The sequence below is a fragment of the Ciconia boyciana genome, chromosome 2, assembly GCF_034638445.1.
Source record: "Ciconia boyciana chromosome 2, ASM3463844v1, whole genome shotgun sequence".
NCBI classification, from domain to species: domain Eukaryota; kingdom Metazoa; phylum Chordata; class Aves; order Ciconiiformes; family Ciconiidae; genus Ciconia; species Ciconia boyciana.
Window position 1 is genome coordinate 126,076,156 of NC_132935.1, and position 239,181 is coordinate 126,315,336.

At 42.5% G+C, this 239,181-nt stretch overlaps 2 protein-coding genes across 12 annotated transcripts; one reads left to right on the plus strand and one right to left on the minus strand.

The window, feature by feature from the left end:
- The first annotated feature begins 974 nt into the window (after positions 1 to 974).
- THRB (thyroid hormone receptor beta) lies at positions 975 to 170,055 on the plus strand. Of its 10 annotated transcripts, XM_072853975.1 has the most exons (11): positions 1,306 to 1,431; positions 32,505 to 32,534; positions 50,657 to 50,765; positions 80,912 to 80,982; positions 117,673 to 117,737; positions 148,539 to 148,639; positions 152,584 to 152,731; positions 154,534 to 154,739; positions 157,951 to 158,097; positions 162,677 to 162,935; positions 164,418 to 170,054. In XM_072853975.1, the coding sequence occupies exons 5-11, from the start codon at positions 117,731 to 117,733 to the stop codon at positions 164,657 to 164,659; spliced, it is 1,110 nt and encodes a 369-aa protein (XP_072710076.1). In that variant the 5' UTR covers positions 1,306 to 1,431; positions 32,505 to 32,534; positions 50,657 to 50,765; positions 80,912 to 80,982; positions 117,673 to 117,730; the 3' UTR covers positions 164,660 to 170,054. The 10 variants fall into 10 exon arrangements, with proteins under 10 accessions (XP_072710075.1, XP_072710077.1, XP_072710072.1 ...); XM_072853974.1 differs by lacking the exons at positions 1,306 to 1,431; positions 80,912 to 80,982 and adding an exon at positions 975 to 1,206; XM_072853976.1 differs by lacking the exons at positions 1,306 to 1,431; positions 50,657 to 50,765 and adding an exon at positions 975 to 1,206.
- Positions 170,056 to 211,329: 41,274 nt separating this feature from the next.
- Positions 211,330 to 235,897, minus strand: NR1D2 (nuclear receptor subfamily 1 group D member 2). 2 transcript variants are annotated; one of them, XM_072853983.1, is made up of 8 exons: positions 235,581 to 235,897; positions 231,944 to 232,204; positions 229,896 to 229,984; positions 228,791 to 228,935; positions 226,584 to 227,200; positions 222,965 to 223,150; positions 218,860 to 219,070; positions 211,330 to 214,393 (listed from the first exon to the last, which is right to left on the minus strand). In XM_072853983.1, the coding sequence occupies exons 1-8, from the start codon at positions 235,594 to 235,596 to the stop codon at positions 214,197 to 214,199; spliced, it is 1,722 nt and encodes a 573-aa protein (XP_072710084.1). In that variant the 5' UTR covers positions 235,597 to 235,897; the 3' UTR covers positions 211,330 to 214,196. The 2 variants fall into 2 exon arrangements, with proteins under 2 accessions (XP_072710084.1, XP_072710083.1); XM_072853982.1 differs by lacking the exon at positions 235,581 to 235,897 and having other exon boundaries at positions 231,944 to 232,265.
- Positions 235,898 to 239,181: the final 3,284 nt, after the last annotated feature.

Genomic DNA, 239,181 nt, shown 5'->3' on the forward strand with positions numbered 1-239,181 from the left:
TCCTTTTCCTAGCACATCCTTCTGAGCGTGACTGAGGGCCAGGGAACGTACAGCCTCCCAGAACTGCTGGCCTTGCTATCAGCAAGAAGCAGCATTTGTGCTGGGCTGAGGCACAGCAATGGCGTTTCTGAGACTCAATTTCCCCCAGTTTTGTAGGCCGGAGGCCCGTCAGCCTTCCCTTTCCTGTCAGAGCAGGCGTGCTGCTTACAGCCCACCTCATCCCTGCTGACTCCCCTGCATGGGTCGGCTGTCTGTAGGGCCGGGGGCTGCCCACCCGCCCTCACGCCCAGCCCCAGGGCTGGGCTGGTTCCCCAAACCCAGAGATGTGGGGGCAAGGGGGGAGCCCCCGCTGGGCATCCCTGCAGAAATGGGACCTCCAGACGCCTGCGCCCACCGGGGCTGCCTGCACCCCTGTGATGGAGGCCTCGCGGCGTGGCATGGCATGGCATGGCATGCCTGTCAAAGCCTACCTGGGAAAGGCACGGGTCGGTAAACAGCCGGGACAGCCCGGCGGGATGCAGAAGGTGCAATCAAAAAGCCCTTTGACTGTGTGTTTGTGCAAAGCCGCGGCTGGCCTGGGTGCCGGCTTCCAGAGGCTGAGGCACAGCCTCTGTGCCTGCGGCGAAGTTGCTAACGGAGGCCGCTGCCTTCAGCCTCTGACCACGGGGGAGTCGTCCTCCTCCTCCTCCTCCTCCTCCTCCTCCTCTCCTGCCCATGCCCGTGCCCCTCTGTCAGGGCGATCCACGGCCGCGCGTTGCGGCGTTACCGCCGCGGGATTTTCCTTTCCGTGGCAGAAAAGCGCCGCGGGTCCCCCCGCAGCCCCGGCGGCGGCTCCCACCGCAGCCCGCAGCCCCGGCCCCGCTCCCCGCCGCCCGGGCCCTTGAAGGGGTGACTCGGCGGGGCCCCGGGGCCCGCCCTGGCCGGGCACCGCCCGCCCTGCCGCGGCGCAGCCGGGGGGATCCCGGCCGCCTGCGGGCGCCAGCCCCAGCGGCGCTACAAGTGGCCGCCGGGGGCGGTTTCGGCTCCGGCTCCGGCTCCGCCGCGGTTTCCCTCCGCCCCGCGCCCGCCTCCCGGCGACCCTCTCCGCGGCGCGGAGGGGCCGCGGGGCGCGTTGCGTAACGCTGCGCTCCGCTCCGCCGCGCGTCGCTCGGGGCGGCCAGGAGGCGCGGAGGCGAGGCGAGGCGAGGCGGGTCGCCGCGGCCGGAGGTGAGCGGCGGCGGCGGCGGCGGCGGGGCGGGCGGGGCCGGGGGGCGCAGCGCGGCGTGTGCGCGGCCCCGCGGGAGGCGGCGGCGGCGGCGGCGCAGGCGGGGGGAATCCAGGTCACGTCCGCAGCCAGACGGCGGCTGGCGGGAGGGACGCGGCGAGAGGCACCGCGCCCGGGCGGGCGGCGAGGGGCGCGGGGCAGGCGGGCCGCTCCGCTCCGCTCCGCCGGTAAGTCACTCGGGCTCCCGCTCGGCGGGGCGGGGGGGGCAGCGCGCCCCGGCCGCAGGCGTGGGCGGGCGCTCCGGCGGCGGGCAGGGGGTGCCGGCTCCGCAGGTTGGCGTCCCTGGGCGCCGCTGGGGCACGCCGCGCTGCCCCCCGTCGTGGCCGTTCCCCCGTCCCGGGGTGCCGCGGGGGAGGCACGCCGCGCTCCCCGGCCGCTCACTATATTTAGCCGTCACCGGCGGGGAGAGCGGCGGCAGCGGCGCGCAAACGCTGTCGGGGCGAGAGATCCGTCGGGGCGCCGGCCGCCCGCCCGCCCGCAGCATCCGGGGGCGGCGGGGGGCGAGCGGCGGCCCGGCCCGGCGGGGAGAGGAGGGGAGGGGAGGGAAAGGGAAGGGAAGGGAAGGGAGCCGCGGCACCCGCCGGTATTCACCACCGCGGGGGTCGGCGGTGCCGGGGAGGCGGCGGGGGAGCCGGCGGTGTGCGTGTCTGCCGGCGTTTCCTTATTTATTTATGTTCGCAGCATAGGTGGTATTTCCCCGTTAAGAGTTTATCCATTGAAGTTTTATTTGACTTTCTAAAGCAACAACAACAACAACAGAAATCCGTGAAGTTAAAAAAAGCCAAACGTGTTAATTGTTAACTAAATATAGAAGAGGAAGGCTTGAAAGCTGCTGTGGGTGGATTGATCAGGCAGCGTGTGAGTAGAAAGGAAAAGGGAAAATTGTCAGCTTTTAGAAGCCATTTGCCGGTAGAAACGATCGCACCTGTTCTGGTGAGTGACAGGAGCCCGGTAGATCCCTGGTCCCCAGGACCCTTGTGTGCACGCCTGTGATCCAGGCGGTGGAAGGAGAAACACAGGTTAAAAAAGCTGTAATAGATACCAGCTCTGACTCAGGAGGGCGAATTAGACTTTTTTTTGACAGTACACGCATGTTCCTTTTATTATTTTAACTTAACACAAAATTCTTACATTCAAACTGAGCCATCTGCTAGTTACAGTAATACATTTAGCTTTTATTTACAAAACTTAGTCTGTCGTAAATATATGTTTGCATAATTGATAGACGGTGGATCTCTTTATAAAATGATTTGTTTTCCTTTTATAGTTCAGTACTACTTGTGTGTTGAGACAATTTACTAGATTTTCTGGTTCCTGTTTTCCCAGCTCCAACTTCTGCATAAACATTTGAGGAAAAAAAAAAAAAAAACAGAGCAAAGAGTTTGTTCTTTATAAGAAATTTTTGTAGTAAAAAGGTACTTTTCAAGAGACTTTATCATAATCAATGCAATTGCATTAGTTAGCAGTATTTGCCTAAGGGAGTTCTCCCCCTTACTTTGGACTGTAAATAATACAACTATTTAAATGTATAGCCTTTTCTAAAGTGAAGAAGCTGGACTAAGTCACTGGAAAGTATAGCTCTTAATTTTCTCATAGAACAGCTGTTTAAGGCACAATAACAACAAAAGTTTTGTGAAACTGGATATGCCTACTTCCTTCCTCGTGAGACTTTTTTTTTTTTTCCTTTTCTACTAACTGGCTCAAAATCACCCTTCATATTAGTCCTGGGACCCTTAAATTAATCTCAGCCTTCCTTCAGTTTATTTGAATTGGTGACCTTTGGATGAGCTGGTGTGTTCCATTGTTACTTGCTAATGATGGAATAATCTAGTCCTGACCTACCAGTTGTGAAACCGAGGGCGCTGCTGCTGCTGGATGGTCCCGAGGAAATTTAAACATCCTATGGCTCCGTGTTGGAAGAGGGAGGATTTAGCTGTGGTTTGCATCGGCTTTTAACTGTGCGGACTCTGATGTTCAGAGCTGAAAGGGCTCAAACCAAAGTCTGTTAGAGTCGATGGAAAATCTCCCATTGATTTTTAGTGGTTTTGGATCGAGTCTTGTATGAGCTAGTGTTGAGCACATCATGGCTACTCCAAATTGTTCAGTGCTTTTGAAATTCTTTGCATATCCAAGTCATTATGTAAAGTCAGATTTATTGTGCTGTCTCCTTCTCCTGTGTGGGAATGTTCTTTTGCTGAGCAGAAAGTGATGGTGGTGTTTTTGTCCACTCTTTTATATGCTGCAGCATTAATTTCATTATTTGATAATTTCCTGTTATGTGAGGACAACATGTATGCTTTTTCCAAATTCCCCCCAAAATGGGGGATTTTGGAAAAAGTGAATCTGCTTTTGCTGAAGGCTGCTTACCCTGCAGACAGGTTTCTTCAGGTATTTTTCAAAGAGTTTACAGTAGTGGGATATCTGAAGTCGTAAGGCATGCTTTCTCTGATGTGCATATTGTACTTCCCTTGTTCAGTATGTGGTTGTTTGCTGCCTTTTTTTTTTTTTTTTTTTTAAAAGGTGAAGGGGGGAAGTTGTTAGTGATAACAGATACTGGTGTTCCATAAAGAAGCTTGCAGAATAACACATACCTGTGGTAGGCATATATCCTCTCCTGGCTTCCCTGTTGTTGATGATAAGCAGGATTTTTCCTCTTGGCTATATGTAAAAACCCAGCCAAGAGAAAAGTAGGGAGGAGAAGGATTACTAAACTTAAATCATGGAAGTTTGTCAGAGTTTATTGTCTAGTGTAGCCTGTCTTGAAATTTGATTCTATTTGGAAGGGAATCAAGAGATGAAACCTCAAAAAACCCACCTGATTTGAGGCAGGACATCCTCCAGCAAGAATCTCATTTGCTACCGGAAGGGTGAGACCAGGAATTTTGGCTCCTTGGAAAAGGAAATTCTGGAGCTCATTATCTCTCCTCCATCATATTCTGGTTTACTGATTTGGGTTTTGCTTATTACTAAAAGTTGAAGAAGGCAAAAGAGGCATGCATATGAAAGAAGCTCAGGTAAATAGCCTGAGATGAGGGAAGGCATGAGAAGGAAAGTAGCACGATTTCTGTGAGCCCTTGTGTCTTGGACTTCCTTCTACGACTTGGGAAGTGCTAATTCTTCCAGCCAAACTAATTTGCTCTTTAATAGGAGATGGCTGTCATGGCAGAAGGCAGAGCTGTACTGCGGGATGCAGGGTAGCGATGCAGAGCTGCGTATTTCCTCTGTCTTGTCCTTTCGCCTGCTGGATTTCCAAAGCACGTGCAAATCTGGCGTCTGGAGGAAGGGAGGAGATACTGCTGGGGCACTGTCCACCTGCCTGCAGGGAACGAGGCAGCACATCCATGCCATGGGTTTCTAGAGAGTATGGTCAGGATCTAAATTTGTGAATTTTCTGTCAGACAGGGTCAGAGGATGGATCAGGAAGGATTTTCTTAATATTTCCACAGTTCGTCTTTGTTCCCTCCCTTCCACATTTCAGAAATGGCTACGTCTGCAGTCCTAGATTCTCTCCTGTATGTCTGCATTCAAATAAATAAATAAATTCCGGTCAGTAGCTCTTCAGGTTTAGGACAGCAGAATTCTGCTAAGTCACGAAGGTACTCTCCTTCTTTTATCTCCTTCGCTGAAGTAAGGCCTCTGAGAGGTTGAGGAGGTCTGTACTGGAAAATGCAGTATAGGTATGTTAGTCCCCAGGGGTTTGCTTGGGTTAATTTAACCTGTCAAAGAAGTCAGTAGGATAATTCACGTGGCCATTAGTGTGGCAGTACTGCTTTTGATGCTTTTTAAACTTGTCATTGTACGGTGGAGAAATACTCTGTCTTCTCAGGGATGAGCTAGGTTTTTACATATTTTACAGGGATAACTAAACAAGAAATGCATGTATTATGAGAACCTTTGTTATGAAAATCAAGGGCAGACTATAAATAAACTTAATTTCTATGTAAAGATTAAAGAATTGTATTTCTTCAATTCTCTGTTATTTCATCGGTCGTATGTGGTCCAAGAGGACATTTTGAATAAAGTAATTGAATCTTGCATAAGTTGTTTCTCTCATTTAATTCACAACACGTGAACGAGATAATTTCCATTACTCATCACAACTACTTTACTTTAAACATGGTTATGGTAGGGGGACAATGCAAGTAAAAAGGTTGGTTGGAAAAGTTGGTTCTGTTGTTAACCTTTTCAGTTTATGGTCACACTGCCTAAGTGCATGTAACAGCCTGCAACTAGACAGGATGAAATTGTAAGCAAATAAAATGCCTTTTTGAAATACAAAAATTAAATTGTGTATTCAATTCTGAATGCTTTTGGTCATAAAAAGTATCATTTTACTCTGACCTATTGTAGCTTATTAGAAATTAGTGGTCCTGTGAAACTTAAGCCAATAAATTAGCCTTTGAATAAAGGAATAAACTGCAGTTTAAAAAAAACTACTCTATGTCCTCAGGTGTCTTAAATATACAGAATTGTAATAATTTTTACTGATGAACTAAAATGGCAAATACTCTTATGTTATAATTAGATTATACTCATGAAAGCAGTGTGATCATTCTAGATTACAGAGCTGTTTTGTGTCCTCTGGTGAACCTAACCCAATAAGTTAGGGTTCTGTTTTCCATTGGAAGAAATAAAAGGACTGATTATCAAGCTGCCAAATAGTAAGGTAGAAAACAGGGCAAGAAGATCAATGTCTCTTCAAGTGAATTTAAAGTCAAAATGTCTTTCCTTTGCTGGATGAGGAAGGAGTGAAGTTGGTGCATGTAGTACCAAATTGCTTATGTATGCATACACAATGCATACATTTCTATCTTGGCTAGAAGATTATTAATTCTGCTCTATATTTTTGCTGTTCTAACACTGATGTTTGAATGCCTTCTGGATTACTTCATGGGAGTTGGTAAGAATGAACTGTAATCCACAGGTACAGCAACAACGTTGCTTGACTGTAGGATGTGCTTTGGAACAGCTGTAGCGTGGGAAAATAAAGGAGCTCTCGGAAGAAAAGTAAAAGTACTTTTCAGCTACATAAGTAGTTGGATCATTGGACAATTGCTTAGTAACTGATAGCTTAGTGACACGCATATGGATGAACCATTTTTAAAACATTCACAAGAAAAATATACTGTGGGTAAGAACAGCTGCTTTCATCACCATTGCAAGTTGGCTTCTGTGAGTCATGTGTCATGTTTGCTCTCATTATCTACATCTGTACAATGTTCTTGAACTCTGGGCTTTTTCCTTTCTCATGTTTCATGGATTTGCAGACCTTCACGTCTTTCTTCCACCGCCTTAGTCTTGGACCTTGGCCTCCTTTAGTATGCTGTTAACTCCGCACCTCCCACCCATGACTTTGAGTTCTTTCCCTCGACTCAGCTATGCCGTCTACTTGCCATGTGCTCCAGCCCAGCTGCACTTCAGCAGCTATGGAGTGCTGCTGCTTCTTGGTTTCCTACCTATAGAAAGAATGAGCAGTAAAAAATTGAAGATGTTTCTTCTTTAGCATTGTTGTTTTCCTCTGGCCTTTAGCACAATCTTATCATTCCTGGTTCATGTGCCTACTTCCTTGCAACTCTTGACAGGTAGGATTGCCTTCATGTGACATCATACCGTCTGTTTTCTAGCTTTACATTAAAATAATTTTATTTCCATGGTTTATTAACTTATCCCTGGCTTGCCTTTTTTTTTTAATATTTCAAACATCTTTTTAAAAAACGGGGTGTGTTTGTGTGCTAGGTGCTTCAAAGTGTAATTAGGAGCTGTAGCATTTCTGTATAAGGCTTAGAATAACTTCGTTCATGGCTTCAGGAAATGGAAGGGTTTATCTTGAGCCTTCTTTTTTAAGTTAGGTATCTTACTTTCCATATTGCTTTTATTATCCTAAAAAAGATAAGGTGAAACACATTATCCAGGTAGATAAACAGGGGAAGATTCTGTACAGAGTTGTATCCGTGTAAATCCAGAATATACATGCCCATATGCATTAAAAGAGTATTATCCTATAAAATACTTGTGACAAATTTCATTTTTAAAGCAAAATAATTACTTCCATTAAATATTAAAGTATAATTTTATTTCTACAGAGAAAATTATATCTGGAATACAGGGTAGTTCCTATGCAGCATTGAACTGCATATATTTTATGTTGTACCTGTTTCACTGATGTGACCTACTGAAGTGATTTGGTTTACTGAAGTGCTCTATGTGACTAGAATAAACCAGTTTAGTTGGGCTAGAGGACTTTAATCAACTGTTTAACTGCATAAGTTGTTTGATTATTAAGGTTATAATGTTAAGCGCTAAGGAAAAGAAATACCAGAATTAAGGTTGATTATGCAGCCTTAATTTGGATATGTTTGAGTATATGCAGATAAACTAAGGCTTAGAGTCCTTGGGTGGTACTGCTTCACTTTTCAGGGTGCATAGCATTATGTAGTAATAGTCGTGTTTGAAAACTATGGCTCCTATTAACTTTATTTGAAACTATGAGACTTCTGAACATCTGATCCCACGGAATGCTGTTGGTTACATAGAATATGAGGAGCATGTGGTCCCTGCCTGGAAACTGTACACATGTAACAGTAATTTGTTCCTGGTTATTGTGGATTTTGAGTTGAACATCACTTTGATCCCATGAAGGGATCAAACCTGATTATCCAACTTAGCATTCAACTGTTGTAAACTGTTCAGCTCTTTTTTTTTTTTTTTTGCACCCCAAAGTCCCCTGCCTCAGATACTTCACACTTTTCTCCTTTGCTAGAAATAGGACAGGGGTGCTACATACATTTTCTTTCCTTGAAGAGTCCTATGCATGGAGATGGCATCCTCAACCTCATTGCCCCATCGGATGTCCTGTCAGTTGCCCTGGTTGCTGAATCTGGCAGATGTTGAAGGCAGCTGCCACACTCCTGCTGTGGGTTGCACTGTCCTTGGAGTTGTCTGCTGCCTGGTTCCCTCTGACAGGGTCTTCTTGCCACCAAAAGGGATAAGTCAATGACAAGAGTCCTGCTTGCCGTTGTGTTGACCAGACCCTATGCTTTTGTCTTCTCATCTTTCTGCATTACTGAATGTTGGGTTCTTTGGGGGGGGTGTCCCCAGTCCCACTGCCTTTTGGCATCTCCCTCCCTTGCCCCCCCACTTGGCAGTTCTGCTGTGTATGTATGTGACCACTGGCACGTGCTGTGAGACTTTGGCGAAAATGGTGATAGCCTCTGAAATGCGTGAAGCCTTCTTTCTTGCCAAGTAGGCTGCTGCACAGGATGTTGTCTTGATGGCAGCTGTCTTCATTTCCATTGAACTCTGGGAGAACCTAGAGACTGGTCTGATAGTCAGGCCTCCTGGGAAGCCCTTTTGCTTTCATCCTCTGCCCAGGGAAGATGAACCTCACCCACTGTCACTCTCCCAGTAGGATGCAGGGAATGTGCTTGTGGCCGTTCTGGCCATGCTTTTCCAGTCGGTGGATGGTGGGAGTGTGTTTTGTGAGGCAGAAGGATCTTCTACTGTGATCTCTTCAAGAGGCCTCGGATCAAAACACTCTTCAGTTTTGCGAAGGTAGAAGTGCTTTCTCTGCTAGCAGGTTAGGCATGGGTGGGAATGGTGTGGCCTGGGGCAGGGAAGTGCTGGATTCCCTGATTCCCGAGGGAGGGTGGGCTCTGGCCGTACCCTCTCTATAGAGCTGTTCCCTGAGCTAGCCCTCCTGGTCTCCCCGTCCTACCTGCAGTGACGTGGGTAAGACGGCTTGCTTTGGTGTAGGACAGCCAGGCTAAGGTGCTTCCTTTCCTCTGCCGCTTCCATCTCCTTCCCTCCTCTGCCTTACTTTCTCTTCAGGGCACATTACCTGTTTCTCACATGGGCCTACAGGTGTTTGCCTTCAGCCCTTCTTTTGCGGCACAGCTCTTGAGTGTTGTCAGTGTTCACTGTTGATGGTCAAACCTGGTTATGATCGAACCTGTCAGCTGTGGTTGTGGAGTGTTTCAGCATTTTCCCCCCTAATAATAAATAATAATAATAAATCCTTCATTATCAAGCCCTTCTTTTGCCTTCTTCGTGAGAGACAGAAGGGGTTAGTGCCCAGCAGCCAGGCTTTGGGGGTTCTTTTCTTGGCATCTGTTGGTGAGGGGCTTTCATAGCTCCAAACCAGAGGACGTGGAGTGGACAGAGCCTTGCCAGCCCATCCAGCTCATGGTTCTGGTCTGATGACTGGAAGGGAGGGATAAGCGGGCTTTCCCCAAACGGCCCCGGACCAAGGGTTGATGTGCCAGGCAGCTGCTCTCCCTTGGCCTCTCCTCCTTTGCCCCAGTCCATCTGGGTTTGCCGGACTGCAGTCCGAGGGGCAAGGGGCAGGCACCGTGGACAGCTGGCTGCCAAGGGGCTGAACTTCTGTAGGCTCACTGGGCTCTCCTGGGGGAGAGGGCAGACCTGGCCGCACTTGTTTCCGCAGCCAGGACCATACCTCTGGCCTTCAGGCTCTGGACTGGCTTCTTTACAGTGCCTGTTTCCTGGCGTGGAGCTATGTATATGGAGAAATGTATGTATATATAGTGTGCTTCCTTCTGTTTTCACATGTCTTCAGATCTTCTGAAATACCTGATAGCTGGTAGATTCAAGAATCTGAATGAAACAAGTTTTTTTTCCAAATACTATAAAAATTTTTGTGGAGCACAGATAAACTTAGGCAAGCCCCTCTCCCCCATTTTCCCTTTCCGACTAGATTTTCACAGGGACAGCAGGATTAATTCTTGTCATAAGCACCTTGCTTGCCAAATTACAGGTTCTGCTTCAAGGAATAGGAGAACTCAATAGTTGAAAGAAAAAAAAGTCTAAAATTTTGCATATAGGAAAAAAAACCCCACTTCCTTTGGCTACTTCTGCAGAAATAGCAAGATCGTTTTGACTCGTTGAACGCCAGCACAGGTTGCCCAGAGAGGTTGTGGCATCTCCACCCTTGGAGATATTAAAAACTAAGATGAACGTGGTCCTGGGCAACCTGCTCCAATGACCCTGCTTGAGCAGGGGGGTAGACTAGACAGTCTCCAGAGGTGCCTTCCAGCCCCAGCCATTCTGTGATGGAAACTTTCTGAAAAAGTTCATCTTGAGGTGGGCAGTCTGATAGGGGAACTGTAGTTCACTTGGTTAGAGATGAGTGAAGTAAAAAATAATTTAAGATAGATTCATTTAATGGGAAGTGTAGAGCACACTTCAAAATTAAGTTGGCCTGTCAGGCTTGCCCATAATAAATTCAGGGGAGTCAATAAAAATATTATGAATTCATACCAAAATAACAGAGACCAAATCTCACTACTTCTGTCTACGCAAACAACTTAAGCTGCTCTGTAACTTTAAAAAGTGCCCTAAATGCATTTTCCATGCACACATCGAAGTTGTGAATTTACTTAAAACTTAGAACCCGAATTCGTGCTCTCACCTTTGCACATAAGGGGCCACTGCTCAGGATCATTGCCTTTGATGCCATAGAAAGAATCATATGGGCATAAAAAGTAGCCAGGACTTGGCTGCTGTTCAGGCGTCATTTTCTGATCATACTTTGCTCATAGGAATGTAAGCGTAAAAAGCCAAATTTACATAAGCAAACTACTCTATGAACCCTTGCCCTCTCCTCTCCTGTGACCTTTGCTGCCCCGTTTGGCTCCCAGAGTTTTTCCAGAGATCTCTTTCTTGGGTTCCGTGTCTCTCCAGCAAGAAACCCAAGTTCTGAAAGCAAGAAAGTGGTGGAATTGCAGCCTCAAAATGTGAACTCAAGCAGACAATCTTCCCTCTCCCGTTACTGCTACACCTACTCATGGGGCAGCCCTGTGGGGACCAGCCTGGGCGCTGGCTGGCAGCCAAGGCAAGTACCAGACATCTCCTTACCTCTGCTCGTAGCTCGAGCTCACCCACAAAGGGCAGCTGAAAATTCATGCCCATAACATAAGTTCACATCAGTTTAACCCGTGTTTTGCAACAACACTGCAGGCTGCCTTTTTTCTAAAAGCTTTCTATTTCTCAATATTTTTTACATATTTTATTTCCTCAACTTAGGAGGACTAGCGGGAAGGCTTGTCAGCAATTTACCTTGGAGATAGAAGGCAAAGGGGAAGTGGATTGCTGACAGGATATTGCTCGCTGTCCAGGCAAGCATAATGTGCAACAAGACAGAAAGTTGAGACTCCCCTTTGTGGTGTTCAGCTCCAAGCCAAGTTATAACTTGAGCTCAGTCTCTTCAAAACGTGTCTGTGTAGATATAGCTGTAGTCCATTTTGATGATCATAAGTCTGCAGCTGAATTAATGAATTGATGGTGCAAGAAAGATATTTAAAGGCAGACCTTTACCACTCACGAGTCCAGATCTACAAGATCAAATGTACAGTCTGAATTTTTTTTTTATGTTTTGTTGCTAAGGGTTTCCTGATACATCATGCCTGATCTTGTCAATATTTCTTTAGGTCTTGCTCCTTTAAATAGCTTTGGATGAGTGGAACATCTTGTACTTTTGCAAAGATCTCCTGAAGTCAGTGAAAGCCATTTGTGAACATGGTCAGCTGAGAAGCAAATGCATTGTGTGCCCTGCACAGTTGTAAGCCAGTCCGTGTTTGGGAAATGAGAGTAGTATAGTATTACTGTGTTTGCTTTGGAAAGTAATCTAATCTAAAAGAGCTTGAAACAACTTGCAAATTAGGATTGTGAAAACCTAAATACCATTTTTTGCTTCTTTAAGAGAAAAAGTATTTAAACCCAGAAAGAGCAGTACACAGGAAGAATTTGAGAGATTCACCTTGGCAGATGTTGCAAGGCATGGAATAGAATAGGACTAAGCTTTACCTGTTGCTGTGTGAAGGTTAAGAGCTGCAATCTCTGCTAGGAGATCCGAATTTCACAACACTCGGGTGATGGCGTAACAGGAAGAAGGGTGTGGGCAAAACTACAGAGCGACATATGAGTAATTCAAGACCTCACCTGTTTTCCCATCTGGAGAGCAGGGCTAAGTGGGGAAAGCAGATGGGCAGATCAGAAGTTAGAGTTTAAACGCTTACTTTTGCTGAGCTGATCTGTATTGAGGATAATCTTTGGGGATTCATGGCTGTTGCATGCTTTTTGTATTTTTGGATGGATGTTTTTTAATTGAGTCAGAAAAAAGGATGTCTGGTGTTACTCCTTTTATATACAATATCAGAATGGCACATCTGAGCTACTAGGATATAGCCAGCAGATGCCAGCAGTCTTTGTGATACGTTACTGTTAATTTACTTAGGATGTGTTTTCTTCACTAATGCTCCTAGTAGGGAACGAGCTATGTTTTTAATAATATCAAAGGGGTGGAATTACTGTCTCATTTCCATGTGAAAAAGTCTTGTTGAGTATCAAAGGCAGATTATGACCTTGAATAGTGCCCAGAAGTGATATGTATGTTAGGAAAAAAAAGTTACGATCCCAACAATGATTTTTTAAATTCATTCAACATTGTGTATTCTTAATAAATACACATCTTCCTGCAATGTTTGAAATCGGGGGTCAGGACTCCAAAATGAGACTTAGTGTAAGTAGAGCTGAGATTGGCTTCAGTGGTTACTACTGCCTGAGAAATGAGAAAGGCAGGCATAAAGGTAGGTGGTACAAGCTTAATATTTTCCAAAGTTCAACAGTTTTATGAGGAAAATGATATGCTTACAGTGTGTTTTTAAGAAAGAAATAATTTTATCTCCAGTACTAAATTTGGAATCAGTATACCCGGCCATCTGCATCTGTATATGTCAAGCCTAATATCTAGATTTAGGGATTAAACTTATACCGTGCTCTTGTTTGTTTTTCTTCAGACTTTTGCTATATGACATTTTTTTTCTGATGTAATGCGGAATCTCATTGGTGAATTTTGTTGCTTTTCTTGTTTACTGATATCTGTATGAAAAACTTGGCAAAAGTTTGTGAAAATTCAGTATAGGAGTCCTTATACCTTTATATGTCAGTTAGCCAGTGTTATTAATATTTAAAGCGATTAATGCTCTTCCCTTTTTAATCCAAGCTAATGTCTTCTAATCAATGTTGTGTTATTCAACAAATATAACAAAACCTCCAGAATTAAAATACTATACTCTTTTGTTATCTCTGGATGTGCAGCATAGCACATATTTTTGTATCTTTTGAACATTTTTTAGATCAGTAGCTGAATTTCTGGTAGTAAATGCATTATATTTTTGAGTCAATAAATTTCATTTTCTGTCAACACTAGTCTTCAAGTTATGTTTCTGCTGAATTACCCATTGTTAATTAAGAATAATTTTATTGCTTTGGTTAACATAAGAAATTGGGACATTATTAGGGTGTTGGCCTTGATGTTTCCATAACAGGTTAGCTGCTTTGATCTGGCTGTGTTGACAGTAAAATTGAGTCTTCTGCTTGGACGTGTAGGAGAAATACGTGTTTGGTTAGACCGTTATCAAATTGGAGGAAGTAACTAGAATTGGTAAAGCAAAGACAGGCGCAGTAATAATAAAAAAAGAGAGAAAAAATTAAGCAATACAGGGTCATGCAGAACACTGTCACTTTGCTGATATAATTTATGGCTGTAAACAGGGGTCATGACGTCACTCTGCAGCAATCCCAGCTCTTCTCAGCTTTGTACCCTTTTCCTATGGCTCACACAGGACCAGTCCTAGAACACTGTGTTCCCTTTTGTGTACCCCTCGTTATTTATTATTTCTTCTAACCAGAAGAGATTAGGCAGAAGAGAGTTCAGGGAGGAGTTGGAAAAATAATAGAGGGAGTGAAAGGAAAATGACATTAGCAAAGACTGCGAGGTGTCTGCGTACGTATATTGAGGACGTGTGTCTGAATTGTCTGAAAGGAGTTGTAAAGGGTAACTGTAAAAAGTGAAAGTGTTTTTTTTTAACTTTAACAAAGGGATCACTTGTTGGAAGGGATGGATCTAAGACTTTGGTCTGTGTGTGATGGTGTTATCCCCTTGGAAGCAATCAGTAGGAATCTAAGTTGTGTGAAGCACCAGCAGCAGTATGATATGGAATGATACAAATTTGGTAGGATGAGGGACAGGCAGCTACTGAAGTCCCCTCTTGTATGATCATTTTTGATAGCTGTGACATGTTCTGGTTTTGAACACTAAATAATGCCTTTGACCTAATTTAACTCTAGTATAACAACATTGAGAATATGGAGCATTTACATCATGAAAAGAAAAAAGGAAAATACTCACATTTAAGTATTTCCTATTTTTAGAGTAATATTTTTTCTTAAACATTCGCAATAATATAAAGCAAAATACAGTAAAACCAGGATTCTGTTGTATTTGCCTAACGTAAGCGTATATAATCTTGTAAGCGCTGTGTGACATTTTAGATTTTATTTCATTTTCCCTTTAAGCTTCAGACTGGCAGTTAAAGTGCCCTAAAGGGGTCTTTATTCTAGTTGAAGTGTTCCGATTGCACTCACCTTCTCTTCCTTTTCCTTTTCTTTACGGTAGCGTGTTAAGTTTTGAGGATTCTTGGGGAAGAAGTGCCATCTTTTCTATTACAGTCATTGGCAGCTGAAGCTACTCAGTGCCTTTTCAGTGATCTTGACAATCATCAGCCAGCCAAAAAATGAGGAGTACCTTGTAGAATTGCAGGTTACCTGCACATGTGACCCTGATTCAGAAGTGTAAGTGTCTGTAATTTAAGAAACTTGTAGGACAGGTTGTGTGGTTGGCCATCTCACTAGCTGTCTGGTTCTTCTCTAAAAAATGCTATTTAAAATGTTAAGACAATTTTTTAGAAACTTGTGATTTAAAGTCACATAATCTGAAAAAGCCTGAACTGTGAATAACTATGTGGAGGTTGTAGACTGGTCAAAGCACGAGAGATTACATTTCAAGACCAATATGCTAGGAGAAAGACACAGGGAAGAAAGGGGAAAAAGCACCCCTGTCTCCATGTCAGAACTACCAGGTTTGGTATATGTTCCCCTAGTTGCTCCCCAAAACGTGGTGGCCGTACCCAGCCTTGAACAGAGGTGTCATGGTAAAACTTCAGTGCTCTTCCCAACTTCCCAAAGAAATGTGATGTAACTATTTCATCCTCATGAAATTTTAAAATATATCCTGGCTTCCTTAATTTTAGAATGTAGCATGTCAAGTAAAGAGCCTTAGTCCTAACATTTGGACAACATCCACTTCAACTTCCAATCTAGATCTTTTTCTAACACAGCAGTGTTCACAAAGAAAGCAGGTTAAGTGCATGGTTTTTCCTATCTTCACATAATTCCTTATTGTCCTCAAATTTGATTGTCCTTAAATATTTTTTTTTAATTTTTTTTTTTTTTTAGAGTCCAGGTTGTTCTGCTTTAGTCCTTACAAGCGAACATTTCAGAAGGTTATATGAAAAGGTGCAGTTACAGTAGAGTATGTTCATGGTCTTTAACTCTTGCTGTCACTCCAGAGCCACCACTCTCAGCTGCTGAGATGTTACAAGGATCGCTAGTTTCCATTTAATTTCTCTTTTGAAACTGCTGATGAGCTTCACAGGTGTCTGGGAGGCTGTGCAGAACGGCTGGGAGCAGACTGTTGTAGGCAAAGTCCTTACAGACAAATGGTGCTTTGAATGGACATGATATAAGCATATTTTTCATAATCTTCATTCTCCCTTCATACTCCCCAGAGGAACTTCTGGAGCCTAACAGTGAACTTAGAAGCGTATAAGGTAGCATTAGAAGTAAGATGCATATGGAAGTAGCAATAATGAAGGGGAGAGTATTTCAGCACAGTCAGTGATTGTCTGGAGTTGAATTCCCCAGCAGTAAATTCTTAAAGTGCTAGGAAGTTGTCTGCTAACACAGAGTAAAAATGAGCAGTTTACCTGCATGTTATAATTACAGTGTTAGATTTGCAGTACTGCTTTCCTGCCTGATTGCCAATACGTAGCGTTTCAATGATCTGCATTGTTTGGAAGTGTAGTACAGTAACCCATCAGGAATGACAAAATTACCATGGCGTGTTTGTGTTGTGTCATCCAAATAAAAACCCCTCTTCCATTTGTTCCTGCATATATTTAAGATTGCATTTACCTGTTTGTATGTCCGTAAATGGTGCTTTACAGACATATGAAAAGAGGGACAGTCTTTCCAAGATCTTCCAACACATTTTTATCTAATTATGGCTATTTTCTATAGCTTTTCTAATTTTTAACACTTTATTAGGGAAGAATGCACGTAAGTGATTCAATTTTCAGTGCTGTCTATTTACCCATGTTAGAAATTATTCTTTAACTCTGTGTGTTTGCTTTTTTAAGGATATCATGACTCATTATTTACTCATGGGTAATCATCTTTAGTAAACAGTGCATCTTGTGAGAGCTAATACAGAGCTTCATGTGTATCAGAGAGACCCTTCGATTCAAAAGCTCCTGCCAGCTGTCACCCCCACGGCTAATATCACCTCATAATATAGAGCTGGTTACAAATTACAAAAAATAATGTTTGTATTTAGAGAAGCAGGAAAGCTTGCAAATAAACCAGAACTCAATAACATGCATGACTTCAGGGCTGCAGGAAAATATACTTGGGCATATAATACTACAGATTTCTATTTTGTATCTGATATCTTACTACTATGTTTGGTTGGTATTTTATACTTTTTCAATTAATGAAAGCAAAAAAAAGGCATAAAATAATTTAATCCTGTCCTATTTCTCTTATGAGGAAGAAATATATTTTGTGTCTATTACCAGTTACTTTCCTTAAAACGATATTCTAGGTTTAGACTTTGAATCATTCCCTGGCTGACTAAGTGATGATTCTCTCGTTTGTCTCCTATTTATAAAAGAAATGAAAAGATTTAGCTCAGGAATTTTTCATATAGACTACAGATGTACTGTTTGGGGCCAAGTGCTGTCCTCAGTTACAAGCCAGTGTCGCCGGTTAGCTGTCTGAGTCAATGGCAGCGTTGTGAATGTGTTTCAGCATAGTCCTGAGACTTAAATGTTTTGTTTCTATCGTGCATATGGGGGTAAGAATTAAGCAGATGATAGATAAACTGATTATAAAAATAGATAGGAAATAGAGGTTCATTTTCCAGTCCAACATGCTGCTGCCAGTACTGAAGCAAGAGTAAAACCATTACTCACTGCCCTGCGGGTGCTGCACCCTGCAATGAATGAGTACCATATTTTTAAGTACCTAGTACCATCATGAAAGCCTGAATTTGAAGCAGAAGTTCAGATCTTAATTAGTGAAACTGCCTTTCCTTCTGTGGTGCTGCCAGCCAGAAAATCTGATTATATTTTAAACTTTCCAAAACGGACTTTGCCTTTTTACTTCTTAGGATCTGTCTGTGAAAACCAAGAGTGAGGAAAGGTGTAGTACGGGAGGCAGCTTTATGTGCCTTCATCGACTGTTTCAGGTTGGTAACATCCCTCCGAAGTTTTACTTTCAGGGCAGCCCTTACCCCTGTATTCTTTCAGCCTCCAAGATTTTCTGTACTTTGAAGTTAAAAACCAAGTTAACCTTTGACCAAGAATTTCAAAATCACCTGATAGAAAGCCCTTCCCTTTCTGCTGCCTGATAAATGAAAAACTCCCCCCTGCTTCTGGGACTCAGAACACCGCTGTAGAAAAGACCTGAGGCTTTATTAATTCTGAATTACAGTTTTTCTGAATAATTCTTTTTAGGAGGAGGCATCCCTCTTAAGTGTTTGAAAATCTTCCTTGCTTTTTGAACTGGAGAATAGAAAACTGGGCAAAAATAATTAGAGGGAAAAATATTAGTAGCCCTACCAGGATGTGAAGACCTTACCCACAGCTGGGGTCTGCCAGGTAAATATGAGATTGCTCTCAGCCTTACTAGCTTGAGACCTGCCTGAAATAAAAGAAGAAAGCAAACTCAAAGAAAACTAAATGGAAATACAGCCTGCCTGTGTTTTTTGTGCTGTAACGAGGAAAAAATTCCCTTTGCGCTGAAACAGCTTAAGGTTGTTTTTTCCCATTGCCTGTCTCATTCAGCATCTATTTTCTGCAAAAGGGCAGAGCATGGGCCGTTGCCGATTTCGCAGTCCTCTCCAGCCGGTGGGCATAGGCAGTCTTCTCAGCCCCTGTACGAAATCTCAATGGAAGACAGAGCAAGACAGTGGTATAGGGTAGATGGTATATTTTATATTTGAAATTCCGGTCACTGCTTCCCGCGTGAGCATCATGAGGTTTCTGAGTGAGTTTATTAGCTGTTTCATGGATTTCTGGCCTCCTCATGTCATACTTTTCCAAACTGTCTTCCGATCCTGTCGTTGGGGAGCTCCCAGGTGCGCTCACGTGCTCTGCTCTGTCTGCGGGAGGGTTTTGTGTCGGGGAGAGCAGGGCATCAGTACCGCCTGGGTGAGCCACCCCGGGCTGCTCGGTGAGCTAGCACTGCGGCTGCCGCTGCCTTGCATCCACCTCAGTGCTCCTGCCAGAAGGCTTCGCGCAGAGGAGGCTTTCCATCAGACGCACGCGGTAGCATCAGTGGCACGGTTCAGCAAACGTGCAGTTCTTCCAGAGAGAGGGAGATTTCCGGGCTGCATCCCGGTCTGCAGAGCTGGTCGAGTGGTCGGCAGCTCTCTTGCAGCTGTAGGTAGTCCGGCAAGCTCTGCAGCACCGTCTGTGCTTCTATGGTATATGCCTCAGACTGGGAAAGTCAGAGATTTCTGCTTGTGATCTGGCTCTGAAAGCATCAGACATTGTTGGTACCCTTTAAGGTGGTGATACATACCTGGAAGGGACATTCTGTCTAATGCAGGCAGTGTTGTTTATTGTGGGATCTGCAGTGTGGGAAGGCAGGCGTGACACAAACTATCTGTTACTATCAGGATATAATGCAAGATAGGTCTTTTAAGAGAAATCATAAACATGTTTGGCATATATACACAATAAAGTGTCTCCTGTAAGACTCATTCTTCTAGTGTTGCCTAATCAATTTGGTACGTTGTTTTTGAAGGTTTGATTTCTTTTATGCCTTGCATCTCCTTCTGGTACTCAGATGTCTGGCTGATGAGGTCTTTTGATGCTATGTGCTGTATTTGTAGCCCGTATGAACTTGTCTTGCAAAATCACTAGATTTTAATCACTTGCTTCTTTGAGTACTGAATCCTAAATATGCAGACTTGTTGGCACTTAGAGAGCTTTATTTGTCTATCAAAATACATGAAAAACAAGTCAGTCTGTCGGAGCTGGCTATCTTGAAAGGGTTAGGATTAAGATCCCAGCTTCACCCAGTGGCAGCACTGAGCTGAATAACAGTAGATGGACAGAAAGACTGGGAAAGGATTAACTATTAATTTAAGTATCTTGGAGTTATAAACTGGTGTTTTACCAGAGCAGGTCTGTCATTATCTGTTTTGCTCTTTCTGTGGGCAGTTCCTGATCTCTCTAAGTCTGCTGCTGAATGCCATTTTGAAAATCTTTTCAAGGATAATTGCTGCCGCGAAGGTAGATATTCTCACGTTCTGTATGATGCCTGGGTTATAAAAATGGTGATGTCTCTACCCATTTCCTTGCTTTCTCACTTTTCCCCTGAAGTTTAGAAAAAGAGGTGTTAGGGAATGACACTGGTAAAATGGATTGACCATCCTTGATTTTTGAAATCCCAGCTTTTCTTTGTGGCATTGCCTGGATTTTTCTTTACCTTTTACATTATTTTCTGTGAAGAACAGAGAGGTTGTTTGACATAGAATATGAGCCATGCGAACTAAACAAATAACAGTTCCTATTGAAGCCTGTCTGAATTGATGTCTATGTGGCAACGTAAACACAGAACGGAAGAAAACAGGAGTTCTAGAAGGAATCTCAAGAATCTGATAAGTCCCCCTCTTTTGCTACTAAAATATCTTAAAAATGGAGAGAAAGCTGATAAGGCACTCTGTTGGAGATAGGCAATATACCCTATAAAAGCAAAAGTTTAGCTTTCGGCTTACATAATAGACTGGGGAAAATGTCACTGCAGATTATACTAGTTGCACTAAATGCTTGTCTATTAAAAGCAATTGAGTGTTTTTCCTGCTGTGCTGGCATATAGCGCTGCTGTCTTCTGTGCTGTAGCGTTAAACCAGCACAATTTCAGCTACGTTGAATTTTTTTTTTTTCCTGGCAGTCTGTGTCTGTCAGTCACTTTACAGAACTTGCTAGGAATTACGAATATAAAAGTTGTGCAACGGGGAAGCGGGCTGCTGTCCCACCGGTCTCTGCTTTTCAGTGTCTTTTCACATGAACACAGGATTTTGTGGTGTGCAACAGAAGCAATCGTACGTAAACTCAGGGCAAAGCAGAATTTGAGAGTTTGGAAATGTCAATTCTTCAAGCCTTGTGCGGGCAAACTGCTACTTATGATAGTTTTGCTGGGTAAATTTTGGGGGATTTTGACCCTTAGCATTTATATTCAGTGGCAGAAATATGATACGTTTGGTTTAAACTCCTAGAGGCACAGTGCTTAAAATGGGCTGATGTGGCATACATACCACCATGTCAAAAAAGCAGACAAGCTTTTGTTACCGCTATCTTGATTTTTCTACTAAAATACAGACAAAAGTTGTTTAGTTTGTGAGAAATCTAAAATATGATTTTTTTCCCCCATTTAAGAAAGAGGCTTATTTTTGTGTTGTGGGGTTTTTTTTGTTGTTTTTTTTTTTTTAGCTTGTCAGTTGGAAATCTTTGCTGTGGTGTTTTGTTTTGTTTTGTTGTAGGAAAGAAACCAACCAAAGTGGGCTTTTCATTTTCTCCAAATTATGGTGCTACTCTGATAATAATTAAGGAATTTATTTTTTGCTGTTTTTTGGTACTAGATACAGGATCTTAAATTTTCAAATGTGACTCATGATTTGGCATAAGGCCATTGTAGAGTGCATAACCTAAAACATCTGAAAGATGGTATTTGGTTCTTACTGGAAACAAGGTTCCCTTAAAGATGTTTCGGTTTGTCAGCAAAATGCCCAGGCATCCAAAATCACCACTCATATGTGCAAATACTGCTTATTAGATTTCCTTTCAGGCTGTGATTGAAAGCTTTTCATAATTTGAAAAAGTTAGAAGATTAAAAGCAAACAAATTTTTACATCTATCTGTAATTACATAATACAGTGTGATGTGATAATATGATAATTTATGATGTAATGTGATTTATTATAAAACAATTGCATTATTGCCTGTATTCTTGCAAAGGGAAGGCAAGCAGGAATAACTGATGGCTAGACAGCATATTAGATTTTGCTAATTTGTATACTACAGTCAGGCAGATGGTGTAGTTGCATAGCTATAAGCTATTATGATCTTGGTTTCCTAAACTCAAGACAATTCTAGCTGGATAATAGGATCCTCTGCAATATTCTCTTTACAGTCCTTACAACACTGACTGATTTATTGGCTATTTCTCCTTTTTTTGATTTTAGTTGGTGATGGAGCTGCTACAAACAGGTGATCAGGCAACAGCAAACATCAGTTTGTCAGTCGGTGATTCCTCGGGGCTGTAGCGGGGGGAGGCAGCAGGAAAGAAGTTGCTGAGCGGCCTGACGTAAAAGAAATGGGTAAATCTTATGGAGCAAAATGTAAAACCTAGCAAGGGTTCTCAAAACAGCAGCACGAAAATCAAAAGTGCCATTGAATGACAATTTATATATCGATAGGAAAAAGTGGAGTGCTGTGTTTATTCCTGCCAAGGAGACATTTTTCAGATTTTTGTCATCAGTAAATACCTGTGAGGATAATCTGGATCAGTACCTTGTCACCGAAATACATCTATGAAGACAGTCCGTAAGCATGAGTTTGTTGGCGTGTTTCATTCCCAAACACTGGCTGTTTCTCTTCACTGCTAAAACAATGGGGAAAATCATTTGAACACCATAAACAAAAAGGTCTGATTTCAAATAGATCAGACTATCACAGTCGTCTTTTGTGTTTACAGCATCACTTTCAGCATAGCATAAAATGAGAAATTAAAAAATTATTTAGGAGTTTACCATGGATGCATTCTATGGGACAGGTTTACAGTTCATTATTGTTTTGAGTAAAGAAACCAGGCAAAAACCACAAGGAAATCTAAAATGGTTTCATGAAACAGGCAGATGTTCATCAAAATAACCTGATAATAGCTGTCAGCATTCGATGGAAGACGTGCTCGTAGTTAATCATTTTGATTCTTCATCAGTGAGGAAATCACAGAATATTCTGTCCAAGTTGTTGAAGATGCCATCCAAAATGCCGTCCAAGATTTTGATTAAAACAGAGTATGCCTTTTGCACAATGAGATGTTATGGCTGGATCTAATTAACGATGAACAATTGGAACCACAGGAGAACAAAATAAAATAATGATTCAGATAAGTTGTAGAGCTTTTCCATTACATAGTACATATGACCGATCCCAAATACAGAAGTCATAGATTATGCCTGAAATAAAAAAAATTTTAAAAAATGTTGAAATATTATATAGAACAAAAGTTCTTCTGGTTTGTAAAGTGAAAAATGCAGATTTCTACCCCATTGCAACCTAGCTGCAATATTCAGTTGCTTTGTCATATTGTACTTCTAAGGCATTTGAAGAAAAGAATTCCTTCCCTATAACCAGGAAGCAAAACAAGTATGAAAGCCTTTTCTGAACAAATTAGAGGAAAGAGAAAGTGGGGTATTTTGTGTCTAATATTGCCTATGGACATGGAATCACACATCAGAGTGATCAGGCTGGGAGACTACGAACCTCTGCCTCTCTCCTCTGTTCTCTCTGAGTTGCTTCTCTGCTCCTCTTCTCTACCAGCAGCTTTGAGCATCTCCTTTCACCACCAGCTCTACACTGACGTGGAAGGATAGTGGCGATGATGCTACCCATTCCTCCCTCCTGTCAAATCAGGACCACTCAGCCCCCTTGCACCATGTGTTTGCTGCATGTGCCTCGTATCACTTCGTTTCTCCCTGTGCATTCCTGTTGCACTGCCTGCCTGCAGCCCTGTCTGGTTCAGGAATCCGTGCCAGAAGTCAAAACATTGTAATTAATATATTAAAAAAAAAAGTTCTACATGGGAGACCAATTACTTGGGGTATTGATGTCTGTTGCATTTCTCTTGACCATCTAATTAATCATAGTGCTTGTCTCCATCAAAGCAATTAATAATAAACTAGTGTCTTTTTTGGCATATATAGCACTAGTAACTATTTCAGTGTGTTGAAGGGTAACCTTAAAATTCCAGTACATAACTCTGCATGCTACTGCCCGCTAATAATTAATTATTTATAATGAATCACTTGGAGAAGAGGTTTGGGAAAGTAATTCCAGTTTTATTTACTACAGTTTCTTGACCAACAGTCAGATTCTCCCATTTTAGTTTAACAGTAAGCCAGTAGGATCAAAAGGATCTCAGGATAACTTTATACAAAATGTTTTGACTTTGTGATTCCCAGCTCAATGTTTTATTGTGAGGAGATGTAGAAATCTTCCTGACTTAAGAAGAACAGAAATTGTGGTAGCCACCAATAACTAAGTAAAGAATGTGCACTCTGTTGTAAGATAACTTCTTGGCTAGATTCTGCTCATGGAGTAGATCAAAGTGAAACCTAACATCCTCTTTAGTTCAGGCAGAGGTATGCTGAAGTCACCTTTGATTTTGCGTTTGGGACAAGCTGGCTGGCAGTTCACTTGAGAGCATCTCAGACACCGCTGTAACTGGTGTGGGTCCCCCGGGGAATGCCGTGCAGCCAGCCAGAGGTCTCTGCTGCACAGGGAGTGCCTGTCCTCAGGAGGCTGCTGGTGAAACAGGAGATCCGAAATACTGGCTGCATCCACCATGGGTTGGGACATCCCACTCTTGTGTGTCCAGGTGCCTTTCTTGATCAGATGGACCAGGGCAAAGGCAAGAACGTGGTCTTTGACCTCGGCGGTGTGTTACTCAACTGTTGCGCTGGCGTCCACGTGCCGGTGGCACTTAGTGTCGGCAGTGAGCCTGATCTGTAGCTGGAGCGGGCTCGTCGGTCAGTTGTTCTCCTGCTCGCGCTCGTTGTGCAACCATGCGGGTGCTCGGCGGCGGCTGGTGGGGACTGCAGGCACCACCTTTTGGTCTCTGCTCCCGTCTCGCTGCCAAGACTTGCAGCAGCTGACATGCTTTGGCTGGTTGCTGGAGTACATCATCTACCTCTAGTGCGGTTTATTGCTTTGGGCTCAAAGTTTGCTCTGCTCATTTATCATAATTTCATAACCGTAAAATAGGTATATGCTACCAACTTCAGCCTACATAGGAGAGCTTGGCAGAGACTGCAGACGTCCTTTAGGGATGGCATGCATTTAAAATCCCTTTTATGGTAACGTTATAAAAGGGTCCTTAGTGTAAATGGTGATAATGCTCAGAGGATTTCTTAAAAAAAATTATTTTGCGTATAGTATTTCTTTTAATGTACCCTTATGCATAAACCCTCTCAATATAATTACAGCTTTGTAAATCCCCATTATTTGTTCTCTATTTGTAACAAAGGATTTGTCTGTCGAGTTACAACTGCAAATACCTCATAAACCCAGCAGCTGAGTATTATCTGTGATATACTGGGGGGAAAAAACAAGCAGATACCACTGTCTTTCTGAAAATACAGAAATGTAAATGAAGCCTTTTTTATGGAGCATCCAAAATGGGGAAAATACCACTTTCCCCTCTCCTGCTCGTTGTGCATTCAGAAGTTTTCAATGTGCATGACTGCAGTTTTGAATCTGAGTACTTTGACAGGTTTTTTTTTCCTGATCTCCTTTGGTAGAAATAAACATAAAAGGCAATTGCAACAGATTGGCTTTGATACATTACTACATAGTTACTAAACAAATGTCTAAATCTGTCAGTTTGCCTCTTTATCAGAGTTTAGCTCAATTCTACCCTTCAGAAAACCCTGGAGCTTCAGCATGCTTGACCTTAGCTCCAGAAAATAAAGCAAATATAATTTCTTAAGGCTTTTATCCTGTTAGCTTAGCCAGAAAATCTTGGTTCAACAATATTTTGAATGTAGTCATAGTTGGTTATCACTAGCAAATGATGTCATTGTCACTAGCGCTGTTTACCACCACCTCTCCACAAACGATGAAGAGAAGTTAGGCAGCTGCAGAGACTAATGAAACGTAACTGTGTTTCAGTGAAGATTTATATGTGCGGTATATACTGGGCATAAGGAGAGGTTTTCTGAAGCCCTTCTTAGAAATACCTGTTTCTATTTCATTGTCTGTTTCTCATATAGACAACCAAACCTGCCATTTGAAAAACACTTCCCAGCAGAATTGCTGGCCTGACAATTATACAGTGTTGGTCTACAATACTCATTAAAATCTTCACTGTACCATAAATAAGAATAAATTACTCTCCTCTCTAAGCTTGCTTTGCACTGGCTTTCAAATGGCAGATTCCCATTTTATTTATTCATAGGGTATTTTTTGTAGTTTTCAAAATGTATGCAGAGCTTAAGGACATATTTCTTGCTCAAATCATGTAGTCTGTGCCATAGTTCTGAACTGCATTGGGACGATTTACTGGGACATGTGCTATACATGGGACTTAAATGAGGGCATGTGCCATACAGGTAGAAAAAAAACAGAAGAAAGAAATGTAACAAAAAAAAATCAAAGATAAAGGAGTTAATGTACTGTGGACTAGTTCACTGTTTGGTTTTTTTTTTAATTAGATGCATGTGTTAAACCTCTGCTTTCGTAGAACTTTCTTGCTTTAATTTTGGATGGGAATTACCATGAGAGCTGCATTCCAGTGTGCAGGTGTGATGGGTGTCATCTGCCATCCCAAGTAGAATGTGGCACCACCGACTTAGTTATTAGAAAAAGTATTGGGGAAAAAATAATGCGTTCTGGATGTATCACGAGTTGGAGGCAGCCAGGCTTTAAGCTCTGGGACGTGTTGCATTGGGACTGGCACCCTGGAAAACATAACATAACGAAGTCTGTCGTGTTTTATTCCAGGACTCAATAATGACATTTACTGGCTGGGGATATCGTGCAGCAATAATTACTGTACATTTGTCCTTGAAGATACAGCCTTTTTAATTCTGCCATCCCATAGAAGACAAACTACAGGCGATTAAGACAACCATAATCGTTCTCATGTCAGCAGGGTGATTATAAGCAGAAAAATACGTGCTTTCTGATACAAGGTTTGAAGGTCCAAGTCTTATCATCTCTGCTGTAGTTCATCCTTACTCAGACATACGGACAATGATTAAAATCAGGTGTCTGGTGTAAAACAGTCTGAATCTAAGGATGAAGTGTCTCACCTTGTTTTGGCTGCCTCAGCTTGTCTGCTCTCTGGGTTCCTCTTCGGTAAGCTGAAGGAGGAGAGGAGAAAATTCCAGGGTGCTGTTGCACCACCTTTTCTCAGAAGTGGTAATTTCCACCAATAATTGCAGTATATGGTGAAACACGTGGGATGAATATCTCTAAGTCCCCAAAACTTTCCCTTTCACCACCTTCATATATTGCATTTAAGCTTGAAAGTTCCCCTCAGATTTGACGATTGTTAGTTTTTTGTGAAGTTTTGAGCAATACTCAGAGAAGTGATGAACATTGATAGATCGAAAATATATATGAAGACTTCTTTTCAACATCTGGATGCCTTTTGTAATTGGGTTCTTGATCTTGGGCAAAGTTTTCCATCCTAAGGTGAACAGAAGGTTTCTCATTGACTTAAATGTGAATTGTTGCACTTTTGGTGGCACTGGGCTGGACCCTACAGAGATGACATCCTTAAATACCTTTCAGAGACAGAAAAGAATTGGTTTTAGGGCATGTGATTATGCTACACACAGAGAGAATAGCTGCCTTTTTCTGAGATTTGCTTAGCTCTCTTGAATTTTATGAATCCCTATGTTAGAATAATACATTAGCTTTTCATTTTAATGGCACAAATAATACAATTTTTAAAAAGAGTAAAGAAATAAGTTTGTGGATTTGAAACAATTATTTTTGGTACAGTTTCTATTTTAGAAGTAAATCAATTTATCTTTGTCCTTTTTTTAAGTGAAGGAAAATTGTGACATTAACTTTATAATATAAATAAAATGTACTGTAGTAGTACTTGAAGGTCTACTAGCCAAAGTGTATTTTAATCTTGTTAATTCTTCATTAAAACAGAGATTTGTAATGGAAATGCTGGCAAAACAAGGCTATAGACATTGCTGTCTCTGGACTCACCATTTACTGGAGAGGATAATAGCTTCTGGACAGCTTATTGGTGGCATTTTCAGTAAAGCAGCTGTGAGTTTTTAGCTCTTTAGGATGGACCCAATGAACACAGAACAGTAGCAGTGGTGATTTTTGTTTCCTCATTATTCCACCTCTGAACAGTTAGGTCAAGCTACCTGGCTGAAATTTAAGACTTAGACTCAGGAGGAGTACTAGCTTGCAAAAAATCATTGAATTTTATGATTTATATGACAGCCAGTCATCAAGAGCAATAATAAATGGTGGGTGAAGAAAGAGGATCGTGCCTGCACATGCAGTGCTTCCTTGGGGAGAAAGACAGCGTTGAAGCAGTAGCCCTGCGACTGGTCACGCTGGTGGGGCAGCAGAACACGGACCACGTATTCCTCCTGCAGTTGGCAGTTATGTGTAGGCAGGTATAGCTGTGGGTGGGGTTATGTGCAGTTTTTTGGCAATGATGGTTAATTTTTAATCTGTACGTACGCCTTATAAGGAGCTATTTTATGTGTCTTCTGCCTTCCAGCTATGATCTTGTCTTTGCTGTCCAATCTAAACATGGGCTTTCTTCTAGCCTTTTATCCTGCAGAGAGCATATATCCGCAGGATAATTATGATTAGCATTGTACTGGTAGTAAACATTCTCAGGATGCATCTGTAGGTCCTGGAGCTTAAACTGTGCACACAGGCATATCTGCAGCCTCCCTGCACCTGCAGAGACCGAGTCTCCCTAAGGAAGCACCAAACAATCCAAGGCATGCTGTGTAGAGTTTCAGAAATGAAAATGCCTGTCACAGTTTAGACTTTGGTATGCTGCAGTAATGGCTTTTCACTCTACAAAGTACATGGCACAACTTGCTAACTACTGCAAGTGCTGGAACTGTGAAATCAAATGGCCTTGAGTCAAGACTGGTGGGGCAGGAAGAATTAAATTACGTTTCTGTGCCAGCAGAGTTCCTTGCTTCTTGAGGAAGAGCTTTGCTGAGGGAGGTCAGTGAGATTTTCCCTGTTGTTTTTTTTTTTTTTCCTGAGGTTTTTTTTTTTCTGATGTGCATTTTAATTCTTACTGGGAGCTGCTAAACAGCAGGACTGAAAGCCAAACATATTGGAGTGGCTTTAGGAATGAATTTATCTCCTGGTCGGGATTCTTGGTCCCCCACCCCTTTCTTTTTCCTTCCTTGGCTCTGATGGAGTGAGAACTTGGTGGCCTTTCCAGGCCTGGTTGGCTTTCTGTGATCTTTTGTGAAAAAGGAAGTTGTAGTTGCTTTGCTCAGTCAGTCTCCTTGTGGACCTCTGAACATCAGAGCATCCTGCAGGGACTGCAGAAGTAAACTGAAGCAAATTCTGGGATGATGGTGAATCTGTCTAGAAGACTGAAAAGATTTGCATCTTTCCGTAACTTTAAAGAATTTCCCTCTAGTTGTTTCTTTCTAATTGAAGAGGTCTGTGAAAGATTTCAGGAGCCTTAAAGTAAATTTTAATAGGATTAATAGGATTTTGTTGGATAATAATGTATGTAGAAGAAGAAGAGTAGTGCCCTCATCCCTTACGTGGTATCTGTTCAAAGTCTTAGGCAGAGTATGTCATTTATATCTAAATTTTGTGAAGTGCATCTGGATGCCTTTTCTCCTACTGTGTACTGGATAAGTGCTGAATCGTTTGGAAAGAACTTGTTTTAGCTAATTGGGTGTTTTCATTATAGGGATCAAACCCATGTTTTGGTTAATGGCAAGATATGTTGCTTTATCTTCAGCGTTGCAATTTCTGCTAAAAAGCATGCAACAGAAAACATGAAATAATAATGACTGAAACTAAAAGGAGAGCTTTTATATGTACAACTCCATGCAGTCAAGAATTTTCTAAGTCTGGTAAAGGAGGAAGTTTTCGTTTACATCTGTTCTGCTGTCTAATCAATTTGGCAGTACTAGTTTTCTGTGGTTCGACTGGAGTCAGTGGTGAATCTTCTTTAAGAAGACTAATGAACAGCATCAGTAGCAAGGTACATTGTTAAAACAATCTGTCAGTAGGTTTTTTTTAGTGTTAGTTTCAGTATTTACGAAACAGATTCATAAGGATTTGTTCTGAAAAAGATGGAGCTTGCAAAAAGATTTATGATTTTTTTGTATCTGAATTGAAAGGATAATGTCAAATACCTTGTTGAAGTTACAAGCCTTTTGTCACTGAGTGTGGACAGTTGCCTGCTTAGTTTAACTTAATTGTATTGATGTGCTTTTGAGGCAGTCTGCTAGAATCCCTCCAGAGTGCATCCCAAGTTAACACATTTGGTGACTGGCAACAAGTACCATTTTCAATGTAAAGAGGCATCTGCTTAGAAATATGACACATCTGAATATTGCTATGAAAATGTCTTCTTTATTTTTTTGTAGAGATCCTCCCTTCCATCTAAGCAAGGAGGTCATTAAGCATGAAAGCAGTGCAAGCAGTTAACAGGAAATGTAATATTTTTATGTGAAAGCAAAGAGCCCATGTGAAACTCCTTGCCAAGGTGTCGGAGGCAGATAAGGCAGGAAGCCTGACAGGTCTTCTGCAGGGACTGTTGAACACTTGGAGCCTCACTTACCCAGTGTGGTTTCGGGCACGCTGGGGTGGAGGTTATCTCCACTTGGATAGAAGCCAGATCATCTGAAGATAGAGAGAAGCTTCCTTCTACCTGATGGAGAACAATAATGGGCCGTTCTTTCTCTAGGACATGGTCCTCTTGGATGAATGTCTACTGAGACCATCAAGCTAGGCAGGCGGCAGGGCCCGTGAGAACGTATGATGGGAGGTGCTCATGGCCCTCATTACAGCTTGTCCTGTTATCAACAGCTAGATCAGATAAGGGAAACTTATGCAAACTGTTTCTTTAAGCATGCTAGGATTTTTTTTTTTTCTGGGAGTCATAAACCCTGCCAAAGTCAGCTTTCATTCTTCTTTTAAAAGTACGTAGGATGAGTTAAATATGCTTCAAAGCAGCCTGTGCTGTGAGTGTTTCTTGCACAGAAATACTTTGCTTCAAAAGCTGTGGATCTTGTCACAAGTCCAGGATGACTTTTAGTCTTCTTCAGACTTGCCTCTGTACCTGCTGTGTGGAGAAAACAGGCTATTCTGTAAGATACTCCTTTCCCTTCCCACAAAGAACCATTCTGGTCCCATAAACTTTGTGCTGTGGACCGCTGTAGTATTGGGACAGGTGAGTAATAAAGAATCAGAGACATAGTATGTCCTCAGTTGCACTCTGGCTAGCTTCAATGGGTGTTTTGCATGAGAAAAGTAAGAAGGATTTGGCTCGTGCTGTAATAAATCCCACTCAATCCTATTGGAACCCTGCGTAGCATTCAGTGATTCAATGCCTCCTGGTTCTGTCCCTTGATTCCTGCATGCAAAACCTTTCTTAAGTTACCTCTCGTGGGTGACCCACACCTAAAGCCAGACAGGTGAATGTGAAGTAATCTGGTGCCGATGCATGTTTTAATAGCTGATTATCAGAAAGAGCTGTAGAAAATTAAACCTATGAGGTTTTTATTTATTTTACTAAGTAATGAAATGACCTTATAGTTATTCCTCTTCCTTTAAAGGTATACATGTGCAGGTACTCCGCTGTGGGAAAGCGGACATCGCAAATGTCAGCTCTGATGAGCTGATTCATAAAAATGAGATCTCATGCCTTTTCTCAAAATGGATGGTTAATCTAATGACCTTCTGCACTTCAGGAATGTCTCTTTTTAAGTTTACCTGTTCCATTTCTGAAATAGGCTCATTTTATAGGTCTCTCATAAAATAACAGGTGAACATACTCTAAATTAAGGGGAGAGGCACTTCTACAATGCACTTAAGCTTTGCTTCCCTCAGATTGACAGATTCACAGCCATTCCTGGAAGACTCTGTTATTAACCCCTCTGCCCCCCACAACACAGTATTTTCATTGTAGAGCAGCAAATTAATCTCTTCAACCATTGCAATGATCACATGGTTTGAGGCCAAGCTTCGAATTAGTTCTTGACAAAGATGACCAAGGTCTCCTTGTTTTCCCTTCATCTGTAAATTTCTAACCATACTGACTGATGGCTAATGAAGTGTACAGAAAGTGCTAGAGGTTGAGATGCTTTGCCTGTGACTCAGCATGATTTTCTCTGCTTTTCAACAAATACCAATAGTAATTGTCAGATTTTATTAGACTTGGCTTTTTGTTTTCTATTTCATGCTGTGTATTATGCTAATTTAGAAAATGAAATAAGGTGAAGTGTGATTCTGTTCTTGCATATATTAGTGGCAAAAAATACCCATTTACTTCAGAGTTACCAGAATCCAATTCCCAATTATAATGCTGATGCCTGCCAATAGTTCTCCTTGGTTGTAAAGGACTGAACAAAAGTCACAAAGAAATTAAAGGTTAATTAATAGTTTTGCAGGCCTCAAAATTCATTGATTGTTCTGAGTCATGCCGGAACTTTTTCAGAATAGCCTGAAAGCTTATTTGTTTTTTCAGATTTTGTGATGTACATTGGTAAGCTATTGGCAAATGTGCCATTTAGAACGGCTTAGTTGAAGCAGATGTTTAATGAAATGGCTTGATGCTTTCATTCTTCTACAGCCACCGCTGACCCTACCTTGTTTGGGATTGAGCAGAAATAGCTGCTTTTAAAAAAACCTCCCAGGCTGGGAAACTCTTTGAATGCAAGTCCATCTTCTTATAATAGAAAATATCAAGTGTCCAATCAAAATGATAGCAATACAAATACTGGTCATAAAATACTCCTTGCAGTGAAAATAAACCTATAAAGTGTGCCTAATCAGCCTGCAGTTTAGATGATGAATTGACTAGATCAGTTGTTTGTATTGCTATTTCCAAAGCATTAGAAATGTTTGTTCAGAACAGCTAGTTAAGATAGTAAATAAATAAAGGCCTCCACCCCGGAGTGTTGAGAATGATTAACTCTCCAAAATAATGGAAACTGATTTCAGTTATGTAAAAAGAACCCCATAGTTTTGGTGTTAATTGAAGTGAAACTAAAATAATAACTTCAGAAAGTACTTTTTACCAAATGGATCTTTAATACAGATTTCTTTACTCTTTTCAGTGAAAGAACAGAAGATGAAGCTCTAATAAGGTAAGATTTTTTTTTATTCCACTTTAGTAAGATATTCAGGTTAATTGGAGGTAATTTTTAACAAATATGCTCAGCACTTCAGAGTAGATCCTAGACATGGTGTGGGTCAGTATGTCAAAACACAAAAAGGGAAGGAGACTATTGCAGAATGAGTGTAACAACATTTGACAATTTTTTATTCTTACTAAGCCACTATTTGGTCTTTTAATCAAAATAAGATACCTGCATAGATTTGTAAACTTATTTTTGCCTATAAGGAATTTCCAGGTAATTCTTTTTCAGCAGACTCTGTAGTTTTCACTACTCAGTCAATGAAAATCTTCACTTATAAGGAGAACTTTTTTGCAGTTTGAAAATGAAATATTAGAGTATATGCTGATAAAATAAGTAGCTTTGTAGTAAATTCTTGTTTTTTGGCATGTGGTGGTGGTAGTTTATGAATTACATAGTTAAATAAATGTATCTGTAGAGAAGGAGTGAACTTTCCTAGAAGTGAATGTTTCCTCTTCTTCGATGTAACATGATTCAGGCTGCTGCATTGTGGAAGTGCATCTGCTATGCATCTGCTAGATAAGCAAAAGGCAGAAGAAGGTCTTTCAATATGTTACCAACAGCAAGGGGTGGTAAAAAAGAGGGGTTTATCTTTTTATTTCTTTCATTGCTAGTCAGGATGCTGACATTCATGTTCTGTGTTATCTAGAAAATGAAGCAGCTATGTCAAATAACATAACCAGGTGTATGATAGCAAGTTGTTCTGACAGGCAGCTGCAGTGTGAACCTGTTCAGAGCATTACAGAAATATATCATTACTTTTCAGTCACAGGTAATAGTTTCAATTTTAATAGCCATTCACAGGAATCCGAGGAAGGCAAGTGTTGTTGGTTACTGTTTTCCTTTCCTCCCATACTTGCCTGTATTGGTTTTTATCAGTGGTTAAAGTAAAAGCTTGCAGAGTTGCTAGCTGGATTTTGTGCACCTATTTCAAGTCAAATGCCTTTCAAATGGAAGTGTGATTAAAAGGAATGATTTTTAAACCTGCTGACATCTTAAACCTGTAAAAGTTGATACATCCACATAAACTGTGTTCATGATTTGCAGAGGGGCATCCTTGAAATAGGGAAGAGGGAGGCTAAAAAAAAAAATCAGTTAAGCTATGCAAAATGTAAACTGTTTGAAACCACAAGTGAGTAGAAATGTGAAATATTAATGGAAAAAACAGAAGTGTTGTGAAAAAGTAATGAGGTGTCATATTGCATTTTTTTGTTGTGGAAAATTTTGAAGCAATGTTGTAAATAGCAGACAATCTAGCTTTGCATATTCTTGCTCTGTATTAGTACATGGAGAACATGTGTGTGTATTTGCAGTTACAAAGGTGTGTGCATATGTCATATATCTCCGAGACAGCAAGATGCTGCTGTTCTGCACCAAATCAGTGTGAAGGACTGAAAGCCCTTCTGGGCTAAGGAAGCTAGGGAACTTCATAATGTGTTGAGATCACATGGGTAGAACAGGGATTTAGTAAATGCCAGAAGAAATTCTAGTTCTGAGCAGTCTTTGTACGCTGATCTCATCAGCGTCTGTGATCCAGGGAGGACACAAGTCCTCCTTCTGTCTCCTTACCAGGATTCAGCCATACAAGAACTGGGCAAATGTTGCAAAAACGAGTTAAGCTCGCTCTGTTTGTAGTTGATCACCTAACACAAGAGAGCCTTATGTGGAGCCTCTGAATGCTACAGTAATATAAATGTCTAAGTAATATGCCTAAGTAATATAGCATGACAGCAGTAGTGGAAATTTACTCATTTTGTTTCCCAGAGTCACAACTGGAAGTATTTTAGGGTACATATTGCTCACTCCTGGATTTCTGCCTTGGCAGTGCCTGCAGAAGTACTGGGTCATTCTGTTAGGAGGATTTTTATGTGATTTTGACATATGAGTAGTAGAAAACCACCTGCCATCAGCCGTCTATTTCTTTGTGCATTAACTGTAGTATTTAGTAACTACCGATCTGGTGTAAGCTAGCATTTATCAGTTAAGTTAAAAATGCAACTGCAGATTGCAGTGCTATTTATCCCAAATTTCCAGGTCTTACAAATGGGTGACTGCTATGAAAGCTGGAAAGGCTTGTTAAAGATTATTCTTGGTGCCTTCCCCTACACTTGAGTTGACTTATCTCTTTTAGTCTCTATAGTCAAAAGCTGTCTATAATACCACTGCAGCTGCTGTGCGTTGAATTCAGGAATCCCTGTTTTGATTTGCCAAGCAGGCAAACTGTTTATCTCAGGTAAGAGAATTTTGAGGTGTGATGTGGTTAGTATCTAAAAATATCTGTGTAGGGAGATAGGATAGGGCTCCAACAGACAAAAACACAGCAAGATAAGCAAGAGGAGTTCATGTTGGAAATACGATACCATAGCTGTAATTAACCATTGGAAAGGCTTAGAAAGGAATGTGGTAGATCGCTTGGAGTAATTAAATCAAGATTAGATCTCCTTCTGAAATATCTTCTAGTAGAGTTACAAGTTCTTGTGCTTTGTAAAGAAATTACTGCGTGAGGTATTGCACCCTGTGCCAGGCAGGAAGTCAGACCAGATTATCATAAGAGTTCCTTCAGGCCTTTTAAATCCACGTCTCCACCAACAAAGGCTCTTACGTGGTACAGGCAGCCGCAGGATTTCCAAAATCAGAGCTGGAGCAGGTCACTCTCGTTTCAGTGGCGAAAGGTTGAAAAGTCTTTGAGCAGATCCTTGAAGAACCGCAGTGGTGGGTACAGCACCGCTGAGTTTGCAGGTTTTGCGTGCTGCAGTCACACATACTGCAGAGCTGAGCCAGTTTCTGCTCTCGTCTGATCAGTCCATAGACACATCTTTCTGCATAATCTTCTAATATTTCACCTGACTTACTTAGTAGCTTGCATTTTGTATTGAGAGCACTGAAAAGTACTAACTTACCTATGAAGTTTATTGAATCCCTTCTGTGATGTAACTAAAATTCTGAATGAATTCAGCATTTCCTACAGTTATTCTGTGAGCATAATGCCATCATCTGGAACACAGGATTTTGTATAGCCAAATGCTGTATCTGAAACATTATTATCCATAAGAGTAGAAAAGGCAGGTTACATTTTTAGCAGATTATGTAGAATTCCTAATATAAAATAATTTGCTTTCTCCAAAACTGAAAAAGAAATAACTTGCATGTTTGCTCTGGGACCTGCATGGGATACTGAGAGAGTTGGGGGGATACTTGTCTTTCAGTTCTCATCAGCTGCAGGGAAGTGCATCCTTGTTTTACCGAGTAAGAGGCAGCAGATCCTTTTCATAGAAAATACATAAAAATGGTTGATCAAAAAAGTAATTTTTTTTACTAGAAGAAGCATGAAACACTGTGTTGAACAAGGATAGCCCTGACTCCTTTTTGTTCCTTTGATAAGCTCGTTAATGTCAACGGCCAAAATTAATCAGGAGTTACTGTGTAAAATCTTGCAAATGGAAAAACCCATCAACTTGAGCTCAGAGTGATGTCATTCTACTGCACTTAGTAGCACAGCTTCTGTTACAGGAATGTGCAATGTAACTCCACATACTACTGTCCACAGTAGTATGACAGGAGCAATAGCTAAGAGTTGTGCTGGCCATATGTGTGCATAAAAAATGATTCGGGAGAGTTTTCACATAATTCTGGCTCTGTTGAAAGACCTGTGAAAAAGCTCTTCTGTAAAACTTTAAGAAACTAGAGCTATCCAGGGTAATTCCAGGGTGAGCCCAGGCATATCAGTGGATTTTGTGTTCCAGAATACCTGATACCCGACCTGCTGGAAGGTGGTGGGTACTTGGTACCTGGCATGTCATTCCTGTACTGTGACCATCCCTACTGCTCTCCCTCCCTGGATGAACGTGTACGTATGGTTTACACATGGCAGTCTAAACCTGAATTGGGAAAATTATTAGACTAAAACAATAGGAAAACTAAAGTAGAGAAGAGAAATACCCTTGTGTTTGATAACCCAAAGTAAGGTGGCTAAGATAAGTACGTCTGTGTCCCTGCACACGGAGGCTACACCTGCTTTCATGGCCATCCAAGAAAAAGAGAAAGGTGAGGGAGGGCAAGAGATGGGAAAAGGATAAAAAAAGTTAATTACCCTTACTAGTAGGTAAGGGATTCGCGGCTGTGGTGAAGTAGAAAGAAGACTGTGGTTAGTCAGGAGTCAAACATGTTTGGCTGGTCACTGTGCAATAACAGTTGTGGTTTTTTAGTATAAAGTTTCTTAGGCACCATCTCTCTTGAAAATATATTACATACCTATGGTTTTCACAAATTCCTGATAGCCATAATACTGACTGTGGAGAGTATTTAAAAACAAACTTCAGGATGTCTTTTCTTCACATGTTTTTGCTACCACTGAGTCACTCTTAATGGATACTTCAGTTCTTAAAAGGAGTGGAGGAGGCTGTGCCATGGAAGAAAATTGCTGTCTCCATTAGTAAATGTATTTGAGGCATCAAATTGCTGCTGTTTTCTTCCGTGTGAAAGCTCAAATTATTTAATGTAAAGGAAAACTGTCTTTTGTACCACAGAAGAAACGCCTATACTGGACAGTGGTACACAAGGCTGCAAAATTGATTTTGGTTATTGCTGAGAGCTTCCGTGGCATTTCTTTCTGTTCAGCCAACGCTGTAAAAGCACTCCAGATGACAAAAAGGAGGAGTTGTGTTCAGGTCTGGGGAGTTCCTTTGGCTCGTTTCCAATGCACTGGTAGTCCTGAATTTGTTATTTATATTGAAGAACTGCACTTGCTTTAAAAGCTCAGTTTTACTGCATTTCAAGGCTATTGAATCTTGTTTCCTGCACTTTGTTTACTTAATAACCCCTATACAAGAATCCCTGATTTTGCCTGGGTAACTTGCTGTTCTCTTCCGAGAAACAAATATACCTTTTTAAAATTTTTTTTTTAAATTCACATGCTGGGTTGGAGCACAGTACGGTGTAAAGAAGTCCTCTGATGCTTATACTGTGCTCGCAGTGTCTGCTCAGATGAGAGTTAAGTGTGCTGTGCTCACTGTTACAGACCTTTGCAAAAAGTGTCGATTCGGGGAAATTCTGCTGCCATGAGAGAATGGGAGCATCGGGAACATTCGCTCCCCCTTAATGGAAATGTGGCTTTTAGTGACTAGTACATTTAAAAAATAGCAGATTTTGTGTATGTGCTCATTGGCAGAGTCTAACTTGAACATCACGATGATGTTCAGGGCAGCAGGTCGTGCTGTTTGGTGCAGCCCTGGGAGGACAGATGTGGCTCCGGTAGCAGCAGGCTGGTACAGCACATGTGTGGCTGTTACCAGAAGCAATTTGCAGCCAGACAGTATTTTGTTTTGAGTAACCTTTAGAAGACTGCTTCTGAAAAATTGCCAAGTTGGCCAAACAGATCAGTTCCCATCAGCGGGAGAGACAGCTGTTCATTTGGCTACATCTGCTTCATTTGGCTGTGTGGGTCGTTCCACTGAACGGAGTGGGCTCCTAGGACCTACGCGTGGAGAAGAGGGGCAGGTAGGACAATGTGCACCGCATCAGAAATTCTGTTTGTTTTTTGGCATTACGCAAATGGTGTTGCCTTCTGAACGTGGTGGAAGTCTAATGGAAGAACTAGAACGTGGTTGCTAGTCTAATTCTTCTACCTTTGTCATTTCACACAGTAGCCCCTCTATTTCAGCCCAGAGGGATCCTGTTTACTACAGAATATTTCAGATTACTGTACCCTGCTACTTATACTAGCCAAAGCCTTTCCTCCCCCAAAATATGTATTACTGTGAAAGTGTATGAGAATGTGACATGCGCTCTGAAATATCCATGCAAATGTACAGCTAGTTACAGACATATGGATAACAAGGTAAATTAAAGGTTGAGAAAGTCTTCACTGAAAATCATTAGCCCTAGTCTCTCTAAGCAACACATACCCATTCTCTGCCTCTTTGCCCACTTTAAGGGTCTGAGACCCCATAGAAAGCCTGTCTAGAAGCTGCTACAGGTCTAAACGGTGTTAGCTAGATTTGCTTTTAGGTCATTCTCATTCAGCAGCATCCTCAGAGCAAGCTTTGGTTCTGTTGTTTCAATTTCCTCATCTGTGGCTTTAATCCAGTGCTGTTTCTCTAATCACATCCTATATACACTTGTCCTTTGAGTCCCACAGCTCTCCCTCTGTCCATGTTTAGGGTCTCAGTTGTTTGCACTGTTGTGCAGGAGACTCTGTGAATCATTTGATTTTGTCAATTGAGGTAAACAGACAGTAAAAACATACGCCGCAGCACAGAATGTTCTCTAATCACTTATTTGACAAGTGCAGTTTAATTATTTATCATAGCTTGTAAAACTAATGAAGTCCTAGTAACATGAGACTTAACGCTCTCCTATTAATTTTTCCCTGAGAGGTGGGAAAAGACTGCTATATTTTTGTGTGCAAACTGAGAGCATGCAAACTAATGAGATCTGACTGAGAATATGTAAAAGGGGCTGGAACCTTTCAGTGCTTCTTAATAGTTTCGCTAATAGCTAGTAAATCCAAGAGCATCCCACAGTTAGACAAGATTCTGCCTGTGTTGGCAAACCAGAAGATGCCGTCTGATGCTTTGCCAAAACAAAACAGAGTTTTCTTGGCCCAGCTGTATTTTTATTGAATGTGTAACTTAGTAAGACGAAAAGCCGTAACTCACAGCCTTGCTGAAGAGATATCATTCAAAATAATTTTCTGTAGCATGATAGATTTCATGTTGCTACAAAATAAGTATTTAATCAGCGCTAATATTTTTGGTTCCCTCAGGCAGCGAGAGATGTAGAAGTTCTAACTTTTTGCTCAAGTAAGTGCAAATGCAATCTAGCAGGAAGTTCAAAGTAAAATGCGTGTATATCCTAGAGGGTTTTTTTTAAATGGATTTTAGGTGCAGCCAGCCAGGATTGATGCCTAACTTTATTCCTGACAGAGAACAGTTTATCTCTAAGTTAAAAAGCCCCCCTCCGAAAAGAAAGGAAAAGAACCCCAAAAGATAAATGTAAACCGAACTGCAAGCCGGCATGCTTGTTTGATTGATTTGAGTTGTATGGTGAACTAGGTCAGTTAAAATTACATTGAAAAAAAAAAAGAAGAAATACAGCCTCAGATGCTTTGCTTTTCAGTCGCAAAGCTGCCTCAACCATGCCAGCCCAACTCAGTGACTGAAGGGGATGGTCTAGGGACTCTCCAGAGTCGCACTTACTGGTTAGTTTCTAATTCCTTGATCTTCTGTGATATACTGGGCTCTTTATTCAGGGGCTTCACTTGTGTAGTACAAAAGGATATTGTGTGCAGGGAATATTTCTTATCTGAGCTGCTCTGTGAAGAGCAGTGGCAGAGTTTGGCCCTTGGAAGGCATGAGCTCTCTGTGGGCTCTGGGTACCGCTGAAGTCAGAGTGCGGTTGGGGGTCAGAGACGGCTTCCTACGAAAGCCGCAGCTCCCGTGATCCTCATCAGACAGGAGGGTGGGAGACAAGGACTTAAATTTCCTGCTCCTCCTGTGTTTTCACTTGGGATGATTTTGTTTGCAGAGGGAGCAAGTGCTAAATGGAGTCTACTGTATTTTTCCTTCAAATGTGAACTGCTGACTGAGGCTCCTTCTGCTGAGAGCTCTTCCCCGGTACCATGATGGGCAGACCTGTATTTGTAATGAATCAGTCTTGAGGCAGTCGTCATGCTTGCATTTAAGAAAACTTTCAGGACACATCTGCTCATTAATGCTCTCTCTCTTTTGAGCTGTTAGAAACTTGTTCTCGTCCTTCCAGCCACCAGCATCTTTCATTGTCCTTTCACTAATTAATTTAAAAACCAGTCACCCCTTCTTTGATTTAATAATCACAGAAAAAAAAGCAGAGGTAAAGGTAAAATAATAGAATTTTAGGGAGGGAAATTGTACATTCTGAACTTAGGCTTGAAGTGCACGTGCACCTCACAGAAAGGCAGCAGGTTTCCCTAAAGGTCACCAAGAAACCAAGGAAAATGTTCTCTGCCATGTCCGACTGTCACCATGGAAAAGAAGTACTGAATTTTTGCTGACTGTGAGTATGTCAGGTTAAAATGTGTCCTTTAGTTATAGTAGACGTGTAGTACTGAGAGAGAATCCTGTTGAGCAGTTATGACAAGTTTTGACATTTCTGGCTTCTTTTATATTAAGATGCTAACCATACACACCATTAAGTTACCATTAAGGCACCATTAAGATGTCTCACCGCCTGATTGGGGCTGATTCAGAGAACCTTACTTTTCACAGTTACAGAGCGGGTTTGTAAAATGTAAAGACATACAGGAGAGTAAAAAATTCAGTGCAGAGACACTTTAAAATACAATGACAGTACTAACCCGTCAAGATTTCAGGGTAAGTAGCCACAGTGCAGATGTTCACTAGCTCTGAATTTCCTGAGATATAGGAAGTTAGGTTTTTTCTGGCCAGAATTCCATTTCTGAAAATGAACTGATTGGAAAATACTGGGATTTATGGGAAGAGCTCCACCTTGGCTGGCAGCGAAAGATAAGTGAAAATGGCAGGGAGTGCTCACTTCTTTCAGCAACCTGTCCTCAGTGGGAAAACGGCAGGCTGACCCTGGTGGGTTCCCGTTCTGCATGGGTGGATTCAATGTTCTGTGTTTCCAAAACCTGTCTAAATGTAAAGCTTTCACATATAGGAAAAGACAGAGGTTAAACATGAGACTGCTGTAAAATGTATTAGCATTCAGAATTCTGTTTAAATTGTATTATTCCTTGCTTCCTTGAAATAAAATTAAAACAGAACCCGCAGTGATTTCTTGTTCTTATGGGATCCCAAGTACTGGTTCTGGTTGGCATAGTGTCACACTCATTGTATCAAAACCTTTTAGATCCTCTTAACTTTTTCTGCCGTCCTTAGAATGCCAGTACAGTTTGCTCCAGATAATTCTTAAATTAAGTGGAAATTACACAAATAGGAGTTATTTGAAGCTGCAGAATGATTTTACACTCATGCTTATGCAATGAGCTAGAGCTGCACAGCTCTAGCTTACAGAAGACAGTCCTTAATTCACAATTCCAGCCTATTTTTCACTTCAGCGGCTTTTTAAACTTCCCTCTAGTCTTTATGCATCATTTTATGTGGTTTAACTGAAATTCTGAGAAGAGAAAGGAAAATGAACCGTGAGCGTGAAGAAGTGTGCAAGGACAGATGAAGAGAGAGGTTTCGTGTAGGAGAGGGCCACGGAGAAAGCAGTGCTGTAAGAACGGTTTGATCAAAATGCTTGGGATGGTAAAGTGGCATATAGGAAAAATTAGACTAACTGAGAAAGAATGCATGTCAGGAGAGATACGATTTATTGGACTTCCTATAAGTCTTCCTCAAGGACAGCAAGTGGCATAATTTTGCAAAGAAAGCATCTCTATTTTTTGGGAATTGAAACCTTGATTGAGTAAACACTAGAAAATACCACTATAATACCTGCACTGCTAGAGGTGAACACTCTGAGCAGAAAGCCTTTTCTGCCTCCTTATTCTGACTTGCTTGAGACAGCTCCGTGAGTCTGTTTCAGACTTGGGATAAAACCATAAGGTATGTTTTCTCTCCTCTCTCTCTTTTCCCCCTAAATGTTATTATACTGCAGCTTGGCTCTGTCCACATAGGCTGGAGTAGACTGTGTTGTAACTTGCTTTAGCCGCTGCTGAATTTAACAGCTTTTGGCTTTGTAAGCAGTGCCTTAGGAGAACTCTTGCTCATCTGTTCCCTGAGCCAAAGGAAAACTCCTCCAGTAGCTTTCCCAGTGTTTTCTCTGGCTGGAACACATAGTTACCAATTGCTAGGTGAAGATACACTATCTTCAATCATCTTTTATTTTTGTATTTTCGGTTTGTTCATCTGACATATTCCAAGATATCCACTTTGACTAGAATGGTGAAAGAGCCCTTTCACAATGGAATTTTTTTTTTCTTTTCCCTGTACCCCGTGTAATTACATTCTCCCACTGGTGGGAAAAATGCTTTTCCTTGATGTAAATGTGTGGCAAGTAGCTGAATACTGAACCAGTCAGTCACATTTCTCTGTTAAGCATACTTCTTCAAATATTTTTCATAACAAAAGGATTTATCTTTGGAATCTTGTTCAGAAATTTCTTTACATGGGTTTCCTAGCCCTTCGTGGTTGGCTCTCAGGAAATCTGATCCTATTGGCATTTAATCCATTGCTAGAAATGTGTCTACTGGGAACTTCTTATATAGGATCGCAATAAACATTTGGGTTATATTTTGCAAGTACAGATCACTAGCAGATACTTGCATATTTGTTTGTTGAATTCCAACTTCCACTTCAAGTTAGATGAGACATGAACAATTATACAGCACCTCTGGCAAAGAATTAGTCTAAAAAGCAAGTCAAAGCAGCACTGGGAATTCAGAGGAAGATTTCTAAAGTTTTAGAAGGAACTGTGAAAGGCTAGCGCTTTGTTTTACCTCCATAAATTTTTGTATCAAGTATGGAATTAACATTGTAGGGTTTTACTCTGATACATCTTCTTTTTTATTTTACTCTAGCATATCTTTCTAAAAAATATTCACGGCAGCACTGGTCAGAGGCAGGGACTGCACCTTCATCTGCATCATTAAGGGAGAAAATGACCCTAATTTAAAGCCAGCTAAAAGATTCCTGTTTTTTTGCCAGGGTCTGTAGATCAGTCTCTGCATTGTACTTTGTAAGAGAGGCCACAGATAAATCTGATCTGCCAGAAAGGTGTTAATATATTTTCTGCCTGCAACTAGTTCAGGTGAGGCTGGTGCAGTCAGGTGAAGTGTGAGACTCCCCGTGCCACCAACCTGACTGATGGTGATACGCTGTTAGAGACTCAGGGACGTTTTCTGGCAAGAAATGTCTAGCAGTTCCAGACTTCATGGTGGTTTTATGGTGATTTGAAGGAAAAAAAAACCCTTCAAATTCTTTTTCACTTATGTCCTAAATCAGTTTTAGGCAGAGGTCTGCCAAGGTCAGTAGGCCAGGTACAACAGCATGCTTCAGTGACCTAGCAGAGGGAAATACCTGTTTGGATGTATTCTTGGCCTGCTTCGTTTTAGGAAAATCACTGCGGAAATTATGAGAGAAAATTAATGTAATTAATTATAATTAGTATAGTGTTTATAGTGGATACACGTTCCAAAATCTTTCATAACAGTGAAGGAAACTTCGTAGCTTTCAGGAACTGTAGATTTACAAGAGCAATTAGATCACTTAGGCCAACCTTGAATATCTTTTGAACTTGGCATTTGCTGTCCATTTGCGTCTTTGAAAATCCTCCCAGTTATTGACAATTAAATTTGATGCCTGGATCCTTGTTCACATGAAAGCAATTGGCATACTCTTTCTGTTTGTGTCTCAGTGTGCCTTATTTATTTAGCAGCATTGCTGGATTTTAAGTTCTGGAGATAAACCAAAGCATTAAGGGCACAAGGCTTTCCTGCAGGTCATTTCTTGTCCTTTCTTGCACACGTGGATATGCAGGAAAGCCTTGCACTGGAAGTGAAACTGATAAACTCCCAATTCTCAAAACAAAGTGCTATTTTTATTATATAAAAAAAAGTTCAGATGACACTCTGCTTTGTACTGTGTTCCTACACATCCACATGTCCTTTGAAGATCTGTCCTTATTATTTGTCCTATAAAATCTGTGTTGTTTCAAGGGAAAAAGACAATGAAGTGCAGTTGAGATTGTATGATCCAACTCCTTAATATGGTTTTACACTTTGATGGGAATAATCAAGGCTTGGAGTCTACTTTGATTTGCAAAAAGATATCATTGTTAAATCCTTGAACTGTATTTTCTTTTTAGCCACATGCTTCTGCAATCATTTCCAATTTTGCATAAAACTCCAATAATTATGTTCTGTATCTGAGGTTCAGTAAACTTTTTTTTTCCGCTATTGCACAAGCATGAGGAGTTATCTCTTAGTACCTAGCTCTTATCAGAAAATGAAGATTACTCAGACTGGGCTTATTGATCTTTGACATGAAATTCCTCCCACTACTTCTTTCCTTTTCTTCTATTTAGGTAGGCATCCATTTTTCTTTAAGTAAAGCTTCATGTACAAGAATTCCTGCCCTAAATTGTAATTACTCTTTCTTCTTTTCCTTTCTCTGATGTTTGCAGGACCTATTTGCAGTTGTCAGTGGATTAAACTTCTTGTAGCTGAAGGATATGAAGGAGGTTTTCTGCCTTTGGTCACAAAGGAAACTTTTCACCTAAGAGAGCTGAGTTTAGACTGGGCAGATAACTGCCTTTCAGATGTGGCCAAAAATTTTAAAAGTCAGTGGCCAGAGGAAGCCAGCATTTAATGACAATTTAGAGTCTGGATGGGTTTTGTCTGGGCTGTTTATTTTTCCTGGGAGGCAGAGACAAGGAAGGATGTGCAGTGATGCAGCACTGAATGAAGGGTAGCAGAGAAGACACTGAGACTGGATGCAGGGACAGAAGGAGATTTACTTTCTTCAGTGTTACCCAGTGGGATCTATTTTTACATAGAAATGTCACCTGACAAAAGTCAGGAGAGAGAATATCCAAGTAGTTCAGATGCAGCTAGAGGCAGGGAGCTAAAGACATGAGGGAAGAGAAGAAGCAGTTGAGGTGATCTGAATGCACAGCTGTATATAAAAATAGTAGTTGGAAGGGAGAGGTCTTTGAGGAAGCTGACCACAGATGCATGTGGCTATAATCACAGCGTAGAGGCTGGAACTACCTGGTAGTGGAGAAATCAAGTGAAAGACTGATTTGTTATGATGGAGAACTCAGGAGAAAAAGGGAGAAACAGATGACACCAAAGAAGAAGAGTGGCACCAGAAAAAAGGAGGGTAAGATGGAGATAACTAGAGACTTGAGGCTGAGGAGGAACAAGGATGAGATTAAAGAACTGGGGAGAAAAATTAAAAGATAGTTGGGCAGCAGCAGGGGAAAAGGGAAAAAAAAAACCCAAAACATGAAGATCTTGTATTCTTAGCGATATGAGGAAGACGCAGATGTGTGTGTCTAAAGGCTCCTTTTCTTTAGGTGGAAAGACATCCATCAGCAGAGCTTAGCTAGGGGAAGGAGCGGTGTTTTGTTTTCCGGGAGCAAAGTAACACCATACGAGCATAAAGCTGAAAACGATCCTGAAGAAGAAACTTGAGACAGAGATCTTGGCATCCCTGTTGGAACAAAACAAAGACTAACATGTCAAGCCAGAGAAAGGTCTCCTAAAAGCTGTGGCTGGTGTGGTATCAGTAGAATTATTTTGATCTCTGAGAAGGAAGGTGAGAGAATGACAAGCTAATGAAGATCTACAAAGGGTCATGAAGAACTCAGGGTGATGCAGGCATTAAGAGGTCTTCATGCAATGGGCATGTCTGTACTAGTAGATTAAATGGTGCTAGGAAGCATTCCAAGGCCCTGGAAATCAGTCGTCTCTACTGTTAACTGTCCCTGGCCTAGTTTTGGTTTATATTTACGGGAACTCACCTGAACTATTCCCAGGTAAAGTTTGAAAGTTATCTTGGGATTATTCCCAGGAGGCAGTTTGGAAGCAGCCACCCTGTTTTGGAGGGTGAGAGAGTTTAATAGCATGGCACCTTTCTGTGCCAGTTGGCCTCAACAGTCTTGGGCATGTTTATTTTGCTTGTAGAAATACAGCTGTAAATGGCTCAGTAGATGCAGTCCCTTGGAAACTTAGGACACCAACTGTCTTGGGTGCAAGCTGTGACAGCCAGTGAATATGATTTCTTCTTAAAGAAGGTTACTAAACTGAGATGTTGATGTGCTCTCTCAGATTTCATTTTGATGTAGCATGAGGACATTATAGAATAGTTTGTTATATAACAGAAGCTTGGATGAAGCATGCATTTGTTTCCATTTAAATTTAATACAAGCATAAGGAAACGTAGGTCCATAAATAAGGCTCTTTCTCACAGAAGAACAGGCTGTGAAATTAAGGAAACAAGGTAGTGAGGTTGGTAGGTAGTTAAGTTGGCTGGACTAAAAAGCCTAGACATTAAAAAGTAGAGAAAATATTTTAAAAAGTACTTGAAACTTGTATCAAAACAAGGCAAATCTCCAGACCTAAATGGATAAGTAATGTGGCCCCTGGAAAGATAAATATGGATCTAGAATAGAATAGAGGTAATGTGAAGGCGATGGAGGCATGGAAATTTTACGGTCATTGAAGAGAAATGTACAAAATTAAATTTAATGTGTTGCACTGTATATAATTCTGGATTTTGAATTCAAGAACGATTCGAACTAGAACAGGTACAGAAAGAAAAGCATTTCTGAGAGGGTATATCTTAGCAGAATAGGCTAGCAAAGTAAAACCTGAGGCATGATAAGATAGTTCTTAATAAGTATATCAGGGAAAGGACTGCTAGAGAGGAAAGCTAGCTAATTAAGCTAAACAGTGTTGACACATGAACAAAGCTAATAACAGATTTCAATTTTAGCAGAAAGCAGTCAATTGACTCTGAAACTAAGTTAGATCATCCAGGTTACTAGAGAAGCAGCATACATCTTAACTCGCATTTTCTAAATGGGTTCATGAATGTGATCTGTTCTTAACCAGATGCGCAGTCAGTGTTTTCTGAGGAACTTCAGAGATGAGCAAGAGGAGTTGCACTTTCCTTTCAAATGCCTGAGCTTCTGAAGAGCCAAATGCAACATTTTTGGAAAGGACCGTGCAGGGTATTCCTGCAGTTCTCCTCCAGCATATCACCAGTCTTTCACCAGTCATCCCACTCACAGATCCTTTCCTCTTCAGTCCTGCCCTTTAGATTTGCTCTGTCGTGAGTTGATGTTGTATAGGTTCTTCATGGCCCTGCCATCATAGGTGCTGTGCTGGTGTCCTGAATGACATCAAGTGCTCAGCTCTTTGGGAGATGAAGCCCACACAGCAAGTTTATCTGAAAGAGCTTATCTCTGGGCAACGTAAGTCGTGTCAGACCATATCAAACTATTGAATTAATTTTTTCACGGTGTGCTGTGTTGCTCAAGCAGAATTTCATGAAAAGCATTCAGAACATGTATCAGTGTGATGTTGGGAAATGTTTTGTTTATGTGTGGCTGAACTTGAATGCAAGGTGATAATAATAACCCCAGATTGTGACAGAAATTAATTTTAATGTCTTTTTTATTTCTGTTGGCCTTTACGTGTTTCTATAAATACTATGTAGTTGAATGAATACCACACTGATGAATGTGGAAGCCCGCCTGTCAGTGTCTCCAAGGGAAAGCTTTCAAATATAAATAGCCTTAAAAGTATAAATAGTGAAATCTCTATACTGTATTTATCACTGACCACTTTCTTTTTTCCTTTCATTGCGTCTCCCATTTTATTTTTAGTGATGCTTACTTAAAATAGTTTCCCTGCTTTCCTGTTGGCGATTAGAAGGCCACTCTGGAATCCAAGTGATTTCTAAGCCAGATGGTGAGGAAAGTGTTCCTTACGTGAGCAGTGTGAGCTTGAAGTCTTGTCTGTCCATGCCTTCTTTACTGAGGCATCAGCGCTAAATGAAACACATTTCATCCCAGCTTTGTCTGTTCAGTTGATTTCACGTACATATTCTTGAGTCGGTTTCAAAATGTGATTCCAGCATTGTTCAGGACCTCCAGTTCTTCGTATGTTGATGGTATTCCATGTCCCCTAGAGTTTGTAGCTCTGGTTTTAGCTAACTTACTAGAGTCAATACTCTTTCCTAATGTCACTGTGGTGGCAGCCACAACATTTTTTTAAATTTTTCTTTTTTTAATTCCACAAATTCTAGAACGTGCATATGCTAATGATCACCTCAGCTGCACACAAAGTAATGTGAACAGGTTAAAGTTTTGATGGCCCTTGGGCCTTAGCTTTACTTCACTGTTGCAACCGCAGCCTACTGTCCACTTGCCATTTGTGCTGTTACATCTTAGTCCTCTTTTGTGTGTGTTAAAAATACAGAATTTTAAAGTAGGGTTGAATCTAGCATGAGCCACACTGCTGTTTGGTAGGATTTGCAGGCCAAAGCTGATCTTCCAACACCACTTCCTTCAAGAGGCCACAAATGCATCACTTGGTTCTTTTCTCCTAAACTGTTTCTTTTCTCCTAAACTGTTTCAAGAAAGGGAGGTAAGTCTCAGCAAGGACCAGCTGGTTATCTACACACTGCTTTAACCATTTCTGCCTCAAAATGGCAGGGCAAGATGAAGTAGTTATGTGGGAGCTTCACACAGGAGTGACGTTTACCAGACAGCAGCATGGTCAGCCCAGTAGCTGGGAGTGAGGGTCCACACTGGAGCATTCCTAGAAGAGGGTCGTATGAAGGGCATGGGGTCTTGGAGCACAGCAGGACCGTGCCTGCTGCTTGTAGCTCTGCTGCATGGTCTCACGATATAGGTACTGACAGCCAGCAGCAGCTCCTGATGAGCATGAGACCAAGTGCAAGGTCACCCACATTCCTTACTGGGGTGCTTTGAAGGTGTCATCAGGGTGTAAGGTTCCCGCAGGAGCATCTGCTGTGCCCCATGGCTGCTTGGGCACTGCGACTGGACAGCGTAGAAATGCAGTTATTTAAGGCAAATAAGGTCACAGCTGATTCCTGGTATCTCTGACTGCATGCTTTGGTCTCAGCCTGAAACGCTGCCACGGGAAGGAAGAGGAAGGAAGCAAGACGGGAGGTCTTACGACAGAGAAGTAGGAAGCACGTGGACTGTTCTGTGTCCACATCAACAGCAGCAACAGGCTCCCCGGCACTTCAGCGGCAGCAGCAGTTCCCTCTCGTACCGAGAGAAATGTCTTCTCCCATGTCACCTTACCTCAGCAGCCAGGAGGTATACCTGTACAGGTGGATGAGCTGGGCCCAGCGTGCACGTCAGCCATGCCAAGGCCTTTGCTTCTGTTTCTTGCGTTGCTGGTGGAGTCCCGAGAGCAGTGGATCTGGGATGTAAAAGCCGTTAGGATGAGAGATGATGTTCCTGTCTCTGCCTGAGCCTTTGCTACTGTAGTCGCCCCTATGAGACCACTTGTACCTGGGACTTCTTGCAGCTGTGGAGAGGCAAAGAAAGGAGCAGAAATGTGTTCTGCAGCTGCTCTTGAGCGGTGCAGGAGGCATTGCCTTTAGTCAGTTAGGAAATCCGTGAAATGGCCAGCTGCTGCTCGTCGACTAAAGCTGTTTTCCTGCCCTCATCAGGGGGGAATATTTTTCCTGCCAGTAGGCCGTCATGGAGGTGCCTCAGCTTTACACCCGAGCAGATTGCTAATGCATCCAGGCAATGACAGGTAAAATGGTCTGTGTTCATGTGGCTCCGAGACTTTGGGGAATCGTGGAATCATTTAATCATCAATCTTTATGCTTCGAGGCGTGCCAGCATCTGCGAGCTTTTTGTTAGTTTTAAATGCGATTTGTGTAGTTTTATTTTTATACAGTGCCTTGGGATGCTTACTGTAGAAGGCTCTTAAAATAGGTATAACTTAATGTGCTGTTCAGACTTCTCATTAATCTGCTTGTCTTCACTCTTACCCAGAGGTAAAATACAAAGCCTACAGAGTGAGGAGTTTGGAATAAAATGATAGAAAATGGGGCTCTGAAATAAAGACATTTAGCACTGAGGACTCAGACTAACGGTGGAGGAAACAGAACAGGATGTTCAGAAAGTCCAAGCCCTTTGGCATGAGTTAAGGAGCTTGGAAAATAAGCAGGGCTACAGTGAATTTGTGAAACAATGTTTGTCTTCCTAAACTGAATGCTGGAAAGCATCCATTTCACACTTTGCCTTTGCCAGCACCCTGATATCTATTGTAGCACTCATCTTCTGGCCTCTTTATTTTCAGAGAAATATTTGACTTTGTGTTTAGAAGTTATTTGTGCTTCCCGCTTTCTGGTGGTGCGAATGTGATCATGTTGTGGCTATGGGACTAAAATTTGGAGTCTTAGTCTTTGGTCCTGCTGTACTGTGCTGTTTCTGATGTTTGTATTTTAACCGCAGTGATGGGCTTGAAAGACTCCACTTTCACTTTGCTTCACCAAGGCTGTGTCTACATTGGTAAATTAATCAGGGCCAGGACTTGTATCTTATGATTGTCCATATTGTTTAATTTCTAGCACGCTCCATGACATGGTTTTGGCCTGTGCCAGCTAGCACACTCCCAGATGACACCTGTGGCATGATGGCGTGGGAGAGGGACTGTTCTCAGCAGGCATTATTGAAAAGGTAACCGTGTTTTGCAGGGGAAAAGAGTGTAGAGATGCGGATTTGAGCTGGCTGTGCCATTTCCTCCTGAGCCTCTGGATCCTGGTGCATTTTATACACTAGATGAGTCTCTCTCGGGCTTAGCGTTTGAGGAGGATGCTGAAATGCAAGCTTTTGCTTCCTAACTGCATCGCTAGCGCTGTTATCCGCAACAATATCAAGCCACCTCCTCCTCCTCCCCATGTGCCATCTGCTCAGGCTTACAGCACCACTTCATAGCGCTAAGATCTTTTCTCTTTGAATAAGAGTCAGGTTAGGGGCACAACTCAAGTTTTACGTCAAGCTAGCAACACAACAAAACCAAACCCTGTGAGCTTGAGTGAGCTTTCTAGAGAGTGGTCTTCCATCGTGCAGCTCATTTGCAAGCACAGGTACAACAGTAGCTCACAAAGCCAGCATTGTCACAGGCCCACAACAGCAAGTTACAGAAATAATTACTGTTCTGGTATATCTACTTATCACACAGGGCCATGGTAATTGCACATACAGATCATACATTTGCTTGCACGCACGGATTATTATTTTTTTTTTAACTTCACACCTATAGTTCACTCTTCAGGCTTTGTTTGTAACACTTTACTTGAAAATAGGTAGTGTTTACTTGCCTCTGGAGGATTTCTAGTTTGTAAAGCCCTCTGCAGTTCTCAGTTGGAAGGGATCATTGAATTCCTGAGCACTGCCGATGCTTTGGCTATATGTGTTCTTCCAAAAATTGTTTGTATAAGGTATACCTATATATGCAATATTCTTTATAATCCTTGGTTTCTCTCTTTCTGACTTTGTTTTCTGTTGTCTGAGTTTTTAGTTGCAAATGGAGTTGTTATTAAAACCATAGTCTTCATCACTCACCGTTGAAAGTATTTTTTCATGTAGGCAGTACATGGTGTACTAGTAGGATGTACATCACTAGTAGCTGTAGGCTGCACAGACTTTGGGTTTTTTGTCTTGAAAATGATAGGATTGGCTGCACAGTGAACATGTATTTAGCACCAAGATTTAAACTCCTGAGCCAGTTCCATTGCTCTGGAGCAGCAATGGAAGAAACCACTGTTGAGTCATTGGACTAACCAGTATAGCTTTTCTTCATCATAATGCTCTGTGTACAGCGGGGTTATCGTGAGGATTGGAAACACTGAGCAAAAAGGATTTTGTTGTGTCAGTGCTAGGTGAAATGATGTTTTTACAAGCTGGTTTGGTGGGCAGTTTTCTTTTGAGGCTCATGAGGGCCATGATGGTAACAGTCACACAGAAATTGTTATGAAAAAGGAAAGGTTTAGGGAGGTGCAGAGCCTCAAATATAAACTATGTTTACAGTTGTTGCCAATCTATGCACTGATCTCAGTATTTATTAGCTGAAGAGACTGAAAATTCAATCTGGAAGGGATTGTGCTGACTACAAGTTTTTGTAGCCTTTAGTGGTGCCAGCTGCAAAAATAGGCAAATCTGGCTGCAGTGGAAGGGCGTGATGGGGCAGCTCCAGCCCAACTGCTACCCCAGGGGCGTTTTGGAGGCTTTGGCTGGGAGCCGTGAAATGCATCTCCCTGGGGAGGACTGCGTTGCAAACAGACCTTGCCCTTCCCTATCAGTGAATTCCTTTGGCAGTAGACTGGCACCAGAACACCTAAAAATATTTATAATAAAGCTGCAATGATTTTTCCCCTCTTTGAGATGGGGATGGGCTTGCATTGTGTTCATTGATTCGTATCTCACATATGACTCTTTCAAAAGGTCTCGTTATAGCAGCCACTCATTAGTGATGGCACTGTGCCTGGCTGAAGGCCAGGCAAAAACATATTTCTCAATTTCTCACTCTTAAATGGCCTAAACCAAACACTAACAGCTCCCTATTGACTTAAATGGCTGATGGTTGGATCAAGCCACTCTGTTGTAGGAAACAGAGGACTGGCGGAGTAGCTCCTATTTTTCCTTGGAGTTTAGCTTTCTTAAAGAGCAGAAAGAGAAGAACTGAAAGGTCCCCTGCACCCCAACCCAAAAGAATACCTTTGAAATAGGATACGTGTTTTACACGTGTGAAGAGATTAGCATTAGAAGTAACTTTGAGGTAATAAAATAAGCCTTTATGAATGCTTCAGACCACTTTCTCTTTTTCCATGGAATTATGGTCCTTGGCAGCTTGGTCAACTCATTGTCTAGGAAATGTCTTTGTGGGAAGGGGTTGATGCACAGGGAGAGGAGTCTGCTGAACAAAGCAAGCTTTTTGCTGCAAATTAAGAGTTTAAAAAATTAAAATTACTTTATCTGTCATCGTTTTGCACTTTCTTAAATTGAGTTCATGTTTTGAAGTGAATAATTAATCTTTCCTGTTCATTTTATTTACTTACTTTACGTAGGAAGGGGAAAATTTGGGATCATAAATAAGAAGTCTCAATAAGAGCCAGTCTCTGCTTCAGGCAGAAATTGGACCACACCAAATGTAGGTAGGCCAGTGTTAGTTCACATGAACTATAATCACACTTAAATTGTTGCTGAACTAAGTATGCACGTCAATGGGTAGATCTCTCCATACCATACTGGAGCTCATACTGCTGTATGATTTACTGCTTTTAGGACCTGCATTAGCAAGATTAAAGTCAGTGCTGCTTTGCCTACCTAGCTCCTTCCTGAATGCAGGGGAAAAATACTTGTGAAATCCTGAGCGCACAGGAAACAATGAGAGATCCACATTCATCTTGTTGCAGCGATTTTGGGGCTTTTCTACGCTTCCCTGTAGGACAAATTGCTGTGTTGCCTCAGTTTCATTAGTGGTGTTCAGACATCAGTTATTCAGTCCCTACCCTTGCACAAGTGCCAAAAATCACAGATGTGGAAATCTTGGACACTGTGATTTTTCACAGTATTCATGACAAAAAGGCAGTTGGCTTTGGAGATATCTTTGAATATGAAAAAACTCCTTAAGTGTATGCTTTTTTTGTAAAGGCAGTTGCATTCAGAAGACCACAGTCAAGTGCAAGTACCCTCAGCTGGAACCCTAGTCCCTCTGCTGCAGTGTGGTCATGCTGCTGTGTAGAGTCCACGAGGTTGTTTGAGCCACTGCAATGCATTATCCAGAGTTTTCATCAGCTGTTGAGTTTTGTTTTCTGGAGTTTGCTCCCTCAAAAATATGGTAGCCATCAGTAGAAAAACAACTGAAATAAGAAGTGTCAGACTTGTTTTCTTTTTTAGGTACTATATGGTTCTATAACAAACAGAGGGTATAGGTTATTTATTTTTATTCAAACAAATAATTTGCAACAGCTGGAAAGGTAGGGGAAGAGCCATGAGCTGAAAATAAAATTTACAGCACAATTCTGTGTATGTTGTCGGGGAATCATTCCCATGCAACCCAGCAATGGCACAGAGATTTCAGGGATTATGTTCAGATTAAATGTCAACAAGAGCTGAGCCGTGGCAGTATGCCAGGAAGGTCATATGAGGAAAGTCCCAAAGTTTTACACTCAAATAAAAATGTGTTCTGCTTAATACTCATAATATGCTGCAAATGTTAACACAGCTAATGACCTGGGTTAAGAAATCTCATTATAACTTGATTTTTTAAATTATTTTTTAAATTTAGATTTGGAACTTTTTGCTGCTTTTTGGTATTTAAGACTTTGTCAGCAATTTTATTCGGGGGTTATGCCTGTACTGTAGAATTTTTTTCTTAGTAGCATGACATAAAGAAACGTTAATCTAAAACTTCTACAGCTGCTTAAAATTTTCATTTTCAAGTTACACATAAATGGAATGATAACCTGCTAATACTTCCACACGCATTGTTACTACACAGAAGCATCCCTGTTATTTGTAAGATGAAATCCAAGGCATTTATGGGAGAATACTTTATTATTGGGAGGGAATGAAAAAATAGATACAAATACATAGTTGGGAAATGTTCGTTCTTTTTTTAATCTGTGGTTGGTCTGTGCCATTCCAAAATACCTGTGGAATTATGAAGGAATATGCTGACAGTCTCCTACTGCATTGAGAATGTCTTCTTTTGGTTTAATTTGACCTCTGTTTACAGTAGATTGATTTTAACTAGAACAGGACATTCTTACTCTGAGGGATATCGACACATGGAGTTGTATGGCCTTAGCTATGCTACTTGAAATAAGCACCCTATTAATCTACTTGCCGTCTCTGAAAAAGCTGGAACTATTTTAAAATCGATTTATTAAATCTCTTCAGTACTCTAAATGTGATCCTACTACTGGATGCAGTCAAGGGGATATGATGCTTTTTTATGTATCATTTCATTTGCTCCCTAGCACGAAACCCTGCAGCGGTGTGAGCATACCTTCCTGATGCCCTTCATGGGCATCGGGTTTTACTGAGGGAATTTTCATGAGACTTTTTTTGGATGCGACCAACATACTGAATCAAACCACAGCTGTTGGATTTGGTTTGCCAGTGAGCTTCAATACATGCTGCTTTGCTCCAAAATTGCCTCATGTGAACAGGAGCAAAACTTGGAGTCATTAACCAAAGCAGCTGGTGATTCTGTGGACTCAGGACTCCACCTTTCATTTCTAATTATATATACATACCATATTTGTAAACCTGATTTTAGGTATCCTGTATACACATAAATACATATTTATATACACATGTATGCATGTGTGTGTAAACATACATGTGTATGTGCACGCTGAAGTTTATTTTCCCCTTCCTCCTCCTGTCTTTCCCCTCCTTGCCTGCTGCAGTGAGGCACAAGGGAGGGGAGAAAACTGTTTTAGCTGGCCGAGGCCAACATTGCCATGGGAGGATCTACAAACTGATCTGCAGTTTATTAAAGATGGAAGTTGGGAGATAACAATTAGAACTGTCAGATTCTGGAGAGTGTCCCAGTGGTAATGGTGGGGTCAAAAATTGAACTGAAAAGGACCACGAGAGGCGGCTGGCTGGGAGCAGGGCAGGAGGCTGGGTGAGCGGGGTCCTGAGGCAGAGGTGCTGCTGAGTTTTGCAGTTAAAACAGATTCAGTCGGTTTGTTATTTACGAAGGACACGGTATGCAACCCTCAACATGTCAACGCTTCTTTAAAGTACAGATTTAAGAAATTGCAGTTTAGAAGTCAGTCCTTTAAATAGTATAAATGAGTAAGGTAAATTCATAAATTATTTTAATGAAGTTAAACGCCGTATGTCATACCACTTATTGTTCTGAATCATGAAATTAGTAGGATTTTTTCCATTGCTTTTACTAGACCTTTATTTAAACTACAGTCAGTGGAATTTTACCGTCCTACAGCCCAAGACACACAGTAATAAATCAACCCTTATTTCCTTATTTGTTTGAAGCTAATGTGACAACAAATAGTCTGTTAGCATACATTATTTCTTTATACAGCAAAATATACAAATGTTTCAATGATTATACTTTTATCTCTATAGTGTTTTAAAAACATGACACAATGTGTTTCTCTGATAAATTGAGTTACATAAAAGCAGCTTCACATCTACTCAATGCTATTACAAAATGCTCCCTCTATTTCAAGTTAAAAGGTGTGTTCAGCTTGGGAATATGTTCATAGAGAAACTTAATTTACCTTATTAAGAAAAACTTGTGTATTCTCTTAAGTTTCAGATTTATTTTTTTTTTTAATAATCATTTTATCACTTTCTGGACTCCTGCCTGCCCAGGCTGCCTGGGGCTGGCGAAGGTTTGGTAGTCAGGGTGCTGCTGAGTTCTGCAGTTAAATTGAGTTGGATTCTTGTTTATGAAGGATGCAGTTTGACTCCCTTGTGCTTTTTTTTCCCCTTCTGTGAATTTTTTCTGTAACTGGATGTTAGTTTTCTAGTATTAACCCTTAGTGGCTTGACAATTACGCTTTTTCCCTGTAAAGCCTGTAGAACCATCAGAACTGGCGTTACCCCAGCAGGGTTCATCCAGCTTTGTACCTGTGCAGCGCTGTGTCGCCAGCATTTATTTAAGCGGGAATGTTTTAAGGGACTGCGAGGTCTTTTGGCTCGGCAGCCACGCAGCCACGGTGCAGCCCCGCTCTGCGTGTGTCGCTGCATGCCAGTGCCTGGCTCAGAAAGGCAGGTGTTGCGGTGCCCGTGGTGCTCACAAGGACCGTGAAGGCAGATGGGCCGCTCGGTACCTGTGTGCCGGGGCGGATGCGGGTGACCCGTGTGTGCCGGCCACCCAGCCTGGGTTCCTGGGGTCACAGGTCAGTGCTAGTTGAGTATTGAGTACTTAGGGCTGTGTAAGGTTGCTTCGGTTGTATCCTGAATTAATTGAAGTGTTTTATCCTAATGAGAAAAGCAAAGTATGCTAGGGAGGAGTGGGTATGTCTCCACCTTTCCTAAAGAAGGGAGAGACAAACACATAGTGATAGGATTAATTTCCTCTTAACTCTGCAGCTCTGGCTGTACTGTCTCAAGGGTTTCTCTCTACAAAACCATGTAGCATTACTAAGCACCTATTTGCTGGGTGAAATAGCCAGGTGTGCTTTGTGTATAAGCAAGTGACTGTAGTGTCTGAAAGTGACTGTAGTGTCTGAAAGTGACTGTAGTGTCTGAAAGTGACTGCAACTGACTGTAGTGACTGAAACATTGCTTCAGATGCTTCCTGAGTCAGATCATTCATGATTGCAATAACGAGATTATTTGTGGTAGGCTCCTCCTTGTGACAATGGTCCTTTGTTTGAAGTCTGCGTGGCATATGTGTTATACTTCCGATTTGCAGATTGCTTCTCTGCTAGAAAACAGCATTGCAGCAGGGAACTGAAAGTGAAGGTCAGTGCTGTTAAATTCAGGATGTTACTCAGCGCTGGAAATAATTGGGAAAGCTCATAGTTGAGTTAAAAGCTTTAATCATGACTTTCATTGAGATGATACTGCTTCCTGTTGTTCCTGAGGTTGGTTTTTTATTTGGTTTTTAGTGTGTTGTCTTTTGGTTTGTTTTTTGGTTGTTTTTTTTTTTTTAACTCTATCTGCTGATTAGAACTGGGTAAATACTGCCAAGAGAATTTTGTTACTCATGACTGTGTAAGAGGTGTTCTTTCTTCATAGTGGTGGTCCTTTATGTGCACATAATTTTGTTTAACGAAAGGAAGAAAAACCCAGCATTTCTTTAGTGTTTGGATTCAACTTAATTTTAACATTTACCTGTAATCTTAATTTTTTTATAAAATTCTGCTTCTTTCCATAAAATAACTGCTATCAAGTCCCTACGTTACAAGGTGATTATCCCCCACAGCAAGGTGATTATGCTTTGTGGTGGAACCGTGACCAGAGTGTGTTGGGTTTAGGTGGTGTTTTCTACTAGCTTATGGCTAGGATTTGTCTCCTGTAGAGATGGGTGGTCAGGCTGAAACCAAGGTGTGTTGTGCTCCAGACCCCCAAGGGGATTGTCCCCGTGTGATCTTCCTCTGCCTCATTTGCACAGCGGCTGATGCGCTCATCCCTGGCAAGGCAGGCTGGGGAGCAGTTGGTACCGGAGTCTTCCTCCTCTCGTGGCATCCCACAAAGTTCGCAGGCAGGTCTGGTGGCTGCGTGGAGAGGAGGCAACCTCTGCCACCACTGGAAAGAAGAAGAAGATGATGATGACGATGATGGTGATGATGAATCAGTGACAATGGCTGTACACAGTATTCCTGCTTCCCTTTGGGAAAAGGGAGAGGTCATCCCAGCGTTGGGCCAGCACTTCAGAGGGAATCACCAGAGCTGTTTGCTGCAGTAGAAGTCTAAAATAACTGTGTTTCCCATGGACGGTGTCAGCAGCTTGTAACGAAAACACAGAGCAAGCTCAGTTCCTGAAAAGCACATCTGAAACTAAAATAGTCCTTTTGTTTTTAATTATTTGATGCCAGATTTTATCCTTGGAGCTCAGAGATTTCCTGATGTTTTCATTTGAAACTGTACTGCTTCATGCAAGGTGAACGCAGCTTAAAATAAATCCAGTGCAAGCATTGCAGGGACTCTGTCCTGTGCTTGGGCATGTGATTTTTAATTTTTTCCCCCAGTTAATTACTTAATATATTCTACAGGATAAGATTGTTTAGGTTATCTATGAATTTTCAGCCCCACTGTGAATTTTAATTCCAGGTCATTTTGTTGCAAGTTAGCATAATATTTATACACGCACTTCCAGTGATAAAAAAGCACAGTTAATTCTTTGACAGGAAGAATAAAGCATTTTACTGTTCTGCATTGTGTGGGGCGTTATGACAGATTTCTTTTGATTGTGCAGCATTCAAATTACACATCAGTAAGGTAACGTTACATTATGTTATCTGTCTGCACTTCTACAAGCAACTCATTATTTTAATAAAAATTTACAGTGATCTGAAAGCCACTTTTATATATATAGTAATAATTATACACATATGATTTTGTATATTGTTATACAGGTCTACATTTTCTGCATCCTATAGCAAGAAATAGACTAATATTACTCTTGAGATACTTGCCAGGTAATTGAATATAAACATTGAAATTTTTGCTGAAGGTTTTGGTGGTCTCTGAAGGTATTCAGACTTTAGCCATTTCAGTTGCAGCTGACAAAAATGCTTTCGCTGAAATGGAGATCAATTTTTTGAGTCTTATTTATTTACAAATGAGATTAAATGCGAACACGACTTAATAATTTTGCTTGCCCTAAACAGTTAAAGGGTCAGTGTTTACTGATTACCTTTTCCATACCTCTAGATCAGGGCTGTTTAAATTGCAGGCTTTCATCTAGATTTGGACCATGATTATACTTGACCTTGCTATGACTACATGAAGTTTCTCAGATGTTGTGGAAATGTGGCATTTCTTGATGGTTTTTCCAGTATCTTGGAGAGTGGATTCACCATTCCTAGTTGTCAAGCTTGTGCATGACTCTTGAATGACCAAGAAGATGCAGATCGAGTGCACTAGAAATAGCAGAACAGGCCTTAGTAAATTAATCGAGTAATGCAGATTAGTATAGTGTTATCTTTAGTACAAAAGATTATTTTTTGAATGAAAGGCAAAAAAATTTAAACAGTAGGGTCCTGTTCTTAGTGAACTTGATATAGCAGTTTTAGTTACAAAAAAAAATAATCCTGGTGTATTTCAGGAGAAATAATTTCTATCAAAGTGTATAAAACCTTTGTTTTTGTGATCAGAACTTAGTTACCTAGTTTAATAGGTATTAATTTATTTTTTACTGTACTATGCTGGAGGAAGCCCTAAGGATCTTATTTCGGTTGCAAGCATTATGAATGTCAGAAAATATATTGGGAGTCAGGGGTACTGACTTCTGACATTGCCCCCCATTTGTAAAAGTGCAAAATGAGCAATAATTATTTGGTGACTATAATGCTATGTATAAGCTGTAATTGTAGAGATAGGAAAAGATCTCCTTCGAGTTACCAAGTATCAAATTTCAGCTGTCTTATTTATTCTCACGTTTTGAGAAATTCACAGATTTGCATTTGCATTTTTAGAGCAAATACCAGATTTGAAACTCTTTTCAGCAGGACCACTAACACCATTACTGTGTGTTCACAACAGAGCAAACATCTTGAAAAGAGATCCCTCCCATTTCCAGTTTTCATGAGACTCTTAAAAGGAACAGTCACATGAAAATATTTTCTTAAAATTCTTTGACAATGCCATTCAAAAATGGCATTGTTAGCCTGCTTATTATGTTACTTGTTAGCTGAAGCACTACCAGATAATGATACTTCTTAGACCTGTGATTATTCATTGCTCAATTTATTAATAATGCTACTATTTTATTCTCTTACTGTAGCTCTCCAAAGCAATCTATGTATTGCAAGGCAGTCTGCTCAGGTCTTCTCTTTTACCATCATAGTGTGCTTTTCTTTTTTTTTCTTTTTTTTAATTATCATATAGAAAAGGATATGAAATTTTAATACACAGCCTTACTAGGGAAGAGTAAGGAGGAGAATAAGATAAATTAGCCCTAAAAGCAAAAGGCAAAATGAAGTCTAAAATCTAAGTAAAGCTCTTAACTGAACTGAACTTTGAAATATTTATCTAGATCAGTAACGATTTCCTCTGTGAGCACTGCAGAAAAAGAAAATCTGGAATTATTTGCCTAAGGTTGAAACATATCATTACTAGAGATACATCACTGCTATCTGTGGACCATTCAGTGGTCAATATGTAACAATCATCTTATTCTTTATAGTAGTTAGTTTATTTGTATCAAAATTTGCTCCTTAAGATCTTCACAAATGCTGAGGAAAGAGGGATTTTTTTTTTTTAATGTGGTGGCATTAAAAAAAAAAAAGCACTACCACTAAAACTTTTTTAGTATACTTTTAGAAGAGCTTTCTTACACACATGCTTTTAGCAATGCTTTACCCAAAAGCATCTTTTCCACTTCTCTCATTTTTTGTCAATGTCCTGCAATAACTATACCTCAAAGGTGTCTTCACTTCCTTCCTACCTTCTCCTGGGTTTGGGGTTATTCCTCCCATACACAGAAACATCAAAATACTTGTCTACTGAAGCGTTTGTTCTCAAGACCTCTGGAAATCAGTCTAGCCCCGAGACTGAATTGGTCCATTGTTCCGCTTAGCACTAAATAAACGAAACATCTTCATGCTTAGTGGGAATGGAAGTGTATTTCCATGCTCATGAACTTCTACAGAGAAATCCATTTGCTCAATCTTCAGTACAACAACATTGTTGACAGAATTTCTGGATGCCTAGCATAATTGTTTGCCATTACCTGAAAAATTTGGAATGCGTGTGGTAAAGGCCATTACCACACCATAATAAGGCTATATTTCCCTATATTCCTATATGTGAATAACTCTGACTTTGAACGAGTGATGGTACCATACTTCTGTACCATAGTGGTGAAATACTTAAACAAAGTTACAAATGTGAAGAGGGTCTGTTCTGACTAGTTTGGCCAGGAGACAGCATTATTAAGTCTTCTGCATGTACACACCCTTCTTAATCACTGAAAATATCATAAGGAATTTTTGGCTTGCTGTGAGAGCTTGGCTGTAGAGCTGGAGTAACTGACCTTCGAAGCTGAAGAAGACCTTGAAATCTATCTGGCAGATTATCTTCTGTACACAATAGAGATGGCCTGAATCAAAACTTTGCTTGTCAGAAGGTTTCAGAACAAAGAGTAAAGCAAACTGAATGCAGTTTTTGAACTTGTCGTCTTGATTTATTTTATTAAACTATTGCACTTGGAAAGATACTGGCCAGTCCATTTACAACAGCACCAAAGTGTGCATTGATCAAGGCAGATATCTTGGCAGGCAGTCACAGAAACCTTTTGGAAGCATCCTTTCATCTAGTGGTGCAGTGTGCGTGGAATCCCCCAGAGACTACTGTCATTAACTACTCCCACGAGACTCCTAATGGAGAAGACTTTTCAACACCAAACCTGAATCATGAAGCGTGCCTTTGATTGATTGCAGCCTCATGTTGGGGAATGTAACTAACGTCTCAGTTCAGCTGCCAACATGCTGATGTCCAGTGATATTTGAGATGTCACAGAGGGTGTCCCACTTGGCCTCCAGCAGTGGCTCTAGAATGAATGGTGTCTCCTGTGGGAGATACCCCCTAATGAATGTTGGGATGATGCCTGGAAACAGAAAGTAGACTGTGGTCAGTCTTGTGTTATTTAAATTCATCTGAGAGTTTGGGTTTTTTTCCATTTTCATCCTCGTGCCTTTGACTTTTTCCTCCGTTATAAATAAGACTTTAATGTTTATTTTAAAGGGAACCAGACTGACAGCAAAGATATCAACCACTTCTAACAAGAAATGTAGTGTTAGTCTTAGTCTTCATCTCGTGTAATAATGGCCAAATGACCAAAACTTAGTATTTTTGATGCGGATATTAGCAAATGATAAAATGTCTTTTACTTTGGCTGGTGATCTCCTCATTGTAAAACTGAAGACTTCTTAGGGCAGTTCAGCAAAGCTTGCAATGCATTTCCTCTTGGGTGAGAGCCAGAGGATTCCAGCATGGTCGTTCTGGCACAGTTGATACGTTTTATAAAACAGGTGTCTACATGTGTGTAATAAACGTAGTTATGCTGAAAAATCTGAACAGATGTCCTGGTTTCAGCTGGGATAGAGTTAATTTTCTTCCTAGTAGCTGGTATAGTGCTGTGTTTTGGATTTAGGATGAAAATAATGTTGATAACACATTGATGTTTTCGTTGTCGCTGAGCAGTGCTTACACGAAGTCAAGGACTTTTCAGGTTCTCATACTGCCCTGCCAGCGAGGAGGCTGGGGCTGCAGAAGAAGCTGGGAGGGGACACAGCCAGGACAGCTGACCCACACTGACCAAAGGGATATTCCACACCATATGACGTCACGCTGAACAAAACACTGGGGGGATTTGGCCAGGGGGCAGCGCGGCCACTGCTCGGGAACTGCCTGGGCATTGGTTAGCGGGTGATGAGCAATTGCTCATCAGGTAAAAAAAGGTAAACTTTTCTCTGTGGAGAGCCAATCTATGGGGGAGACAAAGGGAGACACTTTCCCCTGCTCTTTCACCTTCCCCTTCTCCTCCAGGCTAGTGACAATAGCTCTTGAGAATTTTGAATATCCTTGGGATGTTCAAACCGGCATGTTCCTATTGCTGTGTCTCCTGAATGTGTTTCAGGTCTTGTTTAAGGATAAATAACTATTTAAGAATACCACCCAGAGATCTGCCCTAAGGCTGGATAGTTACGAGTGGCAGGGTGTGTGGGATAGTATGGGCAAGTACCTAGGACAGTGGGCACCTGCAGTGTTTTGGAACTTCACCTCTGAACAAGTGCAGAATCCTGAAAAACTAGTAAAGTATTTGGAAAAAGTGTGCTGTCACCCTGGCAATTCCAGAGAGACACAAATCACTGCAATGTGCTGGGGCCTGGCCCATGCCTACTGAGCCCCTATTCAACACTATTGAGTACCCTCAAGGGGAAGAGAAGGTCTCTGGATCTGATGACAGAACAACAGACACCGTGGCTACTCCAACCCTCGTGACAGGCACTGCAGCTGAACCAGAGAACCAACCCGTGCCGGTATCAGTTGCCCCTGTACACAAGAAGAAATACTGGATGCAAAAGTCAGCTTGTTTAGTCAGGGAAGAAACTCCTACTAAGAAGGGGAAGGAGGAAGAAGTGGACAAGGCAGGCTACTCCAAAGCAGGGCCATCACAAGAAGAGGAGGAGGAAGAGGCAGAACTCATAAACAAGGCGGTAACCACCCTATCCCTGTCCCTGAGTGAGCTGCGAGATATGCAAAAAGATTTCAGCCGTCGTCCAGGCCTGGGATCCCTTTCTAGGGAAGGGGGCATTGGCAAAGTGATTGGAAAAGGGGCACAGGTCCTCAGCCTCTGGAGGCGACTCCTGTCAGGCATGAAGGAAAGGAACCCCTTCAAGGAAGATATTATATGTCACCCAGGCAAAGTGGACCACCATGGAGAGAGGTATCCAGTACCTGAGGGAATTAGCTGTGCTGGAGGTGATTAATGGCGACCTGGACAACGAGCAGTTATCCAAAGATCCAGATGAAGTCCAGTGCACATGACCCACGTGGTGGAAGTTTGTACGGAATGCACCATCGTCGTATGCCAACTCATTGGTAGTAAGGACCTGGAAAGATGGAGACAGACAAACAGTGGATGAATTGGCTGGCCAACTCTGGCAGTACGAAGAAAGTCTCTCTTCCTTCCTATGGGCCTGCATCCCAGCTGTGGAGAAACTGTCCCAGAAGGTCCAGCAACTCAAGGAGGATAGGTCCTACTCCCCACCCATACGGACCAGTATCTCAGCTAGTAAGCGTTCCTCTGCTCAAGAGAGAGGATATAATGGGTACACACCATGGGGCACCCTGTGGTTTTACCTGCGTGACCACAGAGAGGACATGAGGAAGTGGGATGGAAAACCTCCTTCCACCCTAGAGGCACGGGTATGTGAGTTGCAAAGAAATACAATCACCAATGGGGGTTCTTCCAGGAAAATTGCTGCTCCAGTTTCCAGTGGGCAGTTCCCCAGAGAGAGTAGGAGGGCTGATCCTACTTCTGATCTTAATGAAGGGACTTCTGACTCGTATTTACAGGAAGTGGGTAACAAATACTGTGACCAGGACTAGAGGGGCCCTGCCTCCAGCCAGGTGGAGGAAAGGGACAACGGGGTTTACTGGACCGTGTGGATTTGATGGCCTGGCACATCAGACCCACAGGAGTATAAGGCTCTAGTGGACACTGGTGCACAGTGTACCCTAATGCCATCAGGCTATACAGGGGCAGAACCCATCTGTATTTCTGGAGTGACAGGGGGATCCCAACAGCTAACTGCATTGGAGGCCAAGTGAGTCTAACTGGGAATGAGTGGCAAAAGCACCCCATTGTGACTGGCCTAGAGGCTCTGTGCATCCTTGGCATAGACTGCCTCAGGAGAGGGTATTTCAAGGACCCAAAAGGGTACCGGTGGGCTTTTGGTATAGCTGCCTTGGGGATGGAGGAAATTAAACAGCTGTCCACCCTGCCTGGTCTCTTGGAGGACCCTTCTGTTGTGGGGTTGCTGAGGGTCGAAGAACAGCAGGTGCCAATCGCCACTGCAACGGTGCACCAGCGGCAATATCACACCAACCAAGACTCCCTGATTCTCATCCATGAGCTGATTCATCAACTGGAGAGCCAAGGAGTGATCAGCAAGACTCGCTCACCCTTTGACAGTCCCATATGGCCAGTGCGGAAGTCTAATGGAGAGTGGAGACTAACAGTAGACTATCACGGCCTGAATGAAGTCACGCCGCTGCTGAGTGCTGCTGTCCTGGACATGCTAGAACTTCAGTATGAACTGGAGTCAAAAGCAGCCAAGTGTTGTGCTACAATTGATATCGCTAATGTGTTTTTCTCAATCCCTTTGGCAGCAGAGTGCAGGCAACAGTTTGCTTTCACTTGGAGGGGTGTCCAGTACGCCCGGAATCGACTGCCCCAGAGGTGGAAACACAGCCCTACCGTTTGCCATGGACTGATCCAGATGGCACTGGAACAGGGTGAAACTCCAGAACATCTGCAATACATTGATGACATCATCATGTGGGGCAATACAGCAGAAGAGGTTTTTGAGAAAGGGAAGAAAATAATCCAAATCCTTCTGAAGCCAGTTTTGCCATAAAACAAAGTAAGGTCAAGGGACCTGCACAGGAGATCCAGTTTTTAGGAATAAAATGGCAAGATGGACGTCATCAGATCCCAATGGATGTGATCAACAAAATAGCAGCCATGTCTCCACCAACTAGCAGAAAGGAAACACAAGCTTTCTTAGGCGTTGTGGGCTTTTGGAGAATGCATATTCCAAATTGCAGTCTGATTGTAAGCCCTCTCTATCAAGTGACCTGGAAGAAGAATGATTTCAAATGGGACCCTGAGCGACGACAAGCCTCTGAACAACTTAAACAGGAGATAGTCCATGCAGTAGCCCTTGGGCCAGTATGGGCAGGACAAGATGTAAAGAATGTGCTCTACACCGCAGCCGGGGAGAATGGCCCTTCCTGGAGCCTCTGGCAGAAAGCAGCAGGGGAGACTCGAGATCGACCCTTAGGGTTATGGAGTCAGGGATACAGAGAATCCGAGGCCCGCTATGCTCCAACTGAAAAAGAGATATTGGCAGCATATGAAGGGTTTCAAGCTGCTTCGGAAGTGGTTGGTACTGAAACACAGCTCCTGGCACCCTGACTGCCGGTGCTGGGCTGGATGTTCAAAGGGAGGGTCCCCTCTACACATCATGTGACTGATGCTACGTGGAGTAAGTGGGTTGCACTGATCACACAACGGGCTCGGATAGGAAACCCCAGTCGCTCAAGAATCTTGGAAGTGATCATGGACTGGCAAGAAGGCAAAGATTCCTGAATATCATTAGAGGAGGAGCTGATGCATGCTGTAGAGGCCCCACTATATAACAAACTACCAGAAGCAATATGCCCTGTTCACTGACGGGTCCTTGTCGTATTGTAGGAAAGCATCAGAGATGGAAAGCTGCTGTATGGGGTCCTATACAACAAGTTGTAGAAACTGCTGAATGAGAAGGTGAATCGAGTCCGTTTGCAGAGGTGAAAGCCATACAGCTGGCTTTAGATATTGCTGAACGAGAAAAGTGCCCAGTGCTCTGTCTCTATACTGACTCATGGATGATGGCAAATGCCCTGCAGGGGTCGTTACAGCAATGGAAGCAGAGCAGCTGGCAGCACAGAGGCAAACCCATCTGGGCTGCCGCATTGTGGCAAGATATTGCTGTCCGGATAGAGAACCTGGTTGTAAAAGTATGTCATGTAGATGCTCACATACCCAAGAGTTGGGCCACTGAGGAACATGAAAACAACCAGCAGGTGGATCAGGCTGCTAAGATTGAAGTGGCTCAGGTGGATCTGGACTGGCAACATGAGGGTGAATTATTTATAGCTCAGTGGGCCCATGACACCTCAGGCCATCAAGGAAGACATGCAACATACAGATGGGCTCATGATCGAGGGGTGGACTTGACCATGGACACCATTGCACAGGTTATCCATGAACGTGAAACATGCGCTGCAATCAAGCAAGCCAAGCGGTTAAAGCCTCTGTGGTATGGAGGACGATGGCTGAAATATAAATATGGGGAAGCCTGGCAGATTGATTATACCACACTCCCACAAACCCACCAAGGCAAGCGCTATGTGCTTACAGTGGTGGAAGCAAGCACCGGATGGATGGAAACATATCCCGTGCCCCATGTCACCGCCCGGAACACTATCCTGGGCCTTGAAAAAGAGGTCTTATGGGGTCATGGCACCCCAGAGAGAACGGAGTCAGACAATGGGACTCCCTTCCAAAACAACCTCATAGACACCTGGGCCAAAGAGCATGGTATTGAGTGTGTATATCACATTCCCTATCATGCACCAGCCTTCGGGAAAATGAAACAATACAATGGACTGTTAAAGACTACGCTGAGAGCAGTGGGTGCTGGGACGTTCCAACACTGGGATACACATTTAGCAAAAACCACCTGGTTAGTCAACACTAGGGGATCTGCCAGTCGAGCTAGCCCTGCCCAATCAAAACTTTTACATACTGTAGAAGGGGGTAAAGTCCCTGTAGTGCACATAAAAAATATGCTGGGGAAGACAGTCTGGGTTATTCCTGCCTTGGGCAAAGGCAAACCCATCTGTGGGATTGCTTTTGCTCAAGGACCTGAGTGCAGTTGGTGGGTAATGCAGAAGGATGCGGAAGTCCCATGTTTACCTCAAGGGGATTGATTTTGGGTGAGAATAGCCAATGATTTTAATTGGATGATGTTAATTGCTATATAACATCGTATGTCATCACTTCTATGGTAGCTATATGCCATATCAATGGTATTACAGTAAGAATCACCCAGATTAATGAAGAATGAATTTTGATGAAGCTGAGCAAAGTGCAGCGATAATAGAACCAGACAAGTGCAGCAGTGATGGAACCAGAACTGGCTTCAACGTGCAACAATCCAACACCACACACCACCTCTCCTGCCTTGAAGGACTGTTATGGCAGATGGAGCCCAAAGTCATGGACTAAATTAACTCAATGGACATTTTATAGGGATAGCCCATAGACTAAGGGCATGATATCTGTGTGTATATATCAAAAGACATGAAAGATGATGGTGATTAATTGGGATGTAGTGGAAAGTGTGGGACCTGGGCATGAAGTAGATCGTATAGAATAAGGGGTGGATACTGTCCTGGTTTCGGCTGGGATAGAGTTAATTTTCTTCCTAGTAGCTGGTATAGTGCTGTGTTTTGGATTTAGGATGAAAATAATGTTGATAACACATTGATGTTTTCGTTGTCGCTGAGCAGTGCTTACACAAAGTCAGGGTCTTTTCAGGTTCTCATACTGCCCTGCCAGCGAGGAGGCTGGGGGTGCACAAGAAGCTGGGAGGGGACACAGCCAGGACAGCTGACCCACACTGACCAAAGGGATATTCCACACCATATGACGTCACGCTGAACAAAACGCTGGGGGGATTTGGCCAGGGGGCAGCGCGGCCACTGCTCAGGAACTGGCTGGGCATTGGTTAGCAGGTGATGAGCAATTGCATTGTGCATCACTTGTTTTGTATATTCTTTTATCATTATTATTTTTTTCTTTCCTTTTCTGTGCTATTAATTTGTCTTTATCTCAACCCACGAGTTTTACCTTTTTTTCTGATTCTCTCCCCCATCCCACTGAGTGAGCACACGGCTGTGTGTTGTTTAGCTGCCTGCCGGGTTAAACCACGACAACAGATAATTTAAAAGTATGTGTTAGAGTGAACAAGACTGGTAATTTACCATGTCAATAAAACAAAATATAAGCAGCATTTCTGTAATGTGTGTAATGTAGAGTAATTCTGTAATGTAATGGCTCCATTGTGTGAGCCATTTTTCAATTCCTGTTCCAAGATGTTATTGATCCAGATGTTCGTATATTTTCTTTTATCACTAGCTGTCTTTCAGTTAAAATCTGCAAAACTGATTCTCATTCACAGTGCTATCGATCAGTCAGGTTAACCAACAACAGCCCATGACAAAGGGTATAAAATTAATGAAGAAATGGAGAGCTGAATCATACACATTAAAAGTGTGTATATGTATATGTAGTAAACTAAAATCATCAGTAGGGATACATTACCAAAGAGTCACTTTTCCAGGTGATGTTCCAGTCTAATCTTTGAAATCAAGAAAGCTTTCTGATTCTACCCATATCACATCAGACTTGCTAGTTAAGTTCCTAAGATTCAGCAGTGTCTCAGGTATTCTGGAAACCTTAGAGAAACAGATTGTCCATTTTACTGCAATGAGTTTTATCATTAGCATTGTGAGTTTTGGGGGGTTTTTTACACATTTTCTTATGAAGTTTTAAAGTCTCAGTCCTTAATTAATTTCAGATCTATTAATTTCAGATTAATGCTCCATAGCATTGACCTAATTATCACCATATTCATTTGGAGTCCCATGACCTCCAGAGAAAGGTCTTCAATGTTTTGTAAAGCTCATGAACAGCTAAAAAAATTTAAGTTCAAATGCTGTAACCTCCATGATTACTGAGTTAAAAAACGAGGCTTTACAAGAGACAGTTATATTGCATTTACTAGTTAGCAAAAGTTCTTTTAACACCTAAAGGGTATACTGTAGTTTGGACTCTGTTCCTCAAAGCCTGAGGCACTCCAAGGATTGCCTCCAGCTCTGGGAAGAACTAGCAGCTGTGACCAAAAATTTCAAAGATGCAGAGAGAACCACCACAGAAAGCCCTGGATTCTCCATCGCTTTGGGGTTTTCCTTAAAGGCTGAATGCCTTTAAGGAGAAAGTGTGCTGAAGCTGAAGATCAGTTAGGATCTGTAGATGAGTATCTATAAAGTATAACTATATCTATGTAGTATATCTATATTGTATCTGTATATTCAGGATCTATATATGAGTTGATTATTTAAGAGGTGTGGCCTGCGTAACACATTAAAGGATAATCCAATCCCTCCTTCCTTTGAATGCTAAATTTGGAAAAGTCCAACGTCCCAAAGAGGCCGCCTGGATGTGAGCTGAAAAATGTGATCGTAGCAGGCTGCTTTCCCCTCCGTAGGATGGTTTGTCTTTGCACATGAGCCCTGAGAATACGTCTGACCCTGAGCAGACTTTTCCTAAGTGTCTTTGCACAGAGAGTGTGTACATTGCTCCTGTTGCCTCCTTTCCTCCTGTTCGGGATACCCAGCTAGAGCTAAGGGTAGCTTAGGTGAAATAACAGCTTTTTCACTTTATTTTCAGACTATTTTGATCGTCCTGAGTTTAGGAGCATAAATTCTCCTTGGAGTCTGAGCTGCCGGATGAGAGTGAGGGGGTTGTTCAGTGCATTGTCTGAAAAAGTAGATATATGAATCCTCTTCAAACTGGAAATACCATTTCAAGTAAAGCACTTCTTTTATGTGTCCTGATGCAGTGGTAGTCAGTTAATCATAGAATCTAGTTCTTTTAGCTGTGCATTGTGGGGAGTCTGCAGATCTAAATTCAAACTTCTAAAGAGCATTAGGATCTGTAGATAAAAAGCTCAATGCACATGCAAAATACTGTGAGAACAATTGGTGCGTTGTGCTTAGATTCAGCTGTAATTACATTTTGTGACCAAGAGGAGGAAGGAAGCATGATTTACAGTGTTGGGATTTGTGATGCTTTTCATGTGTTTTGGCATTGCAACAGTATTGGGGCTCTTTTACTGTGTACTGCAAATCTTTCCTAGGTGAGAGTAATAAGGATGAAAGCAAGAAAACCATGATATTGATGACTATGCTTGTAAGAGAGCTGTGTGATAATCCATTCTAAATCAAATGATGATGTACAATAAACAAACACCTACCACAAAGAAAAAAGCATTGGGATGTCTACACTTGGATTAAAAATAAAAGTGAAACACCCATTCAGTGATACTGCATTTCCCTTGATTGTCATACGTATAAATTGAAAATAATTGTACAAAAATCAGTGGAATTATATTACAGCTCAACAAAAGATGGTAATTAACTCCTGCTAATTGTTTACTGGAGATGTGAAAAGCTCCAGTACATGTTTTGAAGGCAGTGTATGTTGTGGTCTCACCATACCTGGCATTAATGTGAATAGTTAAGAAATTGAAATGAATAGGAAGTGTCTATATAGCAATGAGTTATGGATCTGATCAGAAGGAAGAGCGTTCATGTGAATTGGGTTCTTGCACTGGGACGTGTAGGGTTACCAGTCTTTGGACATATGTGGGTGATAGTTCTGAGAACAGGTTCCAGTTTAAAGCAAACACTGGCATAACGGTAATCTTTGTCTGATGGCTCCATCCTTTCCACCTGGTAACAGAAAGTAGTATATTTAGTCACGCAGTTATTTGTCATAGTTTTTATGTGTGTTTACATGCACAGGATGATTTAGACTTTTATATATAAAATATGTGTAAATCAAATAATGTAAAAGTTCATGTATATTTTCTTGGGTTTTTTGTGAAATCTAAAGAAGTACCAAGATATAAAAACTATTGTAACAATTTTTTCTTGCAGAATTAATGTTAAAATTTATGTAGAATGAAGGAAACATTCATAAAAAACTTCTGCTTACCATTTCTATGCTCAGGAAACTTGGAGATTTTATTGTCTCTCTCAGCCAATGTATAATGACCCAGCATTTCCACTGCTGAAGAAGCTTGTGCTAAAGTTGATGATACTAATTAATCTACCTGAGCTGTTTTCCTGAGTCTCTGCCCAGTCAGTAGGGTGTTGATGTCAGGGTAGGTGACCAAGCCTTAGGTGCCTGAACTTCTTGCAGTAAATCTCAAGAGCATGCACAGGGTGCATCAGAACATGGGTGCCATATGCAGTGGGTGTTACGCTTGTAGTAGCTTGGTCCTTATTTGAATAAGAATGTGGAGACTTTACGCCTTACAGATTGAACATGAGTGGAATGAATGAAGAACTGGACCAGAGTTGAATTAATTGTTATAACACCAGCTTTCAAGTGAGGCTGGATTGAAATTACCCTGCTTCTGATTTAGAATTGGAAGAGTTTTTAGAAACCAAAATTAAACAGAAACAGGATCGAAAGTTACTATCTGGTTCATGGAGAACAGTCCTATGCTTTTGGCAACATCCACTGCGTATATTCTCCATAGTAATCTGGTGAATGTAAAAATAGTTTGTCACCATATATTAATAACGTCTTGTGCTTGCATAGATACAACCTCTAGGCTGCAGGTACATGGCATCTGTAAAACAGTGACACAGACAGCAAATATGACACAGACCAGATTAAGGAAGGAACAAAACAGGTTTTATTGATGATACCTCCAGTATTCAGAAAGAATTGCAGCATTTTTTTGTCACTGTGAAATACATGCAATACCCTTCACAGTAGCCTTGCCTTGTGATTTTTTTCAGTGATGATGCACATTCTTTTGTACCAGAAGGGAAAGAAACTAATTAAGTCCTTTACAAATACACGTGAAATATGCAATAAATAAAATCTTGTGATAGTGCTGCTTAAGGTTATAGTGTTCATCAATTAGCCTCAGAAGAAAATTCCAATTATAATTGCGAAATGAGTGGTTTATGTTATGTGCGCAGCACAGGTATCATAATAGTTCTCCTTCTCTTGATATATTGGTAATTTACTGAATAGTGGCATGAGGTACTGATTTGTTTTATGGCTATCTAAGAACATAGTATAGTGTTAATGCTCCATATTCTTCAGACTGAAATGGTTTGGATGCCTTCAGTGTTTTATTGAGGTCTAGTGCTATATTTAAATGTGTTTTACTTTACTGATTTATCAGCTTTTCATAACCATATCTGAATTATCTCAAATACTCTCCTATCCCAAATAATTCAGTCTGCGTTATAGTCCCTCAGACACCAAGTCCTGACAGCTGCCTGTCCTGTATGATCAACTGTGCTTTTATTCTCTGATGGAAAGTGTAATTAGAGAACAATGATTTAGCTTTTGGGTTGACATACATGTCAAACTTACTACAATACTCTTCATCTGCTGCTGTCGTCTTATCCAAGTATTATAAATATCTCTTATTTCTCTCCAGTTAACCTCCCAGCTCTCTCAGAGGTGGAATGCTGTGTCCATTAGCCATATAAAAACTTGTGGTCTAGGAGGGGAAAAGAAGAGTTATTTCTCTTAGTCAGCCTAGTGTGAGAATTTGGAGAGGCAAAATGTAATTAATTATTGAGCTTGAATTTTGGCCAAGGCTCTATTAGACTGAGAGTTACAGTTTATGAATTTGTGATGATAGGAGGAGCAGGAGGGAGACAAGAGAGTGGGATTTTATGCAACACAGAGAGTTTTGGACTCTTGCTGTGGCAAAGTGTTTCATTTGTCACCGTTTTAAGCTGGACTGCTTTATGTGGCTGTGGGAGGAGGTTGGGGGGTAAAAATGATAGCACAGCTTTGAATGAAATTATTTGCAGGAAAAAAAATGGTTAATTATACATAAATCAAGCCCACAAGAAACAACCAGAGCATGAAAGAGCTACAGTGCATGCCCTCTACCTTTCACAGACCGTTTCCAATTCACTTGGTGCTTTGTGTTGCTTTTCTGAGGCAATTCTTTTCACTTTACGTGCATGAACACACATTTTGTCATAATTTGTTGATGGTAACTTTTGGTCCAGATCTAGCAAGTCTCTAGTAGAGACTGTTTAGCAATTAGATCAAATATAAATCAAGAAGTTGCAGTATAAGTTATATTATAAGTATGTTTTATTTGATTCCCCTGGTAGCTCTGGAGTTAATTTTTGTAGGGAAGAAATAATGACAGTGACAAGTATTAAGACTGAATGCATCCAGAACTGGGGGGGGGAGAAGCTATGTATCCACTGAGGCCACTCTTTTGCCACATTATTGTGAGCATATACCACATCAGCCAGCGCTAATGGGAGTAGTTTTATGCAATGGAGAAACAGGACTGGAAAGTAGAAGATCTGTCTTTGACAGATACATATCTTGTGAAGTTTCAGTTGTGTTCCTTTTCATCACCAAAATTCTTCAAATGTTATCTAATAGTTTACGTTAAAATGAGGGAAGAAAATCATTCAAGGTCCTAACTTTTCTGAATCTCTTGTTTTTATGTATTTGTCTTCTTAAATGCATGGTATGCAAAGTCCCAATATGTTTCTGTTCTTAAATAATAAGAAAAATAATAATTCAGAGAGAATTAGATCTGTTTTTTTTCTATCTGTAAGGAAATGCTTGCATTCTGAAAAGGTTGTAGCACTGTGCTGTGTAATGGTTCTACCGTCCTTGTAAAACAAGATGTACTTCGTCCTGTTAAAATTAGAACTACTTAAGAGACACTGCAATTATTACGAAATTGCAAATCATCTCTCTCCTGGGAGAAGGTGATTTTCTTCGCTGAAGGAAAGTTGGCATTAATAAGCACATAATCAATGAAAATAGTGTTGTCATAATGGGTATTGAAGTTTATATCTGTGGGAATAAATGATATTGTATGGGGTAGGAAGAGAAGAAGGATCCAACTGCACAGCATTCCTTTTCATCTTCTGCCTTTTAGACTAATTCATCGTATAACCAGCTAGTTGTGGAAAGTGGAATTCACTGCTGAAAGGAGAACAGGTGAACGACATAGAAAGTGAGCTGAAGATTGAAAAAAAAAAATTACAATCAGTAGTTTAAATGAATGCATTTCTATGTATATTTCTAAGTATAATCTCAGGGTACAGCCTTGATCCTCCTGTTACAGAAAGTTTCCTGTCTTACTTCGTTCCATTTTGATTCCGGACTGTGGTGTAGTGGCATGCGCAATGCCTGCGCTGTGTTGAGCAACCAACACAAGAAGGGTAAATGATTAACCAACGCTTGCGGTTCCTTTCTGGCTGTCGCTCAAAAATCACTGCAGAAATCAGTGGAAACCTTCAGAAATTCTCCTGTGCTGACACGGAGTACCCATCCCGCTCGCCTGCCTGCAGAGGACAACGGATCGGGACTTCCCTGTCTTTGCCACTGCCTTCTGGCAGGGTGACCTTGGGTGCGCAGGCACGGCAGCAGCCGTGGTGGAGCAGACATGCTGGAGCTGGGTCTGAGCTGTGGCTGCTCCGAAGGCAGGAGCACAGGGATTTTGCCCACGCCGACTGTGCTGCTACTACGGCTGGATAGTAGGTGGCTAAGGAGGTGTGCGCTGGGCTACACAGTAGCTATAGAGTAAACACACTGTTTGTCTTTCCAAAGGTTTTTGTTTAACATTTTGTTCTCAGTCGAGATTGGTAGCTCCAGCGTCCTCTGCCCAGGACTGCTGAAATGAAGTTGCCTATAGCCGGATTTGTAAGGAAACAGGGAAGATTTTCAAAGGCATAAACTTCCTAAAAACCTCAGTAAGAGCTATCCGCCTGATTGCTGTTTGAGGTACTTCAAATCTTCTTTCTCATTTTTTAAAGATAGGTTTCTAATCATGGAAACAGGGGGGTAAGTTTATAAACCCTTTAAAAAGAGGGATCTTCTCCTGGTAAACAGAGGTTTATTTCTGACTGCAGTTAATGGGATGCTTAGAGTCTAAATAACCAGATACCTGCACAGAGATGCCTAAATATGCCTAGATATTTAGGAGCAGCATGTTATAGTTGGTATCTGAGAACATCAGCTTTGCATTGGCCATTCCTGAGTTATCATGTTAGGATATCCTTTTAAGTGCATTTTACTTTCAGTTCAGTACTGTACACGCACAACACACAGAGTTTGCAAAGCAAGCGCTGTACCCCACCCGTGACCTGGTCTAGCTGTTTCTTTCCATCGTAAACTCATTATCCAAGTCACTTCAGTCAGCTAATTAAATCCTCTTCTTTTTAACCTCTGCTTCAGGGGATCCTACTTTCTGTTCTCTGCATAAGTGGTCTATACGGGCCAGGTATACCTTCTTTCTCCTCCTCTTTTCAGCAGGTTTTTCCCCCGGGAGCGTGGGTCAGCCTGGTCCTGCTCTCGGCCCCGCCTGACCTCCCAGGCTGCGGCACAGGCAGCAGCAATGGCAGGGAAGGCATCTCACCTTCCTTGCCTCGCGCGAGGATGGTGCTTGTCACTGGTACCTGGCATTAAACTCCATATCCAGCACCTCTCACAAGTTTGCAGAGGTTTGGAGTGTCATCAGATTTGAACTGGTTTTAACTGGCCTGGCAAAAGCCACTTCCCTGAATAAAAAGCACCTTCTGCCTGTATAAAACAAGGATATTTGAATTCTTGAAGGAGGAGCTACCAGATATTATTTTCTCACTGTAAAACAATGTCTTTTTTTCCTGGATTTTATCTTGGAAATCATTGAACAGTTTTGGCTGATGTAAGAAAAAAATAGCCTGAGGCACACATCCAACATGGAAAGTTTCAGCCCAGACAATTAGTCTGGCAAAACTATAAGCAAATCGGATCTTATGGGAAGTATTGGATAATCCTTAGTAACAGGCTGTGTGACAGTTCCCATCTATGTGTGTTGAATTTACAAGAACACTGTCTTTTCAACATGCATGCAGCTTGCACACATTCTGATCCAGTGCATTCTGCTGAAATGCATATCACTTAATTAAATAATCTTAACGTGCATAAGAATCTTAATATGACTGCAGCTAATCACATGTTGTTAAACCTGTTTGCTTATCATCTATTTGCCTAGTTTGAGTTTTATAACAGCAAACCAAGGACCAAATGCCCAGTGTCCTTTATAACTATTACTACTACACATATTAGAATAATTATAAAATTTTTGTCCATCCTCAAAAATATACAGTAAATTTATCGTACAATAAAAGGTCAATAATTGAAATGCTCTTGTGACATAGAAAGCTGTCTTGCAATTAATGATTCAGGAAAAGAATAACTTAGCAGAAAGCCTTCAGTCTTCATTCTTCTAATACATAATTTTGGTTATTTCCATATTGCGTTGTTCTCAGTGGGAGTTAGAGGAAGGCTTTGGCTGAGTATTCTCTACCCCTAGCTAAGAGACACTGTTGTGTTTTCATTACATTTGCCTTACATAATCAATCACTGTTAATTTCAAAAAGCCTTTGATATTTGTGCGTTTGTGTCCCCTAAACAATAAGGTGATCCAAAATGAAATGTGATTTATTGCCTTCTGACCTTACACACAGCTTTTGCTTGTGGAAATCTGAATCTGGATGTTAACTGCAGCTTGAGAGCAGATAACTTTCCTCCTGTGTACGGTGCCTGCATTCCTAGGCAAGGTCAGTGATCTGGTCAAGTGAGGCTTTTTTGTTTGGATGGCCTCTCTTGCCCACATTCCTTATAATAATTTTTTTCCGATATTCAGGTATGCTTCCCAAACCAACTCAATCTTTGTGGAGAGGTCTTGGTATTTGCTGTGGCCATGGGTTGGCAATGCGTTGCATCTAGCCTCGGTACTCCTAGGACCAGATTGAAAATGCCAGGGTGCTATGGCAGAAGCAGCAGTAAGCATGAACGCCTTTCCTTCAGCTTGTTCTGATGGGTTCACGTTGTGCCACTGGGATGAGTGTGGTGTCAGGGATGCTCAGGCAGGAAGGCTGAAACCTCCCACGAAAACGTGGAGAAGAAAGGTGGTGTGCAGAGAACACTGCCTTAAAGCTTATAATTTTCAGAGGAGCTGTCTGCAGGAACGCCGTAGGCGTGAAGGAATGATGATCTCAGGAGATGGCTCTGGCTGCACCCTGGGGTGTATACCCATTTATGGGAAGAGTCTTCTCACAACATTATAGGTAGAGCTGTATAAATCTCGGTGGCCTGACTGAACCCAGAAAATCATTGCCCAGCATTAAACAGTTTGATTTGGGACTTTGAGCCCAGGGACTTGTGCTACTTAGGTCTCTGGTAGACGTAGTAGATACTTGCTGCTTAGGGCATGCAGAAGGGAAAGGATTAAAATAAAAAAGTAAGCAAAGAATTTGGAAATTCAGCATCTGCATGACACATATGATCAAAGCCTGCTAGAAACCCTTCGTAAGAGAAAGGATGTGCAGTTAAAATGGTAATTTGTTGTTTGGACAAGTTGTTTTGGGAGAAGGAAGGTGGTTCACTGAATCTTCAGATGGTCACGGCAAGAGTGGTGGTTACATTTCTGGTTTTGCTCACTGTCCTGGCACACGATCCTGTTTTGGCCAAGTTTTTCCTCCTCTGCTAGTCTTTTCAAGGTGGGCAGAGCCCAGGATCATTTTTCCCCAGGCACGATGCCTTGCAGTCAATCCTAGTGTAAGGGGAAATGCTGGAAGAAAGAGCAAGAAGGAGGTGGTGGCTGGGTGGGGAGAGAAGAAGAGAAAGTACAGTGGGACTGTACTGTTTGGTGGGAACGAAGGATCATACGTTAGGGGAGAAGCTGGCTCTTGTGCGCATTGAGACCTGCACCACACATGCTGATGTGCTGATCGTGGCCAGTGACCTCATCCATGTGCAGGTCTGGATATCGCAGTGGTTGAGGTTTGCCAGCCAAGGACTGACTTTCTGGAGGAACGTGAAGACTGACTGTTTTTGGCAGAGAATCCCTGCTCCTTGCGGAGTCACTTGGAGACTCGTGAAGACCACGAGACTCTGTTGCAGGGCTTTAAAGGTGGATGGCAGATGGAATAAATTTCATTCCTCAACTAAACGTGCTTTCTATTTGTGCCTGTGTGAACTCATTCATTTGCATTCCCATATTGCTCCCTCTTTTTTCTGTTATTTTTCCTGGACTGTCTTATTATAGAGAAGCCAAAATCCAATATCAGACTTCTAAGTCCGTTCAGACACAGAGGAGTGGTGATAACCTGTTCCACGTGTAGGCTGCTGGGAACATTGGCGCTCCCATGGAAAGCATCATGACAGTCTGGATCAGCAATTTAAGTCTAAGCTGAAGCCTCCATCCCTGCAGGTGCTCTCAGCTGGATGCAGGGTCGTCGAGACGTCTTATCTTAACTCTTACATCATCCCTAGATCAGCCTTTCCATGCAGGGAAGGCGTGCTAACGCGAACCAAATGGATCACTCTTTCCGGCAGTGCTACCCAGCCCTGCCCAGGTTGTGCCAAGACCTCATAAACATCTTATACCTTCTCTTAACATAGTTCTGGGATGGCAGCGGTTAGTATTTTCATTTAGAGTGACTGATTTTTAGGTTCCTTTAATAGTTCTGCATCTAGCAGTCCTTGCTATAGTTTATTGTAATATATATGAAATTTCCCTGTGGTCCCCACAGCTCTTCAGTAAAGGTAGAACTGTCATCTGCAAGAGATAGAGCATTTTCCCATAAAGTCTTTGCCCCATCTATTTTCGAATCAACTGATGATGGAGGAGGGGGAGGATCAAGGGAAAGAATAGCATAATGAAACTCTTCTGTTGCATCGCTTACAGTTCTCAAAGAATGTTTGTAAAAATCGATGTTGCTTTTCTTCAAGCTGCTGGGGGGCACAAGTCTTTAGTCAATTAAATCCTCATTTTTGGATTTTTTTTTTCCTAGCAAGGCTTCTTAAATGTCTTTGTGCTGTTATGTGTGTCTGGTGTCATTTTACTAGCTAAAATAATCAGACAGGTTTTGTGTATTTTTAGGTATATACTAGATAAGCAAATAGTAATGGAAAACATGAAAGTATTGTTCAAATTAGGAATTAAAAGTTGATGTAATCTGAATGTGAGCCACATGAGTCTGAATTGTCTGACTAATTTAGATCATGCAATTGGGAAAATAATGGAAAGGGAACCTAAGTACATGTTAAATACCTTCCAATACTACATTTGGTTATTCTGGATAAAGCAGAATATTATCTAAAATTCTGTATTTCTTTCTGTGATCATCCTTTCCATTCTTACGAGGGCAATCAAGATAAAATAAGATCTGTGAGCTGCCATTTTCCCCGCTAGCTGTAAAAAAGTTATTCTGGTAATTTGTTCTTGAGCAGGTGAATGTGGCTGTTCTTATTGTAGTCCTAATTTTCATTTTGAATAGAGATATTAATCTGGCAAGCTGTACTTGATTTGTGTTTCAAAAAAACCCCAACTGGTGGGATATCTATAGGCCAGATAGGAATAATTTCATCTAAAGATACTAGCTCCTTTAATAACAAGTCATCCCTCTTCTCAGTGTAGTTTATCCCACTGCTTTTTTCTTCCTTTTCAACTCCACTGAGGGTTGGTATCCCGAGAAGACCTCCATTCCTTGCGCTTTGTGTCTGACCTCCCAACAGTAGTACTTGTTTACCTAGAGAGATAATTGTTTTCTGGAGAGCATCCAGCTGATAACTTACTTTTTCATTAGACCCCTTTTTCTTATTAGTTATCTCCTGTTAGCTGATCTGTGTCATTTGATAAAACTAATTAGGTAATAAAAGGCTGCTTCTGAACTCCTCCCTTTAATTTTGGCACAGCAAAATGTACTTCTTGGCACCTTGCTCTTTCCTCATAAAGACAGCCTTCAGTTGACAAACAACATTAATCCAAAAGAAAACAAGTCAGTTCACGCATCCTCTCTTGATATATCCCTGTGCCAGAACAAAATAGTTCCTAACAAATTATTTGTACCAAAGATAGTGACATAACCCTGGCTCTGTTTTAGAGTTTTGCAAATGTTTGCAGAGCATCTCAAGAGGCCAGGCTAAAAATACTCAATGAAACCATTCAGCATTCTACTAAAAGCATTTTGTTTCCTAGGACTTTCCTCCCTTCTGAAAATGCCCTCCCACAGCTGCATTACATTTATTAGAAGGTGATGCAGGCATAAGGTAGGAACATCACGTTTTATATTTTATTTTAAAATTTAGCCTAATTTTCAGGTTTCCTTTTCAGATTACATACTTGTTTTGTTAAAAATAAATCTCAGTGGAAGGAAATTTATTATTAGCTTCAAGTTGAAGTATACCTATTCAATGAGAAAGAGGCTGATCAGATTTTCCTTCAGAAAAGTCTTCAGTTTGAAGGTTTGAGGTGTCATGATATGCAGCATTTCAAAGACAGATAGCAAAGAATTGCCATTTCTATATGGCCAATGGCCTCTGCTACATCCTAATGAGGTAGAAATTGCCTGAGGTGGATTTTTTTCTTGATTGCTGCATGAGTGCACCCCAGGAGAAGGAAGGTCTCAAAGCTTCCTTTGAGAAGAATATGGAATATGCTCTGCTGAAATGTGAGATCTGTAGAAATCACTATAGTCATCTTCTATTTGTGGTGCTCCAGAACCTGGAGGAGAAATATGTCCAGGATCCTCAAGGGTCCAAACACCCAGCCCACCAGAAATTAGAGGGAAACAATTGTCCAGGTTTCAGATGTTTTAGAAACAGCAGTCAGTTCATGGAAGGATGACGAAAGGTAGGCATCTAGCTTGGCTGATGCTACACATGACCTACGCAGACTCATATGGGGTCCAGAGCAGCAGTTGGAGGCCAGGCAGGATACCTGAGGTCATGTGTGGACAACTGAACTGAACTCTTACCTGGTCTTGGTCTCTGCAGTAGAGCACAATTTCAGCCTAGAGAAAATCTCTCAAAGTCAGTGAAATTAGACCAACAGAAGGATCTCATCAGAATCTGGTCTGTGTTTTACACTCAGAAATATTATCTCTGTTAGAAGAGTGGCTTCTACCTGTTCATTATTCAGTGTTAAATGCAACCAGCACTTTGGTCAGGTCTGAAGAAGTGTTTTGGTATTAGTTGCATATTTACTGTGCGCTGGATTTATTTCCATGTCAGAAAGATGTACCGTGGGGATGTTCAGAATCCATTGTGCTCGCAGAGATTTGGAGTACTACATCTTCAGGGATGGAAGAGCCCCAGAATAGCAGCATATGAAATTTTAAAATCAGTGGTATGATAAACTTGGGTAGTACCAGGGTGTGTTTATAAGTGAATCATGTGATAAATAAATTATGGGAGTGATAGTGAGATGTGGTTATAGCAATAAGAAGTGACTATTTTAAAATGAAAGAAAAACTGAAGTTTGTACTTTCGTTTGTCCTAATTGGATTCAGAAAAAGTTCTGACTTTCTTTCTGTACCTGAACATTTTTTTGTATCTTCTCTAGATGCACTTACAGCCAACTCTGACTCAGGGGCATTTAGCGAAGATGCTTGAAATGGTTGTTATCCTCTGGAGCTGCTGCTTTTCCTATCAGGAACACTCCTGAGCTATTGCAGTTTATAACCTACCATAATGTCAGCTAAAACTTTTGGCTATTTTGACTAACACACCTTGTATATCAGGCAGATTAGATTCTGCATTTCTAGCATTAAGCATAAAAGCTTTCCAAGCAAATGCCAGTTACCACTGCTAGTGAATTGAAAGCATGGACTAGCCTGCCATTGTGTCAAATCTGATAATTGCTTTTTACTCATAAGCAGCTCTGGAAATCCAAACAACCAAGCCTGTTTGTCCTGTGTGCTTTCATTTAATGTACTGTTCATTTTCACTTCAGGTAGTTTTGCAGCCGTCCTGGCTGAAATTCAGTGCCACAAGAAGAACCTATCAAAGCCTTGCATGAATCGTTCCAGTGCTGTGCTTAGTGGTGCATCAGTGAATTGTATCCTGTGTGGCATGACTTACAGCTTACTGTGAACAAATTCTCCAGGATTATAGCTTTGCTAACAGGTAGTGTTGAGAGTCTCTGTATTTATAGGCAGCTCTGTGGTGCGCAGCAGCATGACACCCATTCCCCCCAGGATCCCTTCCCTGTCTGGGCTGTGTGCTGCCCGCTTCCGCTGTAAGTGAGTATGTGGAGCAGTGCCAGAGGTGCGCTTGCCAGCAGGGTTATGGGCTCTTTCTGTCCTGACCCCAAAACAAGGGCACAGATAAGGAGCAGAGGAGGCTAGAGCCTGATTTTGAATGGAGTTGCTGTTCGTTTCTCTGCCTCAGCTCAAAGTTTAGCCGTGGCCCCTGCAGCGCTGTCAAGATCTGGTCCATGGGAAGGGAGAGAGACTGCTCGGCTTTTACAGCTGCAGTCCTGTCCGAGGCACCGCAAAAAGAAGCAAAGAGGTGCTGTTGAGCAGGAGTGCTGCTCTGGCTGTCCTGGCGGGAGACAGCATAGCACCTCTGCTGCTTTTTTGGCTGGACGGGACAAGAGAGCTCCCCTACCCGCTGCCTGTTTGTGCTGCCGACAGATGCTGCCTGTACAGCTGATGAGATAAGCAAACCTCTCCAGCCCCACCAAGCTCACCTGTGAAGGCAATGCATTTCAATATAACATGTCCTTTTCATTGCATATTAAAATTAAGCTGTTAACATATCGTGGATTAAACCAGTAACATCCACATTTTCACTCATATAGGGTCCACAAACACTATCTATATACAGGCTTAAGAGTACATAGCTGTAGGTGTTACCAGTGAACAAGGAGAGCTGTGTCCTTACTAGCTAGCGGCCATGCAGCTTCTTCTCCTGAATTCACAAGAAATCCTTCCACAGTGTGTAAGCAGTTGCAGTGACTTTTGCAGGATTCCTTCTATAGTAGGGATTGCTGTTGTGACATTAGATTCTTTTCAGGTTTGACCAAGTTGTGCTTAGGTGAGGCAATTATTGTAATTTTTTTTCTGCATGAACAAATGGGAGAAATGCCTAAACCTATTAGAAGATTTTAAGCGGAAAACCCACCCTACTTCACTGTCGTGCTAGTGTGAGCTTTGCTGACAATTCAGCAGTGGATGACATTTTGTAGTGCTTTTGTCTGATGCTAAAAAAAAGCTTTCTGATGTATGCCAAAGTTACATGGAATACATATAAGAGCTAAAATTGAGCATACCTCTTGCGAAGGGAAATTAAAATTGGAAGGAAAAGATACTAAATCGAGGTGCAAGTGAGATGTGACAGTGACCTTCTTCTATACAAAATTTAAGCTAGAAGGCAAAAAATGCTAAAAGCTAAATAATAGCTAGCAGTAGTAAACAGTATTTGTTTTCAAAGGGCCATAGGGGTTTTCATGAATTTCCAAAGATCCATAAGGGGAAGGGATGATTTGGCTTGGATTACAGATACTGCAGCCAAAGCAAAGAAGTTAAGTAACTGTCCATAGCAGAGCCAAAATGAAATCTGCCTCAGGTATTCCTGGTCTCTCACCTTGTTCTCCGGTTGCTTGACTGTCAAGGCAGACTGACACAAAATGTCAGGAAGGTCTACAAGTTATTTGTGACTTTTTCTTAACTCATTTAGCAACTTTGGTTCTCTGTAACAGACATCATTTGTACCACAGATGCATAAAAGTGGTTTGAGCATGTCTGCTTCCAAATATATTTTATTTTTAGAAACTGCAGAATTTTCCTCTGTTCTTACCATTTCCTGTGGTTTTACTCTGGAGCGTGATGGATGAAGAAGGCTATTTGTGTGATTAAGGTATGAGAATAGAAATTGTATGTCCTGGGTTTACCAATGCAAGTCAGTATGGGATGGTCAGTCCCTTAAGCATACTAACAAGTGAACTTCCTCATCTGTAAAAGAATGTTTGTCTTTTTAGAAGCATGTAGGAGAAGTGAGACTGTATTGAGATTTGCAAAGCCGTGTGGGATCTGTGTAGGAAAGTGTCTGTAAAAGTGATGTTAAATCAGTGAGAATGTAGAAACGGTACGTTCACCTGTAGTAAGCAGTGAGAGAATTTAGCTGAACAGGAACAAGACACACTGGAATGAGTGTTGACACATGGAGTTAATTGAGAATAATTAAGTCTGTGTGTAGACAAGATCTACATAGTCCATTTGAACTGCATGGTATTATATGAGTAAAGGGTGCAGGATTAGACCCATTGTTTACACATTTACCTAATGCTTTAAACTATTTGGATGAATAGTGTTACACAAATGGTAGTTATAATTATTATTTAATTATGACCACATGTTTACTTTGAATGTAGTCCTATGCTTAATATGTAGGAAAGCCGGGATAATACTGCAGCTTCAGTGTGTGAGCTGCTGTTTGCCAAGCAGCGTTTCGCTAATGGCTTCTCCTTTCGTGTGATGAAAATGCCTCCCTGGACTTTGAAGTTGCACTGGTTGTGGTATGTAATGGGCAAATAGCTTTCATAAAAATACCTTCAGCTAGAACATTTTGAAGCAGATGCATCTGAGATAGAATGCTAACTTACTAACTACAATTAATGCTATTAAATGTGCTGCTTGTGTGTAATTTCAAAATATTTGAGATGCCAGTATTTCATTCTAGTTACATTGAGAGTGCAGAAAGCAAATTTCTTAGTCTGATTCATAAGATCAGGAGTGCTACAGAATTTCTATAATTCATGTGTTGCTACTTGCATTTGCATTTAAATGTTTAAGATGTTATAAAATTTCAGATTCTTTAAACTTTAATCTAGTTTTTTTCACTTCTAAGCAGAATGAAGTTATTCCTTCTTTCACTCTGTTTTGAGGTTTTCCTTTGCTCAGATTTTCCATTTCAGATACTGCGGAACGCTTAAGATAAGTTTGTGAGTGACTACAGATATAAACAAGGAAAAGAGCTTAGTGGGTTTTTTTTTTATCTTTTCATTTTGTTCTTTTTTAAGGAACCTGATAAGAAATAGAATTCTGAGGGTTGTATAGTATATCCTAGGTTACAAGAGATGGGATGCTGTTCTAGCCTTTTTACTGAAATAATGCTTTTTAAAGCGACTAAAGATAACAGAGAATGTTAGCCTTTTCTTTAGAATGTTTTTAGTGCTTTGAATGGTGATATCTCAGTCCCTCTGCATGTGGCATTTTACAGTGATCGTCGGTGCTACTGAGAGGGGGAAGAAGACCTCTCTTGAGCAGAGGCTGTGCACTTGGACTTCCATGAGGGACAACCTGGTTGATTCAAGAGATATTAGTCTTTCCTTTGACCCAGTACAGGAATCTTCTGATTCCTGACTCTCTCAGTTCCTGAGTTTCACATAGTGACTGCAGACCGTATTTTTCTCATTGTTTAAGGGACTTTTTTTTTCCCTGTGGGCCTCCCCTGACACTCTTGCCCCTTGGTAGACCAGCTTGTGGACCCTACTCACCAGCATGTAGAAGACGCGTAAGTCTCCTGGCCATGGCAGGCTTGAGGTGACCTGATGCTTACCATGTTCACCAAAAAAGCATGTGTTTCTTCTGTGTTTCTGCACTTCAGTGGCCAGCATGGATTCAGGATTGTCCTGAATGCCTGTTTGCTTTGGGGGGATTTTTCCAATGCATTTAAAAAAAATAAAATATTCAATCATTTAGAATAAGCATGTGTTTTCTAAGGGGAAGAGGGGAGACATGCTGATTCCTGTAGGAGAGAAGAAACTTTTTGAAAAGTCCTAGGTGTTCAAAGTTTACTTAAACTTTCTTTCACACGAAAAGACATTCTGTTCTAGATGAGTGTTTCTACTTGAAAACAAAGTATTTTGGTAGAGGTAATTTATGTTTTATTTGAAAAGGTTTCTGAAAGGAAGCTTGGTTTAAAGAAACCATTTTGCCTCTTCAATTTATTATTTTGGTGTAGAAATGAAGGTAAAAATAATTTGTGAATGCAGTTTCCTTGCGAGGGCTTGAGTTTCTGCCCAAGGCTCAAGCATTCCTTTGCCCTCTGTGTTTTTCCAGCCCTGCCATACGATTGAATGTTTGAATATTGTAGTGTCAACAGCTCCTTGTATTTTCACTTGATACAGTTGAGCAAAAGTTTTGACATTTAGCTGAAATGTTTGAGGAGCCATTACCAGCATAATTCTGCTTCTTAAGTAAATCTCATCTTGGTGCTTGAAATCTAAATGGATTAATATTTTTAATGTCTTGTTTACAATGCTGCCTATGAAAGCCTGTATTTGTCTACTTGCCAACCTTATTTCGTGGCCAGGAACCGTTCTGGCGTGAATCTCCACGCTGGGCTCCCATCCATTTTCCTTGAGTCTCTCTGGTTCCCTCCCTTTTCCTCAGGGGCTCTCTGGAAGATTGTCAGAAGGGCTTTAATTTCTTGAGCAACTCAGCTTTTTTTGACTCCTAAATATTTCTGCCCCAGCCCTGAATTTCAGAGTTTGCCAGCCAACCACAGATAGCTTGCCCTGGTGGTGTTACAAAAAGCTACATCTTTTCTCAGGTTTTGATGAAAACAAACCTAAAAACAAGCCAGTGTTAGCTTTGTGAGTGGGCAGAAAAAGATGGTTAAGAAAAAAAGAAGCTTGCGCTCTGTATGTGTGTGTCTTGACAAGGTGCCCAGCAGTCATAATGGAGAAAAGGTAAGCTAGTAGATAACTCCTAATGTAGATTATATACATTATAGCATACTACAGTATTTTGCCAGCAGAGGTATACTAGCTGGGAATACCAAAAAAAAAAAAAAGAAAATTCCACAAAAAAACCAAACCAAAATTGTGCAGTCTGGTGGCACTGGCTTAGGTATGATTGCTGAGGATCTTCGGGGGTAGGCAGGCTCTTAGAGGAGAGTCAGGAGACTTGCTGAGTGTGACATAAGCCCAAGCACTAAAGCAGCAAGTTATTAGAAAGTAGAAACCAGGGGTGTATGATATCAGACTACATTACGGTAAAATTATGCAGCTGTAGGTATGGTGAACCCTCACTTCTGAGCAGGCCAGCAAATCCTCACTAGTGGTTATTTTGATATGTGATACCCTGATGCTAATCTAAGAAGTTGAATGCAAAACGAAAGAAACCCCATCAACAATAACAACCCTTAGCCAAGTGAGGAGCGCTTGGCAGTGCTCATGCCTTCTTAGAAACGGAGAGTGAGCATGAGCTAACTCAGCAACAGGGCGCAGGCTTTGCCTAGAGGGATGGACGCATCTTTGCACAGTCCCCTGAATTGGGTACATGTGGAAGGAAGAGGTGGTGTCTCCTCATCGCAAGACTGAGACCGGTAGTCAAACAGCCCTGCCAAAGCAACAAAAATTTCTGCTTGGTCTGTCTTCAAATAAGGTGGGGGTTTGCTGCCTGGTCTGGTGTTAGAGGGAGCGCAGCAGGGTGGCAGCCCTGGAGCAAAGCCCGGCCGGATCCCCGTTTCGCCCACCTGCCCCTGCCCTCGGACGGGCAGGAGCTGCCGCGACCCCGCGGTGGAGGAGCAGGCGCGTTGCCCCTGCCACCAGCACGGCTCTGGCCTGCCTCCTGCCCGTCCCTCCCTCAGGAGCTGGGCTCGAGCCTCCCGGGAGGGTCCCCTGCGCTGGAGGTGAAGACGAAGGCGTGGATGAGAGGAAACAGCGGAAACCCCCATGTGCCTGACCATGGGGGACTTCAGGCAGGGGACGGCCGTACCCCAAGAGTGAGCGAGGGAGGGAGTGAGCGAACACGTGCTGGTGCGTGTAAGATGCTGATTTCCAAAGAGATTTTAATTTCTGGTTCTTAACATGCCATTTAGTTTTGAAAACATGGTATTACTCAAAATGAGATGGATCGACGAGACGAAATGATCTTGACAATCTTTCATTACAGATATACAAGATATATGAGTATCCTTAATGTTTTATAGACTAGCGTGTCTGGCACTAAAAAGCTATAGTAGTACTGAAGAAGTATAGATGGCAGGGATAAGGAAAAAGGAAATTTGGATTTAATATGTGAAGCAGCCAAGTGTTTGCCTACCCTTTATCAATTATTGATCATTCTCTCTGCTGTTCAGAAATTATTTGGAGCTGGGGATTCTCAGTATTTTATTTAAAAAAAAAAGTCTCCTTGCCTTTTTCAGGCATCAGGATTATGAGATGAATGTGCAAACATGAGTGTGTGAGTCAGGAAACATGCCAGCGGAGGTGGCTGCGTGAGCGAGTCTGTAGGTAAACAGAAATAAAGTTAATTGGCAGTTTTCTTGTATAGCACGGACAGCTGAAGTCCTTCTCACTGGAAGAAATTTTCTTTTCCCATTATCCTTCAGCATTCTCTTGGAGGGATTGTCTCAAGGGAAGTGAGTGAGTCAGAAAATATGCCAAGTTCATGTCACGGCTGTTTCGGCATTTCTTTCTCTTGCTGGCCTCCAGGAGCTTTATTGGCAAGTGTTTTTAAAGGAAATGTTGGCACAGGAAGGCCTTATTGTTTATGTCATGAAAGTCTCTTGGCGTCTTCTGCCTTGTTATTTTCTCCCTTAAATGGGGAAATTAGGAGTGGGGGGGACTGAGAAAGGAAAAGAGGAGAGAAGCAGAGTATTAACTTCCAGACTGTTGAGGGTTGCTACCAAAACTGTTCTCCCTATGTCAGGATGTACCTTGGTGAGTCCTCTCTTTTCTTTTTCTCCGTTGCTGCTTTGCAGGCTCTGCTGCAGCCAGTGGATCAATTTCTAAATGTATGTTTCCTCTTCATGCTTTTCAAGATGTGGCATTTAGAGAGCTTTTTGAAAGAGAGAAGCCAGCAGTCTTCTGGTGGGCTCTCCTCTGCCAGAACAAGGCAGGGAGAGGCACTCGCAGAGCCCAGCTGGGGTCAGATCACTGCCACCTTCTCACACGCAGGGCAGGGCTCTGTGATGGCCTGTCAAGGACATTTCATGAAATTCTTTTCGGTTCTGTATAAGGTTTGCATACCAAATACAACGTGATTTACAGGAAAAAAAATGGGGAAGTTCTGTGGAGCAGATGCAGTGGGTACGGACAGGAACAATAGCGAGACACTGCATGGTCAGAAATGCTGCTCGTTGAAAACCAAAGCAGAAAGCAAAAGCATTCATTTAAATGTATACACATTCTTAAAAAAAACCACCACACCTCCCCCCAAATTTATTCGTATGCTCTTAGGCAATTTTGGCATAACATAAAAGCACACAAAAAAACTTATGTCCAGTGCAGCAGTAAAAGTTGCTGTAACCTATTACCCTCAAATTAGGTGAGAGTTGTGAAGCCTCTGAGGATGCTATTAAAGAATTAAATGTTAACATTTCAAAGAATGTTTCAATATTTAATATTTTGTGATTTGGAAAGTGAAAAGTTCACTCTCTGCTTGTGATATGTCATGGCAGAAAGTGTGTTTCTAAACCAGGTTCGTTTTTATCTCTGATATTTGCTTCTCTGATATTTATGTGTGGAGCTCAAAGATACAGGATGAAAAATTCTTTCAGGTTAACATAGCAAAGATATGCCTTGATGTACAAAAAGAGCAAAACCCTATTTCTTCTGGATTTGTTACCAGCAGCAAAAAAATCGAAGGCAAATGCCTGTTTTTGTGAGCTCAATATAGAGAAACTGACATCTAAGCCACTTTTCTTTGTACCCAGTTAAACTAAGGATTGTCTGTGGGCTTAAATATCTATTTCAAGGTTGTGATGCAGTTTTTGTGATGTCTGTTCAAACACTTAAGTATTTGTTGGTACATAATATGTCTTTTTATTGTGGCGTCTTACTTGCATTTTGGTGATGCTTTTTTGGAATGCTCTTTTTCAAAGGAAAGAGAGATGATTAATCTTGGCTTTTAAAACCTACATTGTTTCACCCTTCAACTCTTTCATGTGTTTTTGTTTTCTGACCTATATATTTGTGGGTCTGTGCAAAATTCTGTAGTGTATAATAGTTTAATTTGTGGAAGCTTTTCCCTTCCCCCCACTTCTAATTTTGCACTTTGATTTGCTCATACCTTGCCTTCACTTTCTTTAAAAATGTATATACAATTGAAGAAGATTACTTTAGAGTAAAAGTTCTCGTAGAACATGCATTTCTAGACTTGAATATTCTTAGAGCTTGTTATTTGTTCAGATTTGGGATCTTGTTCAGACTGTTACAGGAAAAGTGCTGGCTGCCAGCATTAGAATCCAGGGAACTGGAACCTGGATCTTGCTTGGAAAACATCTTTAGGAAAGGTGGCTGTGGCTCATATCCCTGTTTTCAAGTATTTCTACCAAGACTGATCCATAAGAATTCTTTTGTAAAATTATAACCATAAAATCAGGAAAAAATACCCCTTCTTGTAAGCACTGGCTGATTTGTATATATTTTCTTTGGATGAACGTGAATCTGTAACAATATAGTCACTTTTAAAAGGACATCCTAGTTGCATATAGTATGTTACAAGTGAACCATTTTCAGTATGTTGTAATTGTTATCTAGAATAAGACATGAACTTTTTTCTGTTCTTCTCTGTGTGCCTATACATATATATGTATCTATGAATATATTCGAATAGTTGTAAGTATCTCAAAAGATAAGCGCTGCAATACTTACGGGAATGTCACCATGGATTTTTCGTCTGTGTCAGGAATCCTGCATTTCTCTGTTCTAGCAGACAGAAACCTTTGTGCGGTGTTCCTTGCATCTCATGTCATAACATGAGAAAAGCCAAACCATAAAACAGGGTGTGAATAACTGTACTTTGGCCTTTGTCTGCTATCCGCTTTACCAGCCAGCCAAAATTCTTTAGACGTGACACTAAAAGCGCAATGCTAAATCATCAGCCTATACCTACCACTCCAGTATGAGACACTGTGACAATATTGCTTTATTGCTATGTGGGAGCATGAAGTAAAATACATTAGAGCTCTGGTAACAGAGTGTCACAATGACATTTTAAATGGAAAATTACAATTTTCTGAATGAAAAGTTCAATTCAAAACCTCTTGGGTTTGGTAAGCCTGTGCTAGACCCAGGGGACAGTTCCCTGATGACCCTGTTTTCATCCAGGCAGACTGCTCTGTAGCGAGGTGCCTGGTGTTGCCAAAGGCAGTGGGTAGGACATGCTCCCCGACTGCTGGGCGCCAGTGGCCCTGCACCCCTTGGCTGTGCCTGGATGTCCCGGGGTCCCTGGCTGCACCTACGTTTCAACTTCTCCAAGAGGCTGCAGGTCCACGGGGTGCATGACCCCGGTTCCCCAAACCGGGTTTCCTTGAAACTGTGGCTAATGAGACATCAGCAACAAATACAACATCAGCAGGAAGGAATTTTGTCAGATGTGGAGAGAACTATGCATAAAACCACCAAACGGTGCACTACACCCCGTTTCCTCCCAGCTGTGCTGTGGGGCACCCCAGGCTGGGTGCCGCCGTGGTGTCCTCCTGCTCCTCCTCTGGGCGCCTGGCTGCAGCTGATGAGTGCTCCACTCCTCCTGGCGTCCTGCTCGAGGGAGGCACCGACGGCTTCTCTTCCCCTGCATCTGGCTCCCACCTTGCTGTGGCGCTTGCCAGAACTTGCAGGTCTTTCAGACTTTGGTGTCCCTGTCGAGCTGGGTGGAAGCCATGCAACAGAAAGTACGGGGCAGAGGGAGGGAAGGTGATGGTGGAGTGCTGCACGGCCACTCCAATAAGCCTTATTTCCTTAGGGAATTGCATTGGAAATGTCCTTCTCCTCTGTCCCCTGAAGCTTTAAAGTCACCTGTGAGCTTGGAAGCCCTCAATTTGGGCTACTCCATTGGTATTAGGCTTGTTGGCTTCCTTTGCAATGAACTCTAAGAAAGCTACCTTCTCCCTTTCAAGAGTTTTCTCCACTCTCCCACACCTCCATTCATTTTTATTGCATTGGAGAAAGAAGGAAAGAAAAAACAGATACGGGAAATAACGATACTGTAAAAAAAAAATTTTCCATAATTCATAACTGTTCATTTTCTGACAGCCAAACTGTCACATGTGCGTAAAGAGCTGATGGGGATGATGAGTGCTATCAAACCACAGCTACAGCTCAGCGCTGCAGCATGGAATGAATGGGAACAATTGATAATTTAGGACTGTGTTGTTCATTGTGCACACTAAACAGCATGGCTTAACAGGGAGAGGTCAAGGTCAAAATTCACAAGTCTAACCAGTTCTCCAAGGCAGGCAGTGATTTGGGGGAAAAATGTGATCTGGTTATAATCTACTTGGATTTCCAAAAATTTTCAATAGGGTTCTTTCCTGAAGGCTTATAAAGAATTAAAGCTGCCGTGCGATGAAGTGGAAACTGCTGTCATGAATTAATAGCAGGTTAAAAGTTAGGAAGCAATGGGGAGTAAATGGTCAAGTTTTACAATGGAGGGAAGGCACCAATGGAGTCCCATAGGCATCAGTCCCAGCGTCCGGGTGGTTCAACATATGGAAAAGGGGGTTAATATTGAAGTAATAAAGCCTGCTGACAGTGCTAGCATCAACTGGGAAGAGTTGCAGAAGGATCTCACAGTACTAAGTGTGACTGAGTAATAAGATGGCAGAGGAAATTCAGTGACGTAAATGTTCAGATTTTTTCCATGGAGAAGAATTGCAGTGATAGTGGACTAGCAAGCGCTCAGGAAAAAAGTGCTAGTGTTTAGTAGATGCTTTTATAAAGATAACAGCTGAATGCCCATCAGAGGTCAAAAACAAACATTGGGAATTTTTAGGAAGGGGACAGAGAAAAATGCCATATTCTCTGTGTTTCACTGTGCATAGGACTGCATCCAAGTGATGCAATCTTTGTTCTGACCTGTGAGATTTTCAAGTCTGCAATGTTAGAGCACATGTAACAGCACAATATTTTCCATCCTTAGATGCATCTTTTTCTGGCATGATCTAGAACCCCTGTAATACTGAAGATAGACTCTGAATGTTATTCCTTCCTATGTTTCCAGTATTAATGACTATCAATATTGTAACACTTTGATGGAAGGATCTAGCAGTTAATCTTACTGCTAAGTAAGAAAGAAAAATATGAAGAACGTATCTGAAAAATAAAAAGAGTAAAGCCCTATCTGTATGAAATCTCATGCTGGGAAGAATTACAAATGTGAGTAGCTTTATGCCGAACAGAAGCCCTCCTTAGTAAATAAGGATAGTTCAGCTGGGGAAGGTTATGTGTACTTTGCTGTACTGTGCCTGTCTTCCATTATGTTTTATTCCAGGATGTGTTAGTCTCAAAGGACATTTTGAATGGGTGGATTCAGATGTATGTGCATACAGCTGTTACACTTATCAAATCCTGTATTTATTGCTGAGCAATTTTACCCAACAAAACTTGTGCCTGTAGGTACTAAGCACCAGTATCATGTCCATAAATACATAAAATTAACCACTTTGCCGTAGTTGCTTTGCAGGTACAATAACTATTAGATATTTTGTATGTATTTCAGTTGTTCTCTTAGTTACAAACTTGAACATTAAGTGTGGTACGCATACTGCACTTACGATTTCCACTTTTCCCTCCCCATTCATCTGAAGATTTCAGATCTTTAATAGGAGAAAAAATATACTAATCGTGCTTTTATGAAGTCATTGGTCTTTGGCACATTTCGCTTATGGTTTTATGTTTTATATGATGTTAAAAGTTCCCAGTTTCTAACAAAAAAAATCTGCAAAATTCTTTGTCACCTACAAAAGGCTCAAGAGTATACTGACCAGACCACTCTTCGGAATTACGTAGTTGCATTCAAATAGGTTAAACGATTATTATTGCTTCCCTGGTACAAAAAAAGATAGGGTATGATAATGTGGTTTTAATGTTCATTTTATATATATATAGAAATAATAAGTAATTTTACAATTTACGTATATACTCCAATTTAAATAGAAAAAGATTGAAGTTGAAGAAAAGCAGAATAAACTTTGATTGATAATCAGTGTGTTTTTTCATGGAAAAAGTAATGCAAAGATTGCCACTGTATAAATAGATCGTGCATAATGAAAGAAAATGTTATTTCTGCATTACTTAATTTCTCATTTTTCTCCCTGACATTTTGAATCAAGTGTTAGTCTGTAGAACAGATTCAAAATATCAGAGGTAAAACAAAAAGCTAAACTTTGTCTTCAGGATCTAGTTTCATTAACTTGATTGGGCATTAGTCAGAGCGGATCCATTTTTAGCGTATTGCATTTGCATACTGACCTTTTCAGCGCTCTGAATGAAAATTGGTGCTGTGATGTGTTGATTTATCCTGTAAAGTAACATTTAAGACTTAATTTAAACATATTCTTAGGTGAACGGTAATGACATCTAATCCATTACAATAACAAAAATGTCCACTACAATAATAAAAATAAATCCAGATAGCTTCTAGATAGCTGAAAAAGATGGTGTTGCAAAGCTAAGTCTTCTTTTCAGAAATGGTGACTGGCATTCTCCTTCTGTCTTTGATAGCTGTCACTAAAGTGCAGAACTGTTGAAAGTTTGACCATCTTATGCAGGATAGATCTAGACATCAGGTCTGAAATGGGAGAATGCATACATTTGCGTGTGTGCACATACTGACAACATTAATTTGGAAAAATGTCAGCTAAAAACTTGAGACGGAGTAGCTACTCCAGGTGAGCTACATAAATAGATGCTTTTATTCCTCTTTCAATGTGATCTCTACAGAGTTTAATTTAAACTGAAAGCAGACTTACTCCAGAGGAAATAATCTGGAATAGTTAACGTGTAGATTGCCCTAAGTAATGACTGAAAAATATGTATGTAACTATGTTGTCCTGCTGAGGTCCCACGTGGAGTACCTACTCCAGTTTTGTATTGTAGGAGAGATAATGAGCAACAGGAGAGAGTCTAGACAAGAGTATCGAGAAATATCAAAGGCTTAGGAAGCTTGAGTTCTAAGTAAAGGTTTAGCAAAGCACAGCTGCTTAGTTTTGCAAAAAGATGATTGGGAAGACCATGATAATAGTCTCATGAAAGGCATAAAAGTTAGCTGCGAAGAAGAGGGAAAGCCAGCATTGCTTGTGGATATAGCAGGACATAGGGAGTTGAAGTTACAGTAAGAGAACTCTGTATTGGGGAAAAAAGCTCTTAATTAAAGGAAGAGACAAGCAATAGAAGAGGTTGCTTAGGGTAGGTGTGGCGTTTGAAGCTAGCATAAATGGGCCTGCATTTACAAGAGAGAGACACCAACTTGCAAATCTCCCTTAGTCCCACATGGTGAGGTGTTCACTTTGTCTCATGCAAGACATGCTATAGTAGTCCTGATAGGTAACCTCTAGTATACCAGAATATATATAAAACCCTACAAGTTGAAAACCCTTTCAAACTTTTCTGCCCTTCACTACTTCACCCTGCACTTACTGCAAATCCTGCCCATGAATTACAGCAGTGCCCACCCTGCTAGTGTGTCCATATGGCCAGACAAAGTAAATCCACTGCTAGACTGGAGCTGATGCCTGCATTGAAAGAATGAACTTCAGGCTTGTCGAAATGCTAAAAGCCCGTTGAAAGCTGCAATTAAGTTCTTAACGCAAGGCTTAGGGATGTTTCATTGCTATACACAAATTGGGAAAATACACGCAGATTGTTCTATTTCAGAGAGGTTATTCGGTGTTTAACTTTGTGCTGTGTTTCTTGGAAAGAGGAAGCAAGCTTTCCATCCTTCACACTCCAGCGTTCATTCTGAATGCCATTTGCTGTACAGCCTACCGTGGCACCTTACTTAATTAGCACTTGCTGCTTTTCTTCTTCTGAAGAGAATTGTGATAGCGGCAGACTTCATGTCTTTATTACCAGTGAGATGGGAAAGGCTCCTGTAACTTTTATAGCTGATCTGCTGAGACAGTCTGGTTGCCCGTGGTTCCTAATGAGCAGCGCATGACACAATGCAGAGTATTGGCAAGATTAACGAACCCAGATTTCCTTACCAGCAGACTGACTTGTAATAGCAATATAGGGAAGGAGTGAGAGCGTTAGCACATACTCATTATACTGAGCATTATACTGAAATGAAAATCCTTTGCAACCAGCTACAGAAATATGCAAAACCCTAAGGTTTGTATTTGCAAATTAGAATTCATGCAAGTCGTTGTGGACGGACCATTGCTAAAAGACTGAAGCCCTAAAGGGGGACTCCGCTATTGACCTTATTTTGGGGAAGTATTCCCATGTGGGAAAACAGATCAGAATATGCTCCCCTCCAAAAATGTTCCCAGTTCTCTTGGCAACATCCAAGGATATTTTTTCTTAGTTAAAGTCCCTGACAGTACTTTTGTGGCATCTTTAATAGCCTCCCTTGTTTTTTAACAAGAAATTATTATCACATAAAACCCCTGAATTAAATAATAGTAATTCCGATGTCTTCTGATCAATGGATTCCTGCTAAGTTTTCCTCCTTATTGGTGAAATTGTTTTCTACATGCTAATGACACTTGGTTTCTGACTAAGAATTTGCAAATACCAGATTTTCATTTGAAGTTTCTGATTTGGCGATACAAACAGCTCTGAGGAAGTGTAATCTTTTGGGTAATCTCTAAATGGTGAGGACACAGAGAGACTCATTTGAGTTGAATCACATATTATAACCATTCAAGTCATACTTTGGCAACTAAAGTGCTTAAAAACACCCACTGATTTCTTTATATTTCCTGACTCTTAAGGAAGACCAGAAAGATGAAACGTTAGGAGTCTATATGAAGGGGGGATGAAAGAAGACTAACAAACTGAATATGGGCTTTATCCTACATTTCTTCAAGGAGCTGAGCACCTGCACACTGGAGGCACCAGTGACTTTATTTGGAGATCAAAATGCTAAGCGCAGTACAGGAGTCCTTTGTAGGAAACTGCATGAAGGTTTTGCTTTGTGACACCGATTTCTCAGAGTCTGAAGGTCATTTCAGGTTTAGTTCTCGGGGTTCCTTATGGCACTTTATACATTAACCCACTCCAGCTGCCCATAGTGAGAGATGCCTTGGAGAGGAGTGGAAGCTAAGTCCCACCCCTAAGCTAGTGAATTTGGGCTGACAGCGCACAATTCTGGAGCCAGGCAAGCCAGATCCGTCCCTGTCTCCCAAAAGCAGGAGGAAATGCCCTATGCACAACAGCTCAGGTTTGCAGCACTGAGGCTTCCTATTCCCGTCTCTCATCTTCTCTGATTTGATCTCCGGCTCTGCGCCTCCTTGCTAGGTAGGTAGCATTGGCCACCATGGGGGTCTCTCAGTATCCCTGCTGAAGCTGTTCTTCTTTTTATATAAAATATTTAAATATTCCCTGAAACCACAGAAAGAAAAATGTCAGTCTCTTCTGGGAGAAATCTGTGCAGTGTGGAACTGAAATCAGCCTGGAGTTGTTTTACATGGATTTAAAAAACAGAACAAAACAAAACAAAATATCTATCAGCTGTGAAAGAATACTGAGAGAAACAAATATTCCCCAGCATCAAGTGAGAGTTTATTTGGTGAATATGTAAAAATGTAAATTTCTTGGGGAGGTGAATTACATGGTAATACAAATTTTGTAAGACGGAAGAATATTTCAGAAATCAGCTATCCAGTTCCAGAGCAGCTGAGACTTATAAACAATGCATGCTCATAGCCTGGTAAAATTTCAGCTGAAGCCCTTGGTCTCAGTAAGTGCATTTGAGTTGTGAGATGGTGCACAAGTGAGGGCTGTGGAATTGCAAATGAGCACTGTGCTCCATCTTCTCCTGGGTGGTGTAGGCAGCTTTCTGCTCTAGGCTGCTGCCTACCTTGCCTGCTGCCTTGAGCTGTCTCTGCTTTTCTGTGGAAGAATATAAGCAGTGGGTAGAAGTTCTCTTGAGTTAAATGGGAACAGGATCAGGCTATGATTCAGGATCAGATTGCTTGTCGTATTTTTGCTTTTGTAAAGTCCAAGTATTTCAGCTGGGAATCTCATCTTTATCCAACCCATCTGAAACAGGGAACCGATGATCACTGTAAAGAGGAGCTTTACTTGTGACCATTCTTGTGTACAGCTATCAAATGTTATTTCTGGGTCCCAAATAAATTCTGAGTTTTAGATCAAAAACCTGGAGAAGTGTGATTACTGCTGCTAAGAATTATGGAAGCGTATTCGCCCATATATTCATCTTGGTTTTTTTTAAATGAAATCAGTGCAAGTTCTTTCCATGTGATTTCATTAATTTAAAAAGCTGTTGGGAATTCTATATTTTCTAATAAGAAACAAAAATCATTTTACCTGCATGTCACAAGTTTTCCCCACAGTGCAGTAACAAACGAAAAGAAAAAAGCATGCAGGTTATTTTATGTTACTTAGCTTGTAAATGTGATTTTTGACACTGCATGCACGTTGATCTACTTCCAAATTATTGGCTATTTCAGTGATGCACAAACCCCAACAAATAGAGCTTTTTCTTTAGCAGCTTAAAATCTTATTCCTATTAAAAAAGCACTATGTATAAAATATCCCTCTTCATGAAAGAGCATTAAAAAAGAACGTATGGTACTGTTAAATATTCTAGTGGGCTGCTAAACCAAACAAGAAAAATACTGGCAATGGCTAACATCCCAAATCCCAGATTCTTCCTAGGAGTGCCTGGATTCTCCAGTGGTATGCTGCTTTGTGCAGCTATTTGCATTTGTAGCATTTAACGGTGCTTTGTTCAGCTGTAAATGTGCTATGAACGCAGGAGGTGCTATTCAATGGAGATTCAGTCACTGTCTCTGAGAAAATGGAACAGTTTTTCATTAAAAGAATCTTTTAGGGAGTAAGAGATGATATATTTAGTGAAGTTTCTGGGTTTATATCCACTGTAGATGTCTTGGGGTGGAGCCAGTCAGATTTCTTTCTGCAAGCTGGTCTCTGGATTTTATTAAGTCTTCTCCTTAATGACCAAGTCCTTTTTTCTTCTTTTTGTCTGTCTCCAGTTGAGACATGTAGGACTCCCCCTTTTTATTTTTGAGGATATTGACTCTTGTAGGTGAATTCTTTTTCCTCTCCGGTATCTCACTTCATATTTGAAGCAAACTTCAGAAGCCTAGCTGGCACCCGAAGGCAGCACATCTGTCTGCTGTAAAACTAAGCCTTAGTTATTTCACCCATGAGCATCAGTAGTCTATACTCTAAGTGGGGGTATTTGGATTTGTATATCACTGAGGATAATATGCTATGTACTCTTTTTAAGGATCATTTGTGCAGTATCTAAAGATGGTAATACTTACAAGGAAAACTCTGTCTGTATGAAACTAACTGAAAAAAGATCTAAGGGTTATTTTAGAAAAGTGCCAGTGGAAAAAACAATTTGAAAGGAGGAGACTTCTGTTTTCACGTAGTCCCTATTGTCACAAAAATAACGCTTTCAATGTAAGAATGCAATAATTTTATGTAGCATTTTTCTGAAGAAATATGGGCAACTCAGTTTCATTGCCCACTCTGCCGCTCATTGAATTTGAAGGCGTTAACTCTTTCTTTGGGACTAAGCAAGCAGTGAAGTGACTTCGGATGATTTTGAAGCGTACATATGTTGTGTAGAGGTATATAAAAATAATCATCCCCTCCTAGCCAGTGAAATTATCCTGGCAAAGTCTCTAATACATATGAAGCTATGCCAGTGAAAAAGTGCCATTGCTTCTGTCGGTTTAGCTGAAACCCATTTGGGGAGATGACGCTGCGTTGGTGGGAGAGGGTTTCCTTCTGCTGGTGTGCGCGTGAGGAGGAGGAGGTTGGGAAGAGGCTGACGCTGTCAGTCCTGGCACGGGCACCACCATGGCAATGCCGGATGCTTGATTCATCCACCTTGGATGTTGCCCTGCACCTATCCCACCCAGTCCTCCTGACCGCACCAGCAGGTCAGCACACATGGTGGGCTCAGAACAACAGGCTCGGTTGGTTGTTCTGATTTGGGACAACAGCCTGCAGCGGTCAAGGGTGTGGCCACCTGACAGATACCCCCAGGCAGCCCCGGTTAATGTTATTTGCATCTCCTATCATCCCATTTCTTGACTTTTTGCTGCCCTTGTACCTTTTTTCTACACCCCATCCTCCTCCCAAATAAACAACCCGCCCTTAATTGCTTTTTCCCCACTTGATCACATTTTTTCCACATCCATCCCAATTTGTTATTTCATACACTGTTGCCTAGGTAATCCTGGCCTTAGGTGACATGATAGGTCCTGCTGCCCCTGCAGGGTTGTACTCCCCAGCAGGTCCTCTGCCCTCCCTTCCCTCCTATGGGACACTTGGCCGTTTCTCACCAAGCTCTCCTTCACCCATCTGTGAAGGCTTTCGTTAGCAGCGTTGGCAGCGTCGCTCTGCCCGCCTGGCGTCTCCCCCAGGGGTAGGGATTCCCACCCAGACTCCACAGGTGGGTCGGGATCGACATCTCAGATCCTACGGGAAGTTTTCAGCGTTGGACAGAAAGCAGACCTTGGGCACTGCTGTGGGAGCGGGAGAGCGGTGGCCGGAGCATCGCTGGCATTGCAAGATGTCAAAGGGGAGCTGGGCTCCAGCGCTCAGCAGGCAGACCATTTTGTCTCTAAAGGTAACATCCCTAAATGATGTATTCCCGTTGGGCAAATATTTTGGGCCCGATTTTGAAAAAGCCGTCTCGTTGCCAGTGTTATTGCTTCCAAAGGGTAAATGTCCAACACAGGACCAAGCTCTTTGAACCTGGTGAAGGAAGTACTGTAAATAAGAGGGTGAAGCGAAGGAATGAACTCAGATAGTCAGAGGAAAAAGCTTTCCTTTGTAAAATATGAAGGCCTGGCCCCTCACCCAGACAGACTGCATAAAGTAAGGTAAAAGTCACATAAAGGTTGCAGGAATGACGGTCTCAATAGACTTCATTGAACCTGCTCAATAAGAACGAGTGCACATGAAGAAGTAAGTACAGAATTTGGCATGAGAAGCTCTTCTTTGTGTCCTAATCCATGCTAGAAGAACGTGGGACAAAATAGCTGACGTCAATAGAAAGACTCCCTCTGCCTCACTGGGCCTTACAGCAGACCCTTATCTTTTCTCTTACTATCTTAATGCTGGCAGAATGACTAATACAGACAGATATCCTAATGCTGACAATGACATCTTAAATCTGTCCTGGAGGATCAAACAGAACATCTATTTCTACAGCTGTGCAGGATTTTCATGAATTGTAGCCCATAACTGTACAAAAAAGTATAAGGATGAATAAAACCAAAATGAAGAAATACATGTAAAATGTAGTAAAAGGATATATGATTTTAAAAAGAGACCTGGAAGAGAGACACGTATTTTGGCTATAGCTGTTGACCACAATAGCTCAGCAATACAGCTCAGCGTGGCTGTGAATTCCAGCAAATTGATGGATTGTAGTGATGTCAGTTTGTTCAGGAGAGAAGAGATGTCTGTGTTACTAAAGCATTTCCAATGATCCAGTACTGTCAACTTCAAGCACTCAGGAACTGTAAGTCAGGTCATTACTGGCAACTCTGAATTTTTAAGACTTTTTTTGTTTCATTTTATTGCCTGTATGTGAGCAAGGACAGCACTTTACAGTCCACTGTACCCTGGACTATAAAGCTGTGGTTTTTGTGCCTGTTGAGAAAATCCTAATAGTATACCAGTCTCACTTTTGAGAGATCTACAAAGATGTTTTTTAAAAAACAAGCAGCTGGTTTTAAAACATACCTCATGCTGTTTCACAAATCTTTTTTTCTATAGTTTGGTTAGGATACCTCAAAGAAAATTCAAATTTTGGGTCATTATAAATAGCTGCTTGTGTAAGATTTTCCAACAACTTCACAGATACTAAAAAATAAGCCCTCTTTAGAAGCTAGTACATTTTGTGCTTCCCTCGTAATCAAACTGCTTTATCGTTCAGACCAAAGTCTCTTAGTGGATAGCAGAACATGAAAATAAATCTGGGAATCCTGTTCTGATAAAGTTTTCCCATAAAAAGTACAGTTGGTTGCAAATACCTTCCATGGACAATATGAGGTGTTCTCTCATTCTGTCAATATCTTCGGGGTTTTTTCTAATTAATTTATTTATCTGCTTTTCATCGTAAAGATACTCAGTTTTGATTCCCACAAAAGAACAACTCAGAAACCTCCGTGCTGTATTTTTTTTCCACAGAAATTTCACTATGAGCTTTTGCAATTTCCACATATTGTATCTTGGCACAAAACAGTACCTCTGCTTATGGTTTGCATCATTAAATATCAGATTGGCTGCTCACTGTGTTTATAGGATACAACAAGAAATAGCCTGTTAGATCTGGCTGGTTGGTAAAACTGGTGTTTGTTGAATCATTGTGCTACTGTGTTCCCACATCATACAGAGAACAAAATCCCATAAAACTAAGCTATAAAAGAGAATTAACATCAATGGCAAAGAATATGCCCCAATGTAGTAAATAAATTGAGAATAACTTTTCTGAAGTTTAAAAAAGTGATTCTCAAAACACTGAGAGTAGACCAGAAATGCAATCTATAAAACTGTTTTGAAATAAAAAATGCATGCCAAGCATACATAATATTAATAATAGCAATTCTGATGGTTTATCTGTAGATCTTACTGGCATACTGTTGGAATTGAGATGAGTATTATCATCTCCACCTTATGGATGAGGAAGCTGGGTTACCGTAAGAATAAATTTTCAACACGGAACATGAGGTAGTGCTGATTCCAATTCCCACTGCAACTCCCAGCTTTAATTATTTTTCTGTGAGCTTCGTTTGTTTCTCTTCATTATACAGAACTTGTTCTTTCAGCACAAGGTAATTTGGGTAACATTGAATGTAGATTAGATCCATATATTAATACTTACGAAATTTATTAATTCTAAAATTGCTCTGATAGATTAGCTCCTTCCCATCATTGGATGGGAAGATGGCTACATCCTTAATTTAGATTGGTGTGTCGCTTTTGACACTTCTAATTTTTACTGCTCAAGACATTATGGAAAGCAACAGGTAAAGGATGTCTCGGATGCTTTTTTAGCATGTTTCCAGATAAGCCTGGTGGGAAGTACATGCAATGTCACTTGTGGGATCGTGTATTTCCACTGTCCTTTTCAATATCCATGTGATGCTGCTGAGATAAATCGTGGGAAGCCTCAGTGTCAGCAGTGCAGAGATGACATCCCATTCTGCTTCTCCTGATGTGAGTGGCATAAAAGCTGCTTGTGAGTGTCTGGCTAAAATCAAACTGCATATTAGTTAAACAGAGATGATGCTAAATGGAGGAGTGAAATCCACTGAAAAAGTAGCAATTTCCATCTTGTCTTGTGTTCGGGAGTCGTTTTGCCTGTGGCTTCTCCCTTGGCTCTCTTTGGTTTCTTTATTGTCTGCATTTTCAGGGCAATTTTTCCTGAGATAAGCAGAGAGAACTCATCTGGTAGCTTGACTTGGGTAATCCTCACGTTTGTGCCTTCCATCCCTTACTAGTGCAGTGCATTTACATAGAGCTTTAGAACAGAAAGCTCTAAAATTCTTTGAATCTGTCCAATATGCTGCGCTGCTGGGGGCACACCCCATTTTATCGCTGTCTTGCCCCTGGGGCTCCATACCAGGTGAGATTCAGTATCTTCCTGCTAACCTTTGAAGTCGTCTGTGCTGGGTGTCTTAAAACAAAGTTTTCTTTGGATGGTGATTGCCCATCCTCACAGCTACGTTCCTCAAGGTTCTGTTCTTCAGACGGCAGACACACAGGAGCAGTAGACAAAGAGTAATTAGGGCTGTGGCTTTGGTGTTTGGTAGTGGAGCCCCCGGATCTGATATCCTCGGGAATGAAAGACAGCATCCAGTTTTCCTGTTACGCATTCACGCAAACAAAATCAGAAACTAGAACAGAAAGAGAGATTAATTGAAAAATTGGCAAATTGGAAAGGAGGAGAAGGCAGAGAGGAGAGAATTATGTTTTAAAAGAAAAGCCTGGCCCATCCCACTAATCAGGAGAGCAAAGAAACTTGGATTGATACCCTGGTGTTACCTTGGTCACATAGCCATCACGAAGCACTGGGGCAGTATAGTATGGAGGGTTTAATAAACTTCATAAAGGGGGTGGATAAGATTCCCCCATGTAATTTTTGGTGTGCTCTCGGGCACATGTGTCTGCTTGTACTGGGGTTTTGCTTAGGACACTGGGAGGGTGCTGCTTCCATGCTGACCTTCCCTCTGTGCTCTCAGGAACCCTAATGTTACTGCTTTGATAAATACAAGCCTTAAGTCCCAAATACTTTACCTCTGTTAGGGGTTGAATGCAGGCAGTGGTGAAACTGGAAAGATCTGAGGATACCAAGCCAACAACTGGCAAACCAGGGAAAGCGAAAGAGCTGCAGATGTCCAACTCACACCTCAGGCAAAGCAGGCAGTGCAGAACAGGGCTTTACAATTGAATTTCCCCTGCTGTTCTTTCCCTGACGTTCTCCCGGAGGCTTGGGCTGCTTGTGTGTTGCCTCCAGCACGGATCTCTGTCTCTGTGCACTGATGTGCAGGCCACCCTCAAAGCTGTCTGCTTCTTTCAGTAGTTTGGTTTTCTCTGTCGGTCTAAGCTTCTAGAACACCTGCTCAGAGCCTCATCATCTCAAGATAGGTCACATATGGGTCATATTAAGATGGGCCATATAATATTAAAGCATATTCAGAATACAGCCATTAGGAATATCTTTCTGAGTCCTAATTCAGTTCCATTGCTGCATCTTTGCCCCTCTTCCCCTTTTCTAAGCAAACATAATTTTTCTGATTGCATCCTTCCTCTCTATACAACAGATTTATCTATTTATTGAGCTTTTGATAGCTTCTCTCTGACAGACCATGCTGTCCCTGAAGGCCATCCAAAGGCTCCTCATTAAAAATTTAAAAGTCACCACTGTCTCCCGTTTTCCTTTGCGTCATTCTGCAGTCCCTCATCATCTTCCTCTGCACCTGTAAGCCTTGTCTCAGAGTGGAAGTGCTAGCAAAGTGAATGCAGAGATGGGGTCCTCCGCTGAAGTATGGTGCAAAGATGAATGAAGACGGGGGGGTGGCAAGGTGAGCTCCCCAGGCATGCTGCCCATGGAGGTGTGGAGTTACTGAGATTGGTGAGAAAGGCGTCAGGATGAATGCAGCAGTAGAAATCTGGCAGCAAGAAAATGCTGCACCAGAATCTTCCAGCCATGTGCCGTGTCTTGGTAGCCCATAGCCGAAGGTAAAAATGCATAGATGACATAGCAAGCTTCAAAGGTTAATTACAGCTTCCTCACTGGACACAGAGACTGTCTTTTGGAAGGACTATATAGGTCTTATTAAGGTATGCTCTGTAACACCGTGTAATTTCATACACTTACTTTTGTTCTGGTAGGAGCAGGGAAGAAAATATTTAACATCTAGGCTAATCTTGGATTTTAGTATTGTTCATGAATTCCTAGAACAAAGTCTATGTGGGAAGTTCAGCTTGCTAAATCTGTCAGCTTTCATATGTGTGGACTTTATTTATTGTTTATTTGACCCATAGTTATGTTTAGGTAACTGAGCAAAGGTGTGGACTTGGATTCTTGCTGGAAATTTATTCTCATGTCTTATCAGTACTAGATTCTTGACTTTATTTAGAGTACTAAAGGGAAGCCTGACCTTACCAATTCATATTGCCATTCTCTAGAACATAACAGCAAGCACTTTTTAGTGCCTTTCTTCACTGTATAAGGATCTAAATACAAAAGAAGTTGTAACGGATTGTGTTGTCTTTAGGGTTTGAGTGCAAGACTTATAACCTTCAAAGGTGTTTGAGAAACCTTCGGAAATTATTTTAACAATTAAAAAGTAATTTCAATGCACAGAGTCGTAAATACCCTAGTTTGTTATAAAAGGTGTAAACCCGAACTGTGTTCCTCCAGCATGCCATTTTGTGAGACGGGGTGAACCTCATCTCCCTTCCCGCCCTCCTTGCAGCTGTGGGCTCCTGCCGCTTACTTTGTGCCAGCTGCGGTGCTCGCCAGCCACCTTGCAGGGCTGATTCAACTCGCTAACCCAGTGCAAAACTAACCCAGCGAAAAAGTGGGTATTTTCTGCAGGGTCAGTGAAGCGAGTCAGGTCACACAAGGGGAAGAAGGGGGCTGTGCTACGGGAACAAAATCTTTTATGTCTATCCTCAGTTTTTATGGTCTTTTATATGAAGATACTGAAGTATGTTGACTGTTGGACCCATACTTAAAACTCCCTGTCTCCCATGTGTTAGATCTTCTCTATTCTCTTTATGTGAAATTCAGCTGTTAATATAAAGTTGTGTTGCATTTCACAGAGTTTTACTACACAGCAAAGTAAGCGTGGTGGTGATAGGCATTTTCTAGAACTATTAGCATAATTATTCCTTCATTAAAAATCATTTCAAGAAACAAAACAATGCCCAATGTGATCCATATACAAGGAATAAAAAATGCCCTCCCATATTTGCAGTAAACTTTCGTCCATTAGAAATATGCCATTAGTCATTAAAATCAAATCACCTAAGGAAAGCGGCTTAACTCTTTATCTCCAGCAACTTCAGCAGTTTTGCAGAGAGCCACCTGTAACTCAGAGTGGTTCAACGACTCCCCACTCATGACCCTGTACAAACATACCAGGAACTAAATAAACCCTACTTACTAGCAATTAAAGTGATTTAATTTAAAACACAATGACAGATGCATAATGGGTTAATTACAAAATAAGTAATTAGCAAATAGGATGGAAAAGGTTAAAAGGTTGTGGACTTTTGTTTGCTTGGGAGAGAGAGTGAAATCATCAGCGACTAAACTTTTTCTATTAATTTCTGGGGCTGATTCTGTTATTGTTAGCTGTAAATGAGGAAGCAAACAAGAAGATAGGCTTAAAAAAAAAAAAAAAGGAAATCACTGCTTTATTGGACATACGGAAAGGCCATTGTTAACACTGAGGCTGTGTGATTTGTTTCCAGTCTGCACCCAAAAGTAGGCTTGCATCTATAATGTTTCTACTTAACATTAAGATATATGCCTCTTCTGAGAAGAAGTAGTCATCCTCTCCGCTCTCCACACTGGGGCCCCAATGAGGTCAGGAAAAAGTGTATGAGGAGTGGTAGAGGTTAGAGCACACCTCTTAGGGAGCTGCTTTCCTTAAAGAGTAAATGAGTGAATTATTTAGTCGGAAATATGCCATAATGTGTTTGTTCTCCAAGAAATGAGGATAAAAAGGAACAGGACATTGAACAGGGTGAAAATTTCTGAGCTGTGAAAATGCTCAGCTGAAATCCAGTTAACTTCATGCAGTGCTGGTCATATAGACAGAGCCATTACAGAGGGTGCAAGCAATTTTCTGTTAAAATAAGCAAAATAAGAGCTTCTACTTCATTTTCACAACTATTATTCCTTCTCTCCATGACTCCTGTCTGCCCAAAACCATAAGCAAGTGGGCGTTTAGATCGTTCTAATACAGTCATATTTTATGACCACCAGCTTATTGCCAGGTAACTTGAAACTCTTTATTTATTTATAATAATTATAAATATATTTATGTATCTATAAAACATGTGTTTTGTATTTTGAAATTTCAGAGGGGATGTTTGCAGAAAGCTGTCTCCAACTTGAGCCTAATTGTTACTGAAGTCATTGAATTTTTTCTTTTGAAAAATAAGCTTTTGGGTAAACCTCAAAAATAGCAATATGGGCTTCTCCATTTCAAAATATCAATTAAAACCAGGCAGGAATTCTCCTTTTTAAATATAGCTGCCCTCTAACCTAATTACATGTCCACCAGTAACCATTAGCATAATTTAACCAAATTTCCCATAACAGTCACATTCTTCCATCATCCTTTGCTGTCCTTTGAGCATGGTTATCGTGTGCTCACTTTCCTGTCACTTCGCCAAGCCATAGTTAACTCTCAACTGATATATGTCAGTACAGCCCCTTAATCATTTAACTTTACTTCTCTGTCCCTCCTTTTCTATTATTCATACTTTTTTGTGGCTCTGGTATGCCTTCATCGTGCTTCCAGGGATGGTATCTGCCTTACTGCTTGACATAAGGCCTGAACCTACACATCCAGAAATGCGCTGTCCCCTTTTGGTGCCTATCACACTGTCAATGCCTGTCTGATGCCCGTTTCCCTTAAGCTGCTTCTGCAGTGGCAGGCGAACACTCCGGGACCACCAGTTCAACTTGTAGAAAGGATCTGCACAGATTTTTAGCTAATCTTTATCCCCCTACCGTAGGTTTTGCTGGCTGGAGATGTAGATTTCAGAAAACAACTAACTTCTTGTTCGGGTCCGTTACCTTAATGTTGTTGAAAATAAGCTTCTTCAAAGTTTTCCCCCAATTATAATTGAATTTAAGCCATACATTTCAGGTCTGGAATCTGTGTTGAACATTTTAGAATTCAGTGGTTTTGCAATTCAGCTATCAGTTTTTAGGACAAATAGATTCAGGTTTGGAAACTCATCAAATCACACAATATGCAAAACCCATGAGGCTAAATCCATAGCTGTAACAGCCTCTCTTGTTTTCTTTTCCAAGAGTTTCTGCAAAGTTCTATATATTTGCACACTGTAACTCAAGGCCTGCAATATAGACAACGATTTTTCAGTATTTAGGATTTATTTTTTAAACTAAGTGGTGACTCTCTGAAGCTCTGGTTAAGAAAAGCAGAAAGCCTAAAGCTGCATTAATTCTGCTGTTCATATCTGAACCCCTGAAAATAGCTCAAACAAATGCCAGTACCAATCTTTATGGTAATACTTATCCCTATTCAGAGTGACATTTGTAGTTTAGAACATACTCATTTCTGCTTCACTGATTTTTTAGGCACAGCGCATATAAGATGCATTGACAAAATCCATTTTTGTTAACAAGATTCATCCAGGTACTCCCCTCCTGACATTTAGAAAACATTATTTTTCTTAATCCATTTCATCATGAGCGTGGAAAATCACCAGATTCAATAAAAGTCTTTGAAATTCGGTATCTTTGGGATTATCTCATGTTAGTCAGTTGTAGAGATTTACTGGGTAATTCAAGACAGCCTTCGTCTAACACATGCTTCGCAGTGAATAATAAGATAAATTAGCATCGAAGATAAACTGTCCCTTGTTGAAATTTCAGGGAGAGCTAATGTTTCCTGAGTTGACAGAACAAAACAGACAAACAAGAAAAGGTTTACGTCAAAGCTGTTGTCTGAATGAAACTCCCATAGGATGGAGAAGGAACATGTAAGCCATGAGTGTCTCAAAGGCTCTTCAAAAAACCCAGGAATAATCACTCAAATATGAGGTCTTTTATATTATCTCTTTTGCTTTTCTATCATCCTTGTCCCTCCAGGATCCTTGCTCAACTGGATATTTATGCAAGTAAGTAGGGGTCTTTCAGAATTAAGGCCTAAATCTCTAATGATATAAACATCTCTTAATGCACAGTTACAGATCAGCTACTCTTTGGCAAATCTGGCTAGCTTGCACTGTAACGCTTCATGTTGAGTCCCCTACAGGGAATAGAACGCTGGTTATCAAAATTGTGGCTAAACAGGGCTGCTTCCAGTTCTGTGCTCCTCTCATGCCCTCCTGTGTACACATGTAGTAGGCCCAAGCAAAGTGCTGGAGCGCTGACATTTCTGCAAGGGGGTGAAGTAAAGCAGAGAGGCGGCTATGGTCCACTATGCTGACAGTTTTAAGCCAAATATAAGCAGATTTCTTAGAGCCTCTACATCTTAGGGCCAGTCAACAGCTCCACACTGTAATAATAAGTGATTTGAGATACTCTATAAGTGAGATAATGTTATTCATTTCTGTACAGAGCGAGAGAAGCATTATGTATTCAGTTTTCTGCTTGATGCCTAAGTGGTTTAAAGGTAATGTTACAGTCTTCCCCTGCGTACTTTTGATAATACTTATGAGACTGCCTTTCTAGCATGTTCAGGCTATTGGGAAACAGACAGAAATACTAAAACACTTTTCTTTGTGGTTACGATGAAATCAATTATTATATTTTCCATTAGCTTGTAAAAGGATACATATACCCAAATACAGTAAGACATTAAGTTCTGATGAAATCATAAAAACAACTTTCATCTTGCTTTTATCTTGCAATACTAGATTTTGTGGTGCTGTGTCTATTTTCTGTAGATAGTCCATTCAACACAACAGCTTTATCTTTCAGCCTGTCTTGCAAACTGTATGCCAGAACCAAAGTCTCACCAGTGTGGAACTACAGGAGGAATTACTTTGTCCATCTAAATTAACATTGTTCATCCTGCAGTTCTGCTTATTGAAACAGAAGTGCTTTCAAGAACCTGTAAAGCAGTGAGGTTACTGTTAGAATTTATCAGGCTTATTGTCTGCATATAATAATTTGCTAGTTTTTGTGCTGTAAAATAGCTGCTGATGCCTGCACAGAGCTGAGCACATATCGTATTATAGTCTGATCCTGACTGATGCAGAGCATCCATAATCTTGACTTGTTAGTGCTTAGCAATTTTTAGAGTATTTAAGAAGCAAGTTAAAACAGGAAATTCTGAGCCTAAAAGGTAAACCCAGTACCCCATTCTAAAGAGCATATGTTGAGAGTCTTGTCTCTCTGTGAGGAGGAAAGAACAGGATTACACAGAACTACTGGACGTTCGTATTAGAAAGCTCAGTAGCTCCTTGCCTTTCGATCAAGTGTTTCAGGATAGAGTGCAAATGCTTGTACAGATAGTGCACTGTGGTTTTGGTTTTATGCTTTGTTGCACATTTTTATGTCCTCGTGAGTTGAACTAGACTAGCAATAAAAAGCATGAGTCAAAGTCTACTTCTGAGCTTGTGCCTACAGGCCTGTTCTGATGGGGGCTTTTCATTAAACCTATCTAGAAAACTGGATAGCTTTTTATTTCTTGTATGATGCACAGTTGCTTAGTATGTTTTATAAGGGAGAGAATACTACTTGCTCATTACATAGGTATCATGCACCATAAGCCATAGCCTAGTACATTTTTCACTGAATATGTATTAGTACAAAATCCTCTGTATAACTCTGCTCTAAAATACTTATTTTACTTTGCTGTTAAGTATTGATATATTAAATATTGAAACAAATTTAAAAGTTCAGTTAGGCATTGATACAGCCTATAGGCTATCTTGTAGTTTTCCCTGGTGTGAAGTTGCTTCTTTGGAATTTTCACTTCAGATGAAGTTAAAAGTGAGAGCAACTTTCACAGAGGGAGTTTCCAGAACAAAATGTTCAGATGACATATCCCGTAATTCATCACCCTCAAGCCAAGATAGCCCCCAAGAAAAACAGAAGTGCCGTAACTTGTGCCAGGGCAGAGCGTGAGGGGCGGGCAGCCTGGGGCGCTCGGTCGGACTGTGCTGGAGCTTTCCCCTGCGCCCTGCTACAAAACCTACGTGCTCTGCTGTCCTGCTCTGCACCCTCGCTTGCTCCCCACTGCATCCCAGGGCTGGGGCAGGCTCCCACCTGCCCCCGGGTCTGCCAGCAGCCCTCCCCTCCTCTCAGCACAAGGCTCCTCTCCCTGGAGGCAGCCCAGCTCCCAGCGAGCCAGAAACGGCGAGCGTTGTGTAAGTGTTGTATGAGGGTGCCAGGGATGAGCCAGAGATAGTGGGTGTTGCAGGTAGGGTTACAGGAGGGACTCGTGCGGATGAGCAGCTCGCCCCGTGGCCCTCCGTCCAGCTTTTAAAAGGGGATGTCAAGGGACGGTCGGTGAAGGGCAAGGAGCCAGGTGGCTTGTCAGTGCTTCTATGCAAAATCCCTTTTCCCACCCGTTCCTGCCTTGAGAAGAGACAGGAGGCAGCAGTGCTGGGGCCCCATGCTGCCTGGGGCAGCCACTTGCCGAGTGGGAAGGGAAGCCTAAGGCTCGCCGGGAAGCATCTGGTTCATGATACGGGCAGGGCCCGGGATCCAAACCACAAAATTACTGTGCCCCTGGCCTAGGGGAGACTGGCAGCCACCATCTAAACCTGAAGCAACAGAGTAAGGTCAAAAGCACCCTCATCCCCAGAGCAGCGCAACCCTTTCATATACCCATTGGTTCATGTGATGCCTTTGTGTGAAGGAGGGGGTACTTGGTGAGAGTGGGAGAATGCTTAACCACATTGATTAATGTTAATTGGTTAATTGCCTTTCAGTACGGGGAAAAGAAAGTAAGTGCAGTAATTGGCAATATGGCTTGACAGTGTTTCTAGATTGGAGACCAAAGCCTGAAAATTAATTCCATATATCACCTTTTCAGGCAAGAGGAGATGAAGATCCCAAAGATGTCTTTTTTTTATTTCGGGCAAAATAGGAGTATTCTTTTCCTGGTGCAGGGCTGTAGATCTGAAACACAACTCAGTGTCAGAATGGAGTGAGCATTTTGCTACTTCTATTTGAGGTATCCAGTATGAATGTGAGGACTACTTTGCTATTAAAAAAAAAAAAAAATAGAAAAAGTAGGGTTGAACTCAAGTGATGGAGAAAGAGCACACTGCCCGGTCTGCTGCCTTGGCTATCTGGCGGGGAGATCATGTGGGATGTGAGATAGCAACCTCTGAAGTTTGTGCTGCATGCTCAGGGCTTGTGACTCAGAGCCATGAGACCTTGGCTAGTTCTGTGTGGGCAAACGAGCACTTGAGACACAAAAGATAATCTAATGAAGCCTGCTCCCTGTGATATTAGCAAAGCTTAAACATAAAAATTGTGTCACTTTTGGCAAGAAAGAAACTTACTCTGCAATGTCCGTGAAGACTCCCAGACATTACTGGCCTGATGTGGTGGAGCCTTGCCTGTGATTCATCTGCATCCTTCCCATTAGTGCCTGTTCACGTACTTTTTAGTTGTAGACTCTGAAAAAGAATCTGATTTCTTCCAGCATCTTCCATATCTATGCCTTGAAGATGAACTTGTTATAATTAATGTAGTGTGGTGGTTTAACCCCAGCTGGCAACTAAGCACCACACAGCTGCTCGCTCACTCCCCAAGGTAGGAGGGGGGAGAGAATCGGAAGGGTAGAAGTGAGAAAACTTGTGGGCTGAGATAAGAACAGTTTAATAATTGAAATAAAATAATAATAATAGTAAAAAATCGTAATGAAAACAACAAAAGAGAGAGAGGAACAAAACTCGGGAAAAACAAGTGATGCAATTGCTCACCACCCACTGACTGACGCCCAGCCAGTCCCCGAGCAGTTGTCGCTGCTCCCCAGCCAACTCCCCCCAGTTTATATACTGAGCATGTTGTCATATGGTATGGAATAGCCCTTTGGCCACTTTGGGTCAACTATGTTCCCTGTCCCCCCTCACAGCTTTTTGTGCACCTTGCAGAGCATGGGAAGCTGAAAAGTCCTTGACTTAGTGTAAACACTGCTTAGGAACAACTAAAACATCAGTATGTTATCAACATTATTCTCATCCTAAAGCCAAAACACAGCACTATACCAGCTACGAGGAAGAAAATTAACTCTATCCCAGCTGAAACCAGGATATGCAGACACCACTTACTCTTCTTGCTCACGTAAAGTAGCAACCATGCTGGGCCTTCAGAAGACAGTCAAGGTTTGGGGTGCTAGAATGGTTAAATAGCTCTGTGCTTTCACAACGTTTCCATCCATGGACCACATTCCTTAGAAGGAAAAATAGGAAATTACTTCTGGCGTATAAAGTGCAGGATAAAAGCATTCTTTTGAAAACACTTCCAATACATTTGGAAAGATTATTAAAATCACCATCAGGTACAAAGCCGGTATTACAAACGGGCTCAATTAGTATGTTTCTTTTGGCAGTTGCTGAATCGACCTAGTGGAGATGCTAGATGGGCGAGACGCTGTACATTCACACAGCAACACCAAGACCTGCTCCAGTAATTTTCTAGACAGATAGGAAGGGAAAAAGAGGATGCATACTCTCCATTTTAAACTGTGGGACACAGGAAGACTGTGCCAAAGCCAGATACGTTAGTATAATGCTTTAAACAAAAGACTATCTTTTCCTACAGTCAATTCATAATTAGTTTTTTTACACAAGTGACAGCTGCCTTCATGCCAAGGCCTGGTCTCATCAGGGAAAATGGCAAGACTCCCAGGATAGCTAGAATTTTTCTCTGTATACATAATTCATTGAAGAACTTTGTATTTCTCCATTTTTTTCCCTCCTTTTTAATAGATTGGCACAAAAACAATAATTTTAGGATTAGTAACTAATTATTTACAGGAGGGGCAGAATTTTTATTTAAAACACTCAATTGTTTACTTCAAGAGCACTTGTGTGTCACTGAGTGTGTCACCAAACCACAACTAAATTCTGGGAAATGGCTTATTGTTGAGGTTCACGGGGTCCCATGACATGGTGGGATGGGTCAGAGTCTGATTTTAATTGGAGGCCTGCTCAAAATTTGTGTCCTCTTTAATCTTTTGATTGACGGACTGTGAAGGATTTTGAAGTTCCACAAGATGTCAATAGCAAAAGAGAGATCTTGTATCATCGCCTCTGGTTGTGTTGTTTGTACATGGCAAATATCAAGCAGAGTATTTGCTTTTCCCTTAAGAATTTAAGGAGATACTGTCTTTTCTGACAAGAGCCCAGACGGAGTCTCGGGTGGTTTGCTTGGAAGAAAAGACAAGGAGATAAAAATACACTGTAACATGTATGCTGCAGGATATTTTACCAGTTCCTGCTGTAAAACTTTCAGTAGGTTTTACTTTGCACTTGCTTTACAAATACAGTAAACATTATGGCTTCTTTTTTTTTTCCTTTTTTGCGTGGTTTTTTTTTTGGGGGGGAGGGGGGGTTGTATTGTTTTGTTGAATCATGAAGCAATTCTGAATCTTGGAGTAGCAATGAATTTAGTTTAAAGATTTACCAGATATGCCCGGTTAACGTAATGAGGCATGAAGTGATGAAAAAGATAGGGAGTACATTACGGAGAAGATAAGAGAGCTGTTAATTCAGAAGCCCGAGGTTTGCATGGAAAGACCACCCCCCCAGCCCTCCCCAGTGCTGCAGTGCAGACGTGGGTCCGGCGTGCAGCGGTGTGCAGCGCGGGGACCCGCTCTGCGGCGCCGCGTGGGGCCGAGCCGCCCCCGCTCCCCTCCGGGCTGCTCCCGCGCGGCCGCCAGGGGGCGCCGCCGCACTGCACTGCGCCGCGCCGCACCGCACCGCACCGCACGGCGCGGCTGGCCCGGGGGCGGGGCGTGTTTGTGAGAAAAACGGCGCATCGGGGGAGCACCGCGCCCGCCGGCCGTTTTGGGAGTGTGGGCAGGCTGCGGCTCTTCCCTGCGCCTCATGGGCGGGCAGCCGGCCTTTCCTGGGCGCGGGGAAGGCGCTGGTTTCCACCCCATCGCGAGTGGCGGGACGCGAAGTGGCGCCTGGGGCGAGGGACTGGGGCGGTGCGGGTCCCGCAAAGCGCGGCGGGGGCGTCCGGCCGCCATCTTGTGGAGCCTTTGAAGGGTTCCTGCAAAGCTTCGGGTGTCTGAGCTCCCGGGAGGGTTTTCAGCCCTCGCCGGTGTAGCGCTGGGGGGGGGGGTTGATGAGCTTAGGTGAAACTGCGAGGCAGCGTCCCAGATACATTAATTACACGGTACATGCGATTGCTGCAGTTCACCTGCTTTCGCATTCTAGTGTTGTAGTCTGTGCCTAAACAGAGCAGATGCGCTCGATGTCCTTTCGGCCCGCTGTTGGTGGAGGATATTTATTTCAAGGACAAGGAAGGGAAACGCTCCCCATGTGAGGAGACAGTGGCTGAGAGGAAAGCCAGGGCTGTGGTACTGAGGGGATAGAGAGGAATAAAAATGAAAAGTTTGTAAACAAAGACCAAAGGACAGTTTCTTAACATAAAATAACAATCAGGATAATCTTAAGAGAGATTCTACTTCCCCTATAAAATGTCACTTGCATGCTAACATTAAAAGGTACATGTTTCCTGATGATCAAGAGAGTGTGACTGTCATCCCGGGCTAGTTTTCCACTGGTATTAGTGGGGTCAGTTGTAGACCTGGGATTTCTTATTTAAAAATTCTAATGAGATCTTGTCTCTATTCTGGAGTAATGCCTTTAGGATTGTCTCTGCTCGGATTGGATTGTTGGTGCTTAAACTAGGGAGCAAGCCGGGATCATCCAACTGGGCACTGTGTTTTGGGCTGGGATGGCTGAACAAGGGCATGTTGCCTGTGATACCTCTGTTCAAAAAGCATTATGGCTCGTATAAATACAGATACTGCTGAAGGAAGATGCTGTGGCTGGTATCAGTGATCTTCTCTCCTGACACAAAATTAGCTTGCAGGGCTTCGGTCTTTGCTACCAAACAGAAAAGGAATATAGTTAATATGTCAGTGTATATGTATGTATGGACATACGAATGGAGGAGGCAATCTAAATATTAAAACCATGACTTTAGGATGCCAGATCCAGTTCCTCATAGCTGCAATTATCTCCTTAATAAAATAGAAGATACCATAGTTCAAAACTTCAGTAATAAGTACATATAAATTAGTTTTCTACCAAAGGAGTAAAATTACTATTTATGTCTCCAAACTTTGTAAAAGTTGGTGGACTTCCAAGTTTCAAATGATTGAAGAAAAATCAGTGTAACTGTAGACAGATAATTTCTAATTTGTTTGAATCCTCTGTTCTCACTGAACCTGAGAGTAATGGGCATATATCATTAGAAACTGTAAAGTAAAAAGCAAATAGCTCCTAAAGTTGTATAGTAGACCTAAAGGAACTTCTGCAAAAAATGAAGGGAAGGTGTTCCATGAAGTGGGCAGAAGCATTTTTTTTTCTGCATCAGTAGCCATCAGCTTTTTGCCGTTGCTTCCAAATCCCTGTTACCCACAGCTCCTCCAGTCCAGCAGGTCTTGGACCTGACTTGCATTCATTGCCTTGTGCAGTTCAGCAAGGTGCATTGAATTTAATGTGTTAAGCCATCAAACACGGACTGTGGTATTCAAGATCCAAAATGTTCCATCCTGTTTAAATGTTAATGGTATTCTGCAGGTTCGCATTTATGAACGTATTACATGGGGTTTTTTTCTTTTTTTTGGCAGGTGACTTTGGTGGCAGAAGAAGAACAAGAATGATTACATATCCATAACTCCCAGCAGTATGTCAGGTAATCATATTTTGTAAGAGCATCTATGCAATATTTCTTGCTTTGCTGGAGTGATTATTATTAAATATTTAGTGCAAAATACTGCTTTAACAAGTTCTGAATGCACTGGTGCTGGGAATTGAAATCTTTCCTCTACCCAGAGCATAGAGATGTGGGGCACATAGTAATCTTCCCCAACATTTTTCTCCTGAAACTCTCATCCTGCTTGATTTTCCTTCAGAAACAAAGTTGTATTTTGTTCTAAACGCACATTCCAACTTCTACATGTCTGCTGAAACTGCCTGTATAGTGACAGTTTCTGCTGAGTACGTCGGCCTAAGTTATTTTCTAACTGGACATATCCCATGAGGTTCAAAGTGAGACAGTCAAATTCATTTTACATAGATTACCAAGTACTCTTCAGATAATAATTGACTAGGTCTGCAGGTGGTCTGAAGATCCAGAGTTGAAATGTCCATTAACCGTTTTAAGTCTCCTTAACCATCTTATCCCTGCCAGTTGCAAAGCATTTGAAGGCTATACATAAATTAGAAGACATCCCAGAACAGGATGTCTAAAAAGATGTAGTTATTACGTGGAGATCATCCAGAAAGCCAGAGAATTTCAGACTTCCAGAATTTGTTTTAGTAGTCATCAAATTGCATACAAAAAGAAAATGTTCTGCTGATACTGTTCGTCAATGCATATTTCAAGAGCCAAATGCCATAAGTGGGACCTTTTAAAAGCCTGTCTGTAAAATGCAGCATGTGCTACATAGGGAAAGTTGTATAACAAACAAGACTGAATTGCTGGTGTTATGCTCAAGGGACAGTTTATTTTTATTGACTGGGCAGATCAAAGATCCTTTCCTTTCCCCTAGAAGGCTCCCATCCTTTTGTATTGGCTAGCAAGGGGTAACAGCTGCATGCACCACAAAGCTGGTCTTTAAGTTTAGTAATATGAGGTAGAGAGTAAAATTCATGGGCAGAAACAGAGTATTATTTAAATGCATGCTTTCATAGTAAAATGTCTTATTTGATAATATGCAAAGATGTGTCATTTGACTTCTGTTTTTATGGTTTCTTTGCTGTTCATTGAAGTGGAGGTTAGGCATAGATGAATATAAGATGGAGGCAGAGGGCATCAAGGCTTTTCATGGAATGAAGTGGAATACCTGACCCTTGGTTGGTGTGTCAGGCTCTGGATTAGCATCACCGCCACATGAGGATTGGGAAGGAGTTAGTATCCTTAGGCTACATTGGCAGGGCCCACTAGAGTGTTTTTGCATTCTTCTGCCGGCATTCTAGGCATGATAATTTCATTTAGCAAATACCTGTGTTGGAAGAATTTAAAGCGTTGACATGTAACTCAGTCTCTCCAGCTCTCTGTTGTGCTCTCTTGTGTCTCATGTTAAACTGTGATTTTTGACCTTTTACTACGGGGTTTGGTCTTGCTGTGGTTTTGGAGGGGGCAATTAGTAGCCTGTGCTATGTGATGGCAAGAGATGGGGAAGGAAATGCAGTGTACCCACTTTATCCTCCCTTTATCTCTTTGGGGTGTAGCTTCCTATGGAGGGGGGGTTTATGGATGATTCCCACCAGCACTCTAACCAGACTTGTCGCCCTGGACTTCCCCCTGGCAGGGCAGCTCTGCTAAGCTCAGTGAAACACAAAGCCTAATTGGAAGGACCTACATTTTCTGCATTTCTTTTTAAAGAAGTGGGCAGAACAAATATGTGCAAAGAAAATAATCACCAGGTGAAAATAAAGGTTCATTGCAGAAGATGACTGTTGGTACAGCTGTAGATGTCCAGCACGTTTCATTATAAGCAGTTTATATTTTCTGTTTCTCATTATAGGAATGAAATTCCCTACATGAGTGTGAATGTGAAAAGAAGCATGGATGAAATAAAAGTCTTTCAAACTCTATAAAAACTGCATAAATACCACCATCCAGAGCCAAACAGCTCTCCTTTCCTAATGAATGAAAATGAAAGCTTAGATTCTGTTACTGAGTCACTGGAATACGAGAGCAGAATCTAATCCAAAACCAAACCAGTTGCCTAAAATAATAGGCTGTATTATTCTGATTTTTTGATAGATAATTTCTCTGCCCATATGTTACATTTTTACTACAGTAGGAATTTTCCTCTTGTATGCACTGCCCAAAAGCTTCCAGTTTCTAGTGCAATCTAGAGAAGTTTTTCTGACAGAAGATTGTAGAATTTGGCCTTTGGTAGTAAAGCTAGGCTTTCCTACATTTTGCAGTTGCCATAGGAAAAATATTTTGCATATTTTGACATCTCAGCTTTAAAAACACATCCTGGTGTGATTATTTTATGGCACATATCTGTAATTGTATGTGCTTCTAGCTTTTAATAAAGAGAGAGTTCAAGTTTTCCAAATTATTTTGAGAACTTCACAGTTATGGGTAACATGGAAGGATTTCAGAAGTGTAGAAGCCCTTACTTAAAAGTGAATAGAATGAAAAATAAAAAGCAAAATGAATGCACCAGGTACAATTTTTGCATGCAGAAAGATAAACTGAAAGGCAAATGTTGAGTCAATGAAGTCCAAACTACACTTCCTTTTTCTTAGAATGCAGTCAAAATAGAGTTCACACAGCAACGCAGATGGAGTTAATGAACACCTAATATTGGGTACTTGATGACATTAGAAGCTGACAAGTGAAAATCTGGACCTACAGGTTTTGTAAACACTGTGTTTGTCAGTATACTTTTGCAACTCTGCCAGTTCTGAGTGTCAAAACTTGCCTAACCAGTTTTATGTACACATAACTCGGATGACGACCAAACATTGAGATAAAGGGATGCTTCTGGAGAGGGAAAGCTGGACATAATACGTCTTGCAGTTGAGTACTAAGTTTGAGACAGGCGCATTCTGTGCTTATAAACTGAAGCTTGGTACATCCCTAAAATAGATGTTCGTTGTCTAACGTTCGTTGTCTTTTATGATAAATGCTGCAGCAGATCTGATGCTTTTGAAGAACAACATCAAAAATGCATTTAGGGAATGTAAGCAAAATATGTTTGGGGTTTTTTTAAATAGGAAGAAGTGGAAAATGACTGATTGGATGCTCCCCCATAGTTCATCAGCAGCTTTACAGTTGGGACCAGCAATTACTGTCCACAGAGTAATACCTGGGAAAAAAAATCATAAGCATTTTAAAAATTAATACTGTCTTAGCAATAACTACAAGTCTTTCTGCCATGCATATAGAATAGAATAGAAAAATTAAAAAGTTGGAAAGTATTATTTTCTCATTGAGAAGATAGTACTTTCAAATAAATAAGTATGTAACATAGTTAATTAAAAAATTCTTTCTCTTTAAATACTGTGATGTAGCTTCTGGCTTTAGCATCACTATTCACTGGCAATAATCATTATTCACTGGCAATAATCTATCACTGAAGGATTCCTTCTATACATTTTCTCCCAAAATGCAGGACAAGCCTTGAGACAGATCTTAATCTTACTTCATTTACTGGAGTGAGAACTGAAGAATGGGAATTCAAGAATGGGTTCTAAAAACCAGAAAACAGTATTTGTAGAGTACAGTAAATCTCATTAATTTCACCTTTGTGGCAGATGAAGATCAAATGTAAAGAATGTGATAGCGGTCTCAGTGAAGTCTGCAGCAGCTCTTTCACTGACTTCAGTAAGGCCAGGATTTTACTCTGCTTTTACTTGGAGTTTCATAATCGACTCAGACATTGTGCTTCTACTCTCAAATATTCACACTGTTCTATTTGGTAATGACTGTAAAGTTAGATCAAGATAGGAATTATAATAAAATTAAGTGCTTACATTAGGGAATATAATTTAAATGTCATAAATGCATATTTTCAGTAAGTAGAATTTAATATGCAGCATTCTTGTAACAGGTCACTCATTTGGAGAAGAAAATTAATCAGCTTTTGTGCAACAGATCCATTTGAAAACCAGTGTCTCCAAGGGTGTTGCATGTAGTTTCCAAGAACTGGGAAAAGTAATAGGATAGGAAAGGTACCACCTTTTCTTCATGTGTCTTTTCACTGTAATGCTCATTACCTTGTAAACTTGCCATTAATTCAGATGGAGAATAGTTTATTGTGTAACATCAGTTGAGAAATTATTTCTCCTGGGTTTCTATAATGATTTTCCTAGGATAATTTAATTTGACATACATTACAGTCTGACACTTCTTGTCTGCCAGACCATGATAAAATCCGACTAACTCAAGTGTATTATTTCTTTTAAGTAACGGACTTTTTAGAAGGACAGTAAATACTTTAATATAAGGTTTTGTTATGCCAGGATTCAGCAGCTTTGTAATGAGCTTTTGGGGATTTTCAAAAGGTTAACAGGATTTATATTGTGGGATGTTTTTGCATGAAGCTATGAATCACTCCATGATGGCTCTTATTACTTAGAAGCGTATTTTTGAATATGCAGTTAAAAATATCACACTTGGTAAGTTCTAGGTTACAGACATTCTGGTTTAATTTTAACTTTTTTGTTTTATACTTTAATGTTTTAAAAAGTGCTTTCAAAAAGTGCTCTATAAATACAAAAGTTTCAAAAGGCAAGTAGTCTGTATAACATTTTGTAATGTTTCAATTTTTTATGCATTTCTTTAGTAATGTGTGGGGTTTTGTTTCCCATCATGGCGGGGGGGGAAGGCTCTCTAAAGAGTGTTTTTTTCTTTAGGAGAAACATGAAGATCTTACATCTAGGTGTTTCTAAAGGTGTTTAAGTTTGGTATTTACAACTCATGGATACCTGCTACATTTTCCAGATAAGATACACACATTTTTGAAAAAATTTGGACCTGGTTAGATTTCACAAAGAACAGAGAAAACAAACATGTATTTTTTTTAGCTTTGCAACATCTGCTAGCCATTTTCTGAAGTATGTTTCATTATGTTAGTGTTGATATTTTTTTCCTTTTCTATTTTTTTTTTCAATAATCCATCAGTATACTTAGTGCCTTTCTATAGTAATTTTATTTAAACCAGAGGTACTTCTTTTTGTTAAGTCATCTTTCAGAAATTTATTTCTGATGGGAGCAGAGTGTTGTGTTGAAATTTTAAGTATCATTCTTAGACTATGTAACGCTGTGTTTCACTGCTGCCATCAGTTAGAAGGAGTGCATAGTGCTGTCAATATAAAACACACTTGTTAATTTCGCAGGCAAAAACCTTTTAAAATAGTTAATTAAGAAAAACAAAATGTCCTTGTGTTTTTTCTAAGTCTGCTCCACTAGCCTGTAAAATAAAACACTTTCCTTTGCTGTGCTTGCCACAGGAGTTGTAGCCTGCCTTTTTATGGTCTTCATAAGTCTGACTACAGACTGCTGTTCAGTTCTTCTGATGACTGTATGTCAGAGCAATGAACTTACACTGCTTGTCCTTGATATGCAGTCCTGTATGTAGAGAGGACTGTAATTTTTTTGTGCCAAATGTAAAGCTGTTGATGAACTATAGTATCCAATCAGGCATTTTCCAGTTATTTCCATGTAAACAGAACACCTTTTACATTCCCTTAATGCATTTCTGATGATGTTCTTCAAAAGCATCAGATTTGCTACAACTTTTATAATAAAAGAAGACAAATGCTTAAGGAAATGTTTGAAGGTTGTAAAGTGTGAAGGCCAGACTTTCAGATCTGCTTTATTATGTATGTGATCACGTGTCTGAAAGCTATTTAGACCTGTACCAAGCTTTGATTTATTTCAAGTTTTAAAGAATTCTCTCCCCACATCCCAGTTTGTCTTTCTTTCTGAAGAAGCCTTTGACTGCATTATGTGGGCAAACTTGATTTGTTTCTTTATTGTTTTTTGTCTTTCACAAACTATGTATTTGTCAAAACTGCTAGTTTTAGTACCTCTTTTTTTACCTGGCCATTGCTCAAAGCTCGGTCCTTGAACAGGAGGTGTTATTTCAAGATACAGGGTCTCTCTTTAAGCAATTCTAGAACTAAAATAGCTTGAACTGTTTCATCATCTTGAAAAAACGAAGAGCTTCAATGATGTGCACATATCCCCAGGATTTGCAGTTAGTAAACAGTGGCCAAATACACTGTCCATTCCTCAGTGGGGAGGGGTGGAGGGTCTAATGTGGGATTGAGGAAAGACCATGTGAATTGATTTGAAAGTTCATGGCGAAAGCAGTACTCAGGATTTTACAAAACAGTGGTAGTGATTTGAAGTGATTTGTAGCAGTGATTTGAGTTATTTCCCAAATGGTTTCACTGTAATGTACACTTTTTTAAAGATCTATTTTATGGTATTTTGATCTGTAATCTGAAAATGGTGTTTTGGCTTCTCACTTTTATTTTAGTAGGTTCCCAGGCATTAAAAGAATTACCTAACACAATATGAAGAGCGTAAAAATCCATTAACATTCCCATATTCACACAAGCAGTAGTCTGCAAAATGAGTCCTGGAGAGGTGGATCACTGTCTGTTGGGCATCAAATTAATCTCAGTTTAAAACAAACAGGGGGAGGTGATTCTGCACATTAAAGAGGAACAGGTACTAGAACTCCTTGGCAAAGGGTGTTGTGGATGCAAGAAGTGTACGCACAAGGAGACTGGGCTGCACTTCAAAGAGAGATCCCTTGGGTATTACTGCAGTTTAGATAGGCTACAGGGGCTCAGGCAATCCCTTGGGCTGACAAGTAGCTGGGTATTGGGAGACTGTTGGTGGGAACTCTCATATACTCTTGCTTTGTTCTTACTCTTCCCTGGGTATCTGCTTATGGCTCCTGTTGGAGAACAGTAACCAGGCAAGCCCTGTGGTTTGAACAGAGCTGCTGTGCTCAGGTATACCTTGTTCTCAGAAAAACTCCCTCCCATGTGTTGTACAGAACGATGAGAGGGTCAAATGCATTTAGCATCGGTGTGACTGTATTGATTAACATCACCTTTCTAGTTCCATTGTGTATCCCAGTATCTTACTGCTTTTTCCCATATAGCTTTCGTCATTAGTTTCTTTCAGTATTTTTATTGTATCTGTAGCTGTCACAAGATTCCATATTTGGGTACACAACTCCTGTTCATTTCTCTAAGGAGAGGGTTTCAGATAGCTCTTTACATACAAAAACCCTGAACCATTTGATTCTCTGTGCTCAGAACCTGCCTCTGGTTAACTTACAGATGAGCTATCACGTTCTTCTGGATATTCTTTTCCTCGGATTAATTTTTTCTTATGTTTAGAAATTTGAGCATAATGTCAAGCCCAGGTTCTTGATGAGATAAGTATATGTCTAGTATTACTTTAAAGTTAATAGAAATTCAATGTGTTTTTAAAAAGCAATTACACTGGTTCAGACTGAGGAGCTCATTAAGATATCTGTCAGCAAGAACAAGGATAAAGCTATTACACTGTATGTTGCAAGTTTCTTAATGTTACCTTTTCTTACACATTAAAAAGTCTTTACAAAGTTTATTGTAATATCCGCACGCTCTTCTTTCATGATGATGTAATCTTTGTCCAAAAGATTGTTTGAAAATATTGAAATTGAATTTATATTGAAAGCCATATTCTAAAATGTAATATTTAAATATTTTATAATATTGCCACTGTTAAGGTGAGTAACAGTACAACAGTCATGGATTAAATAATCCTGGCTCTGTTTACTTCCACAAGCATACGCATACACACATGTCTCTGAAATACTGGAAACCACCAAGTGGTTTCAGTAGACATCACTAGTTCCATTTGCTAATTACAGTCTCTTTCTCTCATTGTACACTTTTTTCTTATAGTCACTGTCATTTTTACATTTTAAAATTTAGGAAAGAAATCACATGTTCTCAAAGGCTTTATTTAGAGCATTGTATGAAGGCAGGGTTTGCATATTTATAAAGAAGAATCTGGCTAGTCTGTATTAGTGGTGCACCATCCTTCTGCTTATTCAAGGATCGCCCAAACCTGGTTTAAAAGTTGGGAAACTCCGTTGTGAAGTGTTTCCGTGTTTGATAAGGAAGAATAAGAAGAAAATGCTATGGTGTTATTTGGGAGAAAAGGGAAGGAAGGGAAAGGAGAAAGGAGAGGGGAAGAAGAGAGGAGAAGCAAAATACAGGAAAGAAAATAAGGTGCTGTGAACTGACTGCAACATTAATGAGAAGAAATGAAACCTTAGCCTTGTCTGGCACGATAGCTTGATCATTCCCAGCACAAACACACATGAAAACTTTACATGCTTTTACTTATAGTTACTTTGTGTGCTTTAAAATGCTCGTTAAAAACATGAATCGGGTTTTAATTTTGCTGGGGAGATGCCCTTTAATTGTAGCTTGCTTGCTTTTTTTTCTTAAGTCATTAAGTAAAAATCATCTAGTGTCATTGGACTGGGTCCATACAAAGCTAGGCTGCTTGATCAACCTACTGTGCACTCCTCAGTCCTAATCCTGATTACATTTGCCTTAGTTGATCTCTTTCTGAAGCCAACCCACTTCAATGTCCTTAGGTGTTTGCATACTTCAGTGTTTAAAAAAAAACCAGTGAAGTGCTGTTGCCCTTGCTGCTCTGTTTTCAGTAAACTTCAAATATGAGAAGAGGCAAAACTTTATATAAGAATTGCTTTTGTCAATCTTTTGTTTTGCAGTCAAGTAAGTTAATGACAATTCAGAGACTGCTAATATATTCACCTACTGCTACTATTTTGATCAGCTACAAGTTGAAATTCTTACAGGCTGTGAGCAGTTTTGGAATGTACAATAACTTTTTGTTGTGAGAGGAAGTGTCTTTGTAAGTATAAAAATAGCAATCCTCTGACATCCCAGAACCATTGATTTACCTTTTGCGTTGAAACTAAGTGATAGCCTGTTGCTGAGGGTGAAAAAGAAATGTTTGCACTACCCAAAAAAGTGTGAGCAATGTAGTCTCTGAGGAGCAGGGACTGGTTGCCTGTATAGTCACACAGCAGCTTTCATCACCAATGGATCTAGCTGTCAACTGGAGCTACTGCGGTATAAAGCAGTAATAGTAATAACGGTAATACAAATGCCAGCCTTGGGTGTAACAGGGCAGATCCCGAGCTAGGAAAAAGGGGTGTAGCTCTCAGGGCACAGCAGGGAGGATTTAGTGCGGTGCCTCAAGGGGGGTTGTGGTTTGCACAGGGAACATGCAGTCTTTTCAGTGTGCTTATTGGTCCCATGCTGTGCACCCTGAGTTTTTTTCAAAGTCAAAGTTCAGGACAGGTACACAGCTCATTCCAGCAAGAAACACTGTCCTCCCGGCTGGCTGGCTACCACCTCCCATCTTTCTGGAAGAAACAAGCTATGACTCCCTTCTCTTGAGATGTACTAAACAAGACAGAGGCTTTTTGTATCTCTTCCTTTACCACTGTTGGCAGATACTAGTAGAGAAGTAGGAAAAAAAGCATATAACTGTTTGAGATGAAAACAAATTAATTGTTCCATTGTTTTTATAGTCCTTTATATACTGACATTCAGACAATGCTTGCATACCTGAGAACAGGCCAGCCTTTACATTCACCCATTAAGAGTCTTTGTCTTGGCCTGTAATAAACAATTTCCGAGGGATTCTCCTCCCCTGTCCTTTTAGTTTAGCTCGATGGGCCCTTCATCTGCTAAAAGTTTCCTGCTTCTATAAAAGAAATTCACCTTTAAAGACACTCTGATGGGAACTTGAGAAAGTCTTTTGAACTGTTGACTGCTTGGATGCCAGTTATTGCTACGATATGCTGCTTTTATATCTTTGAAATTACTTGATGATTCCTTTACTTATGTTGACAAGAAGAGCTCTAGGCCCTTCTTATTAGTCCCTCTTTACTCTGAAATAGGGCCTGTGGTTTTAGTCATGGTTCATCCCATTAGGCTGTACTGCTTTCTGCCTTGATTATAGCCATTTTAACAGTAGCTAGAGGGAGAGAGAGAGATGCTTCTCTTACAGTTAGGGAGCTCAGACAAAATTACATTATCATCCTTTATCAGGGGTTTTGGTTTGACAAAACCAAGAGCAGATGCAGGAGATCTAAACTGCATTCTCTGTTTCAAAAAAAAAAAAGCTTTTGACAAATTCAAGCAAGATACAAAAGTAGTAGAATAGATAATGTAGTCCTGTAGTGAAATTGTAATTTAACATTTTAATAACCTGAATGGTAATTTAGGACATATATATCTGCTGCACCACAGTATAGGAAGTATAGGAAAAGGAGACAAAATATGAGACCTCTCAGTGGTAGTTCCTTACTACTTAATCCTCGTCTAGCAAAATTTGAATTCAGAATGTCCCTGGTGACTGAAGATAATTTGTGAAATAAAATGGAAGCTTGTAAAATTAAGTAAACTGTAGCTAACATAGAAGTCAAAATAGTGAGACAAATTGCAGAGGGAACTAAAAAGAAAAGAAAGGATAAAGCTGCTTGATGTTGGGTTAGCCTTTGCAAACTCTGCCCGGGCAAATTCCAAATGGTGGAACCTGTAATGGAATCAGTTTATTCTCATAGTTTAAATGTGTCTAGAATCGTATTTAAAAATCCCACAGATGCTTTGCAAACACAGAAATTGGAAAATATGGTTTAATTTTATTCTTTAAGTTAAGGAGGGCTTTAGAGTTCCTCGCTAAACTTAAAAATCTGTAAGCCTTGTGTGACATCCTCTCTGAATCCTTGCAGAACAAAAGCTTTACCATTGCAGTGAATGTGTGGTTTTTAATTAAAATCAAAGGCAAAGCAAATCTTCATAGGCTAAAAGACAGCAAAGATGGCCTTTAATATCAAAGATAAAATTGGGAAAAAGATGTGACAATTTTTGCCTAACAAGATTGAACAGCCTGGTTTATGAATCACTGATCTCATTTCCAGGACTATTAGCAAGAACTGAATAACTGAGATTATAAGTGACTTTTTAAAATAAGGTGGAGAGTTACGTAGGGTCAGTGGTCTTCTCAAGAAATTGACAAAGCATTGTAATATCTACTTGTGAGTGAGTTATAGAAATGCCTACATTTTATTTATTTACATATATATAGCCTATATGCTATCTATATTTTTATTTATGTGCTTTATATATATGCTATGTATATATAGCACATGCCTGACTCTCGCATTTATATAAAGATGCAATATTATCCATGCAGGGAGATAACTAGAACATGAAGGAAGACAAGGAAGAGGAGAGTAGCCTTGTACTGCAGGGTACGTTATCTGAGGTTACACAAAGCCTGCTGGAAGGGAGGGTTATAGTGCACGGTTCCTCTCCGTGCCAAGAAGAGTGAAATAGCCAAGTTCGGTTCAGATCTTACAGGGAAGTTATGTGCAGGTCCCAGAGGGTCTTACCAGAACAATCCAGTCTCTCCCTCTGAGCTTAAATTTATTATGAAGTCTGGAAGGTATAGAAGTGTTCACATTATGAAAAGAAGTTTTATATTCTGTTCTTTTAATTTTTTTAAATTGCCTGGTATTTTCTGGGTTACTTTCACTATTCTATTTTAAATCTGATTATCCTCCTACAAGTGGTATTCTTTTGCCATATTACCTGCATTTAAAGTTAGTTTTTAATTTTACTAAGAAAACCAAGTCTGAACTAAGAGCAGATCTATAAAGCCAGAAGTAGGTAGGTAAGTGCAAATTCTGCAGTTGACTCACCTGCCTTACGCATTGAAGTCTGTGATGCCAGATAGTGTTTTATACAAATTCATGTTCTTGATGTCCAGCTGAGATACAGTGAGTAGAAGGAATGGACTTTCAACTTCAAATACAAGGTGAGCTTACACTCCCAGCAGAAAAAAAAGGTATGCATTTACATTTAAAATTAAATAAGGTATTGAGGAAAGCTGTATATACTATCAGGATAACAGTATTTAATACTAACCATAATTAAGTCTTCTGAATATATCCTATATTAGCAATGTTCCACTTAACAGAAGTCTTAAGACAAAATTTTCAGAAACAGCAGTAGTATGATAGATCTGGTAACTGAAATCCAAAGTTATTTTTAAACGTTTTTACCAGGAGATTACTGACTTAGCACTTATTTACTAATATGTATATGAATGATTTTACTGAGTGAAATGTACGTAAAATTAACTCTTAGGTCGATTAAGATAGCAGAATCTTACTATGATTAAAACCACAGTGGATATCTGTCATTGAATATCTGGAATTTACTGTTTTCTATATGCAAGTTAGAAAGCTATTTTGTGTTTGAGTTTTGATACATATAATATAAAATAAAATAATTTCTTTAAATGTGGAGTATCATCTCTGATGTGTCATTTCTATAGCATTTAGTTTCACTTCCCAAAAAATAGAAAATGGGCTATATTTAGTTTTACAGATTTATCAACTAGTGGTATCTCAGTTTCTTCTGTATCAAAGAATAAATAAATTTGCCTAATTATTATGACTAATTAGATCAAATCATGCAGCTTTACTGTTGTTCATTATCTGCACTGGACCCAAACCTCCAAACTCCTGTGATAAAATTAGTGTCTCTGATACTCCTCTGTGACCACAACTAGAGAAAGGCAGTAGGTAGCAAAAGCGGAACTGCTAAGCATGCCCACATAAGAATGTCACACTTAGGTAACAGAGTGTCCCTCAGGTCAGCCTACGATAAGAGCAAAGTCAAACAAGGCTGAATCCTTGATGTTTTGTGTTTTAAGTATCTGAAAATTGTTCACGACCAGCCTCGACCTACAAGACCTCAAATGATCATATGAGCAAGGGAATAAATTGGTGGTAACTTGCCCTGAGGCCCATGTTGCAGTTGTGATGTTGTGAAAGTTACATCTAGCGTTAGTCTGTCCACGTAGGTCTGTCTACTTGTTCAGGCTTCACAGACAGGAGAATTTTATATTTACTTGTACCGAAGGGGAACTATGGTGGCTGAATGGGCATGGCTGAAAGGCTCTGCATCCTATCAGTGCGGTCAAGTGGAGATGCACGGGAATACCACGCCATCAGGAGAGCCGGGGAACCACTTGCTTTCCAAAACTCCACACCTGAGCAAGATTTTGGCAATGCCAACAGTTTGTAGCCCTGCAGTATTTGCCAAACATCCAGGACGTGGCCTCCTGTCATGGGACAGACTGATTCACCTTCCTGACAGAAATCAGAAGTGGAATGTAGTGGGCATAGCGGAAAACGGTTTGTGTAGGAAAAGACACTCCAAAAATTATGATATCCAGAGGAATGGACAGCAGCTTTTGCAATGTCGACGTGCTTCAACTTGGACTAGCACAATTCTACAGCCAGGCCATACAAAAGCAAACTTTCAAGTCATGTCAAGTGCCCAGGAATACCAAAAAGAAGAAAAAAAATGTAAAGGTAACTGTCATTATTATGCAGAGCACAGCAAATGCTGTATTAAAAAAAACCTGAACAACAGGTTGTTATATCTTTGTTTATGGTCAGGGGTTTGGCCATTGCTAAAAGCATTATTATGTGGGGGGTGTTTTCGTGTTACCAATTTTTAAATTTTTTTTTTTTTTTTTTTCAGCAGGGATAATTGTGATTTTTAGTATTCCTTTTTATTCAGTCTAATAGTTTTCTGAAGAGCGCTGATGACACTATGATGAGTACTTACTGGGGTTTTATGTGTGATGCCTAATATTAAATAATTTCTATTCCTGTAGCCCTTTAAAAATTTGCCTCTCTTTTTATGGTCTTGATAAGCTTATCGAAAATCTTTTCTGAACCTGGCCTTTTTAAATAAAGCATATCCTTGGTACATTAAAAATGCAAAGACATACAAAAGCATTCTTTTACTACTTTCAGGGTGTTCACCTCTCACCTGTGACTGTGTTATTTGCCTTTTCTTCTTTCTTATTATTAACCATCCCCAAAGCCTCAGTAAGTGCAGATACAGAACTCAAATAAATGGAACTTCTTGTTATGAATATTCTTTGCCTCAGTAGTCAGGCGAATTAACCATTTTCTTTCAGATAGCTTTTTTGTTTGCATCAGTGCAACATTGAAGGAATTTCTTTTAAGAATCACAGTTTCTTAGGTGTTAGCACAAATTTAGTGTTTAAGTTATTTTTCTTCCTTTTTAAACTGGGTTAAATAGTTCTTCATTGCTCTTCGCCTAAAAAATAATTACCACATATTGGGAGGGAGGAAGTACAAGTTGTTTTCTTTTACTTAAGTCTTGCGTCACTCTAGGAAGAAAGATTACAGTGTCAGGAAGGATATCACCTCATGAAAAAGTTAAACTGGTCTAAGTACCTGATTTCTTTAGATTTAGTTGCTCTTTACCTCAGAATGCCTCTTTGCTAACAGCTGTCAGGTGTTGATCGCTTTAGTGTCTTACTAAGGGCTGTGAGGAGGCTGCCAAACCCAGACAGTCCCACCAAAGACTCTGTTAATTATGTTGTGTCAAGCTACATTAGCTAGCTTTCTGCTCAGTTTTATTTTTGAACAAATGGAACTTTTTACCTTAAAGTTTTCATGTGGACTTGGGGTAGGGAATGACTCAGAAAAGGTATATGTTTTAAGTATTGGCAGTTACTTTCTCAAGAGATAAGCTGTGTAATTAACTGATGTCTGCTAGCAGGGTCTTCCAATTATGAGATATGGGGAGACTTAACAAATTGGGTTGTCTGGGTCACAGGTCTATAATTACTCTTAGCAATGTTTGCTCAGAGACCATCTTAAAAGTTGTCAAACACTATTCAAGAGTTTTGTTAGTCAATTTGTTGGCAAACCTCTCAAGGAGCAAATGCTTTCTGACAAGACCGTGTGCTACCTACATGTGTCTTGAACAGTGCAAGGAAATGGTGCAAGAAAAAGCAAGAACAAACCCTGGAAGATTCTTGATCATGAAAGAGCAAGCTCCATTCTCTTTAACCAAATTTATTCAAGGTGTCAAATATTTTCAGGGAGAACTGGATTTGTAGTGAATCTGAACATTTAAATGTAAACTATGACATTCTTTGTTATCCAAACAGACTAATGAGTCTGAAGTGTTTCAATAAAAGGCACATCACACTGGCATTTTATGAGTCACATACAAATTTAGTGGCATGTCATAACCGAGGTACAGCAGGTTTTGTGAGAGAAGCAGTTTTAGAGAAAGAACTAACTTAATACATGTTGAGAAAAGAGGTGTGCTATTGTGTAAATAAGCTCTTCCTCAGGTTTAAACCAGGGACAGCCAGTTTGAAGCTTGCTCCATCTGTTGCAAACCCAAAGAAATTATTTTATGCCAGAAAGCTTTAGCTCTTTTTCCCTCAACTGTATCACTTGCTATAATAAATATAGTGTAGACAAAATGACAATTTTAATGTCTTTGATTCCACTGAGACATACTCCAGGAACTGTCAAATGCTATTGTAACTTTACAGCACTAGAATTACATAATTCTACATACTTTATGATTTAGGCACAAGCAGAGTTTTCAAAATAAGATAAATACTATATAGAGGTCATTTTCTGTTCTTGTAAGTGCTCGGTATTATTTTGGATTCTGATGCTCGAGGTTTTCTTTCTTAGTTTAATCTGTAATACTACTATCCATGAGGGTTAGAACTGATGTGATAACCTGATACGTAGATTCCTCAAACAATAAGTTTGCATAGTCATATTTTTGAGGCACCATTTTGAGTCTCTGATCATAGGGCGTAAGGTGAATGAATAAGGCAGTGCAAATAGATACATTAAAGAGAGGTGGTAACTCATCATGTGGACACGGAGATAGCTGTATTTGACAAATGATGTGTGCTGCAAAAGACACATTAGTACTTCAGCTCAAAAGCTGTTACAGTTTTCAGCCTATTGTCTTTATAATACAAAAAGATAGGGACTGTCTGGGATATGTTCCATGTTATGCGGTGTGAGTCCTGACGGTGCAGATTTGCCTTCTCCTTGAAGAGCAGTGATCTAATTTTTTTTTCCCCATAACCTTCGTCAGAAGTGGCCGAGAGAATGCAGGCCACGAGAAAATCTATGAATAGGAAATGTAACAGTTATTTTGTAACATGTAAAAATATGTATTATAAAACTAGGAGCTGATAATATAAGTGTATGTAACTGTTAAGAGTTTAGAAAGGTGTGTTTCATTCTTGGAACTACATGTCCACATGTGCAAAACTTTTTGACCAAACACTGCATTTTTGTTTATCTGTATGTATAAAGTGTGAACACAACCAGTGTAAGATCTGTCCATGTGGTCCTTTAGAAGCGGCACTCTCCCCTGACTAATTTCAATGCTCTGCAATACTTCCCACATACCGACACTGCCGAATCTTTTAGAAGTGGTGTGTAGGGGCCCTAACTGCAGCATTGAGATAGCCAGGACTCTAGACCAGGGGTGCACAGTTTGGAAAGAGTCAGGAGAATATGACTCTTGCAGGTAATACGCCACCGGCACATTCACCCAGGTAGTAGAGGTAGACAACAGGAGTGGATTGCACTGAATGACACTTCTTTTTTGTGTGTCGGGGATCTCGGTTGGTTGGGGTGTTCCGTCAGGAGGGTCATCCACAGGAATAATGTCTTGCCTTAACATTTCTGTAGGTTCATTTTGGTGGTTTTTGTAACTGAGTTAAGTCACAAGAGAAGTGCAGCTTAGTGGGGCATTTGATTGTTCATAATTAAAAGTTTTAGTCAGAGTTTTTAAAATGCGAGTCTACATGGTCTAGTTTAAGGCAGTCTCTCCTGCAGACACCTCCTTTCAGGCATTCTCGGCCTGACTGCTGCCCACCCAGTGTAACATCACTGGCTGCACTACACTTACTTCTGATTTACACCAGGGTGAGTATTTCAAAACATTTGGGGCATTCAAGACTCGTATTCAGCAAGTACTTTCTGCCTTTTTTAATACAATGAACTGAGACCTCAGACTGTGAAGGGTTCAAACTTTGGATCCTCTTCTGCCGCAGTATCAAAGTTTCTGTTTTATCACTGGCCTGTTTGCTCGCACTGGAGGTTTTATTCTGCTAGTGATTAATTTCCATGTGTTCACATAATCAGACACTTGTGAACTAGTAAAATTCCAAGTGCGATACTACATTGCTGAAGGCAGTGAAAGCGCAACATGACATGATTTAAAGACTCTAATATTCAAATCAGAATACAAGACAAAGAAAAGTTGTTAATATTAGTTTCTACTCCACTTTCAGACTTCTGATAAAGACCCCATCCGACTGTCTTTTATCACATGATTTAATTCAAAGTGGTACATGAGAGCAACCTACAGGATTGGACCCTAAGAGATTAAAATAAAAATATTTTAGGAATATTTCAGTTTTAATAGGGATGTTAAATCTTTGCAGTGTTTTTTGAACTAATTTGTTTCCAAGGGAACAACAACCTGCAGTGCTATAAAACTCTTTAATGTTAGCACATTACAGGTAAGGAGCCCCCATTCCCTGGCAGTGTTTATCATTCTTTTTGTTGTCAGAAAAGACTCTCATCCATTTTCTTTTTCTCCTCATTCTTCACAGTTTCATGTAATTTAATTTATTTGCAGTATTACAGTAATTCTGACAAAAGTAGTACATATTACACATTTCTAAGCATTATTGACATAGCAATAGAAAATAAAAAATGTTTGAGGGATTTATTTTGGAACAGAAAGTAAGTCACAGCCTGTGTCACGTCGAGATACCATATCCTCAGGTGCCATCCTGGCTGGGACAGCTCTGTCTACACACGGTCTCAATTCTGTTTAGTTTTTTGGTAACAAACCTAAACCAAATTGGGGGGGAAACAACAAGAGAAGAGAAAATTCATAAGAATTTTGACTCATTTGGCAAAACAAATCCACATGGGGAAAAATTCCCACTAATAATTCTCCAAAGGTTTTCTGGGAGGTGTAAAAGTATCTAGGTATTCTGCTCTGCTAACTTGTCAAATACAGCCTCACCTCGGTGCAAACTCTCCCATAAATTCCTGTTAGCTGTACAGGAGATTGTTTTGTGGTAAATGAACAATCCACATATTGCACTTGAGGAATTTTTTTTTTTCTGAGGAGTGTGGAGAAGTAAGCTCAGCAGGTTGTATGTGTTACATTTTTATGTACTACAGTATTATCAGCCGGTCACATAAATGGGTATGGTTTGGGGGTTTCTGTGTTAACAACTATTGCGGAATTTCTTAGGAAACATGGGCATGTTTTTATGAAGTGCTGAACATCCATTCTTGAAAAATCGGATCTTGCCTAAGACATGCTTTTTATCACAGACAAAATCACTGCTTGTAAAATCTAGATCATGGGCCTGAGCTAAAATGAAAATTAACTTTTATTGTGTGCTTTTTCACATTGTATTTCACAATGCTATTTGTTGAGTTAGATCTTTGGTAAAAACAACATGGAGAGTGAGGGTTCATTTATGTTTTACTTCTGGGATTTCAGTAACTATTAATGTTCTTAATGAAGTAAGATGCTAGTTTAAATTATCAGTTTTAGCAGCATAAGTTCATTTTGGAAGCAACTTTATTGACTTCAGTAGAATTGATCTTGATAGAGATAATTTTGACTTACAAATGTATTATTGTTTCTGAGCAAGTTAGTAAGAAATGTGTGTTAAAGATGCTTCTTTTATAGTTAGAGGAAAAAAAATTGAAAAATCCAAGCATGAATTTTAACTTCTCTGATCCTCAGTAGCACTTATCCTGAATTCTGTTAGCCCGCACATTAGATACTAATTGGCAATGCTTCTTATTTAGATAGGTTAGTTACGGTTTTATGTTGGAAGGGAGAACATTTCGCCGTCGGCTCTTTGCATTAGACTGAAACATTAAACAGTGTCGGATAGGGAGAAATATGTACATGTCATGCCCAGTTCTTACCTATTCCACTGAACTTTTGAGGACCATTTAGGTATATGTTCATCAAGGTTGTTAGATGTAGACTTAAAATCATAGATGAAAAAGGGCCAACCTACATGGTAATTTTGGCAATCCTGTAGATTGTTTAAAGTGAATGAAATAAGAAAACTAAGACCTCATTATCAAATCAGTAATAAGTCCGCTTCCTAATAATAAGAACAGACATTAAAGAGGGATACCATCTTGTTACTGACTTCACAAGTTTTACCATATTTTAGCTGTGCTGTAAAGAAACAACATATTTTGCCTAGTAAAAAACAAATAGCAGCTAATAGAAGTTAAAAATAAAATAGTTTATTTTAGATCAAAAAGAATGGCTGATTAAACAAGCTATATTAACTGTATTGAGGTTTGGGGTGCATTCAGCAATTATAAGATCATACAGGTTTTGTTGTAGTGGCATTGACATGTTCATAGCTTGTAGGTGAGCCAAAACAAGCAAAAAACCCTCCTTACTCTACTCGGTGTGTTGTCGAAAAGGATACGCTTCTAGAAGTACTTCATTACTGAAACATAAAAGATAACAAAGCAGAATAGCAAAGCAATTAGTTTATTGATAATATTTAAGCAGTGTTCTTTTTGCTGATTATATTATTTTGAAGTTTCCCACCTGTTGAACTCAATAGAAATTACCTCCCCAAATCACTGAAGTTTAGAAAAGCTGCTTTCCCATAAATGCATTACCAGGCAGTGGGGAGGGTTGTGTATGTGTGGAAGGCTGGGGAGATTCATGCATGTAATTCTGTAAAACAAAATCAATAAAGCTGATGACAGATTAAGTTGCTAAATTTTGTAAAACTAGACTACTGTTTGGGTCATCAGCACAGCACTATTGGATTTTCTATGGTTTAATGCTGAAAAACAGGATTATTGATTTTAGGATTTTCAGCGTATCCCCTCTGGGAGTTCTTAAGCAGTCTTTATAATGCTTCACACTTAAGTTGACAACTACAGTGACATAACTGTGTCCTCGCCTTACTAATCATTTTCTAATCATATTGGAAAAGGCTGGAAATGGTTTATAAAATGATTATTCCAGACAAATGGGGGAACAGGAGGGTTGTCGGGACGTCGCTTCTTTGTCTGGTGATCATTGCTACCTGCCTGCCATCTTCCCTTGGAATTAACTTACAGTCACAGATTAAGACCTTTGACTGTCATAAATCTGCTTCCCAATATGTTTGACTGGCAGGGGAGTTCACAAGCCGTCCCAATATAAATAGGATTTTAGCACATCAGGTGCCGCTCCAAAGTAAAACGGGCTGTTTTGCAGTCGACTTTGTTGGTGTATATTCATTGCTCCTCTCCCGTTCCATGTGTATGCATGCCTGCGTGTGTATGCATGTGTGTGTGTATGTAAAGTAGAAGCTGAGATAGGGTAACAAAATGAACTACTGTATGCAAGAAATATATGAAGTGCACCCAGCTGCTGGTAGCAATTGCTACATGCAGTCCACTGATTATTGCACATATATTGAAGATAATCAGGGTTACAGCAGTTGTGATGCTCAGGTCCTGCACAGTAACAACATATATATGGAACAGGCCTGGGCGGTGAATCAGCCTTATACCTGTAGTTACCCTGGAAACGTGTTTAAAAGCGAGTACTCTGACATGGACATGGCCCTGAATCAGTACAACCAACCTGAATATTTCACCGAAGAAAAACCTACTTTTTCTCAAGTGCAGTCGCCATCGTACTCTCAGAAGAAAGGTAGGGGCAATTTATTTAAATAACAAAAAAACCATAATCTCTGTTTTTGTTTTTGTTTTGCTTTAAACTTACAGTTGCATCAGTTGGCTCAGATACATCTTTGAATGTGAAGGCTGCCTGTTCAAAATTGAAAGCAGCAGTAACATAGGTTGCTAGGTGATTGTAAGGTTTTCTGTGAGCGATAAGGATTTCCAAGCACTTTTTCTTGATCTAGAAAAGACATTTGCAAATATATTGCTTGTTTTCTGCTTTCTGGGGCTATTAAGTTATTTGCTATTCACCAGTGAGCTGGATAAGAAAGTTTCTCTTCTGAAATGTCGTCATTATATATTCTGCATCTTAAAGCTGTGTTTCTGCTTACATACAGACAATTTGTGTGAGTCCTCCTTACCAGTAAATGTGAACTCTGTTTACTCAGCAACTCAGGCAAAATATTTTGAACATAGAACTGTAAATATGTATGGGAAAATGATTACATTTAATAGAGTTACTGTCTTTTAAGTGAAAACCATGTAGTTTCTGATTATGCAAAGCAAAAAAGACTGAAAATTCAAGTATGTGTCTATGCAAGAAAGACTATTCTGCATCCAAAAAGTTGATCTAATCAATATGTTTGTGAGAGATAATTGGAGTGCAATATCTGCTCCCTCAGGGTTAAATCATTGCCTGTTTTTAGAATTTATTCTTTCGCTTTCAAGTAAGCAAAGCAGATTCAAAAAGAGCCCAAAATACCAACAAACACTTAGAAATGTTTTCAGTGTTATTTGTTCTGAACTTAGACAAGCAAACTGACGCATACAGAGTATTTGTTCTCTGTGTTTCTTTAAAATCACATTATTAAAGAATAAAAATACACAGTCTGTTGTACCAAGATAATGTCCTTTTTCTATTAAGACGAGATTTTCTGTATGCAGTTATCCAAAACCCAGATGAATCTGATGTAACCAGGTAGATAGAGAAAACACCATTTACTACTTTTAAAGTGGCTTTGTAGTAAAAAGTAGACTGTTTAATCTTGTTAACTACATGGAAAACTGAAATGTTTCCCTTTCCTATTCATTAGCACTTGGTGCAATAAATCTATATGTTCGGTAAAAAAAGTCTTAATTTTATACTTTGAACAGCATTGTATTTTGTAATAAAGGAAATATTTTTTTAAATCCTGTTCTAGGAAGCTGTAAGAACATGATCAAATTGTAGACTAAATGTAGTTGTGGATAATGCATGTTATTGTATTTTGCAACATTTTAAATGCTTTTTAAGGCTATTTATCTGCTATTGGGTTTTAACTAATGAATTTATAACTCTTTGTAGACTTTCCCCATGTCTTATTTTTGGTTGAAGAAAAATAGTGCTTAGGATTAACTTAGAGAAAATAGAGACTTGCTATTGCAAAGTCAGTGAAGGAATACATTTTTCATAAAGTTAAAGGTTATAAATAATAATCGATATACCTAGATCAGAACTTTAAGTAAGTTATTTCAGTACTCGGACACCTGACATCTGCTCTATTTAAAGGTTTTGTACTTGTTTGGTTGAAGAATACAGAGTTGTTTTTAAAAACTGCTTGTCTGCTCTTGTTTTCTATTACCTCAGTTTCACTAAGAAATGGCAGTGAGTTTTGGTGGAAGCCGGCTCTCAAGCAGGCTTTTAATTGATCATTCACAGAGAGTGAGCAACGTGCTTTGGGATTCTTTAGAGCCTTATTACTGTGATAATCAATAAAAAGTTGCCTCCCTTCTGTCAAACCTTTGCAAATGCTGAGTTTGTTAAGCAGAAGAGATCTAAACTGTGTGGGACATGTGCATCTTCCCTTTTTTTTTTTTTTAATTTCCATCTTTTAAGCAAGCTATCATAAAACTAACGAATCTTTTAATCCTGTCCTAAGAACAGAAGGCTCTACACAGGGCATGTGTGTCTGTATTGATCCAGAATTGATTTTGGGGGGAACAAGGGAGTTTGTTAGAGAAGCCTTGGTAATAGCCCATTAAAGCAAAATTAAGTCCCTAAGCAGGTGTTCATGAGGAGTCTTGATTGTTGCAATTGGTATTTTTGTTAGTCCCCTGAAATTTGTAGTAATCCTAATAATATGCCGTTCAAATCAGATTGTACTTTTACAGTAGCACATGGAGTCTTTTCCTATCAAAACTTTTGCTAGTTATTAAATAGTTAAAGTCTTCTTTTCCCTTTGAGAAGAAAAAAACATCAACATTTTATATGCTGAAAAAATTATCATTTATGAAGGGGAGTTTAATTACTTCTCTATGTCACTTTAACAGAATTCAGAAAATAACTTTAAAAAACAAGAACCAAAGACCCCAACAATGTGTCACTAAAGGAAAAAAAATAAGTATTTAGAAAGTATAGCCAGTTATTCTAAAATATAAGAAAGCACTTAAGCTGCTCATTATTACAGTACGTTAAAAACTATTATTTCCTGATTATCTGTCACAAATTCTGATGAAAGACTCGAATTGTAAAGGAAGAAATTGCGCTTCAGAAAATCAAGAGGTGAAGGTGAGGTTTTAGCTTTGCATCTGCTTGTTGCTCCGTTATCTTTTGTGCTGTAGTGTATGCTGTTAAAAGGTAGCAGCACAATATTCGTGCAAGAGCTTACTGTTTTATTTAAGGAAGCCCTTTTGGACCTGATCCTACCATAGGAGACAGGCAACCAGATACACTTTGTTTTCTACATGAGGCCATGAAATCTGATGAGCAGAACAGGGCTCATCATCATGAGAACGAGATGCTATTCCCAGTTCTGTCCCAGAGAGCTTAAACTGGAATATTTTTCCCCTCTTACGGTGCCGCTGGCCATGGTGAGCTTGCAGCACTGCACGCTGGATGGGTGATGCTCCAGGGGAGCCCGTGCCACCCTACCTTTGCACAGAGGCTGAGCAGATAGGTAAAAGTGTCCCTGGATCTCCTCACACTGCCTGTACAGTGAGGAGGAGTAGCCAGTGACAGGGTAGAGGTAGTGCAGTCAGGAAAGTACAAAAGAAATATATGCAGAGGTCCGGAACCTTCAGTATCCCCACATTTGGTGTGTGCGCAGTGTTTTGGCCATTTGGACAATGTGGGAAATAGGTCTGCGAAGTTAAAACCGGGATGAGAGTTGGCTTTCACTTCCCTTTGCACAGTCATTTCCCGGACAAAGTTAACGAAAGATGCCCGCGGGTGTCTATGAAGTTAGGCTTTAACTTCAGGCTCTGTGGGGGCGGACCAGATGTAACCAGAGGCTGCCCCAAACCAAGGGTTTGCAGGTGGGAATTCTTGAGTCAGGCTGCAGCAGTGCTGGCTCCTCAGCCCTGCGTCTCACCTTGCTTCCCAGATACAAGGTGAGGTTAATGCCACCTTTTTAAGGGCTCTTGGTATGGTGGGAGAATGGGGCTTTGACAGGTATTATTGTTGTTATTATTATAATTGTAATTGTCATTATTATTTCCCTTTGTATTTTCTCAGGCAATTTACATGCAGCTGAGAATACGTGCTGTATGACTGCTAGAGTATGCGACTGAATTAGTCCAAACTGAGTTCTCAGCGGTGTGAAAACATTAGGGTACTTTCTGAGTAGCTAAGAAAATGCAACGTGGAGGTTATGTCAAAATGTCTTCTCATCGGTGCAGGGAGTATGTGTGCATATAATCAATTTACAAAAATACTCAGCTTTTGTCATCTTGGCCTTTGGAGCAGAGCAGCTCCCAGTATGCTAACAATTATTTTGGGCTTAAAAATGATTAATTTTGCTCTTGACCACCCATCTAAGGAGATAGCACTGATCAGAAAAATTGCATCTTATTCAGCAAATCATTATACATTTGGAATTCTATGTTTCTTTTTTAATAAAAATGTCAGTGGAAAAAGTATTTTCAGCTCCTTCACTGTAACCTTTCCACAACCAAATGAAGGATGGGAAAGTGAACTAAGTCATACTTTGCTTCTGCATCAGTAGTAAAACTGATGTTCAGCAAGGCTTAGATTTCTGAATAAGTAAGTTACTTGCAATACTAAGCTATGGTCTCTGAAAACATTTAAATAATTTTGGGAAAAAAAATTGCATGGTCTGACTCTTACAGTAGTGCATTTTGTACCTGCAGTTGGTAACGGATGCAAGTACAGTACTGATCACAGCAGTTTAAGTAATAACACAGTTTGGGCTAAAATGTTTTCAGCACATCTGTGCAAAATGCACTACTATTGGTAAGGTTTCTGACTCAGTCCAAAGAACAGCGTTAATACATAGAAAAGTCATTGAGGGAAAAGAGACTATTAAAAATGTACCAAATTCTATCTTTGCAGAATCTCTTGCCAAATTTTAGCAATCCTATAAATCAAAGAATGTCAACAAAGATCAAAATTACGGACAAGCAAGCCAGTTAGCTAACAAGAAATGTGTGAATCTGTTTAACAACATTCTCGGCGCTTCCAAGCTCAATTGGAGAAATAAGCAATTTTTCTCAGTGGGAGTAATTTAAAGAAAGTGGGAAACAAGGATCCGTGTATCAGCCCAGCCTTTCAGATCAATATTGGTAATAGCCCAAACAAGAATGGAGTATGCTTTTTCTCACTCAGCTCTATGCTTTCTCTGATAAACACTATTTAAGCTTTTTCTACACGAGGGTATCAAGGATGATATCTGGATGGTTCTTGTAATTTTTTATAATTTGCAAAGAGTTACAATGTGACTATGGAATCGGTACAACAGCAGTATGAATTTTCATTTCAGTTCTAATACAGTTGGGGATTCTCAAGGTAGTAATTAATTTCATCTTTTTCATTTTCATGCTGCAGTGTCTAGTAAGTGAATACGAGCTTACTGATAAGTCCTAAACTCCTCATTTTAGTGAGTGGTCTCTAGTCATGCAAACCATACGAGGTGGGGGAAAGAAAGATTTCAGGGAATATATTTAATACATGATTCGGCCAGTGTACAGTGAAAATCAAAATACTGAATAATGGTCTTAAAACACAAGTGTCCTTGTGCAATAGCAAAAACTGGCTTTTTCTGCATGGAAGGTATAAGCTTATGGTGGATCAGGAACAAGCTAATAAGGAACATCTGGTATACAGACATAATTTGTTTGCGTCGATGTCACTCATATCCCTGGTTGGTAGTCAAATACAGTTTGGGTCCTAGAATTTTTTTAAGGTGTGGTTTAATCCCTAAGCCAATATTGCATTATCTGTACAGACAGATACCTGGAAATGTAAAGTCTGTGCAATGACACTTTAACAAAACTGAAATCAGTTCTTTACTTTTCTCAAAACATGCTTTTTTTTTAATGTGTGCCAGGTACAGAGGAAAAAAACAGTATCATTTTTCAGGGGTTATTTTCATTTAAATAGCTTTTCTTTGTCTTGTTGCGGGTGGGGGGGGGTGGTGGCAAGAATAGCCACCGAGTGTCTCATTTGTGTCTCTCTAATCTGTTACACTGTGCAGGGTCACATATACTGCTTTAAGGTATCATTCCTGCAAATGGTAATTTGAGAGTGTAGGCATACAGTATTAATGAAACAGAGTACCTCAGATGACTGCATAGGTTAGCAGATCTCGTTCTGTCCTTACGGCTGCTGGGGCATACTCATTGCGCATTTTCCTATCGAAGGGAATTGTTTCTTGTCGTACCTCTACAAAGCTACAGTTACAATTTAAAAGATATTGTAAATCACCATCAAGATTGGTTATAGTGGATTATACAAGATATTCTTCTAGATGGGGGCAACTGGTCCTGCTGAGTACTTAGCCTTGCGAAGTCAGTAAGATTAGGCAGACTGGCAGGTGGGAGTCTGGGGAGCAAAGGAGTTACTTTAGGCTGCGGGGGAAACACCAGACATGGCAGGTCAAGGTCATTCATTGGTGTTCGCCACTTAAAGCAAAGATCCAAGGTGACCATTGGGATGAACAATGTCAAGTCATACTTGACAGAAAGTTAACTTTGAGGATCATACAGGATGCACGAAATGATAGTCCATGAGAATGCTAGAATACAGCAGACAGAGGCTTGAAAGACCAAGGAACAATGTTGGTTGTTATTGTACAGTTCAGTGAGATTGGTGTTGCTTTTGAACAGTTCTTCTTAGCTATTTACTTAGTAGGTTTTGACCAAGAAATAAAGGGTGAAATATGAACAGCAGAAATAGGAGCCTACCCAATGTTCCCGTGAGATTTGTCATGAGACATTCTTCTTTCATAAGAGAGCACCCAAGTTACTCGTCCAGACAGCATCTGCTTCTTCCACATAGGTGTTTTTATTTTTGGTTCAGAGTTACTAAACACATAAGATGCCAAAGTACTTGCGGATGTGAGAGACAAGTCCCTATTAGTCTGCCCCTCCTCTTTTTTCCCCAAGTACTGCAAGGAGTGAGAGAAGTCTGTTGCTCTGCTTCTTCCTCAAACCATCCAACAGACAACTCTGCTGCCATCCACAGCTTCCCCAAGAATCTCCATTGCACTGTTCATAGCTTCCATGCTGGTACCAAGTTTAGAAAAACACTGTTGAATTTCCTCCTGCTGATATTATTTCTAACTCTTGAGTAGCAGCAAAAATGAACTGAGGCTGCTTATCTGCACGTCTTACAAATGAAATTGCATTGAATTTATACAGAGGTCAGACTGGATATTTGCAACTACTAGGAATTATTTACAGTGGACGTTATGGTTTGTAAGAACTGAATGTAAGCCCCCTTATTCCTCTTGGCATGATGTCTGTTAGTCTGAATTACATCTTTTTAAAATACTGCTGAAGGTCCAATTTTCCTACTTTCTAGCAGTTTCTGACCCCATTAGCTGTTGGAAGGAAGGTTAAAAATATACAAAAGTGTGGCTATCACTCTCAGATTTGTAATAGAAAGAAAAAAGATTTTTAATGCACAATTTTATTGCCAATGATTTCTTGGGGTAATCTTTTTCTATTCATGTTCCCTGTTGAATCAGTAGAAGAGTTCAAAGTGTGTGCTTACCTTGTGACATGGGCGCAATCCTGCAAAAGTGGTGAACATAATATTTAAGTAGCTCAAATACCTGGCACTTAACACTTCCGATGCAACAAAATTGGGAATGTGGTTGTATGTAAGGATGACATTTTTAATTTCTGACTAGGAGTGCCTGTAGGAGATTTGTTTTTTCTGCCAGATTGGAAACTGTTTCCTGGGTTGGATAAAGTCGTGAAACTCCAAGGAGATGGACACCAGTGGTCACATAGCTACTGTATATATTTAAGGAATTGGCATAGACAAGTCGTCTCCTGCTCCTCCAATAGAACAAAGCTGCCATTACATGAGCAGTGCTAACCAGATTATATACTTAATGAAATATCAAGGCGTTTAATTCAGAAGTAATTCCTGAGGAAGCAAACCAGGAATACTGAATTTTAGAGGACATAGGCTATGCTATACTAAGTCTGTGTTTCATGAATAGCAGTAACCAGCAATAACAAGAAGCCATTAATCTTTATATCAGCTCCATGTTGTGTATGTGTTGCATGTGCAGAGGCAGGTGTGAGCAAAAGGGGGACAGGATGAAGATAATAGCCTCTGCTAATCCCCCACTGGCATAACGTCCATTAGGAGTCAGTGATGTAAATTAGAGTCGAAACCCTGCTGTCTGTCTTCCCTCAAGGTCACAGAACCAGCTCCACATGTCCACCAGTCTTTATCCAAGCACCACTTGTTCATCATGGAGAAATGTAACCTGAATGTAAATCTGATCTTTTGCCATATTATAGACTGGTATGATACATCAGTAAGATCTCAGCTCATTCCCCCACTCCCCTTTCAGATGCCAGTAGGAGTCCTGGCACTGGGCACGCCTTCAGTGTGCTCCGGCTTCCCAGCATTACTTAAGAAGGATATATGTTCCTCTATAATTTGAGGTTCTCATACTTATGCTCGAAGTAGACATATAAAGTAGACCGTAAAAATACTTTCTGCCTTTTTACTTCTTTACTTTCTCCTAATCCACTCACCAGCCCCCAGAAAGTTCAAGTACTTAAAGCTCAGTTAATTTCAAATATTTTCTCTCTGATTTGGGCTTTTCTTTCTGGAGAACCTCTGGCAAGTGTAGCCCTAGGAAGGCACTTTCATGTAAGCTGTCTGTTACTGAGCTGACCCTCTGGCATGTTAGTCACAGGAAGATGACAGCCACCCCCCTTGCAGTATCCTCCAGCAGCCTTCTGCTGCCCTGGGTCTTGTTGCTGGTTGCCCTCCATGTGACTTGTGTGCCGAGTCCCTGAGCTGTACCAAGCCATACTGGTGTGAGGGCTGCATGAAGACAGCAAGCTTAAAGTCTAGTCTAACGTGTGGTGCTACAGATGGGTTCAGCAAGCCAGTGGCAAGGGGTAGTGTTACAGGCAGCCACATCCAAAGAACTCTCCTTCATTGCACTCATAAATTGCACTCAGCCAGTTGGCAGGTGATGCAAAACTGGGAGGAGTGGCTGGTGCACCAGATGGGTGTGCTGCCATTCAGAGTGACCTAGGCAGGCCGGAGAAATGGGATGAGAAAAATCTCTTGAAGTTCATCAAAGGGACATGCCAAATCCTACATTGAGGGAGGAATAATAAATGCAGCAGTACAGACTGGGTGCTGACTGGCTGGAAGGCGCTTTGCATTGAAGTACTTGGGGGTTTCTGGTGGGCAGCAAGTTGAACGTGAGCCAGCAGTGTGTCCTTGAGGCAAGGAAGGTCAACGGCATCCTGGTCTGCGTTAGGAAGATCATCACCAGCAGGATGAGGGAGGTGATGCTTCCCCTCTGCTCAGCTCTGGTGAAACACATCTGCAGTGTTGGGTCCAGTTCTGGGGTCCCCAATACAAGAAAGACATGGACATACAGAAGCGAGTCCAGCAAAGGGCCACAGAGATGATGAAGGGACTGGAGCGTCTGTTCTATGAGGAGAGACTGAGAGAGCTGGGACTGTTCAGCCTGGAGCAGAGAAGGCTCAAGGGGGGTCTTATCAATGTGTATGAATACCTGATCCCCTGTCAGGTGGAAGACAGAGCCAGACCCTTCTCAGTGGTGCCCAGTGACAGGACAAGAGCCACTGGGCACAAATAGAAATAGAGCGAATAAAATAATCTAATCTTTTCAGTGTAGGGGTGACCAAGCACTGGCACAGGTTGCCCAGAAAGGTTGTGGAGTCTCCATCCTTGGAGATACTAAAAAACCATCTGGACAGGGTCCTGGGCAACCAGCTGCAGGTGGCCCTGCTTGAGCAGGGGGGTTGGACCAGGTGACCTCCAGAGGTGCCTTCCAGCCTCAGCCATTCTGGGATTCTGTGAAATATTTACTACACTTTAATAATCTTATGTGGTTACACGAATAGCTGCACTTTCCTCTCTCCCCTCAAACTGAATCTGAGATCTCTGCGTTACGTCTTTACAGAGAGATTTTTTTCAGAAGGAAAAGTTATGTACCGTAACTCCATTAATTATGAGACATGGGAACACTTATTTTGAAAGTTTTGTATTTTACCCTGTTTCAAAGTTCTCTTTAGTTTAGAATTACTTTTTGGTTGCCATCAGAATTGTTTTGGTTTTTTGCTCAAATTGAAAATATGTTTATGTTATCAAAACAAATGTCATTGTGGGAAAAGAACCAAGCATTGCCAATGTTTTTCGTAGTAGTAATATTTGATTTCACTTGTTGGGTGTCTGGTAAACCACTTCAGAAGAGAAAATGTCATTCTAACACATGCATGTACACACACGCATATTTGAATGCCCACGTATTTTGCCCTGAATTCAGGCTATATTAAATGTTCCTGCAGAACACGCCCAGCTCAGGTATGATCAATACAGCTTGGGCTATCTGTTGCTGGTGCTTCTCTAACCACACCTGCAGAGCTGTTTTGAAACAAACGATCTCTCAGTGAATATTTCTTACGACCAGGTTCCTGAGTCACCTTGCAGCCTGGGATCTCATCTTCAGTATACAAGTGTATCGGGGGGATTTTGAAACAGAATAGAGGAATATACTGTATGTCTCACCGTTATTTTTTTATTCACATCAAAGCCTTTGAGGTAAAAATAAATATATTTATTTTTCTGAGGTAGCATTTCACTCAGGAGAGAGCAATCATGTTCCAGCTTCTCCCTCTTGACCAGTAGGTGCTGAAACAGCGTGAAAAGTAGAAGATACTATAAGACTATGTTTAAGTAAGTCTCTAACATTGCTAGTATGAGCTTTTTATTCAGGAAATTCAGTGAGTTCAGATAGACAAGTGGATTTTAATATAATATTTTTGTATCAAATGTATCATACCATTTTATATTAAGTTTACATGCCACGTCCTCTTTTTCTTTACAGGGTATATACCCAGTTACTTAGACAAGGATGAGCTATGTGTAGTGTGTGGGGACAAAGCCACCGGATACCATTATCGCTGCATCACTTGCGAAGGTTGCAAGGTAAATGGCACAGTGGGAAAGTGGGAATCAGAAATAGCTCTCCAGCTCCTCCATTATACAGACTTCCTGAACTGTGCTGTCAAATAAAACAAAGACAGATTAGAAGCGAATAAGAACATCCAGTACTGATGATAAGCTGTATCTGGCTATGCCGCTGCTCTTCATATGCATAAGGAATATAGTTGATTTTTGCAGTGTTGGCTTCTGAAAAGAAAACACGAAATTTAGGTTTTTGTTGTTGCTGTTTAACTGTTAGCTTTTACATTTCCATTTTTTAATGTTTCTTTGGCCATGTTCTCAGCCAGTGTACATCAGCATACTCCCAGCAACTCCAGTGAAGCTGTTTATGCAATAGCTGAGATTCTGCCTATGGCCATGAAGAGTCTGTAGTGATTAACAGTGTTCCAGGGCCTCTCATCGTCACTGCGGAGAAGCAAAAATCAAAATCCCTTCCACATGCTCATACAACAGTAACATCCATCACTTTGGAAAGCATTGACACCCAGTTAAAACAGTTTCAAAAACATTTTGACTTCTTTAACTTAAGCATACTGAAATGTGCTTTCAGCCCTAAATTGCATCTCCAAAGCTACATGCAAAATTAAAAAAGAGATTGCTTTGGGCAAGTAAATTAAAAAAAAAAAAGAGTAACACAATCAGGCACATCTTAAATGGTTTCAGTGCCATAAATTTGCCTGAATAGCTTGAGATCCTGTAAGAAAGCTATTCTTTCCTGCAGAAAATAAAAAATTATTATGTTTTTCTCAACAAATGGAACCACACATGTCATGGACTACTGTCATGGGACTAAGCCACAAAAGTCATATTCTGTTCATCCCCAAAGTTTGGAATATTTGGATCTGAGATTTTGGGTTTGGATTGGCTTTAAAGCGCCACATCACAGTAACTCTTGTGTTGAAGTAGTGCCTTCAGTTGTACAGCATTGCCCTAAGTTACATTTATGAAATGCACAAAGACCTAAATATCCTATGTATAGCAGGTTTGTGGTAATATTAATAATGGTTTTATACACATACATACATAATACATATGAAAAAATATTTATATCTGAAAAAAAATGGAACCCAACAATTGATTCTTACACATTTGCATCCCATATACCAGATGATAACAATAAATAAAATGTACAAATATGACTTAATTCAGATATAATGAGAAGTAAGCGACATTGTGGCATTATGAAATATCTTTTGCTCCCAACTGAGCAGCTATATCTCTTGCCAGCTTTCCTACTGAGGTTTTTGTTACTCCAACTGAAGTATTTCTTTTTATGCCTACCAGCTATTTTAAAGATACAGCATAGAAAATCTACTTTTATCTTCAGATACAGTTCTTCTGTCTGATGTACAATTTAAAATAATGCTTATATGCACAAGGAACTGAGCTAACAATTTGCAAAAAGTAATTAATTTCTTTCTCCTACTTATAGTTGGCTTACAAACAGAACATTTTGTTTTGTTTTGATTTGTTGTTCTTCTTGCAAATGTATTCATTGTACAAGATGGGGGGGTTCGTGTGGGCAATTTCAACCCATGCTTTGGAGGATCTGCATACACCCTTGAAGTTGTATGATTTATCAGCAAAGTTATATGTAATCAATTCTCAATGAATTTGACATTTACTAGTTGCTTCCACTCAAAATCACTTTAATTTTGTAACAACATTAATCAGGACTGACAGCCAGAAATTTGCTTTGGCAAGTGCTTTCATGAACAAAGCATCCTCACACATGATTTCTGAAGAGTAAATTATAAGGAATTTAAACACAAATAAACCAACAGTGAGTTCTGAGGTCACTGAAATGTTTCTCTGGACTGCACCCATTGCATCTACTGCTATATAGGTGCATAGTAAAGGAATTTAGGAAAAGAGTAGTTGCCTTACAATAAAATCTGCTTTCTTTTATGTTGAAAATAACACTTCTGTGATGAAGTGTTTGGACAAATATAGAGAGCAACTTCCTTATCACATGGTATCTAGAGATGATCAAAGAGTGTTTTTGCAAAAAGTTTCTGAGAAATGCAAAGAAATGGGAAGGTGAAATATGGTGGTCCCAACACAGGTGCTGAAGAGCCTTGCCATTGTAAAGCTGGAGCTACATGAAGTCCCATGCAAGGTTTGGAAAACAGGAGTTCAGTAGTGCTTCCTCAGATTCATCAGAGATTTTTCCATCTCTTGCTGTAACTAGAGATTACTCCATGTCCCTGGTTGCCCAGAGCCATCTTTGATCTTCAGGGAGGAGAGGGGCAGGTCCTGTCTCTAGGAATTCATCACAGGGTTGAGAGTGGATCCAAATCCAGTTGTTGCGTAGATGAGAGTTTGAGACCTGATCCAAACCCCACATAAGGACATCTTGCCTGTGATTCCCTGGATTTTGGCTCAACCCAACAGGTCCCAGTCTTGCAAAGGCTCACACACGTGCTTTATGTAACTCTGTTTAATTGAGATTTCAGGTCTTATCGTTATTAAGGAAGAAAGAGTTGTACTCTTAGCTTGAGCTGGATCTTGTAAGAGAAAACTCTAATGAGGACAAGGCTCTTTATTGTCTTCACTGGAGTTAGGAGCTCAAGCTGTTATCTGTACGTCTTAATTCAACATTCTGTGTTAAAAGAAATTACACACTGCTATAAGATTTTACCAGGTGTTATTTAACATGATTAAAAACAAACCTTTTGCCTAGTGAAGTGAAGAGACTATTCATTAGATAAAACCCCAGCTGAAGAGACTATTCATTAGGTAAAATCTCACTTGAATTTTGCCATTGTTTTCACTGAAACCAAAGCCATTCTCAGTGGCCTCAGTCAAACAGGACCAGGGTCCCAGTGTGTTCCCTATGTCAAGGTGGTCCCAAGCTGCATTGCTGAATGTAGACAGTCTCAAACACTGGTGAAACTTGAAATTAAAGTGAAGTCTAAATTTCTCGCTTTACAGCCTATCTTGTCCATATCTTGTGGTCTTGGGAAGTTTATCCAGCTCTCGCAGAAGTCAATGAAAAGAGCCATGTTGAAATTAGTACCAGGATTAGGTCCGTAATGTTCAGAGATAAGTTGTATCTGATTTCTTTACCTAAGGCCAGGGTCTGTGGGGTGTATAAATCAGTGAATTCAGTGGAGCTACATTAGTTCGCATGAGCTTAGGATCTGACCTCATATCCATGTTGCAATTGGCAATATAGATCTATATTGTGATAGACAGATAGATAGGTAGGTAGGTAGGTAGATAGATAGAATGGATTTATGTATAGAGGGATCTTTATTGGTGATGTTTGTTCTGTGGTAAATACAAATTAAATCCTCTTCTCAGAAAGACAGATAATTTTAAAATTATGGATCCGTTATTTAGAACCAAACTCAAAGATTGTGTAAACTGTGTTTGCAAAATTCTTAGTCTTGCCCAGATTTGGTTGGTTGGTTGGTTATTTGGCTTTGATGGAAAGAAAGGAGTAGAACTGTTCTTAATCCTTTAGCAGCACATGCACACCACCATTCTTCCTATTTGCAGAAGCTGCTCTTTAATTAAAAGTATGTATATGCCTCTTTATATCCCTCAAAATGATTATGTAATTTAGAAGGGGCTCAAAATAAACTCTCTAGTTCAAATACAAAAAAATTTAACACAGAGAAACATAAGACTTCCAGAAGACACATAGACAGTATTCGTCCCTCGACAGCATTACTAATGCCTTTACTTACCTAAGATGTCTATATGTTTTTAATTTTTAGGAAGAAAATGTTTCGTGAAACTCAGAAAAGAAACACCATACACTATAAAACTGGTTTGTTCTTTTCCTCTTTCAGAGTTTCATGGAATAAAGTATGTTATCTTGCATGCTTAGGTACATTCCTACCAAACCAAAGTGGCTCCCAATTTGAACAAATTGCACAGTGCTAATGCTTTCCTTTGTATTTATTTATTGCACTTAGGGTTTTTTTAGAAGAACCATTCAGAAAAACCTCCATCCAACCTATTCCTGTAAATATGAAGGAAAATGTGTGATAGACAAAGTAACAAGAAATCAGTGCCAGGAATGTCGCTTCAAAAAATGTATCTTTGTTGGCATGGCAACAGATTGTAAGTATATTTTTCTGTTTTTCTTTCTTTTCTCCTTTTTTTTTTTTAATGTGTGTGTTTGCTTAAAGTATGTTGATTGGTGAAGATTGTTAAAGTAGAGCAGAACTGCCAGCACTTTTTTGTTTTTAATAACTTGTACCAGGGAATTATGCTCATTGCATCAAACCACTTTCACAGGGCTGTAATTTTTTGTTTATCCTTCACCAGACTACACCTTGTCCTGGCCTTACCAGGCTGAGTAACAGTAGGAATATTCATTCTTCGGAGGGGAGGAGGAAGAAATGCATCTGGATGGACACTTTGCTTGAAAAAAAAAATCTTGTTTAGAAAATTCTGGAGGATGTGAAATTGAATGTCGTTGTATGAGTCATCCTGCAGTTGTTTGTTTTATTTTTAGCCCTGAAGAAGTTATCTGCTGCAAAGAATTCGACTCTCATTCTAAAGAACTAGAACATATGGCTGTAAGATTAACCCTTAGGGGTCTTCTTTTCCTGCCGTTGCACAGGGATTTACACCAATAACTTCAATTAGTATAAATGGGAGGAAGTCACGTAAATCCCCCTGTGCATTAATGTTAATGGTTGTTGCTGGCGTAATCCTCTGCAGAAGAACTGACAGGAAAAAGCCCAATAAACAACAGGAAAATATTCTAACTTAGTATTTTTCATTGATAACGTAATGTATAACAGTGTCTTCTGTCTAGAGGGAAATGGAAGAAATGACACAATTGCATTCTAGCCAGGTAGACCTTCGGGAGGGCATGCTGGATAACCCTGGGTCACCGGTTTGCATCCAGCCCAGTCTGACGCAGCAGGCAGTGGGGAGCATCAGCCAGGTAGCAGCTGGACAGAGTGAGAAGTTTCTCTGGGTCTGGTTCTGACCAGCAGGTGCCAGTACCATAAAGCTGGTATGGCCTTTGTGGGCTGTGCCTACATATGCCACCAAAGGAGCTGTCAATGAGCACGGCGGACAAGCCAGCTATCCCCCAACTCAAGAAGGGTTTCTCCCACCTTAGAGTTAACACGTGAGAACAGAAGCACGTAAGCAGGTCTTTCGTTGCTCCTGCCTGCCTGCCACCAGTTGCGGATCAGAATGGTCCTCCTCCGCTAAGCAGGCCAGTCTGTTTTAAATGGCCTAGTCACGTTTGTATGGAAAATGGGATAAAACCTTCTGTGCTGGTCAGAGATGGCGCAGCCCTGGGGCCTGTGTGTCTGGCATCACTGGAAGTAGCGGGGCTGTAGGGGAAAGCCACAGAACAGCACCATTTGTAGGGCTTACAGAAAGAGCCAAAGGCAAATTGTTTCTGATTGTGTCATGCCACAGGTAGTTGGGCCTCCTGTGAATAAGTACTCCCACTTTCTTAAATCCATGTTACCTTCTGCTGGTTTACAAGAACACATTCTATACAATTCAGACCAGTGAGCATGCTGATACCACTTTAAAGAAAACAAAAGTGCATCTTTCCCAACATGGATTACTTCAAGTCCGTTATAGGAACACTTTGAGTCCTCACAAAGCTTTTACGTATTAGTTTTATCGGTGGAATAAGCCACTGCAGGCAATGGTAGTATACATCACGTTACCAGAAGGGTAAGTCATTCTTTGAAATCCAGGCTTCTGAGAAAATGAAGTCTGGAGAGAGAAATAAGAGAACTATGTCAACTGTGGGTCTTACCAAAGTACTTCTTTACTGATTAGTTAAGTTGTTTGTAATCAATTAGTACCTCAGGCATAGAAAAGACCAAAGTTCAGTCAACCTTAAAGAGCTTCCTGCCATTTTTATATGCTTTTTCCCCTGCTAGTGGTGTTGGATGACAGCAAGCGGTTGGCAAAAAGGAAGCTGATAGAAGAAAATCGAGAGAAGAGACGTCGGGAAGAGCTGCAGAAAACAATTGGGCACAAACCAGAGCCAACAGATGAGGAATGGGAGCTCATCAAAATTGTTACTGAAGCACATGTGGCCACCAATGCACAAGGAAGCCACTGGAAGCAGAAAAGGAAATTTCTGGTAAGGACTGTAGACTTTTACACTGCTCTTGGGAGTCAGGTTCCTTCCTTTCTTCTGAAGTCCCTTCCCAACATTGCAGCCCCACAGAGGATCTATCTGTCAGTGTATTGACATATATGAAAAATGGATTCTTTTAATAATTACCACTTGCTTATTCTTACCTGAAGCTCAGTGTTTCATTAGACCATGTATTTCAAAAGATAAACAGCATGTTGCTGAGTTAAGGCTTACCCAGCTGGATACTTTTAATGTGCTATGATCAGAAAAAGTAGAAAAATTATTTCAATCCTGATTAACAGCAGTAGCAGTCTATAATGCATACCGTATCTTTTTTTATATATTGTATCTAGGGATAGTTGTCTTTATTAGGGACTAGCATACAACATATTGTAAGTGTTAAAAACAACAACAAGTGTTAAATAAAGCTGATATTTTTTATTAATAACTCGTGCTTTTTGCTTCCTTGTTCCAAAGTGAACACATTAATTAAAATAAATTTGGAAAATAAAGATTAATTTCACTGAAAACAGGATGATACATACGCTATAGTATTGGGATTGCAGACTACAAGACGACTTAAGTTTTCAGCCTATAACTAAGGGTCAGAAAATCAATGGTGATTTGTGATGCTCAGCCTTAGAACAGGATTTATTGGATTTTTTCTAAATTGACTTTTAAAGGAAATAAGTGCAGAATGCAAAATGCTTATACAACACAAAAGAGGGATTATAGACTGCATGTCAGGAATACACAGGCGTCTTTAACAGTCTGTGTATACCAAATCAGATAGAGAATATTCATTTTTTTGCAAGCCTAGGCTCCTGCTGCCTAATTCACCACGGGAATCTCGACCCACTGTTAATTTGCTAAGAGAAATTATATATTCAAACCAGCCGATCCCTTTTACAAAGTTTTGTTAATTCCAGTGGCACTGTCTAAATTTCTATGTGAATGGCTGCATGTTCGTAGCAGCGTGCAGTCAGGAAACCACAGCCAGTGATCGCTGGCAAGAAGCAGCAGAGCACTTCCCAGTGGTGCTGCACAGCAAGGTTTGCGGCGCTGGTTTTAGCAGACCAAGAAGCAGCTGCAATAGTGCATTTGGTTACTTAGGCAGGAGTGCTGTTCTTTCAGTATCTCCTGGTTTGGGATGAAGCATGGGGAGCTTGAGGTTTGGGCTGGGAATGAGGACACGGGCAGAAAGCTGGTAGGGACTGGGCCATGTAAAATGTGGTTGCTGAGGGACTTCAGGCTCTGGAGACAGTCACAGCGGAGTGGGAGCCTCCAGAGGCAGGGCATGAGGTGATGTGATGACAGGGCTATTGGGAGAGGGGACGGATGGGGAGAGGCAGCTGTAACGGGCAGTTCAGAAACCAGAAACTTCCACAGCTGGTTCCTAGGCCAGACCAAACTGCTCTTGGGGCAGCCCTTGCTTCAGGGCCTCCTAGTTCTTTGCAGTGCTCACGTGCTGAAGCCTGGTGGTTTCAAGGCAAGTGTAGGAAGCCTTGCAGTGAGCACAGAAGGGAAAGTCCAGGATGGCCTGCCAACCAGAGGTGGAGGGCTTTGAAAGCCCCTGCCAGAAGCTGTTGAAGAGCAAGAGGAGCTGACCACACACCCCAGGAGCTGTGAGTCGGTCCTTAGGCAGCTGAGGCTGGTTCTTCAACAGCAGGAGCTCCTTTGAGGTCTGGACCTCTTTTCCTATTGAGGTGAGTTAGGTGGCAATGGCTCTCCAGTTGCATGCCCTTCTGGAGTGTGTTAGCTTTAGCTAGCAATCCTGACTTTTGCCTTTCCCAAGAAAATGCTGTGTTCTTTCTTTTTCTCCCTAACAATGTTATGCGTGGTTTTAAGCATTTGGTCTTCTTGCTTGGAAGTGATGAAGGTTGTTTATCATGAGCACACAGACAATGTGGTTTAGTTTCCCAAGATTCACGGAGGGAGGGAGCCTAGAACTGGGATTATTTGAGTTTTTTAGGAGGAACCGACAGATAATTGAGCCCAGTCCTCTTCATTGTTCTTTTACAATTGGTGCTTGCTTTAGTAACGCATTGCTGAGGTTTTTCTTGAAAGAAGTTAGATTTGGATTCAGATTGGTGGCAGAGCTGTGGAAGGATCTTTTATGATGTGTTGCTTTAAAAAACTGCCGAGCACAAGTTTTTATTATAGACAGCACTTTCAGCACCTCCCCTGTTTAAGTGCCCGTATAGAAATGTCAGGAAGTCCATCAGTCTTAAAGGCCACCTTCTCTGGGTTTTATCCAGTTTTTGACTCTAGCGTGGAGTTGACTCTCTAATGACTCTAAAATGGAAGCTCTGCATGGTGGTTGGCAGGTCTTTTACAACCGGAAAGCCACACTTAGCAAGCAGAACAGCTTTGATATGCCTGTTTTTAAAATACACAGTAACATTGACGAGCTGTCATAAAATCAGGTGAACAAGTTGAAGTGCAGTTGGAATATAAAAAAACACTCATTGCAGATTCTGCTTGAAACTATCTCATTGTATATCCCTATTGAAATCCTCAAAATATTATATTTTTTCTCTTTTGGAGAAGCCTTGGGCTGAAGTCAGGCAGAAGGTGATTTTCAACCAAAATTTTACCCAGATGAGTTCAAATTCTAGTCACTTTATCCAGACTAGCTTTGTGTTCACCCATTCTTAGTCATCAGTTGTTTTAGCCTGGTTTTGGAAACAGGCCTGGGCAGTTGCCTGGAGCTCTGTGGTACCAGGCAATCTGTTCTGGGAAGGATTGCAGAACTTCAAGTAGGTGAAAGAGCCCAATTCTGCAAAGCTCTCAGCATCTTCTCAGGGGTAACAAGTCACCTCAGCTCCCTTTGCTTTTAGAGAAACTTGAGAGTTCTCAGCACCTGCAAGAAACAAGAACATGCCAATATTTTTAAGCCAAAAATGCATAAGCTACACCCACAAAATACTCAGATACAGGCACAAGGAAGAAACTGCATGTGCACAAAAATGCAGCTGCCCACACAGGATGGGTAGCAGCATGCCAGTCACCCATTTCTCTGTGCTGTCACCTCTTTCACAAATGCCTTACAAGCATATTCACATTTTGTGGCGTAATGGGCATTACTTACAAAGTGAATAGTGTTACTTTTTATTCTAGCATATCTTCCGTCACCAAGCAGCACTTTTTAAGAGTATAAAATACTTGCTCTAAGATAGAATGTTCCTTTAAATATCTTTATTTATATCCTTAGCCAGAAGATATTGGGCAGGCACCAATAGTTAATGCCCAAGAAGGTGGGAAAGTGGATTTAGAAGCCTTCAGCCAGTTTACAAAAATTATCACACCAGCGATTACAAGAGTGGTGGATTTTGCCAAAAAGTTGCCTATGTTTTGTGAGGTAAGAAAACTTTCTTGCACTTCTTATTTATACACGTGTTGTTAAAAACTATTCAAAATACTCCTGGCATGGAACTAAAAAATTCACTATGTTTAAAATCAGAAAAATTAAGAGACTCAAAATAGATGGGACTAGAATAATCTGGATTTTTATGAGTTTTCTTTTTCCTGTGGTTACTGAAATCCTGATTTTGTTCATCTAGAAGTCATCATGGTTCATTAGGGACTGAAATGTGTCTTTAGAGGTGGCCTTGAACAAAGCAAATGAGCAAAAAGAGACTGTCTAGAAGCATCTTTGATATGTTTAATCAGATCTTCCAGCACACAGTTCCCTCTGTGCTTTCTGGCTCCTTGGCAGGTATAGTATTGGGGAGTTGAATCTACGCAGTAACAAATCCTTCAAATTTGGGAAAGCATCCCTATCCAGGAAAGGCACTTGCCTCATTGTATTCCCTAGGCATGCTTTTTCTGAACAGGGAGGTTGTGCATAACAGAGTGTAAAAGTAATGGATTGTCATTGCAGGTAGATACTCACATGTAAAATATATGGTAAATAGACTCAAAGTCTTGGTTGCACATTAGGAATACAGAGGCCCTAGGCTGATCTCATTTATACCCAGGTGTCATTTTTATTAAAGGACCAGATGCAATGGCTGATTATATTTTTTTCCTAACTTAAAAAATATGACCAGAACTGCAGCCTGAAATAATGTTTCAGTCTTAATAATCTTAATAATTTTAATAATTTTAAATCTTGTAAGTCCCTTAGGATCCACAACCATGGGAGTTTTAGTATGGAAATAACCCCAATCCAGCCATGGAAGGATGCCTGCCTGCTCGCCCACGCTGCAGAGCAACACTTGACTCTGCTGGTGAAACACCAAGTGAATGACATTCAAAATGGGAGTGACCATTGTCAATGAGTTCATCGGGCTCCCTAACTCGGGAACAGTTTCCTCCTAATAAGTAAACATCAGTCAGAAAGGAAGTTTAAGGCAGCCATAGCATTTTACTCTTCTGTGGCTGGCAGCTTTTCTTTAAGGTCAGTCAAGGAGAGCTATTTATGTCCTCTGGCACCTACAGAACAAGAAGAGGTAAATATCAATAGTTGGCATACCGTAAATAGCTCTCCCTGGCTAACCTCAGCATTGGCTCCATCAGCCAAGAAAGCATGAAATAGTGGCCAAGCATGAAGATTTTAAATACAAGGAATGTATCCGTAGATCAAGAGGCCCCTGCAGCATTCAGTGTCTGAGGGAGTCTGTCGCCTCTGATTTGGCATTTGTCGGTGGGAAGTTGCAGTGACGTACCAAGGTAGTCTTTTTAATTTAGAAAGCTTTGCCAGTCACACGCAGGCTGCAGTGCCCGTCTGACATCTCCTACCCCTCCTGGCTACCATGGGCCCACTTGTGTCAAAGCCAAGCAGGAAGCATTGATGAAGAAGTCAGGGTGTCGCTGGGCATGACCTCTGTAGGTTATGCAGCTCGGCTAGGACAGGCTTTGTTTACAGCTGAGCCACTGTGTAAACCTGACAATTGTATACAGCAAGGGCCGATGGCAGTGAGGGACAACTCCTTGTGAACACAAAGGAATAGGACAGCTGTCCTCCAAGTTGTCATATAACTCCTGCTGTAGCATAAAGAAAATGACAAATGTTTGCTCCTTTTTGAAGGAGCACTGTCCTGTTAACTTTATTTCAGTTATGATTTTTAACCTATATATTTTTCTTAGAAGCAACACTGTGTGCGCTGTGGATTTGTTTATGAGAAAAAGCCCTCCTTTCTTCCATAGGACCTGCAGAGCATTTAAACATTATCTCAGTTCTTAATTTCCACAGAGGCTCAAGCTTAGAGTGTAGTAAATCTCTATGAAGGAGGGGCATGGCAAGGAACATCCATGGCCACTTATATATTCATGGCTACTTTTCCTTCTTTCTCCCTTCTTTGGACACATGCGCAAGCCAGAAAAGCACTGTGAGTGCCCAGCTTAGTTTGTGTGCACTCATTGGCCCATGCCTCAAAGCAAGAATCTAATCCCAGAGTAATCAAAGTATAAGGAAAACTTCATTTACTTCTCAGCATTTCTGCTGTTGTTTTCTTCTTGCATTTCCTTCTGCTTAGAAGATGAAGATTGAGGAGCATTTAATCAGTTTGATGTGACTTTAAGTGTCACCAGCATCAGTGGTTCCACATTGGGTGAAGCTGTGTAAATACCCTTCTAGGTAGCTAAGCTCAGCTCAGTTCCATGGTGCTGTATTACACGTGTGCTGGCTGCCAGTATGTCCTGCAGAGGTGAGCACCTGCCTTTTGCTTTTTCTCCCTGCAGAGAGAGAAGGAAAGGACAACATGTGGGATAATCAGTCGCATTTGTTGACCCCACTCCTGGAAGGTGCTCTGGTAGCAATGCTCAACTGATGAGCGTAGGTAGCATTGAAACCTGCGTAGCTGGGAGCAGAACTGACGTTCAAGCCCCCGTCTTTGGTAACTGCTGCTACTGGCAGATGAGACCTGAGGCTTGGCATCCGTGAAATAGGTGTCCCGTGTATCCTTCAGAATTAGGAAAGCAGGTGAAGGACAGGCATAGTCAGATCACCACTAGCATAAAGAAGTTTTAAGAAGGTTCAAGTAGGAAGATAAATTCTCATTGGTTTAATGGCTCACTAATAAAACAGCTGAAGCATCACGAAATATCTTCCCTACTGTTATCTGTCTGTTTCTCTTCCACCATTCTTCCTTCTCCTTAGTCTTTTTTTCTTTGTTTCTCTTTTCTTCTCCCTTCTCCCATCCTTTCCTTCATGTCCCTTTTTTTTCTCTGCAGTTACCTATTCCGATATCTCTTCATGGCTGCTCTCACACATCTTACCTTTTTTTTTTTTTTTTAATTTTTATTTCTTACTCTGTTTCTTTCCCTACTTCAGTCTCAGCAGCCAAACAGTGGCATTGTCGTTGGGCAGCGAGACTGCCACTGTGCCTGTGCAGCCTTCCCCATGCTGCTGCTGAGCTGAGTGTGATCCACAGAGAAAGTGATTTGCTCTGAACAGGATGAGTCATTTTTCTTGTGTATCAAACACTTTACACCTGAAGTTGGCATTGCTGGAAAGATAGCTGCATGATTCAACTCCTTTTTCTGACTGGGGCTGGCATTGTGCTTAAAACTCTTCTCTAACCGGCAGCTGCTTTCCACTTGCGTTAGGTAACTGTCTGGCATCCACTCTACATCACTTTACACCAAATCAGTGTATCTGCTGTGCGAGTACACAGTTGCCACATAAACCTATAGTTGGTAGGGTTTTTTTCATTTTGAATTGCAAATCAGGTAAGTATAATAACTTTATATGAATCAGAAATTGATGGATTTTTGCCTCCTTTCAATCCAAGTAGAAATTAGTTGCTTTTTCGTATATGTGACCCTTTTCTGTTCATTTAGTGACAGTCTCAAAATATTCTTGGTGGTTTTTGCTATCATTGAATTACTTATGACAACAAAGACATGCTTTACAGAACCCGTTCTCCTAATGTGTCAGCATCCTGGTGACACTTCATAAATACAGAACCTACCTCCACCAATTCGGACAGCTTACCTTTTTTGATGTTGTGGAAAAGACAAGTCTAGCCATGTGTCCTTTATGCACCAGCATAAAAGTTGGAGCTATACCATAGATTTTCTGTCTAGGAGTCTAGGGAAATCAGCCTTACTAGGCTAACTATAGCTTAATAAGTTCTCTGTTGTTTAAATGGGCAGTGAGAATTAGGAGTACATGGCCCACTGATTGAGGTATCTCTTCTAGATACAAAAATTTATTTCGTTCCTTTTATTTAAAAAGCAGTCCACTCTTACGGACCCTCCCAAATGTCTTTCTTTTCCTCTGGTCCGGTAAGAAATAAGCATGGCTGGCAGTGAGTTTAACTGGGATGGCTGAGGTCTGTACCAGCCCCAATTATAGTTTGTTCTGTTATGCTAAGTTGTAAGCTGAAGGAGCTCAGGAGTAGAAGAGAGAAGGGTAAACAGCTGAGAACAGTGACCACTTCAGCCATCTCAGTTAGATCCACCCCTGATGGGAGACAAAACCCGTGGTGTATGTGACTACCAACCTGGCACCTGCCAGGTCTGCTTCACCCTTTACACTTTATGAAATGTTCTGCAAATTAGAAAGCTACATTCTTAAGGCTTATTTGACTTAACTTTATAATGCTCCCACAAACTGAGCGGTCCCATGGAGAGCAGCACTTCTGCAAGTTGGGTCACTTCACCTCAGCATCTGAACCAGCTTGGTTTGCTTTGAGTATCTTGCCTGGGACCACTTGCCTACAGCTGTGTCATCACTAGGTTTCCTGAGGGTGTGTGGGGATATTAACCTGCCGGCAATTTCTGGAAGCAGGAATGCAAGTCTTGGAGGTTTCTGCGGTGCACTGGAACTAGTCGTGTTTGGAGGGTAGTGCGTGTTTGGAGGGTAGCTGCACTATGCGAGGTAGTGTCCTGGTGTGTGAACGGCAACTTCGTGCTCATGGATTTATTGTAGTTGTAAAACCAACTCAGTTTGAAAAACACATCTTTTTCTTTACTGTTTATAATTTCTACAGCTGCCATGTGAAGACCAGATCATCCTTCTGAAAGGCTGCTGTATGGAGATAATGTCCCTCCGAGCAGCAGTTCGTTATGACCCCGAGAGTGAGACTTTAACACTAAATGGGGAGATGGCAGTGACAAGGGGCCAGCTGAAAAATGGGGGTCTTGGCGTGGTGTCTGATGCCATTTTTGACCTGGGCATGTCTCTTTCTTCATTTAACCTGGATGACACCGAGGTTGCCCTTCTTCAGGCTGTTCTGCTCATGTCATCAGGTGAGAACAGAAATATATTGGGACCCCAACCATTTTGAAACTCTTTAGTCTTTGTCACAAACCTCTTTTTAAAAGAAATAGGGTATATTAGGTCTTGCAGTGCTGACTAGAGTAATGTGGGAGGAATTCTCTCTCAAAATCCCCGTGCAGCTTGGAACTAGTTTGGTGAGCACTAGGAAAAAAATGCAGGGTGTTCAGAGAGATGGGCATAAAAGTGGCTTTGGTATCACACCTTGCTCAGTTTAGTACTTAGGGAGAAGGCAGGGGTGATTATCAGAAAGAAATCAGATCTGCCTCTGAGCCAGTTTGCCTTGAATGAAAAACTGGTAATTTAGCAACAGTTGTCCTTACAGTAAGTTCCCTCTTCCCCTAGGTACTGTCATGCACTGGGTGGGAAGTACAGTTCATACACATTTCCATCGGTCTCATCTGCTTAGTTTGACCTGCTTTCTTGTTTTCCTACTTAACGGCACCACCACTTGCTAATGGGCGTGAGAGCTGTGCTGTTTCCCCACACTGGGACCATTTGCAACTGGTCTTTTGGTGGTGTGATACAGAAGCAACACAGACCATTTCATATGATTTCCAAAGAGATTTTTCCCTTTTCAGATCGAGTATGTTTTCAAATATGCTTCCACTGACTGTGCCAGCCCAAAGAGGAAATTCCATTCTTGGGCAGTGGCAGATTTGGCAAGGTTTTGTTTTAAGGCCACTTTGAAGATTGGGCACTAAAGAACAATACACAGTGATTTACAAGCATTAACTGCTTCTGAGGCAGAAGTGTTTCCACATTAATCACAACAGAGCACTTGACCTTCCCAATCAAAACATTTTGATTTCTTTTTAGTTCCCTACACAGTGATACTTGAGTAGGGGTTTCAGAAGGCAATTCAGAGGGCCTGCTTTCCCAGAAGTGTCTCCTGAAGAGTGACTTGTGAAAGGAGCTTTTCCAGTGCCCATCTGGGTGCCCGTTGAGACAATTGGCCAAACTTTTGGCCTTTGTTGTTCCTTCGTGCTCCATAACAGCTTCCTTTGCAGCTCACCTGTGGATCAAAGCTTGATCAAAGCATTGGTCAGACTATAGAGAAACAGATGGGAAAGAACTGAAATTTAGATATCAGACAAGGAATTTTTTTTGTTCTTTATTAGTTGTTTTACAGTAAGATATAAATAGAAGCCTTAGCTGAGATCAAGTATCTGTTGCTCTAGTCACTATAAGGAAACACTTCCCGAACAGCTATACTCTAGATGGGCAAAGCAGGCAAAGGATGAAGAAAAGGATTCTCTCCTTGTTTTAACAGCAATAGTACTGGTAAGTGAGGTCCCCAGGGCCAAAGAAGTTGTTTGTGGCAGAGCCAGATGTCCTTGGTCTCCTTCCTTTCTTTCCTAACAACAGAATTAACCTATTTTTCCTGATTTATGATCAGGAATTCATTAAGGTAAATGAGTAATAATGATAATTCTGCTTCTTTATATCTGCAGATCGCCCAGGCCTTGTTTGCGTCGAAAGGATAGAAAAATGTCAAGAGGGTTTCCTCCTGGCATTCGAACACTACATTAATTACAGAAAACACCATGTTGCACACTTTTGGCCAAAACTGCTGATGAAAGTGACAGACCTGCGAATGATCGGAGCCTGCCATGCCAGCCGCTTCCTGCACATGAAGGTGGAGTGCCCCACAGAACTCTTTCCTCCGTTGTTCCTGGAAGTGTTTGAGGATTAGAGAGACTGGAGCGGTTCTCCGCCCCCGCCCCGTCGCACTACTGGCTGTCATTTCATCCCGTTGCCCGGCTCTTCTCACCTCTGTTTGTTCTTCTTCTTCTTTCGTTCTCTTCTGTTTCTTGAGGCGGGGTTGGGTTTTTGTTTGGGTTTTCGTTTGGGGTTGCTGGGGGGCAGTTGTATACACATGGATGAAAACATCCCTTTAATGCGGGTACTTGTGACTATTGCAATTTGTTCTTCAGTCCTTTGATGTGAATGCTTTGACAGCTTAACAGTGAAAATACAAACAGACCAATCTCATTCACCAGCACTTGCGTGGTCACCAGCTCACAGACATCATTGCTTGGAAAATATGGGAGAGAAATTGAAGTGGCAGAAAATAAATTGGCCTCCAAGTTAAAACAGCCATTGTTAATTTGACCCTGGCAATTCTGTCTAGTATTACCTCATTTTGCAGGGCACAAGTGACCAATTCATGAGATGAAATTTCTAGTCTTCATGGTTGTTTCTGTCGTAACAATCACCATTATGATCTAGGATCTTCGTGATCATTGTGATCCCGTCATTATCTGAGGATTGTTCCAGCAGATACAGTTTAACTGTGCCCCATAAATCAAGTACTTAAAATAATGCAGAGTGTTAGAAGGGACTGACTCATTTTTTTTCCATGTGTATAAGAAAGTAAGATCCTTCAGTTCTTACTACATTTGAACTCCAGGTAACTTCACTGGAAGGTCTGTTGGAGTAAGGAGGGGAATTTAATCCTCTGAGGTGCTTTTCCTGAGAGTGGAGAGGTCTGCTTTTTCTGAGGTGTGTGGAAAATTCATCACTCTGAGGGAGGAGGCTCTCTGTCAGGATAGCAGGCTTTCCTCGGAGTTATTCAGGGATATGAATGCTCACAGAATGAGGACAAGGAGAACGAAACATACGGGGTGACCTTCAGATGGGACAGAAACCAACTGTGTTATTAATGACACTTAAGACTGTACAGCTTTATTCCAGTAATACAAATAGTGTTGCTTGGCAGTAATCTTTTGTTTTATATATATATATATAAAGTTTATATGCACGTATATATATAATTTTATATATATATAATTACAAATCTTCAGCAGATGTCTTAAACATATTTCCATATTTTTATCTTCTCTCTCTCCTTCTCTCACCCTCTCCTGTGTGTGTGTGTGTTTATGTGTGTTGATCAGCTAGGTTCTCCCTCCTTGGTGTCTGTACGTTTTTCATTTGGCTAGATTCTCTCTTGATTCCTTTAATTTATTTCCACTAACTGCACTAGCAGGAACCAAACCGAGCAATGACAGGATGTCCTGCTGCCGAAATCTGCAAGCCAGTACTCACAGTCCTGGAATGTTTGGAGGCCGGTGATGAGGGCATTATAGGTAGAGGTTCCTCTCTGTCATCCATCTCCATTCAGGGCTGTTGTCCCTGGGTTTTATAAACTTGATATTAAACCATTCTCTGAATTTGTATGACACATCAAAAGCATCCTTCTGTTCTTCCTGGGAACCAGAGACTTAGTTCACGTATTTTGCACTTCCTCATACCCCATGTTCTTGCGTGTTGTGCATTCATTTGTACCAGTTTCTTTCTCGCTATTTATTGATATATTTGCCTGGCAAGTCAGTGGGCATTGTTAGGGTGGATGCGTTGACTTTCAAAGCTCATGGCCCATATCTAAACCCATATGTTACGTGTTTATCCCCTCATGAAAACATGATACTCAGGAAAACTTACCTTGTAGGTGGAACACAGCATGTGTGTGTCGGGGGTCAAATTCTTCCCACCCGTCTTTCCCTACATCATTGATAAAGCATTTGGAGTGCTATGGGCTATGTTTTCAGGGATGTGGAATCTTGTTCTCCCTGTTCTTTGATACTATATGCACCTATGATGAGTTGTGAGCACTGATGTTATCACTTAGGGGTTTGTGCCCATAATTTTGTGAGAACATAAAACACAATGGGGTGTTTAGGGTTTTTTTGCAGGTAGCAAGGAAGACAGGAAATTTGTTCTTACATGTTTGCTGAAGTTGAAGAACCTCTGTTGTGGGCTGTGTTTGCTCCATCTCGAAGCATAGCTGTTAACAACATCAGACTATCCAAATTCCTTGTAGAGCACTATGTCTTGGGGACAAGGAGTTAGAAACTTTCTAGCTTTTTGGAACAAGAGGCCAGACAATGTGGTGAGCTCACATGTACTCGTGCAGAATCTCAGATGAGCAGCATCCGTAGTCAGTAAAGAGTGCTAGATATCTGATTTAGGGGTGGCTTGATAGGGAACTGATAGCATATAGGGAAAGCAAGAAAACAGCTGATCCGTTACTTGCATCTATACCCATAATGGCTTGCAAAGAAAAGAGAAATGTGCATGTCTTTTGGAGTTCTGTTCTGCCACGGATCTGAGCATGGAGTTCCTCCTGAAGCCAGTGCAAGTATCTCACCTGTTTGCTAAATGTGAGCTTGAGTTAGCGTACAAGCTTTTGACTGTGCTGCAGATGAGACCCAGGAGAAAAAAACACCATGTTTCTCCTAGTAGTATTCACAGTGATCTCACTACAAGGTCCATGATGCTTCTTGTATTTTTCCGAGCTTCGGTTCCTGGAGTTGTGCTGCTGCTTGAGAGGTTCAGTCTGTCATTAAGGTCAACAATTCTTGTCCTTTGGGCTATAAAGAAAATCAGTAGCCTAAATGTTAATTATTTAGGTGGGAAGTCACTACCCAACAGTGACTTAGCTCCTAACTATTGGGGCCCTCATAACTGGCTTTTGAACACTTGGGATTGTCAGGACTGCATTAATCAAAAAATAAATAAAGATCAGAGGTTAGAAAAAAATGTGAGAGTTACTGGATTGACTTGGGGAAGCAGCAAGAGATGAAAGAACTTGAAATGCCCTGGGCAGAACTGCAGTTTGAGACGGTGCTGAGAATTAACACTTTGCACACTGGCTGCTGTAAAGATCGTTGCTCATAGAGGAACTTGTCCCCCAAGGTCTACCATGGCAAGTTCCAAAGTTTTAAAACAGCCTGCATAAGTGGATGTCTGAATTCAGGCACATAAGCTGCATTTAGGCATCCAAGCTAATGGCCTGACTTCCCAAGATGCTGATGCAGTTTCGAGTTGTGCTTAATCAGGGTTCAGAAAATCAGGCCTCCTTCCTTAGGTGATTGCAGATGGACTGAAGTGCCTAAAATCAGGCGACCAACTTTGACAGGTTCGGCAGTGCTCTAAGCAGAAAGGACATATGTCAACATACTTTTATAGCTTTTTAGATTAAGTTGGAGTCTGGCACTGATTAACAGAGGGGGATTAGTAGTATTCCTGAATTGAAAACTAAGACCAAGCTCTTAGTTTGACAGATTTGATGTACTGACATCTAATGGCCTCTGATTGCCTACCAGTCTTGCTTTGTGTGACTTCATTGACTCCCTTCAGTACGACTCCTGATTTATGTGATCACGGCAGCAAAACTAGACCACATGAGGATGCTCTTGCAGACTCTTACCAGTGGATACTGACCTTAGTTCTGCAAAGACATACTTGCTTTTAAATGTCAGTGGTCTCAAGCTGTTGTAGGATTGAGCCACTGGACTGACCATCTGAGTAGCAGACACCAGTACTGCAGTCAGCGACCTTTGTAGTAACTGGCCTTCTGAGTGAAATAACAAACGTGCGCTTTCCATTGCAATCCAGAGTGTCGTTTCTGATGGTGCCACGTAACTCTCATGTTTGCTTTGTGGTCTACGTGTGGGTCTTATATAGAAGATTCTTCCTGTCATACCTGATTGTTCATGGTTTTGCCCTGAGTAACACGTGCATTTAGATATTCATTTCATGTGTAATCTCAGTTAAGTCATGATATTTATAATGACATATATAGTGCGTGATAATGATTTTTGTTTACATTCTGCCAAAATGTAGAAGTTAGAGTTAGACCTCCAAGGTCCAAAATCATCCTTGAGCAGACTGCTTGCTTCTTCAGAGGCAGGCTTCAGAAAGAGGAAAAAACTGTCCAGAAAGACCATTTATATCAGAAATCTGCCAAGACAGGGCTGTTGATCACAAGCGGAGCATGTCATTGCTAGTGATGTATTTTTATGCTATGGAACTCTAACCTGTATGTGTCATATTGACTTCTTGCTGCATGAATCATAAATTATAAAAATCAGTCTTATGGTTTTGAGATGTAGCCAGCATTCCTAAGGCTAAACCTTTTTCATTGACAGAATCGAAATCCACAACCAAGGAACGTATTCCTCTCACTGTGAGAGCAATTGAAAGTGTTCAGCATTTATCTTTTCACAAAGGAAGAGGCGACAGGACCTCTTAATGTGTCTTGTTATTGTGATCATCGGGAAATGATTGCCAGACGTTTCCTTTTGATATAGCAATGAAGTGATCCGTATTTAAATTTTATAGAGAGAATTTTATTCTAGTGTGATAGAGATTTATTTTCCACTTAAAGACTCAAAACGGTGTGAGCACATTTTTTTACTATGGTATATTTTTGCTTTAAAATTAAAAACAAAAAAAAAAAAGGTTTGGCCTTATCACGAAGTTTTAGTGTGTTGTATAGATGTTAGCAAATGCAACGAGTATGCATTATTTGTGTGTATCCACATTGACTGATGTCGCCTTCAAAAAGCAATATTGTGCAGGTAATAAGTTGTTTGTGACTGTCCATTGCACAGTTTACCTTCTTTAAAAGCTAACCTTGTTTATGCACAAGACAATCAAATGTAAATCTACATCAGCACCCAGGTGTAGATTAAATTTATGTAAATTACTGAGCACAATGTAAAACATTAAAAGACACTTTATTTAATTACACATTTAATGTTGGTAAAGATAGTATCAGGGCATGAACTAGCTGACATACTGTAATTTCTTTTTCTCTTTTCATACTTCCTTAGCACTCTTCAGTTTTAGTTTGCTCATAAATACATCAAATTAGTCATTCATAATTTTTTTTGAAGAGAAGGGTGGTTTGGGTTGTTTATTTGTTTTTACAAAGTTGGTTGGGAGGCCGTCTTACTTTGTCTATGAGGTTTGTGGGTTTTGCTTATTTGGTTTATTTTTTTATATAAGTTTCGTGCCCTGAGGGTAAGGCAAACGTTACACCGTACAGTAAAAAACAAAGTACCTTGGATGATGTATTTTTTTGCAAACAGTGTTAAGAGTTATGCTAGATTGGTAATATTTTTTCAGCCTAAAATATATTAAAAAAAATCTGTGATCACAAATGTTTTAAACTATCTAAAGAGAAAATTTGTATATTTGGGGGAAGAAAATAATTTTTACATAGCTTTTGTATGCAGATATTAAAATGTAATTATGAATATAGTGGGCATAGATAACTGTGTAAGCTTGAATTCTAAAAAAGAAAAAGCTTATAACTGAAAAGTGGTCCCGGTGTCTCCGTCTCTTTGTTGCAGGCTGTTTTGTCAGCTCTGTCGCACACTGCCAAGCTGCCGGAATGGGAGAAGTAGGACCCAGAGCACAATGTTGTATCGACTTTAACCTGTTCGTATTGCTATCCTTCTGCAACCCTTTCATCACCTACCTCATGTCTTATCTCCTCTCCTCCCCTCCCTTGGGCACCCAGCCGAAGGTTTTCACTTCCCCACTGTTCACATCAGCCAAACTCAATTCACTCCAGTGAACTGACTCTTGATTTATGTCTCACTCAATTACATTTTTTAAGGGAACGCCCTTTCTTTCTTTCTCCGTTCCCAGTCTGGACAGGGATGGCGTTAAAGGAGCAATAGGCTTCCCGTCTCTTCACACTTTCCATACCTCGGTCTCATACCTGTTGGAGAAGGTCTTCTCATTCAGATATTCTCTCTAGTCTCATATTCCTTTGCAGTTTTGATTTCTCCTCCAGTCCTTTCATTCCCCTCAGGAAGGAAAGCAAGACCTAGTGCCTGGATCCAAAGCCGCTTCTTGGCCTGTCCCAGATGGGAAACCTATTTAAGGCTGTTGCTTCACGGTGATGGCCACAGGCATTTACTGGCTGACTCCCAGCTCCTGTTCCTGGTCCCCTTCCACGTGAGGTGCTGGGAGCCATCAAACGGATGCCGAGCTCCCTGGCCTCCCTCTGCCTGCCGTCGGCGGGAGCACCTTCCCCGCGCCAGGCTTGGCGTCCCTGGGGAGCGCTGCGCCGGCACCTCGAGGGTTTGTTCCCGCTGTTGCCCGTGGGAATAGGGCCTGCCTTCAAAGGCGGGAGCTCCATCTGAGGAGCCTGAGGGAAAGCATGAAATCCATGCTCTGCCTTAGAGCCCTGCAAGCACTTCAGTTCAGGCACCTGCGTGAGGAAGTCTTGCCAAAGCCGCTGCCGGGTGTGCACTGAATTAGCAGTGGTGGGGGCTGCTCAGGCCCTCCAGGACCAGCTCTGGAGCGAGGAACTGATTTGCTGCGTAACAACTTGTTTACTCGATGTGAAGAAATAATTCTGGTACCACAGACGCCAGTGCATTGGCTGTGAGGTTTTCAGGCTTCCTTTGGAGCGGTGAAGTCTGTGTTTGTCAAAAAGCAGTGTGAGGTCTGTGAAGAGGAGCAGTCTTCTGGCACCCACGTGTATTTGCTTCAGAGCATATTTATCACTGCAGAGAAAGACATAAAAGATGGTTAGTTCTCCCCCGGAGCACTGACAGTGCCAGAAGGAGTGTTGTCTTGGTCTGTTGTGAGCTGTCTCGTGCATCCTGAGCCTGTTGACTGTATAGCCACAGTTTGTCCTTCCTCTTGGTGACAGTGGGTGAGGGTTTTCTCCCGTTGGAAACTGAGCCACGCCTGAAGGATTTTCTCACTGTGAACTTAGGAATCTAAACAGTCATGTGTCTTACACTCATGGTCATGTGTGCTGTGTGGTATTCCCAATAGCATCAATGGTTTCAAAATGAAGCATGTTCATATTAAGAGAGACTGCAGATACACCACCTTTGAAATAAGTAAAGGATAAGTACAAAAGTCTCTCCACTCTATTTATCATATTGCACCACTCCTTTACAGCTTAGCAGGTAGAGAAGGCTCCTTTCCAGATTGGATCACAGAGCACCTTTCTCTCCTCTCTCACGCCTGTGTCTGGGGGGAGCACTGACCCTGCAGGTACTGACTCAAGCAGCCTTGGTAGGCACAAAGAAAGATGTGCCAGAAAACCCTTTTGCCAGGGTCAAGGAGCAGATTTCAAGAAGAATTTTAAAAAATGAAGAAGCCCCTTTGAATCATTTATGAGAGCTTTGAGACTTCTTAGGTCAAGGAATACTGAAAGACTTGTGCGATCCCTGAGTCAGAGGTCCCAAAGGGAGAAAAAAAGGCGCCTAGGTCATCCTGACCTTGTGGTGCCTTGGAAATCACAAACTTGGAAAAGTGGTGCAAGTTCAGTACCCTGCTGTGCAGAAGCAGGGTGGCCTTCTAGAGGGAAAACAAGACAATCTATAGTGGATTGTGTTTGGAAAACACAGTGTAAAAAAGTAGAAAAGGACATCAGCAAATCAAAAACAGAACCACGAACCAGTCATTTCCCAAATGCCATTGGAATTTGAACTTGCAAGAGGCTGTCTGAGTGCATCCCATATGCTTTAAGCAGTGTCTCCCTGAACAGAAATTCTCTAGTTGCAAGAAATAAAAGCTGTTTTGCAAAACCCAAACAAAAGTGTTATTTAAAGGGAAAAAAGTATGTGTTATATGTAGCTGCGAGGTCTTTGATATCTCCCTGCTCAGAGGTAGGAGCAAAAAGGGGAAGAAGTTATCTTTGCTGGAATAACTATAGAGGCAGAAAGCTTCACTGCCTGATGTAATGTTTAAAATGGAAATGAAAGCTTGGGCATACCTTAGTGTGTATATGAAGTTGGCTAGGGCTGAAAACACAGCCAAAGTAAAATCTCAAAGATATATTCTCCACTCTAAGGAGCAGGAGCCTAGGAAAATAAACAGTTAAAAAGTCAAAGACCTGAAAAAACCACAAATACAGCAATATCTGAGGATGAGATAATTCCTGGCAAGTGGATAAAGCACTAAAAAAAATGGAGACTGATGAAAGAGAGAGAGAGAGAGAAAACGAAGGAAAAAGAAAGAAAGAAAAGAAAGGAAGACAGGAAGGAAGGGGAAACAGCACTACTAGAAGAACAGAAAGATCAGAACAAAATGCATGCCCAGGGGTGAGCAATTCCATGTGCACAGGGACTTTACGTGGTCCAGACAATCCCAGATTTGTTTGCTCATGATGAAAACATGCATGCTGGCTTTAGATTATTATTCTCTCTCTCCAGAATTAGCCTTCTTGGGAAAAGGCAAAGGGTAATATCAGCTAACCTTGGACTTTGGATCGGTGTTCATTAAGGTGTAAGAGAGCAGCTGCGATAACTGCAAGTAATGGGCTTTGCAGCTTTGTCAAAGAGCGTGGCTCTGACCACGTGTTGCCTCAGGGCCTGCTTAGCCAGCGCGCTCTGAGGAGGGGTGCTGGCAAAACTGTAAGGAAGATACGGAGAGAGGCTGAAGGGTCAAATATCACCTGCTTTCGCACTACTAATTTACAGGCTAGCATCCTTCAAGCTGGCACCCTTACTTGATGACGAGCGAAGTTCCTGTGTAGTCAAATTTGAAAAACAAAGCTGGAAATAATTAATGGGTCTGAGAGGCCAAATCTTGTGCCCCCTGAAGTCAGAGCTGTAGATAATGGCAAAAGGTGAGAGCCAGGCTGTGGTCTTGGTGAAGTTGTTCCTTGCTCCTGTGAAGTGTAGGAGAGATCACAGGTACTGTCAGTTGCTTTCACAAAAGGCACAAGAATGTGTTTGGCGACTATGACACAAAAATGTAATCCACAATTTAAGAACAGCACATCTTGGTGAAGCGGGTCAGAATCAGTGAATGTGAGCAGCAGAGAGCCTACAAGATGCAAAACCATGAATATCCCAGAGGACTGAGTCAGAGAGGGGCTGGGAACATCTAACTCAATACGCTTGTGTTGCCAGGAGTTCCTTTACCTCTTCTGGGCAGGAATAACTGTCCTCTTCAAGGACTCAGAGCAGTCTGACAGGCATCAGCTGCCAGCGTCTCCCCCTTTCTTCCTCGCCCTCTGCCAACAGCGGGTGAAGGTTTTGCCTTGGAGCTCCCCTCCTGCGTCCCCTGGCCCCCTCAGGCTGAGCACATGGGGTTTATCAGGGCAGCCGCTAACGCAGCAGTCTTGGCCACCTCTCCCCATCGCTCAGCAGAGGTCTCCTGTGCTCCCACCACTGGTGTCTGCAGACCAGGAGCCACGACCTTCTGCTAGCCTCTTTGGGCCCTTCTACACCTCTCCTTTTCAGACCCATTTGCAGGAGAGAGTGCTCCGGGCTGAAGAGCCCAGCTGGGCCAGAGCACTTGTGCTGTCCCCAGCGAGAGCCCGGGCTGGCTGCCCTCTCCCGTGGTGAGCCCCTGCTCCCTGGGCAGGCACGAAGCCTTGCTCTGAGACGACTGCGTCTCCCGATGGCGAGCACGGGGCTTGGACCTTAGTACTGGATGCAACCCTTGAGGTGCGTGGGGCTGTGCAGGGCCTGATTCTCCATCTCTCCAGCCCCACACCTGCCCCCCACAGCAAGAAGGATGGTCCCGACAAGCCAGTCTGCAGAACAGAGGGAGAATGGTCTTGCCCGTCACTCCCAAGAAAGAGTTCAGCAGAGTTACTCTTACCCCATGCACGTGTCTGGGCAGGAGGGATCTACTGTCTCCTTCCTGGCATGGCTCGTGCTTCTGTGCTGCCTTGGCAGCCTTCCTCCAGCTCGCACACCAAGAGAAATGGGGCAGCCCAAACTAAATCTCTTCTGCAGATCTACGTGTGGCAGGAGCAGTCCTTGAGCCAGCTGGTAAATTCCTGTGGGCTGTAGGGAGACAAAGTGTGCTGCTGGAAGGAGCAATAGGCCTTTAACCCTTCATGGCCGGGTTGCATGGCTTGGATGTCCCGTAGCTTGTGTCAGTCTCGCCCTCTCACTGCTGTGTTCCTCCTGCCTAAGAAACAAGTGGGGCAGCTTTGCCTGCCTGCTGTCTGACAGCGGTGGGGATGTTTGCAGGGGCTTCCAGAAGGTGTCAGAGCAGGGCTGAAAGACCGGTGTGCAGCAAAAAGGCACTTGAGACGGGTGGCAAGAAGCGCGGGGAAAGGACTACAGCCAGCACTTGGGTTGTGCATATCAGGTTTGCACAGCAGAGTTCAACAATCCTGTCCCAGCCTTGGCTCTGCTGACCACGAGGGCAAGGGCTGCTCGGGCTGAGCTGCAGGAGCCTGGTTTCAGGCAAAGCAGCGGCTGACGGTGTGCTGGAGGCTCCTGCTACAACTGCCAAGTGTCCTTTTCTTGTCCCCGTGATGCCCAAGTTCTCTTTCAAATGGAAAAGTTGGTGCTGGAAGTGCAAGTCACGGCTCTGTGGTGGCATTTGAGGCCAGTGGGAAGCGACCTGTGCTTGCCAGCCACCAGGTGCTTTGTGAGCCATCTCTCTGTGGTCATTTCCAGAGGCAGGGGACTGACGCTGTCACTTCAGTGCAAAGAGTGAAGTCCTGCACTGCAGTCTGGATGACTCTGGTAGTCCCCGGTGAAGCCTGGTTCTTGTTTTTTCCTTAAGTCTGGGCATTTCCTCCCTGTGACCCAAATCCCCCTCACCAAACAATGTTTGGCCATGAGGCTGTGCAGGGCAAACGCATTGCCGAGCTCCCCGAGGCACCAAACGTACCTTTGCTCTTTTGCTCTTCTTGTCCATACAGATGTAGCCTGGGGTACTCCAGCGTGACCCCGGAGAGCAGGACACGACCTGCATTTGGCTGTGCTGTGCCAGTGGGTGAGAATTGGGACATTTTCTCTGCGTGTGCCTTGAGGAGCTGGAGATGGGGGCCTCTCTGGGATGGTGAGCCTCTCTGAGAGGTACGCCAGTGAAGCTGCCACTGCGCCCAGAGGCTTTGGCCTCCTCCTGCCAGATTCAGGATTGCTATGAACTAATACAGCCCAGGCCTCTGCAGTGCGGTGCTGATTCATGCTAACCAAGGCCCTGGCTCTGCTGCAGGTCCAAAAAAGGCCAGGGCATGCCCATGGGAAGGAAACGCCAACCTCAAGCTGCTTGACCAAACAGAGAGCAGAGGGACACAGCGGGCAGCTAATCTGTTGTGCGGCGCCTTGCCAAGTAGCTGTGTGTGCCGGTGGTTTGGCTAGCGGTAGCTGACAGAGACTGGGCTGACTTATTCCCCAGCCAGGCACGAAGGCTGAGATCCCAAGCTGAAGCAGGAGGGGCTGAACAGAGGTGTCCAAGCTGCTGTTGCTGGAGGAGCAGGAAGAGGGAATGGGCCACCAGCTCCAAGAGAGTGTCTAAAGATGACAAATAAAATTTATAGACACCTTCTTGCTAGATATCTGAGGTGGAGAAGCAGCCAGTGCCCCAACTGTTTCAGAAGAGGCTGAGCACAAGGAGATGAGCAATGGGCTTTGCCGAGAGCTACGGCTCATGGTTAAGCACTTCAGGCTGTTCTCAGGGGGGCTGACTTAGGTCTTAGTACTGGAAAAAAGTGGTGAGACAAGAAGGATATCTTGGTCTCCTGAGTCCCAGAGCACACAGCAAAGCTGCTGGCCTCTCCTTCTTCCCAAAGTGAGCTCTTTGCTCTCTGTGTGCACACTCCTGGGTCTAGCCCTGAGGCCCCGCGGTGGGATGGAACGAGAGCATGTTCTGCTCTGGCACAGCCAGTTCCCTCAGAGGGGAAGCCCACCTTTGTGACTGCCGGGACAGTGAACAAGGTGCTTTTCCATTCAGTCAGCGGCTGCTTTATCTGTTGTGTGCACATCATCTCAGTCCTAAACGCTGTTCTCTTCCGGAGTTAAATCATGTCAGGAGGGGAGGGTTTCTCTGCCACTGCCAGGTGAGAGAGCGTCTGACAACAGGCACCCAGGTAGAGTGTCTACCAGGTAGTCCTGGAGAGCCCACCAAGCTGGTGTGTGTGGCAGGGTCAGGCTCCATCTGATGCTTTGCAGGGGACATGGCAGCCTGCAACTCTCAGAGGGAACGCTTTTCTCTGCCCGGTACATCATGCCCCTTTCCTGTACCCCAGCCTTTGCAGCGTGGGAGGACAAGGAGGCCCTCAGCTCCCATAAATACCCTGCAAAGGCAGGTCCTGACATCAGTCGTGCATTTCAACACAGCATGTGTGCAGAAGAACTGTACCCCAGAGGCATGAGCCTTCCCTGGAAGTCCTGCTGACACCAGAGCTGGGATGAGGGGCACCAGAACAGACTTATACTCACCAGGCCAAGAACTACAGAGCTGGAGAGATGGTCACAAAGGTCTGCCCGGAGGAAACGGGTGGTGACAACAGGGACAGATCTGCTGCCTCTGAAGCCTGTGTGCAAAGCTCAGGAGCAAAGTATTCTTTGTCAGGAGTCTGTAGTGTTAAAATGGGCACCTGGTTGTTATAAAAACCTGGCATTCACTTGTCTGTTCTCCTCAGAAGTATCCTGTCACCAGAGTTTGCAAGTTGTGAATATTGTTGCCAAGACCCAAGGGAGAAATGAGAGTCTGCGGGAGAAGCTGTTCTGGCCAGAAGGAGAGGGGTTTGCGCTCCCTGCAGACTGTGTGTTTGCACAACTTTGTGCTCAGCACAGTGCTAAAAACCCAAACTGCCCTCATCCAATTCCAGTCTATATCCCCAAAACCCTATGCTGAAAAGTAGGCGCTGATTGCCCTTTGAACCAAAGTTCTTCTGGGGCTGACTGTTCATTTTGGGAGCCAAGGACAGCTTCAAGTCCTGGGCTGCCCTGCACTTGAGGGCAAGGGAACACATGGGGCTGGGAGTATCTGCGGTGAAGCCTCCACGTGCCTCAAGCACCCGCAGGCGTGCAGCCCGGTGAGCCGGGAGCCCGGAGAGGTGCGCTCCGGCACTGGCACCACAGCTCGGCTGCTGGTCTGAACTCAGGGTGGGAAGGGCACACAGCGACCACGCGGGGCGCGAGACGTGGGATTCTTCTTAATTTCGTTTTTATTTAAAGTTCTATTTTAAAAAATCAATAATGAAATTAAGTAATCATCTAATGTTAATTATACCTTGTCACATTTCTAGCCGTGCTGATCTGATTTGCCTCTAGCCTTGGCTTCAGACAGTTGAACGCACCTACACGCTATTTTTCCCACACATGTTTTTTCCTGAACTGGGGATAATGACAGTGTTTCAACTTCAAAACAAAGCTCACAATCTCCATTTCTTTTTTATGGTGGGAAAGAAGGTGGTAATAAGGATTTTAACCAGGAGATGTCAAGACAAGATAGGTGTCTAGGACAGGACAAGAGGCTGGACTAATAGGCCAGGTTTCAGAATCACTTACATGAGCTGCAATGCTGCACTTCTATCCCTCCACAGCTCCAGGAGGCTGATCCTGATAATCTTTTCATTTTCATCAAGGAAGTAAATAAGATTTTTTTTCCTATTTCTGGGCTCCAGAAGAGACTTAAGATGTTTGACTTCCTCAGAGTCAAGATGTTGGACTTCCGCAAAGTCAAGTGAGCCCCTCTCAGCTGTTGACCTCTTGTGTCTGCTGCAGATGAAACTCTCCTCCTGCCCGATGTGTATTTTAAGCAGAGAGGTTGATCAGGGAGAGGGAACACTTGTCTGAACTGACCATTTGGCCTTCACTCCTACATGTCACACATATGCACACACTGACTCCTGGACATTTTATTTTTCAGCATGAGGTAGTAGCTCCTGCCCTTGGATCTTAGGTCAGGTGCCAAGGTCTTGTAAGAAGGAAGGCTATTCTGGGTGGATGCCAGTGCTCTCCATAGAATGGAAACTGCCGTCACTCTAAAAGTACTGCAAAAAATTATATTCTTTGTGAGAAGGAGCAGATTTTTCCTATTGCATGAGTTAAGGATCAGTTATGAAAACCTCACTCTTCTCTGCTGTTGCAAGCTGTGGGATGGCTCAGGACTGCATTATTCTTGGGCCAGATTTGAAGTAGTCTAGCACTGAACATAAGAACATATTCTGAGCTTTAATTTGCTTGGTCCTAATTTTAGAGGTTGATTGAATATTATTGTATTAAGAAACCTGCTTGTTGCCTTCCCTCTGAGCTTCCATCATGTCCCTGAAATGGATACTGAGTGGTTTCTACTGAATTTTCCCATTTTTTTCCTCTGTCACTTCAGGCCTACTGGATGTAGGGTGCCAGGAATGATTTTTGTATAATGCAGAGTGACTGATGACTAATAATAAGACCCAAGACTTGAAACTGTTTTCGTAATTCCCCTTCTTGAAAGGAGAGGTTGAACAAAAATCTCTATTTCCTTCCTCTGTGTATATATGTGCATAAAATGCCTTATCAAATACAGAAATATATCCTTCTGCTTCTGCCTTGGAGCATCAGTATTTTAATGATTTTTAAGTGCAAATATGGTAACTAACAGATGAAAACTACAGCCTGCAACAAGTAAACAGAGTGATAAGTGATAGCTTAAGGTTTGTCTAGTTTAAAGAGCTGACCTAACTGCTGATGATGGGGTTAAGTTCAGGCCTAAAAGCTGTTCAGAAATCAGGTGGCTGTAGAAAGATACCTTACTTGCGTATAAGAGTCAGCCATTCCCATGATTTATTTCAGTGGGGCTCTTTCTCAGTGAAATATTTATTTTTTTTCCTAAAGTGGGCTTAACAGCATTGAGAAGTGATATTTGTGTAACAATCAGTGAGAGAACTTTGGCCTTTTTCACCAGTTTTATGAAGCGCAGCAAATACAGCGAAAGGTTTAAAGGCCCAGTCTTGCTAAACCTTTACCCCTGGAGCTGGGCTTACCCGTGACAGCAAGAACTTGTCTTTGGCAAAGCTGAGCCAGTTGAATTTTGTGTATGGGTTAAACATCGTTGAATAGGCACAAAGAGCTATGTGGAGATTCTGCCTGTGGTTCAAGCCCGTGAACTAGGTACCATTTTAAGCTACATTAAATCAAGACCATTTCTTTTCCCTGGTCACCTCTGCTTGACTGTGCTGGCTGAATGAAACCAGTGAAGGACCAGAGACGCATCTCAGCCTGGCTGAGGTGGTTATTTGCACCCACAAAATGGGTTTCTAAAGTGCCAGCAGGGAAGAACAGTGGCACTCTGACCTTGGCATCATTCACCCCAAAACACATTAAACTATAACGCTCTGTGGACTGGGCCAACAGTTGTGGCAAGTGTTGGGGAAGAAGTGATGCCTGTATGCCTGTGCAAGGTCTGCATTGCCTGGACAGCGGGTACAGGCCCTAAGGGCACTTGTGTTGCACTTGCTGCACGGCTCCTGCCTCCGAGCCCGTCATCCTTGCCTCCACAGAGAGTCCCGCTGCTGTCAGTAGAGCCACTGAGGCAGTCAGACACTTGCAGAGTGTGCAAAGACATGAGTCTGGCCCTACTATGATATTTCAAAGATAATTCCTATGGGCGAATATACAAAGATGCTCAAATAGCATGAAAAGTCAAGCATATACAACAATCCCTTTTAAAAAAAGAGCTATAGAAGACTGAAAGTGACCCTGTCTGGAAAAACAAAGGAAACAACAGCAACTGGAGGCTGCCTGTGATCCCTGCTGGTGATTCACGACGGAAGAGCGTGTCCCGGCCATGATGTGCACCTGAGCAGAGACTGCTGCTGCTTTGAGTCCACGCCACCACACCACCAGCACTCCACACCACCCAGCCCCTCTGCACAGAGCCTGCGTAAGGGGCAAAACCCCAAAGGACCTGGGTTTTACAAAACATCTCATGTGGTTGGGAAGCCAACTTTCTAGCTAACCCAGTTAGAAACATCATGTTCCGACCAGCCCAATGCATAGTCACAAATGAAGATACAAAACAAAAGTGTTTTTTACTGAGCCCTGATTCTGCGACAGCAGCCTACAATGCATGCCTAGCATGCTGGGTGCCTGGTCAGACCACGCCAGCTGTAAAGCAGGGCAGAGTGTTTGCACCTCAGCTGTTTAAAATGTCGGGACTCTTCCCACACGGAAAGGATGGTGCATTATGCTGCGAATGTTGATTTTGCACCTAGGCAGTAAGTGGTAGCTTTTGTGACAGATGCACCGATGAATAGGTGCAGGGAGCCATCTATCATCTAAAATTTCTCTGCTGAGAAATACAGCCTGGCTAGGAGTCTTGATGCACCAGGATTGTTGTCAGAGCTTCTGTAAGGGCCAGGGTGATTTTAGTCTGATTCTGCACAGACTTTTTTGAATGGCTCCATGGTCTTGCAGCACACAGCTGCTGTGGACATGGGTGAGGGAGGTGGGATTTTTGCTGCCTGAAAATCACATCATATTCACAATTCAAATGTCAGTTACATGTTTTGTAACTGGGCCTGCAGACAGGCTGAGCTTGTTCCTTTGAGGAGTCTAGGCACAGAAGTGCACTGAGAAGCTCAGCTAGTTGTTTCCTTTGGGTCTTCATTTGTGACTGCACATTGGGCTGGTTCAAAGATTACATTTCAAACTGGGTTAGAGAGAAAGCTGGCTTTCCAACCAAATAAGATGCTTTGTAAAAACAGTCTTCTTTCCAGCAACTTTCCTGATTCTGCAACTCAGACATTCTTCTTCAGGTATAACGTTGCAGTTTAATCTGGGACTGTAGCATGAGCATGAAAACTGGGAAACAAACACCTTCAGCTGGAGCAACCCAAAACCTGGTTTTAGAAATACCACCATAGGTTCACATGAAGCTTGTTGATAATTATCTCCTAGCCAGACTGCCTCTCCCCTTCCTTATCATCTGTCCTCTTTGCACAATGCCAGAAACTGTCAAAGGAACTCCAAGCGCCAATGAGCCCAGCCTGTGCAGGAGAACGGGCACACATAGCATTCCATGCCACGTGCTGCTAGAAAACATCTCTGACATTTCTAATAAAATAACTATAGGAGAGAGGGGAATTGAAAGCTTTTCTTTCAGCTACCTTCTTTCCACAAGTACTTTGCCAAAACTACAAAAGTCACAGAAAGAAGAAAAGTCCAGCTAAGCTAAACTACAGCACACCCTAGGACAAGGAATTGCTAGACTATACGATGAACAAGATTCAGAAATTACCTACTCAGGTTTATCCTTCTGCCTCCTCTCTGCAGCCTTTTGATTTCACAAGTTTTGCTAGGAAGATTATAGTTTAAATAGAGGAGCTTTGCCCAAACCAGTAGCAAAAAGTACTGGAGAGCTGAAAACCCCTTAAAGCGAAAAACAGGAAACTCCTACATCACAGGAATCCTGAATGTGCAGTTTAAAGAGGATTCACTGATTGGAAAACAGTAAATATTGATTTGAGGGTTATAAAAATGATAAATGTTCAGAAAAGAGGACAAGATCAATTTTTCAAAAAAAGAGGAGTGAGGTAGTCCAGCTAAAAACCATGTTTTGCCCTTTGGGGGTGGACATGTGAAATTCTGTGACTATGCAAAAAGCCTGGGATAAGTGTTTAAAACTTCACAGAGTGAGGAACTCCATTGAACACTAGCCTTCGTATGGCCTCTAAAGCTTGAAAAGGGATGGTGAAGCCATGCCATAAAGGCCAGAAAATGTCCATTTACTTTCTTCCAAGTACCAGACAGTCCCTCCAGAGATGGGAACAGACCTCAAATGCCTGTCACAGCCGCAGTCATTGCTGCCTGGTCTCTGGAGACCCCGCAGAGCTAAGCTGGGGGCTGGTGTTTGTGGAGGGCAGCAGCAAGCTCTTCTCTCAGCCCCAGGCTGCCCACCTTGCTGCTCATCAAGATGCTGGCCATGGGTCGGGGTGAGGGTTCTGGTTTCCAGGAGCAGAGAGTCCTGCTCACTTCTTGCACAGCCCAGAGGCAAGGATCTGGTGTTGTGTTGACTGGGAGGAACACCCTTATCCTCTTCCGGGGGCCAATGAGGTTTGCAAGGCCTAGGGTCAAGCTGAGGAGTATGGGGAGGAGTAGCAGGAGAGTTAGGGAAAGGAGCTGCTGCCACACTTAATTCCTTCCTGGGTGTTAAAAGACTCCCAAAGTCAGGTTGAAGGCTGAGACACACAACCATTTCTGAGGTCTTCTGCCCTTTGATGAGCCCTCCTGAACCCCAAGCTCGATACCCTGCACAGCCTGACACCACTGACCCCATCCCATCACTGCACCTAAGAGAGACAGAGACAGCCTGGAGCTCCCACGGCACATCCTGGTGTGTTCAGCTCCATGGGACCACACAGAAACAGAGTTCATCAGTTTACCAACCTGAAATCTGAAATTGCCACCAAGACACAGCCACCTTCCCCAAAAACGTGGGGGAGCCCAAAGTGGCCCAGGACAAATAGGAGACATCTCCAGCCTGAACTGCAGCTCCATGAGCCTCCCTGGTCTCCATGGCCAATTGTGGGGCTGTTCCTCCCATCCTGGACCTAGATCCCAACCCTGTCCTGAGCTCCAGCCACACATGAGAGGGAGCAAAACCATCAACTTGATAGCTGAAAATACTAATTCCTACCTGACCTGTGCCATCACAGGGCTGCTTTCCAGCTATTCCAGGTATGCAGACCCAATACTCCATTTTCATCCCGCCCCTACACCATCTTCAAGCATTAACAGAACCAATGCTGTCCTTCTATACATGGGAAAGTCACTTCTGTATTTTACATAGCCCTGTTTATTCTGTTTGATCTTTGTTGATTTTTGTCGCTAACTTCATTCTGCTTTTCTATAAAATGTGATGTGTTACTTACATGCAGGTATAACTTTCACTTCTTCTATTTGCTTTCCTTGACAGGGATAATACTGTACTTTTTAATTCCACATAAAAGTCCTGTTGCAGCCTGTAGTAATAAATTAAATTGTTCATCACGTATGGTTTGCTTTTATGATCATGTGTTCATCCACCTTGAAAGAGTGGGATTTATGCAGAAATAATTGAGTAAATTAACTATCTAGGAAATCTTAGGTAGAACTTAATAATGTCCTTAATATGCTTTTGTACTGAAACCTTAAATCTTCAAAGCTGTAACACAAGAAGTTCCTGCTCTTTCTCACCTTATTGTATGATAGGATAGCACCTGTTACAGCCAGACTCTGTGCCAGGCTTGCCAATACCTCAGGAACGTGAAAACCACAACCTTCATCAGATCCAGTGTGTCATTGAAGGACTTGCCCTTCCAGGTGGACATGGGCACTAAACTGCAGTCCCCCAGTACTCTGGCTTCTCTCCTATTCTATCTTGCTTGTAAAATATACTCATCGACAGACTGCAGACTAAGCCAACCAGCCTTTTCTGGCATGTGAGGTCACTGACCAAAAAAGAGCTCTTGTCTCCTTGATTGCAATATACTTTGAAGTATATATGAAGAAGTATAGTAGGCTGGAGCCAAATGATAGTCTGTTCCCAATGTGTGAGATCTGACAGGTCTAAAGAATATATGGAAAGAACTGGAAAGACTTCATTTATATGCCAGTCAGTACATGTCCTCCAAAGCAGACCTGTCTTCCAGCCTTATCTCGCTGGTTTGGAGCAATTCAACACGAAGAAAAATTATGTAATAAGATACAAAAATGCCAGAGAGCACATATACTCTCAATAATAACTCCTCATCACTGAAGATCATGATGGCAGAGAGCGATACAAGTTCCCTAAGCTCTGTTACAGCAATTACAATAAATATAACACAGAATCAGAAGCCAGAGGAGCTTCTACTATTAACACTTCTTTAATTAAAATGTCCCATACATATGGACAGGAAAGGAAAGACACATACTGTGGGGAAAGAGTTGCTAATCTCAGCACAGTATAGAGGAGGTGTTTATAGTTTGGCACCCTCTCGTTTTTTCCTCTTAGGATGTTCTGTGTTTTACACTGTGAATACATTAGAAAGGACATTAGGTCCTTTCTCACTTGTATTAAGAGATTTTAAGAGAGAGATGGAAAAAATGCCAGATATTTTTTAAAAAACCTATAATCAGTAAAAAGATTGCACAGTTTAGCATCAACAGTCTGAACTTCTTTAAACTGTGCAAAACCAGAAAGCGACAGCTTTTGGTTGCATCTCACACATTTGCACATAAATTACCAAATGCATCTCTACTGCACTTCTATCCTATTCCAACAAAAGGTAATAGCTGTTCCCGCAGCTGGCAAGACCTTTACTTCTCCTGTGCCAGAGTAACTAAAAGCAAAATTGTAAAAATTCTGATTTCTCAAAAGATTTAAGTCCCTTGATTCCCACCTTTCTTTCTCCAATGTGCCATTTAAAAACCCTGACTTTAAGACCTTTTCCACAAGCCACTAGGAAGGCACGTTCCATTTGCAGAGTAATCTGGCTCCACCAAGTGACAATTGTTGTGATTGCTAGTCTACACCTGCAGCTAAAATAATACAAATCTGGCACTAGGTACTGCAACAAGCCAGTAACGTTAGACTTTCCTTGGAGAGCTTTCAAGTCCCGCAATCCATGCCCCGTAGATTATTTCACTGCAATACCTATGGAACAAATCGCGGTGAGGTAGAAGGGTTGCAGAATAGCAAACTGTTTCCCACAGACTAATTTCACAGCCTTCCAGATGCTGGGTGAGGTACATACCTCTAGAAATGTGATGGGAACTTGAGGAGAGTGTAGAAATGACCATATTATGTCGTCTTTATCATACAAAGTTCTGAAAGAACATGCATTGGAAGCCTCAAACCAAGTGGAGAAGCTTGCTGATACACAGCCATGAGGCAGGATGTTCTCATATCTATTCTGCATAACTGTTTTCGAAAGAAAAGGTAGAAAAGGTAGAACAGCAGAACTGTTTTTTCTCATACGATGCCAGCGTGCACACAGAGCACTGTTACTAATGTTCCTGTCCTTCATTGTGTTACACTCTGCTCCACCAGCATCCAGGTTTCTGCATGTGTTCATTATACGGCTCTCAGCTTGTGCCAGGTATTACAACAACAGCCCTACAGCAGGATACTCGGTTTTACCTAGGGCTGAGTTGCTTTCTGTTATGTCAGGTATCACCGTCGTCGAGATCCACTGTACAGATCAGAGATACTTTTGTCTCATTATACCACTGTTCTGCTTTGAGCTGCTTAATCACCAGGAAAAATGGTGAATAATTAGTGGACGGCCACATATCTTTAAATTTTTAAAAATTGAAACTTTTTTAGAAAAGTATTTTTAAAACACTATAAAGAAAAAAAGTTTTGATAGTTAATATTCTGTTCAACAGTTACCGGGGGACAGGGGGAAGAAATAATACAAGTCTTTTGGCCATTTACTTACTGAAGTCTTGCTGCAGTCATACCAGGTAGTATGTGTGTGTACCTTTATGTATGGGGGGGGGTGTGCTTAAGGCATGCTTTGAGTTGAAGGTACTGGGAATTTTGTGTTTGCTTGCTTCTGGCTGCGTGTTTTACTACTGCTGTGTAATGGAGAAAGCAAGAGGTCTAGTGAACTGATGGGTGATTTAAAGATATACACTCAGTGGAGGAATTCAGAAAAGTGAAGTGCTAATACACATTTTATTGACTTCTATTTCCTTCTTTACTCATTATATATACTAACATTATACATGTTACTATTGTATTACTAACAATATCAATGTTACTAATTGGTATATGTGTTTTTGTAACAGTGCCATGGGATTAGGATATCCCTTTTGGCTTTCTAGAGTTTATCTGAACTTACACCAGTATATGTTAAAGTATTAATAATAAATTATGTCTGTAGTAGAAGAGACAACTGTATCTGACCTATATAACCCCTGTATATATTTTCTTCTTTGGAATTCTCCCATAAATGGGTCAAAATGTTTATTCATCTTTTACTTAGTTATTTACACTAAACTGGTGAATAACTGAAAACATTTTCGAATAAATCTGTACATCAAGAAGACAGTGATACAATTAATGTAGCTATGATGATTTAGAGCATATGCATTTTACGTTAACGAGACATATGTTGTCTCAAATTAACTCATGCTTGTTTGCTTTTGTTGTGTATGCGCTGTTTCAGTTGTGAATATGCTAAAGTATATCTTTGAAAGAAAAACATAAAAAATAAAAAAAAAAATCCAGAAAAATTTCAGCCATGGGAAGTAAAATAATATTCTGTAACTCCAGAGGTAACTGACAGCACCACAGTCCTGCTTGCCATTCACTCCCATCCAGAGGTGGGAAACATGTAAGTGCCCTTCCAACTAAGGAGAGGAACACAGAGAAGACTTTGCAGTGATAATACACATAACAGAGTACTATGCTTACTTTTTTCTCCATTCTTACAGTTTGCACTATCTTGTATCTATCACAGTTTTCGACCTATCTCTTGCTTTGATAAAAGTGATGACATATGGATCATATCTACAGTCCTGTCCAAGCTGAGCTACCCTGATGGTTTTATGCCATTATTACCGTGGCCTGACGCAGGGCACTGAGGCAGCTGACGTCATGGGAGGGGTATCTTAGCTGAGTTTCTGGAGGATACCCAGCTGCCTGCATCAATGAAAGCTTGCTGTGAGTCACCCATGCATGGTGGCCCTTCTGTCCTGGTCATTCCCTACATGATCAATGGGCATCACCAAAAACGTGTTGACAAAACCAAATACAGTCGGTCTAATCATTTGACCTGACAAAGTCATTGACGTTGCTCCTGTTATTGATATCGGTAGAAATCTTTAAATCATTTTCTACCAAGGACTGTATTACCAATTTCTCTTACAAACATCCAATAGAAATGTTATAGTTCCACTTATTTGAAGACTTTGATCATGGAATCAACCAAAGCAACTAATTAGCATTGTGTAGGACGTTTCAGATCCAACTTCTTGCCTAGATGGGAAAAGCAACTTTCTGACTTAAAAGCACTTTACTTAGACCTCTAGCAGCACATGTTGGAAAACAGCAGGTAGCATCAGATTTGAACTCTGATGAGAAGTGTCTGGAATACTCCCAGAATCACAGCTCTGATTCCTTTAATTTAACGTAACTATATGTTGTAACTCTATCCATGTGACTTAGTAAAGTGAGATCAAACCTGAGCTGAGGTTACACCTTTTAATCCTCCACCAACTCCAGTCACTGTAACAACTCTTTTGCTGTATGAATACACCTACCTGCAATAAACTAATCCAGACACAATATAGCATCATCTTCAAAGAGAAAAACATTAATGTCCTTACAGTAAAGAGTTGCTTGAGCTAGAACTATTGACTACTTGGGAAGATTCAATGTAAAAGTACCAAATAATACAGAGGAGGTAGCTAGCAGATTAGCTAATAGAGTAACAAAGAAAGAAATACAAATGTTTTAAGATATGAGTAATCTAGAAATGAGCACAATTTGGTAACAGTTTGTCAGTACCATTAACACCAGAAGTAAGAAAAAAGTGGTGAGAAACTATTTTTTCTTGATAAGGATACTTTGGGAAAAAAAAGGAGCGAGTAACTAGGACTGCCTTTGGATAGCCAAGAAGAAAGCAATCAAACACAGTTCATGTAATCCTAGTCAGTGTATTCGTGTCAAGCGAATGGATGACTAATGGCTAAAAGACCTTATCAGCATTGCTAGAAACCACTAATTGCTAGTTGGCCAAGCGCAAAATGTGTTAGCCATAAGTGAGGCAAAGTTTATAGGGAAAAGTATTATTTTGGTTAGACTAGCTGCTGTTCGGCTGGAAAGACTAGAAAGCTTAGTCTAATTGAATTATTAATCAACTAGATAATTGCTGAGGCAGTTGTTTGCAAGGGGACACGTAAAGATGTTAGTGCCTATTGTACGGAGGGATATGCCTAACTATTGGGGTAAAAAAGAGTGGAAGGTTTGTGGGGTGTTAGGATGAAGGTAATTGTACAATATCATAAAACCAATACGGTGTTGAGCACTTGTTCCTTAACATCCAGTAAAGTCCTTTTTTCCCCCAAGCTTGTGCGGCCGTGGGGGCTTTTTGAGGTTTGTTTGGGAGGAGGTCAGTAGATGTTTGTAGGAGCTAGGAAGAATGAGCAGGGGGGACAGAAAGGAGAGGGGGGGAGGGAAAGAGAAGAGAAAATAAAATGGTGGTTTGGCTTTCTGTGACATTATGAACTAAAACAGAGGGTCTAATTCTCTAATTTGGACATCATTTTTCATCCTGAAGCCTAAGAGATCGTGACTCTTTATGGTATCATCTCATATCTCAAAAAGGGATCTTTACACTGGATTATGAAATGTGTTCCCACAGCAACTTATTTGATAGAAGGAAAGTGAATCCCAACTTTTTCAGTGCACATCAAGAATAAGTTAAATAAATAAACTAAACAGATTTACACCACTGTAAAAGCTATGCAGACAAAGCCAGTGATTTTGAGCTGAAGAAACAAAAAATACAGAATCTTCCAAGGAGTGGATATGCATAAATGGATACATAGCATGACTGCGGTTTCCATTCTCAATCCATAGAAGGCTTTTCCAGTTTGAAAGATGTCCCTGCCCATGGCAGGGGGTTGGACTAGATGATCTTTAAAGGTCTCTTCCAACCTAAACCATTCTATGATTCCATGATCCTATGCTCTGGGTAAGTACCTTTCTTAACCTGTATTTACATTTGAAAATTCTAGACAGTACACTTATTTTTCTGATTGGAAAAGAGAAGGAGCCCAATGCACTAGGAATCATTTGCTGTCCTAAAAATGTTGTTATTCAGTAAATTCTACCTTTTTTCCTTGAAGGACTTCTACAAGGTGCTGCTGGAGATTGTGAAATACTTGGAAGTGAAATGAAGGTTGATAGTAACAGAAATGAGCCTTCTCATTTTATTTCAGAGGTCTGCCAGCAGTCTGACAATGCCCTTTCCGTAATGAAAATGGCTCCAGACAAAGGTAAACAAATCTAAGTAGAAATTAGGCATTGTTTCTAAAACGTAATTACTGCTTTTGAAGTAATTGTGAAGTAATTTTCACTTATTATCATAAAAAGAGTCCATTAATGTCAGTAAAGGATAAACCTTTTGAATGGAGATGCCTAGCACAATAGAAGAACCTGAAGATGGGCTTTCTTATATCTGCAGTCTATTTTCATTATCTACTGAGCAGTTCAATAGAGACAACTATTGTTCAGCAGTGAAATTAGTATTTATGTAATCAACAGCTGTTACAAAGTAAAAGATTTAGAAAATCTATTTAGGAAAACAGATGTGGCCTGCAGCTAAAATTCCCAAACTGCAGTAGTTTAGAGGAATTCTCAATCAGTAGTCCGTTTACGAGTTGCTTTCTGGAGGATGTCTTAAACAAAGATTATTTTGGTTACTACATACTGGCTCATACAAGTCTTTCTAGAAAATTCCTATCAGCCTAATTGTTTACAGGTTCCAAATATGAACAAAACTCCGAATTTTTTGTTTGTTCATTTTCAACTGTAAAGGCATACATCAGATTTTTCATCTGGACGAAGTAGTGTCAGAGCTGGAAGATGCTTTTTTCAAGGGAAGAAGAGAGGCCATTTTACAGTATGTTACCAAAAAGCATGTCCACTGAGCATTACTGTTCAAACACAAGAACTCAGGATGTACTTTCTACGTGTGACTTGGACAATTCTGAAACACCTGATTCAACAAGAGAGTTTTCTAACTGGGGGGCAATTGGACTTGCAAGTCTAGAGAAGTGGACTGTAGGAAATGTAATTCCAGTATTTTTCCAAGATATATCCAGGATGAAGCAATTGGAAGTACAGATTGAGAGATCTTAAGAGGATCGGTGTAAATATTTATTTAATCTTACTTGAAAGTTGCCTCTGTGACATACAGCTAGGAGTTCCTGTCTGGCACTTTCACAGACATTGTCTTTTAAGATCCACATTTGCCTGAATATTCCTAAATGCATAATGATACAGCATACCTTACATTTTTGAACAGGAGAAACTTCTGAGCCATTTTTCTGGTGTTGTCAAAAGTGCTTCATCACTGCAGCACTGTGAATGCACATAATTGTCCCAGGAAGTGAAGACCCAGCAGCTCCAAAAGGCATGTGAATTGTGCCCTTACTACCTCTCAAGAAGCAAGTATTGAAAGGAAGCTCTCTTAGTGAAATTCAGCTGAAAAGTGCAAACTATCTTTAAATGCAGGCTTGGAGGGAGAGATATTTAAATATGAAAAATACATTCTTAAATGAAACATTTAGAGAAGGATTGGGTAATAGCAATACAAAGAGTTCAAGTAGAAACAGATTTCCTGCATTGCCAAATGTTATGTTTCACCATCTACCCCCTGTTGGAGAGGGTCTCCTCATTCAGATGTTATATCTCTTCTCATATTCCTTTGCAGTTTTGATTTCTCCTCCAGTCCTTTCATTCCCCTCAGGAAGGAAAGCAAGACCTAGTGCCTGGATCCAAAGCCGCTTCTTGGCCTGTCCCAGATAGGAAACCTATTTAAGGCTGTTGCTTCACGGTGATGGCCACAGGCATTTACTGGCTGACTCCCAGCTCCTGTTCCTGGTCCCCTTCCACGTGAGGTGCTGGGAGCCATCAAACGGATGCCGAGCTCCCTGGCCTCCCTCTGCCTGCCGTCGGCGGGAGCACCTTCCCCGCGCCAGGCTTGGCGTCCCTGGGGAGCGCTGCGCCGGCACCTCGAGGGTTTGTTCCCGCTGTTGCCCGTGGGAATAGGGCCTGCCTTCAAAGGCGGGAGCTCCATCTGAGGAGCCTGAGGGAAAGCATGAAATCCATGCTCTGCCTTAGAGCCCTGCAAGCACTTCAGTTCAGGCACCTGCGTGAGGAAGTCTTGCCAAAGCCGCTGCCGGGTGTGCACTGAATTAGCAGTGGTGGGGGCTGCTCAGGCCCTCCAGGACCAGCTCTGGAGCGAGGAACTGATTTGCTGCGTAACAACTTGTTTACTCGATGTGAAGAAATAATTCTGGTACCACAGACGCCAGTGCATTGGCTGTGAGGTTTTCAGGCTTCCTTTGGAGCGGTGAAGTCTGTGTTTGTCAAAAAACAGCGTCGAGACGTGTGCAGGGGCTTCCAGAAGGTGTCAGAGCAGGGCTGAAAGACCGGTGTGCAGCAAAAAGGCACTTGAGATGGGTGGCAAGAAGCACGGGGAAAGGACTACAGCCAGCACTTGGGTTGTGCATATCAGGTTTGCACAGCAGAGTTCAACAATCCTGTCCCAGCCTTGGCTCTGCTGACCACGAGGGCAAGGGCTGCTCGGGCTGAGCTGCAGGAGCCTGGTTTCAGGCAAAGCAGTGGCTGACGGTGTGCTGGAGGCTCCTGCTACAACTGCCAAGTGTCCTTTTCTTGTCCCCGTGATGCCCAAGTTCTCTTTCAAATGGAAAAGTTGGTGCTGGAAGTGCAAGTCACGGCTCTGTGGTGGCATTTGAGGCCAGTGGGAAGCGACCTGTGCTTGCCAGCCACCAGGTGCTTTGTGAGCCATCTCTCTGTGGTCATTTCCAGAGGCAGGGGACTGACGCTGTCACTTCAGTGCAAAGAGTGAAGTCCTGCACTGCAGTCTGGATGACTCTGGTAGTCCCCGGTGAAGCCTGGTTCTTGTTTTTTCCTTAAGTCTGGGCATTTCCTCCCTGTGACCCAAATCCCCCTCACCAAACAATGTTTGGCCATGAGGCTGTGCAGGGCAAACGCATTGCCGAGCTCCCCAGGGAACCAAATGTACTCGGTAGTGCTTGATCTGGGACATCAGCAAGTGCTGTGAGGCTTGGGACATTTTGAAGCCTGCGTTGATCAGTGGAGCAGAGAGCAGAGGGACACAGTGGGCAGCTAATGACCCACTGGTGGTTTGGCTAGCAGTAGCTAACATCCCTCAGACTTTTCTTATTGCCCTTTGAACCAAAGTTCTTCTGGGGCTGACTGTTCATTTTGGGAGCCAAGGACAGCTTCAAGTCCTGGGCTGCCCTGCACTGAGGGCAAGGGAACACATGGGGCTGGGAGTATCTGCGGTGAAGCCTCCACGTGCCTCAAGCACCCGCAGGCGTGCAGCCCGGTGAGCCGGGAGCCCGGAGAGGTGCGCTCCGGCACCGGCACCGCAGCTCGGCTGCTGGTCTGAACTCAGGGTGGGAAGGGCACACAGCGACCACGCGGGGCGCGAGGCGTGGGATTCTTCTTAATTTCGTTTTTATTTAAAGTTCTATTTTAAAAAATCAATAATGAAATTAAGTAATCATCTAATGTTAATTATACCTTGTCACATTTCTAGCCGTGCTGATCTGATTTGCCTCTAGCCTTGGCTTCAGACAGTTGAACGCACCTACACATGCCATTATTCGCACACGTGTTTTTTTCCTGAACTGGGCATGATGACAGTGTTTGCAGCTTCAGAACAGAGCTAACAATCTTCCCCATTTTTGCTTTTTTATGGTGGGAAAGAAGGTGGTAATAAGGATTTTAACCAGGAGATGTCAAGACAAGATAGGTGTCTAGGACAGGACAAGAGGCTGGACTAATAGGCCAGGTTTCAGAATCACTTACATGAGCCAGCAACTGCAGTGCTGCACTGCTACTCAATTAGTGCAGCAAGCCAAGCCCAGGAATTATTTCAGGACTACTTTTGCAATTCCCTTGATCTCACTAAGGAAGTAAAAAATATTTTCTTTTTCCTTTTTCTGGGCTTCAGAAGAGACTTAGAGGATGTTTGACTTCCACTGGTGGGCCCCTCTCAGCTCTTGAGGTTTGTAACAGTCAGCATTGGGAAGGGAGGAATCCCTTTTTTTGGCGTGTCTGTTGCAGAGGAAACACTCTCCTCCTGCTTAATGTGGATTATGTGGATTATGTTATGCAGAGATTTATCTGTAGGGGAGACACTTTTCTGCACTGACCATTTAGCCTTCATTCCTACATCTTACACACATGCATACCCTGACTCCTGGGCATTTTCTTTCTTAGCGAGGGGTAGTAGCCCCCGTATTTGGACTGGAGGTTAGATGCCAAGGTGTAAGAGAGGGGGCTATTCTGTGTGCACGCCAGTGCTCTCCACAGAATGGAAACCATCCTCACTTTAAAAGTACTGCACTTGCAAAAATTTATGTTCTTCGTCGTCAGTAAAGTAAAGTAAATATAAGTCGTCAGTAAAGTAAAATAAGTAAAGTTTGCCTGTTGCTTTTGCAAAAAGCCAAAGGAAGTAGAAGTATGGATGTTAGTGAAGCTGGACTTTCCCTTGACACAAACCTGTGAATCATGACTAGGAAGCTGGGTGCTTGATCAGACTATGGCAGCTGTGGGGCAGAGCGTTTGCACCTCAGTAGTTCAAAATGTTCTTCTCACATTAAAAGGTTGGTTTGTGCACTGTGAATGCACAACTGTTTGTTGCGCTGTGAATGTTGGTTGTGCACCTATGTAGCATAAACGATAGCTTTTGTCACAGACATACCAATATACTGAAGCAAGGAACCATTTATCATCTAAAATCTCCCTGCTGAGCAACACAGCCTGGCTGTGAGTCCTGATGCACCCGGGTTCCTGTCAGAACTCCTGTAAGGTCCAGGATGATTTTAGTCCGATTCTGTCCAGACTTTCTCATACTGCTCCATGGTTCTTGCAGCACACAGCTGGTGTGGACATCACAGGCTTCCTGAAAATCATGTCGTATTTTTTAAGGCTGCAGGCAGATGACTGTGCCCTGACCTGCCTTTGAGCTAACTGAACGGGACATAAACCGCTGGGCATGACATGAGCAATTGCCAGCCATGACAGCTACCAATGTGAGAAGCCAACAAAAGTTACATATAGCGCCGTGAGGAATGGATGGATTTCACAGATGGTTAAAAGTGAATTATGTGAGGAATAACCAGACTTCACAGATAACTGCAAGGGAGGGTTGGGGACCTTCTGGGGAGTGGAATCTTGCAAGGCCTACAGTGCCTATGTAAGAGTAACAGTAATGTCATGTAAGGTCAAGATTATCTATGTATCATTATCAGAAGTACAGAACTTGGGTGTGGGTGGAGACAAATTTGGACTGAGGGGGGAAAAAGTAATTAGGGGTGGTTTGTTTATTTGGGAGAAGACTAGGGTGGAGAAAGGAGGATCAAAACATGAGAAAAGAGGTAATAGATCTAAATGACGTAATCACAGCTGTCCATGGGTACCTGCCCTTTATTACTACAGCCTGGAGCAGGACAATTAGCCAAACCTATTGTTCTGATCATACCATGCATGTTTGACTTGTTTCTACAGTCAGCAGGCCCAGAGTGCATTCAGTTGCCAGCAAGAGAACAGCCAGGATGGACAAACCGAGCATCCCAGCATCACCGTGTTGGTATCTGTTCCAGGTCTGATGGTATCAACATCGCCCTATCGGCCTAACATCAGTATTCACGATACAAGTGTTGGTTACATACTTCGTAACAGGTTGATTGCCCTGCTTCAAAATGCTGTATGTGTTTTACTGACTCATCTTGGAAAGTTTCTTGTTACTCAGCCAAGATATACTGGGGAGAGCAATGACAGTCTCCAGGCAGGGTCTGTAGGGTGAAGCCTGCAGTTGTCCCTTTGAGGACTCCAGAGACAAAAATGCACTGAGAAGCTCGGATAGTTTTTATGTTGTTTCCTTTGGATCTTCTTGGCTCCAGCTAATCTGAACTACAGCAAACCCCAGGACAAGGAGCGTGCCAGACTACATGATGAACAGGATTCAGAAATTACCTGTTCACATTAACCCTTCTGCTTCCTCTCAGCAATCTTTTGATTTCACAAGTTTTGCTAGTTTAAATCGAGAACTTTTGCCCAAGCCAGTAGCAAAAAGTACAGAGAGCTATAAAAAGTTCTAAGTCCTACACCACAAATATTTTGAACTTCAGCTGAGCGCTTTGGTCATACAGCATATCGTGTGCTTGGTACATGTTCATTGCTGCACCCTGTATCATGCATTCTCCTTACAGCACTCCCAAGTCTGGAAAGTCAATTTTGTTGTTGCCTTGCTTACCTGCTTGTCACAAAATGATCATTGAAGGGGGAGGACGGGGCTGTCCTGCCCCAAAATATATTGTTTGTAAATGGGAGTCTAGGAGTGTAGTTCATTGAGAGATTCCTTGAATAGGGGTTTCTTCACGTGTTTCTCATTCAGTCCCTGGGCCTCGACCACACCAAGTGAATTCTGCTCCCAGAGCTCCATTTTCTCTGCCTGCAGCTCTCGAGGCACACTGGGAGGTGAGTTCTGCATCGCCTCTCACCCACTTGTCCCTTGTCCCCCTTTCAGTTCTGGCCTGGGTTATGCAGGGCACTATGGTTGCCATTTGGGTATAGACCCTGTTCAGCATTAACTGAGCCTGAGATAAGAAAGGGATTGATGATGATAGGAACTGGAGTTCAGGAAGTCCAAAGTACATTCCCACCTTAGCCGGGGATTCTTTGTGTGATCTTGGGCATGGGTCAGTCTTAAGCTAAACTGCAAAATGAAAGTAACATATCCCTGCCTTCCTGGAGCACTGATGATACAGAAATAGCACAATAATGAGAGTCATATTTTACACTTTTAAGAGCAGTGTAGGACAGCCTGGTCTCTTCCATATGTGTCACATTGAATGTCACCCTTTGGATACAACATTGTTAGCAAAACTCTCTGCAATTGCCTGAGTCAGCTTTGCTTGTTTGAATGAATTTCTCTGGATGGTGGATTAAATACAGCTCATTTTATCACACTTTCCTAGGCTTTCTGAAAGGGTAATTAATAGCAGAACACACAAAGCATTAGTAGGTTTTGCATGGCTCTTATTCTGAAACAATTGTAATGATGAAACATTTTCATCTGAAGACCTGAGGACTGAGTCTATAGGGTGTTAATAAAGTTAATTGAACAGAGTGAAAAGAATCTCAGGGAGGGCAAGACCTTTCCTTCTGGCAAGCATGGGTATTTTGCGAGTGAGGTGTGCTGTTCTGACAGGGAAACAAAAGCAATGAAGTAAAAAAGGCTGTTGGTTTCCAGGCAGAGAATGGTCTGGTCCTTGTTCTCCAGCCACTTTGTCATGTCTGCAGCAGACAGAAGTGTCTTGAACCCCTCCAGCTCTCTCTTCTCAGTATGCTCCAGTCTTACTGGCATGTCTTACACCTAGGAATGAGCCATGTGGAACAGAAAGTTTGCTCCTGCCTCTGCTACATGTGGTGTTTTTCTTCCACAGGTCAAGTAACATAAATTCCATCAATATTTTCCCTGTGATTTCTTGGGTTGTTGCATTAATGGGCATGTATTAATGCTGACGAAGAAATGCTTATAGGACAAGTTTTAGATTCAGGGTGTACTTCTCATTATAGTAATTGATGGCTGACAGCACTGGCAGGATAAGGTCCACAGTTTCATCTCAGAATGAGTTCATTATTCCACCATTCAGGAGGTTGCATAAATTGTTGTCACTGGTTTTATCTCAGGAAAAGATTAGCCTCCTCAAGAGACTGACATCTTCATGCTTGATGTGAGACATAACACATGGAGTTGGAGGAAGGCAAAAATACTGTAGGTTGAGCATTGATGGGAATTGAATGTGTGGCAGCATGGAGCAGTTCTCTGATCTCTACTAGTGTCCTGCAAAGGACAGCAAAATTAATTCTGCCCTGCAAGTACCAGGAAGATGGGGGAAGTGCAGGCATCATGAATAAATGAAGAAGGGAAATGAAACACACAGGAACTAAAAATTATTGTATTTTTTAATCCCAGTTTCTTAAGAAGCCTGCAGTCATGCACTCCTGCTCGCTCTCTCTGTCTCTGTTTTTGTGTACCTCTGTTGATTTTGCCCTTCCCTCCCATTAATAACTTTTGACTCTTGGTGTTTTCTAGAGGAATTGAGATCTCAGGAGTGCCTGTCAAGAGGCCTCAAGGTAAAGGAGAGGCCCTGTTCCCCTTACTGTGGTAAAAGACAAGCTCAGTGCTTATTCAACAGAAAGGCTTCCACGTGGGAGGGAGAGAAAAAGGGAGAGAGTGGATGAATGCCCAGATTGCCAAAGTGCTTCAGTTAAAGATTACATGAAGTCACAGCTAATTATTATCAACGTGCTCAACACTTTTTGCAGCCCATGGTACATTCTTATTAGCAAGCATGGAATATATTCTTTAGCAGCAATTAATAAGGTCAGATAAAATGTACATAATTTAGTTCTAAGGCTGTTGGACTGACAAGATGAAGGTATAAGCTTCTGGAGGGGAAAGAGAATGAGAAGAGGAAAAGGAGGTTAACAAGTTATTTTAAGACTTTAGGCCTCATATTAAATTTGTTATTTACGTTCTTTCTTGATAAGGATGATGTGAGTTGTTTACATTACTTAGGGGTGCCACACCCCAGTGTTACAAGGGCTGCCAGGACAGTTTAGAAAAAGAGGGCTTCATGGATGAACTACACCTCCAAAGGTTCAAACTATTAGCTGTAGGGTATGCTAAGGGGCGTGTGATCTATGGGCCCGTGCAGCTGTGTAGTGGTTTTGAGGGATGTGTGGCATCCAAGTGGTAGACTTTGGAGTCTGAAGAGGGATTTGGATCCTTTTGAACTGCATCTAAATATTATTCCTGCACAGGTTTGTGGTTTCAGAAAGTTCAGAGAAATAGTTTACCTTTGAAGAGCTTTAAAACCAAACTGTCAGGTGTATTTTTTTCATCATTTACCCCAGCCCTCAAAGTGTTCTAGATATTCTGCAGATAGGTAAGAAGGCCAGGGCGATGATTCAGCAATCTTTATTCACATTAGCAGCCTCAACAGTAAGGCTTACTCTTCTCTGAGGGATTTATGATCTCCTCAGAGAAAGGCCAGCTAAAGAAAGGAATACAATGAAGTGATGGTGTGGGAAAGCTTAGCTGTGTCTCCCTCAGCCAGCATCTTCTGGTTTGATCTCGCTTTGCTGTTAATTTTTATATTTGACATCTTTCTGAAGTGCTTCTTATCACAATGGAAGCACAAATCATTTTAGTTAATGAGAGTAGCAGCCAAAAAGAAAAGGAGCTAGCACTTCTTTGCCATAGTCAAGAGCTCTTGAAAAACTTGTCCTTGACATTGTTTTGGCTGAACAAAAATTAGATGCTGTCCTGGTTTCAGCTGAGATAGAGTTAATTTTCTTTATAGTGGCTGGTATGGGGCTATGTTTTGGATTTGTGCTGAAAACAGTGTTGATAATACAGAGATGTTTTAGGTGTTGCTGCACTGGTCAAGGACTTTTCAGCTTCCCATGCTCTGCCAGGTGCAGAAGAAGCTGGGAGGGGACACAGCCAGGATAGCTGATCCAAACTGACCAAAGGGCTATTCCATACCATATGACGTCATGCTCAGCATATAAAGCTGGGGAAGAAGAAGGAAGGGGGGACATTTGGAGTGATGGCGTTTGTCTTCCCAAGTAACCATTACGCGTGATGGAGCCCTGCTTTCCTGGAGGTGGCTGAACACCTGCCTGCCCACGGGAAGTAGTGAATGAATTCCTTGCTTTGCTTTGCTTGCATGCACGGCTTTTGCTTTACCTGCTAAACTGTTTTTATCTCAACCCTCAAGTTTTCTTACTTTTGCTCTTCTGATTCTCTCCCCCATCCCACCAGGGGGGAGTGAGCAAGCGGCTGCGTGGTGCTTAGTTCCCGGCTGGGGCTAAACCACGACAGTCCTTTTTGGTGCCCAACGTGGGGCTTGAAGGGTTTGAGATAATGACAGATTTGATTGGAATGTGCCAGATAGATAGAATTTATAGCTGTTATTGCTGTTTAGCTATTAGTCAGCAGGCTTCTGTGCTTGCCGTAGGCTTGCTTGCCTTACTGTATGTTAGAGTCTAGGGCTTGTTAGTGGCTGCTTTTTGCTTTCACTGCTTGCCGTGCTGCTGTGCTGCTGATCATCTTACTGTGCTGTGCCTGGGAACATTTTGATAACAGCAATGGCGATGCACCTGGGCTGGCAGATGGCCAGGGCATCGCTGCTGTTTCTGTGCTGCTGTACTGGACAGGCTGGAACTCCAGTGTGAACTCGAGTCGAAGGGACTGTGACCTGTGGATGAATCCACGTGGGAGCAGGACACCCAGAAGCGTCTGTGCCCATGGATAAGCCCATGCCAGAGCAGGTATATCTTGAAACGTCTGTGGCCATGGTTATGTCTGTGCCACAGCAGGGATACCTCTGAAGGGATTGTGGCCCAAGGATAAGTCCACGCTGGATAAGGTGCACCTCGAAGCATCCGTGGCTGTGGATGAAGTCCATGCTGCAGCAGGTACACCTCGAAGCATCAGTGGCTGTGCATGAGGCCATGTTGGAGCAAGTTTACTTCTGAAGGTACTACATTCTGTGGATAAGTCCAAGCTGGAGCAGGGGCAAGGGGAGGACTTCATTGCAATGTTAAACCTGATGGTCTGGAGCAAAGGGACCAGGGGTGGAGATTGTAATGGAAATACCTTTAAATTGTTGTATCCCAGGATTTGAGTTGCATGTTGTGGGAATTACTATAGCAGGAACCCCCTGTTGCTAGCCAGGCTAGGGGCAAGGGGAGGAGTTCGTTGCAATGTTAAACCCTATATCCTGGTCCAAAGGGACCAGGGGTGGAGATTGTAATGGATATACCTTTAAATTGTTGTAACCCATGATTTGAGTTGCATGTTATAGGAATTACTACAGCCGGCACCACCTGAACAAATGGAGGAGAAGCCTTACAAGAAGCAGTGCAAGTGCAGCAGTGACCTGACCTGAGCTGGGTTTGGTGCCCAATAACTCCAAGAAACACACCACCTCTCCTGTCCTGAGTAACAACCATAAGAGATGAAGCCCAAAATCATGGACTAAATGAACTCAGTGGACATTTTGTGGGCATTTATGGACATTTTACAAATATTTTGTAGGGGTGGTCCATAGACTAAGGGAATGATATGTGTGTATTATATCAAAGGATGGGAAGGGTGATGGTGCGTAATGAGAATGTATTGGATAGTGTGAGACCTGAGCATGACGTAAATGGTATGGAATAAGGGGTGGATACTGTCCTGGTTTCAGCTGAGATAGAGTTAATTTTCTTTATAGTGGCTGGTATGGGGCTATGTTTTGGATTTGTGCTGAAAACAGTGTTGATGATACAGAGATGTTTTAGGTGTTGCTGCACTAGTCAAGGACTTTTCAGCTTCCCATGGTGCAGAAGGTGCCAGGTGCAGAAGAAGCTGGGAGGGGACACAGCCAGGATAGCTGATCCAAACTGACCAAAGGGCTATTCCATACCATATGACGTCATGCTCAGTATATAAAGCTGGGGAAGAAGAAGGAAGGGGGGACATTTGGAGTGATGGCGTTTGTCTTCCCAAGTAACCATTACGCATGATGGAGCCCTGCTTTCCTGGAGGTGGCTGAACACCTGCCTGCCCACGGGAAGTAGTGAATGAATTCCTTGTTTTGCTTTGCTTGCATGCACGGCTTTTGCTTTACCTGTTAAACTGTTCTTATCTCGACCCTCGAGTTTTCTTACTTTTGCTCTTCCGATTCTCTCCCCCATCCCACCATGGGGGAGTGAGCGAGCGGCTGCGTGGTGCTTAGTTCCCGGCTGGGGCTAAACCACGACAGATGCATAATCACTACTAGACTTGATTGACTTGATCTTTCTTTCTGTTACATCGATGACAGAAATTCTTAGCCTTGTACAACTATATTGCCACATACTCATATTGCTAAATAGCTGAGCATCATCTTCTTGACTTGGCTATCTATCACTGAGGGTGTTGAAATGTCTCAGGTAGTCCACAATATCTTTAGCATGATGGAGAAAAAACTTTTCCTGTTGATATAAAATCTCTGTCAGGCATAGAATTAGGGTATGATGCTGTGAATCACCACAGCACAGATGGAGAACCCTTCGTTCAAAACCTTTGGTGACTTCTCATACTCATCTGCAATCATCCGATGAGCATGAATTTAAATAACTCTCTTTCTAACCTCAGATAGCAACTCATGCTGCTCACAGTAGGATGCTGTTCCCCTGGCCACACACCGGCACCCAGGTTCCAAGAGACCATGAGTCTTCTTCAGTCACAAGCGGACAGCAGTGCAGCATGTAGATGCCCACCTCAGCAGAGAGGGGTGCAACTAGCAAAGCTCTCGGTGAAGGCTGCCTTGTGTATCATTAAATTCATAATCCATCAGTCATTCAGCAGTTGCTCCCCAACTCTCCCATACCAGCCAAACATTTTCTTGTGGGCTCAGATCTGATAGCGAAAGAGAAACAGAAAATTGACCACCAGAGTTTATTCAGTTCCTTCTCCATCTTCAGCTGAGAGATGATGAAAAGATTGTATCTGGCTCACTCGCCACCAGCAGCAAAGCAATGCAACTGGCTTAGCAGGGACACATAGTTGTTCTAAGAATAAGATGATTCTTACAGCTCCTGGATAAACCACCTGTTGCAGGGGCATGGGGTGATTATGGCAATTTAGACCAAACTAGGTAAGTATTAACTTTTCAAATCTTTGCAAATCCTCTTGGAGCTTTTGAATCATCTTTATATGCAGCCAGAAATTGCCCTCTGAATGTCCAGGGGTGGGAAGGTTGGGGATCAACTTCTTGACCTTGTGATAACACACACCAAAAATCTTTGAGTGGCCAAGAGCCACAGAAAATGTACCACAGACCACAGAGAGCCAGAAGTAGGGGGAGATGGCAGCAGGTCCCTGTATGTGGGGTGAAGGTGGGCAAAAGGTATGGCAGGGTCTCTGAGAGGTCTAGTTTGAAAGCCTCTCTTGGCTTACTTTCTTTTCCAGCTGAAGGCTCTGGTTATCCAGCAGTACCAGCACAGCCCTGTGACAGGCACACGGTGTCTTGCCATGGAAGCCATTTTTGAACTGCAGATCAGGCCCAAGGGGCAATATTGGTGTCACAGGGTGTCCGAAGGACAGACTTTCCTATCTGTCTGCTGCTGCTATTTATCTCAAAGCTGAATCAGGATTATATGTAAACAATTATTATATGATTATGTGATTATTAACATATGATTATATGTTTCCCCAGCAGCAAAAGATCAATGTAGCCTGAAGATTTTAAATGCAAGACTGGTCCTGAAGAAACACTTACAAACTTTCTTTAAAAGTTTGCCATTGTTCAGAGCTGCTGTCTTGGCATGAGTTACATGAAGCAAAACTACGTTCTTGCCCTCCCACCTGAACAGATGATCTCAGTGATCTCTAGTACAGTAGTCTGGTGTTGAGTCAATAGGTAAAGAAACCAAGACACTTCAAATGGTTGACTCAGCTTAAACAGCTTAAAAGCTGTACCTGAAACAGCTGGGTCTATGGCATTACAGAGCTGTCAGTCATACACCGTTCAGTTCTTGGTACACTGTTTTTCTTGGTCTTATGACAAGTTAACTCTTGATTCTTTTCCCCTTCTTGATCACTTTGTCTTTAATAAAATACTATCAGTTGCCATTGGGCTTTCCAGACACGAATTGGACTCTTAGTGCAAACGCAAGAGTTGCCTCTGTTGCTAACTCCTGCCAGTGTCGTGGCGGTGGTGGGATGGGAGAGGCTGCAGGGGAATGCATACATTAAGGAGGGGGAAGTGGAGTCGATCAGCAACAAGCAGGCAAGCATGAGTAGGAGGGAGAAAGCTCCAACAGCCCCGAGTCGGGCAACATGAACTGAAGAAGGTGGCCAGACGGATGGAATGGGGGTGGTGCTGGTGTCTGAAGCTGGTTGCACGCCTGCCAGCTGGCTACTAGAGGTTTTTTGGCGGGCACATGAGGAGGAGGCTGTGTGGAGCTGCTTAAGGAAGGAGTGGATAGATGACTAGAGGTGCTAGAAGCTCAGAGCAGAGGTCTCTGCTCTTTGACCAGCAAGTGGGTAGAGCAGGACCAAAGTAAGCTGTAGAAGACACAACGCAACATAGTTACCTCATCTGGCAAGGATGGGAGGTATTGCTGGATGTGGGACTGCATAGCAGGGACTTCCAATAATCACATAGCAGAGGACAGGCACAGCATAGCTGAATTCTTCTTTTCTCTCAGCTAAAGCCCAACCACAGAAGACTCCAGCAGCACCCTCTGGAGTTGTGGCCTGGCATAAGCACGTTAAGGGCTGCTGTTCATGGGAGCAGCGAAGGTAATCCAGGGAGCTGGCTCCGATCAGTCACACACGAAGCTCTGTTTATGTCTTCCTACACAACCAAATGAGCTGTGATTAACAAACACAGGCCATCTCTAGCATCACAGACTAGACTTGCTGTTAATTAAAAAAGGAGGTGGAGAGGAAAAAACGTTATCCAGCTCCCCCCTGTGCCTCTTCTCTGTCTTTGCTTTATTCTCTCTCTCTTGCTGACAGTCTTCATGCCCTGTCTCCCAGCAGTGATAGAAAGGTTGTATGATTCTGTTAGGACTGGTTTGTCTTACAGGACAAAATCATCCCCTGGGAAACTTAGGAGATGCTAGCGCTGCAAGTTCATGCCTGCATGCTTGCAGTCGATGGTCTCCATCAAGTCCCAGGTGCTGGAACCATGTTAGAGAGAGAGAGAGAGAGAGTGTGTGTGTGCGTGCACGTGTATGTGCATGTGCACGTGTGTGTGCGTGCACTCACACAGTGGCTGGGCAGGGGATGGGGAATCTCTGTGTTTAAACAGGAAAAAGTTAAATTGTGAGTCCTCCTGGTTTGGGAAGAAAAAAAAGAAACTCAGAAAAAAGTGGATCCTCATACACAGCTAAAAAAAAAAAATCAACAACAAAAAAAAGGAGGGAAATTAAAGGTATCTGGTATTATTATTATCAGGCCCCAGATTGAGAGGAAGGCTGCTGTTGAGCCCCATTCTGTAAAGGGCTGCTTGCTCTTAAGGCTCATGCCCTCCTCTTTCTCTTGCTGGAAGAAAGTGTGGCCGTGAGGGGAGATGTGGGGCAGGAACAGCGGGCGAAGGCAGAGACGGTACATAGGAATCACTTGGATACACAGGCTCTAAAGCTGCGGCATCCCCCCCCGCCAAGTGCCCAGCCCCAAGAGGGGCTCAGACTGTGTTGTAGTCCTGATTATGCTCAGCAGTGATTTAGGGCTCTTTCCCTCTTTTAATTCCCCCCTGCTCCCTTGCCCTTTTCCAGGGCCTGTGCCGTAAGCGCAGTGCCTGTTTGCAGGGCTGATGCTTTCCCCGGCTCCAATGCAGAGGCTGCAGTGAGAAATGGCTGTGCATCGCTGAGCAGCTGGAAGCAGTTATTAACCGAATTTGGCATCCGAGCTGAACTATGAATGCATCTGGGTGGATTGAATTGTTCTTAATTATATTTTTGTTTTATTGTTTTCATTTCGAGCTGTGCTCTACCACTACTCTCTGTATATCTCTGTGCTGTACATTTTCTTTTCTTGCAGCCCGGGGTAATTGCTCCTCGTCGTGCTGTGTTTGCCATTTTAATTTTTTATCATCTCGGTTACTTTCTTTTCTTTTCCCCTTTTGATTATTTGGTTATGTCATTCCCATTTGCCCTGACATTTCAATAAATTCACTGCTACATTATCTTTGTCCCTAGAGCTGCAGTTTATCCTTCTCTTCTAATGTGTCTGTCTCAAAGCTGGATATAAACTGTTTATTTTTTCCTAACAGCTTCCCTTTTGGGCTGAGGAGCAAGCAGCAGCAGCGAGCAGCGCTGGTGCAATCCTGGTGCCAGAGTGCCCCCTTCCAGAAATGCTGGGGAATAACACAGCTCCTCTGCCTCCGGGGAGGGGGGAGGAAGAAAAACCAGGCAGCACCCTGCCGCTCACTGTCCGGCCACAGGCTGACATCCAGGTACTTAGAGACGAGCTGAAAGGCTGCCGGTGCAAATGGTGTGTAAGGAAACGGAGCTGTCTGGACGCTACATTTTCAGGTTGAGGGAATGCCCTTTATCTGCTGGGTTGTGCACTTCCCTCTCCCCCTGAGGTGCTTGTCTTTTCCTCTGTCACGCTCGCTTTATGGCCCCGCCAGCTAAAAGCTCGCGGGAAGGGGCTACGCTGGCAGCGGGGCCGGCGGTGCGCTGGGGAAGTGGGCTCTCCTCCTGGACGCTCACACGGTGCCGGGGCAGCGGGGCTTCCTGCGGGGAAGCCTTCGCAATAGCTGATTCCACCCCGAGCAGGTAGTTTCTGTTTGGCCAAGACTTTGGGCTTTGGCAGGCGCTGACAAGTCTTGCTCTGCGGTGTGGGGCTGCCCCGAGCTGGCCGGTCCACCCGCTTATGGAGGGAACGGCCTCGCTCGGCGGCAGCAGGGCGGCTCGAGTGGAGTGGGCTCGCGGGCCCCAGCTTCGGCTGCTGCGGAGCAACGTCTGGCAGCTCCGTTTAAAGGGGCCGATGAAGAAGGGTTTGGGGTGAGCTGTGGGCCGTAGTGCAGAAGGCGGGGGGCACAGCCAGGCGCTGGAGCCCAGCGTCTCGGGGGAGACGCAGGATGGATGGCTGCCGGGTGGAGAGGCGAGGGGGCAGAGGAGTACGATACTCTCTTAACCTGCCTTTTTCGGGCGGAGTAGCGCTTACCTTGTCACCACACTCTGAAGCAAGGTCCTCACAAATGGTTTGGTTTCTGTACCAGCAAAATGACTAAGACCATGAGCTGTGGTCTGATGTGTGAGTTCACTGCAGCAGCCCTGTGCATGCAGACAGCCCTTTCTAAAGTGCTTGCGTTGGAGACATTTGGCCGTTCAAAGCTAGAAGATGGACAATGAGCCAGACCTTCATGTTAAAACTATTCTCAGCACAGGGGAGGCTGTGGTCATGCCCTATCAAGAGGAAACATGAAGGAAACACACTGCCCATGATTCATTTGAGGGAGGTATGAACCCATATGATTAATTCGTAACTGTAACACTAGGTTTAAGGTGAAGTTAACAACGTTACGCAATCCTTTTAAAATGTTGTTCTTATTGTTATTAGACTTTATTTATGTATGAGAAACACCATTTTCCTTCAAGGTACTCCTTTTGGACTTTAATAAAGTCCTAGTGTATTAATGAGTTGAGCCACTGGAATCTTGCTCTCTCTTATATCTTTTAACACCCTCCAGAGAAGAGAAAACCCACCCTGGCAGCTACTTGTTCAAGTTCCAGTGCAGGAATGTCCCTTACTAATACATGGCAGCTCTTCAGCGCTTTGGGCAACACAAAGGCTCCTGTCAAGGCTCTCCCAGCAGTCAGCTAACGTTGCATGAAAACCCACAGTATTCACACGTGGTAAGCGCTGTGTTACGCAGCAAGAGAAGTGCAGGCAGAGCAAGGGTATGTGATGTGTCCGAGCGTGCATAGCAAGTGAAGGACAGACTAGAGACCAAAGCCCAGCTCTTCCTCTCTAGGCTTTGCCTTCACTAAACCAGTTTATCATTTTAGGCCATAGCTGCAGCAACACTGGGAATGTGACCCATGGCCGTGCGGTCGCCCTTGTTCAGGTCTTTCCACTGGAAGCCTGGCCAGCCAGGGCAGCACCGCAGGCTCCAAGGTGCTGATGCTCTGCCTCAGGTGGTGATGCACACTCCTGAGGGCACTTTCCTGTCCCCAAGCCAGCTGCACGACTGCCGAGCCTGAGCGTGCACGAATGCACGTGTCGGTAGTGTGGCTGAGCTGGGAGAGCACCGGCACGGAAATATGGCTGCACCCCAGCAGGATGAGGCTAAAGCTGGTCTCTCCTCCATGGAAACCTCAGCAGTTGGTAGACATCAAGTGGTTCATGAAGTGCGAAGTACTCTGGTTAGGTCACTGGGCTGAACTAGCAACTGAGCCTAAATTACACCAGTCTGTAAGCCAAGAGGCAGTCATTGCTATCAGTAAATATGTGATAGCAAGGGTACATATGCATGTCTGCAGACATATGTGAACAGGCAGGCAAAGCTGTGCCATGGCTCTGAGGGTCCTGTAGTTTTATTTATTTATTTTATTTCCAGTGAAATGCTAGGACTAAAAAAGGAAACTGTTGTGGCACTAAGGCAAACTTGGCTCTGTCCTAACTCTGACAGCACTGTTTCCAGCCATTTTGGGGGGTAAGCTGGGTAAAGCAGCAAAGCAAACGCTTACCATAGCAGCCATCTGGGGCTTGTGCCAAGCATGTTGGAAGGCCAAGCCACAACTGGAGAGCCACACCACAGACAAGTACAGCAAGGCCATCAGAGCATGCGAGCACTTTGCTCTTCAGCTCTAGAACTATTTTTAAAGATCCTGACCTATTTGCGGACCTGCAGAAACCCAGCGGGTGGAAAGGAGCAAACACAGGGAACTTCTCCGTGATTTGAAAATAATTACTAGCTGTGGATGTAGTCACCTAGCCTTATTATCCCCACCCATCCCGTGTTTGTCTTCTCCAACGCTCTGAACGTGACACTCTCTTGTCTTGGCTCCAGTACATTAGGAGGCTTCTCAGGGCTGGTTGTACATAGCAAGCGTGGCCAGGAGCTGTGGGGCAGCCGAGGGAGGCTGATGCCCCTCCAGCGCAGGAGCAAAGGCTGAGCCCACGTGGCTCCCTGCGGCCTGCTCGTTTATGCCAAGGAATTTTTGGCTGCAGGTGCAAGGTAATTCCTGGTATCGCTGGCAGGCAATCCTCCTGGCTATTCGCAGCAGTACTTTAATTCAGCCCACCCATGTTCACGCAAGGCTCCTGTGCAAGAACAACGCTGTGCAGGGCTTAGATGAAGTTAGCTACCCAGAAAGTTTTGTTTACAGTGAAATTAAGAAGTGACACCCCACTTCGTCCTAGAGAGCAATGGAGGAGTCTCCTATGGAAAAACACCTATAAGAAAAACGGTACTTTTATGCCCAGGTTTATCACAGCATTCGCTGTGTGCAGATAAATGAGAAGAACGCAGCCATTAAGTGACAGAACTGAGTTTCCCGATACGTTGTTATTTTAGCACAGCTCTTCTGCAAGGCACATGGCAAATGACTGTAAATAATTATGACTGAATTCCCCTTGTGAAATGTAAGAACCAGCATTTGTGTTCTGATGCATTAACCTGGCAGTTTTGCTTATACTCTTACAAGGGGACCAACAGGACAGATGCTCCCCTGCGGATGTCGGGGGGGGGGTGTCAGATTGGCCCCATGCCAAACTAGCAACAAGGGAAGCCTGTGCGTGGGCATGCAGAGGGCAAATGCACACTGCACAGTAGGAAATAGGGCTGCCAAGCCACACACACCGTTAAGCAGCATGAGAGGAAGCCAGAGAGGTTGCTATTGGGCAAGGATTAAAAGGTGAAAAGACAAAAATCCTCCATGCAGCGGGGACCGATCTCTGCACCATAAGCCAGCCTAAGAGTACTAGTTTAGACATCGTGGAAATGCAGCATTGTAAAATAATTTGTGTCATCTGCCACTGGGGACTCAGGCACACATGTTAGGCGGCCATTTATCCATGTGTTTTCTCTATCCCGGAGGGTTGTGCAGAAGAGAAGTCAGCTATCGGGATATCACAGCTGTGCACAGATCTGGGTTGCTTCCCAGGGCTTCTGCACCTGCATTTGGGCCAAAGGAGCAGAGGGAAGGGGACCAACAGGTACCTGAGGTTGTCCTCGAGATCCTTGCATATTCTGGGACTATGCGGGAACCAAGTCAGTGTCCAGCCTCGGTCAGAGGCAATCTTCGGCTGTGTGTTGGCGACTGAACCTGCTGAAGTGGCATAAAAGGGGCATTAGTGTCGGCTTCGTTTTATAAACCATCACCACTGCTTATGCATCACACAGCTTTGAGTATCTGCATTAAGTAAACGAAAACCAAGGCAGCAATTATCTAGCCTTGCAGCTAATCCAGGGCTGCCTGCATGAGGTCTACACAGCATCACACAGGATGGAGAAGAGCTGTTGTACAGCAGTAACCCAGCAGGCCTCTCTAGATGTGCTTCATTTTGAGCTGCAACTTCTGGGCCAGATGGGCTTTTAACACGTTGTATTTGCCTCTGCCTTTGCACCACCTTATTAAGTAGCACTCGATGCTGTTGCATGAAAGAATTTGAGCCACGTTCTTCTTAAGCTGAGGTATGGGGGGCTGGGCAGAGAGAAGGGCCCTTCGAGAAGATACTCCCCCCAGTTTTAAGCATGTAACTTTACAAGTAACCCCCTGAGGGTCCTCCTCCAGCCAGAGGCAAAGGCTCTCCCAGAGAGCAATGCAGGGAGCAACCGCCGTGGCTAACCATGCAGCCTGCCTTGGGGATTCAGGCCAGGCAGGAGCCGTTTCTTTCTATGGCTATAGGAGACAGCAGAGTTCAGCCTTCTATCATTAAAACAGAAGTGCTAGGGTGTACATTTCCAGCAGGTATAAACTGCTCTGTGAAGGGGCCTGCTGCAGCAAAGCAGTGTTTGCATGGAGGGAAGCTTTGTTGGTGTGGCTGGACCTGTTTGTTCCTGATAACCGGGAACGTGCAGCCTCCACGCACGCCTGCTCAGCTTGCTCTCTCGCTGGCGTTGTGGCTGTGCCCTTGACCAACTTTCCCGCCCAGCGAGCACAGCCTCCACAATGCTTTTTCCAAGCTGCCCGTTGCAGCGCAATCAGGGGTGTGCATCTCTGGGCTCTCCCCATACCTGGATGTTCCTCCCTCCCCCCTCCACACTTCAAACTTGAAAAAAAAAAAAAAATTAAACTTAAAAAAAAGGTGGTATTCGTTGATGAAGGCCCTGGCAGCTGCTCGCTGTACTCATCAAAGAAAAGGAAGTGCCAATTATTTCCTTGTACAAACTGTTTCTGTAATCACAGTGCTCTGCAGTTCAGTTGCGAATGCTGATTCCCTCCCACCCTGCACACAGCCTGTGGGTCACGAGCCCGAGCGGGAGCCAGCTGGCTGCCCACACCCTCATCAGTGTACACTTTCACACAGCGACAGTCATACCTTTGTTTTCCTTGCAACATTCACCATTTCCTCGTGGAGTGAGGACAGAGACCGAGCAGGCTGCTGAGGGCACGTTCACACTTGAGTCGGCGCTGCCGACTCCAAGTCCAGCAAGTTTCCCACAAACAAGCACAAACTCTTCATGTCCCCATCCCCAGAGCATCTTGCCAAACTGGGAGGGTGGGAGAGGGAGAATGGGATCATGTTTTTCCTGGGAAGCTTCCCCACCCTGTTCCCCCATTTGCTGTGGTAAGGCTCTTGCAGACAAACAGGGAAAAATTACTGGTGACCCATCCGGAGCATCCCGGCAAAAGCTGGCAAAAGCTCTTCCCAAGGACCTCCCAGGCCCTGGGACCTCCAGGGCTCACGGCCCTGCTCATGGGGGCTCAGACTTGGTGGCAACAAGGGAAGCCATATGCAAACACGCCACTGGAGGAAACATGCCAAGAAAGAAGAAAAGAGGTTTTGTGCTGTTATTTTTTCCAGTGCTGGCAGTCATAATTTTGTTTCTGTTTTGATTTTGGGTTTTTGTTGGTTGGGTTTTTTTTAACCATTGATAGATACAGCATTTCCTGGAGAAGCTTCTCTTACCTCCTAAAAGACTAAACACTTCAAACTAGGAATCAAGTTGGAAAAATCAAACAGATCTTTGCCCTTTGTAGGCTGTTTTCCATCTACCTCTTATAACCTAGCTTTAAGACTGTCTTTACCAAAAACTAAACTGTATACATCTTTTCAGTTACAAGGTTATATTCTCAAAATGTAATGAAGGTGTTTAAAATAACTATTTTAATGACGCTACCCAAAAAAGTTTGTTACCTGTAATAAGCGAAGTGCACCAGAAAACCCCATCCAACCACCTGGCAAGACAGCCCAGTACCACGGGCGGACCGAGATACGGGCTCCTGGCCACTGTGCAACAGCGCAGCCCCCGTGACCTTACAGCAGCTGATGTTCTCATCCATTACTGCTGCTTTGCTCACCTCGGCATCTTGTCCTCCCCTCCAGATTTCGTACAGAAAAATACAAAGAACACAGAAACACAGTTTAGCTCGCTGACATAATGCCCATATTTAATCTTTTAAAACAAGAACAAAATCAAGAATAAAATCAAGAATAAAAATTTCATTTAAGTCATACAGTACATTAATCTTTCAGCAATGACCCAATCTACAGTACTCAAATACCTGGCATGAAGTCTATTATCTCAGCGTTTAACAAGTGTATAACCAGTGACACAGTAAAAGAAGAGCTCACAATACACAGCTAACACGATGAGTTTAGATTTTCTTCTAAGAGTCCAGCTAGGGTTTATAATACGTGGGTCACTTTTGAACCGTACTTTGATCAACTTTTTTCTTCAGTCAATCTGTTTGGGGCTTTTTTTTCTGTTACATGAGTTTTTCCATTATGTACAGGAAGATTATTTCAAATGAAATCGCACAAGTTAGAATATCTATCTATAGGCATACATGGTCAATCTAACTAAAAATTTAATAAGCAGTAATTACTCAGTCCTGGTTATACATTCCTAAAGGCTTAATAATACAGTTTTAAGAAAAAGAAAAAAAAAAACAAAACAAAACCAAAACACAACAAAACACAGTTATAGGGTGGCAATGTCTGTAAGAAGCCTCCTTCCCTCCCAAAACAACCAAGGGTTAACTGTACTTTCCACATTTGAGATGGGGTCTACAAAGAAGTCATTTCAGCTCCTAAATAATACAAAACATGTGACTGTGTCCTTTCTAAAGTCTGAATGGTTCAATGCGAAATTCAGTGAAGCTCTCAAACAAATAATACTGGTAGGATGCAGACCGTTAACAGAAATTAGGACAATATGCCCCGAGAGCACATTTGGATAGCAAAACCGTATGTATTAAGGGGCCGTTATCCAGTGGTTAAAGTAGCTTGACGCAGGACAGCTCTCCCTGCAGCAGCTGCGGAGGAGGGGAAAGGGTGGGCTCCTCTGCTCCTCAGCCGAGGCTAAAGCCAAATTTTCCCCAGCTCTTACTCACACACCTGCCCCTCCTGCTCTCGGCCCCCTGGCCAGCGCTCCTTACCACTTTCCAAGGGGACATCCCCCACCCAAAGGTGACGGGAGCCATGGTGGGGCAGGCGGAGGTCTGCCTCTGCTCCAGCTGCGCGGCAGGCATGAGGGCTCCCATCGACTCGCTGCTGCGCAGGAGCTGCTCCTGCACGGCGAGCGGGAGCTCCGCAGTCTGGCGGCCTCGACTACCGCATACATCTCAAGGCAGTAGCAAACGGAGAGGTCTCTCCCTCCGCAGAGTAGCGTTACCAAACGCTAGAGACCCAGAGGGCTACCTCTAAGGTAAGTTAACTAAACACAAGGGTAATGGAGCATCTTCCCACATTAGCAAAACATAAACATAACTAATTAACACAACTGCTTTGACTTTTTTAAATCTCTCTTTTCTGGTGCCAGGTCCTGCTACAAATGGAGAAAACCCACAGAGCGCCGCTTTCCTAGATGGAAAAGCGGCAGAATCTTAAGCCTTGAGGATCTGCTTTTTAATTTGCTACTGGCATAAACAACAAAAAAAGTCCCATTTGTTTGGTTGGTTTTTGTGGTGTTTTTTTAAGAAAAAAATCCAGACCATCCCGTGCACCTTCTCTGCACATACACACACACGCACATGCACACACACCAATGGAGAGCTCCAGAAGAACAGGCATGGGAACCACAAAGCCCAAATTGTGAAAAGACACGGGGAATCTCACATTTCTGTGTTCAACTCTCATTTAGCAACGAAGCAGCAAAATGATGTATTGCAAGAAATAAATGGTCACAGAACGCATGTACACCCAAACGCAACCATGGATACATTTTTCCCATATTTTTTTTCTGATAGATGCTGTACTCATCCGATAGTTTCTTTCTGGCTGTGCTGAAGTTTTTGAAGAGCATCTGGTGCTTCTTTAACCTTTATCAGAATGTAAGAACCTCAGTGGCAATGAACAATCGATCTCGTTAGTGCCACAACCAACCATCTCCACTTGAGATTCTCTAGCAAGCCGTTCCGGAAGTTGAAGCTGCCTCTGCCCCTTTGGTGCCACTCTTGTTTTTTTTTTTAAATTAACACACACAGCATATTAATGCAAATTTGATGTTTTCTAAAAATTAGAAATGCTCAGATAATTAGTTCAGCAATATGCAAAGTGCATCTATTTGGTTCTTTCCATAGATCACCTTCTGTTGTAAGTTTGAATTCCTTCACAGTTTAAAATATTGTGAAGAAATTATATGTATACTTTATGTATAGAACTATTTATATACATACACATATATACACACAACTCTGTACTTTATATAGCCATAAACACTCATTACTTAACTATTTATATTATATACACATGGCATGAACACACGCTTAGTGAAGAGTTGGTGCAGGCTGAAATCATTCCATCGGATTTAATGGAATAACAACAGTGAAACCATGAGTGAGTTATCAAGAGACACAGACATACATCTATTAGATAAGTGAAAGACCAATTAAATCAGCTCTTCCATGTTCCTATTAGCACAGGATTGTTCCCACCCCATTCCATGCTCCGTATGCACATACACAGCTATTCTGCATTCGGTTTACATGAGAGGGCAGTGGTGGTTCTTTTTTCTAAGTGAAAGAACAGTCCATATTTACTCGGGCTCATTGCAACTTCTTCTGCAGAAGTGCGGCACAGATGGGTCTGGACGTCTTGGAGGACTCTGAATGCTGCGCCGCCGTTAGCTGAAAGCACCTGCTGAAGCGTTATTGCATGGTTATGGGACAGCTATCAATTGTTCACAGTCTGTGAACTCTCCCTCTCCAACAAGTGGTACAACTGTATAAATACATATTTTAGCACAAAACAGTTTAACACGAGGCAAGTCCAAGTACAGATGAGACCTAAAGGCCTATGGGTGAACTTTAAAGGCCAAGAGTTCTTCAGAGTGCATGTTGTTTAAGGAACGCAAGTCAGGTAATTTCAAAAGGAGTTTTGTGAAAATAGAGGCTTCATTTGGGTGATTTTTCATGATTAAGGTCCTTAATGCACGGATTAGTGTTTCCTGAAGTGCCTCCACAGAATTGACATTTTCTATTCCAGAGCGATCTAAAGGGGGGGGAGGGGAGAGAAGGGGGGGGAGGGGGAAGAAGAGAGATTGAACGGAGGTAGTTAGCAACATAAAACCACTGCAAGAATCACTCACTAAATTAAGAAGCACAAGAAAACTTAAATACTTATGCCAGAAGTTTCAAACCCACATACCAAAAGTCTTTCAAACATTATTTAGTGTCAACTTTGCACAGTATTAATCTCACACTGAACTGGCAGAATTCAATCACCTTTTCTGTTTCACTTACCCCCATTTCCAGAAAAGGACAGATTGAAGTACGCGCTTGAATTTTTTGCTGAATCACAACTTTCAATGCAAGGAGAGAGGCAGGGCACACTGAAGTAAAAATTTCAAACATTTCTCAAGGCTGGACACAGAACCCTAAACTTAAATCGGAGGTTCAGGGTTGAGGAGGAAATGGCATTCAGGACAAGCCACACTCATATCTGCACAATGGGATCCCCAGGGGCAATGGGAATACAAGGCTGGACGTGACTGGGCACTATTTCTGAGTGTGTTCAGAAGCACTTACAAAATGAAACATGATGCACCCAAAAATTCCCAACTGAGGAAGAAAAGAAGAATTTCAACATCAAGAAAAATATTATGCTTTCACATACTGCACTCACCCTACGCCCGAAGCATGTCTTTCAAGAAAGCTGTATTTAAGAACATGCCTGTTGTCTGTAGGTGGAACCTAAGTAAGCAGCTTAAAAGGATGAATTTTTAAGCAAAACATCTCACCTAATAACCATGCACACTAACTGTTTTTCCAAGCTGTAGCCTCTCTTCTTAAATGCTATGTAAATTCAGCAGGGCATATATATACGCGAGTGACGGACACGAACAGAAATGTGCTTTGATGTGTACATGTACTTAAGCACTTCACAGAACTGGGACACAGAATGACAACAGCTTTCTGGAGTAGCACTGAGTAAGATCGTACAGTCAGAGTAGGAATCCCTTCCTTATGCTGTCAGTGTCAACCCAATCGGACTTCGCAGGTGAACACAGTCTAGGAAGTCCTCCTGGACTATTCAGTGCAGTTCCCTACTGCTATGGGAAAAAAATATTATACAATCCACTTAAGGATCCATCTTGAAGCAGTTAATGTGTTTTTTTCCTTTAGAAAGATTGTTCCAGAACCTTCTACTCTAACAATTAGGAACTTGGATTAATATCAAATGATATTTATTAGCACATATTCCACTCTTCTGTGAAGACTGTCCATTAGGTTTGATAGCTGCTCTCCAAAAGACGAGTGCAGAGATGCCTCTCTGCCTTTATTTGTTAAACTATCTATCCCACGTGCCCCCCGCTTCACAAAACCTTTAGGTTTGCTCTATCCTGAGCAGGGATGATGACATTTGCACAGAATATGCCAGATGAGGTTTCTCAAGAGCTCTGTACAGTGACAGCAGTACTGCCTTGCCTCTGAAGGCAGACGAATGCAGTCCAGTCTTTCCTGGCTGCCTCGGGTGAGTTACTGTAGCTTCCTCTCTTCAATTAGTCCAAGTCTTTCTTCTCCCTCTCAGTCTACTTCCAGTTGCTCCCAGTGGCCAGCAGAAGTTGGTTAGTACTATCCCAGTAAGAGAGAATAACAGAGCGTGTGTATTTTATATTCTTCTACCACAAGGCATCACCCTCAGTTAAGAGATTATCTGGTCTCTAGACCTGCACGAACCACATTCTTTCAGCTTTGCTTCCACCTTGCTTCTTCCTTCTTCAGTGCCCATGATCCATCTTGCTATCTCCCCTCCATCTTCAACACATCCAGCTAACTGAAGCCAGAGGTGAAGCGTTCTTTTAGTTTTGGAATGGTACCAAGGTAATTCCTCAGCACCACCAGAAACACTCCCACATCCTCACTGTATGGCCCTGCTTTTTCTTTCTTTGCCATAGGACACCAAAACAAGAGGATGTACACAGTTACACACATTCCTTGCTACTACCCCTGCTTCTTCTTTCTGCACATTCTAAATATTCCTCATAAGAGTGGTTATTCATCCAGTGTTATGTGGAGATGCTTCTGACAAGTGTTCTCCCCACTAGCACTATTTACAGAATTAGGAATATTTCTTTTTTTCCACTGGCTTTTTAAAATTTATTTATTTTAAACAACTGAAAGTCTTTTAAAGGTATTTTTAACTAGTTCAGCATGGTGTTTTATATTCTGGATCACTTAATCAGGATTCAACAGTCACACGTTCATGCCTGCTTCTGGAACTGATGTAAATCTTGACTACTGTATTCTTTTCAATCTTCTCTTGAGTAACTTTCATTCTGAGATGAAGAAGTCTTAATGGCCTTATTCTTCCACCTTCAGTTCTTCTTCCAGTTATGGCATCTTTTGCCTTTGCCTGCACCTCCGTGTCATTCTCTCTGATGCTGTTCCTCAACTCTTCCTCCTTCTCTAATTGAGCTCTGCCCCACCTTATGGGAAACGACTCTCTGGGTCACACTCCACCTTGAGGGGTGGGGTGCAGAGGATCTGTCGTTCAAGATCTGTTTAATCAACGGGTGTCCACAATCCTTCAGCTGTACAGGCACCTTCTCCTCCTGGCAAGCCCTCGCACTGCGAGCATCTTCCCCAGCTCTGTTGGGGGCACTTCTGTTCTTCTTAGGTACCTGCTCAAGCGTGAAGCTTGCTCACTTACTCACATGGGCAAGTAACGACTGCAGCACTTCAATTCAGTTGCAAGCTGCAGAGTGAAGTTGATCTGAAAATTGCTGAACTCACAGTGACCGTTAAGGTTACTACTGTGTCTGGAATATGGTACAAATGCAAGTTTGGGCCCAAATGTTGGAAGATTAATTAAGTTGTACTTTATAAAACCGTAGAAGTATTTTGTGAAGATGTCCAGGAAGGCTGTGATCAGACTGCAGATCAGATCACAAGAGAGCTAAGATAGGTAGCAATAACATCCAAAGCTATGATCTGAAAAACCCTCAGCAGCTGCAAGAAGCCTGAATACCAAACACCTCTTCTTTTTGTCCTGTTGCATGGCTCCGACATTATGTGCTGTACATGTTACACACCATCCCTAAGCTAAGCCCTACTGGGAGCTAGCAACAGCACGGAGCAGTGCTTAAAAGGCTGGGGGGGGGGGGGGCTGGCTCTGTGCTAGGACCACATTTAACAGATCAGATACAGCCACTTACATTCAAAACAGGTGGCACAGATTGTGATATTCTAGGGCCCAGCAGCTGAGCAAGCAAGAAGAGTGGCTATAGCCTAGTTGCGACATTGCACAAGGAGGGAAGAGGCCTGGTTCTCAGTCCTTATTTTAAAGGTTGTCTCCAGTTCTCGTCAATTTAGTTTTTGAAAGATAAAATATGTAAAGCAGAGTCTGGAAAAGCAACTAAAACCCCAGGTTTCTCTCTGCTACCTGAACATTTTCACTAACAGATTACCGTGCCATGTTTCCTTCACGCTGCCATTCATTCTGGCTTTTGAAGCTTGCAAACTCTGTGCCACCCTCTGCTCATTACCACCGCTTACAAATTGAAGAGGCTACAGCTGCCCCATCCTGTGCTATCACATTTCAGTTAGGCCACGCACAAAGCTATTAGACTGAACTATCCTACCTTGTTTACAGAGGCTTCATGTGCCTACAGCACTATCTCTGGGGTGCCCCTCCCTGATAAGAAAGATGTGGGTCTAAACCACTCATGTGGAAGAGGTCCACTTGTTCAGGAAGTGAGTGGCCCCTCAGTGCTGGCTTATTGTATAAGTGGGCACTACTAGCATTCCTGCTAGCTACCCCTAGAGAGCTCCTTACCCAGCAAGCAGGGATTCTGCATCTTGTATTCCAGGCATTATATGCAGAGCTAATGTGCCTAATTTGAGGCTTTAGATAATACTACAGAAGTAGGTGCTTAATCCTTCTTTGAATCTGGGCCAGGGTGTTCTGTATATCTGGGGACTGAAACAAGATATGGGGCCGGTGAAGGTGTTAGTGGATTGGCAGACCTTTAGCGGTAAGAAGTCACGATGCAGATGAATAGGGCTTTCTTGCTGACATAGGCAGAGATCAAACTGTTGGATTTAGACTTAAGTAAGATATGCAATAGACTTCAGTGACGATACTTGGAAGTAAAAATACCACCTTATCCCAAGACTTAGGCTGTGCAAGTCAGGAGTAATTTCACTGATGCTGTCCTGTGAAACTTAAGATGAGTCAGACAAATAGCTTCTAAATGGCCATCGGGCAGCTATGAGATGCATTTTTGCATTTTACAGAAAGTAGTAGGAAAATATAAGCCCATTGTCACATTTTTCCAAAAGGCAACATTAGAAAGAGCAGGTATGTAAAAAAGTAAATTACAGGCTGCTAGTAGCTTAAAACCTACTAAATTGTGCTTAGACGTGAAATAACAGGGTATACATTTTACAGAAATCTTTTAATAGAGAGCCATATTCAAAATTTGGCAAAGGTGCAAGTTAACTTTCTCTCCTTACCAGCAGATACCAGGACAACTGCTGTAAACAAACTCATTTCCTCATCACTAAGTTGCAGGGCATTTAGTTTCTCACTAAATTCAAACATTGAGTTGAGCAGATCACCAGCTCCCATTGAATGCAAGTCATCCACACTGTACTTCTTTCCGCTCAGGAAGGTGACGGTACGTTCCTTTGCATCAAACAAAGATGCAAACCGTACCATTAAAACCTGGTAAAAGAAAAAAGGAACAACAAAAACAGATAAATATAAGTGGATTTCTAGAAAAGCCAAAATAAAATTAAACCTTTTAACATCATTCAAACTGTCTCATTAACCGCTGTACAAGCATTCTATACAGAAACTGTCAGCATGCTATTGAGCTGTAAAAAACAGTGCAAGCTCTGGCCCAGTAGTCTGAGAGAAACAAACAAGTGAAAAAATTAGCGAGTGGATGCAGGGGAGGGGCTACAGCACATGAAAGGGAGGAAAATTAAAATTTAAGCCTCAGACAGCATGAGCCACAAAGACAACACCATTCATAAATATGCCAGTAGGACAACTTGCTTAAGCCACTGAACAGCCAAAGGCGTACAGAGCATTAAAAGAAACGTTTTCTTGGCCACACTTATGAGGAGCAAAATGAAGGTATTGAACCAGATTCTCGCTTGGCGTAAACTGGAGCAGCTTCATTGAAACAATGCTTATTTACACCACCTGATGATCTGGCCCACTAGGCATTCTTTGGGAAAGTACCATGCCGCATTGCTGTACCCACAGGAATGTTAATGAGCTCTGGTAGAAAGGAGCCACGTGTACGGCCTTCAAAAGGCTAGGGAAGCAGGGCTTGAAACGGCACCTGGTCTGTAGCTGCAGCCGGGAATACCCCTTTGGTATAAGCACCTGGGCTGGAGCAGTCGACATGTGCTGAACTTACCCCTCTGGGCTGAAATTTCTCTTGTGGTTTCTCAGTCGTACTGTGAAATGTTTCCCTCTGGAATGGCTTGTAAAGTTTAGTTTGCTCGTGTTCAACAACCTTATTTACATTTTCAAGGTTTAAGTTGCACAGAACAGCCTTCTTATTTGGAGAAAATGAACCAACTGGCATGGGTTAAAACTTCAGACTTGCTGTAATCTCTTGGTGTGACAGTTGTCTCTTCTCACTTACCCTACATAACTGCATTAATTTAAATGTTTACTACAGATGAGAGGAGAACCAGGTTTTCAGCAAAGACTAGTGCCTTTGACAAGCTTAAAAAAGGAGGGTTCAAAGAAAATGAAAATGTTTGAGAATTCAAACACCATTGATGCACATTACATGACCTGCTCCTAAATTTTAAGAGCCAAATGACATGCAGCAATCTTGATGGACATATGAGCACTATGTATTATTCACCTTTGTCAGCTAAGCTATATGTCCTTTGACGACATTAACTACAGAGTGCAGAAACCCAGGCAGAAACCTAGGTGCAGAAGGCCTCAGAATACAATAAAAGGAGACAAAGGGCAGACAGACAAAGCTGAACTTGTGCATTAGCAGGGACCCACCAGGTACTCAACAACCTTTCATTTCAAAATGGTATTCCCCTTACAGAACTGGGCTTTAGAAACATGAACTTTAAATAATGAACAATCAGTATTAACGCCGGTACTCAAAACTGAAGCCCATGAAGCTGTGTTGACTTAATATTAAAGCAAAGACCTTGCCTATAGGTTTCAATGTCACCATTCTAACCCAAGGAAGAACAGTTTAGACTATGGTATAGCACAAGATTGATTCACCCTGTTTCACTTCAAGCCAGACTCCTGTCTGTGCACGCAGAGGATATACCTGATCAACCCTATCACCTGACCATAGCAATATAAGCACACAAAAACCTCCACACAGGCAAGTGCTTGCTCACTTCCCCATCACCTGCAGCCAAATTACTGAGTTTGTGAGTCTGTGGAGAAACTGAGTCACTACCTCAATGGATCCAAGGGGCTTGTTAGCTCTAACATCAACTACATTTGGAGTGGGGGCTTGTGGAGGTGCGGGAGGACCTGTTCAAATCCAGTTGAGTTCCTTATTTTAGGCTCACTGCTGTTTCCGAGCTGGCTCCCATACAAAGCCATGCAAATGCCACCACGATATACTGAGCTCCCCAGTACTCCCAGTTCTAAGAGGGCTTTTAGGCTTACATGTGTGTGAATATATATAGCTACACTGCTTCTGCGCCAACATTGTCTCCATGCATCTTCTTACCCCCAAACGAACAAGCACTCCTTGAATACGAGCTGCTGGTAAGCACAGTGCCAAGACAGCCACACACTGGTGCTCAAGGGAGCCAAACCCAGCTCAGAGGCAGTACTTTTACTCAGGTTCTTCTATTAACACACAGATGTTGGGATATCCTAGTTTAGTTACCCAGAAGACAGAAATGACCTCGTATGCACCAGGCTTTCAAGATGCTTTTGCCTCTATTGCAATGGTTTCATTAATCCTGTTTTGGGTTTTTTTTTCCCACTGCTCTGCAGCATTATTTTTTTTTTCTGTTGCTAAGATGCCACACAGGCTTTTAACTACAGGTACCAGCTCACTAACAGAAATCATTAATGTTTCTTATAAACAAGTGACTAGGGATGAGCATGCAGCCATACATTATTGTTAATTCCCCTGGATATAGAAACCTTCTTATCAGCAGTGCTTGTAACTGGCAAAAAGGCATACGAATGAGGCTTGAGAAAAGCTTGAGGTGAAGAAAGGCCAAGACAAAACATTTTACTTGCAAAACATGAAGGTTTGGCTTTACATTATAGGAACAGTTCAAGCCTGATTTTCCACCCTCCTTGAGGGCACTGGACAGTATACCACTTTGAAAAGGAAGGAACCAACATTTTTGTGTAATGTGAACAGCAAAGTAAGAGACTGTAGCTGAAGAAGTGAAAATACAGCCCTTAGCTACAGGAGTTGTAGATGAATATTAAAAGGTCAAGAATAAGTATAATGGCAAAAAATACATGATAGCAAAATGGAAGAAACAAAGAAACTGACATGCTCCAGGCACCAAGTCTTCCAGTATAACTTGTACCTTCCAACCCAACAATGACCCATTTTAGAACCAGTCTGTATAAATGCAGATAAAAGACCCAACACATTACACGAGAAATTTCTTCAGTTCAGGTAAATACAAAATCCAGCATCCATCTTTGAAAGAATAAATCAAGTAAACAAGGGCAAAAGCATCACCAACCCTGCCCTCCCCAGAAAAGCACAGTAACATTGAATTCTTGGGACTTCAGCTTCTCTGGCCCTCTGTGTTTAAACTTCACATTTGAGTACTTATAAAATGTGCATGGTCTCCAACAGACACAAAAGTCTAGAAGAGCAACTAAAACCTTAAGTAAAGGTCCCCTGGTGAAGGTCACTAATTATGAAACAGCACCAAGCTCTCTGGTATCATTCCCAATTTAATACCACTAATTCACATACACATCGTGCTCGCAACTGGCTGAAATTAACCACGAGGACCTGGTGGGATTACTCTAGAGTAAGTCAGGCTGCAGCTGGTACACGGTATCTACAGAGCTGCAGCAGTACAGCCAGATATCAGTGTTACTGCTTTGGAGATGGAGGCTTCAGCAACCCCCAGTTGCCAGCAAAGGCTAGTGGTAACTGGTCAGGATGGATGCTCTAGCTTTGGCAGGGAGCACAGTGGCAGAAGGAAGGACATACAGAGCAAAAACCACATTCCTCTACAAAACTGGTAAGTCAATAGATAGCTTTCTAAACTATCCACCCTTCCAGATGCAGTCTGCTTCTCTCCAGGCTAAGCAAAGGGAGCTACCAAGGTAACTGCTGCTATACAAAACCATGAAACTCCTCATTAGTCATTTATTAATGCCCAGGGAAAAGGAAAGGGTAAAAGGACTGAGCACTTTTGAGCTACTTGGAAGAGGGACAGCTCACCAAGATTTGACCGAACAGAAGCACTGGCCACCATCAGCTTAAGGAAAGCTCAGAGCTAGCATCCACGAACAAGCTGGTTTTGCCCGATACAGCCCAGTTCTATTTATTTTTGTTCTTAAGGGGGTCAGACTGATGCACAACTTGTCAGGTCTGCACTATACACACAGTGGTCTCACCTCAAAGGTCCCAGCCTTCAGAAGATTAACCTGGTCATGTTGGGAGAGATCTCGGAAACCTGGGATGCGCTTGGCAAACTCCACCACTTCCTTCACCGCAGGTGTAAAACTCAGGGAAAACTCTTCCCAGACTTCATGGCCAGACTTGTTTGGGTCCACATGGGGAGTCTTACTCATTGGGCAGACCTGATGTTTACAAAACATACAAAGAAAACAACTCAAAGATATAATTCCAAATACTGACAAATACTTGAAAGAAGCAGGTTTATTCTTCAAGAAAACTTTGCAATAATGACGCATAGAGAAAAAAATATCAGTATTCCTCAGTCAACTCCCAAAGCAACTAGGTTTCTTCCCCTCCCTTTAAAACAAACAAACAATAAAAAACCCATGGCAGTCCATTAGCAGTCTGTTTCTAAATTTGCTGACCTTGGAAACGCCAACATTGTTTATAGCGAAAGACTTGAGAACCCAGGTTATGCTATTCTTTCCTGATGTCACTCATGCCTGACATCTGGATTTCTCTTACAGGTATTACCCCTCTAATCTCACAATTAATCACAATTTCACAATCAACCGCTTGTAATCTCAGTCACTACTACATTCATTCTCATATACCTTTGTTTTGCAGGCAACTAAAGTGATTCAGTCACGGTGACAAAGGTGTCAACACCAGAGCAACGAACCGAGCCTTGGTTTCCTGAGTCACAGGTGTACACCCTCATTACCAGGACAACCTTCCTCTCCTACGTGTTTGCTTTTATATGTATCACTGAAGGAGGACCAAGGAACTGGTATTCCAATTTTGCTCAGTCACAAGACAACAAAATGTTCTTTCTTTTATACAAACATACAGCGATTTTTTGTGGGAAAGTCTGAATCCATTACAATGAGATCAGACATATCAGTCAAGGCTGACTGCCAATAAATTCCCTCTGTAAAACCCAACCAGCGCTCTGAGATATTTCAGTTCTGCTTTCTAAAATTTACAACTTTTAATGAAGTTTAAACCTTTTAAGATTCATTTCACCTGTCATCATCAAGGATGAGAATTCCTTTAAGTATTCCTCACAAGTATACTAAAAAGTATATGTAATCCTACATAATGTCAGCAAAGCAAATAATAGAAAACAGTGAAATAGATTAGCAATTCCTCAGAGCTATGATGCTTTTGCAGGGCATCTTGAATCTGATAATCGCCTAGCAATTCTTTGCATGGAAGGTCCTAAGAACCATTACTAAGATCCATTACAAGAATATATTCAACAGGTATATACGTGTGTGTGTGCATATGTATTTGACAACAGCTATGGAAAACAAGATGGAGATAGATACACTTTTCTGTTTTGGGGTTTTTTTTCCCCCAGATATCAGTTACTAACTGGAGAGTCAATACACAGAAAGCTCTCCCCAAAAGACAAGGAACAGAACTGCAGATTTCTTGGTTCAGCTGTGAATCACACCATCATTTGTGTGCCCGAGGACAACGCTGAAAACCAAATGATTACTTGTGGGGTAGAGGAGGACCTTTTCCATAAACTGAAAATCATAAAAAATTTTGGCAAAAGGAAAGCTCTACGCACACAACTAGAAGCATGGCAGACACTAACCACTGCTCTGTCCATGATACTGCAACAGTTCACACAGGTATTGTTAAAAATACAGTACTCTCTGAAAATAAGGAATGTCTGGTTCAGCACCCCGCTCTGAATCAGACACAAAAATCACTTCAGTTTCTCATCCTACCATGGTTTACCCTAGCTCCCAGGCACTCGGTCCTGAGGGGAAACTGCCACTTTCTGCCCCTGTATATTATGTTTAAGCTCTCTTGAGACACCTCTGCCCAGGAGTCCTTCCTATGGGAGGAGTTGTCAGCTTGTGCAGTCACTAGCTCTCCTTAGAGGAACCTCTTCAGGAACGACCTGTTCTACTTTTCTGGTTGTGGGGGTATTGAGTAAAAAAACCAAACCCCTGAACATCTGTCTCCATACTGGTTCAGAGCCTAATTACACTCCCTTACAGCTATTGACTCATTTTGGTTGGATCCTGCTCTCACTGAGTTCTCTGGCAAAACCCTCATTCATGTCAGGGACACGGGGGGGGCCTGCAGTGCTCTGTTGGATTCAGGTTTGTTTCCTCATCGTCAGCTGCGTTAAACCTCCCTGCAGCTGCTATGCATAGGTCAAATTGACTGGTTGGGCCTCTGCAGGCAGCGTCACTCCCTGCCTGCCCATACGGACAGGTTTAACCTCTGCTTCTCAGGAGTGCAAGAATGCCGTTGTAGTGACTCCACATACTTTCCCTGCAAGGAAGAAAGGTTGGGAATGATTACTATTTGCCATGGTGCAGTGCCCGGAGTCTACAATTAAGGTCAGAGCCTGCTAGGGATGCCATGGTCCACATATGCAGTAGTCAAAGAAGAAAAAAACCAACCAACCAACCAAACAAAAAAACCACCAACAAAAAAGGAAATCCAGCATCAAAACAAAGAGCCTTCACTGTGCAGAGATTTTCAGGGGCCTTCAAGAACCTGTGAAGACTCTTCACAAACTAGGAGGAAGAAAAACACCGGCAGCCTGAGTACTTCAGAAAGGTCAGGGGCTCGCTCTTCTCGACAGGAGCGCAGGATGAGAACGAGGATGTTATGTTCTCTCATCCCAGGCGGTTCCAGCGATAAAGAGAAGGACAATCTATTTTAAGGGGCTTGCAGAGCTGGTTGCCTGAATGGCAGAAAAACAGCAGGTGCAAGGCAAACGGGAGGGACCTGTTAAGGAAAGGAAAAAAAACAAAACAAACCCACCAAAACGCATATGCAAGAAAATAGGAAGCATCCTTGTTAAGAATTCAGTGAGAAAATGCTCTAGCAATGTCATCTAAGGTACCCAGAAGTGTGTTCAGAGCCTCACTTGTGTAAGTACTACAGAAAAGACCCTGAACTTCTTTCAAGCGGTTTAGCCATGCATCTTCCTCCTATCTCTGTTCAGATTTGAAGATGTTCTAGGGGAGAAGGATGCATAGCCTTGAGTCCCACTGAGCCTCTCAGAATAAGCCTATCCCCATTAAAACAAAACAAAACAAAACAACCCCAACGAAACAAAAAAACCCCAGCCTACCTGGCAAGAGAGATTTTAGAACAGACTAGCAAGGCATGCAGACTGGCTTAAAATCCTAGCCCTGAGGTTTCACCCCAGAAACTTGCTTTGAATACCTTTAAAGAAAATACAGCATATCTGAGTGTATAGATTATTTTAAACTGAGGTCTTCAAGAAGACTGAGTGAAGAAGGGAATTTATAAACTCCTAACATCCATTTTCATTTTAAGGCAAGCCAGTTAAAAAAGCCATGAGTTTTCTTCAACCAATGCTCTTTGACATTAGTCTACTTTCAGTCAGCTAAAAACTGAGCCAAGAAACCCCATCACTTGTATGATTTCAAAGCCTCTGCACAACTCAAGCCATTATTCTCCATCACAATTTGCGCCATCAAACCTGTGTCACTATTTTAAATTTCAGCAGTTGTGCCAATTGTGTGCAGCTTCACTGACTAAAGAGGCACAGCCAGATCACACCCATCGCTAAGCCTTTCACTAAGTCAAATCAAACAATTGATATAAATATACCAGATGCATTCTTCCTCCAGTGCTGCAAGAGTAAGTGGTATTCTTGTTTGGAGAAAAGCCATCTTCTGGGATCCTATCACACAGTCGCTGAGCATAACCACCGGTGAAGTTCATACAGTGGCCATTTGGGAAACACATGGCGTGTCCACTTGGATAATGCATTGCACTTCGCCCTTTGTACTGTCCACCAAGGTGCTGCTCACTTTCAGGGTACTGAGGGCCACCGAGCCCACTAACACAGTGCTCGCTGCTCAAGATGTACTGCTCAGTGTTCTTTGACACTCTCTCCCCACTCTGGGACTGCATCAGCTCTGCTGGGTTTTGAGACTGTTCTTGGTTGTACATGAAAGTGTCTTTGTGGGCCCTAGTGACCATACCAATCACTTCTTCCTTAGCCATGTCAGCGCTAGGAGGGGGAGAAGGGCTTTTGATGGTTTCCCGCTCTTGTTTAGGCTTGGAAGAAAGGTCTTCTTGAGGTGCTTGATCTTGATGTTCTGTTAACGCTTCATTGGGTAAGTGACTGCTGAACTGACTGTTCATCATGGTTTTCATGGCACTCTGCATTTCAATCAGCATCCTCTGTTTTTCACGTTTGGGAATACGGCCAAATCGAACAGCTACCAAGGTGGAGAAATGAAAAGTGGTGGGAAGAAAAAAAAAAAGTCAATCCTGAAAATGTTAGCATGCACACACACAGAATACACACCCCAACCAAAAATCTTGCCTTTCAAGGGAAGACTGTAACTGCTCTCACCAATACTACAGCAGGGGTATTACCACTGAAGTCAAAGAGCTTCCTGGGCGTAGGACAGGCGTGAGATATGAAGTGTATGCTATTGTTTACATACAAAGAGAAGGCAGCTCTAAAGCACACAATCTCTAAAGCCTTTTCCCCTTTTGCTACAAACCTGACTATGGACTATAAACACAGTTGTGTTTGTTAATTGTGAGGCTTTAAGATTGGATCAATTAAATCAGTACAACTTTGTGAGCTGACAATTAGCTGAATGTAAACACAGTTCATATATTTGAATAGAAGTCCTACAAGACAGCTCCTCATGGACCAATTATACAACTTGCCAAAACAGTTATGAGAATCAATGCTAAATGAAGCTTACCTGGGCAAAGTTACCTGATAACTTTGCCTTGACAAGGACATTTTCTGCTGGCAAGGGGATGGCCATTATTGTGGCTGCAGCACTTCTGACCCTGTCCTAGGGAATCTACAACTGCCTCTACCATCCTGTCCAACCACAGCCTTACAAGGGCTTATAACCAGTTTCGACTGATGTAATTATGTTCATGCAGTACTCCATCATTAATGCAACTAAATCTCTTTCATTAAAGCAGGTGCAACCTTGTGCGCAAACAAGCGCCTAGGGGATGAAATAACTCCTATGCATGACAAGAACTTGGAACAATTATTTAAAATAAGTTTTAACACTCCACCCACTAAATTATTAACAGCCCAAGATTCTTAGTTCTTGTGAAATAAACACCCAGAGAAAATTAAAAAGTGAAACAGAAGGAAGAGTTCTGGTTTGTGACAGTAAGTTGTAGCAGACTAATGAACTGCACTTTCAGCATTACATTTTTTAAAAAGTCACAAGGAGTGGATAGCCAGCAAGGTGGTGAGAGACGCAGCTCAACATTACCCTTTCCTCCTTGCCTTCCCCCTCCCTCCAAGAAAAGAAAAGAAAAAGAACAAAAAAAGAGCAGTTATATGCTCATCCCATGCACCCAAACCTAACTCTTTAGGCTCTAGAATGATTACTCTAAAGCTATCCACTTGGGCAGAATTCTCTTTCATTGAAAAAGCAACAGTAACAAAACAAAACAAGAAAAAGAGAAGAGTCTTGTTCAGATTCAGGCAGGATACAGCTATATTAACTCATTAAAACAAAATTGAGACTTCTGTTACAACCGTCCCCCTAACAGACCACTGCAGTGCATCCCACTGCGTTAGCCCCCAGAGACAGGAGGACAGCTCTGTGGCTAGTATTACATTACCAGTTCAGGAGAGTCACAGAGCAAGAAGGCAAGCTGATCTAGCAAGAAGGCAAGCTGATCTAAACGCTCTTGGACAGGGAACTTCTCCCTGACAATAGGGCTGGCTGCATTTTCTACCATTAAGACCCTTAGCAATCGGTTTTGAGGTGAGCAGCAGATTCCCTCTCAGAGGATCACTACGCAGTAGAGGAACATACCGTCTCTTGACATCCCAACAGAGAGGCATTTTTTGAAACGACACTGCTGGCATCTGTTCCTATTCATTCTCATTATAGAGCAGTTGTTATTCTTCAAACACTTCTTATACTGGATGTTTTGCTGAATGCTTCTTCTGAAAAAACCCTGTAAACAAACAAACAGGAAACCCCCACAACTATTATTACAGCACATGTGAAATCCTCCTGCCAAGATTCACCTCTCCGCAAGCACAGAAAACCTCACTGAGTCTCATCAGCTGCTTCAGAGCTATCAGCCCCAAGTGATTTTAAAGAACTTGCTACTCCTCATGACTTACTTCCCCTTTGTGTGTGATCTGTGTATAATGCAAGCTAGTTATGATTTCTAATTATAGAAGATGCTAAGTTGTTCCCTGCATTGTCAGCACCTAAGAGCAAAATATCTCCAGTATTACCTCTATCACTGTTCTGACAGTTTATAAGATATGCCCTCAATCTCCTATGACATCAAGTGCAAAGATGAAAGTCAAAATCAGACCTTTTTACTTCAATCTCCATAGTTTGGTAACAAAACCATCCTGTTGCACCAGATGACCTTCAAAGGTGGTTCATTCACATAACCCTTAGGCTGATCAACTCCTTCACAGAACCTAACATTTGCAGTGTTACAGTATCAGAATATACAGATCTACTGATGTGTGAACATGCAAGCATCCATTTCTGGCTTTGTCCATGGTAAAGAATTGCTTTTCCAAAGGTGTTTTGTTCTGCGTCCCAGCCCAGGTGACAACTCACACCCACTATCTCTTAATGCAATTAACATTCACGTGTCTTGCGTGACATGGTCCTTACCACCTCTGTCTCCAGTTCTTGTTCTCTGCCATGCACTCCAGGTCAGGCAGGATTGGACAAGGGGCGAGAACAGAAAGTACTGCAGAGTTTGGAAAATGCTGTGTATTGCTAAGTGGTTTGCCTTTTCCTACAACTTATACCCTGTCTGAAATTTCTCAGATTTAAGTTTAACAGAGAAGCATACCGACATTTTTCCAGCAGTATCACCCCTTTTCCCCCATGGGGAGAACTTAAGCATTTCACCAGCAGAGAGGTGAGCAGAAATATAGCTCACCTTGCAGCCCTCACAGGCATGAACACCATAATGAAATCCTGAAGCGACATCTCCACAGACTTTGCAAAGAAGAACCATGCCATTAAATTCTAGAATCAGAACAGAAAAGTCAAGGATATAGAAAAACAATGACAACTGCAAGAACATGTTTCCAGTTTTTAAAACCTGGACTAAAAGCAAAATATGTCAGGTCAGTTCAACATACAAAAAAATACAGCAGAGGAACAGAGAAGAATGTACAAAACCCCTGAACAGTTCAGGAAGTACCAGTGCAAGGGAGGGTGGAAAAAAGACAAACATGAAGCACCCAACAGAATAGGGAGAAAGCATGTATTCACTGGACTTTCAATCACAGTAGCATTGTACTCAACCGTAGAAAAAGAAAGTCTGCTTACATTTATGCACTTTTAAAAGGACCATTTAGTTAACTAGGCCACCAAAGTTCGGGCTCAATCTGTTTTTCCATCAGGACAAGTAAGCCCGTATAAAGGCTACAGTTTCCCCAACAGAGAATAAACATCTTTTCTTAAAAACAGAAATATTAAAGGACACTTTATTTTATTATATACTGTAAACAAGCCCTACGCTCTACTTATTTGATAACAATGTAGGACTGATAACTCAGCCACATCTACATATGTAAAGACTACTCATTTGAGTGCATATCCAGAACAGCATGCTTGCACACTTGAACTTGAAAATACCTTCTCAGCCCTGTAAATACGCTTGTGGTTTGGGTTTTTTAAGTTTTTCCCCACCTATTTTATTTCAGCTTGTCAATAAAGATTTTTTGCAAGTCCTAAGTGCAAGTCCTGGTCCAACATTGGTTTCACTGAAGCCAATGGCAATTTTACCAGGGACTTCAGTAACCACAAAGTTACCTTAACAGTGAGCAACAGAGACAGCTGGAAATACTCCCACAGAGCCATATTCTACCAGAAAAGTAATTTATTTGACATTTGGGTTTCATTTGTAAAGAGGAACTAAAACTTTTTTTTTTAAGGTTTTGAAAAAGAACCAAACCACTATTTTTTTAACAGAGCTAGTACTGAGCTAAAAATGTTACCTATCTATACATCTGAACAGTTTACAACAGGTTTCATCTTCAGGAACCTCTGCCCTGATACCAAAAACCTAGTTGCTAGCAAATTTTTAAGAGGAAGTAAAGGGTCTTACTATAAACTTAGGGTAGGAACACTTTAAAAAAAAAAAAAATACTTTTAAGGTAGAACTGTTACTTATTCTAGCTTCATAACAATTCAAAATGATAAAACAATTCTGCCAGTAAAAGAATTCAGCCTTCAAAAGACTAGTCTAAATTCCAGCTGAGTGTTTGTTGAAACGCTCATTCCAGTACTCAGTTTGATTCCTGCCCTTCCAAAACTGTTCAAATATAGTTCTTTATCGTTGATCTTCTCTGATTGCCAAAAAAAAGTGTGAAGCAAATAGCTTGAGCTAGATTGTTAAATGCATTTTAAAAGGCTATCCTTTAGTTCCAGCTTACAAGTACTTTGTTTTTTACATCCACAAATTAAGACTTGGAATCAAAAAGATAACAGTCCCACTTACATCTATGTGAATATAATATAATGTTTTGGTAATTTATTTATTTTGTTCCTCAAAGAAATTTGGGGGGAGGGAAGGAAAAGGGCCAGGGGAGTGAGTATGAAAAAACAGAGAAACTAGATTTGCAAGACAGCTCCAGAAATACACCTGAAGGCAACTTCTGATTACTATTACCTTTACTTTGCTGCATCTTTTTAACCAAGTGTTTGATTTTTATTAAGATCAGTTTTAACTAGTGAAAATGTGAAGTAAAGCTGGACTGTATTTATAGACTGTTAGAAGTTAGCAGCAATGGGACATCCATCTATTAGCATTTGTATGGCAATACCATATGTATTGCCACACTTATAATGCAAAAAGATAAATACGGAGGCTTTGCTGTGTGCCTTCACAGCAAGCCACACGGAGGACCTGGTTGTAATATATGGGGTTGTAATACATAAGGGGAAAAAGGTGGTTTCAGGAACTGGCACCAAACATACTTGTGACTCCACTATGGCCTTTTGTCAAACCAGCAACACTCGACTGGTTTGTTTTAATAGTCTCCTCCAGCCGATCGCTCTTCGGTGCCCCATCAGAGCCCTCGCTGCTCCGGCCGTTGCAGCCACTTTCTGAGGAGGAGCTGTTTGGAGAAGATGGTACAGGCGAAGAGGACGACTGGAAACCGCTGTCTGAGCTCTCGCTGTGACATGAGGCTGGGCTAGATGCCGAGCTTGAAGAGCTGATGTAAGCTATCACACCCCCTAAGGCAAGAAAAAAAGGCAGCACGTAGTGACATAACAAGCAGACATGCACCGCTGCCATGTGAGCCACGCCGTGACCCAGCACCACCAGACCCAGCCATCACGTGTTCCTGGGCGCACTCCTTTCCCTCCCTCCCTCAAGCTTGCTTCTTTCTCTCCATTCATTTTGAATGGCTGACCTCCCAATCTGCCCCATCCCCTTCTCCCGTCTTATCAGCCTCCTCTGATCCAAGTCGAGATGAAACAGCAGAGCCAAAAGACAGAGCAACAAGCCATGGTGCTGGCAGGACAGGTCAGCGGGGAGAGGGCACGGGGTGGCCCAGGGAGGGTTTCCCTGGCCACCCTCTGAGCAGAGCTTGTCTGGAGCCACAGCAAAGACAGGATCTTACAGTGCTGTGGAGCCAGAATGCAAACAAGCTAGGTTAGGGACAGAAGTAGGGCAGAGAGAAAGACTTCATGTAGGCTACACGCCAGAGGCACAGAAAGGAAGGGCTGGGAGGTGCTCATGATGCAGAAGGGAAGAGGGCAAGGGAAAGAAATAGCACTGCAGCCTGGTTAGCCTACTGAACGCCATTTGTCAGACTGCAAGCCTTTGTAGCATTTCTAGCAGCAGCTAAACTCCGACTGCCAGGCTGCTATTTGCAAACAGTCTCTGTCCTGCCGCGTCTTGACACACTTGAGAATCCCTCAGATGAAACAGCTTTTTGTCCTCAGGCAGACCTGGGAGCACTTCTGGCTTTTTACAGGCTCCTTTTTCTTGCTTGTAAGCAAGAGAAATTGTTTTCACTTCATTTGAGTTTGTCTCCAAGACTCAGCATTTCAAAAGTCAATATAAAAACATTCGATATTTCACACAAAAATTTCAACAGCGAAAGCCACGCAACTTTTTAAATAAATTACACTCAGCATCTTCTCTGTTTTATACCTGTATTGCTCTGTAAAGTCTCTTCACAGACGACTCAGGACATTGCAGCAAGGAACTCCACACACCAGTAAGAAATAAAAACTTTAAAAAACGGCCGTGCACTGGCTTCCTTTGGAGGAAAAAAGCACTGGTGTCAGTAGAGTCCTTGATCAACTGAGTTGGCATGGCAGGTCGGGGCCGTAGCCCCTTACATCAGCCATCACCTCCTCACAGACAAAGGCTGTTACACCTATTAGGCAGCAGTGTTATACAACCCTGGAAATATCACTGCTTGCAGGTAGAAATTCTGACTTACAAATTTTCATTACTTTGATCAGCTATAATGGTCCTCTTGGCATTTCTGCGGCAGTTTTACTGGCCCATTTCCTCTTTAACATTTGATTTTTTTCTACCAAGGAAACCACCACCAACACCCTAAAGAGCGTGCAGCCAAGGAGCCCCTGGCAGAGCCACCGTGGAGCAGAAGTCAGACCAAGCGGCCGTGCGACACGCGCGTTGCACGCAGACTGCTTCTCACGTTCCTGGACACCGGTGCCCCTACGCCCCACCGCAGCGGTCGTTCCTGCACAGATTTTTTAAGAAATCCTCCACGCAGCGTAGCACGCATCCAAGATCAGGTTTTTGGAGAAAGAAGGGTTGCAATGGACACACAGGTCCCACACCAGCATGAGAAAAAGACACTGTCAAACACACGTGCCGGTGTAAGACACCAGCTCATTGACAAAGGTCCTGCTGTCCCCCGGTGCTGCACGCGCCTCTGCCAGGTGCCAGGTCAAAGCTCACAGTCCACCTGGTCCAAGGGAGGCACCGAGTTTCTCAGCAGGCGCCATCCTTATCTGCAAGGGGCAGAGCAGGGCACGCAAACACGGCCCCTGCAGGGAACTCCACGCTGCCACCTCACCCCGCTGTCTTTAAACCCTGCCTCATAAAAAGAGATGCTCTTTTCCCTCAAGGGTAACACCAATGTCATAGGGGAGCATGGAAAGAGGATGTCTAGGGGGGGTTTTGCCCCTTGTCTTTTGAAAGCCTAAGGAGCCCCAAATATCTGGGCTGCTCCAGTACCCTAGAGAGCTTGCCAGTCTTATCTGTGTCACAGCCAAGATTCCTAATATTTTTGTTATTTTAGAAGCTACATTTCCCTATGAACCCTATTTTTGTTTGATCAGCAGTTAAAAGTTGAATCTCATACCCAGCGCAGGGCAACAACTCAAAACAAAGAGCACAGGCACAGTGATCTCTGCGCACGCACATGCATGCACACACCGGTACCCCACAGACGGGGACCCCGATGCCCGGCGGATAAGGCAGCCCTGGGTCTATAAACTGGTGGGGCTCTGCCCGGGGAGCCCGGCGGAGGGTGGCAGAACAAGTCCTTTCGGCTACGCCGGGGAACGTTTGGGGCACGTTTGTCACGTCAGGCAGTGACGGGGCCCTTCGGGTCCTACCTGGCAGGGATTTACTTAAGCGGGGGGCCACCGTAACGCGCAGGTATTTCATTTACAGGGAGCCGTAGGAAGCTGTAACGACGCAGAGGCGCGAAGGAGGCGGCGCACTGGCTACGCCGTTAGCCGCTTCACCCGGTCCCCAGGGTGCTGCTGCGGGGGAGGGGGGGGCGGGGAGGGCTCCCCCGGTCGGCACCCCCGACGTCCTTTATCACCCTCGTTAACAAAGAATGAAAGAAAGCAGGCACCGGGAGCGGGGTCACCCTGCCCGCCCTGCCTGCCTCCTGCCGCCGTGCGGGCAGCCGCGCCGCGCCGGGGCCGGGGCTGCGGCTTCCCCTCCGTCAGGCGGAGCTGGGCTGGAAAGGCCCGGCCCGGCCCTGCCCCGGCCGCCCCCTCCCGTTACACAACACCGCCCCCACGCACCGGGCCGGTCCACGTGCGGACCGCGCCGCCGCCGCACACGGCCGCGCGCGTGCGGGCCCCGCGCCCCCGCCGCAGCGCGTCTGTCCGTCCGTCCTCCCCCCCCCGTCCTCCACCGCGGCCTCGCGCGGCGGGGGCGGGGCCGATCGCCGCGGGGGCGGGGCCGCCGGCGCCGCAGCGGCGCGGCCCCACGTGTCCCCGGCGCGCCCCTCCGCCGCCGCCCCGAATGTAGGTCACCAAAACAGCGGCCGCCCGCCCGCCTCACGTGTCCACGCCGCCCGCCGCCCCGCGCCGCCGCCCCGGCTCTATTATGCAATCCGCGCGTCACCGCCCCGCACGGCCAATGAGCGGGCACGCCGCGCGGAACGTAAACACAGGGCGCACATGGCTCGCCCGGCGGGTCCATGTGAGGCGGCGCGCGGCCGTCCCGGCCACCAGCGGGGCCGGGGCCGGGCAGCGCCGCCGCCCGCCGCGCTCCCCCGCCCCGCGGCGGCCCCGCCGGCCCCCGCCTGTCCCCCGCCACCCGCCCGGCCCGCCGGGACCGCCCCGCCGAGCCCCCCCGGCCCGCAGCGGCCGCCCCGCCGCTTACCCGCGCTGACTTCCATGGCGGCCTCCTCCCGCAGGGGCAGGGGCAGGGGCAGAGGTGGGGGCGGCGCCGCGCTGGGCTCCGCCGGGCCGGGCCCGGCACGGCTGGGCTCGGCTCCGCTGGGCACGGCGCGGCTCCGCTCGGTCACTGTCTCCCCAGCTCCGTCCCCGCCGCAGCCCTACATGCAGCCGGCGGGCGGGAGGCGGCCGCGCTGTCGCCTGTCAGAGCCGCGGCTGCCCCTGCCCGTCCCCGCCGCGGCGCCCTCCCCTTTACAACAAAAGCGATCGGGAGCCGCGCAGAGTGCGGCACCGCCGGCCGCCCGCCCCGCCCCGCCGGCCCGCCCCGCCCCCGCCCGCCCCCCTCACCCAGTGACACACTTTCCGCGCCGCCCGGGCCGCGGGCGGGAGCGCTCACGTGCGGCGGGCGCGTGCGGGCGGCGCGCGGGGCGGCGGGGGCACTGCGGCGGCGGGGATTGCCGCGGAGCCGGGGCTCGCGCGCAGCGTACGCGGGCTCGCAGGGGCGGCGGGACCTGCTGTGGCCACGGGGCGCGCGCGGTGGCCCCCGCCGCGGCGTCGCCCCCTCGCCGGGCGCTGCGGGGCGGGGGCGGCCCCGCCGAGGTCACCTCCCTCGGCCGGGCCGGGCCGGGCCGCGCCGCTGCTGCGGTCGGCGCGGCGCTCGCCCACCGCCGCTGCAGTGCGAGTGCGTGCCCGCCGCGCCGCGGGGCACGGTGACGGCCGGCGGTGTCAGCATCCGCCGGCGGGCTGCTCCGCCGCCGAGCGCCGAGCATCGGCAGGAAATGCCACTGCTCTGATTGCCGCAGCTGATTAGCTCTCTCCCCTCCCGACCACGACGTCTGACCGGGCCGAGCGCGGGTGCTCCCTCCCCGGTCCGCCGCTTGTTTTCCCATTGCAGGGGAAAAGGAGAATCCAGGAGAGACCCCTTCGCGGGCGCGCGCACGCCAACCGCTTCAGCCCGGATAAATGCGGTGAAGTCTCGGGGCACAGCCTGTCCCCCCCCGGCCCCTCTCCGTGGGGGAGGGATGCGGCCCCAGAGGAGCTACCGCACCTGGGTGGTAAAGCAGGGATGTCCCCGCCGGGGGGGTCGCACCCTCCCCCCATCTCAGGCTCCCAGAAGGGAACCCGCAAAGAAAACCCACCACAAAAACAAGGGGGGGGGGGGGAAGGGGTCTCCATTAAGTGGACGCAGAGCCCAAAATGAAGCTCTGTCCTTCCTCGGCCCCCGGGGGGCAGAGGGAGATGCCTCGCTTCCTGGTGTATGTTGACCTCCAGACTGAGGAGGAGGCGGTGGGGTTAAATGAGGTTAACAAGCGGAGGTTAAACGCAGCTAAATGTAGTTTACCGCTTCCTAATTTGGGTGAGTTTCCTCTCTTCTCAAATGAGGTAAACAGGTCAGTTTGGGCGAGCTTCCTCACTTCTCCAATATGGTAAACGGGTGAGTTTTCCCGTTTTTCTGCCTGTGGCCAAGCGGCCGGGAGGCATCCAGCTTTCCTCTTGGTCCACACACAGCACCCACCGCCATCTCCAGGCCCTCCATCCCCAATTTCCTACGGCGCAAGCTTCTTGTCCTCCTCATATTCCCAGTTCTCCTCCTCATACCAACTCCAAACTACATTTCCTAAGCCCCACCACGTTGCCCTCTGGCTCTCTCGCACAGCCCCTGCCTGCTCGGCTGGCTGCCCAGCGGTGCTGCCTGCCCCGGGCATGGCCAGGTATGGGGCACGATGTCCCACCCTCCCCTCCCATGCTCAGGGCACTTGGCTGGGTCTCTGTCTCGCTCCTCCGCCTGGCTGCTGGTCTTCATGGACCGAGCACAAACTTGATATATTTGGGATTAGCCCATCCTGCCATGTCAAACCTCTCAACAGCTGAAATTGGCCAACAAACTCAAAGGAGAAGATAGTGTATAAATCAAATTCTCTTAGGAAACCAAGCTAAACATCAGGAACAACAGCAGAGCAAGTACTCTCTGCCCGTGCATTCTCTGTCTCTGGGTTGGTTTTTTTTGTTGTAGTTATTTTTGGATTTTGGCAGAGCATAAGGATTAGACATGATGCTTACATAATATTTACTAACCAGTTGATTACCACCCTGAGATGTTCACCGAGACTGCTAAAAAAACTACAGAACTTCAGCTCTTGCTGTTGGATAAGGCAGGAGACTTCAATTTGCAGGCAGTGGTGGAAGTGATGCACTCAGAGGTGAGTATGCAGACACTGGCACTCAGACCAAAGGTCTACCTGGCCTGCAGGCAGTCTGTGGTGCTCAAGCGAGGCTCCAGGTTTTTCGGGTCTATGGACTCCATTCCTCAGAGTGGCCAATAAAGGGAAGGACTGCTCCTCCACTTCCTTTGTGGGCAAGGACAAATGCTGCTGCTCCTGCCTGGCGGGACAAATGGGAAAGGCAACGTACACAGCTTTGTAGGATGCCATAGGGAGAGGCCGTCACTCTATCGCTCCCAATCTCAGTCTCTCCTATTTACCGCCAGGACAGGACTTTGTCCCTCCCAGAGGGATTCCAGCCTCTAATATCTTCTATCATCCGCTTTTGAGACTCTTGAGGATCATTATAGCAGTTTCAGCCTGCTCTTGCCTCTGGCGCCGCACTTTGCAGCCCTGGAGCCACCCCCCACCTGTCTTCAAGAATGCCTTTATTTTGCTTCTGTCTCATATCTCAGATCAACCCTTTCCTTAATGACCTTGGACTGCTCCCTATGCTCCCATACTACATCCTCTCTAGTTCCTTCCCTGAGGTGGCTCCCCATGCACACGTGGGTTGTGAGAGCCAAGCACTTCTCTTAGGGACAGAGTACGGCAAAAGCAAGTAATGGGCTCACCACCCAGCCTTCCTCTCAGGATTCTTGTCCACAACATCAGAGGAAGCCAAAAGGTGTGTTTCCTGAGAAGGTCCAGGAGGTAGAGCTGGCTGTGAGTAGCCACAGGATGGGGCAACCAGTGTAACTCCCATCCTGGAGTTCCTAATGGAGAAGGTCTCAGAAATGCCCCTGTCCACTCCTGTGCTATAGGTCTTCTGGTCAGCACAAAGGTATGGACTGCCACAGTAGTCCATGAGAGGCACTTCAGTGTTTGGAGGAGAAAATTGTCTTAGAGAGCATCAAGGTTTTTATTTTGCCCTGTAACCTGCGGAAAGACAACGCTCTGCCAATGGGTTGCAATACAGGAGCCAAATTTTTCTTGGAGCTTCTTTCCACCTACTTCTTCCCAACTCCACAAAAATGAACATCTGGCATAATAACCTGTGGCTCTGGTTGCTGACCAAGGTGTGGTGCCTGGGCTTCTTGAGGGGCTTCTTGTCCTGGTTTCAGCTGGGATAGAATTAATTTTCTTCCTAGTAGCTGGTATAGTGCTGTGTTTTGGATTTAGGATGAGAATAATGTTGATAACACACTGATGTTTTAGTTGTCGCTAAGCAGTGCTTACACAGAGTCAAGGCCTTTTCTGCTCCTCACCCCACCCCACCAGCGAGGAGGCTGGGGGTGCACAAGAAGCTGGGAGGGGACACGGCTGGGACGGCTGACCCCAACTGACCAAAGGGATATCCCATACCATATGGCGTCATGCTCAGCA

Excerpts from the sequence above, each read along its gene's own strand:
- THRB (XM_072853981.1), top strand. The coding sequence starts at position 130,569 with ATGGTGGCTGAATGGGCATGGCTGAAAGGCTCTGCATCCTATCAGTGC. Across the intron at positions 152,732-154,533 it reads TGTTGGCATGGCAACAGATT|TGGTGTTGGATGACAGCAAG; the intron begins GTAAGTATATTT and ends TTCCCCTGCTAG. Across the intron at positions 154,740-157,950 it reads AGCAGAAAAGGAAATTTCTG|CCAGAAGATATTGGGCAGGC; the intron begins GTAAGGACTGTA and ends TTATATCCTTAG.
- NR1D2 (XM_072853982.1), bottom strand. The coding sequence starts at position 232,265 with ATGGCAGCGGTGCATGTCTGCTTGTTATGTCACTACGTGCTGCCTTTT. Across the intron at positions 228,936-229,895 it reads ATGCCTGTGAGGGCTGCAAG|GGTTTTTTCAGAAGAAGCAT; the intron begins GTGAGCTATATT and ends GTTTGTTTACAG. Across the intron at positions 219,071-222,964 it reads TGAAGGCTGGGACCTTTGAG|GTTTTAATGGTACGGTTTGC; the intron begins GTGAGACCACTG and ends TTCTTTTACCAG.